Raw genomic sequence first — 288,358 nt, 5'->3', positions numbered from 1 at the left:
AAAAGGAGGTAGGACTTACAAAAAAAACAGAAGTTTTGCAGTCCACAATCTTTATCGTTCGTATGGCTGAGGTGGTGTCTCGTTTCGTACCGTAATCCATTCAATGAGACATTAAGCATTGCTGCCATACGACCATGTCGCCCTGCTGTGAGGAACAAACATTTTAGTTGACATTAAATAATGTTGGTAGTTCGAACATGAACTAGTAGTATGTTACAATAGAATGTATAAAAGGAGGAAAGACTTACAAAAAAAAACAAGTTTAGCAGTCCAGAATCTTCGTCGTTCGTATGGCTGAGGTGGTGTCTCGTTTCGTACCGTAATCCATTCAATGAGACATTAAGCATTCCTGCCATACGACCATGTCACCCTACTGTGAAGAACAAACACATTAGTTGACATTAAATAATGTAGGTACCTCGAACCTGAACTAGTAGTATGCTACAATAGAAAGTATAAAAGGATGATGGACTTACAAAAAAAAAAAGATGTTTTGCAGTCCACAATCGTCGTCGTTCGTATGGCTGAGGTGGTGTCTCGTTTCGTACTGTAATCCATTCATTGAGACATTAAGCAATGCTGCCATACGACCATATCACCCAGCTGTGAAGAACAAACAGATTAGGTGACATTAAATAATGTAGGTAATTTGAACCTGAACTAGAAGTATGTTACAATAGAATGTATAAAAGGAGGAAAGACTTACAAAAAAAAAGAAGTTTTGCAGTCCAGAATCTTCGTCGTTCGTATGGCTGAGGTGGTGTCTCGTTTCGTACCGTAATCCATTCAATGAGACATTAAGCATTGCTCCCATACGACCATGTAACATTGCTGTGAAGAACAAACAGATTAGTTGACATTAAATAATGTTGGTAGTTCGAACCTGAACTAGTAGTATGTTACAATAGAATGTATAAAAGGAGGAAAGACTTACAAAAAAAAAGAAGTTTTGCAATCCAGAATCTTCGTCGTTCGTATGGCTGAGGTGGTGTCTCGTTTCGTACCGTAATCCATTCAATGAGACATTAAGCATTACTGCCATACGACCATGTCACCCTGATGTGAAGAACAAACAGATTAGTTGACATTAAATAATGTAGGTAGCTCGAACCTGAACTAGTAGTATGCTACAATAGAAAGTATGAAAGGAGGTAGGACTTACAAAAAAAAAAAAAGAAGTTTTGCAGTCCAGAATCTTCGTCGTTCGTATGGCTGAGGTGGTGTCTCGTTTCGTACCGTAATCCATTCAATGAGACATTAAGCATTCCTGCCATACGACCATGTCACCCTGCTGTGAAGAACAAACAGATTAGTTGACTTTAAATAATATAGGTAGCTCGAACATGAACTAGTAGTATGCTACAATAGAAAATATAAAAGGATGAAGTACATACAAAAAAAAAGCAGTTTTGCAGTCCACAATCGTCGTCCTTCGTATGGCTGAGGTGGTGTCTCGTTTCGTACTGTAATACATTCAATGAGACATTAAGCATTCCTGCCATACGACCATGTCACCCTGCTGTGAAGAACAAACAGATTAGTTGACATTAAATAATGTTGGTAGTTCGAACCTGAACTAGTAGTACGTTACAATAGAATGTATAAAAGGAGGAAAGACTTACAAAAAAAAAGAAGTTTTGCAGTCAGGAATCTTCGTCGTTCGTATGGCTGAGGTGCTGTCTCGTTTCGTACCGTAATCCATTCAATGAGACATTAAGCATTCCTGCCATACGACCATGTCACCCTGCTGTGAAGAACAAACAGATTAGTTGACATTAAATAATGTAGGTAGCTCGAACCTGAACTAATAGTATGCTACAATAGAAAGTATAAAAGGATGATGGACTTACAAAGAAAAAAAGAAGTTTTGCAGTCCACAATCGTCGCCGTTCGTATGGCTGAGGTGGTGTCTCGTTTCGTACTGTAATCCATTCAATGAGACATTAAGCATTGCTGCCATACGACGATGTCACCCTGCTGTGAAGAACAAACAGATTAGTTGACATTAAATAATGTAGGTAGTTCGAACCTGAACTAGTAGTATTTTACAATAGAATGTGTAAAAGGAGGAAAGACTTACAAAAAAAAAAGAAGTTTTGCAGTCCAGAATCTTCGTCGTTCGTATGGCTGAGGTGGTGTCTTGTTTCGTACTGCAATCCATTCAATGAGACATTAAGCATTCCTGCCATACGACCATTCACCCTGCTGTGAAGAACAATCAGATTAGTTGACATTAAATAATGTAGGTAGCTCGAACCTTATCTAGTAGTATGCTACAATTGAAAGTATAAAAGAATGAAGGACTTACAAAAAAAAAAGAAGTTTTGCAGTCCACAATCGTCGTCGCTCGTATTTCTAAGGTGATGTCTCGTTTCGTACTGTAATCCATTCAATGAGACATTAAGCAACGCTGCCATACGACCATATCACCCTGCTGTGAAGAACAAACAGATTAGTTGACAATAAATAATGTAGGTAATTTGAAACTGAACTAGAAGTATGTTACAATAGAATGTATAAAAGGAGGAAAGACTTACAAATAAAAAGAAGTTTTGCAGTCCGGAATCTTCGTCGTTCGTATGGCTGAGGCGGTGTCTCGTTTCGTACCGTAATCCATTCAATGAGACATTAAGCATTGCTGCCATACGACCATGTCACCCTGCTGTGAAGAACAAACAGATTAGTTGACATTAAATAATGTAGCCAGCTCGAACCCGAACTAGTAGTATGCTACAATAGAAAGTATAAAAGGATGAAGGACTTACAAAAAAAAGAAGTTTTGCAGTCCAGAATCTTCTTCGTTCGTATGGCTGAGGTGGTGTCTCGTTTCGTACCGTAATGCATTCAATGAGACATTAAGCATTGCTGCCATACGAGGATGTCACCCTGCTGTGAAGAACAAACAGATTAGTTGACATTAAATAATGTTGGTAGTTCGAACCTGAACTAGTAGTATGTTACAATAGAATGTATAAAAGGAGGAAAAACTTACAAGAAAAAAAAAAAAAAAAAAAAAAAAAAAGAAGTTTTGCAGTCCGAAATCTTCGTCGTTCGTGTGGCTGAGTGGTGTCTCGTTTCGTACCGTAATCCATTCAATGAGACATAAAGCATTGCTCCCGTACGACCATGTCACCCTGCTGTGAAGAACAAACAGATTAGTTGACATTAAATAATAAAGGCAGTTCGAACCTGAACTAGTAGTATGTTACAATAGAATGTATAAAAGGAGGTAAAACTCACAAAAAAAAAGAAGTTTTGCAGTCCGGAATCTTCGTCGTTCGTATGGCTGAGGTGGTGTCTCGTTTCGTACCGTAATCCATTCAATGAGACATTAAGCATTCCTGCCATACGACCATGTCACCCTGCTGTTAAGAACAAACAGATTAGTTGACATTAAATAATGTAGGTAGCTCGAACCTGAACTAATAGTATGCTACAATAGAAAGTATAAAAGGATGATGGACTTACAAAAAAAAAAGAATTTTTGCAGTCCACAATCGTCGCCGTTCGTATGGCTGAGGTGGTGTCTCGTTTCGTACTGTAATCCATTCAATGAGACATTAAGCATTGCTGCCATACGACGATGTCACCCTGCTGTGAAGAAAAACAGATTAGTTGACATTAAATAATGTAGGTAGTTCGAACCTGAACTAGTAGTATTTTACAATAGAATGTGTAAAAGGAGGTAAGACTTACAAAAAAAAAGAAGTTTTGCAGTCCACAATCGTCGTCGCTCGAATGGCTAAGGTGATGTCTCGTTTCGTACTGTAATCCATTCAATGAGACATTAAGCAATGCTGCCATACGACCATATCACCCTGCTGTGAAGAACAAACAGATTAGTTGACATTAAATAATGTAGGTAATTTGAACCTGAACTAGAAGTATGTTACAATAGAATGTATAAAAGGAGAAAAGACTTACAAAAAAAAAGAAGTTTTGCAGTCCGGAATCTTCGTCGTTCGTATGGCTGAGGTGGTGTCTTGTTTCGTACTGTAATCCATTCAATGAGACATTAAGCATTCCAGCCATACGACCATGTCACCCTGCTGTGAAGAACAAACAGATTAGTTGAATTTAAATAATATAGGTAGCTCGAACCTGAACTAGTAGTATGCTACAATAGAAAGCATAAAAGGAGGTAGGACTTACAAAAAAAACAGAAGTTTTGCAGTCCACAATCTTTATCGTTCGTATGGCTGAGGTGGTGTCTCGTTTCGTACTGTAATCCATTCAATGAGACATTAAGCATTGCAGCCATACGACCATGTCGCCCTGCTGTGAGGAACAAACAGATTAGTTGACATTAAATAATGTTGGTAGTTCGAACATGAACTAGTAGTATGTTACAATAGAATGTATAAAAGGAGGAAAGACTTACAAAAAAAAACAAGTTTTGCAGTCCAGAATCTTCGTCGTACGTATGGCTGAGGTGGTGTCTCGTTTCGTACCGTAATCCATTCAATGAGACATTAAGCATTCCTGCCATACGACCATGTCACCCTACTGTGAAGAACAAACAGATTAGTTGACATTAAATAATGTAGGTAGCTCGAACCTGAACTAGTAGTATGCTACAATAGAAAGTATAAAAGGATGATGGACTTACAAAAAAAAAAAGATGTTTTGCAGTCCACAATCGTCGTCGTTCGTATGGCTGAGGTGGTGTCTTGTTTCGTACTGTAATCCATTCATTGAGACATTAAGCAATGCTGCCATACGACCATATCACCCAGCTGTGAAGAACAAACAGATTAGGTGACATTAAATAATGTAGGTAATTTGAACCTGAACTAGAAGTATGTTACAATAGAATGTATAAAAGGAGGAAAGACTTACCAAAAAAAAGAGGTTTTGCAGTCCAGAATCTTCGTCGTTCGTATGGCTGAGGTGGTGTCTCGTTTCGTACCGTAATCCATTCAATGAGACATTAAGCATTGCTCCCATACGACCATGTAACATTGCTGTGAAGAACAAACAGATTAGTTGACATTAAATAATGTTGGTAGTTCGAACCTGAACTAGTAGTATGTTACAATAGAATGTATAAAAGGAGGAAAGACTTACAAAAAAAAACAAGTTTTGCAATCCAGAATCTTCGTCGTTCGTATGGCTGAGGTGGTGTCTCGTTTCGTACCGTAATCCATTCAATGAGACATTAAGCATTACTGCCATACGACCATGTCACCCTGATGTGAAGAACAAACAGATTAGTTGACATTAAATAATGTAGGTAGCTCGAACCTGAACTAGTAGTATGCTACAATAGAAAGTATGAAAGGAGGTAGGACTTACAAAAAAAAAAAAGAAGTTTTGCAGTCCAGAATCTTCGTCGTTCGTATGGCTGAGGTGGTGTCTCGTTTCGTACCGTAATCCATTCAATGAGACATTAAGCATCCCTGCCATACGACCATGTCACCCTGCTGTGAAGAACAAACAGATTACTTGACATTAAATAATGTTGGTAGTTCGAAAGTGAACTAGTAGTATGTGACAATAGAATGTATAAAAGGAGGAAAGACTTACGAAAAAAAAGAAGTTTTGCAGTCCGGAATCTTCGTCGTTCGTATGGCTGAGGTGGTGTCTCGTTGCGTACCGTAATCCATTCAATGAGACATTAAGCATTGCTCCCATACGACCATGTCACCCTGCTGTGAAGAACAAACAGATTAGTTGACATTAAATAATGTTGGTAGTTCGAACCTGAACTAGTAGTATGTTACAATAGAATGTATAAAAGGAGGAAAGACTTACAAAAAAAAAGAAGTTTTGTAGTCAGGAATCTTCGTCGTTCGTATGGCTGAGGTGGTGTCTCGTTTCGTACCGTAATCCATTCAATGAGACATTAAGCATTCCTGCCATACGACCATGTCACCCTGCTGTGAAGAACAAACAGATTAGTTGAATTTAAATAATATAGGTAGCTCGAACCTGAACTAGTAGTATGCTACAATAGAAAGCATAAAAGGAGGTAGGACTTACAAAATAAACAGAAGTTTTGCAGTCCACAATCTTTATCGTTCGTATGGCTGAGGTGGTGTCTCGTTTCGTACCGTAATCCATTCAATGAGACATTAAGCATTGCTGCCATACGACCATGTCGCCCTGCTGTGAGGAACAAACAGATTAGTTGACATTAAATAATGTTGGTAGTTCGAACCTGAACTAGTAGTATGTTACAATAGAATGTATAAAAGGAGGAAAGACTTACAAAAAAAAACAAGTTTTGCAGTCCAGAATCTTCGTCGTTCGTATGGCTGAGGTGGTGTCTCGTTTCGTACCATAATCCATTCAATGAGACATTAAGCATTCCTGCCATACGACCATGTCACCCTGCTGTGAAGAACAAACAGATTAGTTGACAATAAATAATGTAGGTAGATCGAACCTGAACTAGTAGTATGCTACAATAGAAAGTATAAAAGGAGGAAAGACTTACAAAAAAAAAGAAGTTTTGCAGTCCAGAATCTTCGTCGTTCGTATGGCTGAGGTGGTGTCTCATTTCGTACCGTAATCCATTCAATGAGACATTAAGCATTGCTCCCATACGACCATGTAACCCTGCTGTGAAGAACAAACAGATTAGTTGACATTAAATAATGTTGGTAGTTCGAACCTGAACTAGTAGTATGTTACAATAGAATGTATAAAAGGAGGAAAGACTTACAAAAAAAAAGAAGTTTTGCAATCCAGAATCTTCGTCGTTCGTATGGCTGAGGTGGTGTCTCGTTTCGTACCGTAATCCATTCAATGAGACATTAAGCAATTCTGCCATACGACCATGTCACCCTGCTGTGAAGAACAAACAGATTAGTTGACTTTAAATAATGTAGGTTGTTCGAACCTGAACTAGAAGTATGCTACAATAGAAAGTATAAAATGAAGAAGTACTTACAAAAAAAAAGAAGTTTTGCAGTCCGCAATCGTCGTCCTACGTATGGCTCAGGTGGTGTCTCGTTTCGTACTGTAATCCATTCAATGAGACATTTAGCATTGCTGCCATACGACCATGTCACTCTGCTGTGAAGAGCAAACAGATTAGTTGACATTAAATAATGTAGCTAGCTCGAACCTTAACTAGTAGTATGCTACAATAGAAAGTAAAAAAGGGTGAAGGACTTACAAAAAAAAAAGAAGTTTTGCAGTCCACAATCGTCGTCGCTCGTATGGCTGAGGTGGTGTCTCGTTTCTTACTGTAATCCATTCAATGAGACATTAAGCATTGCTGCCATACGACTATATCACCCTGCTGTGAAGAACAAACAGATTAGTTGACATTAAATAATGTAGGTAGTTCGAACCTGAACTAGAAGTATGTTAGAATAGAATGTATAAAAGGAAGAAAGACTTACAAAAAAAAAGAAGTTTTGCAGTCCAGAATCTTCGTCGTTCGTATGGCTGAGGTGGTGTCTCGTTTCGTACCGTAATCCATTCAATGAGACATTAAGCATTCCTGCCATACGACCATGTCACCCTGCTGTGAAGAACAAACAGATTAGTTGAATTTAAATAATGTAGGTAGCTCGAATCTGAACTAGTAGTATGCTACAATAGAAAGTATGAAAGGAGGTAGGACTTACAAAAAAAAAAGAAGTTTTGCAGTCCAGAATCTTCTTCGTTCGTATGGCTGAGGTGGTGTCTCGTGTCGTACCGTAATCCATTCAATGAGACATTAAGCATTGCTGCCATACGACCATGTCACCCTGCTATGAACAACAATCAGATTAGTTGACATTAAATAATGTTGGTAGTTCGAACCTGAACTAGTAGTATGTTACAATAGAATGTATAAAAGGAGGAAAAATTTACAAAAAAAAAAAAAGTTTTGCAGTCCGATATCTTCGTCGTTCGTATGGCTGAGGTGGTGTCTCGTTTCGTACCGTAATCCATTCAATGAGACATTAAGCATTGCTGCCATACGACCATGTCACCCTGCTGTGAAGAACAAACAGATTAGTAGACATTAAATAATGTAGGTAGTTCGAACCTGAACTAGTAGTATTTTAAAATCGAATGTATAAAAGGAGGAAACACTTACAAAAAAAAGAAGTTTTGCAGTCCAGAATCTTCGTCGTTCGTATGGCTGAGGTGGTGTCTCGTTTCGTACCGTAATCCATTCAATGAGACATTAAACATTTCTGCCATACGACCATGTCACCCTGCTGTGAAGAACAAACAGATTAGTTGAATTTAAATAATGTAGGTAGCTCGAACCTGAACTAGTAGTATGCTACAATAGAAAGAATAAAAGGAGGTAGGACTTACAAAAAAAAAGAAGTTTTGCAATCCAGAATCTTCGTCGTTCGTATGGCTGAGGTGGTGTCTCGTTTCGTACCGTAATCCATTCAATGAGACATTAAGCATTCCTGCCATACGACCATGTCACCCTGCTGTGAAGAACAAACAGATTACTTGACATTAAATAAAATGGTAGTTCGAAAGTGAACAAGTAGTATGTTACAATAGAATGTATAAAAGGAGGAAAGACTTACGAAAAAAAAGAAGTTTTGCAGTCCAGAATCTTCGTCGTTCGTATGGCTGAGGTCGTGTCTCTTTTCGTAATGTAATCCATTCAATGAGACATTAAGCATTGCTGCCATACGACCATGTCACCCTGCTGTGAAGAACAAACAGATTAGTTGACATTAAATAATGTAGGTAGTTCGAACCTGAACTATTAGTATTTTACAATAGAATGTATAAAAGGAGGAAAGACTTACAAAAAAAAAGAAATTTTGCAGTCCAGAATCTTCGTCGTTCGTATGGCTGAAGTGGTGTCTCGTTTCGTAACGTAATCCATTCAATGAGACATTATGCATTGCTGCCATACGACCATGTCACCCTGCTGTGAGGAACAAACAGATTAGTTGACATTAAATAATGTTGGTAGTTCGAACCTGAACTAGTAGTATGTTACAATAGAATGTATAAAAGGAGGAAAAACTTCCAAAAAAAAAAAAAGTTTTGCAGTCCGGAATTTTCGTCGTTCGTATGGCTGAGGTGGTGTCTCGTTTCATACCGTAATCCGTTCAATGAGACATTAAGCATTGCTGCAATACGACCATGTCACCCTGCTGTGAAGAACAAACAGATTAGTAGACATTAATTAATGTAGGTATTTCGAACGTGAACTAGTAGTATTTTACAATAGAATGTATAAAAGGAGGAAAGACTTACAAAAAAAAGAAGTTTTGCAGTCCAGAATCTTCGTCGTTCGTATGGCTGAGGTGGTGTCTCGTTTCGTACCGTAATCCATTCAATGAGACATTAAGCATTCCTGCCATACGACTATGTCGCCCTGCTGTGAGGAACAACCAGATTAGTTGACATTAAAAAATGTTGGTAGTTCGAACCTGAACTAGTAGTATGTTACAATAGAAAGTATAAAAGGAGGAAAGACTTACAAAAAGAAAAGAAGTTTTGCAGTCCAGAATCTTCGTCCGTTCGTTTGGCTGATGTGGTGTCTCGTTTCGTACCGTAATCCATTCAATGAGACATTAAGCATTCCTGCGATACGACCATGTCACCCTGCTGTGAAGAACAAACAGATTAGTTGACATTAAATAATGTAGGTAGTTCGAACCTGAACTATTAGTATTTTACAAAAGAATGTATAAAAGGAGGATAGACTTAAAAAAAAAGAAATTTTGCAGTCCAGAATCTTCGTCGTTCGTATGGCTGAGGTGGTGTCTCGTTTCGTACCGTAATCCATGCAATGAGACATTAAGCCTTCCTGCCATACGACCATTCACCCTGCTGTGAAGAACAAACAGATTAGTTGAATTTAAATAACGTAGGTAGCTCGAACCTGAACTAGTAGTATGCTACATTAGAAAGAATAAAAGGAGGTAGGACTTACAAAAAAAACAGAAGTTTTGCAGTCCACAATCTTCATCGTTCGTATGGCTGAGGTGGTGTCTCGTTTCATACCGTAATCCATTCAATGAGACATTAAGCATTCCTGCCATACGACCATGTCACCCTGCTCTGAAGAACAAACAGATTAGTTGAATTTAAATAATGTAGGTAGCTCGAACCTGAACTAGTAGTATGCTACAATAGAAAGTATGAAAGGAGGTAGGACTTACAAAAAAAAAAGAAGTTTTGCAGTCCAGAATCTTCTTCGTTCGTATGGCTGAGGTGGTGTCTCGTGTCGTACCGTAATCCATTCAATGAGACATTATGCATTGCTGCCATACGACCATGTCACCCTGCTGTGAAGAACAAACAGATTAGTTGACATTAAATAATGTAGGTAGTTCGAACCTGAACTAGTAGTATTTTACAATAGAATGTATAAAAGGAGGAAAGACTTACAAAAAAAAGAAGTTTTGCAGTCCAGAATCTTCGTCGTTCGTATGGCTTAGGTGGTGTCTCGTTTCGTACCGTAATCCATGCAATGAGACATTAAGCCTTCCTGCCATACGACCATGTCACCCTGCTGTGAAGAACAAACAGATTAGTTGAATTTAAATAATGTAGGTAGCTCTAACCTGAACTAGTAGTATGCTACAATAGAAAGAATAAAATGAGGTAGGACTTACAAAAAAAAAGAAGTTTTGCAATCCAGAATCTTCATCGTTCGTATGGCTGAGGTGGTGTCTCGTTTCGTACTGTAATCCATTCAGTGAGACATTAAGCATTCCTGCCATATGACCATGTCACCCTGCTGTGAAGAACAAACAGATTACTTGACATTAAATAAAATGGTAGCTCGAAAGTGAACCAGTAGTATGTTACAACAGAATGTATAAAAGGAGGAAAGACTTACGAAAAAAAAGAAGTTTTGCAGTCCAGAATCTTCGTCGTTCGTATGGCTGAGGTGGTGTCTCTTTTCGTAATGTAATCCATTCAATGAGACATTAAGCATTGCTGCCATACGACCATGTCACCCTGCTGTGAAGAACAAACAGATTAGTTGACATTAAATAATGTAGGTAGCTCGAACCTGAACTAGTAGTATGCTACAATAGAAAGTATAAAAGGATGAAGTACTTACAAAAAAAAAGAAATTTTGCAGTCCGGAATCTTCGTCGTTCGTATGGCTGAGGTGGTGTCTCGTTTCGTACTGTAATAAATTCAATGAGACATTAAGCATTCCTGCCATACGACCATGTCACCCTGCTGTGAAGAAGAAACAGATTAGTTGAATTTAAATAATGTAGGTAGTTCGAACCTGAACTAGTAGTATGCTACAATAGAAAGTATGAAAGGAGGTAGGACTTACAAAAAAAAAAAGAAGTTTTGCAGTCCACAATCTTCGTCGTTCATATGGCTGAGTTGGTGTCTCGTTTCGTACCATAATCCATTCAATGAGACATAAAGCTTTCCTGCCATATGACCATGTCACCCTGCTGTGAAGAACAAACAGATTACTTGACATTAAATAAAATGGAAGTTCGAAAGTGAACTAGTAGTATGTTACAATAGAATGTATAAAAGGAGGAAAGACTTACGAAAAAAAAGAAGTTTTGCAGTCCAGAATCTTCGTCGTTCGTATGGCTGAGGTGGTGTCTCGTTTTGTACCGTGATCCATGCAATGAGACATTAAGCCTTCCTGCCATACGACCATGTCACCCTGCTGTGAAGAACAAACAGATTAGTTGAATTTAAATAATGTAAGAAGCTCGAACCTGAACTAGTAGTATGCTACAATAGAAAGTATAAAAGGAGGTAGGACTTACAAAAAAAAAAGAAGTTTTGCAGTCCACAATCTTCGTCGTTCATATGGCTGAGTTGGTGTCTCGTTTCGTACCATAATCCATTCAATGAGACATAAAGCTTTCCTGCCATATGACCATGTCACCCTGCTGTGAAGAACAAACAGATTAGTTGAATTTAAATAATGTAGGTAGCTCGAACCTGAACTAGTAGTATGCTACAATAGAAAGTATAAAAGGATGAAGTACTTACAAAAAAAAAGAAGTTTTCCAGTCCACAATCGTCGTCGCTCGTATGGCTGACGTGGTGTCTCGTTTCGTACTGTAATCCATTCAATGAGACATTAAGCATTGCTGCCATATGACCATATCACCCTGCTGTGAAGAACAAACAGATTAGTTGACATTAAATAATGTAGGTAGTTCGAACCTGAACTAGAAGTATGTTACAATAGAATTTATAAAAGGAGGAAAGACTTACAAAAAAAAAGAAGTTTTGCAGTCCAGAATCTTCGTCGTTCGTATGGCTGAGGTGGTGTCTCGTTTCGTACTGTAATCCATTCAATGAGACATTAAGCATTCCTGCCATACGACCATGTCACCCTGCTGTGAAGAACAAACAGATTAGTTGACATTAAATAATGTAGGTAGTTCGAACCTGAACTAGTAGTATGCTACAATAGAAAGTATGAAAGGAGGTAGGACTTACAAAAAAAAAAAGAAGTTTTGCAGTCCAGAATCTTCTTCTTTCGTATGGCTGAGGTGGTGTCTCATTTCGTACCGTAATCCATTCAATGAGACATTAAGCATTGCTGCCATACAACCATGTCACCCTGCAGTGAAGAACAAACAGATTAGTTGACATTAAGTAATGTAGGTAGTTCGAACCTGAACAAGTAGTATGTTACAATAGAATGTATAAAAGGAGGAAAAACTTTAAAAAAAAAAAAAAGTTTTACAGTCTGGAATCTTCGTCGTTCGTATGGCTGAGGAGGTGTCTCGTTTCGTACCGTAATCCATTCAATGAGACATTAAGCATTGCTGCCATACACCCATGTCACCCTGCAGTGAAGAACAAACAGATTAGTTGACATTAAGTAATGTTGGTAGTTCGAACCTGAACTAGTAGTATGTTACAATAGAATGTATAAAAGGAGGAAAGACTTACAAAGAAAAGAAGTTTTGCAGTCCGGAATCTTCGTCGTTCGTATGGCTGAGGTTGTGTCTCGTTTCGTATCGTAATCCATTCAATGAGACATTAAGTATTGCTGCCATTCGACCATGTCACCCTGCTGTGAAGAACAAACAGACTAGTTGAATTTAAATAACGTAGGTAGCTCGAACCTGAACTAGTAGTATGCTACAATAGAAAGTATAAAAGGCTGAAAGACTTACAAAAAAAAAAGAAGTTTTGCTGTCCACAATCGTCGTCGTTCGTATGGCTGAGGTGGTGTCTCATTTCGTACTGTAATCCATTCAATGAGGCATTAAGCATTGCTGCCATACGACGATGTCACCCTGCTGTGAAGAACAAACAGATTAGTTGACATTAAATAATGTAGGTAGTTCGAACCTGAACTAGTAGTATGGTGCAATAGAATGTATAAAAGGAGGAAAAACTTAAAAAAAAAAAAAAAAGTTTTGCAGTCCGGAATCTTCGTCGTTCGTATGGCTGAGGAGGTGTCTCGTTTCGTACCCTAATCCACACAATGAGACATTAAACATTTCTCCCATGCGACCATGTCACCCTGCTGTGAAGAACAAACAGATTACTTGACATTAAGAACTGTTTGTAGTTCGAAAGTGAACTAGTAGTATGTTATAATAGAATGTATAAAAGGAGGAAAGACGTACGAAAAAAAAGAAGTTTTGCAGTCCAGAATCTTCGTCGTTCGTATGGCTGAGGTGGTGTCTCTTTTCGTAATGTAATCCATTCAATGAGACATTAAGCATTCCTGCCATACGACTATGTCGCCCTGCTGTGAGGAACAACCAGATTAGTTGACATTAAAAAATGTTGGTAGTTCGAACCTGAACTAGTAGTATGTTACAATAGAAAGTATAAAAGGAGGAAAGACTTACAAAAAGAAAAGAAGTTTTGCAGTCCAGAATCTTCGTCCGTTCGTATGGCTGATGTGGTGTCTCGTTTCGTACCGTAATCCATTCAATGAGACATTAAGCATTCCTGCGATACGACCATGTCACCCTGCTGTGAAGAACAAACAGATTAGTTGACATTAAATAATGTAGGTAGTTCGAACCTGAACTATTAGTATTTTACAAAAGAATGTATAAAAGGAGGATAGACTTAAAAAAAAAGAAATTTTGCAGTCCAGAATCTTCGTCGTTCGTATGGCTGAGGTGGTGTCTCGTTTCGTACCGTAATCCATGCAATGAGACATTAAGCCTTCCTGCCATACGACCATTCACCCTGCTGTGAAGAACAAACAGATTAGTTGAATTTAAATAACGTAGGTAGCTCGAACCTGAACTAGTAGTATGCTACATTAGAAAGAATAAAAGGAGGTAGGACTTACAAAAAAAACAGAAGTTTTGCAGTCCACAATCTTCATCGTTCGTATGGCTGAGGTGGTGTCTCGTTTCATACCGTAATCCATTCAATGAGACATTAAGCATTCCTGCCATACGACCATGTCACCCTGCTCTGAAGAACAAACAGATTAGTTGAATTTAAATAATGTAGGTAGCTCGAACCTGAACTAGTAGTATGCTACAATAGAAAGTATGAAAGGAGGTAGGACTTACAAAAAAAAAAGAAGTTTTGCAGTCCAGAATCTTCTTCGTTCGTATGGCTGAGGTGGTGTCTCGTGTCGTACCGTAATCCATTCAATGAGACATTATGCATTGCTGCCATACGACCATGTCACCCTGCTGTGAAGAACAAACAGATTAGTTGACATTAAATAATGTAGGTAGTTCGAACCTGAACTAGTAGTATTTTACAATAGAATGTATAAAAGGAGGAAAGACTTACAAAAAAAAGAAGTTTTGCAGTCCAGAATCTTCGTCGTTCGTATGGCTTAGGTGGTGTCTCGTTTCGTACCGTAATCCATGCAATGAGACATTAAGCCTTCCTGCCATACGACCATGTCACCCTGCTGTGAAGAACAAACAGATTAGTTGAATTTAAATAATGTAGGTAGCTCTAACCTGAACTAGTAGTATGCTACAATAGAAAGAATAAAATGAGGTAGGACTTACAAAAAAAAAGAAGTTTTGCAATCCAGAATCTTCATCGTTCGTATGGCTGAGGTGGTGTCTCGTTTCGTACTGTAATCCATTCAGTGAGACATTAAGCATTCCTGCCATATGACCATGTCACCCTGCTGTGAAGAACAAACAGATTACTTGACATTAAATAAAATGGTAGCTCGAAAGTGAACCAGTAGTATGTTACAACAGAATGTATAAAAGGAGGAAAGACTTACGAAAAAAAAGAAGTTTTGCAGTCCAGAATCTTCGTCGTTCGTATGGCTGAGGTGGTGTCTCTTTTCGTAATGTAATCCATTCAATGAGACATTAAGCATTGCTGCCATACGACCATGTCACCCTGCTGTGAAGAACAAACAGATTAGTTGACATTAAATAATGTAGGTAGCTCGAACCTGAACTAGTAGTATGCTACAATAGAAAGTATAAAAGGATGAAGTACTTACAAAAAAAAAGAAATTTTGCAGTCCGGAATCTTCGTCGTTCGTATGGCTGAGGTGGTGTCTCGTTTCGTACTGTAATAAATTCAATGAGACATTAAGCATTCCTGCCATACGACCATGTCACCCTGCTGTGAAGAAGAAACAGATTAGTTGAATTTAAATAATGTAGGTAGTTCGAACCTGAACTAGTAGTATGCTACAATAGAAAGTATGAAAGGAGGTAGGACTTACAAAAAAAAAAAGAAGTTTTGCAGTCCACAATCTTCGTCGTTCATATGGCTGAGTTGGTGTCTCGTTTCGTACCATAATCCATTCAATGAGACATAAAGCTTTCCTGCCATATGACCATGTCACCCTGCTGTGAAGAACAAACAGATTACTTGACATTAAATAAAATGGAAGTTCGAAAGTGAACTAGTAGTATGTTACAATAGAATGTATAAAAGGAGGAAAGACTTACGAAAAAAAAGAAGTTTTGCAGTCCAGAATCTTCGTCGTTCGTATGGCTGAGGTGGTGTCTCGTTTTGTACCGTGATCCATGCAATGAGACATTAAGCCTTCCTGCCATACGACCATGTCACCCTGCTGTGAAGAACAAACAGATTAGTTGAATTTAAATAATGTAGGTAGCTCGAACCTGAACTAGTAGTATGCTACAATAGAAAGTATAAAAGGATGAAGTACTTACAAAAAAAAAGAAGTTTTCCAGTCCACAATCGTCGTCCTTCGTATGGCTCAGGTGGTGTCTCGTTTCGTACTGTAATACATTCAATGGGACATTAAGCATTGCTGCCATAAGACCATGTCACCCTGCTGTGAAGAGCAAACAGATTAGTTGACATTAAATAATGTAGGTAGCTCAAACCTTAACTAGTAGTATGCTACAATAGAAAGAATAAAAGGATGAAGGACTTAGAAAAAAAAAAAGAAGTTTTGCAGTCCACAATCGTCGTCGCTCGTATGGCTGACGTGGTGTCTCGTTTCGTACTGTAATCCATTCAATGAGACATTAAGCATTGCTGCCATATGACCATATCACCCTGCTGTGAAGAACAAACAGATTAGTTGACATTAAATAATGTAGGTAGTTCGAACCTGAACTAGAAGTATGTTACAATAGAATTTATAAAAGGAGGAAAGACTTACAAAAAAAAAGAAGTTTTGCAGTCCAGAATCTTCGTCGTTCGTATGGCTGAGGTGGTGTCTCGTTTCGTACTGTAATCCATTCAATGAGACATTAAGCATTCCTGCCATACGACCATGTCACCCTGCTGTGAAGAAGAAACAGATTAGTTGAATTTAAATAATGTAGGTAGTTCGAACCTGAACTAGTAGTATGCTACAATAGAAAGTATGAAAGGAGGTAGGACTTACAAAAAAAAAAAGAAGTTTTGCAGTCCAGAATCTTCTTCTTTCGTATGGCTGAGGTGGTGTCTCATTTCGTACCGTAATCCATTCAATGAGACATTAAGCATTGCTGCCATACAACCATGTCACCCTGCAGTGAAGAACAAACAGATTAGTTGACATTAAGTAATGTAGGTAGTTCGAACCTGAACAAGTAGTATGTTACAATAGAATGTATAAAAGGAGGAAAAACTTTAAAAAAAAAAAAAAGTTTTACAGTCTGGAATCTTCGTCGTTCGTATGGCTGAGGAGGTGTCTCGTTTCGTACCGTAATCCATTCAATGAGACATTAAGCATTGCTGCCATACACCCATGTCACCCTGCAGTGAAGAACAAACAGATTAGTTGACATTAAGTAATGTTGGTAGTTCGAACCTGAACTAGTAGTATGTTACAATAGAATGTATAAAAGGAGGAAAGACTTACAAAGAAAAGAAGTTTTGCAGTCCGGAATCTTCGTCGTTCGTATGGCTGAGGTTGTGTCTCGTTTCGTATCGTAATCCATTCAATGAGACATTAAGTATTGCTGCCATTCGACCATGTCACCCTGCTGTGAAGAACAAACAGACTAGTTGAATTTAAATAACGTAGGTAGCTCGAACCTGAACTAGTAGTATGCTACAATAGAAAGTAAAAAAGGCTGAAAGACTTACAAAAAAAAAGAAGTTTTGCTGTCCACAATCGTCGTCGTTCGTATGGCTGAGGTGGTGTCTCATTTCGTACTGTAATCCATTCAATGAGGCATTAAGCATTGCTGCCATACGACGATGTCACCCTGCTGTGAAGAACAAACAGATTAGTTGACTTTAAATAATGTAGGTAGTTCGAACCTGAACTAGTAGTATGGTGCAATAGAATGTATAAAAGGAGGAAAAACTTAAAAAAAAAAAAAAAAAGTTTTGCAGTCCGGAATCTTCGTCGTTCGTATGGCTGAGGAGGTGTCTCGTTTCGTACCCTAATCCACACAATGAGACATTAAACATTTCTCCCATGCGACCATGTCACCCTGCTGTGAAGAACAAACAGATTACTTGACATTAAGAACTGTTTGTAGTTCGAAAGTGAACTAGTAGTATGTTATAATAGAATGTATAAAAGGAGGAAAGACTTACGAAAAAAAAGAAGTTTTGCAGTCCAGAATCTTCGTCGTTCGTATGGCTGAGGTGGTGTCTCTTTTCGTAATGTAATCCATTCAATGAGACATTAAGCATTGCTGCCATACGACCATGTCACCCTGCTGTGAAGAACAAACAGATTAGTTGACATTAAATAATGTAGGTAGCTCGAACCTGAACTAGTAGTATGTTACAATAGAAAGTATAAAAGGATGAAGTACTTACAAAAAAAAAGAAATTTTGCAGTCCGGAATCTTCGTCGTTCATATGGCTGATGTGGTGTCTCGTTTCGTACTGTAATACATTCAATGAGACATTAAGCATTGTTGCCATACGACCATGTCACCCTGCTGTGAAGAACAAACAGATTAGTTGACTTTAAATAATGTAGGTAGCTCGAACCTTAACTAGTAGTATGCTACAATAGAAAGTATAATAGGATGAAGGACTCACAAAAAAAAAAAGAAGTTTTGCAGTCCACAATCGTCGTCGCTCGTATGGCTGAGGTGGTGTCTCGTTTCGTACTTTAATCCATTCAATGAGACATTAAGCATTGCTGCCATACGACCATATCACCCTGCTGTGAAGAACAAACAGATTAGTTGACATTACATAATGTAGGTAGCTCGAACCTGAACTAGTAGTATGCTACAATAGAAAGTATGAAAGGAGGTAGGACTTACGAAAAAAAAAGAAGTTTTGCAGTCCACAATCGTCGTCGCTCGTATGGCTGAGTTGGTGTCTCGTTTCGTACCGTAATCCATTCAATGAGACATTAAGCATTGCTGCCATACGACCATGTCACCCTGCTGTGAAGAACAAACAGATTAGTTGACATTAAATAATGTTGGTAGTTCGAACCTGAACTAGTAGTATGTTACAATAGAATGTATAAAAGGAGAAAAAACTTACAAAAAAGAAAAAAGTTTTGCAGTCCGGAATCTTCGTCGTTCGTATGGCTGAGGTGGTGCCTCGTTTCGTACCGTAATCCATTCAATGAGACATTAAGCATTGCTCCCATACGACCATGTCACCCTGCTGTGAAGAACAAACAGATTAGTTGACATTAAATAATGTTGGTAGTTCAAACCTGAACTAGTAGTATGTTACAATAGAATGTATAAAAGGAGAAAAAACTTACAAAAAAAAAAAAAGTTTTGCAGTCCGGAATCTTCGTCGTTCGTATGGCTGAGATGGTGTCTCGTTTCGTACCGTAATCCATTCAATGAGACATTAAGCATTGCTGCCTTACGACCGTGCAGCTCTGCTGTGAAGAACAAACAGATTAGTTGACATTAAATAATGTAGGTAGTTCGAACCTGAACTAGTAGTATGTTACAATAGAATGTATAAAAGGAGGAAAGGCTTACAAAAAAAAAAGAAGTTTTGCAGTCCAGAATCTTCGTCGTTCGTATGGCTGAAGTGGTGTCTCGTTTCGTACCGTGATCCATGCAATGAGACATTAAGCCTTCCTGCCATACGACCATGTCACCCTGCTGTGAAGAACGAACAGATTAGTTGAATTTCAATAATGTAGGTAGCTCGAACTTGAACTAGTAGTATGCTACAATAGAAAGTATAAAAGATGAAGTACTTACAAAAAAAAAGAAGTTTTGCAGTCCACAATCGTCGTCCTACGTATGGCTCAGTTTGTGTCTCGTTTCGTACTGTAATCCATTCAATGAGACATTAAGCATTCCTGCCATACGACCATGTCACCCTGCTGTGAAGAACAAACAGATTAGTTGACATTAAATAATGTAGGTAGTTCGAACCTGAACTATTAATATTTTACAATAGAATGTATAAAAGGAGGAAAGACTTACAAAAAAAAAGAAGTTTTGCAGTCCAGAAACTTCGTCGTTCGTATGGCTGAGGTGGTGTCTCGTTTCGTACCGTGATCCATGCAATGAGACATTAAGCCTTCCTGCCATACGACCATGTCACCGTGCTGTGAAGAACAAACAGATTAGTTGAATTTAAATAATGTAGGTAGCTCGAACCTGAACTAGTAGTATGCTACAATAGAAAGCATAAAAGGAGGTAGGACTTACAAAAAAAACAGAAGTTTTGCAGTCCACAATCTTCATCGTTCGTGTGGCTGAGGTGGTGTCTCATTTCGTACCGTAATCCATTCAATGAGACATTAAGCATTGCTGCTATACAACCATGTCACCCTGCAGTGAAGAACAAACAGATTAGTTGACATTAAATAATGTTGGTAGTTCGAACCTGAACAAGTAGTATGTTACAATAGAATGTATAAAAGGAGGAAAAACTTAAAAAAAAAAAAAAAAGTTTTACAGTCCGGAATCTTCGTCGTTCGTATGGCTGAGGAGGTGTCTCGTTTCGTACCGTAATCCATTCAATGAGACATTAAGCATTTCTCCCATACGACCATGTCACCCTGCTGTGAAGAACAAACAGATTAGTTGACATTAAATAATGTAGGTAGTTCGAACCTGAACTAGTAGTATGTTACAATAGAATGTATGAAAGTAGGAAAAACTTAAAAAAAAAAAAAAAAAAAAAGTTTTGCAGTCCGGAATCTTCGTCGTTCGTATGGCTGAGGAGGTGTCTCGTTTCGTACCGTAATCCACTCAATGAGACATTAAACATTTCTCCCATGCGACCATGTCACCCTGCTGTGAAGAAAAAACAGATTACTTGACATTAAGAAATGTTTGTAGTTCGAAAGTGAACTAGTAGTATGTTACAGTAGAATGTATAAAAGGAGGAAAGACTTACGAAAAAAAAGAAGTTTTGCAGTCCAGAACCTTCGTCGTTCGTATGGCTGAGGTGGTGTCTCTTTTCGTAACGTAATCCATTCAATGAGACATTAAGCATTGCTGCCATACGACCATGTCACCCTGCTGTGAAGAACAAACAGATTAGTTGACATTAAATAATGTAGGTAGCTCGAACCTGAACTAGTAGTATGCTACAATAGAAAGTATAAAAGGATGAAGTACTCACAAAAAAAAAGAAATTTTGCAGTCCGGAATCTTCGAGGTACATATGGCTGATGTGGTGTCTCGTTTCGTACTGTAATACATTCAATGAGACATTAAGCATTGCTGCCATACGACCATGTCACCCTGCTGTGAAGAACAAACAGATTAGTTGACTTTAAATAATGTAGGTAGCTCGAACCTTAACTAGCAGTATGCTGCAATAGAAAGTATAATAGGATGTAGGACTCACAAAAAAAAAAAGAAGTTTTGCAGTCCACAATCGTCGTCGCTCGTATGGCTGAGGTGGTGTCTCGTTTCGTACTTTAATCCAATCAATGAGACATTAAGCATTGCTGCCATACGACTATATCACATTAAATAATGTAGGTAGCTCGAACCTGAACTAGTAGTATGCTACAATAGAAAGTATGAAAGGAGGTAGGACTTACGAAAAAAAAAGAAGTTTTGCAGTCCGGAATCTTCGTCGTTCGTATGGCTGAGGTGGTGTCTCGTTTCGTACCGTAATCCATTCAATGAGACATTAAGCATTCCTGCCATACGACCATGTCACCCTGCTGTGAAGAACAAACAGATTAGTTGACATTAAATAATGTTGGTAGTTCGAACCTGAACTAGTAGTATGTTACAATAGAGTGTATAAAAGGAGAAAAAACTTACAAAAAAAAAAAAAGTTTTGCAGTCCGGAATCTTCGTCGTTCGTATGGCTGAGTTGGTGTCTCGTTTCGTACCGTAATCCATTCAATGAGACATTAAGCATTGCTCCCATACGACCATGTCACCCTGCTGTGAAGAACAAACAGATTAGTTAACATTAAATAATGTTGGTAGTTCAAACCTGAACTAGTAGTATGTTACAATAGAATGTATAAAAGGAGAAAAAACTTACAAAAAAAAAAAAAGTGTTGCAGTCCGGAATCTTCGTCGTTCTTATGGCTGAGGTGGTGTCTCGTTTCGTACCGTAATCCATTCAATGAGACATTAAGCATTGCTGCCTTACGACCGTGCAGCTCTGCTGTGAAGAACAAACAGATTAGTTGACATTAAATAATGTAGGTAGTTCGAACCTGAACTAGTAGTATGTTACAATAGAATGTATAAAAGGAGGAAAGGCTTACAAAAAAAAAGAAGTTTTGCAGTCCAGAATCTTCGTCGTTCGTATGGCTGAAGTGGTGTCTCGTTTCGTACCGTGATCCATGCAATGAGACATTAAGCCTTCCTGCCATACGACCATGTCACCCTGCTGTGAAGAACAAACAGATTAGTTGAATTTAAATAATGTAGGTAGCTCGAACCTGAACTAGTAGTATGCTACAATAGAAAGCATAAAAGGAGGTAGGACTTACAAAAAAAACAGAAGTTTTGCAGTCCACAATCTTCATCGTTCGTATGGCTGAGGTGGTGTCTCGTTTCGTACCGTAATCCATTCAATGAGACATTAAGCATTGCTGCCATACGACCATGTCACCCTGCTGTGAAGAACAAACAGATTAGTTGACATTAAATAATGTTGGTAGTTCGAACCTGAACTAGTAGTATGTTACAATAGAATGTATAAAGGAGAAAAAACTTACAAAAAAAAAAAAAGTTTTGCAGTCCGGAATCTTCGTCGTTCGTATGGCTGAGATGGTGTCTCGTTTCGTACCGTAATCCATTCAATGAGACATTAAGCATTGCTGCCTTACGACCGTGCAGCTCGGCTGTGAAGAACAAACAGATTAGTTGACATTAAATAATGTAGGTAGTTCGAATCTTAACTAGTAGTATGTTACAATAGAATGTATAAAAGGAGGAAAGACTTACAAAAAAAAGAAGTTTTGCAGTCCAGAATCTACGTCGTTCGTATGGCTGAAGTGGTGTCTCGTTTCGTACCGTGATCCATGCAATGAGACATTAAGCCTTCCTGCCATACGACCATGTCACCCTGCTGTGAAGAACAAACAGATTAGTTGAATTTAAATAATGTAGGTAGCTCGAACTTGAACTAGTAGTATGCTACAACAGGAAGTATAAAAGGATGAAGTCCTTACAAAAAAAAAGAAGTTTTGCTGTCCACAATCGTCGTCGTTCTTATGGTTGGGGTGGTGTCTCGTTTCGTACTGTAATCCATTCAATGAGACATTAAGCATTGCTGCCATACGACCATGTCACCCTGCTGTGAAGAACAAACAGATTAGTAGACATTAAATAATGTAGGTAGTTCGAACCTGAACTAGTAGTATTTTACAATAGAATGTATAAAAGGAGGAAAGACATACAAAAAAAAGAAGTTTTGCAGTCCAGAATCTTCGTCGTTCGTATGGCTGAGGTGGTGTCTCTTTTCGTAATGTAATACATTCAATGAGACATTAAGCATTGTTGCCATACGACCATGTCACCCTGCTGTGAAGAACAAACAGATTAGTTGACATTAAATAATGTTGGTAGCTCGAACCTTAACTAGTAGTATGCTACAATAGAAAGTATAAAAGGTTGAAGTACTTACAAAAAAAAAGAAATTTTGCAGTCCGGAATCTTCGTCGTTCGTATGGCTGAAGTGGTGTCTCGTTTCGTACTGTAATACATTCAATGAGACATTAAGCATTGCTGCCATACGACGATGACACCCTGCTGTGAAGAACAAACAGATTAGTTGACATTAAATAATAAAGGTAATTCGAACCTGAACTATTAGTATGTTACAATAGAATGTATAAAAGGAGGAAAGACTTACGAAAAAATAGAAGTTTTCAGTCCAGAATCTTCGCGTTCGTATGGCTGAGGTGGTGTCTCTTTTCGTAATGTAATCCATTCAATGAGACATTAAGCATTGCTGCCATACGACCATGTCACCCTGCTGTGAAGAACAAACAGATTAGTTGATATTAAATAATGTAGGTTGCTCGAACCTGAACTAGTAGTATGCTACAATAGAAAGTATAAAAGGATGAAGTACTTACAAAAAAAAAGAAATTTTGCAGTCCGGAATCTTCGTCGCTCGTATGGCTGAGGTGGTGTCTCGTTTCGTACCGTAATCCATTCAGTGAGACATTAAGCATTCCTGCCATACGACCATGTCACCCTGCTGTGAAGAACAAACAGATTACTTGACATTAAATAAAATGGTAGTTCGAAAGTGAACTAGTAGTATGTTACAATAGAATGTATAAAAGGAGGAAAGACTTACAAAAAAAAAGAAGTTTTGCAGTCCGGAATCTTCGTCGTTCGTATGGCTGAGGCGGTGTCTCGTTTCGTACTGTAATACATTCAATGAGACATTAAGCATTGCTGCCATACGACCATGTCACCCTGCTGTGAAGAACAAACAGATTAGTTGAATTTAAATAATGTAGGAAGCTTGAACCTGAACTAGTAGTATGCTACAATAGAAAGTATAAAAGGAGGTAGGACTTACAAAAAAAAAAGAAGTTTTGCAGTCCACAATCTTCGTCGTTCATATGGCTGAGTTGGTGTCTCGTTTCGTACCATAATCCATTCAATGAGACATAAAGCTTTCCTGCCATATGACTATGTCACCCTGCTGTGAAGAACAAACAGATTAGTTGAATTTAAATAATGTAGGTAGCTCGAACCTGAACTAGTAGTATGCTACAATAGAAAGTATAAAAGGATGAAGTACTTACAAAAAAAAAGAAGTTTTGCAGTCCACAATCGTCGTCCTTCGTATGGCTCAGGTGGTGTCTCGTTTCGTACTGTAATACATTCAATGAGACATTAAGCATTGCTGCCATAAGCCCATGTCACCCTGCTGTGAAGAGCAAACAGATTAGTTGACATTAAATAATGTAGGTAGTTCGAACCGGAACTAGAAGTATGTTACAATAGAATGTATAAAAGGAGGAAAGACATACAAAAAAAAAGACGTTTTGCAGTCCAGAATCTTCGTCGTTCATATGGCTGAGGTGGTGTCTCGTTTCGTACTGTAATCCATTCAATGAGACATTAAGCATTCCTGCCATACGACCATGGCACCCTGGTGTGAAGAACAAACAGATTAGTTGAATTTAAATAATGTAGGTAGCTCGAACCTGAACTAGTAGTATGCTACAATAGAAAGTATGAAAGGAGGTAGGACTTACAAAAAAAAAAAGAAGTTTTGCAGTCCAGAATCTTCTTCTTTCGTATGGCTGAGGTGGTGTCTCTTTTCGTAACGTAATCCATTCAATGAGACATTAAGCATTGCTGCCATACGACCATGTCACCCTGCTGTGAAGAACAAACAGATTAGTTGACATTAAATAATGTAGGTAGTTCGAACCTGAACTAGTAGTATGTTACAATAGAATGTATAAAAGTAGGAAAAACTTAAAAAAAAAAAAAAGTTTTGCAGTCCGGAATCTTCGTCGTTCGTATGGCTGAGGAGGTGTCTCGTTTCGTACCGTAATCCACTCAATGAGACATTAAACATTTCTCCCATGCGACCATGTCACCCTGCTGTGAAGAACAAACAGATTACTTGACATTAAGTAATGTTTGTAGTTCGAAAGTGAACTAGTAGTATGTTACAACAGAATGTATAAAAGGAGGAAAGACTTACGAAAAAAAAGAAGTTTTGCAGTCCAGAATCTTCGTCGTTCGTATGGCTGAGGTGGTGTCTCTTTTCGTAACGTAATCCATTCAATGAGACATTAAGCATTGCTGCCATACGACCATGTCACCCTGCTGTGAAGAACAAACAGATTAGTTGACATGAAATAATGTTGGTAGCTCGAACCTTAACTAGTAGTATGCTACAATAGAAAGTATAAAAGGATGAAGTACTTACAAAAAAAAAGAAATTTTGCAGTCCGGAATCTTTGTCGTTCGTATGGCTGAAGTGGTGTCTCGTTTCGTACTGTAATACATTCAATGAGACATTAAGCATTGCTGCCATACGACGGTGTCACCCTGCTGTGAAGAACAAACAGATTAGTTGACATTAAATAATAAAGGTAGTTCGAACCTGAACTATTAGTATGTTACAATAGAATGTATAAAAGGAGGAAAGACTTACGAAAAAAAAGAAGTTTTGCAGTCCAGAATCTTCGTCGTTCGTATGGCTGAGGTGGTGTCTCTTTTCGTAATGTAATCCATTCAATGAGACATTAAGCATTGCTGCCATACGACCATGTCACCCTGCTGTGAAGAACAAACAGGTTAGTTGACATTAAATAATGTAGGTAGCTCAAACCTGAACAAGTAGTATGCTACAATAGAAAGTATAAAAGGATGAAGTACTTACAAAAAAAAAGAAATTTTGCAGTCCGGAATCTTCGTCGTTCGTATGGCTGAGGTGGTGTCTCGTTTCGTACCGTAATCCATTCAGTGAGACATTAAGCATTCCTGCCATACGACCATGTCACCCTGCTGTGAAGAACAAACAGATTACTTGACATTAAATAAAATGGTAGTTCGAAAGTGAACTAGTAGTATGTTACAATAGAATGTATAAAAGGAGGAAAGACTTACGAAAAAAAAAGAAGTTTTGCAGTCCAGAATCTTCGTCGTTCGTATGGCTGAGGTGGTGTCTCGTTTTGTACCGTGATCCATGCAATGAGACATTAAGCCTTCCTGCCATACGACCATGTCACCCTGCTGTGAAGAACAAACAGATTAGTTGAATTTAAATAATGTAGGAAGCTCGAACCTGAACTAGTAGTATGCTACAATAGAAAGTATAAAAGGAGGTAGGACTTACAAAAAAAAAAAGAAGTTTTGCAGTCCACAATCTTCGTCGTTCATATGGCTGAGTTGGTGTCTCGTTTTGTACCATAATCCATTCAATGAGACATAAAGCTTTCCTGCCATATAAACATGTCACCCTGCTGTGAAGAACAAACAGATTAGTTGAATTTAAATAATGTAGGTAGCTCGAACCTGAACTAGTAGTATGCTACAATAGAAAGTATAAAAGGATGAAGTACTTACAAAAAAAAAGAAGTTTTGCAGTCCACAATCGTCGTCTTTCGTATGGCTCAGGTGGTGTCTCGTTTCGTACTGTAATACATTCAATGAGACATTAAGTATTGCTGCCATACGACCATGTCACCCTGCTGTGAAGAACAAACAGATTAGTTGAATTTAAATAATGTTGGTAGTTCGAACCTGAACAAGTAGTATGTTACAATAGAATGTATAAAAGGAGGAAAAACTTAAAAAAAAAAAAAAAGTTTTGCGGTCCGGAATCTTCATCGTTCGTATGGCTGAGGAGGTGTCTCGTTTCGTACCGTAATCCATTCAATGAGACATTAAGCATTTCCCCCATACGACCATGTCACCCTGCTGTGAAGAACAAACAGATTAGTTGACATTAAATAATGTAGGTAGTTCGAACCTGAACTAGTAGTATGTTACAATAGAATGTATAAAAGGAGGAAAGACTTACAAAAAAAAGAAGTTTTGCAGTCCGGAATCTTCGTCGTTCGTATGGCTGAGGTGGTGTCTCGTTTCGTACTGTAACCCATTCAATGAGACATTAAGCATTCCTGCCATACGACCATGTCACCCTGCTGTGAAGAACAAACAGATTAGTTGACATTAAATAATGTAGGTAGCTCTAACCTGAACTTGTAGTATGCTACAATAGAAAGTATAAAAGGATGAAGTACTTACAAAAAAAAAGAAATTTTGCAGTCCGGAATCTTCGTCGTTCATATGGCTGAAGTGGTGTCTCGTTTCGTACTGTAATACATTCAATGAGACATTAAGCATTGCTGCCATACGACCATGTCACCCTGCTGTGAAGAACAAACAGATTAGTTGACTTTAAATAATGTAGGTAGCTCGAACCTTATCTAGTAGTATGCTACAATAGAAAGTATAAAAGGATGAAGGACTTACAAAAAAAGAAAGAAGTTTTGCAGTCCACAATCGTCGTCGTTCGTATGGCTGAGGTGGTGTCTCGTTTCGTACTTTAATCCATTCAATGAGACATTAAGCATTGCCGCCATACGACCATATCACCCTGCTGTGAAGAACAAACAGATTAGTTGACATCAAATAATGTAGGTAGTTCGAACCTCAACTAAAAGAATGTTACAATAGAATGTATAAAAGGAGGAAAGACTTACAAAAAAAAAGGAGTTTTGCAGTCCAGAATCTTCGTCGTTCGTATGGCAGAGATGGTGTCTCGTTTTGTACCCTAATCCATTCAATGAGACATTAAGCATTCCTGCCATACGACCATGTCACCCTGCTGTGAAGAACAAACAGATTAGTTGAATTTAAATAATGTAGGTAGCTCGAACCTGAACTAGTCGTATGCTACAATAGAAAGTATGAAAGGAGGTAGGACTTACAAAAAAAAAAAGAAGTTTTGCAGTCCAGAATCTTCTTCTTTCGTATGGCTGAGGTGGTGTCTCATTTCGTACCGTAATCCATTCAATGAGACATTAAGCATTGCTGCCATGCAACCATGTCACCCTGCTGTGAAGAACAAACAGATTAGTTGACATTAAATAATGTTGGTAGTTCGAACCTGAACAAGTAGTATGTTACAATAGAATGTATAAAAGAAGGAAAAACTTAAAAAAAAAAAAAAAAAGTTTTGCTGTCCACAATCGTCGTCGTTCTTATGGTTGAGGTGGTGTCTCGTTTCGTACTGTAATCCATTCAATGAGACATTAAGCATTGCTGCCATACGACGATGTCACACTGCTGTGAAGAACAAACAGATTAGTTGACATTAAATAATGTAGGTAGTTCGAACCTGAACTAGTAGTATGCTACAATAGAAAGTATAAAAGGATGAACTACTTACAAAAAAAAAGAAATTTTGCAGTCCGGAATCTTCGTTGTTCATATGGCTGATGTGGTGTCTCGTTTCGTACCGTAATCCATTCAATGAGACATTAAACATTTCTCCCATGCGACCATGTCACCCTGCTGTGAAGAACAAACAGATTACTTGACATTAAGTAATGTTTGTAGGTCGAAAGTGAACTAGTAGTATGTTACAATAGAATGTATAAAAGGAGGAAAGACTTACGAAAAAAAAGAAGTTTTGCAGTCCAGAATCTTCGTCGTTCGTATGGCAGAGATGGTGTCTCGTTTTGTACCCTAATCCATTCAATGAGACATTAAGCATTCCTGCCATACGACCATGTCACCCTGCTGTGAAGAACAAACAGATTAGTTGACTTTAAATAATGTAGGTAGCTCGAACCTTAACTAGTAGTATGCTGCAATAGAAAGTATAATAGGATGTAGGACTCACAAAAAAAAAAAGAAGTTTTGCAGTCCACAATCGTCGTCGCTCGTATGGCTGAGGTGGTGTCTCGTTTCGTACTTTAATCCATTCAATGAGACATTAAGCATTGCTGCCATACGACTATATCACATTAAATAATGTAGGTAGCTCGAACCTGAACTAGTAGTATGCTACAATAGAAAGTATGAAAGGAGGTAGGACTTACGAAAAAAAAAAGAAGTTTTGCAGTCCAGAATCTTCGTCGTTCGTATGGCTGAGGTGGTGTCTCGTTTCGTACTGTAATCCATTCAATGAGACATTAAGCATTCCTGCCATACGACCATGTCACCCTGCTGTGAAGAAACAACAGATTAGTTAAATTTAAATAATGTAGGTAGCTCGAACCCGAACTAGTAGTATGCTACAATAGAAAGTATGAAAGGAGGTAGGACTTACAAAAAAAAAAAGAAGTATTGCAGTCCAGAATCTTCTTCTTTCGTATGGCTGAGGTGGTGTCTCATTTCGTACCGTAATCCATTCAATGAGACATTAAGCATTGCTGCCATACAACCATGTCACCCTGCGGTGAAGAACAAACAGATTAGTTGACATTAAATAATGTTGGTAGTTCGAACCTGAACAAGTAGTATGTTACAATAGAATGTATAAAAGGAGGAAAAACTTAAAAAAAAAAAAAAGTTTTGCAGTCCGGAATCTTCGTCGTTCGTATGGCTGAGGAGGTGTCTCGTTTCGTACCGTAATCCATTCAATGAGACATTAAGCATTTCTCCCATACGACCATGTCACCCTGCTGTGAAGAACAAACATATTAGTTGACATTAAATAATGTAGGTAGTTCGAACCTGAACTAGTAGTATGTTACAATAGAATGTATAAAAGGAGGAAAGACTTACAAAAAAAAGAAGTTTTGCAGTCCGGAATCTTCGTCGTTCGTATGGCTGAGGTGGTGTCTCGTTTCGTACTTTAATCCATTCAATGAGACATTAAGCATTGCTGCCATTCGACCATGTCACCCTGCTGTGAAGAACAAACAGATTAGTTGAATTTAAATAATGTAGGTAGTTCGAACCTGAACTAGTAGTATGCTACAATAGAAAGTATAAAAGGCTGAAAGACTTACAAAAAAAAAGAAGTTTTGCTGTCCACAATCGTCGTCGTTCGTATGGCTGAGGTGGTGTCTCGTTTCGTACTGTAATCCATTCAATGAGACATTAAGCATTGCTGCCATACGACGATGTCACCCTGCTGTGCAGAACAAACAGATTAGTTGACATTAAATAATGTAGGTAGTTCGAACCTGAACTAGTAGTATGTTACAATAGAATGTATAAAAGGAGGAAAAACTCAAAAAAAAAAAAAAAAAGTTTTGCAGTCCGGAATCTTTGTCGTTCGTATGGCTGAGGAGGTGTCTCGTTTCGTACCGTAATCCACTCAATGAGACATTAAACATTTCTACCATGCGACCATGTCACCCTGCTGTGAAGAACAAACAGATTACTTGACATTAAGTAATGTTTGTAGTTCTAAAGTGAATTAGTAGTATGTTACAATAGAATGTATAAAAGGAGGAAAGACTTACGAAAAAAAAGAAGTTTTGCAGTCCACAATCTTCGTCGTTCGTATGGCTGAGGTGGTGTCTCTTTTCGTAACGTAATCCATTCAATGAGACATTAAGCATTGCTGCCATACGACCATGTCACCCTGCTGTGAAGAACAAACAGATTAGTTGACATTAAATAATGTAGGTAGCTCGAACCTGAACTAGTAGTATGCTACAATAGAAAGTATAAAAGGATGAAGTACTTACAAAAAAAAAGAAATTTTGCAGTCCGGAATCTTCGTCGTTCATATGGCTGAAGTGGTGTCTCGTTTCGTACTGTAATACATTCAATGAGACATTAAGCATTGCTGCCATACAACCATGTCACCCTGCTGTGAAGAACAAACAGATTAGTTGACTTTAAATAATGTAGGTAGCTAGAACCTTAACTAGTAGTATGCTACAATAGAAAGTATAAAAGGATGAAGGACTTACAAAAAAAAAAAGAAGTTTTGCAGTCCGGAATCTTCGTCGTTCGTATGGCGGAGGTGGTGTCTCGTTTCGTACCGTAATCCATTCAATGAGACATTAAGCATTGCTGCCATACGACCATGTCACCCTGCCGTGAAGAACAAACAGATTAATTGACATTAAATAATTTTGGTAGTTCGAACCTGAACTAGTAGTATGTTACAATAGAATGTATAAAAGGAGAAAAAACTTACAAAAAAAAAAAAAGTTTTGCAGTCCGGAATCTTCGTCGTTAGTATGGCTGAGGTGGTGTCTCGTTTCGTACCGTAATCCATTCAATGAGACATTAAGCATTGCTCCCATACGACCATGTCACCCTGCTGTGAAGAACAAACAGATTAGTTGACATTAAATAATGTAGGTAGTTCGAACCTGAACTAGTAGTATGTTACAATAGAATGTATAAAAGGAGGAAAGACTTACAAAAAAAAAAGAAGTTTTGCAGTCCAGAATCTTCGTCGTTCGTATGGCTGAGGTGGTGTCTCGTTTCCTACTGTAATCCATTCAATGAGACATTAAGCATTCCTGCCATACGACCATGTCACCCTGCTGTGAAGAACAAACAGATTAGTTGACATTAAATAATGTAGGTAGTTCGAACCTGAACTAGTAGTATGTTACAATAGAATGTATAAAAGGAGGAAAGACTTACAAAAAAAAAGAAGTTTTGCAGTCCAGAATCTTCGTCGTTCGTATGGCTGAGGTGGTGTCTCGTTTCGTACTGTAATCCATTCAATGAGACATTAAGCATTCCTGCCATACGACCATGTCACCCTGCTGTGAAGAACAAACAGATTAGTTGACATTAAATAATGTAGGTAGTTCGAACCTGAACTAGTAGTATGTTACAATAGAATGTATAAAAGGAGGAAAGACTTACAAAAAAAAGAAGTTTTGCAGTCCAGAATCTTCGTCGTTCGTATGGCTGAGGTGGTGTCTCGTTTTGTACTGTAATCCATTCAATGAGACATTAAGCATACCTGCCATACGACCATGTCACCCTGCTGTGAAGAACAAACAGATTAGTTGAATTTAAATAATGTAGGTAGCTCGAACCTGAACTAGTAGTATGCTACAATAGAAAGTATGAAAGGAAGTAGGACTTACAAAAAAAAAAAGAATTATTGCAGTCCAGAATCTTCTTCTTTCGTATGGCTGAGGTGGTGTCTCATTTCGTACCGTAATCCATTCAATAAGACATTAAGCATTGCTGCCATACAACCATGTCACCCTGCGGTGAAGAACAAACAGATTAGTTGACATTAAATAATGTTGGTAGTTCGAACCTGAACAAGTAGTATGTTACAATAGAATGTATAAAAGGAGGAAAAACTTAAAAAAAAAAAAAAAAGTTTTGCAGTCCGGAATCTTCGTCGTTCGTATGGCTGAGGAGGTGTCTCGTTTCGTACCGTAATCCATTCAATGAGACATTAAGCATTTCTCCCATACGACCATGTCACCCTGCTGTGAAGAACAAACAGATTAGTTGACATTAAATAATGTAGGTAGTTCGAACCTGAACTAGTAGTATGTTACAATAGAATGTATAAAAGGAGGAAAGACTTACAAAAAAAAGAAGTTTTGCAGTCCGGAATCTTCGTCGTTCATATGGCTGAGGTGGTGTCTCGTTTCGTACCGTAATCCATTCAATGAGACATTAAGCATTGCTGCCATTCGACCATGTCACCTTGCTGTGAAGAACAAACAGATTAGTTGAATTTAAATAATGTAGGTAGCTCGAACCTGAACTAGTAGTATGCTACAATAGAAAGTATAAAAGGCTGAAAGACTTACAAAAAAAAAGAAGTTTTGCTGTCCACAATCGTCGTCGTTCGTATGGCTGAGGTGGTGTCTCGTTTCGTACTGTAATCCATTCAATGAGACATTAAGCATTGCTGCCATACGACGATGTCACCCTGCTGTGAAGAACAAACAGATTAGTTGACATTAAATAATGTAGGTAGTTCGAACCTGAACTAGTAGTATGTTACAATAGAATGTATAAAAGGAGGAAAAACTCAAAAAAAAAAAAAAAAAGTTTTGCAGTCCGGAATCTTCGTCGTTCGTATGGCTGAGGAGGTGTCTCGTTTCGTACCGTAATCCACTCAATGAGACATTAAACATTTCTCCCATGCGACCATGTCACCCTGCTGTGAAGAACAAACAGATTACTTGACATTAAGTAATGTTTGTAGTTCTAAAGTGAACTAGTAGTATGTTACAATAGAATGTATAAAAGGAGGAAAGACTTACGAAAAAAAAGAAGTTTTGCAGTCCACAATCTTCGTCGTTCGTATGGCTGAGGTGGTGTCTCTTTTCGTAACGTAATCCATTCAATGAGACATTAAGCATTGCTGCCATACGACCATGTCACCCTGCTGTGAAGAACAAACAGATTAGTTGACATTAAATAATGTAGGTAGCTCGAACCTGAACTAGTAGTATGCTACAATAGAAAGTATAAAAGGATGAAGTACTTACAAAAAAAAAGAAATTTTGCAGTCCGGAATCTTCGTTGTTCATATGGCTGAAGTGGTGTCTCGTTTCGTACTGTAATACATTCAATGAGACATTAAGCATTGCTGCCATACGACCATGTCACCCTGCTGTGAAGAACAAACAGATTAGTTGACTTTAAATAATGTAGGTAGCTAGAACCTTAACTAGTAGTATGCTACAATAGAAAGTATAAAAGGATGAAGGACTTACAAAAAAAAAAAGAAGTTTTGCAGTCCACAATCGTCGTCGCTCGTATGGCTGAGGTGGTGTCTCGTTTCGTACTTTAATCCATTCAATGAGACATTAAGCATTGCTGCCATACGACCATATCACCCTGCTGTGAAGAACAAACAGATTAGTTGACATTAAATAATGTAGGTAGTTCGAACCTGAACTAAAAGAATGTTACAATAGAATGTATAAAAGGAGGAAAGACTTACAAGAAAAAAGGAGTTTTGCAGTCCAGAATCTTCGTCGTTCGTATGGCAGAGATGGTGTCTCGTTTTGTACACTAATCCATTCAATGAGACATTAAGCATTCCTGCCATACGACCATGTCACCCTGCTGTGAAGAACAAACAGATTAGTTAAATTTAAATAATGTAGGTAGCTCGAATCTGAACTAGTAGTATGCTATAATAGAAAGTATGAAAGGAGGTAGGACTTACGAAAAAAAAAGAAGTTTTGCAGTCCGGAATCTTCGTCGTTCGTATGGCTGAGGTGGTGTCTCGTTTCGTACCGTAATCCATTCAATGAGACATTAAGCATTGCTGCCATACGACCATGTCACCCTGCTGTGAAGAACAAACAGATTAGTTGACATTAAATAATGTAGGTAGTTCGAACCTGAACTAGTAGTATGTTACAATAGAATGTATAAAAGGAGGAAAGACTTACAAAAAAAAAGAAATTTTGCAGTCCGGAATCTTCGTCGTTCGTATGGCTGAGGTGGTGTCTCGTTTCGTACCGTAATCCATTCAATGAGACATTAAGCATTGCTGCCATACGACCATGTCACCCTGCTGTGAAGAACAAACAGATTAGTTGACATTAAATAATGTAGGTAGCTCGAACCTGAACTAGTAGTATGCTACAATAGAAAGTATAAAAGGAGGAAAGACTTACAAAAAAAAGAAGTTTTGCAGTCCAGAATCTTCGTCGTTCGTATGGCTGAGGTGGTGTCTCGTTTCGTACTGTAATCCATTCAATGAGACATTAAGCATTGCTGCCATACGACGATGTCACCCTGCTGTGAAGAACAAACAGATTAGTTGACATTAAATAATGTAGGTAGTTCGAACCTGAACTAGTAGTATGTTACAATAGAATGTATAAAAGGAGGAAAAACTCAAAAAAAAAAAGAAAAGTTTTGCAGTCCGGAATCTTCGTCGTTCGTATGGCTGAGGAGGTGTCTCGTTTCGTACCGTAATCCACTCAATGAGACATTAAACATTTCTCCCATGCGACCATGTTACCCTGCTGTGAAGAACAAACAGATTACTTGACATTAAGTAATGTTTGTAGTTCTAAAGTGAACTAGTAGTATGTTACAATAGAATGTATAAAAGGAGGAAAGACTTACGAAAAAAAAGAAGTTTTGCAGTCCACAATCTTCGTCGTTCGTATGGCTGAGGTGGTGTCTCGTTTCGTACTGTAATCCATTCAATGAGACATTAAGCATTCCTGCCATACGACCATGTCACCCTGCTGTGAAGAACAAACAGATTAGTTGAATTTAAATAATGTAGGTAGCTCGAACCTGAACTAGTAGTATGCTACAATAGAAAGTATGAAAGGAGGTAGGACTTACAAAAAAAAAAAAGAAGTATTGCAGTCCAGAATCTTCTTCTTTCGTATGGCTGAGGTGGTGTCTCGTTTCGTACCGTAATCCATTCAATGCGACATTAAGCATTGCTCCCATACGACCATGTCACCCTGCTGTGAAGAACAAACAGATTAGTTGACATTAAATAATGTAGGTAGTTCGAACCTGAACTAGTAGTATGTTACAATAGAATGTATAAAAGGAGGAAAGACTTACAAAAAAAAAAGAAGTTTTGCAGTCCAGAATCTTCGTCGTTCGTATGGCTGAGGTGGTGTCTCGTTTCGTACTGTAATCCATTCAATGAGACATTAAGCATTCCTGCCATACGACCATGTCACCCTGCTGTGAAGAACAAACAGATTAGTTGACATTAAATAATGTAGGTAGTTCGAACCTGAACTAGTAGTATGTTACAATAGAATGTATAAAAGGAGGAAAGACTTACAAAAAAAAAAGAAGTTTTGCAGTCCAGAATCTTCGTCGTTCGTATGGCTGAGGTGGTGTCTCGTTTCGTACTGTAATCCATTCAATGAGACATTAAGCATTCCTGCCATACGACCATGTCACCCTGCTGTGAAGAACAAACAGATTAGTTGACATTAAATAATGTAGGTAGTTCGAACCTGAACTAGTAGTATGTTACAATAGAATGTATAAAAGGAGGAAAGACTTACAAAAAAAAGAAGTTTTGCAGTCCAGAATCTTCGTCGTTCGTATGGCTGAGGTGGTGTCTCGTTTCGTACTGTAATCCATTCAATGAGACATTAAGCATTCCTGCCATACGACCATGTCACCCTACTGTGAAGAACAAACAGATTAGTTGAATTTAAATAATGTAGGTAGCTCGAACCTGAACTAGTAGTATGCTACAATAGAAAGTATGAAAGGAGGTAGGACTTACAAAAAAAAAAGAAGTATTGCAGTCCAGAATCTTCTTCTTTCGTATGGCTGAGGTGGTGTCTCATTTCGTACCGTAATCCATTCAATGAGACATTAAGCATTGCTGCCATACAACCATGTCACCCTGCGGTGAAGAACAAACAGATTAGTTGACATTAAATAATGTTGGTAGTTCGAACCTGAACAAGTAGTATGTTACAATAGAATGTATAAAAGGAGGAAAAACTTAAAAAAAAAAAAAAAAAGTTTTGCAGTCCGGAATCTTCGTCGTTCGTATGGCTGAGGAGGTGTCTCGTTTCGTACCGTAATCCATTCAATGACACATTAAGCATTTCTCCCATACGACCATGTCACCCTGCTGTGAAGAACAAACAGATTAGTTGACATTAAACAATGTAGGTAGTTCGAACCTGAACTAGTAGTATGTTACAATAGAATGTATAAAAGGAGGAAAGACTTACAAAAAAAAGAAGTTTTGCAGTCCGGAATCTTCGTCGTTCGTATGGCTGAGGTGGTGTCTCGTTTCGTACCGTAATCCATTCAATGAGACATTAAGCATTGCTGCCATTCGACCATGTCACCCTGCTGTGAAGAACAAACAGATTAGTTGAATTTAAATAATGTAGGTAGCTCGAACCTGAACTAGTAGTATGCTACAATAGAAAGTATAAAAGGCTGAAAGACTTACAAAAAAAAAGAAGTTTTGCTGTCCACAATCGTCGTCGTTCGTATGGCTGAGGTGGTGTCTCGTTTCGTACTGTAATCCATTCAATGAGACATTAAGCATTCCTGCCATACGACCATGTCACCCTGCTGTGCAGAACAAACAGATTAGTTGACATTAAATAATGTTGGTAGTTCGAACCTGAACAAGTAGTATGTTACAATAGAATGTATAAAAGGAGGAAAAACTTAAAAAAAAAAAAAAAGTTTTGCAGTCCGGAATCTTCGTCGTTCGTATGGCTGAGGAGGTGTCTCGTTTCGTACCGTAATCCATTCAATGACACATTAAGCATTTCTCCCATACGACCATGTCACCCTGCTGTGAAGAACAAACAGATTAGTTGACATTAAACAATGTAGGTAGTTCGAACCTGAACTAGTAGTATGTTACAATAGAATGTATAAAAGGAGGAAAGACTTACAAAAAAAAGAAGTTTTGCAGTCCGGAATCTTCGTCGTTCGTATGGCTGAGGTGGTGTCTCGTTTCGTACCGTAATCCATTCAATGAGACATTAAGCATTGCTGCCATTCGACCATGTCACCCTGCTGTGAAGAACAAACAGATTAGTTGAATTTAAATAATGTAGGTAGCTCGAACCTGAACTAGTAGTATGCTACAATAGAAAGTATAAAAGGCTGAAAGACTTACAAAAAAAAAGAAGTTTTGCTGTCCACAATCGTCGTCGTTCGTATGGCTGAGGTGGTGTCTCGTTTCGTACTGTAATCCATTCAATGAGACATTAAGCATTCCTGCCATACGACCATGTCACCCTGCTGTGCAGAACAAACAGATTAGTTGACATTAAATAATGTTGGTAGTTCGAACCTGAACAAGTAGTATGTTACAATAGAATGTATAAAAGGAGGAAAAACTTAAAAAAAAAAAAAAAAGTTTTGCAGTCCGGAATCTTCGTCGTTCGTATGGCTGAGGAGGTGTCTCGTTTCGTACCGAAATCCATTCAATGAGACATTAAGCATTTCTCCCATACGACCATGTCACCCTGCTGTGAAGAACAAACAGATTAGTTGACATTAAATAATGTAGGTAGTTCGAACCTGAACTAGTAGTATGTTACAATAGAATGTATAAAAGGAGGAAAGACTTACAAAAAAAAAAGAAGTTTTGCAGTCCGGAATCTTCGTCGTTCGTATGGCTGAGGTGGTGTCTCGTTTCGTACCGTAATCCATTAAATGAGACATTAAGCATTGCTGCCATTCGACCATGTCACCCTGCTGTGAAGAACAAACAGATTAGTTGACATTAAATAATGTAGGTAGTTCGAACCTGAACTAGTAGTATGTTACAATAGAATGTATAAAAGGAGGAAAGACTTACAAAAAAAAGAAGTTTTGCTGTCCACAATCGTCGTCGTTCGTATGGCTGAGGTGGTGTCTCGTTTCGTACCGTAATCCATTCAATGAGACATTAAGCATTGCTGCCATACGACCATGTCACCCTGCTGTGAAGAACAAACAGATTAGTTGACATTAAATAATGTAGGTAGCTCGAACCTGAACTAGTAGTATGCTACAATAGAAAGTATAAAAGGAGGAAAGACTTACAAAAAAAAGAAGTTTTGCAGTCCAGAATCTTCGTCGTTCGTATGGCTGAGGTGGTGTCTCGTTTCGTACTGTAATCCATTCAATGAGACATTAAGCATTCCTGCCATACGACCATGTCACCCTGCTGTGAAGAACAAACAGATTAGTTGAATTTAAATAATGTAGGTAGCTCGAACCTGAACTAGTAGTATGCTACAATAGAAAGTATGAAAGGAGGTAGGACTTACAAAAAAAAAAAGAAGTATTGCAGTCCAGAATCTTCTTCTTTCGTATGGCTGAGGTGGTGTCTCATTTCGTACCGTAATCCATTCAATGAGACATTAAGCATTGCTGCCATACGACCATGTCACCCTGCGGTGAAGAACAAACAGATTAGTTGACATTAAATAATGTTGGTAGTTCGAACCTGAACAAGTAGTATGTTACAATAGAATGTATAAAAGGAGGAAAAACTTAAAAAAAAAAAAAAAAAGTTTTGCAGTCCGGAATCTTCGTCGTTCGTATGGCTGAGGAGGTGTCTCGTTTCGTACCGTAATCCATTCAATGAGACATTAAGCATTTCTCCCATACGACCATGTCACCCTGCTGTGAAGAACAAACAGATTAGTTGACATTAAATAATGTAGGTAGTTCGAACCTGAACTAGTAGTATGTTACAATAGAATGTATAAAAGGAGGAAAGACTTACAAAAAAAAGAAGTTTTGCAGTCCGGAATCTTCGTCGTTCGTATGGCTGAGGTGGTGTCTCGTTTCGTACCGTAATCCATTCAATGCGACATTAAGCATTGCTCCCATACGACCATGTCACCCTGCTGTGAAGAACAAACAGATTAGTTGACATTAAATAATGTAGGTAGTTCGAACCTGAACTAGTAGTATGTTACAATAGAATGTATAAAAGGAGGAAAGACTTACAAAAAAAAAAGAAGTTTTGCAGTCCAGAATCTTCGTCGTTCGTATGGCTGAGGTGGTGTCTCGTTTTGTACTGTAATCCATTCAATGAGACATTAAGCATTCCTGCCATACGACCATGTCACCCTGCTGTGAAGAACAAACAGATTAGTTGACATTAAATAATGTAGGTAGTTCGAACCTGACTAGTAGTATGTTACAATAGAATGTATAAAAGGAGGAAAGACTTACAAAAAAAAGAAGTTTTGCAGTCCAGAATCTTCGTCGTTCGTATGGCTGAGGTGGTGTCTCGTTTCGTACTGTAATCCATTCAATGAGACATTAAGCATTCCTGCCATACGACCATGTCACCCTGCTGTGAAGAACAAACAGATTAGTTGAATTTAAATAATGTAGGTAGCTCGAACCTGAACTAGTAGTATGCTACAATAGAAAGTATGAAAGGAGGTAGGACTTACAAAAAAAAAAGAAGTATTGCAGTCCAGAATCTTCTTCTTTCGTATGGCTGAGGTGGTGTCTCATTTCGTACCGTAATCCATTCAATGAGACATTAAGCATTGTTGCCATACAACCATGTCACCCTGCGGTGAAGAACAAACAGATTAGTTGACATTAAATAATGTTGGTAGTTCGAACCTGAACAAGTAGTATGTTACAATAGAATGTATAAAAGGAGGAAAAACTTAAAAAAAAAAAAAAAAGTTTTGCAGTCCGGAATCTTCGTCGTTCGTATGGCTGAGGTGGTGTCTCGTTTCGTACCGTAATCCATTCAATGAGACATTAAGCATTGCTCCCATACGACCATGTCACCCTGCTGTGAAGAACAAACAGATTAGTTGACATTAAATAATGTAGGTAGTTCGAACCTGAACTAGTAGTATGTTACAATAGAATGTATAAAAGGAGGAAAGACTTACAAAAAAAAAAGAAGTTTTGCAGTCCAGAATCTTCGTCGTTCGTATGGCTGAGGTGGTGTCTCGTTTTGTACTGTAATCCATTCAATGAGACATTAAGCATTCCTGCCATTCGACCATGTCACCCTGCTGTGAAGAACAAACACATTAGTTGAATTTAAATAATGTAGGTAGCTCGAACCTGAACTAGTAGTATGCTACAATAGAAAGTATAAAAGGCTGAAAGACTTACAAAAAAAAAGAAGTTTTGCTGTCCACAATCGTCGTCGTTCGTATGGCTGAGGTGGTGTCTCGTTTCGTACTGTAATCCATTCAATGAGACATTAAGCATTGCTGCCATACGACGATGTCACCCTGCTGTGCAGAACAAACAGATTAGTTGACATTAAATAATGTAGGTAGTTCGAACCTGAACTAGTAGTATGTTACAATAGAATGTATAAAAGGAGGAAAAACTCAAAAAAAAAAAAAAAAGTTTTGCAGTCCGGAATCTTCGTCGTTCGTATGGCTGAGGAGGTGTCTCGTTTTGTACCGTAATCCACTCAATGAGACATTAAACATTTCTCCCATGCGACCATGTCACCCTGCTGTGAAGAACAAACAGATTACTTGACATTAAGTAATGTTTGTAGTTCTAAAGTGAACTAGTAGTATGTTACAATAGAATGTATAAAAGGAGGAAAGACTTATGAAAAAAAAGAAGTTTTGCAGTCCACAATCTTCGTCGTTCGTATGGCTGAGGTGGTGTCTCTTTTCGTAACGTAATCCATTCAATGAGACATTAAGCATTGCTGCCATACGACCATGTCACCCTGCTGTGAAGAACAAACAGATTAGTTGACATTAAATAATGTAGGTAGCTCGAACCTGAACTAGTAGTATGCTACAATAGAAAGTATAAAAGGATGAAGTACTTACAAAAAAAAAGAAATTTTGCAGTCCGGAATCTTCGTCGTTCATATGGCTGAAGTGGTGTCTCGTTTCGTACTGTAATACATTCAATGAGACATTAAGCATTGCTGCCATACGACCATGTCACCCTGCTGTGAAGAACAAACAGATTAGTTGACTTTAAATAATGTAGGTAGCTAGAACCTTAACTAGTAGTATGCTACAATAGAAAGTATAAAAGGATGAAGGACTTACAAAAAAAAAAAGAAGTTTTGCAGTCCACAATCGTCGTCGCTCGTATGGCTGAGGTGGTGTCTCGTTTCGTACTTTAATCCATTCAATGAGACATTAAGCATTGCTGCCATACGACCATGTCACCCTGCTGTGAAGAACAAACAGATTAATTGACATTAAATAATGTTGGTAGTTCGAACCTGAACTAGTAGTATGTTACAATAGATTGTATAAAAGGAGAAAAAACTTACAAAAAAAAAAAAAGTTTTGCAGTCCGGAATCTTCGTCGTTCGTATGGCTGAGGTGGTGTCTCGTTTCGTACCGTAATCCATTCAATGAGACAGTAAGCATTGCTCCCATACGACCATGTCACCCTGCTGTGAAGAACAAACAGATTAGTTGACATTAAATAATGTAGGTAGTTCGAACCTGAACTAGTAGTATGTTACAATAGAATGTATAAAAGGAGGAAAGACTTACAAAAAAAAAAGAAGTTTTGCAGTCCAGAATCTTCATCGTTCGTATGGCTGAGGTGGTGTCTCGTTTCGTACTGTAATCCATTCAATGAGACATTAAGCATTCCTGCCATACGACCATGTCACCCTGCTGTGAAGAACAAACAGATTAGTTGACATTAAATAATGCAGAAAGTTCGAACCTGAACTAGTAGTATGTTACAATAGAATGTATAAAAGGAGGAAAGACTTACAAAAAAAAGAAGTTTTGCAGTCCGGAATCTTCGTCGTTCGTATGGCTGAGGTGGTGTCTCGTTTCGTACCGTAATCCATTCAATGAGACATTAAGCATTGCTCCCATACGACCATGTCACCCTGCTGTGAAGAACAAACAGATTAGTTGACATTAAATAATGTAGGTAGTTCGAACCTGAACTAGTAGTATGTTACAATAGAATGTATAAAAGGAGGAAAGACTTACAAAAAAAAAAGAAGTTTTGCAGTCCAGAATCTTCGTCGTTCGTATGGCTGAGGTGGTGTCTCGTTTCGTACTGTAATCCATTCAATGAGACATTAAGCATTCCTGCCATACGACCATGTCACCCTGCTGTGAAGAACAAACAGATTAGTTGACATTAAATAATGTAGGTAGTTCGAACCTGAACTAGTAGTATGTTACAATAGAATGTATAAAAGGAGGAAAGACTTACAAAAAAAAGAAGTTTTGCAGTCCAGAATCTTCGTCGTTCGTATGGCTGAGGTGGTGTCTCGTTTCGTACTGTAATCCATTCAATGAGACATTAAGCATTCCTGCCATACGACCTTGTCACCCTGCTGTGAAGAACAAACAGATTAGTTGAATTTAAATAATGTAGGTAGCTCGAACCTGAACTAGTAGTATGCTACAATAGAAAGTATGAAAGGAGGTAGGACTTACAAAAAAAAAAAAGAAGTTTTGCAGTCCAGAATCTTCTTCTTTCGTATGGCTGAGGTGGTGTCTCATTTCGTACCGTAATCCATTCAATGAGACATTAAGCATTGCTGCCATACAACCATGTCACCCTGCGGTGAAGAACAAACAGATTAGTTGACATTAAATAATGTTGGTAGTTCGAACCTGAACAAGTAGTATGTTACAATAGAATGTATAAAAGGAGGAAAAACTTAAAAAAAAAAAAAAAAGTTTTGCAGTCCGGAATCTTCGTCGTTCGTATGGCTGAGGAGGTGTCTCGTTTCGTACCGTAATCCATTCAATGAGACATTAAGCATTTCTCCCATACGACCATGTCACCCTGCTGTGAAGAACAAACAGATTAGTTGACATTAAATAATGTAGGTAGCTCGAACCTGAACTAGTAGTATGTTACAATAGAATGTATAAAAGGAGGAAAGACTTACAAAAAAAAGAAGTTTTGCAGTCCGGAATCTTCGTCGTTCGTATGGCTGAGGTGGTGTCTCGTTTCGTACCGTAATCCATTCAATGAGACATTAAGCATTGCTGCCATTCGACCATGTCAACCTGCTGTGAAGAACAAACAGATTAGTTGACATTAAATAATGTAGGTAGTTCGAACCTGAACTAGTAGTATGTTACAATAGAATGTATAAAAGGAGGAAAGACTTACAAAAAAAAGAAGTTTTGCTGTCCACAATCGTCGTCGTTCGTATGGCTGAGGTGGTGTCTCGTTTCGTACTGTAATCCATTCAATGAGACATTAAGCATTGCTGCCATACGACCATATCACCCTGCTGTGAAGAACAAACAGATTAGTTGACATTAAATAATGTAGGTAGTTCGAACCTGAACTAAAAGAATGTTACAATAGAATGTATAAAAGGAGAAAAAACTTACAAAAAAAAAAAAAGTTTTGCAGTCCGGAATCTTCGTCGTTCGTATGGCTGAGGTGGTGTCTCGTTTCGTACCGTAATCCATTCAATGAGACATTAAGCATTGCTCCCATACGACCATGTCACCCTGCTGTGAAGAACAAACAGATTACTTGACATTAAATAATGTAGGTAGTTCGAACCTGAACTAGTAGTATGTTACAATAGAATGTATAAAAGGAGGAAAGACTTACAAAAAAAAAGAAATTTTGCAGTCCGGAATCTTCGTCGTTCGTATGGCTGAGGTGGTGTCTCGTTTCGTACCGTAATCCATTCAATGAGACATTAAGCATTGCTGCCATACGACCATGTCACCCTGCTGTGAAGAACAAACAGATTAGTTGACATTAAATAATGTAGGTAGCTCGAACCTGAACTAGTAGTATGCTACAATAGAAAGTATAAAAGGATGTACGACTTACAAAAAAAAAAGAAATTTTGCAGTCCGGAATCTTCGTCGTTCGTATGGCTGAGGTGGTGTCTCGTTTCGTACCGTAATCCATTCAATGAGACATTAAGCATTCCTGCCATACGACCATGTCACCCTGCTGTGAAGAACAAACAGATTAGTTGACATTAAATAATGTTGGTAGTTCGAAATTGAACTAGTAGTATGTTACAATAGAATGTATAAAAGGAGAAAAAACATACAAAAAAAAAAAAAGTTTTGCAGTCCGGAATCTTCGTCGTTCGTATGGCTGAGGTGGTGTCTCGTTTCGTACCGTAATCCATTCAATGAGACATTAAGCATTGCTCCCATACGACCATGTCACCCTGCTGTGAAGAACAAACAGATTAGTTGACATTAAATAATGTAGGTAGTTCGAACCTGAACTAGTAGTATGTAACAATAGGATGTATAAAAGGAGGAAAGACTTACAAAAAAAAAAGAAATTTTGCAGTCCGGAATCTTCGTCGTTCGTATGGCTGAGGTGGTGTCTCGTTTCGTACCGTAATCCATTCAATGAGACATTAAGCATTGCTGCCATACGACCATGTCACCCTGCTGTGAAGAACAAACAGATTAGTTGACATTAAATAATGTAGGTAGCTCGAACCTGAACTAGTAGTATGCTACAATAGAAAGTATAAAAGGATGTAGGACTTACAAAAAAAAAGAAGTTTTGCAGTCCACAATCGTCGTCGTTCGTATGGCTGAGGTGGTGTCTCGTTTCGTACTGTAATCCATTCAATGAGACATTAAGCATTGCTGCCATACAACGATGTCACCCTGCTGTGAAGAACAAACAGATTAGTTGACATTAAATTATGTAGGTAGTTCGAACCTGAACTAGTAGTATTTTACAATAGAATGTATAAAAGGAGTAAAGACTTACAAAAAAAAGAATTTTTGCAGTCCAGAATCTTCGTCGTTCGTATGGCTGAGGTGGTGTCTCGTTTCGTACCGTAATCCATTCAATGAGACATTAAGCATTGCTGCCATACGACCATGTCACCCTGCTGTGAAGAACAAACAGATTAGTTGACATTAAATAATGTAGGTAGTTCGAACCTGAACTAGTAGTATTTTACAATAGAATGTATAAAAGGAGGAAAGGCTTACAAAAAAAAGAAGTTTTGCAGTCCAGAATCTTCGTCGTTCGTATGGCTGAGGTGGTGTCTCGTTTCGTACCGTAATCCATGCAATGAGACATTAAGCCTTCCTGCCATATGACCATGTCACCCTGCTGTGAAGAACAAACAGATTAGTTAAATTTAAATAATGTAGGTAGCTCGAAACTGAACTAGTAGTATGCTACAATAGAAAGTATAAAAGGAGGTAGGACTTACGAAAAAAAAGAAGGTTTGCAGTCCACAATCTTCGTCGTTCGTATGGCTGAGGTGGTGTCTCTTTTTGTAACGTAATCCATTCAATGAGACATTAAGCATTGCTGCCATACGACCATGTCACCCTGCTGTGAAAAACAAACAGATTAGTTGACATTAAATAATGTAGGTAGTTCGAACCTGAACTAGTAGTATGTTACAATAGAATGTATAAAAGGAGGAGAGACTTACAAAAAGAAAGAAGTTTTGCAGTCCAGAATCTTCGTCGTTCGTATGGCTGAGGTGGTGTCTCGTTTCGTACCGTAATCCATTCAATGAGACATTAAGCATTGCTACCATACGACCATGTCACCCTGCTGTGAAGAACAAACAGATTAGTTGACATTAAATTATGTAGGTAGTTCGAACCTGAACTAGTAGTATTTTACAATAGAATGTATAAAAGGAGTAAAGACTTACAAAAAAAAGAATTTTTGCAGTCCAGAATCTTCGTCGTTCGTATGGCTGAGGTGGTGTCTCGTTTCGTACCGTAATCCATTCAATGAGACATTAAGCATTGCTGCCATACGACCATGTCACCCTGCTGTGAAGAACAAACAGATTAGTTGACATTAAATAATGTAGGTAGCTCGAACCTGAACTAGAAGAATGTTACAATAGAATGTATAAAAGGAGGAAAGACTTACAAAAAAAAAGAAGTTTTGCAGTCCAGAACCTTCGTCGTTCGTATGGCAGAGGTGGTGTCTCGTTTCGTACCGTAATCCATTCAATGAGACATTAAGCATTCCTGCCATACGACCATGTCACCCTGCTGTGAAGAACAAACAGATTAGTTGAATTTAAATAATGTAGGTAGCTCGAACCTGAACTAGTAGTATGCTACAATAGAAAGTATGAAAGGAGGTAGGACTTACAAAAACAAAAAAGAAGTATTGCAGTCCAGAATCTTCTTCTTTCGTATGGCTGAGGTGGTGTCTCATTTCGTACCGTAATCCATTCAATGAGACATTAAGCATTGCTGCCATACAACCATGTCACCCTGCGGTGAAGAACAAACAGATTAGTTGACATTAAATAATGTTGGTAGTTCGAAATTGAACTAGTAGTATGTTACAATAGAATGTATAAAAGGAGGAAAAACTTAAAAAAAAAAAAAAAAGTTTTGCAGTCCGGAATCTTAGTCGTTCGTATGGCTGAGGAGGTGTCTCGTTTCGTACCGTAATCCATTCAATGAGACATTAAGCATTTCTCCCATACGACCATGTCACCCTGCTGTGAAGAACAAACAGATTAGTTGACATTAAATAATGTAGGTACTTCGAACCTGAACTAGTAGTATGTTACAATAGAATGTATAAAAGGAGGAAAGACTTACAAAAAAAAAGAAGTTTTGCAGTCCGGAATCTTCGTCGTTCGTATGGCTGAGGTGGTGTCTCGTTTCGTACCGTAATCCATTCAATGAGACATTAAGCATTGCTGCCATTCGACCATGTCACCCTGCTGTGAAGAACAAACAGATTAGTTGACATTAAATAATGTAGGTAGTTCGAACCTGAACTAGTAGTATGTTACAATAGAATGTATAAAAGGAGGAAAGACTTACAAAAAAAAGAAGTTTTGCTGTCCACAATCGTCGTCGTTCGTATGGCTGAGGTGGTGTCTCGTTTCGTACTGTAATCCATTCAATGAGACATTAAGCATTGCTGCCATACGACGATGTCACCCTGCTGTGAAGAACAAACAGATTAGTTGACATTAAATAATGTAGGTAGTTCGAACCTGAACTAGTAGTATGTTACAATAGAGTGTATAAAAGGAGGAAAAACTCAAAAAAAAAAAAAAAAAAGTTTTGCAGTCCGGAATCTTCGTCGTTCGTATGGCTGAGGAGGTGTCTCGTTTCGTACCGTAATCCACTCAATGAGACATTAAACATTTCTCCCATGCGACCATGTCACCCTGCTGTGAAGAACAAACAGATTACTTGACATTAAGTAATGTTTGTAGTTCTAAAGTGAACTAGTAGTATGTTACAATAGAATGTATAAAAGGAGGAAAGACTTACGAAAAAAAAGAAGTTTTGCAGTCCACAATCTTCGTCGTTCGTATGGCTGAGGTGGTGTCTCTTTTCGTAACGTAATCCATTCAATGAGACATTAAGCATTGCTGCCATACGACCATGTCACCCTGCTGTGAAGAACAAACAGATTAGTTGACATTAAATAATGTAGGTAGCTCGAACCTGAACTAGTAGTATGCTACAATAGAAAGTATAAAAGGATGGAGTACTTACAAAAAAAAAGAAATTTTGCAGTCCGGAATCTTCGTCGTTCATATGGCTGAAGTGGTGTCTCGTTTCGTACTGTAATACATTCAATGAGACATTAAGCATTGCTGCCATACGACCATGTCACCCTGCTGTGAAGAACAAACAGATTAGTTGACTTTAAATAATGTAGGTAGCTAGAACCTTAACTAGTAGTATGCTACAATAGAAAGTATAAAAGGATGAAGGACTTACAAAAAAAAAAAGAAGTTTTGCAGTCCACAATCGTCGTCGCTCGTATGGCTGAGGTGGTGTCTCGTTTCGTACTTTAATCCATTCAATGAGACATTAAGCATTGCTGCCATACGACCATATCACCCTGCTGTAAAGAACAAACAGATTAGTTGACATTAAATAATGTAGGTAGTTCGAACCAGAACTAAAAGAATGTTACAATAGAATGTATAAAAGGAGAAAAAACTTACAAAAAAAAAAAAAAGTTTTGCAGTCCGGAATCTTCGTCGTTCGTATGGCTGAGGTGGTGTCTCGTTTCGTACCGTAATCCATTCAATGAGACATTAAGCATTGCTCCCATACGACCATGTCACCCTGCTGTGAAGAACAAACAGATTAGTTGACATTAAATAATGTAGGTAGTTCGGACCTGAACTAGTAGTATGTTACAATAGAATGTATAAAAGGAGGAAAGACTTACAAAAAAAAAGAAATTTTGCAGTCCGGAATCTTCGTCGTTCGTATGGCTGAGGTGGTGTCTCGTTTCGTACCGTAATCCATTCAATGAGACATTAAGCATTGCTGCCATACGACCATGTCACCCTGCTGTGAAGAACAAACAGATTAGTTGACATTAAATAATGTAGGTAGCTCGAACCTGAACTAGTAGTATGCTACAATAGAAAGTATAAAAGGATGTAGGACTTACAAAAAAAAAGAAATTTTGCAGTCCGGAATCTTCGTCGTTCGTATGGCTGAGGTGGTGTCTCGTTTCGTACCGTAATCCATTCAATGAGACATTAAGCATTGCTGCCATACGACCATGTCACCCTGCTGTGAAGAACAAACAGATTAGTTGACATTAAATAATGTTGGTAGTTCGAAATTGAACTAGTAGTATGTTACAATAGAATGTATAAAAGGAGAAAAAACATAAAAAAAAAAAAAGTTTTGCAGTCCGGAATCTTCGTCGTTCGTATGGCTGAGGTGGTGTCTCGTTTCGTACCGTAATCCATTCAATGAGACATTAAGCATTGCTCCCATACGACCATGTCACCCTGCTGTGAAGAACAAACAGATTAGTTGACATTAAATAATGTAGGTAGTTCGAACCTGAACTAGTAGTATGTTACAATAGGATGTATAAAAGGAGGAAAGACTTACAAAAAAAAAAAGAAATTTTGCAGTCCGGAATCTTCGTCGTTCGTATGGCTGAGGTGGTGTCTCGTTTCGTACCGTAATCCATTCAATGAGACATTAAGCATTGCTGCCATACGACCATGTCACCCTGCTGTGAAGAACAAACAGATTAGTTGACATTAAATAATGTAGGTAGCTCGAACCTGAACTAGTAGTATGCTACAATAGAAAGTATAAAAGGATGTAGGACTTACAAAAAAAAAGAAGTTTTGCAGTCCACAATCGTCGTCGTTCGTATGGCTGAGGTGGTGTCTCGTTTCGTACTGTAATCCATTCAATGAGACATTAAGCATTGCTCCCATACGACCATGTCACCCTGCTGTGAAGAACAAACAGATTAGTTGACATTAAATAATGTAGGTATTTCGAACCTGAACTAGTAGTATGTTACAATAGAATGTATAAAAGGAGGAAAGACTTACAAAAAAAAAAGAAGTTTTGCAGTCCGGAATCTTCGTCGTTCGTATGGCTGAGGTGGTGTCTCGTTTCGTACCGTAATCCATTCAATGAGACATTAAGCATTGCTGCCATACGACCATGTCACCCTGCTGTGAAGAACAAACAGATTAGTTGACATTAAATAATGTAGGTAGTTCGAACCTGAACTAGTAGTATTTTACAATAGAATGTATAAAAGGAGGAAAGACTTACAAAAAAAAGAAGTTTTGCAGTCCAGAATCTTCGTCGTTCGTATGGCTGAGGTCGTGTCTCGTTTCGTACCGTAATCCATGCAATGAGACATTAAGCCTTCCTGCCATACGACCATGTCACCCTGCTGTGAAGAACAAACAGATTAGTTGAATTTAAATAATGTAGGTAGCTCGAAACTGAACTAGTAGTATGCTACAATAGAAAGTATAAAAGGAGGTAGGACTTACGAAAAAAAAGAAGGTTTGCAGTCCAGAATCTTCGTCGTTCGTATGGCTGAGGTGGTGTCTCTTTTTGTAACGTAATCCATTCAATGAGACATTAAGCATTGCTGCCATACGACCATGTCACCCTGCTGTGAAAAACAAACAGATTAGTTGACATTAAATAATGTAGGTAGCTCGAACCTGAACTAGAAGAATGTTACAATAGAATGTATAAAAGGAGGAAAGACTTACAAAAAAAAAGAAGTTTTGCAGTCCAGAACCTTCGTCGTTCGTATGGCAGAGGTGGTGTCTCGTTTCGTACCGTAATCCATTCAATGAGACATTAAGCATTCCTGCCATACGACCATGTCACCCTGCTGTGAAGAACAAACAGATTAGTTGACATTAAATAATGTAGGTAGTTCGAACCTGAACTAGTAGTATGTTACAATAGAATGTATAAAAGGAGGAAAGACTTACAAAAAAAAAGAAGTTTTGCAGTCCGGAATCTTCGTCGTTCGTATGGCTGAGGTGGTGTCTCGTTTCGTACCGTAATCCATTCAATGAGACATTAAGCATTGCTGCCATACGACCATGTCACCCTGCTGTGAAGAACAAACAGATTAGTTGACATTAAATAATGTTGGTAGTTCGAACCTGAACTAGTAGTATGTTACAATAGAATGTATATAAGGAGGAAAAACTTACAAAAAAAAAAAAAAGTTATGCAGTCAGGAATCTTTGTCGTTCGTATGGCTGAGGTGGTGTCTCGTTTCGTACCGTAATCCATTCAATGAGACATTAAGCATTGCTCCCATACGACCATGTCACCCTGCTGTGAAGAACAAACAGATTAGTTGACATTAAATAATGTAGGTAGTTCGAACCTGAACTAGTAGTATGTTACAATAGAATGTATAAAAGGAGGAAAGACTTACAAAAAAAAAGAAGTTTTGCAGTCCGGAATCTTCGTCGTTCGTATGGCTGAGGTGGTGTCTCGTTTCGTACCGTAATCCATTCAATGAGACATTAAGCCTTCCTGCCATACGACCATGTCACCCTGCTGTGAAGAACAAACAGATTAGTTGAATTTAAATAATGTAGGTAGCTCGAAACTGAACTAGTAGTATGCTACAATAGAAAGTATAAAAGGAGGTAGGACTTACGAAAAAAAAGAAGGTTTGCAGTCCAGAATCTTCGTCGTTCGTATGGCTGAGGTGGTGTCTCTTTTTGTAACGTAATCCATTCAATGAGACATTAAGCATTGCTGCCATACGACCATGTCACCCTGCTGTGAAAAACAAACAGATTTGTTGACATTAAATAATGTAGGTAGCTCGAACCTGAACTAGAAGAATGTTACAATAGAATGTATAAAAGGAGGAAAGACTTACAAAAAAAAAGAAGTTTTGCAGTCCAGAACCTTCGTCGTTCGTATGGCAGAGGTGGTGTCTCGTTTCGTACCGTAATCCATTCAATGAGACATTAAGCATTGCTCCCATACGACCATGTCACCCTGCTGTGAAGAACAAACAGATTAGTTGACATTAAATAATGTAGGTAGTTCGAACCTGAACTAGTAGTATGTTACAATAGAATGTATAAAAGGAGGAAAGACTTACAAAAAAAAAGAAGTTTTGCAGTCCGGAATCTTCGTTGTTCGTATGGCTGAGGTGGTGTCTCGTTTCGTACCGTAATCCATTCAATGAGACATTAAGCATTGCTGCCATACGACCATGTCACCCTGCTGTGAAGAACAAACAGATTAGTTGACATTAAATAATGTTGGTAGTTCGAACCTGAACTAGTAGTATGTTACAATAGAATGTATAAAAGGAGGAAAAACTTACAAAAAAAAAAAAAGTTATGCAGTCAGGAATCTTCGTCGTTCGTATGGCTGAGGTGGTGTCTCGTTTCGTACCGTAATCCATTCAATGAGACATTAAGCATTGCTCCCATACGACCATGTCACCCTGCTGTGAAGAACAAACAGATTAGTTGACATTAAATAATGTAGGTAGTTCGAACCTGAACTAGTAGTATGTTACAATAGAATGTATAAAAGGAGGAAAGACTTACAAAAAAAAAGAAGTTTTGCAGTCCGGAATCTTCGTCGTTCGTATGGCTGAGGTGGTGTCTCGTTTCGTACCGTAATCCATTCAATGAGACATTAAGCATTGCTGCCATACGACCATGTCACCCTGCTGTGAAGAACAAACAGATTAGTTGACATTAAATAATGTAGGTAGCTCGAACCTGAACTAGTAGTATGCTACAATAGAAAGTATAAAAGCATGAAGGACTTACAAAAAAAAAAAAAGAAGTTTTGCAGTCCACAATCGTCGTCGTTCGTATGGCTGAGGTGGTGTCTCGTTTCGTACTGTAATTCACTCAATGAGACATTAAGCATTGCTGCCATACGACAATGTCACCCTGCTGTGAAGAACAAACAGATTAGTTGACATTAAATAATGTTGGTAGTTCGAACCTGAACTAGTAGTATTTTACAATAGAATGTATAAAAGGAGGAAAGACTTAGAAAAAAAAGAAGTTTTGCAGTCCAGAATCTTCGTCGTTCGTATGGCTGTGGTGGTGTCTCTTTTCGTACCGTAATCCATTCAATGAGACATTAAGCATTGCTTCCATACGACCATGTCACCCTGCTGTGAAGAACAAACAGATTAGTTGACATTAAATAATGTAGGTAGTTCGAACCTGAACTAGTAGTATGTTACAATAGAATGTATAAAAGAAGGAAAGACTTACAAAAAAAAAGAAGTTTTGCAGTCCGGAATCTTCGTCGTTCGTATGGCTGAGGTGGTGTCTCGTTTCGTACCGTAATCCATTCAATGAGACATTAAGCATTGCTGCCATACGACCATGTCACCCTGCTGTGAAGAACAAACAGATTAGTTAAATTTAAATAATGTAGGTAGCTCGAACCTGAACTAGTAGTATGCTACAATAGAAACTATAAACGGATGAAGGACTTACAAAAAAAAAGAAGTTTTGCAGTCCACAATCGTCATCGTTCGTATGGCTGAGGTGGTGTCTCGTTTCGTACTGTAATCCATTCAATGAGACATTAAGCATTGTTGCCATACGACGATTCACCCTGCTGTGAAGAACAAACAGATTAGTTGACATTAAATAATGTAGGTAGTTCGAACCTGAACTAGTAGTATTTTACAATAGAATGTATAAAAGGAGGAAAGACTTACAAAAAAAAGAAGTTTTGCAGTCCAGAATCTTCGTCGTTCGTATGGCTGAGGTGGTGTCTCGTTTCGTACCGTAATCCATGCAATGAGACATTAAGCCTTCCTGCCATACGACCATGTCACCCTGCTGTGAAGAACAAACAGATTAGTTGACATTAAATAATGTAGGTAGCTCGAACCTGAACTAGTAGTATGCTACAATAGAAAGTATAAAAGGAGGTAGAACTTACAAAAAAAAAGAAGTTTTGCAGTCCAGAATCTTCGTCGTTCGTATGGCTGAGGTTGTGTCTCGTTTCGTACCGTAATCCATTCAATGAGACATTAAGCATTGCTGCCATACGACCATGTCACCCTGCTGTGAAGAACAAACAGATTACTTGACATTAAATAATGTTGGTAGTTCGAAAGTGAACTAGTAGTATGTTACAATAGAATGTATAAAGGGAGGAAAGACTTACGAAAAAAAAGAAGGTTTGGAGGCCAGAATCTTCGTCGTTCGTATGGCTGAGGTGGTGTCTCTTTTTGTAACGTAATCCATTCAATGAGACATTAAGCATTGCTGCCATACGACCATGTCACCCTGCTGTGAAGAACAAACAGATTAGTTGACATTAAATAATGTAGGTAGCTCGAACCTGAACTAGTAGTATGCTACAATAGAAAGTATAAAAGGAGGTAGAACTTACAAAAAAAAAAAAAAAAGAAGTTTTGCAGTCCAGAATCTTCTTCGTTCGTATGGCTGAGGTGGTGTCTCGTTTCGTACCGTAATCCATTCAATGAGACATTAAGCATTGCTGCCATACGACCATGTCACCCTGCTGTGAAGAACAAACAGATTAGTTGACATTAAATAATGTTGGTAGTTCGAACCTGAACTAGTAGTATGTTACAATAGAATGTATAAAAGGAGGAAAGACTTACAAAAAAAAAAAAGAAGTTTTGCAGTTCGGAATCTTCGTCGTTCGTATGGCTGAGGTGGTGTCTCGTTTCGTACCGTAATCCACTCAATGAGACATTAAGCATTGCTGCCATACGACCATGTCACCCTGCTGTGAAGAACAAACAGATTAGTTGACATTAAATAATGTAGGTAGTTCGAACCTGAACTAGTAGTATTTTACAATAGAATGTATAAAAGGAGGAAAGACTTACAAAAAAAAAAGAAGTTTTGCAGTCCAGAATCTTCGTCGTTCGTATGGCTGAGGTGGTGTCTCGTTTCATACCGTAATCCATTCAATGAGACATTAAGCATTGCTGCAATACGACCATGTCACCCTGCTGTGAAGAACAAACAGATTAGTAGACATTAATTAATGTAGGTAGTTCGAACCTGAACTAGTAGTATTTTACAATAGAATGTATAAAAGGAGGAAAGACTTACAAAAAAAAGAAGTTTTGCAGTCCAGAATCTTCGTCGTTCGTATGGCTGAGGTGGTGTCTCGTTTCGTACCGTAATCCATTCAATGAGACATTAAGCATTCCTGCCATACGACTATGTCGCCCTGCTGTGAGGAACAAGCAGATTAGTTGACATTAAAAAATGTTGGTAGTTCGAACCTGAACTAGTAGTATGTTAGAATAGAAAGTATAAAAGGAGGAAAGACTTACAAAAAAAAAAGAAGTTTTGCAGTCCAGAATCTTCGTCCGTTCGTATGGCTGATGTGGTGTCTCGTTTCGTACCGTAATCCATTCAATGAGACATTAAGCATTCCTGCGATACGACCATGTCACCCTGCTGTGAAGAACAAACAGATTAGTTGACATTAAATAATGTAGGTAGTTCGAACCTGAACTATTAGTATTTTACAAAAGAATGTATAAAAGGAGGATAGACTTAAAAAAAAAGAAATTTTGCAGTCCAGAATCTTCGTCGTTCGTATGGCTGAGGTGGTGTCTCGTTTCGTACCGTGATCCATGCAATGAGACATTAAGCCTTCCTGCCATACGACCATTCACCCTGCTGTGAAGAACAAACAGATTAGTTGAATTTAAATAATGTAGGTAGCTCGAACCTGAACTAGTAGTATGCTACAATAGAAAGAATAAAAGGAGGTAGGACTTACAAAAAAAACAGAAGTTTTGCAGTCCACAATCTTCATCGTTCGTATGGCTGAGGTGGTGTCTCGTTTCATACCGTAATCCATTCAATGAGACATTAAGCATTCCTGCCATACGACCATGTCACCCTGCTGTGAAGAACAAACAGATTAGTTGACATTAAATAATGTAGGTAGCTCGAACCTGAACTAGTAGTGTGCTACAATAGAAAGTATAAAAGGAGGAAAGACTTACAAGAAAAAAAGAAGTTTTGCAGTCCAGTATCTTCGTCGTTCGTATGGCTGAGGTGGTGTCTCATTTCGTACCGTAATCCACTCAATGAGACATTAAGCATTCCTGCCAAACGACCATGTTACCTTGCTGTGAAGAACAAACAGATTAGTCCATTTTTTTTAATAACTTACGTCGTTCAAATCTTAACTAGCAGTATCTTACAAAAAAAAGTATAAAACGAGTAGGAACTTACCAAAAAAAGAAGTTTTGCCCTCTAGAATCTTCGTCGTTCGTATGGCTGAGGTGGTGTCACCTTTTCGTACAGTAATCCATTTAATGAGGCATTAAGAATTCTTGCCATTCGACCATGGCACCCTGCTGTGAAGAACATACAGATTAGTTCACTTTAAATGATGTAGGTAGTTCATTCCTGAACTATCAATATGATACAATAGAAAGTATAAAACGAGGAAGGACGTACCAAAAAAAAGAAGTATTCCCGTCCAGAATCTTCGTCGTTCGTATGGCTGAGGTGATGTCTCGTTTCGTACAGTAATATATTCAATGAGACATTAAGCATTCCTGCCATACGACCATGTCACCCTGCTGTGAAGAACAAACAGATTAATTCATTTTGTAGATATCGGTGGTCATTCAAATCTGAACCAGCAGTATTTTACAATAACAAGTATAAAACGAGGAGGGACTTTCCAAAATGAAGAAGTTTTCATTTCAGATTCTTCACCGTTCGTATGGCTGATGAGGCGTCTCGTTTCGTACAGTAATCGATTCAATGAGACATTAAGCATTGCTGCCATACGTTCATATCAACCTGCTGTGAAGAACAAACCGATTAGTTCATTCTGTATGTAAGGTAGGTGAAGAATGGGCTCCCATTTCTCAAGAAACTTTCCAGCACCTGATTGAACGTGTGCCTGCGAGAGTGGAAGCTGTCATCGAGGCTAAGGGTGGGCCAACACCATTTTGAATTCCAGCATCACTGGTGGAAGATGCCACGTACCTGTAAGTCGTTTTCAGTCAGGTGTCCGGATACTTTTGATCACATAGTGTAAATGGTGTACAGACGTTTCGCCCCATGGTTACTTGTAGTACGTAGCCAAGTCGGGCGGTTATTTCATGATGACCTACACGGGACAGATGTTCGATTACCAAACGAAATTCACTCACCGAAGGCGTCGAAGCTCGCTCGCCGAAGGCGTCGCATACCGGTCTCCTCTAAAGTGGGTCTTCACTCTCTGGGACAGCTGCCAGAACCCTGTTTCAAACAATTATCCCTCGCACAGTAAACGAGATTTTACAATTGTAAGTTCTTTGACTGTACTTCCAAGAGGACGTATTCCTACCTGAAAGATCGCTGCTTCTTTCGCCGCCTAATTCTTCACTGCGATCTCGATTTTTCTTCCAGGTTTCCACAGGTCCTGCCGCGTTCGCTGTAAATACGGGTGCTCCTAAGGTTTCGAATTACCTGTAGTTTAGAATTATCGAGAAGAAACTCTTATACGTTCATCAGGTCACGCAAAGAAGATTTCGCTACGGGTGTGATCAGCAATTACTGCAGAGGGACGCTCTGCAGTGTGCAGTTAACAACGAGCGTATAGGCGCGCTCTACACTTGTTGCCGAGATACGAACCCTGCCGTATCTGTATTGAAATATTCCATCTGACCAACACAGACCGGGTGTATCTGGATATCCGTTAGAAAGGTTATACGCTTCAGTCGGCAACTGCTGAGAAAAAACGGTCACTAAATCAGAATGATCAGCGTAGACAGTCTGGATGGAGATAAAGCAGAATTTGTGTCCCAATAGTTCTCATGATGTAATTTACAACTCGGCAGAAAAACCTCAAGTCTCAGAAATGATCACTAAACATAAGACAGGTACCATTTATTACATTATGACAAGAAACTACGTAACTAAAAGCATTATATTTGTGACCTGAAACTTGTAACAGAGGAATCCGAATTTTTCTTGATTTAAATGACGTTGAAGTTGAATCTGATGTTACAGCGAAAGGGGGGGGGGGGGGAGGAAGCGCATAATTTCTATCTTGAGAAACACTTTTTAAAATACACACACACACACACACACACACACACACACACACGTGCGAGAGCGTGTATATGTGCGCATGCGCGATCACGCGCGCTCATATACACTGTCAAAAATGAACGCATGGAACTTTTACGCAACCCGCTAACAAATAATTTACATTTATTGCACATAGTTCCAAGACTGACTAAACGCAATCTAGAAAAAAACGCCTCACGGAACTATTTCATCAGATGAGTGGTACTAAACGTATAAGGCAGTCACTGCCATCAACAGAACGTATGCAAGTTTCGAACATTAACTCGACAGGCAGTAGATCATGGAACATAAAACTGACCACGAACTTACGACGGAGCAAAGACACTAAAGACACACGCAGCTAGTTTTTTCACCTATTCCAAGCCACTGGCAAACAAAACGAACACCATTTCAGTCATCCATCGTAGCGATTTTGCTTACGGGTGATCACGAAGGAAATGACTATCGCGGAAGCTGCAGAACACGAGAAACTGCGTGCAGTTAGACCACGTATGTTTTTAACATATGATGGCATGACACAAAAACCTTAACATCCTAGAAGAACACAAACATCATACGTTTTCGCAACTACCTACTAGTACAACCGCTATTGATTACGCGACAGATTCATCTTGCGCTACAAAAGTTGAGTATCTCCTACCTTTTCGCCGAGAGAAGTTCTTGCTGGAAACTGGAAATAAAAGCTTCTGTTATAGAACTCTTTTATAGAACACTGGAAGCTTGGAATTCGCGTCGTACGTAAGTCTCGAAAGCAGCGCAACAAGACAAGTGTCACAAAAGGACTGCTGCTCGTATACATTCGGCATTCAATGCGCAATTATTCGTCGCGGGAAAACGCTCAGAGAGTAAATAATTCGTGGCGGGAAAAACAATCTCGTAGCGAACATGACTGAAAGCTGCGCATCAGTCGTAAGAGAATTTTGTCACGAGCTAAAAATAAAATATATTAACGGAAGTAATGTGTTGTTTTGTAAATAGCACCGCCGATTGCGCTAGCCCTCTGTCAACCTGTATGTTTACAGAAGTAATCCTCCAATTTTTTCCAGCCATTGATCTCACGCTATTTACACACACCAAAAAAGTTTGTATCACCTCGGTTCCGGCACCTGTACAGAAAATTGGAATAGAGATCAACATAAACCTCATTTCTGCCCTTTTTATTGCTCATTAAAACCACACATTGCGTGTTGTACAATCGTTCCGCGAGACCTTCAGTGGTGATGGTCCAGATTGCTGTACACACCGGTAGCCAGAAGCCCGTCCTCTTGCATTGGTGCATGCCTGTATTCGTTGTGGCAAACCATCCACAAGTTCACCAAGGCACTGTTGGTCCATATTGTCCCACTCTCCAACGGCGATTCGGCATAGATCCCTCAGAGCGGTTCGTGGGTCATGTTGTCCATAAACAACCCTTTTCAACCTATCCATGTTCAATAGGGTTCATGTCTGGAGAACAGGCTGGCCACTCTAGTCGAGCGATCTCATTATCCTGAAGGAAGTCATTCACAAGATGTGCACGATGGGGGTGCGAATTGTCATCCATGAAGATGAAAGCCTCGCCAATATGCCGCTGATATGGTTGCACTATCTGTCGTAGGATGGCATTCATGTATCGTACAGCACCTTCCGTGACCACCAGCGGCGGCGTGCTTCCTCCCCACATAATGCCACCCCAAAACATCAGGGAACCTCCACCTAGCTGCACTCGCTGGACAGTGTGTCTTAAGGCGTTCAGCTTGACCGGGCTCCCTCCAAAACATCTCCGACGATGTCTTGTTGAAGGCATATGCGACACTCATCGGTGAAGAGAATGTGATGCCAATCCTGAGCGGTGAATTCGGCATGTTGTTGGGCCCATCTGTATCGCGCTGCACGGTGGCGTGGTTGCGAAGATGGACCTCGCCGTGGACGTCGAGACTAAAGTTACGCATCATGCAGCCTATTGCGCACAGTTTGAGTCGTAACACGACGTCCTCTGGCTGCACGAAAAGCATTATTCAACACTGTGGCGTTGCTGCCAGGGTTCCTCCAAGCCGTAATCCGTAGGTAGCGGTCAACCACTGCAGAAGACGCCCTTGGGCGGCCTGAGCGAGGCATGTCATCGACAGTTCCTGTCTGTCTGTATCTCCTCCATGTCCGAACACATTGCTTTGGTTCACTCCGAGACGCCTGGATACTTCTCTTGTTGAGAGCGCTTCCTGGCACAAAGTAACAATGCGGACGTGATCGAACCGCGGTTTTGACCGTCTAGGAGTGGTTGAACTACAGACAACACGAGCCGTGTACCTCCTTCCTGGTGGAATGACTGTAACTGATCGGCTGTCGGACCCCCGACGTCTAACAGGCGCTGCTCATGCACGCTTGTTTACACCTTTGGGCGGGTTTAGTGACATCTCTGAACAGTCAAAGGGACTGTGTCTGTGATACAATATCCACAGTCAACGTCTATCTTCAGGAGATCTGGGAATCGGAGCTGCAGCCTGAAGTTTTTAGCAGACAGTTTCTCATACAGAGAGCTAAAAATGCACCCAAAATAACTGTGAATATTACTTTTTCTTTGTTTGTTACAGATCAGCATACTGTAGAAATCGACTAAACCCTTTATTTATTCACACAAAAGCAATATTTACACGCGATTCTGGACAATTCACGATTTATTCCTGTTCGGTATGTGGTTTTTAGTAGTCTCGCTACAGTAGGTGTTATCAGGAATTAGGAAATGTGTCAAAGACAAAAGAGTACACTCAGCAGTCCACATCATTCATAACTGACATCTGTTTATCCAGTGATGCCTCCATAAGTTTAAATGATAACCTAGTTAACGGCCCACTAAGGGCTTTTCTATAATGCTCAGAGTATGTGCTCTATTGTAGTTAACCAACATCAACATGAAATAGAAATATCCCACCTCCCCGGAAAATTATCATTATACAAGGTCCAATCAAAAAGTTTCCGTTTGAAGGTGTTACTGCAGAGCAACGTAGCGCGACTCCGATACGGGAACAGAAGCACTGAATGTAGGTTAGGGATTGGTGTCACATTCGTGTCTTTCTGATAGTTCTATGCGTGTAGTAAATGCCGAAACGTAAACTATAACGACGTTATCACCAAATGCGTCCAAATACGAACAACGCGCTGTTATTCTTTTCTTCGCTGCTGAAGGCCAAACACCGGCAGAAATCCACCAGAGAATGGAGAATGTGTATAGGCCCGCACATGTCTGTCGATATCTACCGTTGCGCAATGGTGCAACAAGTTTCGCGCCGACATCGCAGGAGATAGTGTAGAATTTGTCTTCGATGGCTGTTCTGCAATGCCAGGCAGAGAGAACGGTATACAGGCAATTTACAGAAAAAAATTTCTTTGCTCGAGGCTCAACTTTATGGGTAATAGTGCAAACGCAGTAACGAAAATTACGAATACTGTTGTAACCGTAAAGGACGCTATAAACCACAGTCTAACATAACAGTCGCGACACTTCGCCTCTATTTTGTTGCCAGCAGCGCCCCAAGCGGCCGGTAGGTTACACTGTTAGTTCGGCGCGATCGTGAAAGCGAATAGTGGTTGTTTTGGATTCCTTAGAAATGTTGGAACACGTGAGGCAATACTGACCCTACGACTTATCTTAGAAGCTAGATTAAGGAAGGACAAACCTACGTTTATAGCATTTGTAGACTTAGAGAAAGCTTTTGACAATGTTGACTGGAATACTCTCTTTCAAATTCTGAAGGTGGCAGGGGTAAAATACAGGGAGCGAAAGGCTATTTACAATTTGTACAGAAACCAGATGGCAGTTATAAAGAGTCGAGGGACGTGAAAAGGAAGCAATGGTTGGGAAGGGAGTGAGACAGGGCTGTAGTCTATCCCCGATGTTATTCAGTCTGTATAATGAGCAAGCAGTGAAGGAAACAAAAGAAAAATTCGGAGTAGGTATTAAAGTCCATGGAGAAGTAATAAAAACTTTGAGGTTCGCCGATGACATCGTAATTCTGTCAGAGACATCAAAGGACTTGGAAGAGCAGTTGAACGGAATGGATAGTGTCTTGAAAAGAGGATATAAGATGACCATCAACAAAAGCAAAACGAGGATAATGGAATGTAGTCGAATAAAGTCGGGTGATGCTGAGGGAATTAGATTAGGAAGTGAGACACTTAAAGTAGTAAAGGCGTTTTGCTATTTGGGGAGCAAAATAACTGATGATGGTCGAAGTAGAGAGGATATAAAATGTAGAGTGGCAATGGCAAGGAAAGCGTTTCTGAAGAAGAGAAGTTTGTTAACATCGAGTATAGATATAAGTGTCAGGAAGTCATTTCTGAAAGTATTTGTATGGAGTGTAGCCATGTATGGAAGTGAATCATGGACGATAAATAGTTTGGACAAGAAGAGAATAGAAGCTTTCTGTATGTGGTGCTACAGAAGAATGCTGAAGATTAGATATGTAGATCACATAACTAATGAGGAAGTATTGAATCGGATTGGGGAGAAGAGAAGTTTGTGGCACAACTTGACCAGAAGAAGGGATCGGTTGGTAGGACATGTTCTGAGGCGTCAAGGGATCACCAATTTAGTATTGGAGGGCAGTGTGGAGGGTAAAAATCGTAGAGGGAGACCAAGAGATGACTACACTAAGCAGATTCAGAAGGATGTAGTTTGCAGTAGGTACTGGGAGATGAAGAAGCTTGCACAGGATAGAGTAGCATGGAGAGCTGCATCAAACCAGTTTCAGGACTGAAGATCACAACAACAACAACATTGTGATTTATACAATGGTTTCTACCATCGATAGCGTTTGTAACGCAATAAATTGCAGCAACAACAGGAAGAAGACACCACAGCTGTCTTTTTTTTTAGGTTTCCTTAGGATCCTGGAATGTATATACCATCATGTTACTAAACTGTATCGTCAGGATTAACTTGCAAACTATATGTGTATAAATGATGAATGTTTCGTTTTAGGAGCAGAAAATGGCTAGTTAATAGCAGACAAGAAGACCTTATGAAGAAAGACCCAGTTTACCTGCATAATAATACTAGGTTTTGTTCGCTACATTTCGAAGAAAACCAGTTCATGAACGCAGACAATAACAAACTCGTTTTGAATGCAGTACCCACACTGTTTGACATCCCAAATAAGCCCCCTCAACTGACGATGAAGAAGAAACCGCCACAAAGATTCGACAGTCAATCTAAAGCTGTAAAACAGTCCTATGACACAGAAGCAGCCAGTTCGACTCTCCATGTATCAGGGCCACATTTGTGCGAATCATCAACACAGATCTGCTTTGACGGTGAAGTGGTTAAATTAAGTGCAGCTGTTCGTGTCTTACAAATCGTGTGAAGTGTCAGAATGTGCCTAAGCGAAACTATTACGGGACAAGGAAAGTGCCTACAGACAGATTGTTTGAAAATTATTCAAATATTTGGTTTTTCGTGAAATGTTATGTAAAATCAGCTCATTATAATGTTTTCAGCATATGTCTCCCACTATTTGGCAGTTGCTTGTCCCACTTAGAATAATATAAAGATGAAGGCCGTACTTGTGGCAACAGGCGACAGTGACAAACACAGTAGGCCTACAGAACGATAAACGAGCTGTCGATCGCTTTTGCAGGTAGAGGTACATGTCTGTGCTTCTCAAATGTGAATCTGTGTGTTTATCTTCTTTTGATATCAACGAGGTAAGCTGAAATTCTGTCCAATGTCACAAGTGTTTCTTCACGAATGTGTTGTAGCTTGCCACTCTATTCATGGTTTTTGTCCACACTTGCGCATATTTTAGAATCATTAATAGAAACATATATGCCTTCTGATACTACACAAACTCTTGGAGGCAAGAAAATAACTCGAATAATTCGGAAATTACGTAGCAAATGGATGCAAACAAACATTATGCTTACGACGCGTCTGACGTTCACCTTACCTGCCGCTTGAAGCGCTAGTGTCGCTCCATCTATCAAACGGCAACAACTTTTACAGCACTGAGTGCCGCGACTGTTATGTTAGGCTGTGCTATAAACGTTCTTTTAGAGAATCGACTACACGCTAGAAATATGCTTCCAGTTTATCACGAATGTGTGAGACGAGATGGTCGGAACAATTTTCTCGACATTTCCCAGAGACTGTGAGGGCTTTAGACACGCAACGAGAATATCTACGTATCAGTTGCACCTAGCCATTACAAAGCTGGTGGGCGTCTTGCCTCTTCAGACAATAGCCAAGTACTCAGCTGTTTTGAAACTAGCAGTTCGTTTGATAGTGGCAACGCCTGTGTTATTCCGAATTACGATTCAATGTTCCTCTGTAAAAGCACTGCACCGACTAAGCCGTTACGAAATAACAGGGTGTACACAAAGCCCGGGGACACGTTCAATTATTTATTGCACAAAAACTAAACATTGTACAGACGCATACATATTGCATATTGAAGAGAAACCCTGGAAGTTTTTTTTTCTTTTTTACAAAAATTCGACATGCGAACCGTGAGGGACTCAGCAGAAGACAATACGGTAATCGAATTCTTGCCACACCCGTCCCAGCACGGCATTGTCGACTGTGGCAGTCGCTTCACGTATTCTCTCCCGGAGCTCTGCTAGGTCACGTGGTACAGGCGGTACATACACCAGATCTTTAATGTCCGCCCACAGAAAAAAGTCACACGATCTGGTGATCGGGGAGGCCATTTCGCGAAACAGCTGCCCCCTTCTGTAGCACGGCCGATCCACCGATGCGGCAGCTTCCTCTTCAGGTACCCACGAACTTCACGATGAACATGGGGTGGAGCCCCATCCTGCTGAAAGATGAACGGAGAGTACGACTGCATTTGAGGCGTCAGTCATTGCTGCAGCTCGCCCTAGTACACGAACTCCAACACACACAAAGCTCGCTCCGCAACTGAACTCGCCATGTTTGCAACTAGCCCTGACTATTGGCAAATTACCAAACTACGAAGTTGCGGTATATATGAAAAAAAAAAAACTTTCATGGTTTCACTTCAAAATGACATATATATTCTGTTGCACAATGTTTGGTTCTTGTGCAATGAATAACTGAAAGTGTTCCTGGACTATATGTACACCCTGTACATGAAATGTATCCGCAGTTGTGAATATGCACAGCGATCAGCTGTATAATGGAGTGATGGCAGTGAAAATTAGGTCGGGACCGGGTCTCGAACCTGGATTAGCCGCTTATCGCCTTACTATTTGGCTATCCTAGGCATAGTCAGACCCAAAGTGAAGCAGGGGATACAACCCGTCGGCTTTGACCAATGACGTCATACATTACTCATAGATAATAATGTCTTCACTTTCAGCTATACATAAAAAACAGTTCTCTGTTCCAGATAAGCGCTATCATTTACATGATTGAATGTGATTTTAAAAGAGAGCGCTACATATTGCTCAATATATTCTTCGTGTGCATTTGTTTAAATAATTGGTTGTTTGCAATTCATTCGGTGCTTAATTTCATTCTTAGTGATACTGAGGTAATCTGGACTATTGGTTCCTTATTTTAGGACAATTTTTAGTACCTCATTTTCGTTTGTAGGTATGGGTTTATCTGTTCCGATGAGCCTGGATGATTTGAGAGAGGCTGTGGGCATAGACATGTTGGCCACGATTTGTCTTTTACAAATGTGTGGTATCGTTGCCGAGTATGTTCGATGTCGTGAGTGCTTAATTGAAGAACACGTTGCAGAGGGTTCCACTGTAATTTCAGATGTTTTTTCTTAATATAGGGATTTAGGGGAAAGGTGTTATCACCATCTCGTAGTTAATCACAAGGGGCTCGTAGTTAGTCCACATGGGCTTGAACAAATAGCATAGGGGGTTATTGGGCAGCTGTGAAGTCTCTTGTAGGGAAGGGGAAACGCCGGATTTCCACACTTCAAAGTCACTTAGACAATTATTCATGGAGGCGTAGTATTCCCAAAACATACTGACCGTTTAAATGTTTTGTTAAACGTCTTGGGCAGAAGAACCGTCCGAAATATGTTAGCTATTTTCACATTAGGATGGGGGGGGGGAGGGGTGAATGTGTGTGTGTGTGTGTGTGTTTTCGTAATGTTTTGTTTCTTGTGTATGTGGCTATGTGATTTTTGTTGATGTCTTTCTAGGCGAGCTTCGGTTCTTTTAAAAAATTCCCGTGTGGTAAGTTCAGTTTTCCATTTATTTCTTTTACTGCATTTGACTATTTTGACGTATTTCATTATTGAATTACACCATTAAGTATGTTTTTGTGTACTCCAGTACGTAACAGAAATTTCGGAGTTGTCCTTCTTCTTTCGTTTCCCAGCACTAATATCGGTACGTTTTTTTCGAATCTGTACAAGCAATAGTAGAGGCTAATCGCCCGACACAACTGAAATTTGTATCCCGTCCTTCGGTTGACCATTACACTGACACTATCTATTCGAAAAGGACGACACATGTATCATTAATGACATTTAGCTATATATGTCAACTGGAGAGCACGATAAAAACGTTGTGTATAGCTATATAGCTCAACTAAAGAATGGGATACTATTGTATTGCTGTCATCAAAACTATAACTTTAAGTCGATACTATTAGCATCGAAGGCAAAAAAAAAAGAACTACCCCATAGTGAAGTACGGGATACAAATTGTATACGTGTCATCCTATTGTCTCTTCGAGTAGTTCAACTGAGGTACAGGTTGCAAACCTTACATACGTCCATTTCCACGTTTTCGTTAGCAGTGTACATATACAGGGCTATTACAAATGATTGAAGCGATTTCACAGCTCTACAATAACTTTATTATTTGAGATATTTTCACAATGCTTTGCACACACATACAAAAACTCAAAAAGTTTTTTAGGCATTCACAAATGTTCAATATGTGCCCCTTTAGTGATTCGGCAGACATCAAGCCGATAATCAAGTTCCTCCCACACTCGGCGCAGCATGTCCCCATCGATGAGTTCGAAAGCATCGTTGATGCGAGCTCACAGTTCTGGCACGTTTCTTGGTAGGGGAGGTTTAAACACTGAATCTTTCACATAACCCCACAGAAAGAAATCGCATAGGGTTAAGTCGGGAGAGCGTGGAGGCAATGACATGAGTTGCTGATCATGATCTCCACAACCACTGATACATCAGTTTTCCAATTTCCTGTTTAAAGAAATGCCGAACATCGTGACGGAAGTGCGGTGGAGCACTATCCTGTTGAAAGATGAAGTCGGCGCTGTCGGTCTCCAGTTGTGGCATGAGCCAATTTCCCAGCATGTAACGTTTTTTTCGCAGAAGAAAAAGGGGCTGTAAACTTTAAACCGTTAGATTGTACAAAACACGTTAACTTTTGGCGAATTGCGAATTTGCTGCACGAATGCGTGAGGATTCTCTACCGCCCAAATTCGGACATTGTGTCTGTTTACTTCACCATTAAGAAACAATGTTGCTTCATCACTGAAAACAAGTTTCGCACTGAATTTTGCAAACCGTCGGCTGTGGTACGCTTAGCTCCCTGCTTGCTTTATTCGTCGACTTCCACGGGTTACGCGTGAAACTTGCCCACACGCATTCAACCGTTTCTTCGCTCACTGCAGGCCGACCCGTTGATTTCCCCTTACGGAGGCAGAAGCTTTAAACTGCGCATACCATCGCCGAATGGAGTTAGCAGTTGGTGGATCTTTATTGAACTTCGTCCTGAAGTGTCGTTGCACTGTTATGACTGACTGATGTGAGTGCATTTCAAGCACGACATACGCTTCTCGGCTCCTGTCGCCATTTTGTCTCACTGCGCTCTCGAGCGCTCTGGCGGCAGAAACCTGAAGTGCGGCTTCGGCCGAACAAAAAATATGTGTAGTGCGTCGTGACCATACACTCCTGGAAATTGAAATAAGAACACCGTGAATTCATTGTCCCAGGAAGGGGAAACTTTATTGACGCATTCCTGGGGTCAGATACATCACATGATCACACTGACAGAACCACAGGCACATAGACACAGGCAACAGAGCATGCACAATGTCGGCACTAGTACAGTGTATATCCACCTTTCGCAGCAATGCAGGCTGCTATTCTCCCATGGAGACGATCGTGTAGAGATGCTGGATGTAGTCCTGTGGAACGGCTTGCCATGCCATTTCCACCTGGCGCCTCAGTTGGACCAGCGTTCGTGCTGGACGTGCAGACCGCGTGAGACGACGCTTCATCCAGTCCCAAACATGCTCAATGGGGTACAGATCCGGAGATCTTGCTGGCCAGGGTAGTTGACTTACACCTTCTAGAGCACGTTGGGTGGCACGGGAGACATGCGGACGTACATTGTCCTGTTGGAACAGCAAGTTCCCTTCCCGGTCTAGAAATGGTAGAATGATGGGTTCGATGACGGTTTGGATGTACCGTGCACTATTCAATGTCCCCTCGACGATCACCAGAGGTGTACGGCCAGTGTAGGAGATCGCTCTCCACACCATGATGCCGGGTGTTGGCCCTGTGTGCCTCGGTCGTATGCAGTCCTGATAGTGGCGCTCACCTGCACGGCGCCAAACACGCATACGACCATCATTGGCACCAAGGCAGAAGCGACTCTCATCGCTGAAGACGACACGTCTCCATTCGTCCCTCCATTCACGCCTAACGCGACACCACTGGAGGCGGGCTGCACGATGTTGGGGCGTGAGCGGAAGACGGCCTGACGGTGTGCGGGACCGTAGCCCAGTTTCATGGAGACGGTTGCGAATGGTCCTCGCCGATACCCAAGGAGCAACAGTGTCCCTAATTTGCTGGGATGTGGCGGTGCGGTCCCCTACGGCACTGCGTAGGATCCTACGGTCTTGGCGTGCATCCGTGCGTCGCTGCGGTCCGGTCCCAGGTCGTCAGGCACGTGCACCTTCCGCCGACCACTGGCGACAACATCGATGTACTGTGGAGACCTCACGCCCCACGTGTTGAGCAATTCGGCGGTACGTCCACCCGGCCTCCCGCATGCCCACTATACGCCCTCGCTCAAAGTCCGTCAACTGCACATACGGTTCACGTCCACGCTGTCGCGGCATGCTACCAGTGTTAAAGACTGCGATGGAGCTCCGTATGCCACGGCAAACTGGCTGACACTGACGGCGGCGGTGCACAAATGCTGCGCAGCTAGCGCCATTCGACGGCCAACACCGCGGTTCCTGGTGTGTCCGCTGTGCCGTGCGTGTGATCATTGCTTGTACAGCCCTCTCGCAGTGTCCGGAGCAAGTATGGTGGGTCTGACACACCGGTGTCAATGTGTTCTTTTTTCCATTTCCAGGAGTGTATGTCAAGCATATTTTTTTGTCTCTCGTATTCCTTTGTGTCTGAACACTCTTGGCAGCTCCTACAACTGTGTGATAAACGAACTCTGGCAAATTCCGACGTCATTGGTCAAAGCCGACAGGTTGTATCCTGTGCTTCAGTAGACCCCAAAACTCCATATGTTATCAGTCAGGTGTCTACAGTCTATACACGTACATCCATTGTGTATATTTCCACACAGAGGGGGACATTTCACGTGAAACTCCCTTGCCCAGTATGGAACGATTAATACGATCGTGCAATGCCTGTGTATTCAGAATGGATGGAGAGTCATCAGCAGATGCACTAATAACTTTGGGTGTACCGTGGGAAGTGTGTTGGGACCCTTGCTGTTCACGTTGCATATTAATGACCTTGCAGGCAATATTAATAGGAACACGAGGCGTTTTGCATATGATACAGATATCCATAATAAAGTACTAGCTGAAAGAAGCTGCTAAATATTCAGTCAAATCGTGAAAATTCTGCACATTTTACACAAGTTGCCAATCTCTGCACCACGTTGAAATCTTATCAAGCTCTGACTTAATGTTCATGCAGCTTCTTTCAGATAGTACACTACTGGCCATTAAAATTGTTATACCACGAAGATGACGTGCCAAAGACGCAAAATTTAAGATGCTGTGATATGCAAACGATTAGCTTTTCAGGGCATTCACACAAATTGGCGCCGGTGGCGACACCTACAAAGTGCTGACATGAGGAAAGTTTCCAACCCATTTCTAATACACAAGCAGCAGTTGACCGGCGTTGACTGGTGAAACGTTGTTGTGATGCCTCGTGTAAGGAGGAGAAATGCGTTCCATCACGTTTCCGACTTTGATAAAGGTCGGATTGTAGCCTATCGCGATTGCGGTTTATCGTATCGCGGTATTGCGCCTCGCGTTGAACGAGATTCAGTGACTGTTAGCAGAATATGGAATCGGTGGGTTCAGGAGGGTAATACGGAACGCCGTGCTGGATGTTAACGGCCTCGTATCACAAGCAGTCGAGATGACAGGCATCTTATCCGCATGGCTGTAACAGATCGTGCAGCCACGTCTCGATCCCTGACTCAACAGATGGGGACGTTTGCAAGACAACAACCATCTGCACGAACAGTTCGACGACGTTTGCAGCAGCATGGACTATCAGCTCGGAGACCGTGGCTGCCGTTATCCTTGACACTGTATCACTGACAAGAGCGCCTGCAATGGTGTACTCGACGACGAAACTGAGTGCGCCAATGGCAAAATGCCATTTTTTTATGAATCCAGGTTCTGTTTACAGCATCACGATGGTCGCACCCGTGTTTGGCGATATCGCGGTGAAAGCACATTGGAAGCGTGTATTCGTCATTGCCATATTAGCGTATCACCCGGCGTGGTGGTATGGGGTACCATTGGTTACACGTCTCAGTCACCTCTTGTTCGCTTTCATGGCACTTTGAACAGTGGACGTTACATTTTAGATGTGTTACGACCCGTGGCTCTGCCCTTCATTCGATCTCTGCGAAACCGTACATTACAGCAGGATAATGCACGACCGCATGTTGCAGGTCCTGTACGGGCCTCTCTGGATACAGAAAATGTTCGACTGCTGCCCTGGCCAGCACATTATCCAGATCTCTCAACTTGAAAACGTCTGGTCAATGGTGGCCGAGCAACTGGCTCGCCACAATACGTCAGTCACTACTCTTGATGAACTGTGATATCGTGTTGAAGTTGCATGGGCAGCTGTACCTGTACACGCCATCCAAGTTGTTTGACTCAATGCCCAGGCGTATCAAGGCCGTTATTATGGCCAGAGATGGTTGTTCTGGGTACTGATTTCTCAGGATCTATGCACCCAAAGTGCTTGAAAATGTAATCACATGTCAGTTCTAGTATAATATATTTGTCCAATGAATACCCGTTTATCATCTGCATTTCTTCTTCGTGTAGCAATTTTAATGGCCAGTGGTGTACTTGATTATAGACAACTGCATCACCTGTAAAAGGCCTCGGGTTACTATTAATATCATCTGCAAGGTCATTACTGTACAAGATAAGCAGCAAGGGTCCCAAAACACTTCTGTGGGGTACACGCGAAGTTACTTCTGCATATGATCTTCACAAAACAAAAAAGAACGTAGTATGTTGTGGCTATAATATCAGTAAGTCATTGTTGGAAACAATGGCCAACTCATGTGAATATCTGGGTGTAACACTTTAAAGGGACATGAAATGGAATGAGCACATAGGCTCTGTCGTGTGTAAAGTAGATGGCAGACTTCGGTTTACTGGTAGAATAGTGGGGAAGTGCAACCAGTCTACAAAGGAGATAATCTTCTCGGAGTTCTACATCTATACTCTGCAAACCACCGAGAGGTGCATGACAGAGGGTAAATCACAACAGAAAACTAGTGAAATACTGTTTAGATTAACATTTTAAACATAAGAATGCACTTTCGTAACAATATAACTCTAATTTAGTGATAATCTTCTCGGATTTCTACATCTAAATCTACATTTATACTCTGCAAACCACCGAGAGGTGCATGGCAGAGGGTACGTCACATTGTACCAGTTGTCAGGGTTTCTTCGTGTTCCATTCACCTATGGAGTGTCACACACGCAGTGTGGGAGGAATGATTGTTTGAATGCCTCTGTGCACGCATTAGTTATTCTAATCTTATCCTCACGATCCCTCTGTGAGAGATACGTAGAGAACTTTAACATATTCCTAGAGTCACCATTTAAAGCCGGCTCTTGAAACTTTGTTGTCTATCTTCAAGAGTCTTCCAATTTAGTTCCTTCAGTATCCCTGTGACACTCTCCCACGGGTCATAAAAACCTGACGATGGTCGAAGTAGAGAGGATATAAAATGTAGACTGGCAATGGCAAGGAAAGCGTTTCTGAAGCAGAGAAATTTGTTAACATCGAGTATAGATTTAAGTGTCAGGAAGTCGTTTTTGAAAGTATTTTATGGAGTGTAGCCATGTATGGAAGTGAAACATGGACGATAACTAGTTTGGACAAGAAGAGAATAGAAGCCTTCAAAATGTGGTGCTACAGAAGAATACTGAAGATAAGGTGGATAGATCACGTAACTAATGAGGAGGTATTGAACAGGATTGGGGAGAAGAGAAGTTCGTGGCACAACTTGACTAGAAGAAGGGATCGGTTGGTAGGACATGTTTTGAGGCATCAAGGGATCACAAATTTAGCATTGGAGGGCAGCGTAGAGGGTAAAAATCGTAGAGGGAGACCTAGAGATGAGTAGACTAAGCAGATTCTGAAGGATGTAGGTCGTAGTAGGTACTGGGAGATGAAGAAGCTTGCACAGGAGAGAGTAGCATGGAGAGCCGCATCAAACCAGTCTCAGGACTGAGGACAACAACAACAACCCGAGCTTTCTGGTTCAGGTACATATTTGCAATCAATCTTCTCTCCTTCCACTTTTACTCCCTTCTTTTCCAAGATATCTACTAGCTTATCCCACTGCACTTTGCCCTTTCCTACGTATCTTTTGCTGACGGTTCCATCGACTGTGATGGTAAAACCAGCAGAAATCGCGACAAAATCCTTTCCCCCATCGATCTCCTTTCCACTGGAAATTTCGGTTAAAGCAGGCACAATAAATTTTGTAGAGGGTAATATTCGCTGTAAGCTTGTACTTACAGTTTTTTCCTGTACTGTGTAAGTTCCTAGATACTGTGACTTAAAAATGCGCATGACTTAGCACAAACACATATTTTTCATGAAGAGGTTTGACTCGTCGTGAGCACTTCGGTCCCGGGCAGTTTTGAGGAAAATTAACTGATGACAATCATTGCAGGACAGCATAAAATTCGTTGTAAGACATATAAGTTGACAGAGGTAATTAATCCTGCCACCTTATACCACTAACACGTTAGCATACTGATCCTACGAAGATATGGGACACAGGCCAGGAGAAAGGAGAGTAAATAAGTTAAATTTGAATACCATCTCAGTTGATATTTTACGGTTTCCAACCGAAGACATTCCAAAACATGTTTAACTTTTTTTTTATATAATGTGGGGCCCCAGTCATAATTTATTTCTTTTAAGTCACTACCGCCATTAGACTGTTGTTTATTTCCAAGATGGTATACTCAGCCATGAAACAAAGCAGTAGGCTTTACCAGAAATATCGACCCTTAAACAATGTGTCTAATAGTGTATTTTAAATACGAGAGTATGCCATCTTGGTCACTATATAACACTTAAAACACTTGATAATAGCACTTTGAAGCCGAAATCATGGTCGTGTAAGGGTAAATGGAACACTGCAAATAAACAACAGTCTAATGGCGGTACTGGCTTTAAAGAAATGTTTAACAGATTTCAGATATTGTATTTTTTCAAGCAATTATGTCTATGGAGTTTGGCACATGGCGCACAATACGACCTGAGTGCGAAATGAATCACCTGTCAGCACCTGGAATTTGAGCGATGGCTGCCACTACATTACAAAGGAGAGGAGAAGCTAAGGAAGTGTGGCAGCACTGAACTATTATTAAGCATACCAACAGCACTAGCACAAAGGCGATAATGCACCTCGCCGGCCGCGGTGGTCTAGCAGTTAAGGCGCTCAATCCCGAACCGCGCGACTGCTGTGGTCGCAGGTTCGAATCCTGCCTCGGGCATGGATGTGTGTGACGTCCTTAGGTTAGTTAGGTTTAAGTAGTTCTAAGTTCTAGGGGACTGATGACCACAGATGTTAAGTCCCATAGTGCTCAGAGCCATTTTGATAAAGCAGCCCCACCTCATCTAACGACAGTTAAGGGGACCACACCGTGGTTCAGGTCGAAAAAAATCGATTTTCAGTTTTCATCTTACTTCTATAGATTAAGGTTTTATTTAATTACTCTGAAAAGGATTTTGATGAAAAAAAATTTTTTCGATCGTTTTCCTACCACGTGTGTTTATGTGCCACGCCCACTTTCTGTCACCCACTTTTCTGTATATATTTTAGATCTTTATATCCCCTACATTGCACGTCAGTTTTTTTTTTTTTTTTGCTATCCTCGGAATGCAACGGTCGGTATTCTTTTATTTCTGCTGTTTGTAAACAACACACTTTCAAACACGCGGTTAGTTTTGTTCAAGTGTGATTGCGAGTAGTTATAGAAAACTTGCAGGAATACTATGGGCGGGCGATTGGGAGAAATAAAGAAAATCTGGAGGCAATGAAGAGAGATGTTTGGGCCACATTCTTCCGTAAGTCCTCTACTGATGATAAGCCATGTCAAGAATTGTGTCCATCAGGAGAAAATTCGTGGTGCAAATACAATAGGGCTCAGGCAACTGGAGAATCCTATTCTCAACAGCATTCTTTTTCTGCTGCTGTTATTACAGCAATTAAACCTATTTTCAGAGACTTGGCTCATCCTGACCTTCTAAGGAAATGTCTGCAGGGGCAGACACAGAACCCAAATGAATGTTTCAACAGCATAACTTGGAACCGCCTTCCTAAAACTGTATTTGTAGGCATGCATACAATGAAAGTAGGAGTTCATGATTCTGTTGTTACATTTAGTTGTGGTAATATTGCAAAGTGTTGAGTACTGAAAAAGCTGGGAATTAATCCTGGTGAAAATATAATCACTGGGCTGCAGCATTTGCGATAAAATGAGGATAGCCGATGCAGACGGGACTGCACCTAAAAAGGCCAAGAAAGCAGGAAAAACATCCAGGAACGTGAAAAGGAAGGAGAGCCATCATATGCAGGAGGACAGTTTTAATTAACGGTAAATAACAAATTTCAAAAGTGTTTTCTTTATAGTCAATTTCCCGTAAACTAAAATTTTCAGTACATATGCCCCATTGTATCTGAAACTATCATAGATAAATGAATGAAATTTTCAGAGACTCTGCATAACACAAAAAGCCACCTCTGGTTACTACATTCAGTAATATTCCCCCATTAGGAAGTTCACAAAAAATATTTTCTGTAGAAAAAACTTAATATTTTTTGTTAGTAAATTTAAAAAAGTATTTCTTAAAAGCTATAAAATGGATAAAGTAGATTTTAGTACAGTTGAGTCTATTAGCATCATGTAACATACAGTAAAAATATTAAGATCCTGGATCAAATAGTTTTTTTTCAGCAATGAGTCAAATACTTGCCTAAATTAACATGAGTTAGATGGGCAGAGTGTGGTCCCCTTAAGCAGAAAAAACAATTTCGAAAGGCATTTCATTCCATGAACTAGGCAGCTATGATTTAAATGGCAAATAAGCGTTCTGTCGAAAATAGAGGGTAAATTCTCGCTTCCGTTTCCACCTGTCGGCTCCCACCAATGCTGTCATACATAAATCAAGGTCGCTACTTACAACGTTAACGCCCCATCGCACCCCGTCATATTTAGTGGTAAGATGACCCACTAGATAGGATAGCCCGTCAGAAACTGAACACAGACAAGGCATGAAAACAGGAGGAGGGTGTACTGAACGGTGAAAAAAAAAGCAAAATAGAAATAGTGAACGGTAGAAGAACAAGTGCAATACAGGGCAGCCTGAAATATTAACAGCGCCGTGGAAAGTGGCCGTGGTGTATGACTGTATGGTGCAAAAATTGGCAATTCACCCTGAATAACAAAAAGTGTGACGTCATCCACATGAGTGCTAAAAGAAAACCGTTAAGCTTCGGTTACACAATAGATCAGTAAAATCCAAGGGCAGTAAATTCAACTAAATATCCAGGAATTACAATTAAGAACAACTTAAAATTGAAAGGAACACACACAAAATGTTGTGGGGAAGGCTAACCAAAGTCTCAGTTTTATTGGCAGGACACAAAATGTAACACATCTACTAAAGAGACTGCCTACGCTACGCTTGTCCGCCGTCTTTCAGAATACTGTTGCGCGGTGTGGGATCCTTACCAGATAGAATTGACGGAGTACAGGTAAATCCTAAAAGAACTAGGGACTCAGGTCAACTGAAAACTACGTTATAAAGGAACGTGGAGTCAACAACTAGAGCGTACCGACTTGAAAATTCAAAAAGAGTGCATAGCAGGAGTACGCAATGGTTTGTTATACGATTTCTGTTTTGGTGTTGCTTTCGATACTACTATTGTTGCTGTAGCTGTGTACCGTGCATTCTTTGAGTATTGCCATGTATGGTATCACTCCATCTGTTGATTCCACGTTCTATTATTTTTCATGATTTTTATTGGCTGTTAATTATTTCGTCAAGGGTTTAATTTTCTCGTTTCACTTACTATGCTACTGGAAGAACGAAAAACATAACTAACGTTGGAATCGACAACTAGACTTGACCTACTGTACATAGACAAAAAAATAAAAAAATATTCCTAAAAAATAACAACAAACACTTAATGAAAAACCACGAAAAATAACGAACAGTGGTGTAGAAAACTAGAAATAACCTATATAAGTGTCCTCTCAGGCAATCGTATCACACTCGGAAAAAAACGCCAAATATTTGTGAGAAGCAAGATTATATACATAAATGCGCATCCTCTCACACGCAGCAATTTCAGCCATATTCGGAAAAAATAGCGATATATATTTACCAGAACTACAATTATAAATACGATTGCTACTTGATTCGCACGCAGCAACTTAAGTTGTGCACTTAGTTTCCTGCCAAACCACAACCCGTGGAAATCGCCATGTATTTGTAATAAACAGCGTAGTTTACGTCAGACATTAAGACAACCACAGATAAAATTTAATAACAAGCCACTTATACATCGTAAAGTCATGACGTCCTTCACTCTGGATGTCATTGGTCAAAGCTGACAGGTAGAAACGGACACTAGATTTGATTCGAAATGGAACTTAATGCCTGAATTCGTTTCAAACACGTTAAAAAGTCTCCAAAATACGTTACTTCTTACGATATCGCCATGTAAAATGTTTTCACGGCAGCACGGCGATGTACTGAACTTGTCGCGTTGTCTACACGAGCGAATACGTGGGCGTCTTCGTAGTACCATGTATTATTTGTAGTAATTCCGAGCTTACTCTAATTATAATATTTATTAAGTTAACGGTTCTCCGACACAAACTGCTTTGAAGACGAACCGTAATAAACAGTCCGGACGTCTGTTTTGCAAAACTAAATTACCTCGAATACAACTTCTGTGTCGAAAACCGAATTCAGTCAACATACGTGATGTGAGAATTAATGTTATGCGCCCGCGGAATCGTGCAGCGATTTAACGCCTTTGTTTTGGCTGCCAAGGATTGGCGGAAAACAAATGTATATAGACACAAAAAATAAAAAAATATTCCTAAAACAATAACAACAAACACTTAATGAAAAACCACGAAAAATAACGAAGCGTGGGACAGAAAACTAGAAATAAGTGACCTCTGAGGCAATCGTGCCACACTCGGAAAAAAACGCCAAATATTTGTGAGAAGCAAGATTATATATATGCGTATCGTCTCACACGCAGCAATTTCAACCATATTCGGAAAAAAATAGCGATATATATTTACCAGAACTACGATTATAAATACGATTGCTACTTGATACGCACGCATCAACTTAAACTGTGCACTTAGTTTCCTGCCAAACCACAACCTGGGAAATCGCCATGTGTTTGTAATAAACAGCGTAGTTTACGTCAGACATTAAGACAACCACAGATAAAATTTAATAATAATCCACTTACACATCGTAAACTCATGACGTCCTTCACTCTGGATGTCATTGGTCAAAGCTGACAGGTAGAAACGGACACTAGATTTGATTCGAAATGGAACTTAATGCCTGAATTTGTTTCAAACACGTTAGAAAGTCTCCAAAATACGTTACTTCTTACGATATCGCCATGTAAAATGTTGTTTTCACGGCAGCACGGCGATGTACTGAACTTGTCACGTTGTCTATACGAGCGAATACGTGGGCGTCTTCGTAGCACCATGTATTATTTGTAGTAATTCCGAGCTTACTCTAATTATAATATTTATTAAGTTAACGGTTCTCCGACACAAACTGCTTTGAAGACGAACCGTAATAAACAGTCCGAACGTCTGTTTTGCAAAACTAAATTACCTCGAATATAACTGCTGTGTCGAAGAGAGTATTCACTCAACATACGTGATGTGAGAATTAATGTTACGCGCCCGCGGAATCGTGCAGCGATTTCACGCCTGTGTTTTGGCTGCCAAGGATTGGCGGAAAACAAATGCTGGTTCAAGACTTACCAGAGACGGCTATCGTTGCCCGTACCGCCACAGCATTTCACGGTTTTGTAAGGTTTTGATGAACGCGAACAGGACCATTCGTTTTGCTCGCCATTCGACTCGTCTCAGACTGTTGCTAAGACACGACACGGGACGTCGAAGAGACTCCTGTATTGTTGGAAACAGCGTCACGCCGCGATTGCTCTTGTTTAAGAGGGTATCGCCGTATAATTACAGGAGGCGTATATGGGCTGTGGTGCCCGGGGCAATTCCGACGAAAACAGTGCCCTCACAGCCTTACTTCCTGCCTCGTCTAGTACTTTCCGAACATCACAGAAGCTCTCCTGCTAAACATGCAACACTGACAGTCTTGAAAGAAAGGATACTGCGGAGACACGGCATAGCTCCAGGCTTCCGCAAATTTCTTTCTTCCAGGAGTGCCGCTCTTGCACGTTTCGCGAGAGAGCTTCTGTGAAGTTTGGAAGGTAGGAGACGAAGTACTGGCGGAAGTAAGGCTGTGAGGACGGGGCGTGAGTCCTACTTGAGGAACTCAGCTGGTAGAGCACTTACCAGCAAACGGAAGAGGTGCCGAGTTCGATTCTCGATCCGGCAGATAGTTTTAATCTGCCAGGAATTTCACTTTATCGCAGGCTCTGCTCAGAGCGAAAATTTCATTCTGGAAAGTAATTTACACTACTGGCCATTGAAATTGCTACAACGCGATGATGACGTGCTACAGAAGCGAAATTTAACCCACAGTAAGAAGATGCTATGATATGAAAGTGATTGGCTTTTCAGAGCATTCACACAAGGTTGGCGCCGGTGGCGACACCTACAACGTGCTGACATGAGGAAAGTTTCCAACCGATTTCTCATACACAAACAGCAGTTGACCGGCGTTGCCTGGTGAAACGTTTGTGTGATACCCCGTGTAAGGAGGAGAAATACGTACCATCACGTTTCCGACTTTTATAAAGGTCAGATTGTAGCTTATCGCGGTTGCGGTTTATCGTATCGCGACATTGCTGCTCGCGTTGGTCGAGATCCAATGACTGTTAGCAGAATATGGAATCGGTGGGTTCAGGAGGGTGATACGGAATGCCGTGCTGGATCCCAACGGCCTCGTATCACAAGCAGTCGAGATGACAGGCATCTTATCCGCATGGCTGTAACAGATCGTGCAGCCACGTCTCGATCCCTGAGTCAACAGATGGGGACGTTTGCAAGACAACAACCGTCTGCACGAACAGTTCGACGACGTTTGCAGCAGCACGGGCTATCAGCTCGGAGACCGTGGCTGCGGTTACTCTTGACGCTGCATCACTGACAAGAGCGCCTGCAATGGTATACTCGACGACGAACCTGAGTGCACGAATGGCAAAACGCCATTTTTTTTATGAGTCCATGTTCTGTTTACAGCATCACGATGGTCGCATCTGTGTTTGGCGACATCGCGGTGAACGCACATTAGAAGCGTGAATTCGTCATCGCCATACTGGCGTATCACCCATGGTATGGGGTGCCATTGGCTACACGTCTCAGTCACCCCTTGTTCGCTTTCACGGCACTTTGAACAGTGGACGTTACATTTCAGATGTGTTACGACCATTGGCTCTTCCCTTCATTCGATCCCTGCGAAATTCTACAGTTTAGCAGGATAATGCAGGACCGCATGTTGCAGGTCCTGTAGGGGCCTTTCTGGATACAGCAAATGTTCGACTGCTGCCCTGGTCAGCACATTCTCCAGATCTCTCACCAATTGAAAACGTCTGGTCAATGGTGGCCGAGCAACTGGCTCGCCACAATACGCCAGTCACTACTCTTGATGAAACGTGATATCGTGTTGAAGCTGTATGGGCAGCTGTACCTGTATACACCATCGAAGCACTGTTTGACTCAATGCCCAGGCGTAACAAGGCCGTTATTACGGCCAGAGGTGGTTGTTCTGGGTACTGATTTCTCATGATCTATGCACTCAAAGTGCGTGAAAATGTAATCACATGTCAGTTCTAGTATAATATATTCGTCCAATGAATACCCGTTTATCATCTGCGTTTCTTCTTGGTGTAACAATTTTAATGGCCAGTAGTGTATTTATTTTTTTTATTTTACACGTCTAGTTCATTAGGACCAAATTGAAGAGCAAATCTCCGTGGTCATGGAACGAGACAGTGCATGAAATTAACATCAGAATTGTTGACAACAGTTAGCATCTACACGATGATGAACAAAAACTAGCATAATCGACAATATAACACACGAATTTTCTTTCTTTTATCCAGGAACCGCCCGACACTCTAGAAGGAGTGAGCTATTTCCTTCGTGGCAACTTACTAAAATGGATGCACCGGAGTAGATGCACAGTAGTAAATGAGACGCGAGCCAAGTGCACACTGGATTCCTGCCTGGTATTAACTGAGCGGAAAGGTGCTACTTCTCGGGAACAGGCTCATATTGTTAACAGCGAACGGAACTGAAGAAGATGCCTATCGGCAGGCCAGTGTCAGAATTCCAGGGGTCGACAAGGGGTTCTCGATCGTGTACCACATTCTGCTCGAACTTCCCACTTCTGAGCCAAAAATACGCTTTCAGAGCGGGATGAGTTACCCCAAAGAAAGTAATAACATATGCCATAAATGAATGAAGATAAACAAAGTAGACTAATTTCCACGTTCGACTACCACTTATTGCAGATACTGTTCTAATAGTAAATACAGCAGCATGATGTTTTTGAAGATGGGCTTTCATTTCATTTCACTTATTTATTGGTCCATTTGATTCATTCCATACTTAAACAGTACATTGAATATAGGACAAGTAAAAATTGCCAAAGGATCAAAAACACACACACACACACACACACACACACACACACACACACACACAGAGAGAGAGAGAGAGAGAGAGAGAGAGAGAGAGAGAGAGAGAGAGGGAGGGAGGGAGAGAGAGAGAGAGAGAGAGAGAGAGAGAGAGAGAGAGCATGACAAAATTAATTACAGATACCAATCATAAATTACAAGTGATAAATATAGCAATTTGAATTTAACCATTATTACATAATCATTGTTTACAAGTCTATTTTTTGTAATTTAAAAATTCTTTTACAGAGTAAAAACATTTTTCCACTAGAAATGACTTAAGATTATGTTTTTAAAAAAAATTTTATGTTGCTGCTTTTTTTAAATCACTGGGTGGCTGTTATTTAGTTGAGCTGTTATCTGTGATACACTTTTTTGGTACAGTGCTGTTCTACACTGTGACATGTGGATATTATTTGTGTTTGTTGTGTTGTGACTGTGTGTATGCTTATTTTGTTGAGGATGTCCAGTTTGGTTTAAAAGATACTCATTTGCGAACAGGATACACTCATATATGTAAAGGCTCGGTAGGCTCATTATTTTCATCTCGATGAAGTGTGGTTCAAATGGTTCAAATGGCTCTGAGCACTATCGGACTCAACTGCTGTGGTCATCAGTCCCCTAGAACTTAGAACTACTTAAACCTAACTAACCTAAGGACATCACACACATCCATGCCCGAGGCAGGATTCGAACCTGCGACCGTAGCAGCCGCACGGTGATGAAGTGTGGTCTACATGTTTCCATTACAGCTTAGCTCTTACGAATTGGAAGTGTTCAGATTCACTTATCAAACGCCCATTCTATGTCATCAGAACGACAGTTTAATTAACTTGTGTGATAGAAACTGTAAAATTTGAGTCATATTGTGATTCAGCATCAAGTAAACAGAAATATCTCATAATCACCTGTCATATAAAAAGATATATCATTCAGATGTACAGGGTGATTCTAAAGTCACTATACATTACAGTGATATAGTCACTGTCCATTTCAGTGATATAGTAATGGAATATTTGTTTCTTGCAGCTGCTACCACAGAATGCTAACCAAAGAAGAACGAATTGCTATTGTTTCCGCTCGTCTTCGTGGAATGACGTATGAGCAATTGAGGACAGACTTTGCCCGTCTTTTCCGGAAAACAGGTCCCTATGTAGGGAAGCAGCCTACTCACGCCGTATAAAATTCACAGCAGTCTTTCCATTGCGTGCCAGCCAGTCCGCTGTAACTAGCTCTGACGTCATAAATGTTGCGCAATACTTTAAAAATCAAGTAAAGAACCTGAAACGTTGCTAGCATGTCAGGCGTAATACTATATCATTATGTGTTGAATATCAGTTCAATAGCTTTAACCATTTTCGAGATTTGGACGTCTCTCTGTAAAAATGACTGGCGCAACAGAAAAGAGCTAGAAACTTAAAAATTTATTTTTCGATTACGTTTGCGTAATAATTTAGTAGAAACAGTGTTCTGGATCCCACAAATTAAAATTTTAGTTGAAATTCATGATTTTCTGGTTTTAGTCTTAAAAATTGAGGAAGCAAGATAGATTAAGTAGGTGAATAAATAAAGCTAGGATGTTTAAATTTAAGTAAAAGGGAGATCCGCTATAATCATAAAGATGTGAGAAGTTTCAACTGAATAACTATAAAACTATAGCGATAGCGTATCTGCAAAGGGCAAGTTCAGAGCTCGTCGACTGCGTGTAGTGTAATTAAATTAATTCTCTCGCCCAGAATATTGGACTTAGCCACGTCAGACCTTTATTATGATTACTTACCTGTGTGCTGATTGCACATTTAAATTGAGAGCTTCATTGGCCATCAGCAAAGGAAGCAATGATTTATTCGATAACTTAAAGTGGTGCATTACTAGCCCAGCGGCTAGTCGGGACAGCGAATTTAATCAGGCGTTCCCTTAGCCGTCCGCACCGCGGCTTTATATATAAGAAAGCTGCGCGAGAAGAAAGGCGGTACCACCTAGAAGAGACAGTCGCCGCCATGCCTGACCCAGAAACCGAGGGCGCCGATGCCGCCCTTGCAGCATTCACGCGTCTGACGCACGAAGCGGCCGCAGCGGCCACGCCACGTGAACGCAGACGTCCACGGGAACACTCCAAGCAGCTCCCACCAGACATCCTCCAGGCCATCCGGGAGAAGAACCGTCTGTTCCGAGAGTGGCAGATCACGCGACAGCCGGCAACGAAGGCCACCATCAACCGAATGCGTCGCGAGATCAAATACGCGATTGAAAACCACCGCAATCGCGACTGGGCCGGCAGAATTGCCACTCTCAGGATAGAGGACGCCCGCCTTATCAAATCCTATTTGACTGGACGCACCTTCCACGTGCGCACCGACGACGGGATATCGACAGCGCGTCCCATTGCAGCCGGAGTACCGCAAGGGTCCGTCATCGGCCCCTTGCTCTACTCACTCTACACCGCCGACGTCCCGAAGAGGCAGGGCGTGCATGTCGCGCTCTACGCAGACCACACCGCGCTCTATAGCAAGAGCATCAACGCCAGGATGATGCGTCACCGCCTGCAATCGGCTTGCGATGTGCTTGGAGCTTGGGCCACCAAATGGCGGCTCAAGTTCAACGCAGCCAAAAGTCAGGCGGTGATCTTCACCAGGAAGAAAATTCCGGCCGACCTCCAGCCACTCAACATCATGGGAGGCCCCATCCCATGGTCGAACACCGGACGCTACCTAGGCGTCACACTGGACCGGCGCTTGACGTGGAAGGCGCACATCAAGGAAGTAAGGGGTAAAGCGCTTGGCAGATTGCGCTTGCTATACCCCTTACTGAACCCAGCGACGACCCTGCCCCCACACTGCGGTGTTACACTGTACCTAACATTGATCAGGCCATTGCTAGAGTACGCTGCTGTGGTGTGGGGCAACGCGGCCGACTCGTCAATCGCCAAGCTGCAGACGGTCCAGAACAAAGCGCTTAGGTTAGCGCTTCACCTGCCGCGAGATTTCAGCACGGGAGAACTCCACAGAATAGCCGGAGTACCGCTGCTCAAACACCGATTCCGGCAAGCGGCGCATCGATTTTATGCGGCCGCGAGGACTTCGGAGAACGACCTCGTCCGCAACCTGGGCAACCAGGTGCACTGGCTCCCGACCACAAGGTGGCCAGATCTGTTGCTGGCGTAAATATACGCCGCAACACGAGCTAGAAGAAAGAAAAGAAACAACGCAACCGAGACGAAGATCCAGAAAAAGAGGAAAACAACCATCAACCCAAGATAGAAGTAGGAAAGGCGTGATCCGCTCACCCTACAACACACCAGAGCATGAAGCTCTGTGAATTTGCGAGCGAGCGAGCGAGAAGAAAGGCCCCAGTTCTCTCCAGACGCTGATCAGCGCAGCACCTGTGCCGGGAGTCTCGTCGCGTCGGTATCATTGCTATAAGCAGCCTCGGATGCCGTAATAAGTTACTCGGGATACGCGTAACCATGAAATCGCTTTCGAGTGAAGTGCTAATTCTGGGATGACTTTAATGATCTACCTTCAGTTTGCGTGTGTCGTATTTTCACGTGCCGCCGCCGGACAGACATTGTACCATTATTTAGCGTGACGTTTGGTGAACATTATCATCAAATTATGGCGAGCATTCACTTAAACATTTAATTTGAACAGTTATAGTTGCATCAGCGCATTAGACTCTGAACTGCTCTGGTAGTTGGATTGTGTGGATTCTTTTTGGTCTGTGACTTTCAGGAATATAGTGAACCTTTTAGAGTGAATCGGTTTTGATTTATGAATCCCAGACAATCTCCTAATTCCTCAGAGCTATAAGCTGTAGCTATAAGTGTATTTCTCAGTTGAAGTAGGCACTAGGAATTCTAATTACAGGCTTCACGTTTTGCTAATCACTTTCTGGTTGCCAATGTTGTAGTTAGAGAGCCAGTGTTGAGAATGGCAAACAACAGCATTAAATAAATCATAGGAACATTAAATATACAAATAATTCCACCCGCCGCACAACATATGTCGCTAAACGGCCGGGAAATGCATCTGTTCTACACGACATTCCACATTTATTATTCAACAAATAAATTCCACCCACCGCCCCACAACACCTAATCACCTGACCACGTTCGAAGTCCGTGAGTTCCACGGAGCGCCCCATTCTGCCATGAAGACTACTGAGGCCGCTGACATGGAGTACCTGGCAGTAGGTGGCAGCACAATGCACCTAATATGGAAAAGTATGTTTTTGGCGATGCCCGGATCATTTTGATCACATAGTCTACCTGGTACTAAGAGGTATATCAATAAGAAGCACACTTTAAAGAGGTACCGTATTCACTCGAATCTAAGCCGCACTTTTTTTCCGGTTTTTGTAATCCAAAAAACCGCCTGCGGCTTAGAATCGAGTGCAAAGCAAGCGGAAGTTCTGAAAAATGTCGGTAGGTGCCGCCACAAAACTTGTGCCGTCGAATATACGTAGCGCTATACAGGCATGCTTTGTAGGCACAAAGATAAGTACTGGCGCCAAAACCTCTGCGTCAGTGAATAAATTTTTTTAAAAAGGTGGAAGACGAGTTTTTTTTTCTCCGCCCCGAGTTTCGACCACTGCATTGTCATACATTATCCAACGAAGTAAATACAAATTCCGTATTGTTCATCTTCGAATGTAGCAGCAGTTCAGTGTACTACGAAAATCAGACTGGCATGTTTGTCAATATGGGCAACTCTACGTTCTGAATTTTTTTCTACCTGTGAGAAGAGATGGTTGCTTATAGGAACTTTTATGAATTGTGAATGGCATGCAGTATTCTCTTCACCATAAGAATAATACGAATATAAACATTTTGCCATGTATTCTTTCGTGTTCGATGCTATCTCATTTAAATCCTGTCTGCCTAATAAACTACGAAAGTAGAGTGAGACTACAGCAAACGCGGAAAAATATACGAATCGTGTCATGTTTATATTTGTATTATTCTTAGGCCTAATAGTGAGACAGTCAGAAATGAAGGACGGCAACTGACAAGAGTTTTAAATCTAATGTGACTCAAATTTCTGTGCAGAATTTGATGTACTAAAGAAGCGACCGCAAAGATTTTCAAACGGAGAAAAATTTTCGCCTAACTCTCGTTCAGAACATGTTCTATCATACGCAGACTATTATTTGGTTCTTGTTCATCATTATCAAAGAAAGCAGCAGTGTAAGTAACAACAAATAGCAGTCTCTTGCCGTTGTTTCGCTAATGAGACGATTCCTCTCTTTTTTTTATTTATTTTTAAATTGTAAGCGGCGATAGCGTGCACAAAAGCAAGCCATGCCGCGAGCGGCGACAGGCCGTAAACACCCACTATCAGAATGCGACAAACAATGCATGACACAATACAGTAATGCATTTTCAGCTTAGAGTGACGTAAACACCTATAACAAAGAGAACGGCACTTATCAGATCAAAGAAAAATAAGCAATCAATTCAAACCAGACGAAGCACGTGAAAAAGGAAGGGTACCCGTATAAATACGGACGGAGCGCCTGACACATAGCAATGGCTACCTGGTAAAGCTTAACTGCTAAGCTCACGACTCGAACCAAACTACCGTAGCCGTATCGTCATTCATTCGACCTAAATTGTGTCTCATATTACAATGGACCAACTTTGTTTCGATTTGGAGGTGCTGCCTAAAACTCTTCCCTCTCCTTGAATTTCGAGTCTCAAATCTCAGGTGCGGCTTAGATTCGGGAAATTGTTTTCCCTTTATTTCGAGCCTCCCCAGGTAATATTTCAGAGCTAGATCAGAAATGTAAGGACTATAGTATGAAGATTAGCATCTCCAAAACGAAAGTAATGTCAGTGGGAAAGAAATATAAGCTGATTGAGTGCCAAATAGGAGGAACAAAGTTAGAACAGGTGCACATTTTCAAGTACTTATAATGCATATTGTCACAGGATGGCAACGTAGTGAAAGAACTGGAAGCGAGGTCTTGCAAAGCTAATGCAGTGAGCTCTCAGCTATGATCTACTCTCTTCTGCAAAAAGGAAGCCAGTACCAAGACTAAGTTATCTGTGCACCGTTCAATCTTTCGACCAACTTTGTTGTCTGGGAGCGAAAGCTGGGTGGATTCAGGTTACATTATCAACAAGGTTGAGGTTACGGATATGAAAGTAGCTAGGATGGTTGCAGGTATTAGTAGATGGGAACAATGGCAGGAGGGTGTCCACAATGAGGAAATCAAAGAACAACTGGGAATGAACTCTATAGATGTAGCAGTCAGGATGAACAGGCTTAGATGGTGGGGTCATGTTACACGCATGGGAGAAGCCAGGTTACCCAAGAGACTCGTGGGTTCAGCAGCGGAGGGTAGGAGGAGTCGGGGCAGACCAAGGAGAAGGTACCTGGATTCAGTTAAGAATGATTTTGAAGTAATAGGTTTAACATCAGAAGAGGCACCAATGTTAGCACTGAATAGGGGATCATGGAGGAATTTTATAAGGGGGCTATGCTCCAGACTGAACGCTGAAAGGCATAATCAGTCTTAAATGATGATGATGATTTCGAGTCTCATTTTTTAGGTGCGGCTTAGATTTGAGTGCGGCTTAGATTTGAATAAATACGGTACATCAAACTTCTTTATGAATCACAAGCAGGGTCATCTTTTGGGGGCTGGGGCACTTGAGGTGCGCCATTGCCCAGAATGGCAGGTTTTTGAGGCCAGTAAATTCTTAAATTTTAATATGGTTCCAAAAGGAAGAATTATACATTACAATGGATGTTTTGTATATATGAAGAAGTGTGAAAATAAGGTGGAAAAAACCTAGTCTATGATCTTGTTGAACAGACAGCAAAGGAAGCACTGGAGTTGGTGACCTTGGTTGTATTTTGATTCCCACTGGTAGTGTTGGCAACTCCATGTCTACCATGTGCTACCCTTGAAGTGTAGCTACCTACATCAGCTTGGAGGCCTCTACAGAAGTGAAGAAATATGATAACCTAACAATTCCAAATATCTACCAGAATATCACTGATCAAAACACTTTGTAAGGAGTAAAGAAAGGATAAGAAAAATATGCACTGCCTGTTACATGCAATAGTGTTTTGAATCCAGACATGATTAAGTTGAATTCACGCATAGAGAGAAGTATGGCATCCTTCCCCCACCACTCTCTCTCCTTTTTATCTGCCATTAATACCATTTACATCGGTCTTCTTTCTATCACAGTCTTCTAAAGTGACTTTTTCTGCTTCGTCTCTAACTTCTCCCAAGCTTTCCCACCTTTCTTCTTTCCTTTTTTCACTCATTGTTCAAGCCATAGTCAGTTGGTATCAGCACCATAAATTGTGGTTAATTTGGAACAATTTTTGCCTGTCTTTTTATTTGTGGCAAGAAAACAAAGGATAGGGTTGGTACAAATGGCTCTGAGCAGTATGGGACTTAACATCTGAGGTTATCAGTCCCCTAGAACTTAGAACTACTTAAACCTAACTAACCTAAGGACATCACACACACCCATCCCCGAGGCAGGATTCGAACCTGCAACCGTAGCAGGCGCGCGGTTCCGGACTGAAGCGCCTAGAACCACTCGGTCACCGTGGCCGGCCAAAGGATAGGGGCAGAGAGAAAATTTCAAATACATTTTTGTACTGCCACATACTTGTAACACCAGTGAAAAATATATTAAACAAAATAAGTCGGATATGTTGCTGTGATACCATTTAAAAAAAGTGGCTTAGTGCCACTTGCACTCAGTGCTAATTGACCCACTCAGTCATGTCTTCACAAAAAGTGGTAATGGAATCTTGGGATAAAGTAAACTCAATAAATATCTCAAGAATAGACATCCAGGAGTATGAAGAACAAATAAAAAATCTAAATTTTGAAGGCAAGAACAATGAATATTGAACTTTATTCAGTTAGTGATACAGTAAATATACAAGTGTAGTATGTTTCACCAAGATACATGTTACACTATGGTAAATATTTCCATAAAGAACATATCTTAAGGACACTGTAGAGTATGATATAGCCCTTACAACAAAAATTACTAAAGCTTTCGAAAATAGCCACATTTTGGTAGGTGTATAATTCTTATTAAATCCTCCCAAGAATAAAATAGTTTACCCTTTTGTTCTGACCATTTGCAGTAGCAGTTTGTCTCTCGCATACAGTTCACTTTAGGAGCCTCGTCACTCACCACAGTACCAGTTGTGGAATATTCTTCTTTGTCGTATAAAACTGTAACATATTTCCCAAGTGCTAATTTATCTTTAAACATTTTTTGGTACTGGGCCTCATCTTCTTCCTCAGATAAACTTTCAGAGTAACCATCATATTCTGGCACCATTTCATCTTCATTTTGGGGTTATGTTGGCTCAGGCTACAGTAACCCCTATATTTTGCAAAAATTTGCACAGTTTTGCTGAAGAGTTGAATATATTGTCTGAATTGTGTTTCACACAAATGTCAGGTTCTCACCTTATTACCTAGTAGTGACAGAATACAACATTATACTCACCATATTTTTAGCTTAACTGATGTGAATCCTCCAGGCAGAAGTTATTTAGTTGCTAAAATATTTTTTATGATCAACATTGAGTCCAGTGCTGCCAACACAGTAGTACTGCATTGAGTTCACAGTCTTCTAGATAATTCTTCCGAAATTGTGAATGCGTACTGCATTGTTTTCTCCCCACTAATGATGGAAATAATTTTAAAATTGAATCTTTCTGGCAGATAAAACTGTGTGCCCGACCGAGACTCGAACTCAGGACCTTTGCCTTTCACGGGAAAGTGCTCTACCATCTGAGCTACCAAAGCACGACTCACGCCCGGTACTCACAGCTTTACTTCTGCCAGACAGTTTTAATCTGCCAGAAAGTTTCATATCAGCACACACTCCGCTGCAGAGTGAAAATCTCATTCTGGAAACGTCCTCCAGGCTGTGGCTAAGCCATGTCTCCGCAATATCCTTTCTTTCAGGAGTGCTAGTTCTGCAAGGTTCGCAGGACAACTTCTGTAAAGTTTGGGAGGTAGGAGACGAGATACTGGCAGAAGTATAGCTGTGAGGACGGAGCGTGAGTCATGCTTCGGTAGTTCAGATGGTCAGTTGTACAGCCGACTTGGCTACCGATAGTTCACTGATTTCTACGCTTGCCCACGTCTCGTGGTCGTGAGGTAGCGTTCTCGCTTCCCACGCCCGGGTTCCCGGGTTCGATTCCCGGAGGGGTCAGGGATTTGCCGGCACGGTAGCTCAGCGTGTTCGGTCAGAGGGTTACGCGCCCTCTGTAATAAAAAAAACTGAGTCAATCGATCAAAAACGAACATAAATGGATGTCTTACGACGTCCGCCCCGAGCAGAAGCAACGAAGAAAAGCGAACAAAATGAGATTTTTTAAAAAAAAAGAAATGGTAGAGCAGTTGCCCATGAAATGCAAAGGTCCCGAGTTCGAATCTCAGTCGGGCACACAGTTTTAATCTGCCAGGAAGTTTCATATCAGTGCACACTCCACTGCAGAGTGAGAATCTCATTCTGGAATTTTAAACTTTTTTCAGCGAGTGGGCCACAGTTGCCAGTAAAGGGCCAAAGTAACCCCAACTTACCATATTCAAGATACTATAGAAAACCAGCTTGTCAAATCTTATTTTGGAGCTATAGCAACATTTGCATGAACTGTTTATCCAGCTTCATTTTGCTTCATACAGTTTGTGTAACAAGAACTGTATATAGCATATAACTGTTACTTTTCACTGCAGTAAATGAAAGTGCATTCAAAACTGCCTGTTTTGACTCACGAATATGGTCATGGCATACCAGAAAACACGCTTGCTCAATATTGGCCTGTAGCCATTTTTCCTTTATGTGTTACGGACACACTAAGTAGGTACTGGTGATTTGTACACTTTCTTCAAGAAATAAAGCACTGAGGTGACAAAAGTCATGAGATACCCCATAATATTATGTCAGACCTCCTTTCACCTGCCGTAAAGAAACAACTCGATGCGGCACGGACGTGACAAGTCGTTGGAAGTTCCCTGCAGAAACATTGACCCGTGCTGTCTCTACAGCTGTCCATAATTGCAAAAGTTTTGCCGGTGCAGGTTGTTGTGCGTAAACTGTAGTTTCAGTTATGGCCCATAAATGTCCAGTGGGATTCTTGTCGGTTGATCTGGATGGCCAAACCTTTCACTTCAATTGTCCAGAATGTTCTTCAAACCAGTCACAAACAGTTGTGGCCCTGTGACACAGTATCATTGTTTGTGAACAGGAAGCCCATGAATGGCTGCAGATGGTCTCCAAACAGATGAATACAACCTTTCCAATCAATTATCAGTTAGTTGGACCAGAGGACCCAATCCATTCTGTGTAAATACAGCCCACAACATTATAGAGATGCCACTCTTGCACAGTACCGTGTTGACAATTTGGGCCCGTGGCTTCGTGGAGTCTGAACCACATTTTAACCTTATCATCAGCTCTTACCGACTGACATTGGGACTCACTTGACCAGTTCACGATTTTCCAGTCATCTGGGATCCATCTGATACTGTCAGGAGCCCAGGAGAGGCACTGCAGGCGATGTTGTGCTGAAAGCCCCGCATATAGGTTGTCTGCTGTCGTAGCCCATTAATGCCAAAATTTTGCTCCACTCTCCTAATAGATTTGTTCCTCATATGTCAGACATTGATTTCTGTATTTATTCCACGCAATGTTGCTTGTTTGTTGGCAGCGACTACTCTATGCAAAAACTGCTGCTCTCAGTCGTTAAGTGAAAGCCGTCGGCCATTGCGTTGTCTGTGGTGAGAGTTAATACTTGAAATTTGGTGTTCTCGACACGCTATTGAGACTGTACATATCGGAGTACTGAATTTCCTAATGATTTTCAAAATGAAATGTCCCAGGTGTCTAGCTCCAACTACCATTCCATTCCATTCCATTATTAATTCCCACTGTGTGACTACGGTCACGTCGACCTTTGTCACCACATTATTATGAATAGGATAGATCGATACCATATAGAGGAGATTCTGTCATGAACAGACACACCAAAATGTCTGTTATACCCGTGAGATTTTGCCTAAAAGACCATTTTCTAATGTAGAAATTACGCACACATTCACACAAGCAGAACTCCCACACACGTGACCAATGTCTGTCGCCACTGAGGCTAGGCACTGCAGCGTGTTACTTGATGCAATAGTTTACCAACAGCTGTATTTATTGTAGAAATTTATTTTATTAACTTTTTATGTGCTACCAGTTTTGGCATTACATTGATGACATCTTTGGGCCCCACACGTCATGGTCATAAAATCGCCATACACGGAAGGAGCCATATAGGTGGATCCGTGAATCAAATTGTTATGCCACAGCTCTCGGTGGGCAGGCGATACAGACTCAAAGAGCTGTTGCATAACGATTTCATTCACGGATCCAGTTATATGGCTCCTTCCGTGTGTAGCGATTTTACGACTATGACGTGTGGGGTCTGAAGGTGGCATCAATGTAATGCCGAAACTGGTAGCACATAAGAAGCTCATAAAATAAATTTCTACAGTACATATGGCTGTTGGTAAATTACTGCATCAAGAAATACATGCCAGCCATTGTCACACCGTCCATAATGGATCAACGAAGATTGCAGTGTCTTTGTTGTGCCTGTCTGTGACTCAACATCTGCTCTATATGGCAAATAGCAATGTGCCCTTTTCATAATATTGTCATTATTTCATCCTGGGTCATCCTTTTCTTGTAAACACTTGTGACCTGGAAATTTATTGCTATAGAGTACAAATATTGCTGGGCAACAGTGCAGATTGGACCTTGATGCGAGGGAGAAGAATGCAGGACAGGGTTCAGCAAGATGTTAAAACATCGTGGCTGAGAGGGAGGGTGCCACAAACATGGAGCTGGGAGAGTAGAAATCATGCTCCTTCTGATATTTTAGAATATCTGAGTAAACTTTTTTTACCAATTGCATTCATTAGAAACAAGAAATATTTAAAGAAACGCAATATTATTACGTATCCAGTATCACCATGACAGAAGCTAATGGTGTACATAAGGGCCGGCAGTTGTGGCCGAGCGGTTCTAGGTTCTTCAGTCTGGAACTGCACTACCGCTACGGTTGCAGGATCGGACTAGTTCTACGTTCTACGGGACTGACGACCTCAGATGTTAAATCCCATTGTGCTCAGAGCCATTTGAACCATTTGTACATAAGGTAAGTTGAGTTTGGAATTTTTTAAGCAATTGAACTATATTTGCCCATTCTTCTGCTACCTGCTGTCTGTCATAAATTTGGCTGTGTCTGACTTATCGGACACTCGTGTGCTTAGTAATAATACAGTTAATTACAACACTCTGAATAAGTAATACTTTATTAATTACAACAAAGCTTATCTTTGTTCTCCAGGCTCAGCTGTAGCTATGAAACTGCACATGTGGACATGCAGTTCAGAACACTGTAGTGTTTAATAAAAAAGAAAAAAAGAAAAGAAAAGGTTGAAAATGTGGTAAGAAATGGAGAATAAAAAAGGGGTTTTATAATTATAAATGACCGTGAAAAAGGGAAAGAATGAAAAGCAAATCGTACTTCGTATTATTGAAAAGCTATTGGACTTTGTGTTACAGAAAAGCTATTGTTGGGGTAGTCCTTGTGGCGTTTTTGAGCAAAAGTTAAACCAATTTCCACTACAAAAATTATTGAAAAAAAGACAGAGAATAACAAAATGTAACTGATGGGGGAAAATGGCGTAGATAAGAGTTCATCCTTTACCAGGTTAAATGTGTTCTTTCGTGCGGCATCCAGGTCTTCAAAATGTCTTCTTCATTTCTGCGTGGAAAGTCTGCTCCGAAATCTTGCAGTTGTCCAGGAATCACTAATTTATACAAATGAAAATCATCTTGATACTGAATGCAATTTAATTTACTTTGCTACTTCCATCCTCCGAATTTCATAACTTCGACAATATGAAACTTCCTGGCAGATTAAAACTGTGTGCCTGACCGAGACTCGAACTCGGGACCTTTGCCTTTTGCGGGCAAGTGCTCTACCATCTGAGCTACCAAAGCACAACTCACGCCTGGTACTCACAGCTTTACTTCTGCCAGTATCTTGTCTCCTACCTTCCAAACTTTACAGAAGCTCTTCTGTGAACCTTGCAGAACTGCTTCTGTAAAGTTTGGAAGGTAGGAGACGAGATACTGGCAGAAGTAAAGCTGTGAGTACCGGGCGTGAGTCGTGCTTCGGTAGCTCAGATGGTAGAGCACTTGCCCGCGAAAGGCAAAGGTCCCGAGTTCGAGTCTCGGTCGGGCACACAGTTTTAATCTACCAGGAATCTTCATATCAGCGCACACTCCGCTGCAGAGTGAAAATCTCATTCTGGTTCCACAATATGTCTACACATTATAATCAGATCAAGACTAGCTAATAAGTTTTTTACGTCTCCATCAGATCACGTCTGCCTTAAGCCTCCGATCTCTAGAGGCAATTGAAATGGATAGAAAAACAAAAAAAGAGTTACAATTTTAGTATTTTCTCTGCCGTCGAGCGCTCATACCGCTCCGACGGTATAATTTTCATCTGAGGGAACGAGTGTAGCGCGGCGAAATTCAAAGTCCCGCTACAACACACTAAATGAGCTACAATTACTGAGTGTGGTCAATTGATACAAGTTCAGAATGGCTGTACTGTGGCTTCACTAGTCACTAGAAAACACAGTTTTGTAGACACGATTCTGATAGTATTGGTGCGTAGATAGAGTTCACAGGAGACGGAAGTCTCTTTGGTGTGTGACGGTTGACACGGGTGGTGTCATGGCGAGCAGGCAGCACAGTGACTTTACTCCGACAGGAACATCCTGAAAGTGAGCGGAATCAGAGCTCGAACAGAACTGCCCTCCTGACCTCTGGTGACGCTATTTCAGGGCAAAGGTACAGTGGTGGCACATCGGAAATACGGGAGGCACGGCTTCTTCCTAGCAAATCATTACTGCCTCGTGGTACCTCTTTGCTGCACAGTATCTCTGCAGTGGTCAATATTTCTTTCGCCGCTACTTCACGACACCGCAAATTTGTATTATGAATCTTAATTTTAACTCCTGCATGCCACATCAGCTTTACTCTCAGTTTGTCTTTGCACTTTTCCATATGAAAAATTGTAAGTAAATCGCATGCAACAAGATATGTTTTGTTTCTTTCTGCAATGTATTCCTTCAGTGTTGACTCATAAGAAAGTCAAATAAAATACTGTAATTCAGTATTGCTTTCCAGTATATGTTAAGACATTCTTCACAATTGCGGGCAAAGGGGAATACTTTCACACTGTGTTACAGTTTTTTGCCAGTACAATACTGATGTTCGTGAATATGTGTTATGAGTGGATGGCTTTAAGCACATGGCCATATGTTAATCAGCTTTAAAAGTATGATGAAGTATTGCATATCTGTAGCTGAAGCAACTTTAGCCGGCCGGAGTGGCCGTGCAGTTCTAGGTGCTACAGTCTGGAGCCGAGCGACCGCTCCGGTCGCAGGTTCGAATCCTGCCTCGGACATGGATGTGTGTGATGTCCTTAGGTTAGTTAGGTTTAATTAGTTCTAAGTTCTAGGCGGCTGATGACCTCAGAAGTTAAGTCGCATAGTGCTCAGAGCCATTTGAACCATTTGAAGCAACTTTCAGGAATATTTAATCTACTGCTAACTGCTTTCCTGCTGTGTGCCGTGATGTTATCAAAATGGTAGAGATAAACCACTTATTCAAGAATGTTGTGATTAAATATATTGGCCGATAAGGATTATAACAACTGTATTTGTCCAACATTTTAATGAATTTATTCACTGGCTATACCAGCTTGGAACTAAACTTTCACCATTCAGTCTAACCTTGATATGAGGCTACACTGCATGTCAGTATCTTACCTCAGCTAAGATTTCCTATTCACATTTGTAATGTTTTCTGTGATCCACATTCTAAAAAAATAATTATTTTCCGTGAAATTTCCTGGAAGATTAAAACTGTGTGCCTGACCAAGACTCAAACTCGGGACCTTTGCCTTTTGTCGTCAAGTGCTCTACCATCTGAGCTACCGAAGCACAACTCACGCCCCCTCCTCACAGATTTACTTCTGCCAGTACCTCGTCCCCTACCTTCCAAACTTAACAGAAGCTCTCCTGTGAACCTCGCAGAACTAGCACTCCTTAAAGAAAGGATACTGTGGAGACATGGCTTAGCCACACCCTGGGGGATGTTTTCAGAATGAAATTTCCACTCTGCAGCGGAGTGTGCGCTGATATGAAACTTCCTGGCAGATTGAAACTGTGTGTCCGACAGAGACTCGAACTTGGGACCTCTGCCTTTCGCGGGCAAGTGCTCTACCATCTGAGCTACCGAAGCACGACTCATGCCCTGTCCTCACAGCTTTACTTCTGCCAGTATCTCGTCTCCTACCTTCCAAACTTTACAGAAGGTCTCCTGTGAACCTTGCAGAACTAGCACTCCTGAAAGAAAGGATATTGCAGAGACATGGCTTAGCCACAGCCTGGGGGATGTTTCCAGAATGAAATTTCCAAAAGAAACAATATTTCAGTTATCGTAGCGATCTGCCGGCACGGTAGCTCAGCATGTTCGGTCAGGGGGCTAGCTGTACTCTGTAATAAAAAAACTGAGTGAATGGATCAATAATGAACTTCAATGGACGTCAGGGGACGTCCGCCACGAACAATTGCAACGAACTAAAACGAACAAAATGAGATCACAAAAAAAAAAAGATGGTAGAGCACTTGCCCGTGAAAGGCAAAGGTCCCGAGTTCGAGTCTCGGTCGGGCACACAGTTTTAATCTGACAGGAAGTTTCATATCAGCGCACACTCCGCTGCAGAGTGGAAATCTCATTCTGGAATTATTTTCTGTGTTTTATTCTTTCTATTTTCTTGCACAAAAGTCTGTCACATGCCACAGTATCATTATGTTACAGGCCAAATCTGATGTCTGATATCAGTGTGTTCAACCGACCACAACTTTTATAATTATTTTACTGATGTGGAAGAATAGACGTGTAATTTAACATTAATTTTATCTGCTATATGGTACACTGTCATACACTACACTGTAGATTAATGATTCTCTCTGAATTGGAAATACAAGACTTGGAAAAGTTTTTAAAACTTTAATTGAACAAACACCTGTATATTTTTGTCTGTCATGTTGCGTAAAATTTAGCAAAATGTTCTTGGAGTTTAAGATTCATAAATTTTTATTTATGATAGATATTTTTTCTGTATGGTACTTTGTCCCTGATAAATTGATGTTTTCAGGTACTTGGCATTAAGTGATTCACTCCAGACAATACCTTCAGTTTGTGTCCTGATCATCCAAAAGTGCACTGCCACGCTATAATTGTCATTATGTTGCACAAAGTGCTGCCAGCTCAGTCGGAAGCAGACTGTCTACATACAGTATGAGAGGTTGAGGATCCGTGGAACTTCTCAACCTGGCTACATCTACATTGGTACTCTGCAAACCACCATGCAGTGCATGGCAGAGGGTATGTTCCATTGTACCAGTTGTTAAGGTTTCATTCCAATCCTTTCACGTGTGGAGTGTGGGAAGAATTATTCTTCGAATGTCTTTGCGTGTGCTGTAATTATTCTAATCTTGCCTCCACAGCCCTGTATGAGTGATACGTAGGGGGTTGTAATATATTTGCAGAATCATCATTCAAGGTCATTTCTTGAAACTCTGCTAGTAAACATTCTCAGATTAGTTTACATCTATCTTCAAGAATCTGCCAGTTGAGTGTCTGCACCGTGTTTATGGCACTCTCCCATGCCTCAAACAGATGTGTGACCATTTGAACTGCCCTTGTCTGTACCGTATATACTTGAGTGATCCGCACCCTCAAATAATCCGTGCACCCCAATTTTGACAAAGAGGAAAAAAATATTTTTTTTGCTTTAATTTGTTTTATTTACAAAAAAAAAAAAAATGTTCGAAGGTTATGATGTGTTCAAAAGTATGTATAATAACAACTGGTTTGAAGCAGAGCTGCTGTACAGGTTGATACATTGTTAAAACGCAACCGGTTCAGCGGCGTGCAGCTGGCCGGCTGGCCCATTAGACGGGCGGGCTTCCGGGGAACATTATCACCACCAGCTGGGACTCTAAGCGTACCTACAATAGCAGAAAAATAAATGTGAATTATCTTGTTTAAGAATTTGTTAATATGGTATGTGAAATAAAATATTTTAGTCAATACCGGTATGTTTCCTTTCTTACCACTTTATTCATCACTTTCATCATCATCATCATCACCACTAGCGGGAGAATCATTGTCGTCTTCACCATCTTCCCATAGAGCGCCGTCCTCTGCTCCATCCAGTGAATTTGTGATTCCACATTTTTTGAAGGATTTTTCCACCAGTGGTTGCGGAATGGAGTCCCGCGCACTTTTCACCCATTCACAAATCTGGGACAAATATGGCTGTTTGATTTTTACACTAGGTGTGAACTTAGGGTTTTCATCAGCCATCTAATGCATATATTGCTGTTTAAGTGCAGCTTTGAATGGCCGATTTATACGCACATCTACTGGTTGTAGGATGGATGTCAGGCCTCCAGGGATAATCACCAAGTCAGTTTTCCCTTTTTGTAATTTGTCTCGCACTTCCTTAGTTGTATGTCCACGCAAGCAGTCCAGGACTGACAGGTTGCTTAAATTCAGTAACACACCAGGATGACATTGCCAAACATGTGTCACCCAGTCAGTTATCAGTTCATTGTCCATCTACCCTTTCGAATTCACTCTCACTAATACCGGTATGCCTTCTAATGATATTTTCGGAGTAGTTTTCCTTTTAAATATCACGTAAGGTGGTAGCCTTTGTCCGTCGCCAGTTACACACAACATCACTATACATCTTTGTTTCTCCCTGCTGCCAGTTTGTATCATGATACTGGTTTCTCCTTTCCTGTACACTGTGTTGTCGAGCGGCATCTCAAAATAGACTGGTGTTTGATCCGCATTACCAATTTGCGATAATATATAGGACTGTTTATGGCACAGATTTATCACATAATGATGAAAATTCACTATTTTCCTCGTAATCGCCTGGAAGCCGCTGAGCAATAGTAGTTTTCCTCCGGAATCCTAAACAATTTCGGTTGCAAAATCTTGATAGCCAGCCCCAGCTAGCTTTGAAACTGGTAATGCCTCCTTCTTTGGCTAAAGACAATGCTTTAAGTTGGCACATTTCACTTGTCACCGCACATCTGTATTGTCACTTCTCATCTACATAATCGCAGAGCCTTTTCTCGAGGTCCAGGTGCTTCGCTTTTTGGCTGCGAAATGCCCGGCGATTACTATTAGTTTCTTGAGGCTGCGTTTAATTTTTCGCCAGTCGTGAATACAACTCTCACTCACATTGTACTTTCTTCCTGCTGCACGATTTCCAATATTCTCGGCTTCTTCAATAATTTTCACTTTTTCTTTAGCAGTGTAAAAGTGATAACGAGAACTTGTAGACATAATTAACAAGTCTGAAGACATTAATACTTCATTCCTAACGTGTTACTGATGCGTCACAGACTGAGGCGGCAACAATGCAGTAGTATAATGGGATGTATTGTTGGAGGCGGAGCAGTACCAACAATGTTTCGAATAATCCGTACACCCCAGATTTTCGTCATAAAATTCATGAAAAAACATGCGCAGATTATTCGAGTATATGTTCAGTATCCCCTGTTAGTCCTATTTGGTACGGTTCCCAAACACTTCGAGTAATGTTCTAGATTAGGCTGCACCAGTGATTTGTAAGCAGTCCACTTTGTAGACTGATTGCACTGCCTCAGTGTTCTACCAACAAACCGAAGTCAACACGTGCTTCGCTAACAACTGAGCCTTTGTGATCATTCCGTTTCATATCCCTACAAAGTGTTACACTCAGGTATCTGTATGAGTTGTCTGATTCCAACTATGACTCATTCATATTGCTGTCAAGGGATAGTACATTTTTTTCTGGTTTGTGAAGTGTGGAGTTATTGCACTACTTTGAAATCTTGTCAAAATCTGACTGAATATTTATGCAGCTTCTTTCAGACAGTATTTCATTATCGGTAACTTCTTTGAGATAGTAGTTCATTATAGTTAACTGCACCACCTGCAAAAATCTAATGTTAATATTAACATTGTCTGCAAGGTCATTAATATACATCATGAACCCCAAGGGTCCCAACACACTTCCCTGGGGCACATCTCCAGTTACTTCTATAACTGACAATGACTCCATCCAACAAACATACTGCATCCTCTCTACCAGAAAACCCTCAATCCAGTCACAAAGTTCACTTGGTACCCTATATGATCATATTTTTGACAATAAGTGTAAGTATGTTACTGAGTCAAATGCTTTTTGAAATCAAGAGATACTTCATCTACTGACTGCCTTAATCCCAAGCTTTCTGTATGTCACGAAAAAAAAGTGCAAGTTGGGTTTCACATGATCGATGTTTTTGGAATCTGTACTGGTTGGTGTTGAGGAGGTCATTCTGTTCAAGATACCTCATTATGTTTGAGTTCAGAATATAGTCTAAGATTCTGCAACGAATCAATGTCAAGGATATTGGACAGTAATTTTATGTATCACTTCTACTACCCTTCTTGTATAGGGGTGTGACCTACATCAATGTCTACTCTACATCTACGTGGATACTCTGCAAACCACACTTAAGTGCCTAGCAGAGGGTTCATCAAATAACACTCACAACAATTCTCTGTAATTCCACTCTCGAACAGTGCGTGGAAAAACAAGCGCCCATATCTTTCCGTGCGAACTCTGTTTTCCCTTATTTTACTATCACAATCATTTCTCCCTACGTACGTAGCATCAACAAAACATTTTCACATTTGGAGGAGAAAGTTGGTGATTGAAATTATTTGAGAATATCCCACTGCAATGTGAATATCCTTTGTTTTAATTGCGTCCGCCCCAAATCCTGTATCACGTCTATGACACTCTATCCCTGTTTCTCGATAATATAAAATGCTCCTCTTTTAACTTTGTCTCAATATACTCTGTTAATCCTATCTGCTAACGATCTGACACTGCGCAGTAGTGCTCCAAAAGAGAACGGACAAGTGTAGTGTAAGCAGTTTTTTTTTAGTAGATCATTTGCATATTCTAACTGTTCTGCCAATAAATCACAGTCTTTGCTTTACTTTCCCTACAACGTTTTGTATGTGTTCTTTCCAATTTAAGTTGTTCATAATCGTAATTCCTGGGTAGTTAGTTGATTTTATAGCCCTTAGATTTGATTGATTTATCAAGTACCCGGAGCTTAACAGAGTCCTTTTTGCACTCAAGTGGATGACATCAAATTTTCATTACTTAGGGTCAGTTGCTGATATTCGCACCATACAGACATTTTTCATAATCATTTTGCAATTTGTTTTGATTTTCTGATGACTTTACTAGATGATAAATGATAGTGTCATTTGCAAGCAACCTAAGATGGTTGCTCAGATTGTCTCCTAAATCATTTATATGGATAAGGAACACCAGAAGGCTTGGGGAACACCAGAAATCACTTCTGTTTTACTCGATGACTTCCTGTCAATTGCCACAAACTGTGATCTCTCTGACAGGAAATTGTGAATCCAGTCACATAACTAAGACAGTATTCCATAAGGACCGATTTGTCTTCAAGCCACTTGTGTGTTACAGTGTCAAAAGTCTCTGGAAACCTAGGAATATGAAATCAATTTGAAATTCTTTATCAATACTGCCCAACAGTTCACGTAAGTAAAGAGCAAGTTGTGTTTCACAAGAACTATGTTTCCTAAATCCATGTTGACTGTATGTCAATAGAATATTTTCTTCAAGATAATTCATAATGTTCAAACACATTACATGTTAGAAAATCCTGCTGCATATCAACGTTAATGATGTGGGCCTGTAATTTAGTGGATCACTCGTACTGCTTTTCTTGAATATTGGTGTGACCTGTCTAACTTCCCAGTCTTTGGGTCTGGATATTTCATGAAGTGAGTGACTGTGGATGGTTTGTAAGTGTGGGGCTATTGCATCAGCACACTCTGAAAGGAACTAAGTTGGTATATAGTCCAAACCAGAAGACTTGCTTGTGGTTTAAGTTGCTTCACTACTCCGAGGATATTCATTTCTAGGTTGTGGGATGTTTACTTTGTCTTCTTTGGTGAAGGGATTTTGAAAGGCTGTGTTTAGTAACTATACTTTAGCAGCACTGTCATTGATAATATTTTCATTGCTGTCGCGCCACTAGCATACTTTACACATGACCAGAATCTCTTTGGATTTTCTGCCAGGTTTTTAGATAAAGTTTCATTGTTAAACTATTATAAACAACTCACATTAAAGTCAGTGCAATTGTTGATGTCCAAAACATTATGAAAAGGGTGGATGGAGATCTGGAGAAATCCTAGTCCTTCATTCTTACCTTCAATACCAGCAAACTTCCATAGGCAGACTTTCTTCATCTAAATGTGAAGCTGTATGCCCCGAACCCAATGCACTGTCTTAAATGCCAGTATTTTGCGGTTATTACCCTAGGGTGTAAGGTAGAACTGCAGTAAGGCTTCTCGTGAAGGAGTTGGCTGTCCGTCTCGTGCCAAATGTATCAACTGCTCTGGAAACCGCCCTGTTTGGAGTAGAGACTGCAGAATCTTTCTAGAGGGATGTAAAGTGCAGGAAATAAAAACAACAAAGCATATCTGCTATGAGAGGCCAAAAAAGATTTACAAGTCCATGCAGCTTCCCACATTTGCTACATCATTCGCGTCAGTCCTTCATAAGCCTACTCCAAAAGTTGACGTGCGTATTCAAACGGAGGTTTTGAGTGTGAGCACTAACACCTGCAAGCGTTTCAGAGCCTACAGCCTCCTAGAATGGCAGACAAAGGTACAGTGGTCAACTGGGCAGAAGCCCAAGCACCTCCAGTATGGTCATTACCACTCCTACTTCAGCATCAGCAACAGCCTCCAAACAGAGGAAAGCTGATATCAAGCAGCAACAGTAGGTAAATCCAGTAGTAAACTGCTGGACCATACGACGTCATTCTACCTGATTCTTCATCTGACTCTTCTTCCATAGCTAATAGAGTATGAGGTTTATGTGGGGCAATCATCTCGCCCCACGACTGAACCCTCACCCACTGCAGACTCCCAACCCCAGCGGAGAGAAAGGGTGAAGGTGCTACCTTCTATATACGTGGCTCCCATACTGCAGGGGAACTTGCAGGGGTTCAGGATGCATGTAAAGAAAATTTGTCTACTATCTTAGGGTTGATCACTGTGTCTGTGTCTCCAAGAGACCTGTTTCCATCCATCATACACCCCTGAGCTACGAGGCTATGCACTCCACAAAAAGGGCGACCTGAGAGAGAGAGCTAGAGGAGGCATATGCATTTTGGTCAGTACCGGCTACCACTCCTCAACTCTCTCCCTTACAACAAATTTACAAACAGTTACCGTATCAGTGCACGTATATCATCCATTGACAGTACGTTCCCTTCACCTGGTCTCACATGATGCACTCGATGAAGAGGCTTTCGACAACCTCCTTACTCGGCTCCCCCACTTCTACATCCTCTGTGTCGATTTTAACGTACACAGTGTGCTTTGTGGCTTCGAAACTACTTGCCCCAGGGGTAGCGCGATTGAGAAGCTTCTTGTGCCATCCTGTGAATATTTGCTAAATACAGAACAGAGCACACACTTCTGCACTGCAACTGGGTCATTCTCTGTCATCAATCTCTCGCTTTGCTCTCCAGCTCTAGCTCATGCTACTCAGTGGGAAGTGGTCAATGACACGCACAGAAGTGATCACTTCCCGATCTCGATTCACCTGCCGAATGGAGGGGAGCCCGAAAGGAAACCGCTGCAGTGGGTACTCATTAGGTGAGACTGGACACTTTGAGGTCACCTAGCCTAGTTTGACTGTTGTGTCAATGTGGAGGCATATGTGGAGCATATTACCAAAATACTGACCTTACGACTTATCTTAGAAGAAAGATTAAGGAAAGGCAAACCTACGTTTCTATCATTTGTAGGCTTAGAAAAAGCTTTTGACAATGTTGACTGGAATACTCTCTTTCAAATTCTGAAGGTGGAAGGGGTAAAATACAGGGAACGAAAGGCTATTTACAATTTGTACAGAAACCAGATGGCAGTTATAAGAGTCGAGGGGCATGAAAGGGAAGCAGTGGTTGGGAAGGGAGTGAGACAGGGTTGTAGCCTCTCCCCGATGTTATTCAATCTGTATATTCAGCAAGCAATAAAGGAAACAAAAGAAAAATTTGGAGTACGTATTCAAATCCAGGGAGAAGAAATAAAAACTTTGAGATTCACCGATAACATTGTAATTCAGTCAGAGACCGCAAAGGACTTGGAAGAGCAATTCAACGGAATGGACAGTGTCATGAAACAAGGATATAAGATGAACATCAACAAAAGCAAAACGAGGATAATAGAATGTAGTTGAATTAAGTCATGTAATGCTGAGGGAATTAGATTAGGAAATGAGACACTTAAAGTAGTAAAGGAGTTTTGGTATTTGGGGAGCGAAATAACTGATGATGGTCGAAGTAGAGAGGATATAAAATGTAGACTGGCAATGGCAAGGAAAGCGTTTCTGAAGAAGAGAAATTTGTTAACGTCGAGTACAGATTTAAGTGTCAGGGTGTCGTTTCTGAAAGTATTTTATGGAGTGTAGCCATGTATGGAAGTGAAACATGGACAATAAATAGTTTGGACAAGAAGAGAATAGAAGCTTTCGAAATGTGGTGCTACAGAAGAATGTTGAAGATTAGGTGGGTAGATCACGTACCTAATGAGGAGGTATTGAATAGGATTGGGGAGAAGAGAAGTTTGTGGCACAACTTGACTAGAAGAAGGGATCGGTTGGTAGGACATGTCCTGAGGAATCAAGGGATCACGAATTTAGCATTGGAGGGCAGCGTGGAGGGTAAAAATCGCAGAGGTAGACCAAGAGATGAATACACTAAGCAGATTCAGAAGGATGTAGGTTACAGTAGGTACTGGAAGATGAAGGAGCTTGCACAGGATAGATTAGCATGAAGAGCTGGATCAAACCAATCTCAGGACTGAAGACAACAACAACAACAACAACAACAACAACAACAACAACAACATTACCAAAATTATCCACCATGACACCGAAGCATCTGTTCTGCACTCCTCAGGACAACTGAAGAGGCAGAGAGTGATGAATGCTATTCTGCAATCGGGACTAGGTGTGCGGTTCATGTAGGTTCGAGTGCCGGCCAACTGCAGAGAATCTTGCTGCCTTTGGGGTGGTGAAGGCAAAGTGTTGCCAGATTATTCAAGAGAGCAAGAAGAGGTCGGGGCAACAGTTCCCAAACACCATTAATTGTTCCACAAAGAGCTCTGTTGTATGGGATACCATCAGGAGAATTTATGGGAGAGGAGGGAGGTGCCCCATGGCTGCTGTAGTGAGGAATGGCACTCTCCAAATCATTCCACAAGACATTGCCCAGACTATGGAGGGCTATTTTGCCACAGTTACTGCAACTGCCAATTAGGATACAGGTTTCCAGCGCCTTAGAGTGGATGCTGAGAGGAGCAGTTTGGACTTCTGCTTCACCACTCATGAAAATTGCAACTGCCTGTTTTCCACGTGGGAGCTGGATTCTGCATTGTATGTGGCTTGTGACACATCCCCTGGTCATGACAGAATCCTTTATAGTATGCTGTGGCATCTCACAAGACAAAACAAAGATATAGAAAATGTCATTTGGGCATCAGGTCACTTTCCCAAGCCGTAGCTTGAAGCAATTTTAATTCCTCTTTTAATTTTAAAATCTGGGAAAAACTGTACATGCCCGAGTAGTTACCGTAGTGTTGCCCTCACTAGCTGTGTTGGAAAGACTCTGGAGTGGATGGGTAACTGGTGCCTTGTCTGGATCCTAGAATCCAGGCAACTCCTCAGTCGCTTTCAGTGTGTGTTCAGGAGGTATTGCTCCCCCTTTGATAACCTGGCCCTGCTGGAGGCAGATATGCAACAGGCTTTCCTGTGCTGGCATCACCTATTAGGTGTGTTTTTTTTTATATCAAGAAGGCCTATGATACTACTTGAAGGCACCTTATCTTGAGCAGCTTCACGAATGGGGTTTTTGTGGATATCTTTTCATTTTTATTTGGTTCTTTCTCTCGCTGTGGTATTTTTGATACCAACCCAGTGATGTCCTGGCTGATTGCTTTGAGTAGGAGAATGGTGTCCCTCGGGGTAGTGTCTTAAGTGTGACTGTCCTTGCCATAGCTATTAATAGCGTCACATCAGTAATGAAAAGTTCTATCCAGTGGTCTTTGTTTGTGAATGACTTCTCTGTGTATAGCTCTTCTTCGAGCCTTGGAACAACAATTCCCCAGTTACAACTAACTCTTCAACATTTGTGTGCATGGGCACAGTACAAGGGTTTTGAGTTTTCAACTGAGAAGCCTGTGTGTTTTCTTTTTATCCATTCTCATTCCATTTTAACCTGAGTTAAAAGGAGGAGCCAGCCACTCTGCAATACACTAAAACCTCCAGCCTAAAAGTTTAGGCCAGAGTCCAGACACATCACAAAACTTTAAAAACCTAGACACACACGTCTCATCATTGGCTAAAACACAGGGCAGATCCCTATCAAGTTTTCCCTCTGCCCCTCTGAGGGACACTGTTCTTACTTTTAAAGTCATTGTGAGGTTTCTTGGGTCTTATACTTGATTATAAACCCACATGGTTTCCACATCTTAAGGACCCGAAAAAATGGTCACTTAAGGCTCTAAGTATTTTAAAATGTCTTAGCCACAGTACATGGGGAGCAGACAGAATTTGTCTGCTCTGCTTTTCAGGGCATTTGTACAATCTCAGCTCAATTATGAGTACACGATGTATGGGTCTACGAGACACTCTTGTGTAAAGATGTTGGATGTGGAACACGGTGAAGGGATTCGGTTGGCCATTCGGGCATTCAGAACAAGCCCCATACCAAGCCTCTGTGAGTAGGATGTTGAACCACCACCTCACGGCAGTAAACAGTTACTTATGATGCGCCAGGAATATAAAACACTATCTACACCATACACATCTGCATACCATATTGTTGCTTGGTCTCCATTGGCATGGCTATTTTGTAACCAGCAAAAAGCAATGAGGCCCTATGGGATTAGCACAAAGGATTGCCTTTTAGAGAGGGGTGTGGCTGTCCTTAATGTTTCATGTCGAGGTTGGAGCAATTTCCACCTTGGCTCCTCCAGAGATCCAGACTTATTTTAGACATGACTAATTTGAATAATGATAGTTTTCCTGATTTTACATTCCAGTCTCTGTTTTTTAACATTTTAGATGTGCATCATGGTTTCACAGTAGTTTACATTGATGGCTCCAAACAAAGGAATTCCCTTGGCTGTTCTGTAGTGTTCCCTGATCATGTCACCAAGATTCGGCTTCCTGACGAGTATACTGTTTTCGCAGTGAAGCTCCACACGGTCCTGAAGGCACTGGAGCAGATGCTTCGTATTCAGGACGAACAGTTTCTCATCTGCTCTGAATCCCTTAGTGCTTTACAATCATTACAGAACCTGTTGGCCCAGCTGATATATGACCAACTATACTCCCTCCAATGGTGGGGTAAGCAGATTTCATTTTGCTGGCTGCCAGGTTGTGTAGAGATCTGGGGAAATGAAGGGGCCGATTGAGTTGCCAAGGAGGCCTGTAGAGGACAGGATGTGGTCCAGTGTCCTATTCCCATGCAGGCTGACGTTTCTGCACTACAAAGGAAGTGCTTGGCTGGCGGTTATGCCCAATAAGCTGTGGTTGGTGAAGTCAACAACCTGGCCTTGATGTTCCTCCTGCCAGATGCTCAGGTTGGACGAAGTGACCCTCACACATCTTCGAATTGGGCACTTACCTCTCAAACATAGCTTTTTGCTATGGCAAGAGGCTCCCCCATTTTGTGATGCTTGGGGGCTTGTGGTGTGCACATCTCTGTCCACCACATTTTAACAGACTGCATTTTATACCATGATGCAGGGGCAGAGGGAAAAGTTTTAGCTAATGACGAGATGTGTCTGGACTCTGGCCTAAGCTTTTAGGCTGGAGGTTTTAGTGTATTGCAGAGTGGTTGGCTCCTCCTTTTTTTCCTTGCAGTCAGCCAGCCACTTCCATTTGCTATATTGTTTAAGCTCCCTTTACCACTTCCTTTGTGGGTTGTCCATGTTTTACTGCTGGCGGCATGCTTCATCCCACGCTTTGGTGTGGGTAGGCACATATTTTTCCACGCTTGTTACCTGTGTTTTATGTTCTGTTTCATCTTACTGTTCTGAGTTTTTTCTTGACACCCGTCTCAATCTGTTACTGAGCGGGCACTGAAGACTTTGCCGTCGTGCGCCCATACCACCCTCTCCATTCTCCATCATCTTTTTGCAGATGATGCAGTTATCTATAATGAAGTATTAACTGAGAGAAGATGTATAAATATTTAGTCAGCTCTTGATAACATTTTAATGTGGTGCAGTGATTGGCAACTTGCTGTAAATGTTCAGAAATGTAAAATTATGCACCTCACAAAACAAAACAAAACTTAAGTGACTTAAGCTTATTGTTAGAATACTGGGGAAGTGCAATAACTCTATGAAAGAGGTTACTTGCAAATCACTCATGTGTCTGGTTCTAGAATATTGCTCAAGTGTATGGGATAGGACTAACAAGCAGGGGATATTGAACATATACAGAGAAGGACAGCACAAATGGTCACAGGTTTGTTTAATTCACAGAGCAGTCTCATAGAGAAACTGAAGGAACTGAACTGGAAGACTCTTGAAGATGGATGGAGACTATCCAGAGAAAATATATTAACAAAGTTTCAAGAACAGGCTTTAAATGATTACACTAGGGATATCTACAACTCCCTATGCATTGCTCACATAGGAATCACGAGGATAAGATTAGAATAATTACTACACGCACAGAGGCGTTCAAACAATCATTCTTTCCACGCTTCATATGTGAATGGCCTGGTACAGTGGGATCTACCCTCTGGCATGCACATCACAGTGGTTTGAAGAGTGTACATGTAGATTTAGATATAACTGTGACAGGATGACTGTGCCCTCGATTACACATTTAGATATGTATGAGGGGCAGTCAATAAATATTGCAACACATTTATTTCCTCAGCCAGTTTTCGTTGAAAAAGGGCGGAATTAACTGTGGGACATAGTTGAATATTCCCACTGAAGCCCCTATAATTTCATGAAGTTCCAGTAGGTGGCAGCTCTATGCGTAGCCTTCAAAGTGGTGTCTGTAATGGAGGTGCATTCCAAGCAGAAAGCTGTCATTGAGTTTCTTTTGTTAAAACCATAGCATCACAGATACCCATAGACAATTCCAGAATTTCTTTGGAGACCTGGCACTGAACAAAAGCATAGGAGTCATTGGGCAAGTCATCGCTGCAACAAGGCTGTGCAAACGTGTCCGATCTCCCACGTGACGATTGGCTGCACACAGCTGTGACTGCTGTAGTATTGGAATATGCATGTCTGTTCCCATGAAAATATAAACCAACTTCTTCTTCTCCACGACAACATGAGTCTGCGCACCTGAGAGGAGCTCACAAAACTTTATTGGGCTGTTCTTCAGCATCTGCACTATGACCTGGATCTTGCACCTTCCAACTTCTGTCTGTCAGGCTCAATGAAGTACGCACTTCACCAGCAAGCAGTAGATGGATGATTGGTTATTCAAGCACAAAGACACTGCCTTTGACGTTAAGTGGAGATTTACTATCTTTTGGTTCAAACAATTGATTTTTTTTTAAATTGCATTTTTGGATCTGTAAAAGTGTTTAGAATCCACCCATGAAACGATTTTTCCAAATACGGAACAGAAATATTTGTTATTCGTGCTTAAACATAAAAATGCAGCTGCCTGAAATCGACCTTTTTCACACATCAGCTATTTTAGGGAATTTTGACCTTGTAGCCGCGAAAAATTATTCTATGTGCTTGCCCAAGTTTCAAGTGATCAAGGAGCTTATGACGTACTACGGCTTGGCAATCCGATGGCATTCCAATTCGGTGGAACAGATGAAGAAGGCAATTTGGGCAATGTATTTCCACAACTGTTTGACGAATAACCACCCATAACACCGAAATTGTCTGGCTGGGGAAACTAGTTGGTGCAAGTGGTGCACTGCAGAGGCTACCGGGCATCTGACAAATACCAACATGACCAGCTGCTCCCCAAAGAAGTTCAAAAAGTGTTTCATCTGATCTACGAGGCCCTTTCGGAGGACGAGTTATTATACTGGTGCTTGGGAGGAAACACAAAATTCAAATGTAAGTTTGAATGTGGGTGATTGGAAGTTAGCCCCCCCCCCAAGCACTTGCATTTTGGTGTGAAGACTGTGGAAATTGTGACTTTCCTGGAAGTGAGCAGCTTCAATGAAGGGTATTCAGCAATTCTGAAGAACATGACAATGATGGACGTCACCCTAGGGCTCTATTCGACGCAGTTCGACAAGCATTCGAACGACCACCGAATTTGAGCGGCTGATAACCGCTTGTCACTAGCTGTACAAGCGACTCTGGAGCAGTGCAGGATGGCCCAGATCAAGCTGAACGCCCTCTGTGAGGAAGAGGAAGGACTAGTTTATGGACCTGGAATAGCAGATTGAATGCAAGTTACATAATATTGCATTTATATGTAGTCAAAACTTCAAACGCGTTTTTCTCGAAATGACCTTCCTTTTATCGCGCGGTATGGTAACTTCAGATCTACGGAATTGATTGGCATGATTCTTTGTTTCTGATGAATCTAACTAAATTGTCTAGGAATTGTACCACTTTTATTCCAATCCACCAACTATAAATATTTTTACTTGGCCAATGAAGTCGAAAAATCGATGAAAAAACCTTTTTTTTTTCTTTTTTTTAGAAATGGCCGCAATTTTGTTTCCTATGGTCCAAATAACTTACGCGAGGTACAACTCCTAAAGAATCTTATATACTTCACCAATGTCAACTCAGTTTTGATTTCAGATGAGCCGGATGACCTGTGACATACCCCGCATGGAGGTCTACATCAAAATTTTGTTTCGTTCCGACAGCACTTCCGCCTTTGCTCTTTGACATTTCAGGTTGAAAAAATTCCAGTTCGTAGAGGAAATATTAGCAAACATTTTCACCAAATTTGACATTGATATCTATAACACATCCCAAGAAAAAAAAATCTAGAACAACATGCTTTTTTTGTGGCAAAGATGGTAAACCTTCCCTTAACCAGTAAGGTGATACGAGCCCTCCCAGTAAGGTTGTGTACCACACACTGATTCGAGATTATGTTGAAAAATAGGGTTATGGAGCCAATAGAATGGGGAATAATATGGCGTATTGGAATCCCAAATAAAACTAAACTACCTTCAGAAAAAGATGTTTCATCACTTACTGAACGGCCCTCATAGATATGAACTATGTGAATAGTTGCACCTGCGGACACTATATTACTTATATGGTGGCATGTAGATTCACTTCTACTGAACAAAAACTCTACATTTTTTATGACTAAGTGACAAAGCAAGTTAACATTTTAATAGTTGGACACAAACTAACTGGTGCGTAGCTATGTGTAGATGTTGGCTCTGACTGATTTACAATGATGTTTACATTACTTTACCATTGACTGACTCTCACAGAGTAACTATACATTTTGATGACTACCATAGAACTGAGTTAATCATTGCCCTGTGTAGCTATTTTCATAGATGTACACATGATTAAAAATAAAATCTGTTGTTATATTTTTATTATTAACATAACCATTATGAAACTCATGACAACAGCAATGTGATGACTGCATCTTATTGTTAACACTCGCAAATAATGCGATAGATATAACCTTCTGAAGAATGGCACCAAGTGCCTGAAACACTTGAGGGTCACTCCAAAAGAAATGCACACTATATTCTTTTTAAATCCATCTTTTTTCTACATGTTTGAAAGTTTTACAGTGTGTAGATACATCCTTTAGGAACAATATTTTCATTTCTCCAGATAATTTACATACCTATCAACTGCCTTACGCCATCTTGGAACCAACGCCTGTATACCCGCACGGTAAAATTCTGGACCAACCTGTTGGAGCCACTGTTTGGCAGCGTGCACAAAGGAGTCATCATCTTCAAACCTTGTTCAACGAAGAGAGTCTTTCAGTTTCCCAAAGAGATGATAGTCACATGGAGCCATGTCAGGACTGTAAGGTTGCAGTGTTATCCATCCGAGTTTTGTGAGCGCTTCCACGGTTTTTTGACTGACATGTGGCCGTGCATTGTCGTGCAACAGCAAAACATTCCGCTTTTGCCGATGTGGTCAAACATGACTCAGTTGGGCTTGAAGTTTCTTCAGTGTCGTCACATATGCATCAGAATTAATGGTGGTTCCAATTGGAATGATGTCCATAAGCATGAGTCCTTCAGAATCGAAAAACACCATAGCCATAACTTTTCCAGCAGAAAGTGTGGTTTTGAATTTTTTTTAATTTCCATGATGCCACTCCACTGATTGCCTCTTAGTCTCTGGTGAAAATGATGGAGCCATGTTTCATCACCTGTCACAATTCTTCCAAGAAATTCATCTCCACCATTCTCGTACTGTTCCAAAAGTTCGCTGCATACCATTTTTCGTGTTTCTTTGTGAGCCACTGTCAACATCCTGGGAACCCACCTGGCACAAACCTTTTGTAACGCCAACACTTTCAGTATTCTTTAAACATTTCCTTCCCCTATCCCAGTGTAGCGTGACAATTCGTTCACTGTGATGCGTCTGTCAGCAGTCACCAATTTGTTAACTCTCTTTACATTGTCTGGAGTGTGTGCAGTTCGAGGCCTGCTTCTGGGAGGACAGTCCTCAATATTGCTGTGCCCACTTTCATCACGTACCCTGCTCCCCCACCGACTAACTGTACTGCGATCAACGGCAGCATCTCCGTACACCTTTTTCAATCTGTTGTGGATGTTTCCCACTGTCAAGTGTAGCAGCCATCTTGAAGACATGCTGTGACAGTGCCGCTCACGGGAACAGTTTGAACTAAGTTTGAAAACAAGCGGGAAGGATGTATCTACACAGTGTAAAACAGTCAAACATGCAGAATGAAAACTGTATTTTTACAAAAATAGTGCGCATTTCTTTTGGAGTGACCCTCGTATTAACTTTCGTTTATGCAACTGACTGCTTACTATTTTGATACATACTAACATAAAAGATAAAAAAATAGTGTATACAAAGTTATAATAAGCTAAAGAGCAGGACTGTTTGAGTATAAACAGTATAACCTGAAAAAAATACAAAATTATAGATAGTATTTTATGAAAAATATTTCTACTTACATGGGAATTTGCAAAACCTGCTAAAATGTTTGTAGAAGGTGAAACTTTGCAAATTGAATAATTAACAAACTAATAATAAATTATTTTAATGAAAGTTGGTATTTTTGAAATCAGAAAAACGTGGGCTACAAAACCGTAGTACTGGATTTTGGGGGTAATCAACATTTGAGATTCAAAGTTTCTGGAATACACAATTTTTGAATGTAAATAACTTTTCAAACAGGAAATTATTGAAAAAAGTTAAACATTCATTGAAAAGAGGAGAAAGGAGCCTTTTAAATGAGCTCTATCAATTTAGAAACAAACAGCTATTTGTCCAGAGAAAATTTCACCTCCATGTGTATGTTATGAATCATAAGTTATGGGTATATTCTTAGAAAAAATACTTCCAAGTTTGTTTATTTATTTATTTAGTATATAACTTACACTATTACAGTTTACAAGAACATACATTAATTGATACAAGATAAGAAGTTGAACCATTTCCCATCAAAGTGGAATCTAAAGACTCCAGCCACTTGATTGACGCAGGTGTTTTGTCTGCAAAGCCTTTCCAGGTGTCATTGAATTTTTGTATAGGGAAGTCATGCAGAATGTGGTCCAGTATTTGTTCTAATGTTCTATAATTGCATGATCATCATCAATCATTACCCATTTATGGAAGTTTTGGATTAGTTATGGGAGCTCTATTTTTCATGGTTAGTTGGTTCCTGGGAGCAGGATGATCAGATTTATTATACCGATCTTCTCATGAATGTGGCAAGATGTCTACTGATTTCTCCATCCTTCTCTTAGATCATAGTTTTATGGAGCAAGTTGGCCACTGTTTACCCAGATGGGTTCTCCAGGTTCTAGTTGTGTGCATGGTAAATTGGTAACTCTCTGGGTATTTTGAGTTTCTTCCATTCATGTGTTATTGCTTGTTGTCATCAGAGAGTTAATGGGGCAATATTGGTGTGTACTGACGTCTACAGTAGTGGTTTGGATTGAATATTTCCTGTATTGTCCCCACTGTGGCGTTTAGATGAATATCTATTTCCGTGTGAAGAAACTACAGTAATTTAATCAGTAATTGAGTTAGTAGTAACATTCAGTTAAATAATTCATGAACAAGAACGTAGCTATATTATGGAACTGTGAAATGTGTGCTATTAACAAAATGAGATTAAATAAATAGAAAAAAATCATGTCAGGAGTGGTATAACAGCAAGCAAGATGACCCCACCTAGCTCTGTTATAACTGGGGACCCTGTACGGCACAAAATGCCTCACTATAAATGGAAGAGGCCTAATAGAGAAATTAGAAATAAGGTGAAGGCAGATCTAAAGGAAAATGGTGAATTCAGGAGACATCACAACCACAAACACTATACACTTGTGAGAAATACCCCAGATGCTGTTCATGGGTACTAGATTGCTTTCAACAGCCACATTGCCCATACGAGCGCTACAATGTTAAGCAATGAGAAAACAAAGGAACCGTGGTTCACTGAGGTAGAAAAAGACCTGCAAGTGAAGATAACTCGGGGGGGATATCCATAAATGCATTTAGCTCAAAAAAACTGCAAGAGCACCTGTTTCCAAGAAAAGCCAAAACTAAAAACTGGCAAAACATTTAATTCAAGAATCCCCACTTGTACTAAACCTCCAGAAATGTTTCACTTTATCCAGTTGGTCCATATATAATGGTATGAGGCCTACAGTGTGACTGCCCATGTTTTCCATCTGGTTTCTGCAGAGATTAAGACAATCCCTCCTTGTGAACTGTTGGGTTCCTGTTTTGCCAAGAAGCTCTCGAAGTTTATGCACCTCACAGATGCAGTATCAGTGCCACCAGATACTCTGTAAAATACAATTCTAATTTCTGTAATTCTAAGTGATGAAGTGGGAAGCTATATTATTTGGAATAACATTGAAAAGATATGTCATTATGATGTATTTACTAAACGCCATAAACTGATGATATTGACACAGTTAATACTGATTAACTGAAAACTGACAGTTTCCTGAGAGCATGTTGTTATGACAGATCTAGATTGGAAGGCATTTAGTCAGCAACTGACTATGGCATGCAACCTATCCTCGTACTTACACTCGTGATATTTCGTAGACATTTATACATTTTCATTAGGTTAAACATTATTCATTTATTTATTTATTAAGATGATCAATTTCTGGCATTGTAATATTGTTGTAGGAAAGTATTTATGACTTGTAAGCTTTTTCTAATATCTGTACTGGAAAAAGTGACTTTCATTAGCAAATATTTATTAAGAAAGAATACTTGCTTCATGCTAGAATAACTGAGCTTTCCCTATGTACCTCACTGCTGACCTAACAGACATTCTAATGTGTAGCTACACTGCCTTACATCATCGACGCCTGGCAACATCATATGGACCACTGGCTCCTTCAGCCAGTGTGGGAACAGAAATCTTACTCCCAACTCTGTGCATTCTGCAGTGCTGCTTTTCTCACAGAATGCTACACTATATCTGCAGATGTGATACGAAAATATAAAACTGGAAAATCGGGAAACAAAATGTAACCTGAATAGAAGGGATTCCTTACATACTGAAGCAAGGAAGGAATGGCACAGGCAGATAACAGGATGGTTCCTTCAACAACGCTACTGCCAACTACTTGTCCCGTACTCGTCTCATTAAACTCGTATGTATTCATACACTACGTGATCAAAAGTATCCAGAACCCCCCCCCCCCCCCCCCCCCCCCCCACCGGAAGAACATACGTTTTTCATATTGGGTGCACTGTGCTGTTAGACATTGTGAGAGAGCAGAATGGGGTGCTCTGCAGAACTCACGGACTTTGAACGTGGTCAGGTGATTGGGTGTCACTTGTGTCGTACATCTCTACACAAGATTTCCACATTTCCAAACATCCCTAGGTCCACTGTTTCCAATGTGAATTTTGAAGTGGAAATGTGAAGGGACACTTACAGCACAAAAACATACAGGCCGACCTCATCTGTTGACTGACAGAGATTGCTGACAGTTGAAGAGTGTCATAATGTGTAACAGGCAGACATCTATCCAGGCCATCACATGGGAATTCCAAACTGCATCAGGATCCACTGCAAGTACTATGACAGTTAGGTGGTAGGTGAGACAACTTGGAGTTCATGGTTGAGCAGCTGCCCGTAAGTCACACATCACACTGGTAAATGCCAAATGACACCTCGCTTGGTGTAAGGAGTGTAACCATTGGGTGACTGAACAGTGGAAAAATGTTGTGTGGAGTGATGAATCAGGGTACACAATGTGGCAATCCGATGGCAAGGTGTGGGTATGGCAAATGCCCGGTAAATGTCATCAGCCAGTGTGTGTAGTGCCAACAGTAAAATTCGGAGGCAGTGATGTTATAGTGTGGTTGTGTTTTTCGTGGAGGGGGCTTGCACCCCACGTTGTTTTGCATGACACCATCCCATCACAGGCCTACAATGATGTTCTAAGCACCTTCTTGCTTTCCACTGTTGAAGAGCAGTTTGTGTCATTGCGGCCCCTTATTGTCAGAGGGCCGACACGCAAGACGGGTTGCCAATCCCTTTTCAGCAGCGCGGAGAGAAACATCGCCAGCAGACAGAAACAGTAACAGCCTTTCAAAATAAACATGGAACTACTTTGCTGGCCAACATGTGACAAGTGTTCCACCAATCTGAACTCATATGACCGCTGTAGCACTCCGCTGACCTGGCTTTATAAGCACGCCTAAACAGTCGGACCGGCAGTGTTTACCAACCACTAGGAACAGCTCCCACCAGTACTTACACCGGCCCTAACTGTGTACTCACTCGCCGTACTCTTGTTGTAGCAAGTTCTATTTTGTAGAATAGTTTTGGTCCGTGTTTTTCTTTCATTGTCTTGGTTTTCGTATCTGTTTGCTACCAGAGTGTTGTGGGTTTTGCATTTACAACTTAGTGTATGCCAAGAAGGCATTATTTTCTATAATTGTAATAAAGTGTGTTCAAATTCACGGATAGTTCTTTCCTACCGACCGCAGGACACTACAGTTCGGGGATGGCGATTGCGTCTTTCAATGTGTTTGAGCACCTGTTCATAATGCACGGCCTGTCGCAGAGTGGTTACATGGCAATAACATCCCTGTATTGGAGTGGCCTGCACAGAGTCCTGACCTGAATGTTATCGAACACCTTTGGGATGTTTTGGAACGCCGACTTCCTTGCCAGGCCTCACCGACCGACATTGATATCTCTCCTCAATCAGCACTCCAAGAAGAATGGGCTGCCATTCCCCAAGAAACCTTCCAGCATGATTGAATGTATGCCTGTGAGAGTGGAAGCTGTCATCAAGGCTAAGGGTAGGCCAACACCATACTGAATTCCAGCTTTACCCACAGAGGGTGCCACGAACTTCTAAGTCATTTTCAGCCAGGTGTCCGGATACTTTTGATCACATAGTGTATGTTTATATGTATGACTTACCTTATCAAACCGGTCTCAGGACTGAAGACCACAGCAACAACATCTTTTCCTTGTATTAAGATGACAGACCCTATACCATTGTAATACAAACCATGGACAAATAAAACACTTATACTGATGTTCTTAATTTTCTTTCAAACTGATAAGAGATTCCCAGTTCCTTGCTTTATTTTAGATGGGGGCTTGTAGTACTTTGCATAAGAGTAGATGACGTAACTGCACTCTGAACCCTAGATACGCAGGCAAAATATGGTTACTATCTCTGCATCTTGCAACATATGTATAAAAACAGTTTATTGGGTTGGTGCATCATTTCATTACATTTTTACATATGAGTAATAAACACAACAAATACACATAGCAATAACACTCGTCATCAATAATGTATTGTTCACTATTTACGATACTCTGTCAACAGTGAGGAAACTTTTCAGTTCCGCAGCTGTAGAACTCGTGTGGTTTTGAGGTGAATGACTCATTGAGTGTTGTTCGCAGTTTCATCTGGAAAGATAATTCCTCGAAGGTTGTTTGGCAGAAAGTAAGAGGTGAAAATCTGAGAGCACAAAATCAGGTGAATAAGATGGGTGCAGACTGACATGCCAACCCAACTCATGTGTGGTGTTTTTTGTTAGTCTAGGAGAATGCAGGAGGGCGTTATTATGGAATAGCTGTCTTTCTGGTCATTGTTCTTGGATTGTATCTGCACAACATCTCAGTTGTTGACAATAAATCTCAGCAGTGATGGCTACACCTCAGGAAAGAAATTCATAGTACACCACACCATTGCTGTTCCACAAGATGCATAACATTATCTTTTGTAGATGGATGAAAGTCTTTGTACAGGGAATTGCTGCTTTGTTTAGGCTCGATCATTCTTTTCTTTTCCTTATGTTAGCACAAAGACATCATTTCTTGTCACCAGTAAGGATACATGATAGGAACGTTCAGTGTATTTCATGAGCCAATTTATGACGAGCCAGCAGAGATTCACATGTGACCACTCATGGCTTTGAGGACGCAGTTCCGATACATCTGATTTTTCAACCTTACCCATTGGGTCCAAATGTCACAGAGTGGTGGAATGGACACAGTTTGTCACGTTTGGCAGTTCTGGAGTACAATGATGTGACTCATTGTGGATTGATGTGCTTAAACAATCTTCATCAAACCTCGAAGGTCATCCAGAATGCAGTGAGTCACTTATGTCAAAATGATCCTCCTTAAAATGAAAAAAATCATTTCCTTCCGGAGCCCTGTCCAGTGGCATTATCTCTTAACACAGTGTAAATGGCTGCCTCGGCTTCTGTCACCCTTCTATTGAACTCAGACAGAAAATATGTTGCAAGTGGTCTGATTTCTCCAGTTGGCATTCCATTTTATAGCATCCATAGCTACATTTACTATCTCCAAATGACCAGACGGCAATATTTAAACTGAGATAACAACAGTGAACTACAAATAAAAAATGACAATTGATTAATAAACCCACATCAATTGAAATATCGAATTGTAAAACAAAATTGCTATGAACATATGCACCAACCAAATACTCTAGCTGCCCTGCCCTAGAATAGGACTCCATAAGAGAGTGAAAATATGCAAAATAAGCAAACACTCCCATCCACAGGTCTACACAATTGGAGTTGCTTCTTGGCGTAAAGAATGCTTAACTGAACTGAACTTCTTAATTAGTTTAATCACATTGGACAAGTTTCCATTAGCTATAAAATGAAAGCCAACGTCAAGCACCATTATACAAGTTTACGTGTCCACATCACAAGCTATAGAAGGGCTATATGACAGAATCTCTGCACAAACCGTGGGAAGGCTTGCATGGCTCGACAATACAGGCAGATGTATCATAGGTGCAGTCACAGTGGAGGGGAATCTATGGCAACGCCAGACAAACATGTGGTTCACGAAGAGGGGCAGCGCCTCTTCAGTAGCAGGAGTGTCTGGATGAGTGACTGATATGGCCTTGTAACATTAGCTTGTATGGCGTTACTGTGCTGATACTGTGAATAGTTGAAGCCAGGGCAAAGCTACAGCCTTTACTTTTTCCTCAGTGTATGCAGTTCTACTGTGATGTAAAAACTGATTACACCCTTTTCGGTAAAATATTCCAGAGGTAAAATAGCCCCTATTTGAATATCCAGGGGGATACTGACAATGGGGGAAGGTGGGTGGGGATGTGGCTGACATTCTACGGAGCATTCTGGTATGTTAGATACCATGGGTGGGGCTGTGGCTGACATTCTACGGAGCGGTCTGGTATGTTAGATACCATTACTTGGGTAACTAGGTAGAAGTTATCAACAAAAAATCAAATAGGGGTAATGAAAGAGTAGATTTAATAATTAATAAGAAAATAGGAATGCAAGTAAGCTACTTTCAGCACATTACTATAGCCAAGATAGACACAATACCTACCACAGTAGCACAAGTTTATATGCCAACTATCTCTACAGATGACGAAGAGATTGAAAGAATTTATGGTTAGAGAAAGGAAATTATTCAGATAGTGAAAGAGTATTAAAATTTAATTGTGATACGTGACTGGAATTCAGTAATATGAAACGGAAGAGAAGGAGATAAATGGCTCTGAGCACTATGTGACTTAACATCTATGGTCATCAGTCCCCTAGAACTTAGAACTACTTAAACCTAACTAACCTAAGGACATCACACAATACCCAGCCATCACGAGGCAGAGAAAATCCCTGACCCCGCCGGGAATCGAACCCGGGAACCTGGGCGTGGGAAGCGAGAACACTACCACACGACCACGAGATGTGGGCGGAAGGAGATATAGTAGGAGAACATCAAGTGGGGGAAGTGAAAAACAGAAAAAACCACCTTGTTAATTTTGCATGGAACGTTATTTAGTCATTGCTAACACTTGGTTTAAGAATCATGAAAGAAATCTTTGTACAGGGAAGACACCTGGGGACTGGGAAGTTTCAAGTTGATACCGCAAAGACTAAGATTTTGAAATCAAATTTTAAACTGTAGGATGATTCCAGAGACAGATATGGATTTTGACCATAATTTACTGGTTGTGATCCGCAGATTAAAACTGAACAACAAACTGCAAAAAATGAGAAAATTAAAGAGATGGGAGCAAAAAATAGAAATAACCAAATGATGTCAATAGTGTCAGAGGGAGCATTAGAACAAGAAAAATAAAAAACCAACACATCAATATCACAAATCAGTGACTACAAATAAACGTGTTTCCTGAAGAGGGGCAGTAGCCTTTCCAGTGGTTTCAGTGTCAATAGTGTGAATGATTGACTGATCTAGGTTACTCTGAAAGATGAAATAGTGAATACAACAGAAGATAATACAGGTAAAAGGACAAGGCCTAGTAGAAATCCTTGGATAACACAGGATATTAAATTTAATTGATGAAGGGAGAACATATAAAAACACGGCAAATGGTGAAAGAGTATGCAAAATGGCTAAGCAGGTATTGATAGAGGACAAATGCAAGGTTGTAGAAGCATGCATAACTAGGGGAAATATACATGCCACCCATAGGAAAATTAGAGAGACCTCTGGAGAAAGAGGAGAAATTATTTGAATATGAAGAAGTTGACTTTTTTTGTATATAAAATTGATATTGATAGTTTTCTTGTTTTATGATGTTACTCTGTACTTGTCAATCCTTCATATGTGTGAAGTCATAGTAGTGCACATACTGATTTTCATTTAATAACACGTTTTTTCGCAAAATTTCCATCCTAATTGTAGTAAAATCGCTGAACAGTCTTATCCTTATCCTAGAACAGGGCTTCCCAGACTTTTTGTCACGGCATACAATCTGACATTTTTAGAAATTTGGGCGTACAAATATAGCTTGTTCACTTTTTAATGAACCCTGAGACGTGTATTATGGCAGGAGATGGGAGGGATATTGGGGGGGGGGGGGGGGGGGGGCGAGGAAGGTGTTGAGCTATGACTGTAGCAGGGGAGAGGAACGGGATGAGGGAGGAATAATTTTTGCCATCTTGCTCAGTGCTGACTACGCACACGTGTGTTTTGTGTCATGCCGAGCAACTACTATGTATTATGAAAAGGATAGATCGCTACTCAGCATGTAGCAGAGATGCTGAGTTGCAGACAGGCACAAAAAAAAGACTATTAAACATGTAAGCTTTTGGCCAGAAGGCCTTCCTCTGCAATAGATAAAACTCTCTCTCTCTCTCTCTCTCTCTCTCTCTCTCTCTCTCTCTCTCTGGGGTTCCTGCCTCTGACTCCACTCCTCAACTGCTGTCATTGGTGCTGCCTGCTGCCCCTGCTGTGCCAGATGCTGCAGCCTCTGCCACCTCCATTGCTGGGGCCTGTGAGGTCGTCATATCTGATGCCTCTGCTGATGTTTCTGGCACCGACTACTGACCCTGATGAGGACGTCGTCACTATGGTGACGCTGTCCCCAGTCCTGCCCTGTGGCTTCTCATGAGGGGGGGGGGGGGGGGGGAGGGGGGAGGGAGAGGGTGTACAGCGCACCAACCCACTCCGTCACCACTTGCGCCCCTTACTCACTGGTGCCTGCCCACCATATGCTGTAGCAAACACCATAATTGAGCAATGAAATGGACATCAGTGCCATAATTGGAGTTTTCTGTGACTGGTAATCTCAGTGCCTTGTAAGATCAGTGTTTTTTTTTTCTCTCCACGGTACCAGTACTTTTCTGGTACCAGCGCTTTTCTTCTGTACCATGCATTTTTCTGTGCCAAGTGGTTTTTATATAAGTATGTATGTGGTTTTCCCACCCCAGGGAGAAGTGATGTACCTTCACGAATGTCAGAGAGTGCATGTCCAGACAGTTCACAGGTCCATTTGTAGAGATCACCTGGCTCGGCCCCCTGCCAAAGAAACAGCATTATTTAAGTGATCACAAATGAGTGCTCAGCCTATTGCTTACGCTGTATTACTGTAGTCCCGTCAATTTATATCTTACATGTTGCTCTATAAAGTACTGTGTTCCATACATCGTGTTCGTTCTTGCTATAACATGACTTTCAAATTATTTTAGTAAGTTAAACAGATTACTCCTTCTGTCTTCTCAGATTGAAAATTCAACTGTTCAGTGCCTATCAGAAGTGCAAAATTTGGAATTACTTTGCGCAAACATGGCATTTACATCCAGCAGCATGTGCTAAATAATAACACACGAGTCCCACCACACAAAAATAATATTTGCAGCATACACACCGCCCATAACTTTAGCGACTCAAGATGAAACTGAGACACAAAATACCTCACCAAAACTCCAGATCCAGGACAAGAGACAAAACACCACAAGCTCTGCCACAAACACTTATTTATTCAGTGCATATACTTTCGCCCTGACCACCATTTGTGATTTTAACAATGATTTCATATAAATACTTCTCATAAAAGATACAGAAATCTTTATAGTCATTCTGCAACCTCTTAGTAAACTCACTCATATGTTATTTCAACAATTTTTAACAAATGTCAGATGTTCAGCACTCGAATCGAGGCACTAATTTGACCCATTTTAAAAATTGCAAATAAAATTAAATACACATCGTAATTTGCTGGAATATTAAAGAATGAAACTCATGCTGTTAAGATCATCTGTGTCTGTGTGCAGGATTCCATAGTTATGGCACTATTTATGTAAAGAAAGTAAGTTGTTTGTAACATGTTTTATATTTGTTTTATTAGATAAATAATCTGTTCATTATTTTGCAGGCATTATCCTCTTTCATCTGGTGTCACAAGTGTGACTTTCATGATGAGTACAATTCTTACAATTTATAATAAAAAATAATGATAATAATGTTAATAACTTTTTAATTATTAAGGCTTCGGACATGGATTTATTGTCAGTGAGCTCATCCTACTATTGCGGTTCCAAAACTGTTGTTGGGTTTTCTCCAAAATGCTTACAACAAATTTCACATATTTTGGTTAAAATTATATTATTGACGAAATTCCAAGTCACAGTCCCTTGCATCTAGCTCGTCCTGCTGCTGGAACACACCCCTCTTTCTGCCTGGAATGACCTCTGGGCCTCATGTCTCACTAGCCATCTCTACTTGCACTCAGCTCGCCTGTCACAGTCTGTCTGACAGCTGGCAGTCCCAACAAACATTCACGTTGGCCAATAGCTGACGTTTCAGATTCAGCCTATCCCATGGCAGTCAAACTAGCCACTTGCAATGTTATATACTGTGTCACAGGTGTGGGTTCAGCTCTTTAAATAACTGGGCTCTCAAAGGTCAAAGACACATTCAATTATGCCACCATTCTCTCCGCGTCACCAGAAACAGAGAGAATGACGGTCATTGAGTTCCAGTGAAACCGTAACAAGCCAATTGGTGACGGTCTGCCTGCTACCCGACTTGCCGATTTCGATGCTGAGATGCAGCCAACCTGATGCAAACAACACCCATGGTCTGCTGTTGTCACATTCTGGGACATCATGGATGAGATGTCATTTGCGGATGACCTGCCAGTAGTCATCTCCCCGTCCAGGTGTGAACATCTGCTTCAGTCTCAGTAGACCTGTGGTGGGTGACCAGGGCCTAATCTTCACAACAAACTATATCCTGGACCACATTGAATCTACATCTACATCTATAGGCCCTACTCTGCAAACCACCATGAGGTGCATGGCAAAGGGTCCATACCGTTGTACAAGTTGTTATGGTTTCTTCCTGTTTCATTCACATTTGGAGTGTGGGAAGAATGACTGTTTGAATGCCTCTGTGCATGTAGTAATTATTCTAGTTTTATCCTGACATCTGAATATGAATGATACACGGGGAGTTGCAGTACGTTCCTAGAGTCATCATTTAAAGGTGGTTCTTGAAACTTGTTAATAGACTTTCTCGGGATAGTTTACATCTGTCTTCAAGAGTCTTCCAGTTCAGTTCCTTCAGTATCTCTGTGCCACTCCCCTTGGATCAGCCAAACCTGTGACCATTTGTGCTGCCCTTTTCTGTATACATTCAGTATCCCCCGTTAGTCCTGTTTAATACAGATCCCATACACTTCAGCAGTATTTGAGGATGGGTCGCACAAGTGATTTGTAAGCAATCTCCCTAGTATTCTACCAATATACCAAAGACTACAACCTGCTTTACCCACAACTGAGCCCATGTGGTCATTCCATTTCATATCACTACAAAGTGTTACACCCAGGTATTAGTACGAGTTAGCTGATTCCAACAGTGGCTCATTGATATTATAGTCATGGGATAATACGTTATTTCATATTGTGAAGTGTGCAATTTTACATTTCTGAATATTTTATGCAACTTGCCAATCTCTGTACCACAGTGAAATCTTATCAAGATCTAACTGAAAATTTATGCAGCTTCTTTCAGACATTACTTCATCATAGATAACTACATCATCTGCAAAAAATCTTAGGTTGCTATAAATATTGTCTGCAAAGCCATTGAACACAACATTAAGAGCAAGGGTCCCAACACACTTCCCTGGGGCACAGCTGAAGTTACTTTTACGTCTGACAATGACTCTCCAACGAAGATAACATGCTGCATCGTTCCTACCAAAAACGTCATCAATCAAGTCACAAATTTCACTTAAGACCCCATATAATTGTACGGGGTGAGCAGCAAGTCTTGCCCCTATTATAACAATTTATAACAGAATAACCACTTGACATAATAATTTACATTTGATGCCGTTAAGTAGGTTAGTGTTACTAGTTTTTTCTAAGATTACTTACTTTAGTAAACCTCAACGTGTGCTCCCTCGGTAGCTCGGAGAATGTCGAGGCGGTATTCCAGTTCCAGGCAGGTGTTTTGTAACATGTGTTCTGTCGCAGTACCCACAGCAGCTTGTATCCTAGCCTTCAGTTTGTTGGCATCAGCAACTCGTGTGACAAAGACTCTGTCCTTGATACAGTCCCAGAAAAAAAAAAAAAAAAAAGTCACTGGGTGTAACGTCTGGAAACCGGGGTGGCCAGGGTGTTGGTCTGTTCCTTCCAATCCACTGATTCGGAAACGCCCCTTGACATTTTTTTCTGCGGCTATATCAAGGACACACTCTTCATCACACCAGTTGCTGATGTCGATGAACTGAAGGCTAGGATACAAGCTGCTGTGGGTACTGTGACAGAACACATGTTACAGAACACCTGGCGGGAACTGGAATACCGCCTCGACATTCTCCGAGCTACCGAGGGAGCACACGTTGAGGTTTAATAACATAAGTGGTCTTAAAGAAAAAGAAAACCCGTAACACTAACCTATGTAGTGGCATCAAATGTAAATTATTATGGCAAACAGTTATTCTGTTATAAATTTTTATAATCAGGGCAAGACTTTGTGCTCACCCTGTACTTTTGACTATAAGTATGGGTGTGGTAGTGAGTGAAATGATATCCTCATCCAAGTGTGTGACAGGCTGCCTACGAGACTGCTGAGGTGTAGGGCCACAGTGCACCGCACATTGTCAGGAGAAGATAACACGTATCAACTGCACACTGCTGCCTGCACAAAAACACACCAGCAGTGGCACACAGACTTAAACAGCTCTGACATCACTACTTGCTAAGGAGACACACGAGTACTTATACACAGCATGCACTGAGGCAGAGTCACTGTACGACACACTGAGCAGCTTCGCTACTCCGTATGCCCGTCCATCACAGCAAATAAGTGTCATTACAAATATCGCAGTGTTTCTAGCAACTCTGGGCATTTCTCTGGACCACTCTCTCTTCAGTACATGCAAACTATAAAGAGTAACTTTATGTGAAAGACAGTATTTTATTATCTGCTAAAAAGCTGTTGTGCCTTCTCCTTGTAGGACCATATTACAAATGTAAAATCTGTCAAAGATATCAGGCCAATCTTGAAATCCACTGACTGTTCTGGCATAACGCCAAGCACCGGCAGCTGGGCAATAAAGGAACAGCAGAGAGGGTTGTGAGGTGATCTCAGCCAATAGTACACTGACGGACTTCCCCTCTAGCGTGACACTGATGGACTCCCCCTCTAGCGTAACACTGAGACAGGAGCGGTCTCTACACGAAGAGAATACAAGCGTCGCACCGCCTAGCCGCAGCCGGAGTTGAGGAAGAGCCGTCCTTCCAATGCTGCAGCAGTGACTTATGAACTGTATTGTTTTGCTTGTATTGGAATTGTATATACCGAAGGACATAGATTATTTGCATGTCGTCATTTGCTTGCAACACACCTTTGTGAATAACCCATTTATCTTACTGTAATAAATGTCATTAATACGATTTGATTGAATTGTTGTCTAGCCATCCGAGAAAGCAGCTTTACTAGGCACCCAATATTAGATGAGTGGGTAGAACACAACGCTGACAATCAACAAAAAAAATCTGTGTGTCATTCTTTTTGTCATCGATAAAAATAAAAACATCAGACCTCAGTTCAAATATTCAGTCTGAAATCTTGCCACGAGAGAGCCATCTTACATCAGTGTGAAGAAACATACTTTTTAAGTTTACCCCCTATATCGTAACACAACAGCACTAATGGCTGTGAGTTTTGAGTTTTCCTGATGCAGTTAATAACTTTTACAGTGTCTGCAAATACAATATGAAGACATTGGGCTTATCCTTAGAAGCCAGTGCTTCTCAGTGTCAAGTAAAGGTCAGTTATAGTGAACATGTTTTCTGCTGTAGCATTTGAGCCAAGTCGTTTGCAAAATAAAAACTTCTCTTATATCTCAGTGATAGAACACAGAAAAATGTGTAACTGCACCACATTAGCAGCATCTGTACCCTTGTCTATTTGAAGAGTGAAATAATTGCACTGGTGCTATTGCAATGGCAGTGTTTCTTCAATAATGAAAGTTGCATCTTGAATACTTCCTTTTTACAAAATTGGTGGATAATGGAACTTTCTGTATTTCTTTGGCTGCTTTATCCCCAAACTGCTTAGACCGTGATTCTAGCCACAGACAGCAAGACACACTCACCAGTTATGTGACATTTTCTGTCCTTTGCAATTCTAAAACTAACCTGGTTTGAGGCTTTTATCGAGTTCATATCAGTTTTAATAAAATTTGCCACACATTTGAATTCCTTTTTAAAAATCTCAGATTTCCTATCTAACAAGACAATAAGTTTATCACCCAACTCAGAGTACTTAGAACATTGATGATTTTTTAACAAAGAAGGCTGCCTGCTTTGACTTGAAAGCATTTTTAAGCATACAATGCATTGATGAAATGGCTTATCTCTAGTTTCTGTATACTATAAAGCCAAGTTGTAAGTAGCTTTCATCATATTTGCAGTTAGGAGTTGTTTAGATTTTTTAACTACATTATTGAACATAGAAGGAGCTTTCTGGCTTAAAAATAGCTTCTTGGTTAACTTAAAACACACATCATTAATAATTCACATACCGTAGTCATATTAAACTTCACATCGAAATTTATAGTATAAGGCACAATCAAATGAAAACCAAACACATGCCATAATACACAGACCACAGGTCACCCCCCCATGTTGTTACATTTTGATACTGTCACCACTGTGGTAGGGAATGGCATACTGCCACATCACAGATGCATGCAGTTGTTGGTTTATGACCATTGTTGATGGAGTGGTTCAGTGTGTTTGTCCAGCTGTTTCTCAGCAGAGAGGTGTGCAGTGAATGTTGCATGTTCCTGATGTGTGTGCATGAGTGGCAGAGGAGATTCCAGAAAAGGAACACACCGTTCTGAGGTAATCTGCATTCAGGACAGGGGTCATCTGCTCATTGAATTCCTCGAGCATGGAACCACAATCAATGTGCAGTGCTATGAAGACACTTTTCAGAAACTGTGACATACCGTAAATTCGAAATTCCCAGGAATGCTGTTGGACAGAATCATCCTGTTGCATGATAACACCCGCCCCCACACTGTATTTGACTTGTATCAGTACATGTTTTATTTACTTGTATGTGCACCTGTCCTTGCTACCACCAGTGGTACACATTACTGTCTGGGAACCCCTGTCTTAGAAGATAGGTAGAAGAAAGGCAAAACTATGTTTACACCGTTTGTAAATTTAAGGAATGTTTTGACAATGTGTTGACAGGACTATACTATTTTAAATTCTGAAGGCAGCAGGGATAAAATACAGGGAGGGAAAGGTTATTTCAAACTTTTACAGAAAGCCGAATGCAATTGTAAAGATTCAAAATTAAATCAAAGAGTGCCGTGGTTAAGATTGGATTGAGGCATAGTTGGAGCCTATCGCCGGTGCACACTAAGCAAACAGTAAAGGAAACCAAGGAGAAATTTAGACAGAGAATTAAAGTTCACGGAGAAGAGGTAAAAACTTTAAAGTTATCTGGTAACATTGTAATTCTGTCAGAGATGGCAATGGGTTTGGAAGAATTGTTAGCTGATCAGAATGGAAAGCTTCTTGGAAATAGTTTATAACATGGCCATCAACAAAAGTAAGACAAGGCAAGTGAATTAAAGCAGGATAATATAAAATGAGAAACTAAAGTTGTAGATGAGTTTTGTTATTTGCACAGTAAAGGAACTGATGGTGGCCGAAGTATAAAGGATTAAAATGCAGACAGGCAATAGCAAGAAAATCATTTATGAAAATAAAGAATTTGTTAACATCTAACATCAATTTAAGTGTTAAGGAGTATTTTTAAGGTATTTATATGGAGTCTAGCCTCATACAGAATTGAAATGTGGACAATAATCAGTTCAGACAGGAAGAGAAGAGAAGCATTTGAAATATGGTGCTTCAGAAGAATGCTGAAGACTAAGTAGATAGATCAAGTAACAACAGTTGAGGAGTTACTGAAATGAACTTGGGAAATAAGAAATTTTTGACACAACTTGACTGAGGGATGGAATCAGTTGATAGGTTACATCATGAGACATCAAGGAATTGTCAATTTTGTAATGGAAAGAAGTGTGGATGATAAAAATTTTAGAGGGACACTAAGGCTTGAACACACTAAGCAGGATACACTAGTATTGGGAGCTGTATGAAACCAGTTTTTAGACTGAATACTACAGCAACAATATGAGAAAATTGAGAAACTGATAAAATATATGAAGGGTAGTGAACTTTTACTAATTTTGGATGATTGAATGCTATATTAGAGAAAATAATATCTCTGGAGAATATGATGATGTGGATAAAACGAACAGATCTCAACTCAGATCTCTCTCTATTTTACAGAAAGGTAATTTTTAGCAAAAACACACCATGGCTTTCGGAAAGATTGCTGTACGAAACCTGCAGTTAGTGAATTTCTCTATAAAGTGTACACCCTCCTGGATGAAGGAAGGACGACAGGAATATTCTAGATCTTTCCAAAGCCTTTGACTCAGTCAGCTGTTAGCTGCCCATTAAGAAACTGAAGGCATACAATGTCAGTGAATATTCTATGCAGTTATTATCCACATACCTAACAAATCACAAGTAGTGCACTAAACTTTCATCTCAAATAGATAATAAGGTCATGGATTTGCAGTCTTCTAGGGATATAGTAATCCATGGTGGTGTCACGGGGGTCAATCTTTATTTATGTCAATGATGTATCTTTCTTTACGCCAATGACACAACATGACCTTTCAACTCCCATCTAGTAAGCTATGCTGATGACGCCTTCCTTCTGTTTTATGAGAAAGACTCTAAGGCATTACAGTCAGTTGCAACTAAGGGTGTATTGGAAGTAACCATGTACTTTCTACACCAAGGCCTAAACACCGATATCAATAAATTCCAGCTATTATCATTTAAAACAGTCGGCTCTCATGAGATTGAAATACACTGAGGTGATAAAAGTCATGGGATACCTCCTAATATGAGGGTAATGCCAAGTACATAGACCTGTTTATTTATACAGTGGTTTACATCAGTTTACAGCTTGAACATTTAGCAATTTTCCGACATGATCACCATTTCTGTCTATGCATTTTTGTAGAAGCTGAGGCAGTTTTTGTATGCCTACGTCATACCAGCTCACCACCAGCTATGGAGCTTTGGCAAAGGATGCCGCCACTGGCCTGATTGTTGCTTGGTCTCAGGTGTAAAGTGGTATGCCCAGGTTTCGTCACCCGTGACAATTCAGACCAGAAAGTTTTCCTGTTTGGCTGCAAGCGGTGAAGAAATTTGTGGGAAGCATCAACTCATTGCCGCATGTGGTCCTCAGTCAGCAAGCTTGGTACCCATCTTGTGCACACCTTTCGGTAGTTCAATGTTTCCGTTAACATTCTGTGAGCGGTGTTTCGGGAAACCTCAGGAACCAACGTGCATAGATCATCCAGGGTGATCTGCTGATCTTCACGCATGCTTTGCTCAACCTTCAACACTGTCTCCTCAGAAGTTGGCGGTCTTCTGCTCCTTTGTTTGTCGTAAATTTCGGTCCGTCTAGCTGAAAACTCTCTACACCACTTACGAACATTTTGGACATCCATGCATGACTCACTATACACTTCCGTCAGTTGGCAATGGATTTCAATCAGCACAGTTCCCTTTGCATTCAAAAACCGAATAACTGCGCACAATTCGCACTTGGCGGTAACATCCAATGGGAGCTCTATTCTCAATGGCTGCCAAGCCAAGATTGAGCACCTCAGCATGGCGTGCGCATGTTTACACACAGCGCGTGAAGCACTCTTCATAACAGTGTGACCAACTGCCACGTAAACAGAATTCTGTACTTATAAAAAAAATAGGATACGTTACTTTTGGGATTACCCTTGTATCTTGCTGGACCTCCTTACGCATGGCATAGTGCAAAATGTGATGGGACATGGACTCAAAAAGTTGCTGGAAGTCCCCTGCAGAAATATTAATAAATGCTGCCTCTGTAGCTGTCTGTAATTTCAAAACTGTTGAAACCGACTGAGAGCAGTTGTGGCCCAGTGACATGGATTCGGAGTTTGGGAACATGTAATCCGTGAATGGCTGCAGATGTTCTCAAAGTTGCCAAACACAACCATTTCCACTCAATGATTGGTTCAGTTGGACCAGAGGATCCAGTGAATTTCATGTAAACACAGCCCACAGCATTAGAGCCCCCACCAGCTGTAGAGCCTTGTTGACAACTTGGGCTCATGGCTTCATGGGATCTGCACCACACTCAAACCCTACCATCAGCTTTTACCAATTGAAATCGGACTCACCTGATCAGGCCACAGTTTTCCAGTCATCTAGCGTCCAACCTATATGGTCACGAGCCCGGGAGAGGCACTGTAGGTGATGTCACACTGTTACCAAAGGCACTCGTGTCTGCTTCCATTGCCCATTAATGTCACAGTTTGCCACACTGCCCTAACTGATATGTCCGTCATAAATCTCTCTGTTGTTATTTCAAACAGTGTTGCTTGTCTATTAGCAATGACAACTCCACACAAATGCCACTGCTCTCAGGCGTCAAGTGAAGGCAGTCGGCTGCTATGTTGTCCATGGCGGGAGGTAATGCTCGAAAGATGGTATTCTTGGCACAATTTTGACAGTGTAGATCTCTGAATATTGGTTTCAAAATTGACGTGTCCCATGCTTCTAGCTCCAACTACCATTCTGCATTACAAGTCTGTTAATTCCTGTTGTGCAGCCATAATGACATTGAAAACCTTTTCACATGAATCATCTGAGTACAAATTACAGCTCCACAATGTGCTGCCTTTTATACCGTGTCTATGTTATACTCCTGCCATCTGCATATGTGCATATCACTATCCAATGACTTTTGTCACCTCAACGTACACAACATACAGGTATGTTGCATTACATCAGCTGAAACAGGTAACATTAGATTTCTTGATATTCACCTGGACAGAAGAATCTTCCTTGTCTGAATCACATTAATTGAATGTGAGGGAAAACAGCTGTCGCTTGTACCGGAAATACGGAAGCGTCCGATCCCGCCCGTCTGCTTCGACCCATGACGTCACAAATATGGAGGATACGACCATAAACCACGATTACAATATGGCGCATGTAAAGTCTGTACGTACACATTATGAGGATGAAAATACATCAAAAAACAAACACAACCACTTTCCGCAAAAAGCCTAATGACACTAACGGGACAAGCGCAGGAAATGGGGTGTTTTTAAGTGGGGGCAAACTAAATGCAAACAAATTTAGACACCCACCCCCATACAAAACCACACAAAACGACGAAAAAACCAACATCACAAAGCTCCCCAAATACCACTAAACACAATATCATCTGGAATCGGACACTTCCATTGACCTATATAGCTCAACAGCAACTCCCGATCCCATAAATTAGGATCAAACACTTCCCCTGGCCTATATAGCTCAAAAACATCTCCCAATACCAATATCAACATACAAAGCCACACGTTGGGATCGAACCCTTCCATTGACCTGCACACTTAATTTTATCCGATTAATTTTACTAAAATTACCACACAATGTACAGCGAACAACACTAAATTAACCTTGACACAAAATCATTAACTCACTGAAACGAATTCCACTACAAACACAGCCGACACTCGAACAATTCTGGATAATGTGCAAAAGCAAACTGAGCCCATTACACCACACAAACGAAAACGCTGAACATACCACCAGAGAGCACAACAAACCACAACACGACGACACCTACAAACCAAACTCCACGCCGTCGTGATGTCACACACGACAACACCCTTATGTCACAGGTGGAAGCCGACGCGTGGGATCGTACGCTTCTGTCGACCCCTTACACCTGATAAGCCAACTGTCAAAAATAGTTCCAAGTCAAAGCTTAAAAGTTGTATTCAGTGGAAAAATTTATCCATTTCTTAGTTATGATATTGAACTGTGGGGCTGTGCAGTAGACCTACACCTGAATAGAATATTGTTATTACTGAAAATGGCAGTTAGATTTATGCATCATGGAACCTTTGTGCAACGTAAATATTTAAAAATATATTATTTATATTTGTATAAACTTATTATAATTTTTGTGTGTAGTAAAAACAGTGTAAACAAGTGTAGTGGCACATATAATTATGACGATAGAATTAAGGACAGCTACTTCAAGTGGAGGACAAAATTAAAAATAACTGCCAATAGTCCTTATATTAATGGTAAAATGTGGTTCAACAAACTACCACATACTTTCAGAACTTGTGAAACAAAACTGTTCCACAAGGAGATAAAATGTTTCCCAATTATGTAAGTGTTTGTATTCACTCAGTGAATTGTAAGCTATAGGACCTCTATTGCAACATGTAATATATGCAGACAAATACATGTGTTATTACTGTATGGGTTATTAATGCTAATTTATTACCCAACCTACTTATGCAACCCCATATTTATGCATGGGCCTGGGCCCAGGATAGCAAATACTAGGGGTGACAAATTTTTGAGGGTGAGAAAAATGTAGGGTGGTATCAGCTTGGGGCTTCATTAATGTTTGTGCACATTTGCCCCTGTTTTATTAAAGTGGTGAAGTTCTAATATAAGGCAAACATCAATATGAATGGTAAGGAATGTACAGATACAGAAAATTAGTTGAACAAAAGAGGAGATGGAAAAGGAAGTGTCGGGTCAAATGTCAAAGCTAGACATGTTTTTTGTTGACAGAAGACTAGATTCTGTAGCTGCATGTTTTTCCTCTCATGAGAATTTGAAACCTAGAAATGTGAGACCTGAGTTTCTCCTGGTGCATACAATTTTCAAACAACTTGCAGGAATTGAGCCAGGTAATATTTACAGCAACTGCCAATATTTCGGCTGGACAGTTGATGTCCAAGAAAATATAGTATTCCAGGAAAGATAAAAAAAAAACACACACACACACATAAAACTAATGCCACCAAAGGTGACCAAAGTGAGAGGTATCAATAGCGAAAGACTACGAACTAGCAGGTGAGGTAACATTGACTCTGCCCTTCTGTTTTGTGACAATGGAGAGAGCAGGATTCCAAGCAGAGATTAAACAAGTGAAAATATGTAGTCGAGAAGGCATACTTGGTAAAGACTGAGACTCTAATGAAATATTCTATATTGTTTGCATAATGATTGCACAAAAATGTAGGAACCAAATACTGGAACGTAAAGCATACTAAAGGGAAATTGTAGATTCCAACAATAACTTACTGGCACCATACTTGCAGCTTGCTGGACTGTGGGTTTTAAGACAGAACAATAAAGACAAGGAGCACCTAACAAAGTGATGTACAATATTGAAAATGTAAAGTGGAAATTCACCAAGAGAATGAGCAATGAGCTAAGGAAAATCATGAAGACTAGTTCACTAGAAGATGGACAGAATGTGATAACAAAGTAAATAATTACGGCAGGGTAGACTTACATAGGTACAGTAAAAGTAGAGACAAATTTGTCGTGTATAACACAGAAAATACTCCATCTTATTGAGAAAAGGTAGAAATGCAAGAAAGACACAAAGCCAGGGGTACAGTATACTTCTAATGAAATACACAGTAATTGTTAACGATGTTAATAGTAATGGATAATTGAGACACGTTAAGAAACAGGAAGATTCGTGTATATTAAACACTGATGTGGCACACAAAAGAATGAAATACGATTTAGCACGCATTGGGAGATTTCTGCACAAACTGTTGTCGAATAAGATAGAAATGGAGGAGGCTGTTAAAGTTTCAAACACATAATACAATTCTTCTGAAAGTTTGCACAGTTTATTTTTGGAAAGAAGTCAATAATATGGGTCAGGAGATATAATGTAAATAGCCTTTAATTATTTTGTCTACGTACATCCAAATTGTGAAATTGGGGATTTGGACGAGATCGGTTGAATGCATGACATTCACGATGACTTAAACTCTCTTATTTCGGACGACTGATTTTCGGGAGGGAAATAAAAGCACATAGGAAGCCTAGAATAGTTATACTGTTAAATATAGAAAGATAAATTTAAAAGAGAAACAGACGACTGTATTCACAATTATATTTAACAGGTACAAACTCTCGTTGATTAAACACATAATAACATCTGCACTACAGCTTAAGTGACAAGTGCATTCGCCATTCGGTGTTTGTTTACTGTTTACGATTTTCACCTTTGTGTTTGCTTTGTTTCTACCTGCCACTCTGGTAGGAAATCAGAGATATTGATGTTATGGACGGTTAAGGGAACAATTAATGCGAACTGATTTGTGAAAAATAGTGTAATCACTGACTTGGTTTTTCAGGACATGATTTTCATGAACATAGTTTGTTTTCTGGCTATCAGAACAATTGTTAAATATTGAACCAATTGTGAGCAACTGCATCCAGTTCTGTGGATACAAAGCTTCTGGCGTTACATGCTTCGACATAAAAATGGCAGATGGAAAAAGCAGAGATGTATGATAGACATTCATGTGCAACTGTGGTGCATGAAGCGCGAAGGTGATAAATCAGTCGAAAAAATATAAAAAAGTAATTGCATTATTCACACAGGAGATAACTATGAGTAAAGTAAGCTGGGAGGAAGCAACAGAGGAAGAATTAAAGTTGGCGGAGAAGGTAAGAATGTCACAAGGTTTCACGTGTGTTGTTTCTGTATTTACATAGTAATTGGAAGAATCCGCTCAGATCATGGCCCTTCGTTCTTCGCAGCCAACTGTGACAGTTCAATAACTAGACTATCACAGTTTTTTGCTTTTAACAGGTGGATGCTATGTGAACAACATAACCTACAAACCATTCGTAAATTTGTGTGTTACTGCACGTATTGGTATGGCTAATGTCAAAGGAACACCGAAATAAGTTCACTATTTGTACGCTGAAGTTTAGTCTTCATTTTTCCTCTCTCATGTTGTTGAATTTTATAGAGTAGTGTTACGTGGTGGCCACACGACCTCTTGATACGTTGCAGTAAACATCGCGTAAACAACAGTAGCCCATCAAGTAATTTAAATAGATTGTAAGCGAGGGTCAGCCCAGTGCATATAGTCCACAAAGACCGACCGAATAACCACGTGCCTGCCTGAAAGTGCTTTATGAAGTATTAAGAAGAGTAAAATTCATGCGTAGTAGTACTCTGTAGTAATGCTGTTGTGTACAGTAACTGAATCACACACAAGTTGGGTTTCAATGAACAGAAAATTCTTCAGATTTTCGTGTAGAAGGGGGAAGGGTAATATATTTCGTAATTTCACATTGTGGCGCAAATCACGGTTACTTTCTACCGTTGGGAATGCTGCTGCTCTCATCTTGTACTTCCCTCTTTGGGGAAGTGTGAGGTGGGAGTCTGTAGTGAGTGTGTGTGTGTGTGTGTGTGTGTGTGTGTGTGTGTGTGTGTGTGTGTTCTTTAATTTTTCTGGTGTCTGTGATATTGTGATGAATGTTCTGGGAATGCTGTCAGTCAGTACTATATACATATCGTATCATATGGAATTTCAGACTTAGGTTAAATGATGGAAACTGTAGTGAAAAGTAAAACTTCACATCTCATATGAAAAGACTGAAGATAGGACATGCAGTACTTCCCAGGAAAATATTTTTTCTCTTGAATGCACTGTGTAGGAATCTGTGATGGAAGCTATGTGTATTATGAGCTGCTGCTGTGTGATTTTTCACTGTGTAATCAGGATTGATTGCTACCTGGTAAAGACTGCTAGTTATTCTTTTCCATATATACCTTTTGTGGTCAAGTTGAGTGAAAGCATTAAATTTACATTTTTCTTGGTAGATTATTCCATAAAAGCGGCAAGTATTTAAGTTAAATTCTAAGTAAAGTAGGTGAAATTTCAATGAAGGAGTTGTGGCAGCTGAGTTGTTAAGCATCAGATAGCAAATGTTAGAGATTTAATCCTCTGTAGCTCTTTTGACCTATCACTTTTTGAGTCTTCTGCTCTGCGTGCGTGTGCGGTTTCTCAAATTTTACAGTGTACGCAAACACACGTTTGTGTACTGTAATGATGCTTCATATCTGAGGTGAACTAAATCTGTTACAGTCCATGCAGTGTTGCTCGCACCCTACTGCGACTAGCCATACACACAGCCATTTCAAAGAAAAAGAAAAATAGTTTGTTTTCTTTAACGGCATATTCATACTCTGATTAAAATTACCTTGTGATCGACAGATTGTAGTGACAGGTGGCAGTGTTACCGGCATGCAGCTAACACAGCAAGCCTGTGGTGCTCCAGAAAGACCTATGATTGGTTGGCAGCTAGCCACCATCACTCAACTCGCTGAAGCATAAAGCATAAATCATAAAGTAATTTTAATTAGAGCATAGAATCTAATTGCTGTGTGTGTGTTTTTTGAGGTATATCATTTGTTCACTGAGTAATATCTTGTCCAGTTACTATGTAGCCAGACAGCTAGCTTTTGGTATATGACAGCGTTACAGCCAAACTGACATCTGCCAACCTAACTTTGACCAAAGCCTGCACTACAGTCCAGACCATAAACACAACCTAGATATTGACTTTGGGGGGGGGGGAGGGGGGAGGAGGAGGCTGTACCACACGAACCTAACCTAACCTTATACACAGGGATAAATAGACTTGCCTTGAAGCTACCACATAGGGAAACCAACAGAACACTACACCACTTTTCATTGCTTCATAGCAAATCACCTAACTTAAACATTTCTCAAATTATTCTTAGTTCGAATAAGATGCTTTTAGTAATTAAAATAAGAAAATACAACACTGATCATAATTCTTATTATGAAGAAGTCAATTTCGTCAAATGCCTTGGATTAAATTTAGGCGGGAATTTAATCTGCCAACACACTTTGAAGTCCTATCAAAATGCTGCTTACAGCGATACACAAAATATTGCATATTATTGTTAGTTTGAATCTGTGTGGTAAATTTTTCTGATGGAGCATAACACAGGTACTGATTCTGCAGAAGAAAATGTGATTCAAAATGTGTGGTTTTAGCCATTTGCTTTGACTTGTGACAGCAATATTGTTATGGCGTCATGGTTGCATGGCATATTTGATGTGGATGATGTTTGAAGAGGGTATTTTGTAGTCTACGGTGGCACTTTGTGTTGAACATTGATGTTTTGAAATTGTTTTTTAGTGATGTTGGGTAATAGGACTGGAACGCCGTTTGCTTGGAATTGTGTGTTTGATGATGTGAGTTTGATGATTTGTGACTGAGTTATTTTAATGTTTGTGGTTGTTGGCTACAGCTTTACTTTTGGCTTTGGGATTATTAGTTCAATGTGGTGCCCACAGTTTAAGATTAAATTTATTTTTTCCTTGTTAGTTATGGGTATGACTACAAAGTTCACCAGTAGGTCACTGCTGCAATGACCATTGATATGACGACAATTTTCAAGTATTTGCAGTTGTGTGGGTTGACTGCTGAGTAGGTGAAACACCATGTTTCTGGCACAGTTAGCATATTAACTAAAGTTGCTGAGTCCGAGCATGAATGATTGTGACATTGACATCATAGTTTTTGGCGATCTATTTAGATGTGGTCCCCGTGTTTGAGAAAGGGGGACCTTAATTGTTAACAAAGAGATAGAGGGGCTGGCCAGTACTTACCTCAGCTCAGTACAGCTGATAGATACACAAAGAAACAGAGCCAAAAATTTATGTTCCTAGCTTACGGAACAAATGTTCCTTCATCAGGGAGGAGAGGGGGGGAAAGAAAGGGAAAAAGGGAAAGTGGATTTAGTTACTCACAACCCAGGTTATGAACCAACAGGGAAAGGAAAACAGGGAGGGTAGCAAGGATGGAGGCATGGTTGTCGGAGGGCCAAAGATATTCTACTGTAAGTACTGTGCCAGCTTCAAACCAAAGAGGATGCATACAGAAGTAAAGAGGTATATAGTATACAGATAAACACAACTATGTTGGATGAAAAGATGCGTGAATGGCTAAAGAGGAAAGGGAAAGAGAAGAAGACTGAAGAGTAAATGGGAGTGAGGTGGTTTAACGTAGGTTCAGCCCAGGGGGACAGCGGGATGTGTTGGAGTGCAAGTTCCCATCTCCACAGTTCGAAGGTATTGGTGTTGGGTGGGAGAAGCCAAATAGCGCATATGGTGTAGCTGGTTCCTAGGTCCCTTGAATTGTGTATGTTTTACCAGTAGCGGGGCTGGAGTAAGTGGTTGTGGGGGTGATCCATGGGGCAGGTTTTGCAGTGGGGTCGGTTACAGGGGAAGGAACTGCTGGGTAGAGAAGGTAGTCTGGGAATATTGTAGGGTTTAACAAGGATGTTAAGGAGGTTAGGGGGCGACGAAAGGCAACTCTGGGTGGTGTGGGGAGAATTTTATCAAGGGATGATCTCATTTCAGGGGTTGACTTGTGAACGTTATATCCCTGGCGGAGTAATTTGTTGATGTATTTGAGGCCAGAATAATATTGGGTGACCTCTGTCCATATCAAACCCACATACAAACAACAGTACCTTCACTTTGATAGCTGCCATCCATTCCACATCAAATGCTCCCTTCCCTACAGCCTAGGTATTCGTGGCAAACATATCTGCTCCAGTGACGAATCCCTCAACAATTACACCAATAACCTGACCAGTGCTTTCCTGTCCCGCAACTATCCTGCAGAACTTGTCCATAAACAGATCTCCCGAGCAATACATTCCTCCCCGTCCGACAACAATGTTCCTACCCCCAGACTACACAGAAGCATCACCCTTGTCACCCAATATTATCCTGGCCTCCAATACATCAACAAATTACTCTCCCAGGGATATAACTTTCTCAAGTCAACCCCTGAAATGAGATCATCCCTTGACAAAATTCTCCCCACACCACCCAGAGTTGCCTTTCGTTGCCCCCCTAACCTCCTTAACATCCTTGTTAAACCCTACAATATTCCCAGACTACCTTCTCCACCCAGCGGCTCCTACCCCTGTAACCGACCCCATTGCAAAACCTGCCCTATGCATCCCCCCACAACCACCTACTCCAGCCCCGCTACTGGTAAAACATAAACAAACAATTCAAGGCAGGGCCACATGTGGAACTACATGTCATTTATCAGCTGACATGCCTGCACTGCACAGCCTTTTACATCGGAATGATGACAACTAAACTGGCTGAGCGCTTGAACGGACACAGACGAACTGTCCGTCTAGAAGATGTCCAATACCCAGTAACGGAGCATGCCCTCCAGCATAATTCTAGGGACCTAGGAACCTGCTACACCGTATGTGCCATTTGGCTTCTCCCACCCAACACCAGTCCCTCTGAACTGCGGAGATGGGAACCTGCACTCCAACACATCCCGCCGTCCCCGTGGGCTGAACCTACGTTAAACCACCTCACTCCCATTTACTCTTCAGTCTTCTTATCTTTCCCTTTCCTCTTTAGCCATTCACGCATCTTTTCATCCTACATAGTTGTGTTTATCTGTATACTATATACCTCTTTACTTCTGTATGCATCCTCTTTGGTTTGAAGCTGGCACGGTACTTACAGTAGAATATCTTTGGCTTTCCTCTGACAACCATGCCTCCATCCTTGCTACCCTCCCTGTTTTCCTTTCCCTGTTGCTTCATAACCTGGGTTGTGAGTAACTGAGTCCACTTTCCCTTCTTCCCTTTCTTTCCCCTCTCTCCTCCCTGATGAAGGAACATTTGTTCCGAAAGCTAGGAATGTAAATTTTTGGTTCTGTTTTTTTGTGTTTCTATCGGCTGTACTGAGCTGAGGTAAGTACTGGCCAGCCCCTCTATCCCTTTGTTAGTATTTGTTTCACATCTTTATATGAGATTTTCTATTAATCATTTGGACCTTAATTGTTTTAGGTTTATAGCGTGAATGTGAGTGCATGTACCACCCTAGATATGTGTGTTGGCTCAATGGGGTTGGAGTTTAACGTTTGTGTAATTCTTACTTGTGTATTTAAATTATCAGTATAATTTTTTTATGAAGTCTTGGGTTGTGTTTTTAGTTGACGATAATAGTAACTAAGGGATTGGTGGGTATCTTGGGGTTTCTTCTAGCTATTTCTGTCGGTCTAGGTTTTTGATCATCATCAGTCATCATCTTGGACAGTTCCCAGCTTCTGGCCGGGTCTGTATGCAACATAGGCCTCTCCATCGTCTTCTGTTGTGCCACCATCTCTGTCTTCACCTTGGTCCAGTCTTCTCCTTTCTTCTGGACACGAATCTCCACTCCTTTCAGCCATCTGTCTCTCTCTGTCTTCCTCTTGGTCTCTTTCCTTCCAATTTCATATCATGTATCCTCCTGGGTATGCTCTTTTCCTCAATTCTCTTAACGTGTCCATACCATCTCAGCCTTGATTTGTCTGTCTCGTCCTATAATGGTTCCACATCCATTAACTCTCTGTTCCTCTCATTTCTTAACCTGTCTATCTTTGTCACACCAATACTGTTTCTCAAGAATCTCATCTCATTAGCTTGTACTTAGAATTTCTCTATTCCTTTCAGAACCCATGTTTCTGAGGCATATGTCAAGAACGGGACATAGTTTGACTGGTATATAACCTTTTTACTGATTTGGTGTTTCTCCTTGCTCCATATCAGGCTTCTGAAACACTTTCGAAATTCTTCTGCGTTTCTCCCCCTCTCGTTTATTTCTGTTGTTTTTTTCTATCTTCCTGTATCAGGCTTCCTAGGTACTTGAAACTCTCCACTCTTCTCAGTCGTTCCCCACCAATTGTTGTTATTCCAGTCCCTCTCTCCTTATTTCTTGTTGTGATAATCATCTCACTCTTACTTATACTAAATTTCATCCCATATTCTTGCATTGTTTGCTCCCATATGTCCAACTGCTGTTGTACTTCCTCCTCCGTATTTCTGCAAATCATCAGATCAGCTGTAAACACCATCGCTTTCATCTTCCTTTCATCAATTATTTGTGCTACTGTACTCATATCATCGATACTACAATGAAGAGTAATGGTGAAAGTGCACTTCCCTGCCTCAAACCATTCTTCTGTCCAATCCAAGCTGATCTCTCTCCTGCCACTTTCGCATGGCTCACACTTCTATGATACATTTCCATTAGCCTCCAAATGATCTGTTTTGCTACTCCACTGTTCTCCGGGGTTTTCCACACTTTCTATGTACACTATCATATTCTTTTTCAATGTTCAGGAAGGTCATTAGTAGATCTTTTCCATATTAATAGTGCTGTTCCAGCAGTTGTCTTACAGCAAAAATTAGATCCACCTTGGACCTTCTTGTTCTGAAGCCATGTTGCTCTTCTCTCATTTTTCCTTCTAATTTTGCCCGAATTCGTGCTTCCAAAATTTTCTCAAAAATCTTTGTACAATGACTCGTCAGTCTTATCCCTTGATAGTTCTTGCACTCTTTTCTATTTCCCTTCTTAAAGATCAGAACAATTATTCCCTTCTTCCAGTCTTCTGCAGTCATCTTCTGTCTCCACACAATTTTCATTGCTCGATATAGCCATTGTATCCTCACCTCTCCTGCTGTTCTCACCATCTGTACACTTAGGTCATCCAGACCTGGTGACTTCCCTCCATTCATCTTACTCAATGCCACTTCTCTCCATGTAAGGTCTTTTTCTATTTGCTGTTCCTCATCTATTTTTTCCTCGGCTTGTTCCTCCTCATCCAAGTCTCCATTCAGGTTCAGGAGTTCTTCAAAATACTCCTTCCACATATTCTTGAGTTCCTCCTTATTCTTTACATCTTGTCCACTTTTGTTCACAATTCGAGCATAATCTGCCATACCGTTCTTCCTCCTGCTTTTAATCATCCCATATAACACCTCTTTTGAACTTTCACTATCCTCCTCCATCATTCTGGTCCACTATTCTATCCACTTTCTTCTTTCCTCTGCCACCACTCTTTTGCTTCTTTCTTTCTTGCCTGATACTCTTCTCTTGTCTCTACTGTTCTCTTCTGGAACCATTCCCTTAGAGCTCTATTCTTCTTCTATACTATATCCTTTGTTTTATCATTCCATCAGGGTGTTTCTTTCCATCAGTCTTCAGTCTGAAGTTTGATTTGATGCAGCTCTCAAAGCTACGCTTCCTGTGCAAGCTTCTTCATGTCTACATAACTACTGAAACCTAAATCCGTTGGAACCTGCTACCTGTGTTCATCTCTTGCTGTCCCTCTACAAATTTTACTCCCCACACTCCCATCCTATACTAAAATGATAATTCCTTGATGCCTAAGAATGTGTACTATCAACTGTTCCCTTCATTTAGTCAAGCTGTACCATAAAGCTCTTTTCTTCCAAATTCGAATCAATAACCTCCTCATTAATTACTCGATTCACCCAGCTAATCTTCAGTATTCATCTATAGCTCTGTTTCAAGTAGTTTGAGTCTCTTTGTCTCCAGTATTTATTACCCAAATTTTGCCTCCATTTGAAGCTGTGCTCCATGCAAATACTTTCCGAGAAGACTTACCAACGTTTGAATCTATATTCAGTGTTGCCAAATTTCTCTTTATCAGAAATGCTTTTTCTGCTATTGACAGTCTGCAGTTTGCACTGAGGTGACAAGTTATGAGATGCTTCCTAATATTGTGTTAGAGATCTTGTTTTCTGGAGTAATACACCAGCTTGATGCGGCATGGACTGCACAACTTGGAAGTCCCCTGCAGAAATTTTGATCCATGCTGCCTTTACAGCCATCTATAATTATGAAACTGTTGTCAGTGCAGCATTTTGTGCACAAACTGATGTCTTGATTATGTCCCATAAGTGTTCCGTGGTATTCATTTCAGGCAATCTGGGTGGCCAAATCATTCATTCAAATTGTCCAGAATGTTCTTCAAACCAGTTGTGAACAATTGTGGTCTGGTGACACAATGTATTGGCACTAAGTAGCTGAACTTAACCATTTCCAGTCCGTTCTGTATAAACACAGCCCATACCATTATGGAGCCACCACCAAATTCCACAGTGCCTTGTTGACAACTTGGGTTCGTGCCTTCATAGGGTCTGTGCCACATTCAGACCCTACCATCAGTTCTTACCAACTGAAAATGGGACTCATCCGAGCAGTCCACAGTTTTCCAGTCATCTAGGGTTTAACTGATGTGGTCACAAGCTCAGGAGAGGCACTGCAGATGATTGTGCTGTTAGCAAAGGCACTCACTTTGGACGTCTGCTGCTGTAGCCCATTAATACCAAATTTGCTCCACTATCGTAACGGGTACATTCATCGTACAACCCACAGTGATTTCTACAGCTGTTTAATACAGTGTTACTTGTCTATTAACACTGACAACTCGGCGCAAATACCACTGCTCTCGGTCATTAAGTGAAGGCACTCAGCCATTGCATTGTCCGTAGGCAGAGGTAATGCCTGAAATTTGGTGTTCTGAGCACACTTTTAAGACAGTGGATCTTGGAGTATTGAATCCCGTAACAATTCCCAATTGGACTGTCCCATACATCTAGCTCCAACTACCATTCCATGTTCAAATTCTGTTAATTGCTATTGTTCACTTCCATGTGAATCACCTAAGTACAAATGATGGCTCTTCCAATGCACTGCCCTTTTATACCTTGCATACTTCATACTACCACCAATTAAATATGTACATATTGTTATCACATGACTTTTGTCACCTCTGTGTATTAGATAATAAAGAAGTCCCCTGTAAAACTTTGGAGCGTATTATGTACAAAGGATGTTCAAACATTTTGCACAGTCTCAATTTTTTTTATTTTTTGCAGTAAGAGAACAAAATTTTTTGTGAACATATTTGGAACATTTAGCTATACATTGAGCCTACTCACTGTAGCCGCCATCAGCTGTGATGCATCTTTGGTAAAATTCTGGGGATTGACTTTTATGCCATCTCTTGACCCAGGAAAGATAGTCTTTCTCACTATCAAATGTTTACCATGCAGGTGTCTCTTTAGACTGCCAAAGAGGTATAAATCAGATGGAGCCAAGTCCCGGACTGTAGGCAGGATGAGGAACAATTTTCCAATCCATTTTCCTGATTTTTCTCCTGCATCATAAGGGCTGAGTGGGGTTTATAATTATGGTGTAGTCTGATCAGCTGACTCTGAAGCTGTGGTCTGCGGGTCTTAATGGCACGTCATAGCTTGTCCAATGACAAACAGTAATGGTCCCAGGTTCCAAAAGTCAATGAAAATGACATGACACTGATCCCAGAAGGAGGAGGCCATCACCTTTTGGCCTGCTGTTCGTGAAAGTCTTGGTCCCCTCTTCCGAGGGGAACCCGGATGACGCCACTCCATGGATCGGGTTTTGCTCTCAGGTTTGGACAAAAATAACCATGTTTCATCCTGGGTAATGACGCTGGTCTTGAAGAGGAACTCCATCAGTGACCGTTGTCACAACCTGACATCTACTTCATGGTCCATTATGGCTCACCTGTAAACAAAAGAAAATACTTTTATGTACCAACTTGTAGCTAAATGTTTCAAATATGTTTAGTCAATTTCATTCTCCTCCTACAAAAAATAAAAAAATAGAGATGACTGTGCTAACTTTTTGAACGTCTCTTGTACGTATATCATACATGAACATGCAAAAAAAATGGCATGTGGGTACTGCTATGTAGCTTCTACCTGAATCACCACAAATTTTGAATTGTTTTCTGGAATGTGTCTTTTGGAAGCTGATGCAGAATTATTACGTAACTTTATTTTTGTAAGGTGATAGTTTAAACTTTTGACTTCTCCTACTATTTGTGTACTAGTGCGTCTTTTGTAAAAAATGAGCAGCTCATAAAATATTTCATTGTTGTCACTTTCTCTTGTTACCATCTTAGATTTCGTTGGTGTTCTTGCTATCTGAAGTTACATTCTCAGATGCAATTAGGGATTTCTGCAGTCTCATGTAGTGGAATTACATTCTGGTTTGACATTGAAGGGCTTGCTCATGTAGTCAGCCAACGGTTGGGCAGTTTCACGTAATCATAGGGAGACAGTGTGTGTTTAGTGCTGAAATTACAAGATCGTAAAATGTAGTTTGGTGTTTGTTTGTTGCTTGTATATTAAATGACTCTGAAGGTAGAACAGCGGGTTGCTGCTAAGGTGCAGATTGGCCTGCTTAGCCATAACGAGTGGAATTAGGAGCACACCAACCACTGAAATGGAAGCCGTACTGGACATGCCTCCATTTCACCTTTGGGTTAAGATGGAGGCAACAGTTGGGGCATACAGACTTAGAACTGGCCAAAACTGAGTCTCATTTGGATATCCAGAATCACACACTAACATAGCGAGTGAGGTAAATATAGGCATCGCTGGGGAAATGCTCCCTGACTATATAACAACTCCGAACTGCTTCGACAAGCTTTACAACATAATAATTGGAAGTAGGGAACAGTGGGAGAAAACAGACACCGTATGGGGGACATCGTTTGGTTCACCAATGGCTCGAAAACATATAAAGGTGTTGGGGCAGGGTTGTATGGGGTTTAGCCAAGACTGGAGAGCAGCACCTCTCTAGGGAAACTGGCCTCTGTATTCCAAGCCGAAATTACTGCAGTCAGGGCATGTGTGGAGGAGAATATGAGTAGGTGCTACAATGACCGTAGCATCTACATCTATTGAGACAGACAGGCGGCTCTGAAATCATTGGCAGCTCCTGCAACAAGATCTAAGATTGTTGCAGATTGCCACAGGGCTCTGGTTCGAGCTAGGGGGAAGCAATAGGGTGTACCTAGTGTGGGTCCCTGGCCACTCGGATTTGTGGCAATGTACAAGCCGATAGATTGGCTAGGATGGGGGCAACAACTCCAGTAGGATATTGGACCAAGGTCCATTAACCAAAACATGGTAAGGTAATGATGCCCAAGCCATGTTTTAAAAGAAGCTCTGTAATCCTGGGATTGTACAGGAAAGAGATCAAACTCATGACTGGACTGATGACCGGCTATGGGAACTACAAAAAACACCTACACACAATGGGTATAATGGAAGAGGACCCTAAATGTAGGATCTGTGATGAGGGTGAAGAAACTGCATCACACCTAATCTTTGAATGCATGGCATTGGAGAGTAAAAGATACAGAATCTTTGGGACAACTAGACCTGCCTGAAGAAATTGTCTAACAAAAAACTGGTAGAGGGACTCCTTGCACTATTTAAGGGCACTGGTTGGCTTTACTAGATATGCAGGGAGCGATACCACACAATAAACCTAGTTTCGGTGCGGGCAGTGGCGGGTTAGACCTAAGCTGTTTTAGCTCTCCTGTTAAAATCAAATCAAATGACTCTACACCATTTCTTGGAATGTATGGTATTTGCTGCCTCTTTTTTTTTTTAATACATTGCACATCCTGAGCTTGGGGTCAGGTTGATTACTGAATAGTTAACTGAAACTGAAAATACAAAAGTCATCCTGTTTTACATTACAGGACTGCACTAGGTGCTGAAAGTTCCTTAGTGTCGTATTTCTTGGTGCATTTTACAGCCTTTGATTTTATTGTGATCTACATATGAGATATTGGGTTCAGTGCCTCCCTACCAAACATGTTTACTGTGTGCTATCCTCTCCCCTGGTGCATAAAACTAGCCACTGACATGACACTTCTTGTCCCCATTTATGATCATTTTATCAATCTTCATGGCATGTTGTAATTGAGTGGATCTGTGTTACACTTTCTTATTTGAAAGTGCACTCAAAAAAGCGTTAGAGCAAGGTAATAAATGTATGGAGCCTATTATTATTATTATTATTATTATTATTATTATTATTATTATTATTTGAATGGCTTCATATTCACTATTGAGTTTACTAATATCCACTAGTGCAAGGTTGACTTTAGTCGACTGACTGACTCACTCACTCACTCACTCACTCACCATGTGGTAGCCCAAACCACTAAGAACAGAAACTTGAAATTTGGAGATGGTGTTGAACTTAGACCGTAGGCATCGTTTAAGAAGGGATTTTTAGAAATTCCATCTCTAAAGGGGATGAAATATGTGATAAAAAGTTTTTGAAATATGTTGCTATTAAGGGAATTTTGAATCTAGTTCTGCGAAAGTGAAAGGGGTTTGAAACTGAATCCTTATTAAATAACTATAAAACATTTTTAAAGCTAAAACTATGAACATTGTTCATTTGACTTCTCGGTTAAAAATAAAAACTACACAGTACAGTGTTTTTCTAAATTCAACCCCTAAGGGGGTGAAATGGGTCTTAAAAAATTTATAAAAATATTTGGTTATATTAAAACATTTTAAAGCTCAAGTCGTGAAAATTGATATTCACTTCTCGATTAGGAATAAAGAAGTATGTATTTGGGGATGAAAGTTTCTATGGCAGTATTACCACAAGAACACAAAAGGTAGGATTAACAAAAACCTCGCTCCAGCTACCAGAATTTCCTGTCGGCCAGCACCACATCTGAAAAAAAATCGTGATTCGGCCTTAATCAACGTGAAAGGTTTAGAAGGTATTGCAATTTGTGAACAACACAAAAATTCGATCAAAGGAAAACTAAAACAAAATCTGTGCATACCCTACGGTCTACGTGAGTGAAGCAGTGAGCACTAAGATAGTAAAGAGAATAAAAATGATGTAAGGCTCTGTGACTTGTCAGCTTTGTCACATGCACCATCACAAATCATAAAGTACACTGTCACATTATTAGAACACACAAAACAAAGAGCTAAAGGCAGCTCCCTTAGCTAATTTTACTGTGATGGATGGGACAAAGACTCGTGAAACTAAGACTCACACTTACTGCACGTTGGTCTTAAAAAACCCGGCTTTGATGGGTAGTTGAATAAGGAAGAGGAAGGTACTAAAATGAAATTTACGGCTGAATCTGACTGAAAGGAGGGCTCCATTAACTCGAGGGATTGAGAAATTGTTTTGATTTGGTAATGGATGGATGTATGGGAGGTAAAATTGTAGAGGGAGACCAATGCTTGAAAACAGTAAGCACGTGCAAATGGGAGCAGGTTGTAGTAGTTATGCAGAGATGAAGAGGCTTGCAAAGGATACATTAGCGTGGAGAGCTAGAGCTAACCAGTCTTTTGATTAAAGTGCACAACATGAGATGATTAACATGTTCAGATAACTCTTCTGTACCTCTTTATAGATGCTATTCCTACCATCTGTTTCAATTCCTCTGAGACCCAAACTTGGTACTATCCAGTGAAGTATTAGAATGTCTTCTTTGTGGGTCATAAGTTACTTCACACTCACTCACCTTTCACCAGCCTTCAACCTGCCTCAGTAACCCAAACTATAGTATCATCTGTGGTAAATTTGACTCCTACGTGTCCAGGTTCTGTTATTAATTAGACCCAATAGCCGGCTGTTAAATAATTTTATACTCCATCAAACTTAGGCTTTTAGACTTTGGATTCACATAAACTATGAAGTCTGTGGTGGAATGTGCATAAAATGCCCCTTCTGATTTAAAGGAGTTGCATTTATAGTTTGTGGGATGACACAATATAATTGTGTACGAAAAGAGCAAATAAAATTTAATTCTAAAGAATTTACTAAGTAAATGTTGTATTTGAGTAATAACTACTGTGTACAGTGTCACAATTTTCTACGTAACTTATTTCAAACTTGACACTCTGGTGTGGCTTATTCTTTTCGTTAATGATCTGCTGGAATTACAACTGGTCTGCTCGGTTTTGTTTCAGTTGAAGAGTGTGGAAATCAAGAAAGAGCCGCCTGCCAATAATGTGTCCCCTTCCACAGAGAGGAGCGGCGATTCTAAATCACCAGTGCCTGACACTCCTAACGACGAGGGAGACGAGCAGATAACACCTGCCGAGCGCTCCTTGCTGCAGAAGATCATACGGAGGGGGCTCGTCGAAAATAAGAATGACATCGAGATACAGAGAAAGGATCCATCGTCGCCTCTATTCTCCATCAAAACTTTTGAAGCCCTTCACCTGTAAGTAAGGATTGTTCTATTTTTCTTATCATTATTGTCATTTACACTGTATTAAACACTGAAGGAGCAATGTCAGAAGATAGTAAGCCTTTTTTGTTCTTACCTGTTGTCAGATTCCTTCTCTCGGGGTGTTTAAAATATGTGTCACATATTCCAATAAGTAGTTGTATTGGTCAAAACTAGAACTTTTTGTATAATGATGCGTCCAGATACCAACAATACCTACATCCACATCTACATCCATACTCCGCAAGCCACCTGACGGTGTGTGGCGGAGGGTACCCTGAGTACCTCTATCAATTCTCCCTTCTATTCCAGTCACGTATTGTACGTGGAAAGAAGGATTGTCGATATGCTTCTGTGTGGGCTCTAATCTCTCTGATTTTATCCTCATGGTCTCTTCGCGAGATATACGTAGGAGGGAGCAATATACTGCTTGACTCCTCAGTGAAGGTATGTTCTCGAAACTTCAACAAAAGCCTGTACCGAGCTACTGAGCGTCTCTCCTGCAGAGTCTTCCACTGGAGTTTATCTATCATCTCCGTAATGCTTTCGCGATTACTAAATGATCCTGTAACGAAGCGCGCTGCTCTCCGTTGGATCTTCTCTATCTCTTCTATCAACCCTATCTGGTGCGGATCCCACACTGCTGAGCAGTATTCAAGCAGTGGGCGAACAAGCGTACTGTAACCTACCTGTCGAGATACGGGCCAGTATGTCCTAACGTTCCATCTGCCTGTTACGTAGAAGTAGACACTATAGGCACTGCTGTAAATGATTAACAATCTTTGACACTTTTTTTTCAGCCCTTCTTTGCAGTGTCACACACTTTCAGATACAGCTGGCTGAGTTCGCATTGGTCACATGCTTCTGAAATGTTTGCGTGCTGTTGATGGGTTGGGATACACCAATGCCTATTCATGTCCGCATAGCCCGAAATTCAATGGACTCAGGTCCAGTGAATGGGGAGGCCACGCTACTGGACTCCTCGACCTGTCCATTCCCCACAAAACATTGTAGTGAAGTATAAGGGAAGTCAAATGAAAACAGAACACCTGCCACTACGGAACCGTGGAATGTTTCCATACAAAAGTAATAATCAAACACTTTAAGACATTTATTCCACTGGGAGATGAGACAATCAATTCCTGTTTTATAGAATGTGGCCGTCTGCTGACGGTCCACACGTGTGCACCCAGTTTTGCTTTTCTTCATCCAACTGGAACGAACACCCACATGTCTTTCTTCAGGTAGCTAAAGATGTGAAAAATCACACTGTGTATCACCCGGAGGACATTGCAGTGCTTCCCAGCCGTGGTCCGATTGGCAGTGCGGAGGCAGGTGTTATTGTATGATGATTCTCTCAGACGTCATTCCAGACATTTTGACTTTATGGCACATCAGTTTCTGCACAGTGTCTTTGTAGCACTGTGCATTGACTGTGGTTTCATCCTTGAAAAACTCTGAGCATAGGGCTCATATGGTATGAGAAAGAGGTTATCGTGACCTTACTGGAACTTGTGTGAATAGCTTTGTATTTCTTCGGTGGGGGAGATGCACGATTTTTCTGTTGTTGGGTTTGCAGTTTGTCCACAGGCTGTTTGAATGCTGTCAGATGGAATCACTCTGTTGCACGATAACACCTACTCGCACACTGCCAATTGGGTAAAGGTTTTGATTCAACTGTTTGGTTGGGAAACACTGCACCATACTCTGTACAGTGTGGATCTTTCACTGTGTGATTTTCACATGTTTGGCGACCTGAACAAATACATGTGTTGGGCTAGGAAGTAGTAGATGTGGTTGTGGGTACATCAGCGATCGACCACTTTTTACAAAACAGGAATTTGTCTCATCTCCCAGTGGGATAAATGTCTTAATGTGTGTGGTGACAACTTTTGAATGGAACCATTCAATGGCCTCATTGTAGTGCAGTGCAATTAGTCCTAAAATGGCGTAACCTGAACATCCAAAGTAAGTTTCCACCCAACTCCAAATTGTTGTATACAGTCCACACATTGTTCGGTAGAAAGTTACATCATCTTAAGCGTCAGGTTTTTATCTGTTTTTCTTAAATATTTTGAGTTCTATACGGTTTAGTGCAAAAAGTGCCATATACAATAATAATCTACATTAAATTGTGGACAAAAATGACCCTGTGCATAATCTTGTTAAAGTGAATGGTTCCAGCATTATGAAGAGTGTAAATGTAGATTCTTTTTTTCATTTTTTAGTTTTTTTGGAAAAATGAAATTATGCATAAATAACTAAACAGTTTTAAGGCCTGGCCATACAGAATGCGGCCTGGCCGTCTGGCCTGTGGCCTAGTACCGCAGCTGGCAGGCCGCACTGTTGAATCGCTTGTTATTGTATGGCAACGGTCACACAGAGTGCGGCTCTGACGCCACAGCCTGCGGCTTTGACGCACCGGCTGCCGCCGGGTTGTCACAGATTACAGATTCGCTGCGAGCCGGAGGGGCTGCTTGCCCCTGTTGGTGCATTCAACTGCTCTGTCACACTGAAGGCAGCGGCGTGAGGCAGTTTTTGTCTTGCAGCTCATAGTGCATGCATCATGGACACAGAAAGACTTATAAAAGAGGCGAGACAATACAACTTTTTGTACGATACACGCGATCCTGATTTGGAGGTAGAATACTTTTTTCCTCGATGTACTCTTGATAGCAAGCTGGATTCTCGAAAATAGTGTTGTCAGTGTGATGTTCGTATGGACCAACGATCGCCAGGACGACTAGCGAAAAGAATTGTTTATAACAGAACAACTGGGATCCATTATCCTTTGGGCATTTTAACCTGATATGCTGCTTTCTGTCGGTGCTTCCAAGGCAGTTCGGAAACCCCCAAAGTTCTAGAAATCCTTCTTCAGATTTCTTCCACATCTCTGTTGTAGGAGTAGGTAAATAGTTGGGCTGTAGAACAGTCCATATTGCCTGGCACACTTCTCTCACAATTTCTGAGACTGTTTAATGTCCTAACTGAAAAGAAAAAGCTATGGTCTGGTGACTGTCGCCTGTAGCCAAGTACGTGGAAAAGATTAAAATAAATTATGCCGATAGAACGAATAGATGAGTTAACGACCAAAGATATGTTTGTTTAAATTCAATGACATTTTTATGAATACAATGAAACAAAACAATCTATTTAGTAGAAAGTTCGCTCAAGCGGGACATACAGAACTAGATGTTACTATCGTTTGCTGTATTCGTAAACACTGCAGATAAATTTATCACTCCACTCGTAACTACATTGTGGGATAGCACTTTTTTCCGCCGAACCTTTCATATGATACAGCAAAACTGAAGTGGAATAATTTATGACTTCTGTACGAAGCACAAAAAGGCCACAAATGGTAAAACTTACCTCAAACAAATGGCCAGTCTATGCCTTGTATCAATTGACTTTCTCCAGTTCGTTGTGCATTTCTCGGTGCTACATTTTTATCAGACAATGCAGTTCCTCGAAACATTCTCGCGACATACGAAAATATTTGAAGAACCTATCTTTGTCAGACTCTAGTTCAATATACAGACGATGGTATTCTTCTAAGCTTTCTCTCTTGCTATTAATGCTGTGCACCCAACATCTCCTCATCTTGGTGCCATTTCGTATCGCTAGTACGAGGAGGAGTTCTTCTTCGTCTGAACTACTCATTTTTGCACTAAAAATGAATTCGTGCAAAGATAACGTGTTCCGTGTGAAGCTTCCAAATCGTGTAACACCAAGACAATCGCGCTATGCACACAAGCTTAATAATGGGGTTCGGCCCCTTCCACAGTATAACAGGTGACGCAGAAGAAGTCGCTGCGGCTGGCCGGCCGTTGCCTGTGTGGCGTCTCTGGTCGCTGACGGGCGCGGACCCCCGCCGCACCGTCAGTCGACGCAGCCAGCGGGATTCTGTCTGGCCAGGCCTTTATTAAAAAGTAATATTGTACAATCACATTATAGTTCAAAAGAGGCTAAGAGTCACCACAGAAGGTTAGAAGCGGAGAAATACTGGGAACGAGAGCCAGTTTACCACAAGCTCGGCCACCAGTAAAGAGCAGTGCGTAAGGTCTCTGTCGACCATCTGCACCTGTCGCCCACCCCTCCCCCTCACACACTCTAATCTACTTTCTTTCCTTCAGTCGTATTGGGGAGACCTGTTGAATGTGTTTGTGAGTGTTATTTTTAGTGAAGTTCCGCTGTCATTTTTTTATTGTTCGTCTTTAGAATTCTGTACGAACTACGTGATAGTCACTTGAAAGTTTGTGAATTATGGCAGAGTGTGCTTTGAAACCTTGTAAGGATGTGGGTGGTGAACTAATTACTCAGACTACAAGAGCGGGTGGACAAAATAATTCAGTGCAGTGAAATTTTTAAAGATGATGATAGAAAAGTTCCTGCAGAATGACTCGCTTCAAGTACATGGTGAGTGTCGACAAATTTACATATTACGTACAAAGTCACCTCAAAAAGAAAAGGAACCTCCAGAAAAGATTCCATGCGAATCATTTGATTTTAAAACCATATGTTTTCTTTGTGGTTGGAAATGTAAGAAGGGTAGGGCGGATCCTCAAAATTACAGACCAATATGCGTAACATCAGTTTGTTGCAGGATTCTCGAACATGCAGCTAACTCTAAATATAGATAAATGTAAATTAATGCAGATGAATAGGAAAAAGAATCCTGTTATGTTTGAATACTCCATTAGTAGTGTAGCGCTTGACACGGTCACGTCAATTAGATATTTGGTCGTAACATTGCAGAGCGATATGAAGTGGGACGTGCATGTAATGGCAGTTGTGAGGAAGGCGGATAGTCATCTTCGGTTCATTGGTAGAATATTGGGAAGGTGTGGTTCATCTGTAAAGGAGACCGCTTCTGAAACACTAATACGACCTATTCTTGATTACTGCTCGAGCGTTTGGGATCCCTATCAGGCCGGATTGAGGGAGGACATAGAAGAAATTCAGAGGCAGGCTGCTAGATTTCATACTGGTAGGTTTGATCATCACGCGAGTGTTATAGAAATGCTTCGGGAACTCGGATGGGAGTCTCTGGAGGAAAGGCGATCATTTCATGAATCACTACTGAGGAAATTTAGAGAACCAGCATTTGAGGCTGACAGCAGTACAATTTTACTGCTGCCAACTTATATTTCGCGGAAAGACCACAGAGATAAGAGAGATTAGGGCTCGTACAGAGACACATAGGCAGTCATTTTTCCCTCGTTCTGTTTGGGAGTGGAATAGGGAGAGGAGATGCTAGTTGTGGTACGGGTACCCTTTGCACGCACCATATGGTGGATTGCGAAGTATATATATGTAGATGTAGATGTAGATGTAGTATGTATAGGAATCCAGGTAAAGAAAAGTAAAAGTTTAGTATAGAAACTTGAACTGATTGAAAACATCCAAATGGAAGCAAATAACAGGCACATAAAGTTGGGAGACGAGGTAAGTGTGAGGCTCTTTCTGGTCATAGATCTCGTCAGTTCTAATGGGAGATATCACTGGCATTGTTACCAGACATTTCAAAAGCCAGGATGATCATGGCCCGAAAAGAGAGCAGCAACAACTAAAGGTGGATCAAGTGCTGATGCCAAAAGAGAAGATGCTTTTGAAAATCTGTGTGATTATTTGAAGGAAAATGAGGAATGTCAGTAGGCTTTCAAAGAATTGCAAAATATGTTTCTTCAGCTGAGTCCCCAAGTTGAGCCATATCCTGATACACACTTGAAAAGAAAACTTATCCAGCACTATGGTAATAATTTGAATTTTACAGTTTTACCAGGGAAAAGAAGTGTGATTCGTTTTTCTGGAGCAACTACTAATATTTTATCAGACAACTGATATAGAAATCGGAACTCTGATAATGAAGCTCTGGAGGAATTGAGTGTAATCAAAACTGCAGCAGCTGTTATTGAACATAAGGTCAAGTCCAAAAGCTACTACTATTCGGTTTCCAATGATTGGAGAAATTTGTAAAGGAGGTGCTGAACTGGTACATGAAATGCTCAATGTCTTCATAACTGGAATCATACAGCCTACTTCTAAAAGTCAAACACCTGAGAAAATTCAAAGGATGAAACAAATTACTGAAAGAAAAAAAAAAAAAAAAACTTAAATATGTTACATTATAATAATTGCTGCACATAGATCGCTTTTGTCCCCTGTCCAACTTGGAACGGGTATTTCATTGCACAGAAAATTTGGTTCAAAGGTCTTGATAAAAATTTAGTGCAATTTTGGTGTGTGTGTGTGTGTGTGTGTGTGTGTGTGTGTGTGTGTGTGTGTGTGTGTGTGTGTGTGTACCTTACAAGGAATTTGTAAAATATAAAAGATCAGTCGCTTCCCAAGAGAGCACAAGAATTGAGAACAGATACAAGACGTACAACTTTGCTTCTGCCGTTTTTTCCCTAACATTTGAGGCTTTAAACAAACAAATTGATGTATCATTCAATGTATTTTCCATCACTGGCCACTACTTTCTCCCATCTTTCGGGCAGTGTACGAATCCAGTGTTGAAAAAATTGTACATCTTTTGAAGTGATCCACGAATCAAACCAATTTGACTTCTTCATGAGCTGGGTGTGTTGGTCAGCCAGGCCATGCATCATGATCTAAACAGGTGATAGTCAGAGGGAGCAATGTGTGGAGAATATGGCGGGTGGGGTAGGACTTCCCATTTTAACGTTTCCAAGTACGTTTTGACCTCTTTTGCAGCGTGGGGTCAAGCATTGTTGTGCTGCAAAATCTCTTTATTGTGCCTTTCCATTTGTCTTTTAATGCTCTGCTCAAATGCATTAACTGCGTTCAATAATGAGTACCTGTGATTGTTTCACTTGGTTTTAACACCTCATACTACACAATGCTAATCCCACCAAATGCAGAGCATGATCTTAGAGCCGTGAATATTCGATTTGGCCGTCGATGTGGAAGCATGGCCGGGATATCCCCATGATTTTTTGAGTTTAAGGTTATCGTTATGAACCCATTTTTCATTCCCAGCCACAGTGCGATGCAGACATCCCTTCCGTTTTTGTCTCTGAGGCACCTGTTCACAAAACACAAATGCCGTTCAATGTCTCTCGGTTTCAGCTCACACGGGGCCCAAGTTTCTCCTTTCTGAATCGTGCCCATAGCCTTGAGACGAAATGGCTTGATGTGTCACTCCCACTAATCGTGCCAATTCTTCTTGAGTTTGACGTGAGTCTCCACTCAGCAATGTCTCCAATTCTGCATTTTACAAAACATTCTCTCTTCCACCCTATGCCAGTCTGACATTCTTGAAGTGTTGAAACAACTCGCGGCACATTCTTTCACTAATAGCGTCCTTACCGTACGTACTTGAGAGCATTCGATGAGACCCGGCCACTGTTTTCTTCATATTGAAACAAAACAGTAACACCTCCCGCTAATGATGAGAATTATGCTCGTAAACAGACATTTTCAGCCAAGAACAACTTTATGATGCAGACACAAATAGACTAGTTTCTGAATGAGGTTTCTTTCGACTGTTACTTACCACTGTCGCTGCCTATCGGCAAATGGCAGAAGCAAAGTTAGTTTTCGGTAATGCAAACTATGATGTCCAAAATCTGGATGTATGTAACACATTTCATGTCGTGGGTAGAACTGCTTGCAGAACACCTAAAGCCACTCTTCAGGTAGAGGACGATGTACTCGAAAGAATGTTACTGCTGTTGCTGTTGGAAAAACGAGACCTGTTTGATTTGCAACCTTACAGAGCCCCAAGTACATCTGGCTGTTCGAAAATAGTTGCTACAAAAATGGCTTCTTTGAAAATAAAACCACTGTCACGTGAACATGGCCGAACATTTAATTTGTTTTGGTTGAGTGGTACCTGGGGTTGGAGGTCCCAGAAGAATGTAAACCTGGTTGGAGTGGTCGCATGGAAATGCTGTTTGCAATGAGAGTGTTGCAGACTTCCACTATAGTCCCTCTTCCATTCATCAACTTGGCTCCTTGAAATCCATCAGTTATTTATACAGCTCTTCTTCAAGCTGCCACAAAAGGGACCAGCAATGTATAAAGCATAACAATGGTGATCTTTGATTAGCCTTCATACATTAAAGCTCATGAAATAATAATAGCAGCAGCAGCAGCAGCAGCAGCAGCAACAGCACCTGTTGACACCTATTGAAGTCACTCTCCATTCGACTAGGAGGTTTTTACGTGTTAATGTCCTCTTTGTCAGCCATTGGCAGGAAGTGGCACGGAGGAGTTAAACACTACTGTCTATGTCGAAAACGGTGTTCAACAAATGGTGAACGGGAAAACGTATTCCAGGGTCAGTCGTTCCCTCTTCCTACTCAGAGGCACTCATTACTGTATTTTTGAAAACTAATAAAGCTCTCATTAGTGTGGATAAAGATGAGCAGGGTTGCCACAAGTTCTGAAAATCAGGGAATTTCAAACACTTAGAGGAAATCGGGAAAATACCTGGGGAAATTAGTGGGAAAAAACTGGAAAAATCTTATATTTGTCTCAGTAGATGAAATGGTTTGTTTACTAAGTCGTCGTACATCATCACTTGCTGCGTGCAGCTGAGAGGATGCACTGCTTCCCTGCTCCCTCATTCTTACTGCTTCTCCCCTTCCTACCACTGCTAGCCGCTAACCTATCAGCTGCCGATGAGAGGCAGGCAGGCATGAGGAGTGGTATGTTTGGAGCTAATTGTCAGAGACTGTAGATGCAGCGGCTGAAGACGGTGGTCATGTGTGCACGAGTTTAGTCTGTGTGCTTTTGTGAATGTGTGCTCTCATTTTCTGACAAATGCTGTGGCCAAAGATTTAGTTGTCAGTGTGTGATTGTCTTTTCCATGTGCCTGTCTGCGGCTCAGCGATCATCTTAATGGTGAGTTGCTACCTATCCTCATTAGTATAGATTCTCGGAGTATCTGAGCAGGTGTTATGTTGCACGGATTGATCACCATGGTCTCATTTCATAAACATGCTGTCTGTGACACGTGAACAAGAGGGCACATGAGTGGCCAAAACTGCAGGCCATTTCTGCGGGCATCTCTAATGGATCAGATGTTCAAGCCCTGCTCATTGGATCACCAATATGCCTGTGGCAGAATGTGGTAGATTTTCGGGGTTTATCCATGGATGCAGGACAGAGATGCACCCTGGGAGATCAGAGGCTGTGGGCAGTGGATTCCAGGAATTGTGACTGTCACACCGCAAGCTCATTGTACAGTGTGGCATTTTATAGATATTTCTATTGTAGTACATTTTGACGCTTTAGAATAAGAAAATTGTGGCAGTCACTGGTAATTTGTATGCTATATACTAAGAGATTTCTCGGGAGGAATCTCACAATACTTGTAAAATAATAGACATAACACAGTGGGTAATAACAGACAATAACAAACATAGTAGAACCAACATTTTATTGGTGGTCACCTATAGGGTTGGTTTACACAACTCTTCTCTGCCTTATACACTTCTTTCAAGAGGCCTACTTTTTTCTGAGGTTATTTCTGTAGTGTATTTTAAATCTGTCTTGTGACTCCAAGGAAATGCTTTTTTTTTTTTTTTTCGCCAGATGTGTTTTGTTTTATTGAAATAAAATAACAGCAGTGGTCTTAATGGAACATGCATACATTTGGCTTCCTTTCTCCATCTAAAAACAGTTCATTACAAAAGATGTTGATGTTAGTACTTAAGATTTTTGGTCACATGGGGAAAAAATACAGAAGTCCTTACTTTTTTTTGTCAACTTATGTCTTTACTTACCCTAGAGATCACAAAATTGGCCAGGGAAAAATGCGAAAACTTGTCTGGAAATCGGGGAATTTCACTTGGGGACACTTCTGGCAATCCTGATGAGCTCAGTTTTGTCTATCCAACTTTAAAGTGTGATAATGCATCTTGTGATAAGATCATGTAGTCATGTACAGTGAAGAACCCTGTACAAATTTTGGAAAACCAACTTCAATGTTGAAAAGAATCAGGACAAACACAAAAACAGTGGATTCACTTCATAGAAATGATTGAGCTTATTTGAATGTTTATTAGAGCTGAGAGGAGTGGGGACTTTCTCCTTCTCCTCCACCTTCACCGTGTCCATCAAATGCTCCCAATTTTTGTGCATGTCCTCACTTAAACTATGGTAAATCTACACGTGTTTATGTGCAAGACTTGCTGGAACTTTTCAGCTCAGTGAGCCCAGAAAACAATTTGTTCATTAATTGTGGTTGTTTCACCATCCGACACACTGAAAAGTTTTGGTCTGGAGTGACATGACCATCGAACAGGTATTGATGAGATTCTTGAGTAGCATTGGTGGATTGACTGGACTCACATCAATAACAGCAGCAACTATTATTGCAACTTGGATTAACTCCATGCCAGCTCAGTTTGTTCTCGGGTGTGTGAAGCAATGGAAGAATTTGCAGGTGTGCGCAGTGTCTAACCAGAGCAGCACGTGGAGCTAAGAGAGGCAAGGCAGAGAAGAAATTGCAAGGACTTGTAAACTTTTATTTGTGGGCTTGAGGAACAGAATCCTCTTTTCACAAGCCTCTTTTCCCTTAAAAACTAGCACCTCTTGAGAAGGTGGTGTTGTCGTTCCTACAAAGGCCTATCACTAACATATCATGGCCTCTAAAATCACAGTTTGCTTTTACAAATCATAATTCTGTATAAAAAATTAGTTTCCTTAGTGATAATGTCATATTTATTCAAAACCTCCATAACTCTGGAACCATTCACTTTAACAAGATTATGCATAGGACCATTTTTGTTCACATTAAAAATGTAGATTATTTTTTTATAGGGCACTATTTGCACCAAGCCACATAGTTTTTGAAATATTTAAGAAAAATTGATAAAAACTACTAATTTACCAACGTCTCCCCCCCCTCCCCCTCCAAGCCTGATGCTTAAAATGATGTAACTTTTCACCAAACAATATGTGGACTGTATAGAACAGTTTGGAGCTGGAAGGAATCTTTTACTTTAGATGTTGAGGTTTGAGTCTAATTGCACCATACTAATTAGTTTTCTTTTGACTTGTAGTTGCATGTTCCATAGAAAATGGTGTGGTGCTTCTTTGTGGATGAACCAGTTATTGCCTTTCTGCAATGGTGTTGTTGTCTAACAGTGCCGGTAATTAATTGTGCAGAAATTGGTGATATACAACATCTGTTAATCTGACAAAATATATGGCCCTAAGAGTCTGTCACCAACAATTTCTGCCCATACGTTGATATTGAAGTTATCCCAAAGCTCCACCTCTACGATTACTCAAGGATTTTCATCTACCCTCACATGCATATTATGGTAATTAATTATACCATCGCAGACCTCTTACCTCAGCCTGCGACCTCTATTCCCTCCGATGATCTCTGCGTTGCCGTCTCCCACGTGGTGGTGTCCCTTTGGCATCGTAATTGGTCCTCCTTCCACGGGAATAAGCTTCGGATTCTCAAGCCTCTCCTGGCGCCTTGGATGACCACCTCTCGACCCTCCCGCCGGGAGGAGATTATTTTAACTCGGCTGCCTATTGGGCACTGTGTTTTTTAGCCATTGTAATTTGCTCAATGGTGCTGCCCCACCACTTTGTACGCTTTGCGCCCAAATATTAACTGCCTGTCACTACCTGCTGGAATGTTTTTTTTTTTTACTAATTTATGTTCCATCTTGGGTTTGCCATCTGATTTATCAGTTGTTTCAGCAAATGACACGCGGGCTGTCACCCGAGGTTTACCTTGTATCTGCTGAAGCAATATGCTGAAGGCCATTTAATTTTTAGTTTTGGATCTCCATTTTTGTATGGTTTTTCAAGCCCTTTCTCTGCATGCCTTGATTAGATGTCTCCTATTCTTTCCATGGGACTGACATATAGTCGTTTCCCTTCTCTCTTAGTTTGCATTCTTTAGTTTTGACTTGGGCGCGTATGACCTCAGTTGTTTTTTGTGCCCTAAAACCAACCCAACAAACAATTAATTATGCCATCTGTTATGAAGCCTGCCTCATCTGTAATTAAACTTTGTTCCTCAGAAGTAAAATGTCCTATATCTCAACAGTTGTTGGTTTCTGTACATTTGTGACCAATAATACCTCCTGTAGGAATATGTGACACTCTGTTTAAGGATTTAATACTGTTTTCTGAAGGCAGACCACACGTCTTGTAGACTTTGTAGCTAATACTAAGAAAATAACAGTAATTTTAGTTGATAATCCCCTGTAAGTCCTACAATATTTATGACTCTCATTGTTTCCCATGAGGAATTGATTTTCAATGTATAAAATGCCAAAGTGCTGACTGGTCTGGCATCATACTGTATGTCCCCCTATAACTGGCTGCATAAATCAACTCGGAGATTGTAGGAATGCAGAGGCATACAACCTGTAGTAATACTGCCCCCTGTTTGATTCCCGGCGGGGTCAGGGATTTTCTCTGCCTCGTGATGACTGGGTGTTGTGTGCTGTCCTTAGGTTAGTTAGGTTTAAGTAGTTCTAAGTTCTAGGGGACTGATGACAGTAGATGTTAAGTCCCATAGTGCTCAGAGCCATTTTTTTGAGGTGATCGACAGATCACAATCGAAGATCTTGCTGCGCAACTGAATGTGTCTGTTGGTAGTGCTGACACACTTATTCACTAGTTGTGTTCGTCAGGCAGCGAGTAACCTGGTGGTCACCCACCACTAACAGAAGATCCTCAGGAAATTGAAGAAACGGCTTCAATGTGTCTGACATCACAAAAACGCAAATGTTCTTCTCGTCCTACGTAGACAAAACGAGGCCTCACACAACCCTGCGCAACTGAGAGTAGTTCGCAAAGCTTCAGTAGACTGTTCTTCCTCATCCACTCTACAGCCTGGATCTCCCATCTTTGTTTGTATCAATGAAGGATGGACTCTGCGGAAAGCAGTACGTGGACGATGGAGAGGTTATTGACACAACAAGCTGGCTTTGATGTCAACCAGTAGAGTGGTACCATGTGGGCATACACTCTCTCCCAGTGTGGCTTAAGGCTGTTGCATTGAATGGAGATTATAGTGAAAATGAGGGTTTTCTTGCCTAAAGAGTGGGGAATAATTTGGTGTGTTAGACTCCAATATAAACCAATCTGATTTCAGAGAAAAAAAGTTGCATTACTTATTGAATGACTATTGTAATTTACTCAACATAGCATAATTTAATGTGACTGTATTCCATTACCCTCACTTTACTTTTGCTGATGTTAATTTTATGTCTTTTCAAGACACTATCTGTACCATTCAGCTGCTCTTCAAAGTCCTTTGATGCCGCTGAAGAATTAAAACGTCATTGGCGATCCTCAGTGTTTTTGTTTCTCATCTGCGAACTTTAATAGCCTTTAGCAAATTTCTCCTTCATTTCCAGTAATGTTTCTCTCTTATCTCCGTAGACTATTAATGGAATGTAACAATATTAGAGAAGAAAAGTTGCCACTCACCATATAGCGAAGATGCTGAGTCACGATAGGCACAATAAAAAGATTCACATGATTATAGCTTTTGGCCATTAATGCCTCTGTCAACAATAGACACATATATGCGCGCACACACACACACACACACACACACACACACACACACACTCACTCACTCACTCACTCACTCACTCAAACACAACTCGCTCACATGACTGCAGTCTCAGACAACGGGAAACCACACTGATAGATACTATTAATAGCGTATTCAGGATAGTTTAGTCAGTATTAACCAGTACTACAACTGCCACCTTACGATAACACATTGCTGGACACAATTGGCACGTAAATAGATTATTCAGTCGCTTAAATAGATTATTCAGTCACTTAAATGTGACCATCTGTCGGAAGCCTGAATATCTGTCATTTGCTTTGTAGACCACTGTGAAATCTGCAGGAGTCGTCGGTGGGGTTGTGGAAGGTACACGGTCAGGGATGTGGGGCAGACTTGGATCTCGAGTCAGTAAAGTGAGGAGCAGCTATGACGTCCCCCGAGGTGTCTCGGGAACACTTGGCTGAGCTGAAGTTGGCGATGCTCACTGGTAGTCAGCCAGAGCAATGAGCAGCAGCGTGACTCAGATGAGTAGGAGTGTGACACGTGCACACTGCTAGCACATTTCCAACTTCACTGTGAAGTACTAAATACTAACACTATGCAAATGCGGCTGTTGCTGTTCGTCCTTCAAACTAAATGTTTAACATGTTGATTGCCATGAGGCTGCCACTGGAAGTTGGGGTACTCAAAGGTTTGTTTCTGCTGGGTTACTTGTCTCCAAGCGGAAGGCCATCATCAGGTTGAAGAAACGACATCAGCATGTTTGTTACCACAAAAATGCAATCGAACTTCTCCTTCTCCTTGACAGTGCATAGCCTCAAACAAGTCTGCACAACTGAGGTTGCACATGATGATGTGGTGTGGTCTGACACTGCAGTAAACATTATTTTATGTGTGGCAGACGTATTAAGCATGCAATCGCTGCGGCTGTGACAAAATTTTATATGCTGCTTAACATTGGTAGTGCATGAAATCACAAAACCGACATGTCACCTTTTTTTTGAGTGTTGGAACTTACCTTGAGCTGCTTGCAGAAAGGTTAAGAATGGGCTGCATTTTTTATGAATATGAAGAATCAGTGACTTACAGTGGCAGACAGGAATGAATGTACATATAAAATGCTTTAGGATGCCATAAGAAACGCACCACTTCAGAAGACAGATGTGAAAACGTCCGAAATCTGTAGAGCTTAGTAGAGTTCTTAAAAACAGGAAAAGTGAGTGGTTTCTGCATAATTACTTGATTGTTATTTCCACATTTGCGCCGTTTGACCTGTGCAGCGTGCAATTAATGTATGAGAGTGCTAGATTTCTGTGCAGTGCGATGCAAGCACATCAACAGGACAGATTTATTTTGCAAATATCACAAGTCCGCGTTAGCACGCTAATTTTAATTTACACCTCAAAAAAGACTGGTTTATTGTGAAGATTGGAACCATACCAACATTTACTAACAGAATCTGACTATATGGAGTATCAGACCAAAATTGAGACTGGACTGAGGAGGTATGGCAGGGAGAACGTAATGTATTATCTGGGATGGAGAGTTGTTAAAGCGATGTAGAACTTCGTTACTCCCGTTGAAACCTGGTTGGGAACTGAGGTCGATTAAAGTAAATGGATAAATCGATGAGGGTCATTGCTATACAGAGTGAGACATGTCTCCTGATTCTGGAACTGTAAGGATAGTAGCTTCAGTGACAGCATTTTTGTTTAGTTTGTCTGTGAAGGGTAGCATTACAAAGTTTCAAAAAATTCAGATTCTAGTGGTATTCTAATCATAAACCAGTAAGCCATAAATAAAACTTTGTTTTCTGTTAAAAACGAATCAGGAAAAAACAAAACAGCTCATATCTGTGTTTGCAGTTGTTCAAAATTGCATAGAAGGAGAAAGAATATATATGAGAGAAACAGTTCACTTGATGGTTGAACTGCCCTTCTTTCGTAGCTAAACCAGACTGCAATAAAGAAAATCAAACTGCACATTTTCATAGTGTGCCATAGCATGGCACTCAGCTTTAAAAGAAAACCTGTGTTTTAATAAATATACATATCCTGTGTCCATCCAAACATTTATTGGAGTATTGTGCAAAAATTTGAAGTTAATCGGCAAAGAACCTTTTGATATTTTTGGTAACAACATTAAACATCAGCTTGAGTGTATATAATAGTATGGCTTAGAATGAATGTCGTGCCATGTTAAGTACCTTCTGCCACACACTTCACTGGTTCGCAGTGTAGACCGTGTATGCGGCTGCAGATTTAGGAAATGCACAGGTAAAATATTATTAAAAAAAAAAGAAAAAAATCTAAAGTCTAGTTTCTGTTGGAGAGCACTGATGCAGATGGCTTCTACATTTTTGTTTGAAAAGAGTGCTTCCTTTATTGACATTACCACATACATGTCCTACTGTTTACAGTGTATCGATTTGCTGGGGTTAAAAGAATTTTTGAAAATAAATGATAAACTCTGTGCTTGGTTTTGTGTCCAGTGTTACTACTCGTATGCAGACAAAAGTACAAAGCCCTTTTGCTATTTCACTCGATATTGTAAACAGGTCGCAAGTGAATCAGAGAACCACTTTGTTGATAACAGAGTATTGTGATGATGAGTTGTTATAATGCATTTCATTGGTTGACTGCCAAGTGACATCATGCCACACTAGAAGGGGCTAGCAAAACACAGGGTCCAATCACATTAATGTGACCACCCACCAAATGCCTGAAAACCACCTTCTGCAGTGCAGGAACTGTGTCAGTGAGGTTATGGAAGTTACTATCAGGGATGTGGAGCTATGACAACTCCATTGTCATGACCAGCTGCTCTAGGTTTCTCCTTTGAGAATATACGGCACGAACTGCCTGATCGACGTGGGCCCACTTACTCCCAATGGGGTTTAAATCTGTGAGTTTGGTGCCCAGGGGAGTATAATAAACTCGTCCTGGTGCTCTTCGAACCATGCGCGTGCACTCTAAGCTGGTTGATGTGTTGCATTGTCTGCTGTGCCGAGGAAAACAAATGAATGTACGACATGGTCCCCAAGAGTACGGGCATTCTTGTGTTGATCTATTGTGAATTACAGAATGATGAGTTCATGCAGTGAATGCCATGAAAAGATTACCCACACCCTTTAGTCTCCCTCCTCTGGCCTGGACCCATGAGACATTGTTGCAGGGCTCTACACGCTAATGGCTGTGTGCTGGAAGGAGCATAAAATGTGATTTGTGTGAAAAGGCGACCTGTTGTCACTCGGGCACGCAAATGCCATCCTTCGCCACTTGCTGCAGTGTCTTGTAAGCAGCAAGATTCACTTTTTAGTGAGAGACCATCTTACTTCTTCATAACTTCATCCAAATTTCCACCACGTCTGTAAAGCACACACGCACGCACGCACGCACGCACACACACACACACACACACACACACACACACACACACACACACACACTGTTCTATAGACAATTTTCGGTATATAATGTACAGATTTTACATTTGTATTGAACCCACAAATGGCGTCAAGGGTCAGATTGTCACTTGTTAATAACAAACCAGCCTCTTTAAATAAATCTTACTGCACACAGATTTCAAGATTTATCAATATGTGTGATATTAATTAGCTAAAATTTGATGATGGACAGCCGGCCGGAGTGGCCGAGCAGTTCTAGGCACTCCAGTCTGGAACCGCATGACCGCTATGGTCGGAGGCTTGAATCCTGCCTCGGGCATGGATGTGTGTGATGTCCTTAGGTTAGTTAGCTTTAAGTAGTTGTAAGTCTAGGGGACTGATGACCTCAGAAGTTAAGTCCCATAGTGCTCAGAGCCATTTGAACCATTTGATAATGGACAGAAATGCCCAGTGGTTAACTGACTAATGATGCACTCAGTATTTTAGCACAGGTCATTTAGCCAGTTTTGTTAAGTGTCCCCCTTATCATCCTTTAGCATATTTTCTTTATCACCCATTTCATAACTTTGCATTTGAGACATGTCATAACCCTTATTTCTGCATGTAATTTTATTGTTGTTTGTATGAAGTAGACTTCTGTTGTCATTGTCTGTCATGGGTATTGCTAAATTTTGCGTTTGTTGCAGCAAGCCAAACCTTCTGAAGGGTGTGTACGCAATGGGCTTCAATGCTCCTTCCAGAATACAAGAGGCTGCCTTGCCGATCCTGCTTGCAGAACCGTAAGTCTCTTTTTCAATTTGGAGGGTCGCTTCTGTCCTCTACAGAGTTTAATTGCAGCTAAATATGCAACATTTTATCTTTTCAACTTTAGGTTTTTATTAAATGGCACACTGCTGTTTTCTGGGTAGAGGAAATGGAGATAAATGATTGCATTTGCTCTAGAAAGGCCTAATTTTAAATAGCAGTTAGATATTAGTCTCCTCGTGAGGGACAAATTTGCATTTGTGTGAAATTAGAGTAAAGCAGTTGTAAGTTATTTCCCTTGCAGATCCTTCGTGATTTTGACTCTGCTGCAAGAGATAGATTTGCTAGGGGATGGGTGGGACCAGTGTAAAGAAAAGTTATTTTCAGTAAGTTAGCAGATGACTAGGTCTTTTGTACAATGCAAGGAGGGAAGCTTGGAATACAAATACAATCTTGACCCGGAACTTAATTTTCCCAGTTAATGAAAGTTGTTGATATCAGAAAATGTTAACATTTGTTTCTTTGGCATCTTTGTTCACATTACTTGTGAAATGTAAAAATTACATGTGCAAGGTATGGAGAACCTCGAGCACCTCTGTGCCTTCTTGCTGTTTTCACACTTTATTGTGTAAAGATGGTCATTGATTGCCATGTAGCATTTACTGAAGAGTTGGTGCACATGAAAGTTGCTGAGTTTCCAGATTTTTGTGGAGGGTGGTTGCTTGCTGTATTTTTTCTGAATAGTTTGATGGTGCATTACATATATTCGCTATAAACTATCACCTCAGTATGAAATATTAACATCTGTAGGGATGGATGCACAGTCCTCCGGTAATATGAACCAGCACCTCACCAAGCTATGCAGGAATGAGTCTTTAGAGGAATGTGTGCATTTTAAATCCAATGTTGTTTCCTTTCCTAGTAGGAAATAAATTCTAGTACGAACGAGACTGAGCACGAGCGCTGGAGATCACAACTTCGTGTTAATTTATAGGTCCAACCGAGCAGGAGGGAGGAGTGAGCAGCAGCAGAAGCTCTTCGTGTTAGTGCACAATGTTTAGTTCAGTGCTTTTCTCAAGAACTACTATGAAGAAATGAATATTAAGTCTTTTTCATATGATTGACTAGCGTGTGTCTAAGTTTTCTAAGAGCTTGGGTATTTATTTCATGCGTTAGCATTTATGTGAGGGACTTTCTTGCGGAAAAAGCAACTGGTGATAAATCTGTTGCCAATAGTGTGATTTGTTTTTGTTTCAATAGCTTTCAGGTTATGCATCTATAGTGTAGTGAGAACTTTGCAGAACTAATTTTAGTGTTTGTTTATTCTTCTCATTTGTAGTTTGTATGCATGTCAACTTCAGTAGCGCCACAGAGGATAAATTTCTCTCTTGTTGACATTATCTGTCCCCTAGTGAAATATGCTTTTAAATACTTGTCCTCGAGCCATTCCTCACTAGCCATTTTACACTTCCTGTCAGTCTCATTTTTATATGTTATATTTCCTTTTGCCTGCTTCATTTATTGCCTTTTTGTATTTTGTCTTTTCATCGGTTATAGTCGGTACCTCCTGTGTTTTCGAGGGATTTGTACGATGGGTGCACAAACTGTTCCCAATTCTGGAATTGTTGAGTAAGTATTTGAGTGACAGCAGCAGAATCGCGAGGTGTGTTGTCACGAAGCAACACAGTGCCTCAACGGATCATTTCACACCATTTATTTGAATTGTGCGCCAAGGTTTTCTCAATGTTCCACAATATTGTACTGAATTGATGGTTTCATTCAACAAGCAGGGTGTCCTGTCTGTCCCAAAAGGCAGTGAACATGATTTTTTGTACTGAAAAATGTTGCTTTGAATTTTTGTTTTTTGTGGGGCCACTCAGACTGTTTTGATTCTGGAGTGACATGACAAACCAAAGTTTCATCACTGGTCACAATTAAGTTTAAGAACTTCTTTCCACCGTTACTGTATTGCGTTAAGAAAGGTCTACAAGCACAGCAAAATTTTTTTGTTTTGTGGACATCCACAAGTGTATTCGCACCTGACGTGAACACAGTTTGTGAATATTTAAGTGATTCATGACAAACTCGTGCAAAACTGTTTCTGAAATTTGTAGAAGTCATCACAAGGCATTCTTATTGTTAATGAGCTGTCAATGACAACAGACGGCTGCCCTCTCTGTGTTTCATCATGAACATTCATCGTTGAATTGTCTCACCTGCTTTTTCACCACTGCATCAGTCATTATATTTTTCTCATAAAGCTCTAAAAGTTCACCTCGAATTTGAGCTTGCTTAACATTCTTTGCATTCAAAGACCGTATTACAGAATGAATTTCAGTTAGTAGCCTGGGAGATTACCTTAGACAATTTGAGTGATCACTAATAGATATAAACAACACACAATTCAGCTGTCATGGTGTCGGTGGAAGGACAATGAACCAGAGATGAGTGCTAATGTGCAGAACTGTGACACGTGTGCGTGGTGATGGTAGAACGAAGTGGTACTTTCCGGACACACCCCGTATCCATGGTAAAGCACTCTTTGGATCCAAATGTTTTGTGTGATATAAAAATTGTTTCCATTTTTTGTGGCTCCTGCTTGTGGGACTTCTGTATCTAGCTCATTTCCACTGTAACCCATTCACCCACTTATTGGAAGGCACTCATTAGTTGAATTGGTGTGTATCTGGTGTTTAACTGGGTTAAATTGATCCTGGATATAGAAATTGGTTCTGCTCCGCCCCCCCCCCCCCCCCCCCACCCCAAAAAATGCAAGCAGATGTTTTCTGTTATTTTTCTTTTCAGTACATTTTACAGTGTCAATGTTTCAAAGTCCTCTCTCACTATGGCTATAACCTCTGGAAAAGCTAACCAGTGAACAGAAAAGTATCAACACAATTTTTCTCGGTGCTTAAAATTTGAAGCAGGTTCCAACATTCTAATTCCTGCCCTCTTAATATTTTGTTTTTTCAAATACTGATTTGAACAGTGGTGAGAGTGGACCTTCCTGTTGAATTTCAGTTTTGACATGAAAGGGTTAAGAGAGAGACCCTTGAAATTTTATTTTGAACTTTGTATCCGTCAAGCTCATTATTGCTGTTCGTCTGGAAGAGAATAATTTTTTGCCTTCCTTTGCAACTTTATTGTTGCTATTGTTTTTATTCAAAAACATTTCACATAATTGTATAGGATACCTGTGGATTATGCCTAATATGATTAGGTGACAAATGCTTTGTAAAAAGGATAGTAAAAATCCAGTTGCAATGAGGAATAAAATTTATTCTTAATATTAAAGAAATAGCACTGAAGGAGCAACTAAGGAAGAATGGATGTAACTATTAACAATACAAGGTGGTGGTTGTTGTTGTTGTTGTTGTTTCAGGAAGCAAATTTTATGCTGAACATAACACTGTGCAGTGAAAAAGAGAAACTGTGAAAACATTAAGGTATTTCAGTTAAAACGTCTAGACCTTGACAGTTATGTAAAACTATTCCGTAATGTTTACTCTCTGATTGCAGGACACATCTGTGGAGGTAAAAGGGCAACTGCAATGAGGATTTTGTGGGAGGAGGCAGGGCCTGAATTTATAGAACTGCATAGAGGGCAACACCATTTGTCACTTGTTGCCAGTTGCTTGTCTATCTCTGGTTATTGACGTCTTTCTCAATTAAAAAGTTATCACTCTTCATTCTAGTGGCACAAAGTCAATATCTATGTTTTATCTAACTTAACTCCTCCTTAATTCTCACTTTATGCTGAAAGTATTATGGTGTTTGTGAATCTCCAAGTCCCCTCCGTGAAGAAATGTTCTGCTACAGCCTATTTGTCAGTATGTCCCAGGCGGCAATTCTTTTTATGTTTGGGTAAGCGAGTGTTGGTACTATCACTTGTAGTACTTGCCTGCAACTGCATGGAATTTTGTCACCATGTGCTCAAACTACGAAACTGACACACACACACTATATATATATATATTATATATATATATATATATATATATATATATATATATGACTTGTAAATAAAACAGAAAGAAACTTCCACATGGGAAAAATATATTAAAAACAAAGATTCCAAGACTTACCAAGCGGGAAAGCGCCGGCAGACAGGCACATGAACAAAACACACAAACACACACACAGAATTACGAGCTTTCGCAACTGGCAGTTGCTTCGTCAGGAAAGAGGGAAGGAGAGGGAAAAATGAAAGGATGTGGGTTTTAAGGGAGAGGGTAAGGAGTCATTCCAATCCCGGGAGCGGAAAGACTTCCCTTAGGGGAAAAAAGGACAGGTGTACACTCGCACACACACATACACACACATATCCATCCGCACATACACAGACACAAGCTTGTGTCTGTGTATGTGCGGATGGATATGTGTGTGTGTGTGTGTGTGTGTGTGTGTGTGTGTGTGTGTGTGTGTGTGTGTGTGTGTGTGTGCGCGCGAGAAGAGAAACAGCTTTCTGCATCACAATGAATTGCTCCACAGGTTCCTGTTGAGTTTGAGTATCATCTTCATCCGATAAGATGTGCAATTCATTGTCTTCAAACTTTATTATGGTTTTCTGCGCTCATATCTCACGTCAAAATCACCACTTCTGAATTTCTTGAACCACTTGAAACACTGCATTTTCTGTAGAGCATGTTTGCTGAAAGCTTCGAGAAGCATTCAATGCAATTCTGCAACAGTTTTCTTCAAATGATGATAGAAAACCAATGCTGTGTGCAAATCATTGTTCATGGGCACAAAACTTGACATGTTTACGGGTTTGAAAGGGATACCAGTTTATGGAACTTGGGTTGCTGTGTGTTGACATTCGTCGTCAGCTGTTACAAGAAGCAGATGACACTGCAGATGCAATCTCACTGGTCCTACATTGACAGCTAGCACAATATATAGGGAAATTCTGTTTTCATACTTCTAACCCTGGTGGTTCCTTTGTGCTGTGGACACAGCGTGAAGATGTGTTCGGGTATTTTCTTGGACATTTCAACAATATCAATACAGAAATTCAATTTACGATGGAGAAGCAGAGCATTGATGTATCCGTGATCAAATGAGTGCGTGTGACTTCAAGCTACGAGGTGCACTGTATAGCTACACGCACTGGTTGAAACCTCCATAAGAAATCCAACCATTGTCAAGACAAAAACAAACCTTGGCAGGCAGGTCTAATAAAATTTAAGAGCCAGTTTACTTATAAGATCAGCTTTTTAGAAGAATTGTCACTCCAATAACAAGATGGAGCGAACACACTGTCCACAAAGAGTGGAAGCCAGGACTAATAAGCAACAGCAGCCTTCATCTGGGAAAGTTTTTCTCCAGTTTTATTAACAAGATTGTAACAGGAAAGTGTTGGCCAAGTATGGAGTTGAGGTTATCTTCAGAACCACCTAGAAGATGAAAGAATACTTAAGAATGACAAAAGATGGATGGCATTGGCTAATGACACCTGAGGTTTAAAAAATTTGATGTTGCTTTGGGCAGATACACATTTGCAACATGGACAGAGTGTTAACACCCAGTTAGTTGATCACAAAAGGAACCTGCTCTGGGACTTAGTGACAAATAGTCTGTTGTCTGAGATAGAAATGACAAAATAAAATGCAGTGAGACAGGCATTTTAGCAAAGACAGTGCATTATCATGTGTGTGCATATAGGCGGACATAGAAATTAACTGACCTCATAATTTTAACAGAAAAGTAGAAGACATCAAGACAGATCAGATGTGGGTGTCAATTTTGTGCCAATAGAATGAGGATAGAGTGCTTTAATTGAAAACGATGGTTTCAGCCAGAGATAATCACACAATTGTCATTATGTGACAGAGGCTGGAGGCCTCTATGTGGCCCTCTAAATTTCAGCATCGCCCTAAAGACTTCACTGCATTTCCTATTTACCCTCTGAAGATCTCTCTTGCAGTCAGAGGCAAAATGTGAGGGAATAGTTAAGTGTATCATTCGTGGCCTCTTGATATGGGCATTTTGACTGAAGTAAACATTAGCTACGAAAGCCTACATTCTAACATCAATACTTTGAGGTCCAGCCACATAGAAAAATTTGGCCTGAGAAAACCAGGCATTTGTGCTGTCATTTAAATCATTACTGGTACATTTGCGTTCAATCTGTTGGAAACAATAATGTAGCCAAAAAAAAAAAAAAGATCCAACGATTATTTTTGATATTTATCGTAGTTCATTGATAGATTAAAAATTTTATGATTATGTCAAAAAATACAATTATTGCCTCCCTGCCCCCCCTCCTTCCTGCCAAAAAGGTTTGAAGTGAGTTCTTCAATTTTATGCACAATTGGCTTTTGTGTGGATAAAGCTGAAGCATTCTGGCATGCAGAGAGGTATGTTGCATTCAGGGTGATACCATTTAGTTTTTTCCTGCTTGTTTGGCGAGTGAATTGTCTTGTCTTCTTGGAACAAGTCTTTGAGCCCTGTGTTCGATGCGTCATCAATAGATTTGCCTGTAAAAAAGATTATTTAAGACCAATAAAACAAATAATTCAAGAAACTGACAGTAGAAGGCAGCACCTGTGCAGGGGCAGCTAGCGAGAAATCTGTACATTGTTCTCATATGAAATAAGTTCAGTTTTTGAGCAATAGGTGGTTCGTGTTGACAGTCAGGGCACGAGCTATACACTGTTGTGGTCTTTCGAATATACTGTCGTGGCTTGAATAATAGTTGTACTTGGTTGCTAAGTTTTAATAGGCAGCCGTGCAGGAATTACATCACTGTATTGATACGGTGCACTAGCCAGCTACAACTGCATTGCTAAAGATCTCACTTGTGAAATATATGGTAAATTCTATTGTGATTTTCCTTGTGTAGCCTTCTCCTAATCCACCCATTTACAAAGTCTACAATATGAAGTATTCTTCTGTGTGCCCTGCCTCAGAGCAGCAACACCGCCACCTGCTTTATGCCTTTTTGGCAAGTATTGTAGCAGCTGGGTAGGGATGATGAATTGCTGTTATCAGATAAATTTGCTTCAATTAAAATTCTTGGTATCAGGCTTCATTACAAATTGTTATATTCAATTTCTTTATTTGTAAAGTCCTAAGTTAATTTCCTGTGAGTTAATAATTTTGTAAATTTTTCGTTGCATACATAATTTGATAAATATTAATAAGCCCAAGGTGGAAAAAGAAAACGTTTATTGAGAGTGTTTATTTTTTATGCAAGTCCATGCAGGTTTGATCAATCAAAGAAAAGAGTACAATCAATACTTTTTTCAGACCTTATTATACTTAAGACAAGATTAAAACAAAACATTAACAAAACCACCATGTGCCCATTAAGATCTCCTAGTACTTACTTATTGCATGGAAATGACCTAAATATGCAGATTTTGAGATACTGCTCCCTGCAATATCGTGAGTTATTCTAATGGCAAATGCTGAGTGAATCCCTTTCAGTACAGGAAAGAAGTGAGGTTCCCAACTAAGCATGCTGCATAAGAGTTTTGAGCAATATCCTCTCTGTATCTGCTGACGTCTGTTCGCAATAACAAACTCTCTCAACACCTTTTGTCGTTAGAGTGGAGCTGGATGTAGTGGGTTTTGCTAAGGTTTACTGTTAGTGAATGTACTATGAACCAGATTCAAATATGTGCAACAAACTAGTTGACATCTGTCTCTAGGAGCGCAAAACATTTGATTGCAAATCAGGATTCTCGTAACTTCTGCAAACGTGGTGAAGTTGCTCACTCTGTCAGCGGACAGAAGTGGTTTGTTAATACAGTGTGTTAACTGTAAGACGGCAGCTTTGTGAGGGGAGTGCTGGGAGAGGAGGAAGCAAGCATTGGCTGGCGAGGGGAGGGGGGGGGGGGGGTGACAAGGCACGCCTACCAGTTGCACTACAAATTGTGCGTCATGCTTACACAAAAGCAGATGAAAGGCTTGGAAGTAAAACTCGCTTTAAATGTTGTTCGTAATCGAAACTGAAATCGTCATGTGTGTGATTCTAAGACTTGCCAAGCGGGAAAGTGCTGGTAGACAGGCACAATAAATAAAACACACAATCACACACACAGAATTTCTAGCTTTCGCAACCGACAGTTGCTTCTTCAGGAAATAGGGAAGGAGAGGTAAAGACGAAAGGATGTGGGTTTTAAGGGAGAGGGTAAGGAGTCATTCCAGTCCCGGGAGCGGAAAGACTTCCCTTAGGGGGGAAAAAGGATACACACACACACACACACACACACACACACACACACACACACACACATATCCATCCATACATACATACATACATACACAGACACAAGCAGACATATTTAAAGGCAAAGAGTAAGGGCAGAGATGTAAGTTGAGGCGGAAGTGTGGAGGCAAAGATGATGTTGAATGACAGGTGAGGTATGAGTGGCGGCAACTTGAAATTAGCGGAGATAGAGGCCTGGTGGATAATCAGAAGAGAGGATATATTGAAGGGCAAGTTCCCATCTCCGGAGTTCGGATAGGTTGGTGTTGGTGGGAAGTATCCAGATAACTCGGACGGTGTAACACTGTGCCAAGATGTGCTGGCCGTGCACCAAGGCATGTTTAGCCACAGGGTGATCCTCATTACCAACAAACACTGTCTGCCTGTGTCCATTCATGCAAATCGACAGTTTGTTGCTGGTCATTCCCACATAGAAAGCTTCACAGTGTAGGCAGGTCAGTTGGTAAATCACGTGGGTTCTTTCACACGTCGCTCTGCCTTTGATCGTGTACACCTTCTGGGTTACAGGATTGGAGTAGGTGGTGGTGTGAGGGTGCATGGGACAGGTTTTACACCGGGGGAGGTTGCAAGGGTAGGAGCCAGAGGGTAGGGAAGGTGGTTTGGGGATTTCATAGGGATGAACCGAGAGGTTACGAAGGTTAGGTGGATGGCGGAAAGACACTCTTGGTGGAGTGGGGAGGATTTCGTGAAAGATGGATCTCATTTCGGAGCAGGATTTTAGGAAGTCGTATCCCTGCTGGAGGGCCACATTCAGAGTCTGATCCAGTCCCGGGAAGTATCCTGTCACAAGTGGGGCACTTTTGTTGTTCTGTGAGAGGTTCTGGGTTTGAGGGGATGAGGAAGTGGCTCTGGTTATCTGCTTCTGTACCAGGTCGGGAGGGTAGTTGCGAGATGCGAAAGATGTTTTCAGGTTGTTGGTGTAATGGTCCAGGGATTCAGGACAGGAGCAGATTCGTTTGCCACGAAGGCCTAGGCTGTAGGGAAGGGACCATTTGATGTGGAATGGGTGGCAGCTGTCATAATGGAGGTACTGTTGCTTGTTGGTGGGTTTGATGTGGACGGATGTGTGAAGCTGGCCATTGGACAGATGGAGGTCAACGTCAAGGAAAGTGGCATGGGATTTGGAGTAGGACCAGGTGAATCTGATGGGACCAAAGGAGTTGAGTTTGGAGAGGAAATTCTGGAGTTGTCTTCACTGTGAGTCCAGATCATGAAGATGTCATCAATAAATCTGTACCAAACTTTGGGTTGGCTGGCTTGGGTAACCAAGAAGGCTTCCTCTAAGCGACCCATAAATAGGTTGGCATACGAGGGGGTCATCCTGGTACCCATGGCTGTTCCCCTATATATATTTGTCAAGTATGCGCTCACAAACCATTCATCTGTTTGCAATGAAACTTTGATTAGTTATTCCACGAATGCCCGAAAAGAGTAATGGATAATGTTTCAACAGTTAGGTCACTGTAGCATGCGTAGCGCAATTGCTGAGGTAAAGGCTTGTTATGCAGTTGACCCGGGTTCGATTCTCACTGCTTGCAATTTGTATTTCATTCCCTGCAATGTTAAACTAATTATTATTATTATTATTATTATTATTATTATTATTATTATTAATTATAAAATTTAATTTACTTAAACAGGTCATATAGTAAAATGTTTCGAAATAATACAGTAACCAGTGGTGGTTTCCATACAAAGCAGTACGGTAGCATGGAAAAATGAAATATAAGGTAATTTGGACTAAATAGGGGGCTCCTTCAAAGTAATCGCGAACGAAATATCTGAAACGGAAACTCACCTTTTCTTGCCAGGCGTCTGTGGTGATACGCTAGGATGATTCTTGGAAAACTGTTTGAATCTTCCAATGCTACGCACACTTTGTCCTGTGTATGTAGCAGCTCTCACTGAAGATTTGTAAATGGGGTGAAGCAATTTTTTCTGCTCCCTTTCCTCTTCGCAGCATTCAATCACACGCAATATAATTTTGCGAGCATCGCTACGCAATACTGGTGTCCTTCTAACCGTAGGCCTACCGGTAGGGGTTGTTGGCGACTCCAGAGGTGGGCCAGCAACTGCCTCTTCACTCATTTTGATAATGTTTAGCATAGTTGCACAATAAAAACACGCAGAACGGTACAGCGCAAAACAATAACGAAGCAGACGACAATGGCTACCTTGTCCAACACAGTCAGCTACATAATGTTGGCAGCAGTCGAAACTGCGTGCCTTCCGAAACCTCCCGACCTTTACCGACTTCTACTGATTCAGGACTAGGGAGAGGTCTGCCATCTAAAAGTTTACACACTGTATGTATGACTGAGTGAGGTAGCACAGTGGCTAGTATACTGGACTCTAATTCGTGAGGATGACTGTTCAATTCCACTTCAGGCTACACCGATTAGGGTTTTCCATGATTTCCCTAAATCGCTCCAGGCAAATGCTGGGATGGTTCCTTTGAAAGGGCATGGGTGACTTCCTCCCCCGTCCTTCCCTAATCCGATGAGACCGATGACCTCGCTGTCTGGTCTCCTCCCCCCCATACAATCCAATCCAATCCAATCCAATCCTTAATGTGTATGAGAAGTAGCAAGGACCATGGACAGATTCTTGAGGGACTCCATAATGTATCATTACTCAGTCACTACACTTCCCACCTATTTGTTGTTTACATATGAAAGTAGGTTTTGCTGCCTGTCCTGTACACATGATGTTGGTCAGTTACTCTCTTGTCCTCCAATTCCAGAGTGACACTCTCTTTCAGGAAGTATCCTGTAACAGACACAGGCTGATCGGTTTGCACACTCACTGCTCTCAGGGTGAGGGTGGCTCTCAGCAGCAGTGGCAAACTGAGGTGTTGGGTCCAAAACCTGACAGAATCAACTACAATAATAAATTGAAACTGGCCTCTGTTATTTATGTATTACATTGTCTGCATAGTGAAAATAATGGCAGTAGTAAACAGTAAGTGTATGAAGTTCTGTACGAAGCTGAGGATTTGCACTCACAGCATTTGGAGAACATTTTGAAAGTTTGCCTCTTTACATGTTTCAGCCCCCAGAACATGATCGCACAGTCGCAGTCCGGTACGGGGAAGACGGCGGCATTTGTCTTGGCGATGTTGAGCAGGGTGGACCCTTCTAAGAACTACCCTCAGGTAAGTCAGCAGCACTCGCACTTCTTACGCGTCTCTCTGAACTGAGGGAAAAACAAGTGTGTATATGTTACATGTGAACCCTGTTCTCCCCTATCTTGTCTTCGCAATCCCTACAGGAGATGTACATTTGTGACAGTAGAATGTTGTGCAGTCAGGCCCAAATGCCAGTTCTTTAGAATTAGTCACCAGTATTTTGCAAAAAGAATGTCTTCTGCTTTCCAGGGATTCCCATTTTCCACAAACAGACAAGCAACAGTGTGTAAAATAACTGCAGAAGTCAATGTGGAACGTACGACGACCTTGTGGCGAAATTTGGCATTAATGGGCAATGGCAGCGGACGACAGACGCGAGTATTTTCGCTAACAGCACGACATCGCCTGCAGTGCCTCTCCTCGTATCGTGACCGTAACAGTTGGACTGTAGACAACAGAGAACCTGTGGCCTGCTCAGATGAGCCCAGATTTCAGTTTGATTAGATTCCACAGAGCTGTGGATCCAAGTTGTCAACAAGATACTGTGTAAGCTGTTGGTGGCTCTGTAGTGGTATGGGCTGTGTTTACATGGAAGGGGTTGGGTCCCCTGGTGCAAATGAGCTGATCATTGGTTATGTTCAGCTACTGGGAGACCATATGCTGTCATTCGTGGACTTAATATTCCCAAACAATGATGGAATTTTTATGGATGACTATGTGCCGTCTCAATGAGCCACAATCATTCACAACTGGTTTAAAGAACATTCTGGACAGTTAAAGTGAATGCTTTGGCCATCCAGATTGCCTGACATAAATCCCATCGGACATTTATGGGATATAATTTAAACGTCAGTTCGTGTGCAAAATCCTGCACAGTCAGCACTTTCGCAATAATGGGCAGTTATAGAGGCAACATGGCTCAATATTTCTGCACGGGACTTCAGACTTGTTGGATCCATACAATATCGAGTTGCTGCACTAACACTAAAGAAGGTCTGGCATGATATTAGGTGGAGGTCCTTGACTTTTGCCACCTCATTGTATGTAATGACTACTACAATGCAGTAGTGCTACATACTATTATTATTATTGTCCTAATCGTTATTAGTACTGGTGGTGGTCAAATGCAAAGCATTCGCTGCTCGAAGACTTCAAATTTCTGCCACTTTGGATGTAAGGAGTCCTGCGATCAAGTGATTTGTAACAAGAAATGTAGTGCACAAATTTAAATTTTGTTAATTTTAAATGGATATGCAGGCCATAGGTGAAGCAGTTCTCAGTAAGGAGAGGAATTGTGCTGTTCAATCATGTTTTGTAACAGGTGTCTACCCTTAATGTAGATAGTCAGTTGCCTTTTCCAAAAGGAAGTTGTTGGTAGCAGTTATGATGCCTTGAGAATTCACTGAGAATTGCTTTGTCATTATGTAAATTAGTGTTGTTAGAAATAAGCAATTCCAATTGTCTCATTGATCAATAGTTAATGTTTCTTAAAAGGAAGCTACAAAAACATAATATCATTTATTGTTTATCATTTTAAAAACGGCAGTGTTGAAAGAAAGTTTATTTAGGCTTATGGTGGTGATGGTCGGGGTGGAGGGGAAGTAGTGTTTATCTCATTGAACTCGGGAGTAATGGTCTCAGAAAGGTCAGGAACTAGTGATCTAGTGAACTGTTCTTCTTTCATCACGATCATGGTTAGTCCGTTTGTGGATTACATTTTATCCGCCTCCCAAAACCTCTTTGTTTCTCCTCTTCTATTGCACTCTTCTTCATTGTTGTGGTCTTCAGTCTTGAGACTGGTTTGATGCAGCTCTCCATGCTAATCTATCCTGTGCAAGCTCCTTCATCTCCCAGTACCTACTGCAACCTACATCCTTCTGAATCTGCTTAGTGTATTGATCTCGTGGTCTCCCTCTACTATTTTTACCCTCCACGCTGCCCTCCGATGCTAAATTTGTGATCCCTTGATGCCTCAGGACATGTCCTACCAAACAATCTTTTCTTCCGGTCAAGTGTGCCACAAACTTCTTTTCTCCCCAATCCTATTCAATACCTCCTCATTACTTATGTGATCTACCGACCTAATCTTAAACATTCTTCTGTAGCGCCACATTTTGAAAGCTTCTATTCTCTTCTTGTCCAAACTATTTATCATCCATGTTTCACTTCCATACATGGCTACACTCCATACAAATACTTTCAGAAACGACTTCCTGACACTTAAATCTATACTCGATGTTAACAAATTTCTCTTCTTCAGAAACACTTTCCTTGCCATTGCCAGTCTATATTTTATGTAGAGTGCCTCATTTCCTAATCTAATTCCCTCAGCATCACCTGACTTAATTCGACTACATTACATTATCCTTGTTTTGCTTTTGTTGATGTTCATCTTATATACTTGGTTCAAGACACTGTCCATTCCATTCAACTGCTCTTCCACGTCCTTTGCTGTCTCTGACAGAATTACAATGTCATCAGCGAACCTCAAAGTTTTTATTTCTTCTCCATGGATTTTAATTCCTACTCTGAATTTTTCTTTTGTTTTCTTTACTGCTTGCTCAATATACAGATTGAATAACATAGCAGATAGGCTACAACTCTGTCTCACTCCCTTCCCAACCACTGCTTCCCTTTCATGCCCCTCGACTCTTACAACTGCCTTCTGGTTTCTGTACAAATTGTAAATAGCCTTTCGCTCCCTGTATTTTACCCCTGCCACCTTCAGAATTTGAAAGAGAGTATTCCAGTCAACATTGTCAAAAGCTTTCTCTATGCCTACAAATGCTAGAAACATAGGGTTGCCTTTCCTTAATCTTTCTTCTAAGATAAGTCGTAAGGTCTGTATTGCCTCACGTGTTCCAACATTTCTACAGAATCCAAACTGATCTTCCCCGAGGTCGGCTTCTACCAGTTTTTCGATTCGCCTGTAAATAATTTGTGTTAGTATTTTGCAGCTGTGACTTATTAAACTGATAGTTCAGTAATTTTCTCATCTGTCAACACCTGCTTTCTTTGGGATTGGAATTATTATATTCTTCTTGAAGTCTGAGGGTATTTCACCTGTCTCGTACATCTTGCTCACCTGATGGTAGAGTTTTGTCAGGACTGTTCATAGCTCTACAGTATTCTCTTCTCCGGCCTGCCTGCCCTACCGGAGACGTGCTATCATTTCTCTGTATCCTTCTGTCTTTGCTCTCTGGTGTGCCTTTGGTGTGTCTTCGTGTGCCCTTACTTCTCCAGGTTTCTTTCCCTTCCACCTTTAATCCTAAAGGTGTGTCCACACGATGCCTTTTTTGTGTTTAACTTCATATACTGGGTGATCAGAAAGTCAGTATAAATTTGAAAACTTAATGAACCATGGAATAATGTAGATAGAGAGGTAAAAATTGACACACATGCTTTGAATGACATAGGGTTTTATTGGACAGCAAAAGTCAGTGACTGTGCATGACAGTCGTGTATAAAAGGAGCTGTAATGAGAGAGAAATCAGATGCGGCAGCAGTCACAGCAGGTTGATGTTACCTGAAAAGGCTCTTTTAGTGAAGTTGTATTATCAGAATGGGGAATGTGCTAGTTCAGCGTTACGATCCTATCGCCATAGGAAGGGGATTTGAACGGATAAAAGTCGGTTGACAGATGCAGCTGTGGCGAGAATGTTTTCGACGTTCGAAGCCACGGGTTGTTTATACGATAGACCCCGTAGTGGCCGACCGAGCACAAGGCGTAACGCTGCTGATACAGTTCAGGAAGAAATGGAGAAGGTAGTGGGTTCGTCTATGCGCGGGGAAGTCAGCACTCGTGCAATCGCACGTCGCACCGGCATTCCATACACTACTGTTTGGTTGGCACTTAGGCGTACCCTCCGATGCTATCCATAGAAAATCCATTGGCATTGTGAACTGTTAACCCGGCGATTTAGTGAAGCGCAGGGCATTTGCGGTGTGGGAGTTTCAAAAGATGGCGGAAGATGACGATTGGTTGGGTAACGTGTTGTGGACTGACAAAGCTCATTTCATACTCAGAGGGTCTGTCAATGCCCACAACTGCAGGATTTGGGCTACCGAAAATCCTAGAACTGTCGTGGAAACTCCACTGCACGACGAGAAAGTCACGCTATGGGTTGGATTTACATCTACCGTTATCGGGCCTTTTTTTCTTAGAGAAACTGCGCGATTCCGGTTTTGTAACTGTTACTGTGACGGGTGAGAGGTACACTGTATCAGTTGAAGTTGTTCTCGTAGATTACAGTTTCTACTGTGTCTTTGTAATAGCAACCCAGTATGTACACTATTTGATCAAAAGTATCTGGACCTCCCTATGTGATGCAGGATTGAGCACTAAGTGTCACTAGAGGTGGACATGCCAGTATAAAAAGAGGTGAGATTATTGTGTTGTCAGTAGAAAAGCAGTAACAACTGGAAAAGTCAGTTAGGAAAGCTCAGTGACTTCGAATGTGAGCTAGTAATTAGATGTCACCTGAATTACAAATCCATTAGGGACATTTGAATCCTTCTAAAGGTGCCAACATTTACTGTTGATGTAATTATGAAGTGGAAATGTAAAGAAATAACCACAGCTGAACAGAACACTCATGTCCTGACAAGAACTGTGGAATATTGTGAAGGGTGGTTGTAAATTACACACAGTGAGTGGAAGGAGTGACTCATGAGTACTAAAGTGCTACCAGTAGCCCATTTAACACAAGGATTGTGCATAGGGATTTAAAAAGAATCCAATACAGTGAATGAACAACTCTTTGAGCTTCACATTTCTGGTCACTGCTAAGTGATTCTTTAGGTGGTGGAAAAAGTGACACCATTGGAAAGGGACGACTGGAAACAAATAATTCAGAATGACGAATCGTGCTATATCCTGCACCTGCAAACTCATATAAGGGTTTGGCGAAAGCCTGGAGAATTCACATGCTGGGAGGATGTTACTGTGCTATCGTGTATAGTGCCAGCAGTGAAGTATGAAAGAGAGAGTGTTATGGTATAGAGATGATTTTCATAATTAGTGTGTTCCCCTTATTGTGCTTAAGAAGACACAAAATGTGGATGGATATGAACACAAAAATACATCAATGTGCAGTGGGTGCAGAAAGAAACTGTTTGGAGAGTAAGATTGCATCAGCATGACATTGCAGTCTATCATAAAGTAACATTTGTGAGGCAATAGTTTGTGAACCATAACATTCCTGAATTGGACAGGCCTTTCCAGAGTGATGACCTGAATCCAATAAAACACTTATGGGATGAATTAGAATTAAGACTTCACTGCAGACCCCAGCATCCAACATCATTACCTTCTCTGGTTTTGGCTCTTCAGAAAGGAGGAGCTGCCATTCCTAAAGACAAATTCAGACACAGTGTTGAAAGTATCTCTAGTGGAGTTCGAGCTGTCAAAGGGCAGGTTCGGGCTGGCAAAAGGCAATGGGTGGACACACACCATATTAATTTCCACTAATACATATCCAGATACTTTCATCAGATCGTATGGAAGTGTGAGGCAAGGTTTCAGTTTTATCAAATGTCATTTTGTTTGTATTTCTGAGAGTGTGCCTAGAAACTTTATTTACTCAACTACTCTTAACCCCCCCCCCCCCCCCCCCCTCCCTACAGTGTTATGCACAGATGCTAGCAAGAGTACAGATAGGCTGGATGGTGTAGTTGCCTCTGCAAGGAATCTTACAAATCCCAAGCACCCTGAGACAGGGACTTAACATGGCGTAGCACCTTCTCCTTCTACCAGAGTGGTTGGAAAGTGGTTCTTAAGCGGCTTGTTTCCAGGACTCTACATAGTTTTGTAAATGCAGCTCCAGAGTGGAAGAAGTACAATAGATAGTTAATCATGTAGTTGTTCAATATTTCACATTTTTGTTTCTTGGAATTTGTTAACTATACATCTTGAACACTGTAGCAGTTCTTTTAGAACATCTATGTCAGCTGATCAGTTCCAGAACCCAGTTGGTCCTTGTTACAAAAAGTTGTAGCTGAGATTCTGTTATAAAAAGGGCTAGTAGAAATTATAATCACCGGCAATACTTGAACTGGGACAACAGCTATAATCTCAGTGGTGCATGGAAGTGAGCTGTCAGTGCTGAGAAGATGGAGAGAAATGTACTGCCAAGAGAGCAATGTGTGATGCCTTCGATGATTACCGTAGCAGAATACTGTCAAATGGTAATTCACAAAACCCAAAGAAATTCTGGTTGTATGTTAGTGGCACCAAAGTTAGTATCCAGCCCCTAATGAATGAGACAGGAATTGAAATTTAGGGTAACAAAGCAAAAGCTGAAATGCTTAACTCTGTTTCCAAATGTTCCTTGACAAAGGAAAACCCAGGAGAATAGCCCAATTTAATCATTGTACCATTGAAAAGGTGAATGAAATAAGTATTAGTGTCAGTGGCGTTGAGAAACAGCCTACAGCATTAAAATTGAACAAAGCTCCAGGGCCAAATGAAATCCCTACCACATTCTTTACTGAATTTGTGGCTGTGTTATCCCCCCCTCTTCTAACCATAATCTTACCATAAATCCTTCGAACAAAAAACTGTTCCCAGCCCTTTGAGAGGGGGGGAAAAAAAAAAACAACAGGTTATACCTGTCTACAAGAAGGGCAGTAGAAGTGATCCACCAAACTACCATCCAGTATCCTTGAAATCAGTTTGTTGTAGGATCTTGGAACATATTACGACCACCTCAGTGCCAACCATCATGGATTCCAAAAGCATCGATACATGAAACCAAACTCGCAATTTTCTCACTTGAAATACTGAAAGCTTTGGGTCAAGGCAGTCGGGGTAGATGCAATATTTCTCGACTTCCGAAAAGCGTTTTACTCGGTACAAAAGTATACTTATTATCGAAGGTAGTTATATGAGGTATCAAGTGAAATTTGACTGGATTGAGGACTTTGGTAGGGAGGCCACAACATGTTACTTTGGACGGAGACTCATCGTCAGATGTAGAAGTAACTTCAGTGTGTTGGGATCCTTGCTGTTCATGTTATATCTTAATGACCTTCCAGATGATATAAGTAGTTATCTCAGACCTTTAGTAAGTGATAGAATTATCTATGGTGCACTGGTTGAAAGAAGGTGCGTAAATATTCATTCATATCTTTATTTAAGATTTCAACCAGCTGGAAGGCTGGCAACGCACTTCAAATGTTCAGAAGTGTAAAACTGTGTACTTCGCAAAATGGAAAAAAAAGCATAATATCGTATGATTATAATATTAGTGAGTCACTGTTGGAATCGGCCAACTCATACAGATACCTGGATGTAACACTTGTAGGGTTATGTAATGGAATGATCTCATAGGCTCAAGTTGTGGGTAAGACAGGTAGTAGACTTCAGTTTATTAGTAGAATACTGGGGTAGTGCAATCAGCCTACAAAGTAGGTGCATAAAATCGCTCATACGGACAATTCTAGAATGTTGCTAAAGTATGTGGGGACCTGTGCCAAATAGAACTAACTGGATATTGAATGTATGCAGAGAAGGGCAGCCTTCTTGCTCTCCGTGGGAGAGTGTCTCAGAGATACTGAAAGAGCTGAACTGTACCTTTGGAAGCTTATGCAAACAATATTTTGTGGGCTTTATATATCAGATGTTCAATTTATATATATAAAATAGAAAGAAACTTCCACATGGGAAAAATATATTAAAAACAAAGATTCCAAGACTTACCAAGTGGGAAAGTGCCGGTAGATAGGCACCATGAATAAAACACACAAACACACACACAGAATTTCGAGCTTTCGCAACCGGCGGCTGCTTCGTCAGGAAAGAGGGAAGGAAAAGGAAAGATGAAAGGATGTGGGTTTTAAGGGAGAGGGTAAGGAGTCATTCCAATCCCGGGAGCGGAAAGACTTACCTTAGGGGGAAAAAAGGATAGGTATATACTTGTGCGCGTGCACACACACACACACACACACACACACACACACACACACACACACACACACACACACACACACACACACACATGCACATCCATCCATAGACACAAGCAGACAATGACTCCTTACCCTCTCCCTTAAAACCCACATCCTTTCATCTTTCCTTTTCCTTCCCTCTTTCCTGACGAAGCAGTCGCCGGTTGCGAAAGCTCGAAATTCTCTGTGTGTGTGTTTGTGTGTTTTATTCTATATATAGTTCCTGATGTACAGTTGCATTTTCATTTGTTTTGAACATTCAGTTTATTGTTGACAATTGAAAAGCTGATATTTGTTTTTTGAATGCTCAGCGAATTTTTACTTTCGAGAAAGGCGAATCAAAAAATTTGCATTAAATTTTGCTTGAAAAATGGAATAAAGTGCAGCAGCACATTTGAATTGTTCACTGTGGCTTTCATCAAATCTACTATGAGTAAGACAAAAGGTTGAGTGGTATAAACGTTTCAAAGAGGGATGAGAAAACTTTGGATATGATGACTGCCCTGGATGCTCTAGCAAATCAATTATTGGTGACTATGTGGAAGTAGTAAAGAAAATAGTTCTGAAAAATCACCGAATCACTATCATTGAGGTTCCTGATAGTGTCGGCATATCCTTTGGCTAGTGCCAAGCAATTGTTTTGGATGTTCTGAGCATGTATCGAGTAGCAGCAAAGTTTGTTCCGAAATTGTTGAATTTCAACCAAAAAGAATGCCATGTAGACATTGCTCAGGAATTGCTGAATGATGTCAACAACAATCCAGAACTTCCTGATGGTTAGAACAGGTGATGACACATAGGTATACGGGTATGACATCAAAACCAAGGCTCAGTTGCCCCAATAGAAGCTGTCTGAAGAACTAAGACTCAAAAAAATTTGTTAAGGTCGATCACTTGTGGAGGTTCTTCTCGGTGTTTTTTCGTATTAAAGTGGGGTAGTGCATCGTGAATTCTTGCCTTACAATCATATGGTCAATGAGGAATACTACCTGGAAGTTATGTGCAATTTATGTGAAGCAATCCGATGAAAATGATAAGAATTGTGGCAAAGTTACTTTTGGAAACTGCATCACAATAATACTCCTGAATGCCTCAGTACTTGATTGTGATTTTATCCGTATTAGCCAAATGTGGCCTTCCAGTGACTTCTTTCTATTCCCGAGCCCAAAGAGAACAATGAAAATCCATTGTTTTGACACTGTTGATGTGGTAAAAACAGAATCGCTGGAGGAATTGAACACCATAATGAAAATGAGTTCCAAAGTGCTTCCAGGATTGGAAAAAGTGCTGGCACAATTGTATTATATCGGGGGTGGGGAGGGTATTATTGTGAAAGGGACAAAGTTGATGTTGATGAAGAAAGATTTCTTAAGAAAAACAAAAATTCTCATTACTTTTGATCGCACCTCATATTTTGTAGTTTAAAAAAATACTGTAAAATCGCTTAAAATGAAATTTTTAGACCTTAGCAGATAAAGACACTGAGTCAGATGATTGAATTATTGCTTTTTTTGCTCTCCACTGAAAGTGTTTTATTATTACACTTAACGTTTACAGAGTACATTGGCTTGCTTCTGTTTGATAATATTTTGGACAGCCTGTTTTTATGAGATACAGTGTGAAGACTGAGCATAAAATATAAACATATTTTACATGTCAAAATCGAAACTTTATAGGATTGCATTGCTGCCTGTCTGTCTCCTAAGACACCTTTTTTAAAAGGAACTGGCATAGTTATAGTTGATTTCCCCTCCCCCAAATATTAAGGTCGCTGTCCGCTTGGCAGTAAAAGTTTTGAGCTTCTGAGTCAATGTAATCAAGTCAGGGCCATTTGTCACATGTTTTGATACGTGAAAACTCGTCATCGAAACCTATAGGTGAACTATCTATGTACGTAATTAAGTCTGTACAGAACACACAGAGTGCTAGTTCTACTGGCACAAGTTAAGGTTAGATTAATAATGGTCACAAGAAGTAAGAACAAAACTGTGGTATCTTCTTCTGGTTGCTGGCAGTCGGCTAAATGTCTCTCTGAAGACGTGGTTACGTTCATATGAACCAGATATCTGCATAGAACAGCAAGCAGAAAGCCTCAGCACAATGCTCTGTATCATAAGATGGCAGTTACGAACAGCCAAAGGGCTGCAGGTATCAACAAAAACTGTGCGAAATGGGCTCCATGAGTAGGAATTCATGTGCCAAAAAAAAATCTCAAGGCTCCTCCACTAAATCAATTTGGAGAGGGGCTCCTTTCAATGGGCACGAAACCATTCTTGTTAGACTAGATGGTGGTGGTGGTGGTGGTGGTGGTGGTGGTGGTGGTGGTTAGTGTTTAACGTCCCGTCGACAACGAGGTCATTAGAGACGGAGCGCAAGCTCGGGTTAGGGAAGGATTGGGAAGGTAATCGGCCGTGCCCTTTCTAAGGAACCATCCCGGCATTTGCCTGAAACGATTTAGGGAAATCACGGAAAACCTAAATCAGGATGGCCGGAGACGGGATTGAACCGTCGTCCTCCCGAATGCGAGTCCAGTGTGCTAACCACTGCACCACCTCGTTCGGTGTTGGACTAAGACAGCGCTGGGTTGCGACAGTCTTTTCTGATGAAATCCGTATCAGTCTCGACCCTGACAGTACTAACATTCGTGTCTGCCCCCCCTCCCCCATTGGAATGCATCGTAGGATGGCACGCATTGCGACTCCTTTTGGGGAACACATTGGTGTGGCATTGACGTATATGGACGATAGTGCATGCCCCATCATCACAATCTTGTGAAACAGAACACCTTCCTAGAATCAGTCAGTCATGAGAGACACTACAGGACATTGTACATACTGTTGTGGATGAATGTGACAATTCCTACAGGCTAATCTGCACATTTTGATAAGAAATATGCTTAACTGCATTCAAAAGTGTCCAATTGTGAGGAGAGCCCGTTGGTTGATATACAATGTTACCCAACATGAGAGTACGAAGGAACTGTACTGTATGCAGTGGAATCTTTTGTAAGGTTTTGCGTATTTTTGATAAAGACATTGTTGACCGAAAGCTCATTTTGTGACAGTCTTTTTGTTGTGCCTATGTGCAACAGAGTGTTTCCACTATGTGACGAGTAACAACTATCCTTTTCTTAATATTGTTATTTTTATATTCTTTTGACTATCTGTCAGAACAAAATGTTTTGTTTCCTATGATGTCCAGTAGTGACGATACAGCGATATGCAACATTTATTTTGAACCAGTTCAAGTTGTCTGCCACACTGAGTGCAGACTGTTACCACAGTGTCATTTGTATGTATCTGTTATGTGCAGGTGTTAGATTATCAAGAGAGCTGTGATTTTCTTTGCACAGTATTACTGTTATTGTTGGCAAAGTGCTTCATGATGTTGAAAGACAATGCCAGAAGTGAGAAAATCTTATTGGCATTGCAGACTGCTGCATAGAAGGTTTTTGGAGTTTCACTCCAAGCAGTACAGCAATTTTCTAGAGAAGCATAGGAATGGAGACCTGTAGACAAGAAAGGAAGTTTCCATCTCCAATTAAAAGATATTAATGAGAGAAGAACTGTTAGATTTGGATGATTTCCAGAAAGGTGGTGTTTGTCGTATTGTATGGGAATTTGACACCTGTGGTGAGTATCCCATGAGGCACAGGTGGCAGAATTTTACATGATAGGTTGTTTTCACATGGGGTTGCCAGTAGAATGAAAGTACTCTGGAATCCGTAGCATTCAGGTACGGAAAACAAAATAATGGAAGGTGCATTGTGATGGCAATCCCTGGTGTTCTAGCAGCTGAGAAAGATGCACATTATCAGAAAAGAACACTGTTGTCCTAATATTATGAAAAGGATAGTTGCTACTCACTGTAGCGGGAGAGGCTGAGTTGCAGGTGCGCACAACAAAAAAAGACTGTCTGAAAGTGAACTTTCGAGCAACACGACCTTAGAAATAAACAAGCGGGCGCCGCATGTGGACACACACACACTCACACACACACACACATACACACACACACACACACACACACACACACACACACAGAGTGTGTGTATTTTGTTTATTTGCAACAAAAGGCTCTGTTGACCAAAAGCTCACTTTCTAAAAGCTCTTTCTCTTGTGCCTGTTTGTGAGTGAGCATCTCTGCTATATGGTGAGTAGCAGCGATCCTTTTCATAACATTGTTAAGTTCCATCCTGGATTTTCCATTGTTTGGAAATTGTCCTATTCATCTCGCTGAATCCTGGCTCACTCAGAATTGTGCCAGGAAGCACACCTGGCATTCACAATTCGAAAGAGTGCACTGGTAAAGGAGACGGACTCATTGTCAGAGTATAGCTTTTCGAAAGCGCAGAGCTTAAATTTATAACCTTCTGTTATCATCAAGAGACAGCCACTGATGTATTTGAACACTGGTTTTTGGATTTACCACGTGATTTATTAGCATTGTTAACAGCAGTTACGCAGTGGGAGTCGGAGGATGTGGGTTGAAGTTCTATGATTCAAATACTAAGAAGGAATAAATGGTGCAGTGGGTAAAGGAAAAAACTAATTTGGAGCTGGTATAAGAAAGCAAGATATTTACAGTGAATTTGAACTTCGCAGCTTAGCAGCAGAAATGGGCTACAAAGGTGTGAAGCCAACCCCTAATCACTGCCAGTACAACAAGATAGAAAATGTGTGGATACTAGTGAAAGGAAAGGTCACATTTAAAATTAAAGATGTGCAAAATTTACTCGAGAAAGCCATTGACTTCACTATGAAAGTCTGGATTAAATGCTTATGCTATTCTGAAAATTTGCAAGATAATGATCATCTGAAGCAATGTACCAGAGAAAATTTTATCAAAAGCATTGTCATTGACTCCTTAGATACTGACTTTCCAGATACACGCAATTCTTCAGAATGGGACAATTAAACAATAATAAATTGTATTAAATGTTGCATTCAGAATAGTGCAGTTGTGCCATTATTTTCTATTACATCTACATCCATACTCTACAAGCCACCTGACGGTGTGTGGCGGAGGGTACCTTGAGTACCTCTATCGGTTCTCCCTTCTATTCCAGTCTCATATTATTCGTGGAAAGAGTGTCAGTATGCCTCTGTGTGGGCTCTAATCTCTCTGATTTTATCCTCATGGTCTCTTTGCAAGATATACGTAGGAGGGAGCAATATACTGCTTGACTCCTCAGTGAAGGTATGTTCTCGAAACTTCAACAAAAGCCCGTACCGAGCTACTGAGCGTCTCTCCTGCAGAGTCTTCCACTGGAGTTTATCTATCATCTCTGTAACGCTTTCGCGATTTCTAAATGATTCTGTAACGAAGTGCGCTGCTCTCCGTTGTATCTTCTCTATCTCTTCTGTCAACCCCACCTGGTATGGAGCCCACACTGCTGAGCAGTATTCAAGCAATGGGATGTATGGATGTGATTTTAAAGGAAAATGTGGAATAGGAAATGGTGATCTCCATGATTCTGTCTTTGCTAATGACATAGTTATTTTGGGAGAAACAGAAGTAGCTGTACAGGGGGATTAGAAGAAAGGAACTCAAAGTTTGAGAGTAACAGCTGAGAGTAATCAAGAGCAAAACTGTAGCAATGGTTATGAGCAGAGCACCTACCCATGGCAACCTGATAGTATATGGAGAGAGTATTGATTGTGTGGGAGCTTTCAGTTGCCTGGGAAGTACAATATTTCAGAAGCGTAGATTAGACCATTACGGTGTTGGGATATTGAGTGTAGTGTGTGATGGAGGAGTTCCTTTCTTCTAATCCCCCTGTACATCTACTTCTGTTTCTCCCAAAATAACTATGTCATTAGCAAAGACTGAATCATGGAGATCACCATTTCCTATCTCCTTGTGTGTCATAAGGGCGTTCTTGTGAGAGCCAGACAGTGTTTAAAACATATCTCCTGTCGGTTATGACTTAACAGCTGGGAGTGCTGTGTAATTAACAAGGTGGATTGGAGCAAGTTACGAACATGCAAAATGTAGTTTCTGCGATCAGCCTTGCAGAAGACTAGAAGAGAGAAAATTAGGAATAAGGACATCGTAGGAGAGATAGGAGTGGACCTGTCAGTGGCAGAGAGTCAGAGTACTGCACAACTCAAGTGGTTTGGGCGTGTGAAGAGTGATGTGTTGTGTGCTGGTTGAGATGGACTGAGAATGCTACTCAGGTAAACAGTGTAGAATGGCTTTATTTGAATATTAAAGAACATGAACAAAAGTTCCTTCATGAAATAAGTTATTTACAAGGAAAAGAAACAATGACTTAGAGTAACAAAAGGTTAAATTCTAGATTGACTAATAGACAACTTGAGCAAGTAAGTGCTGATACCAGTTGCAACTGTTCGGAAGTTAATCATATGATCAGTATAAGGTCGAAGTCTTAAATAAAATCACTCTTAAGCTTAAGCTGATAAACACAGCACAGCGACTGTCTCTCGATGGTTCATTATGTGATCAAAAGTATCCGGACACACCCAGAAACATAGGTTTTTTTGTATTCGGTGCATTGTGCTGCCACTTACTGCCAGGTACTCCATATCAGCGACCTCAGTAGTCATTACACATCGTAAGAGAGCAGAATGGGGCGCTCCACGGAACTCACGGACTTCGAACGTTGTCAGGTGAAAAGGTGTCAGTTGTCATACACCTGTACATGAGATTTACGCACTCCTGAACATCCCTAGATCCACCGCTTCTAATATGATAGGGAAGTGTGAAGGGACACGTACAGCACAAAAGTGTGCAGGATGACCTAGTCTGTTGACTGACAGTCCACTGACAGTTGATGAAGAGGGTCGTAATGTGTAATAGGCAGACATGTATCTAGACCATCACACAGGAATTTCAAACTGCATCAGGATCCGCTGCTGCTACTATGACAGTTAGGCGGGAAAGGAGAAAACTTGGATTTCATGCTCGAGCGGCTGCTCATTAGCCACAAATCACACCGGTAAATGCCAAACGATGTTTCGCTTGGTGATAGGAGTGTAACCATTGGACGATTGAACAGTGGAAAACCGTTGTGTGGAGTGACGAATCACGGTACACAGTGTGGCGATCCGATAGCAGGATGTGGGTATGGTGAATGCCCGGTGAACGTCATCTGTCAGTGTGTGTAGTGCCAACAGTAAAATCCAAAGGTGTTATGGTGTCGTCATGTATTTCGTGGAGGGGGCTTGAACCCCTTGTTGTTTTGCATGGCACTCGCACAGCACAGGCTTACATTGACGTTTTAAGCACCTTCTTGCTTCCCACTGTTGTTGAGCAATTTGGGGATGGGGATTACATCTTTCAACACAACCGAGCACCTGTTCATAATGCACAGCCTGTGGTGCAGTAGTTACACAAAAATAACATCACTGTAATGGACTGACCTGTACAGAGTCCTGACCTGAATCGTATAGAGCACCTTTGGGATGTTTTGGAATGCAAACTTCGTGCCAGGCCTTACCTCTCCTCAGTGCAGCACTCCACGAAGAATGGGCTGCTATTCCCATGAAACCTTCCAGCACCTGATTGAACGTATGCCTGTGAGAGTGAAAGCTGTCATCAAGGCTAAGGGTGGGCCAACACCATATTGAATTCCAACATTACCAATGGAGGACCCCACAAAGTTGTAAGTCATTTTCAGCCATATATCCCCGAATACTTTTGATTACATAGTGTATTGTAGTGAACTTCTGACTGTTGGACTACAGATACAGCTGGTGTAGTAGTTAAGACCGAACTCATGATAGTGTTGCACCCAGCTGGCAACAGGAAAATATTGTGTGATCACAGCAATGTGATTATAGAAGTATTCTCCACTGACAATGGGCTCAACGACTCTCGTGCTTGCTGACAGACAGTCTGGCGACAACAAATCGGCATGTTGTTGATATTGTTGAGAACACTTAGCGACATGCGGGATGAGTGCAATTCATTGTTTGGGTTGCTGGCATCTGTGCCTGTTGCTTCAGATGATGGTTAAAGTGCGGCCATCCGTGTGATGCAAGAGTGTTGCAGGTTTGCAGGGTGCTGTTTTGTAGGAGGTACACAGCAAAGGGGGTGAAGGATAACGGCCTGCCGAAACAATAACTGTATAAAATGGACAGGAGAAAAGACCAATAGGGTGATACAGAGAAAGATGGCTTGATCAGATTAAGGAACATTTGAGGCTTAGAGGAGAAAACTGAGAAACGGTATCCATCCACCCATCTTGAGGTAGAAGCTCTCCTGTCAGTGTATGCTTACAAATGGATTTGCTTCTGGTGATGGCCTGCTTTGAACAAAACATAATTTTGTCTTTTTATTTTCCAAACACGTTTCACTGAAGTTTCAGGACTATCAGTAAGCTTCTTATTGTCTTCCCATGAAACGGGAAAATATGCTCTTTAGTACTTGTACACAAACAAATGTTAGGTTTTGAACTATTTACATATTTGAAAAAAAAGACAGTTTTGTATGTATACCACATGTTGTGCTTTTCCTGGGTTTTTATTATTTAATGCAGTTGTTTTGTTTCATATCAGTTTGTTGTAACTGCACAGAAGAAGAAGAAGAAGAAGAAGAAGAAGAAGAAGAAGAAGAAGAAGGGGGGGGGGGGGGGGGCACTCAACACCCCACACACTCTTTCACGTAATATTAGTAATGGTAGATGCAACCATAACATCCCCAGCCATAAAATTTTGGAGTAAGTAACTATTCTACATCAAGTTCTATATGGTTGCTGGTGACAAACTGTGAAACAAAATAACTGCATTAAATAACATAAAATCCTGGAAGTCCACAGCATGTGCTAACAAGGTACACATACAAAAATTTGTCTGGTTATCAAATGTGTAAATACTTTCCTAAAACCTCAAATTTATATGTGTAAAAGTGCTAAAGAACATTTTTCCTGTTTTATAGAAACATAATACAAAATCGCTGATGATGGTTAAACTTCAGTGAAACCTGCCTGGGGAATACAAATTGGGTTTTGCTCAAGGTAGACCTTTTCCAAAAACAGATCTAGTATAAACACAAGAAGAATATCTAGGTAGAGCAAAATGGAGACAAACTGTTCATAAGCACAGTAGCTGGCTTGCTAGAAGGATATGAAGATGGTGGCAGGGGTTTCTTGTTCAGTCCCCTCACCAGTGTTGTAAATGCTGTTCCGTCTGTCCCCCCCCCCCCCACTGCCTGTCCTCTTCCCCGTCTCTCCCCTCCCAAACATGCATGGCTATGACTGTGACAAGTGAATGCAATAGTCAATATGCTGGACTTACCCTGAGGAGGATAACGGTTCAAATCCCCATCTGACCATCCAGATTAGGTACTCTGTGACTTCCCACAAATTGCTTAGAACAAATTTGTGGATGTTCACTTCAGTGGCATTGTTGTCAACAGGATGTTAAACACTAAGCTTTATTCTTTCCTTCCATCAGCACAAAGCAGAACAACCACTGGGCATATTGCTACCTGTCCTGACTTGTTAGTATTACTGGTGAAGAGGTTGGAACTAATATGCAAAGTTGTGGAATGCTAGAATGTTAATGTAGTAAAAACTGAAGTGGTAAATATTCAAAGGCCGAAGGATAGAAGTGTGGCTGCTATCTCATTGTAATATTTTATAAAAATTACACTGATGTACGAAATAGCAACCTTAAAAATGTGTTTAAAAGAAGGAATTGTTGCTTCTGGTTATAACACTTTTATTGTTGTGTACTGTCTACTGATTCCAGTTATCCTGTCATTTTTCATGTGAGTGCCTCTTAATGCACTGCATATGCATGTGCCAGGGCAGTGTAGGCCAGCACAGCGTGCCAGACTTGGATCGTCATGTGCTTTGGACTCAAAATGACTGGTGTGTACGGTGAGAATGCAACTCGGGGGAAGCTCGCAGAGGATGTGGGTGGGGTGCCTGCTATACTTGCCCCTGCAGCCAGCAGTTCGGCTGCCCCGTTGTACGGTTCCCTACTTTGAGTCCTCATATGAGAAGGAAAGGAGGGTGACAGGGAAGAACATAGGCCGGCTGCTCAGCCTCGTGATTTGCGTTTCAGGTGCTGTGCCTCTCTCCTACGTATGAACTGGCAATCCAGACGGGTGAGGTGGCTGTGAAGATGGCGCAGTACTGTCCGGAGATAAAGTTGCGCTATGCTGTCCGCGGCGAGGAAGGTTAGTATATAAATACGTGCTTGATGCAGTCACACCAGTGTCACTTAAAGTTGCTGACAAAAACTTTTTGAAAATGAATTATACGGCAGTCTCACAACTACTACTATGAGAAAAACTTGAAAAGAAATTCACAGTGTTTTCTTAAACATCAAATTTATTTGAGATACATTTCATATTTTTACTCCATGTCGATACAGTCTTCAGAGACAAAATGTTATTTTTCCCCATAATCTCCAACTCTTTGAGCTGCCATATGCCATCATGGAGCTTAGGCCTCTATACGTGCACTTAAAAGTCAGAACTGTCTTGTTTCAGCTATCTTTTAGCACTCTATCCAAGTGAGTCACCACCTTCAAATCTTGGCCTGTGTAGGATTTCCTTCAGTTTAGTAAAGAGGTGGCAGATCACAGATGTAGGGTCAGTGTTTGTGTTGCCCATCCAAGCTTTGTAATGTCAGTGGTGGTTTTCTGGCCAAAATGTGGCTGGGTGTTATCATGCCCTGGCAAAAGATAGTGTTTTCTCAGATAATGTCAGATGCAACACATTAGAGTGTTTACTTTAAGGGTTGCCACATATGCATCAGAATTGATAGGGCTATGACGGCATGACGTGCCCGAGCAACTGTTCTTCCTAATTGATACACAGTAACCGCCACCTTTCCTGTTGAAGGCACTCGTTTGAATTTCTTCTTCTTTTGCGAGTTTGCACGATGCCATTCCACCAATTGCTTTTCATCTCCAGTTTGCAGTGGGGCAACCGGATTTCATCTCCTGTCACAATTAATTGCGAGGAAGTCAAATTCAGAATTCTCGTCATGTTTCAAAAGCGTGCTGCACCTTGTCTTCTGTATGTCTTTGTGACCTTTGTCAACAGTCTTGGAACCCACCTCTTGCAAAACTTTCTCATCTTAAAGAGTCATGTCTGAAGTCTGCTCTGTGCTCGGCCCATTGGTGTGCAGGAGGTCCTGAATATTGGCACATCCACTGTCAGCAGTCTTCTTGCCAAACAACTACTGTGCTGTGATAGACGGTGTCATCCCAGTACACCATCATTGGCCTCTTCTGACTGACTGTGGCTGTTTCAGTTGGAGAGAACAGGAGCTGTATAACAGCACAGTGCTACAGACGAATATCGTGTTTAGAAGCTATCTTGACGGAATGCTGTGACAGCGTGATTGAGGAAATGGTCTGAAATAAATTTTAGTAGAAGTGGGAATAGTAAAGATGTAGAACAAAGGTCGAATTTTTGAAAAATGTTTTGCATTTCTTTTAGAGTGGCCCTATTATTATTATTATTATTATTATTATTATTATTAGAAGAAGAAGAAGAAGAAGAAGAAGAAGAAGAAGAAGAAGAAAATTATTATTAGACCAGTGTGCAGAATGTCAGTTGATTGAAAATAAATGTTTGTCATTAACTGCCTACTTTAGTTTTTTTTCTATCATGTACAGTTTCTTTCATAATGGAATAACATTTATTTTTAGTTGTAGGAACTTGTTAGGACAGTAAGCTGCCTACATGAAAATGACTTGATTTTTATGTCATTTGGGTAGCCGGGCAAAGCAAAAGTGTTGAGAGTGTAAAGTTTGGCCAAATTTGGGACATTTTGTACCTATGACTAAACATACCTTGCACAAATTGCTTGTAGACCACAAAAAAATATTGCACCCATCACTACTAGTCAAGTTGGGCTCGATGACACGGTTTGTAAGAGAGCTTCTGCAATATCAATCCTGTTTTTAAGAAAGCTTCTGTGATATTTCCCTTTATCAGTAAAAAAAAAAAAAATTGTAAGCTGGATTTTTTATTGGTCTCAGATTTACAAATTGATGGATTATAGATTAGGGAATGTAGTGGATGATACAGAAAAAGACAAAAGGACTGCCTTCAGGTATGTTAATAAAAACTTTACTGGTGAATAAAAACATGGGGATATTTCAAAAGCCCAGTTTGTCACAGGTGTGGAATCCACAACAGACGCTCATGTGTTGACTACTTCCCACAAGGTTTCTGATATTTTTCTGAAAAATGAGGTTAATGCTTTCACCAGCACATTGCGGAGATGGAGGAGAGATACCAGAGAAGGTGGAATGAAAGTTGATGGCCGACACTTGTTGGATGTTGAAGAGTGCAATGAAGATGAAGTTTCTGTCATGAAATCTAAAATGAGAAAGTTTGAAAAGTGTAGCAATACCCTTGTAATGTGACTAAGAGAGCTATTTGTCATATTTTCAGTATACGAGGTCTATTGAAAAAGTTCCGGAACATTTGTAATTTTGTGCCAATGGTGTGTTGAAGTGAATTCGTTTGGCATTCCTGCTCACACCTGTGTTTAATGTGTAACTGGTGAAAGTTTCATTGTTGCATGTTAGTTATTGTTCATTACTGTATTGAGTACAGCATTGTGTTGCACAGTTTGTGAATTTCAAGATGGCAGAGTTAGAGGAGCAATACATCTGCATTAAATTTAACTTGAAACTGGAGAAAGCATTTACAGACACACACCAAATGATGCAAGAAGCCTACAGTGATGAGTGCTTAATCTGTACTCAGTGTTACAAATGGATCACATGATTTAAAGGTGGCCAGGCAGAATTTAAAGATGACCCTCATCCAGGATGCCCTTTGATGCCTACCAGTGACACTCATGTCAGGAACATCAACAAAATTGTGCGTGGCCAATTGAAGACTGACTGACAGGTTGCAGAAGAATGTGACATTTCAGTTGGATTGTGTCATTATATCCTGACACAGCATCTCGGAGTGTGTCATGTTGCCGCCAAGTTCATCTCACAGCTCGTGAGTCAAGACCAGGAAGAGCTTTGAGTCACAGTCTGTGAAGAGCTTTTATATCGCACAAATGAAAATGAGATGTTCCTTAAGAGAATCGTTACTGGTGGCGATGGTGGGTCTACTGTTGTGATGTTGAGAACAAGATTCAGTCATCAGTGAGTCAGGAAAGGTTCTCAGAGACTAAAAGAAGCTCGGCAGGTCAGTTCAAATTTCAAAGCCATGCTGTTGATTTTGAAGAATTAGTTCATCATGAATTCGTGCCACAAGGGCGAACTGTTAATTGATGGTTCTGTTGGGACGTGTTGTGACACCTGCTACGAAATAGGAGAAGGAAACTGCTTGAAATGTGACGATACAATTCGTGGCTCTTCCCCATAACACCACACCTGCACATTCATTCCTGTTCGTGCGTTACTATTGCCCAAGAAATGAAATCCCTATGCTGCCTCATCCTCTGTACTCTCCAGACCTTGCCCCTGCAGACCATTCTTTATTTCCAAAGTTGAAAATCCCATTGAAAGGACAAAGATTTGCAACAATAGATGAGATAAAGAAAATTTGCAGACGACACTTTGTGCAGTCCAGCAAGAGGTGTACTGAGACTTCAGGGAGTGAAAACTGTGCTGGGAGTGGTGTATCAATTGTGGAGGAGAGTATTTCGAAGGAGGGCATACACAGTAATTAAAAGGTAAGCGTAGAAAAATCTTGTGGGCAAAGTTCTGGAATTTTTGGACCAGACCTCATATACCTAAAAAAGATAAAACAAACACTATGAAAATATAGACAATAATTGAAATTTTGTTTCAATATTTGTGCTTCAATTTCTTAAATCTTTAACTAATGAGATCTTCTTATGAAAAATTTGGATGTGGTAAAACAAAGTGACAGAAACTTTCAGAATCAGAATTACAAACTGATTCTAGAAATCTGTTTTTGAGAAATCTGAAAAAATTGCAGGCTTGTATTAATGTTTTTATCTGCAAATTGACCACTTAAGATCATGCTACAACACTTCAACACTTTTTTTTTTTTCCTTCCTCGAAACCCGTCCAGACTTTGTATTCTGTTTAAAACATGTCCCATTCTAACATGAGGGCTTCTGGGGCTTTGGACCTCTCAATGTATTTCTGGGCTTCTTTAATCCACATTGTGGTGCACTTCTTGTTCCAAAAGTAATCAAATGTTCGAATAGTATATGTTTGCCCATTCTGTACAGTACCCAAGAAATTCTGGCACCCTTATCCTGACGGTTTTGGAGAAATCTTCTCCACATTCTGCTTGGCTTCTTTGTTGCTCCGAAGTTCGTAGCTGGCTTCATTCTAGATTGCATTCATGATATTTGATAGGATTCTCCTTTCCAGCATCTCCAATTTCTCTAGCTTTTTGTTTGAGAGGGATTCACAGGCATACAGGCATACACGGTATTATAGTGTTTTAGTTTGATGTCATAGGATATGTCCTTTTTGTTGTAAAAGTTTGTCAGACCATATGCTGTCTCCATTTTTGAGATCTGATCACCTATCACAGCTTTTTGTAGTCCATTTTCTGGTATGGTATAACCAAGGGACTTGAATTTATTTGCCATTATAATCTGATCTATGAGTGTTTCAAGGAAATTTGGTCCATATTTGCCATTTATCACAAGTCTGTAGTGATCCTCAGCCCTGTTCTGCTGGCAATCCTTTGCAGGAAGCTGATCTGATGGTCTGGGAAGTCCCTTTCTCTGGGCTTTCTGAGAATATTGCACAGTCATCTGCAAAGGCCAGACAGTTGACTTTAATTCCTTCAATTTTTGTCCCTAAACAGATCAGACTACTTCTTCTTCATCCCCCCCCCCCCCCCCCCCCCCAACAAAAAAAAAAAAAATAAACATTGTTGGTGGTATCAGTGTTCCAGCTATGGTTTTTGAAAATAATTACAACAATCTAGAACCCAATGCACTGCTGCACGATTATGTAATGATCAAAATCGGTCACATTTGAATAAACGTGTATTACATTCTAGACTCTCATAGTTCAGGAAAAACCTGCAAATATTTTCATCCACGAGAAAACTGATAATAGACCGGGAGTTTTTCGGAAGGTTGTGAGAGTTTTTTTGGAAGGTTCTGCATTTTCAAAAGGGAGCTCCTCCTGCCTGCCACACCAATGTTTATTGCATATTTGGATTCTACACCAAAATATGTGTTTTATTCAAAGCATTGTTCCCCATTAGTGGTAGCTGGCGTTGTAATTGACAAATATCAGGTGTTCCTATTTTTGCAATTAAGAACACACTCATTTGAATCTACATTTCATTTATGGCATAAATGTAAACTTTTGTTATTAGTGGTTAGTATTGATGTTCAAATGTTACTTGTGTTTTGCAGATGTGATCGTACAGTACAAATAATATGGCTAGGCCTTTACTTTTGTGGCAAATAAGCTGCTTGTATGGTACCATGGGGTTGATTGTAGCGAGTCCCCAAACCGTTGGAATGTTAGATTTTGCTTGCCGTCCAACCTATTGGTGCTCATGGGGTCTCTGTGAAGCATGCAGTCCAGGGGCTCAAAAGTCAGTTGTGCTCTGAATGTGCTCTTGTATTGTACATTGTACCTAAGCTCTTTGGTTCCTGATTTTGTGACTTCTAGGCTGTCGATGTGGTTCAGTCATCGGATTTTCCATTCCTCCATATCCGTCCATAGCTGTTGTTTTTGTGTTTTTTGGCAATTCACCACTGCCGCTGTTGGCCGGTCGGCCTGTATTTCCTCGTTGTGTTGGATTCTGCTTACTAGAGTTGGCGACAAGGATGGGATGTCACCAGTGCATTATGGACGTGAAACTTGGACAGCTCATGGAAGAGCAACAGCAAAAGCTGCTCCTGCAGCATTAGTTGCAACAACAGTTCCATTAGCAATTCCAGCAGCAAATGGATCTTTTGCATAAGGAAATTCAGCTGCTGTCATACCGATTACCGGTACAAGGTTCACAATCTGCCACGACTGTGGTCACCTCCCAGATGGAGTCCCGCCCACCCATATTTCCGCCATTTAACGATACCAAGGAGGATCGAGACACACATTTGCAACAGCTGAAACAGCATTTCGCCACATTTTGAGTTTTTGATGACGCTCTGCAACATTTGCTCTTCCTTTCTGGACTTCCCCGGAGACATTTTTTTTTACTTAAGAAGTTGGCTCCCCTCTCAAATCCAGTTGCAGTCATTATGTGTTCATTGCTGTCGATCTGTTAGTCACAATAGTTCCACATGGTTGCACAGCACCTAGATTTCCATCAGTACCACAAGCAAGTGGGCTAGTCTTATTGACTGTGGGTTACTGATATGCCAGGTCTGTGTCGTCAACAACATGATTTTACTTGGGCCATCCCATCTTGCAAAACCTCATATGTCGATTCCATAGTCCGTGACGTAGTGGTCCAGTTGGCTCCCGATCAGGGGTTTGCACTTCAACCCTCCTTCGTTGGATGACATAATGAAAATCGTGCACTATATTGAGATCGCGTGGGAAGCAAATGAACTTTTTATGGCCTGCCCCCAGATTGCTGTAGCTCAACCACGGCCCTGGGGATGGAATTCTCACAAGCCTTTATCCTGATGGCGTAGCCGTGACTTATCACTGCAACAGTGGGCAGACTGCCCTGATTGTTGGGTGCACAGCACCTATTGTGCCAAGGGTGGACATCTCCGAATTGTCTGCCGTCAACTGTCGGGTAACTCTAACCCCACTCCTAACTTGGGTCACAGGTCTGTGCACGAACTTGCGGCCATCGTTTCCCGGGGCAATTACTGTGCCCCCAAGTTTTTGATTGATCTCACGATTGCTTGTCAGGCCATTCGTTTCCAAGTCGACATGGAAGTGACTGTTACCCTGGTCAGTTTTGTGATAAACTCATCTGGGTTACCTGGCATTGGTCCTGCCCTCTCGCAAGGTGGTTGCATATAGTGACAGTATGGCAACATTTTCGGCCTGGATGCTTTCTCTCTTTTAAAGTTCTCTATTGTGGATGAAGTTCAGGTCTTCTCAGACACAGCCCCCGTCCATGAACATGGTGACCTTTTTGCTTCTTTCGTGTGTCTGTCTGAGCCTGGCCTGGGGTGTGCCTTGAATTTTGAGACTCACATTTCCTTATGTCTAGGTGCGGTGCCAAATTTCTGTTGAGCACAGCTTCTTCCGTTTCCTTACAGATGGCTGTTGAGCATGAACTTGGTTGCCTTCACAATGCTGGGGTCATAGAACCGGTTAAAATTAGTGCTTGGACTACACCCCTGGTCGTGCTCCAGAAGCCGAATGGTGCTCTCCAGCTTTGTGGAGATTTTAAGTCGACGATCAATGCCCAAGCTCCGGTGGAAACCTATTCCGTACCCCCATCGAGAGAACCTCCTTTCATAGCTATTTTCCAAAATAGGCTTTGCTGAGGGTTACTTACAGATTCTACTAGATGAGAAATTGTAATACATTGTTATCATCGATACGCTGTTTCGCTTATACAGATACAAGTGTTTGCCTTTTGGAAGCTAGTCTGCTCTAGCTATCTTCCAGAGATACCTAGAACAGTTAACAATGTCCATCCCATCTTGCACCTACTGCCATGATGACTTAAATGTCTGGAGTACTACACGCCAAAACCTCCTGTGTAACCTCCGTATCCTCTTTCCTACATTGTGTGCTGCAGAGTTAAAATGCTGTTGGCACAAATGCCAGTTTTTCCAGGAACAAGCAGACTAACTAGGCCCCTTGCTCACCAAAGATGAGATTCTGCCCACTGACCATAATATTTCTGCTGTCGGCTCTTTCCTTGCCCCAAAATCTTCTGGCATTGCTGGCCCCCCCCCCCCCCCTCTCTCTCTCTCTCTCTCTCTCTCTCTCTCTCTCTCTCTCTCTTTTTTTTTTTTTGGAAAAGTGAATCATTATTCTAAGTTCCTTCCACAGACAGAACACGTCATGTAACCCCTCAATCAGTTGCGGAAGAAAGGTGTTTTGTGTCAGAGGTTGGCAGCCTATGAGCAGGCCTTCACACGGCTGAAGTGCATTGAATGTTCTGTACCCTTTTCCCGGTCACGTCCCCTTGTTTTGGCTGCGGGTGCTTCTCTTTGTGGCATTGGTGTAGTGCTGGCACACCGTAATGATGATGGTACAGAGCAGTCTGTCGCCTGTGTATCAAAAACACTGATGCCTGCCCAGTGCAGTTACTGTCATATGTACTTGTTTAGAATCTGGCTTCCCCTTGTTGCAGACCATCCACACAACATGCAAACGCAAATGCCCTCTCACATTTACCCTCAGGACCAGACCGAGCGTTTGACAAACTTACGCTCTCCTGTTTTCGCATTGACATGGAACGACAATGCACCTTGGATGTGTTTCTCATTACCACTACTCAAAATACAGTGGACACGTGCCACGACCCTGTCTTATGGCATGTTGGAAATTATGTACTCTGTGGGTGATCCACTTATTTATCGAGCTCTGGGCCTGGGCTCGCATCTCTCATCGTTTGCCCATCATCTCCAGTGTGCTGCTGCCAGATACGGAGGCAGGTACTCACCTTGTTGTCATCCCGACTACCTTCCGCACTCGCGTCTTGGTACTCCACCATTGCGGGCACTGGGGTATGTCACGGGTGAAAGCTCTTGTCACCAGACCAGGACATGTGGAGGTTATGGTGTGCCGCTGTGCTGCCTGTGCACATCATCAGGCTGTTCCACCTCAGTCCTACGCCCCCTGGTCTAATCCCAGTCACCCTTGCGATCACATTCATCTACATTTTGCTGGCCCCCTCCGTGACTGAATGTGACTTCTTATCGTCGACGCTTATTCAAACTATCCCTACATTATCAGCATGGCATCCACCACTACTACTGCCACTCACTGCCATTCTACAGATTCTCACACTGAAGGGCTTCCCTGCACCTTCGTAACAGACACTGGGCCCCAATTCACAGCTACGGCCTTCGCACAGTTCTGCAATGCGAATGGCATCAAATGCCTATGTAGCCCTCCGTTTCAACCCTTCTCTGATGGCGAAATGCAGCAGGTGATGTGTTTATTTAAGCAACAAATGTGGAATGTTGTGAGTGCATCTACCATGACAGCAGCACTCACGATGTTCCTGAACCCCTAAAGGTCCACCCCTAACCGTGGCTACAGCCCAGCAGAACTCTCCATCTTCTGGCTCCATGGCTCAAGGAACCGCAGACCTGACATGCTGGACAATACCCTCCTGGCTTGGCTGTTTGGGCACATTCCTATAGGGTAAAACCCTCAAGGGTGGCAGCTATTATGGTAGTGGCCACTCATTGGTGGCCCCCTTATGATAGTAGATACCACGAAAGGTTTGGAGTGACAGCACATGAACTGACTCTGTCTTAATCTCCAGCATAACCCTCCAGCAGTGGATTGCTCTTGAGTTGGTCCCCATTCTCAGACACCCCTCCACCTCAAGAGTACCATGTAGCTCCAGGACGCCATCATCAGCACCTTTAGGTGTGGGTGGGGAGGTTGAGCGTCACCACAGCCTCTGTCTGCTCCACGGTTACCCCCCACACTGCTGTTCCCCAGCGCAGTGCCCAAAGTCGTGTGTTCCTTCTCCCAGATCGTGGCCTCCACTGACAGGACACCACCTTTTCATCTCCCGAAACATCATCAGTCAGGGCTCTTTAGACATTAAGTGTCCATTTGGGGGCGGGGGGAGGTCTGGTATCCTGGTCCAGCAATTAGGACAGCCCGCCAGAAGACGTGGACATAGATGACGGCTGCTAGGTGGCTCTCTTATAACTTGCGAGTGCTGCTCTCATGGCCACAGCATTGTGCGTGGGCCATGTCCGTTATGCCAGCCAGTCGGCACTCAGGAGGGGCCCTACAAAGCTGGCAGTGCAGGGGCTCAGAAATCAGGTGTGTTCCAACTGCATTCTGGTACTGCATGTCGCGCCCATCGTTTTTGGTTCCTGATCTGGCTCAGTTTGATTCACTCTTCGGACTTTACATTGTGCTGTATCCATCCGTAGCTGTTGTCTCGCTGTGTGTTTTGGCAACTCACCATAGACGCCCTTGGCCAGTTGGCCTGCACGTCCTGGTCGTGTCGGATTACGGTTACTAGACAGGGTTATACTGCTGCTTTATGTTTTATATTATGTATTAACCCTTTTGTGGTATGTGACAAGTGAAGTGACCTGGGTAGTGTGAAATATTTTCCATAATGTGGTAACGCATTGAACAGTAGTCTTTCTTATTTTGTTTCACTGTTGTAAGTCACAAGTGGCATGGAGTTCATGCAGCATAACATAAATGTTTTGTTGGAACTCTAAATACCAATTTAATGATACCTTGATTGTTAACAATCAATAATAATGCATCATAGAGAAAACAGATAACCTACTTCATCATGTTCAATGTTTTGGAAGTAAAGAGGTACAAGTGCATAAGGTCTTTTATGATATGTGACATAAAAGTGATCATTTAAGATAACCTGTTATGTCAACATGTGAACAGAAAATGCTACAAAAGAATTTTTATCTACACCTATACTCTGCAATCCACTATGAGGTCATAACAGAGGGTACATCCCTTTGTACCAATTACTAGGGTTTCTTCATATGGAGTGCGGGAAGAATGATTTGATTGATTGATTGATTGATTGATTGATTGATTGATTGATTGATTGATTGAGTGTGCGTGCGTGCGTGCGCGCACGCATGCATTAACTATTCTAGTCTTAACATCATGATCCCAATGTGAGCGATACTTAGGGAGTTGTAGCATATTCCTGGAGTCATCATTTAAACCTGGTTCTTGAAACTTTTAGACTTTCTCGGGATAGTTCACATTTATCGTCATTTCTTGCTGTTCAGTTCCTTCAGTATCCCTGCAACGCAATCCTGTGGCCATTCATGCAGCCCTTCTTTGTATACATTTAGTATCCCCCATTAGTCCTATTTGTTACAGGTCCCACTCACTTTAGCATTATTCTAGAACCAGTCACATGAGTGATTGCTAAGCTTTACCCGTGACTGAGTCTATGTTATCATTCCACTTCATATCCTTACAAAGTGTTACACCCAGGTATTTGTAAGAGTTGGCTGATACCAACAGTGACTTATTAATATTATAGTCGTAAGATATTATCTTTTTTCATTTGGTGAAGTGCACAGTTTTACATTTCTGAACATTTAAAACAAGTTACCAAACTTTGCAATCTGATTAAAACCTGACTGAATATTTGTACAGCTTCTTTATATAGTACCTCATTACAGATAAGTGGATCATCTGCAGAAAGGCTGACATTGCTATTAATATTGTCTTCAACTAATATGACATTAACAGCAAAGGTCCCAATACTTTTCCGTGGGGTACAATTGAAGTTACTCCTATATCTGGCGATGACTCTCCATCCAGAATAACATGCTGCGTCTTCCCTGCCAGAAAGTTCTCAATCATCACAAATTTCCCTTGATACCCCATATGATCATACTTTTAACAATGAGCATAGGTGTCATACTAAGTCAAGAAATACTGCATCTAGCTGATTGCCTTCAGTATGTCATGTAAGAGAAGTGCGAGTTGGGTATCATACGATCGATGTTTTCGGAATCCGTGCTGGTTGGCATTGTGGAGGTCGTTCCGTTAAAGAACCTCGTTATATTTGAGCAAGAATATGTTCTAAGATTCTACAAAAAATTGATGTCAAGATATTTGATGGTAGTTTTGTCGATCGTTTCTGCTACCCTTCTTGTAGACAGGTGAGACCTGTGCTTTTTTATTTTTTTCCCCTCCCAAGAACGGGCAGAGTTTTATGTTAGAGGGATCTACAATAGGTTATAGTTTGAAGAGGTGCTTACTCAGCCGCAAATTCAGTATAGAATCTGAGGAAGATTTCATCGGGCCCTGGAACTTTGTTCAATTTTAATGATTTCAGCTGTTTCTCAGCACCACTTGTACTAATATTTATTTCATTCGTCTTTTCAGTGGTACAAGGATTAAATTGGGCCAATTATCCTGGTTTTCCTTTGTAAAGAAACATTTGAAAACAGCTATAATGCAGTTTGTTTTGATGAGAATTTATGTTCATCAGAACAACATTATATTTAAAATTTCATAAAACCATGGGGTTGAAGAAACTTGTTCTCTCTAATAAATTCTTACAGAAACAATTTAAAGTTCTAGGTCTTGTGATTGTAGAAACGTTTGAATTTACCTTAACTGCAATAATTTGGAAGTTATTGTATTCATAAAGTTCTTGCTTATACAAAAAGTATAGTAATTAACACTGCTTAAATTCTGCTAAATAAACAGTATGACTGTATTTGTATTATAACGACATAGGAATTATTTGGTGATACAAGGTCTATGTTACTGTAGTAACTAAAATTGTTTGCACAAACTATTTGTAATAAGCCTATGTAAGAAATTTTTTAAGTATTTACATAAATATCCTCAAACTTGGACCATACATAGAACCATGAAACAAGAGAGGTGGGATTTGCACTCAATTACGCTGATGGTAGAGAAAGTTACAACACCAAGGAGTTATATGACATAAATGAAAGTTGGTAGGACTTATTTCTACACCTGAAAGACGATGTCTATCCAGATTTTGTGCCATTCATGTAAGACTTGTGCCATTTTTATAATATTACTTGAAAATACAGCTATTTGGTTGCACAGGTAAAAAATTTTCAACTTTACCTAGGTTTCAACTGCTCTAAGGCAGCCTTCATCAGAAGTAAAAAAAAAATTACATTACCTATAACAGAGTTTTGGAATAATATAAAAATTATTAAATTAAACATACGTAATAAAATTACGCCATAGCTAACTGCTACGGTACAGTGGACAAAGAAAGCATATTTACATAGTGTAAATAGTTACAAAATGGTTTAGATCAACAGTGCTCGTGTTAAAGATAAAAATATATTTGTACATTATAAAATTTTCCTAGGAATGCACAACTTGATTAAGACGCGCCGCTAAGGGTCGCGTGTGCGTCCGGCACTGTAAGCAGCATCAGACTGACAGGCGCCCACGCCGTCGATGTTAGCAAGTCGGCACTTTGTATCACGCTATCTAGTATTGAATGCTTGTAATTTATAGTGACAGCAGCTGTCACATTACATTGTCAGATACTATGTACGATGTGCATTAAAGTTCTAAGGACTCAATTTTTTTTCTCACCCGAAATCGGTGAAACTCTCATTACTCCTCGACGTAATCGCCCTGCAGACATACACATTTTGCACTACGCTGATACCACGATTCCATAGCAGCGGCGAAGGCTTCTTTGGGAGTCTGTTTTGACCACTGGAAAATCGCTGAGGCAACAGCAGCACGGCTGGTGAATGTGCGGCCACGGAGAGTGTCTTGCATTGTTGAAAAAACTCAAAAGTCACTAGGAGCCGGGTCAGGTGAGTAGGGAGCACGAGGAATCATTTCAAAGTTGTTATCACGAAGAAACTGTTGCGTAACGTTAGTTCGATGTGCAGGTGCGTTATCTCGGTGAAACAGCACACGCGCAGCCATTCACGCCCGTTTTTGTTGCAGTGCAGGAAGGAATTTGTTCTTCAAAACATTTTCGTAGGATGCACCTGTTACCGTAGTGCCCTTTGGAACGCAATGGGTAAGGATTGCGCCTTCACTGTCCCAGAACATGGACACCATCATTTTTTCAGCACTGGCGGTTACTCGAAATTTTTTTGGTGGCGGTGAATATGTGTGCTTCCATTGAGCTGACTGGCGCTTTGTTTCTGGATTGAATAATGGCAGCCACGTCTCATCTATTGTCACAACCGACGAAAAGAAAGTCCCATTCGTGCTGTCGTTGCGCGTCAACATCGCTTGGCAACATGCCACACGGGCAGCCGTGTGGTCGTCCGTCAGCATTTGTGGCACCCTCCTGGATGACACTTTTCGCATTTTCAGGTCGTCATGCAGGATTGTGTGCACAGAACCCACAGAAATGCCAACTCTGAAGGCGATCTGTTCAACAGACATTCGGCGATCCCCCAAAACAATTCTCTCCACTTTCTTGATTGTGTCGTTAGACCGGCTTGTGCGAGCCCGAGGTTGTTTTGGTTTGTTGTGACACGATGTTCTGCCTTCATTAAACTGTCGCACCCATGAACGCACTTTCGACACATCCGTAACCCCATCACCACGTATCTCCTTCAACTGTCGATGAATTTCAACTGGTTTCACACCATGCAAATTCAGAAAACGAATGATTGCACGCTGTTTAAGTAAGGAAAACGTCGCCATTTTAAGTATTTAAAACTGTTCTCATTCTCGCCGCTGGCGGTAAAATTCCATCTGCCGTACGGTGCTGCCATCTCTGGGACATATTGACAATGAATGCGGCCTCATTTTAAAACAATGCGCATGTTTCTATCTCTTACCAGTCAGGAGAAAAAAAATCAGAGGCCTTAGAACTTGAATGCACCTCGTAACGGATCGAAAGTTGTGCTATTAGCGACACTGTGAGGGTGCAGGTCAGGTTTGCTTAAATACATGTTATCAACAGCTGTGCTCGCTAGTTAGCTTAGAGACTGGATATGGGGAGTTGATGTTCGCCAAGAATATCTGTGAGGCAACAGAGGTGCTATTATCAACACCCTCACACAGTTTGAATGAGTTTGTATAATAGGACTACGAGGCGCTGGATATTACTTGTGCAATATTGCAGAAAGACTTTGCAGGAATGTAGCCACTGTACATAGTTGGTGGTCTTGTGAATGTATTGTTACAAGACGACCAGATTCTGGACGGGCACACGGCACTACCAAGAGGGAAGACCATCGTGTGCAGCGTATAGCTCTGGCATATTTGCACTGTACCTGCAGCAGCAATTTGAGCTGCAGTTGGCACCATAGTGACACAATCAACTATTACGAATCAGTTACTTCAAGGAGAACTCTGAGCCAGATGCCCAACAGTGTGCATCCCACCGACCCCAAACGACTGCCATTTGCAGATTCACTGGTGTCAAGCGAGAGCTCGTTGGAGGCAGGTTGGACATCTGTTGCGTTTTGTGGAGAAAGCTGGTTTTGGTTTGGTGCCAGTGATGGCCATGTGTGTGTGTTAGGAGGAGGTCAATTGAGAGCCTGCAGCCAGTCTGTCTGTGTGCTAGACACACTGTAGTTACGGTCAGGGGTGCGATTTTGTATGACAACAGAAGCACTCTCGTGATTATCCCACTCACCCTGACTGCAAATTTGTGTGTCAGTTTGGTGATTTGACCTGTCGTGCTGCCATTCGTGAACAGCATTCAGGGCAGTAATTTCCAACAGAATAATGCTTGTTCACATACCACTATCGTAACCCAACATGCTGTACAGTGTGTAGATATGTCGCATTGGCTTGCTTAATCACTAGATCTGTCTCCAGTTTGGCACATGTGGAACATCTTCGGATGACAACACCATCATCCAGAACTAGCATTAACTGTCCCTGTATTGACTGACCGAGTGCAATAGGCGTGCAACTCCATCCCACAAACTGAAATCTGGCACCCATGCAACACAATGTATGCTCCTTTGCATGCTTGCATTCAACGTTTTAGCAATTATAACGGTATTAGCGTGCCAGCATTTCACATATGCAGTGGCTTATCTGGTGCTCGCATTAATCTGTGATGTAGCAATGTTGATCAAGTAAATATGTTACCTTGACAATGTATTCCCGAAATTTCAGTACTCTACATTAATTACCTTTTGGTGTAGCAATTTTTTTCCCCCCATCAGTGTATTGTCAGTAATAACGAGTGATCCAAGTTTTTGACTATGAGTAACACTTGCCTCCTAATAAAGGTGATTTGTTGTAACCGTACCTTTGTAATGTCTCCGACTGGAATTCACCTTGGGGCAGCAAATTATTATTTCAGTAAGAGATAGAATTGTTACATGGTCTTAGGGTTCAGAAAAGCATCTACTGATTAAATTTGTTATCAAATAAGTGCTAGTAAAAACCAAAAGTTACTGAATATTGTCTTTATACACTACTAGCCATTAAAATTGCTACACCACGAAGATGATGTGCTACAGATGCCAAATGTAACCGATAGAAAGATGCTGTGATACGTAAATGATTAGCTTTTCAGAGCATTCACACAAGGTTGGCGCCGGTGGCGACTCCTAAAACGTGCTGACATGAGGAAAGTTTCCAACCGATTTCTCATACACAAACAGCAGATGACCAGCATTTCCTGGTTAAACATTGTTGTGATGCATCGTGTAAGGAGGAGAAATGCGTACCATAACATTTCCAACTTTGATAAAGGTCGGATTGTAGCCTATCGCAATTGCAGTTTATTGTATCGCGACATTGCTGTTCGCGTTGGTTGAGATCCGATGACTGTTAGCAGAATATGGAATTGGTGGGTTCAGGCGGGTAATACGGAATGCCATGCTGGATCCCAACGGCCTCGTATCACTAGCAGTCGAGATGACAGGCATCTTATCCACATGGCTGTAACGGATTGTGCAGCCATGTCTCGATGCCTGAGTCAACAGATGGGGATGTTTGCAAGACAACAACCATCTGCACGAACAGTTCGATGACATTTGCAGCAGCACGGACTATCAGCTCAGAGACTGTGGCTGCGGTTACTCTTGACACTGCATGACAGACAGGAGCACCTGCAATGGTGTACTCGAGAACGAACCTGGGTGCACGAATGGCAAATCGTCATTTTTTCGGATGAATGCATGTTCTGTTTACAGCATCAAGATGGTCGCATCCGTTTTTGGTGACATTGCGGTGAGCGCATTTTGGCACCGTGTATTCCTCATCGTCATACTGTCCTATCGCCCGGCGTGATGGTATGTGGTTGCCATTGGTTACACGTCTCGGTCACCTCTTGTTCCCATTGACAGCACTTTGAACAGTGGACGTTACATTTCAGATGTTTTATGACCCGTGGATTTACCCTCCATTTGATCCCTGCTAAACCCTACATTTCAGTAGGATAACGTATGACTGCATGTTGCAGGTCCTGTACGGGCTTTTCTGGATGCAGAAAATGTTAGACTGTTGCCCTCGCCAGCACATTCTCCAGATCTTTCACCAATTGAAAACGTCTGGCTCGTCACAATATGCCAGTCACTACTTTTGATGAAGTGTGGTATCATGTTGAAGCTGCATGGGCAGCTGTACCTGTACACGCTCTGTTTGAATCAGTGCCCAGGCGTATTAAGGCTGTTATTACGGCTAGAGGTGGTTGTTCTGGGTACTGATTTCTCAGGATCTATGCACCCAAATTGCATGAAAATGCTATCACATGCCAGTTCTAGTACAGTATATTTGTCCAATGAATACCTGTTTACCATATGCATTTCTTCCTGGTGTAGCAATTTTAATGGTCAGTAGTGTATAATTTAGAAATAAAGGAGACAACTAGCGTAATAGCAGAAGCATGAGTTGTGAAGCAAGCACGCAAAAAAGAATAAAAACTTCATAACATCGAAGCTGAAAGTTTGTGTGAGTGTGGGATGGTGTTTGCTGAGAGATGTACCCAACCCCGTATTTTAGGTGGAAGTAACACACACATTTTTATTCCTTGTGAAATTTGGTTGTTAATTACGGTGACGAGATTTTACAGTACAAACAGTAATTAAAGAAAGTCTCTAAGCAGCACACACAATCGCAGAGGCAAAGCTTTCAGTTGTGGCAAAAAAAAAAAAAGCTGTTGGTCGCACTTGTTACTGTTCCAGTTAAAGACAGTTACTCTAAGTGGGGACCATCACAAGAATTGCTGAGTTTAACAACAGCTCGATCCGATGACAATGATAGTTCACAGTACTTGCTGATCACATCACAGTTCACTTAAAAAGGCCCATTAAATTAGATTGATGAAATCATTGAAAATAATTATGTATTAAAATTCTTGAGTTTTGCAGTTTTGGAACTTATAATGTCACTTATAGAACGTGGATAATTGTAGTGCGAGACAACAGTGAGTGTGTGTCCGACATAAATGTTACTTCTGTCCTTTTAAATCGCGAATTGGGTATGTTTGGTTATGTCCAACTAGTTATATATGACGATAAGAACAGACAGCTGTTTTGAAAACTATATTATTTCCGAAATTCAGCTGGGATGGATTTTACTATTATAATGAACTGCACGGAAAAACATGATTTTGATTTATAGAAATTAAGAAAAATAGATGCACAATTTTTTTCTGCAGTGTTAATCCCCTCATTTACATATATGGGCATCATATTGCATATCATAGTGATTTACATGAAATTATTGATTAGTAAGTTATCAATATAAGGAAAAGATAGTGTTGCTCATCATAAAGATGAAACATTAAGTTGCAGACGGCCACAATGAAAAGACACACTTTAGCTTTTGGCCAAAGCCTTTATCTGAGAAGGAAACACACACACACACACACACACACACACACACACACACACACACACACACACACACAGACTGCCATCTTGTGCAGCTTGGACTGTGTGCTTTCATTGTGCCTGTCTGAAACTTAACGTGTCATCTTTACATTCAGTAGCAGTATATGTTTTCCTTATATTGTTAATATTCCATTTATAATTAGTTTCCATTTTCAATTTTGTAATTAGTAGGTTAATCAATCGGTGCTGTATCATTTTGTACAGAAAAATTAGGGCAAAATAGTATGTAATCGAATTTCGGAACCTGTGATTTTCAGTTAACAGTTGAGACAAGAACCTAAATAGAAAAATCCAATCCTAAATGAGAATGAGGTTTTTGTGTAAGTGTCGCATGTCACCAGGTGAATATATTGAAATTAAAATCTGTCTGTCTGTTATGAGCAGTTTTTCTTAGGAACAAGATGATGTACCAAGATGAAATTTATGTCACTAAGGCCTATGGTCCCTTGGCCGTGTAAAACATTTAAACTTCAAAGTTAATGCAGTCAAACTGTATGACCATTTATGTCACACATTTTGATATTCGCAGGCCCCATCTCAACCTAGAGGTTACGTCCCGTTGACTTAGAACTGTAAAATGTGTTGAGAAAACGGTTTCACAGTCAAAGTAAAAGAAAAAAATCTGAAAATTGTTAAATTGTAATAATATCTCATAAAAATAGAGCTTGGTGCATTTATCATCGGTCAAAAGCACAATAAAAAATATTACTGGATGGAAATGTAAAATGTAAGGTGTAACTATGTTTTAGTAAGCGAATAAAAACATTTTACAAGGTTTTTCTCTCAACAGATACAAATTGAAGTCCCCCCCCCCACCCACTCCTTTTTGGATGTCCGGGCTAGTCTCATGAACTATTGTAGAGATTTTGATAAGCTATTGGAATTCCTGGGACTGATATATTGTCCCTATCAATATCATAAACGGGAAATGTTTGTTGCAATTCTTGATTCCTGGAATGGATAATTAATTTTTTTGGGAACTGTTGGTGTGCGAGTCCTACTTCCACTTGTCCAGTTTTTCTGTCTCTGCCAACTACTTAATTCATCTCCTGTTTGGTGGGTTGTCTCCTTCACTCTGAAATTGTTTTGAACCTTCTTCATGGAAACCTTCACTGTGAACTTTATTGAAACTTGAATCCAGCAACACTTGAACAGTGAACATTACAACATAACTAGTACAGACCTTTACAAGTTGAGTTAGCTATTACAGTTAGTTGCTGTTATTGAACTTCATTTCCAGTGACTCAAAATTCAGTTCTACTTCACATGTCTGGAGAATATTAAGTTTGTAAATATTTTATACTGACTTGTCTGCAACTCTTTACTGTTGCAGTAAGTGTGACCTGACATTAGTGGAATTACAAACTGCCATCATTATTCAGTTCCCAGGGGCACGAAAATCACGGAGCACATAATCATCGGGACACCTGGCAAAGTGCTGGACTGGGGGGTGAAGTTCAAATTCTTCGACCTGGGCCTCGTTTCGGTGTTCGTGTTGGACGAGGCGGACATCATGATCGCCACCCAGGGCCACCAGGACCAGAGCTTCCGGATACACAAGTGAGTGAGTGCCGCAGCTGTGAGGACTGCACGTCTGGTGGTGTGGCAGGAAGTGCAGAGAGAGAACAGTGCATTTTCTGTCTGCCGTAGTTGTATGTGCCGCAACGGTACGGGCTGTACTGTGAGCTTGTGTGCTCAGGAAGTACAAAACAGCTGGGTAGTGAGCTTTTGCCATTTGGTCAGCGAAATAACTGGCATGGGCTGAACTAGAAAGGATGAAAAATGCAGATTAGCACAGCAGGGAAAAAAATCATCTGCCATTGTCTTTAAATTTAAAGATTGAAGATATTTTGTGGGTGTAGCTTTTGTACTTATTTGTGTGGATCTAGATTTGTACAAAAGTAAAATGTGGCACCAAAAAGTTGGGGCAAGAAGAGAATAGAAGCTCTCGAAATCTGGTGCTACATAGCAATGCTGGAGATTAGATGGGTAGACCGAGAAACTAATGGGATACTGAAATCAAATGGGGAATAAATAAATTTTTGGGACAACTTGATTGAAAGAAGGGATCTGTAAATAGGACATAGTCTGAGGCATCAAGGAATTGTCAGTTTGGAAATGAAGGAAAGTTGGGGGGGGGGGGGGGGATAAAAATTGTAGGAGGAGACCACGGTTGACTACAATAAGCAGGGTCAAATGGTTGTAGAATGCTGTTGTTATTCAGAGAAGGGGCCTCTTTGATAGCACAGCAGCTTTGACAGGATAGAATAACTTCAGAGGTGCATCAAAATAGTCTTTCAACAGAAACCAATAACAATGTTCCAGGAGTGCTAGTTCTGCAAGGTTCGCAGGAGAGCTCCTGTGGAGTTTGGAAGGTTGGAATTGAGGTACTGGCAGAATTGAAGCTATGACGACGGGTCTTCAGTCATGCTTGAGCAGCTCACATGGTAGAGCACTCGCCCGCGAAAGGCAAAGGTCCCGAGTTCGAGTCTCGGTTCGTCACACAGTTTTAATCTGCCAGGAAGTTTCATATCAGCCTACACTCCACTGGAGAGTAAAAATCTCACTCTAATAACGATGTTGTATCCTGAACTGTGTGATAAAATTTGCCAAGTCGGGTATTTAAAAAATAATAATATTGCCTTATTTCTTCAGTCTCAGTGAGTTTCAAAGGTGAAACCCTATTATAAATCAGTCCTGTGCAACAAATACATAAAGAGAGAATCTCAGTGTAAAGGTTGTTGTTGTTGTTGTTGTTGTTGTTGTTGTTGTTGTTGTGGTCTTCAGTCTTGAGACTGGTTTGATGCAGCTCTCCATGCTACTCTATCCTGTGCAAGCTTCTTCATCTCCCAGTACTTACTGCAACCTACATCCTTCTGAATCTGCTTAGTGTATTTCTCTCTTGGTCTCCCTATGTGATTTTTACCCTCCACACTGCCCTCCAATGCTAAATTTGTGATTTCTTGATGCCTCAGAACATGTCCTACCAACCGGTCCCTTCTTCTTCTCAATTTGTGCCACAAACTCCTCTTCTCCCCAATTCTATTCAATACCTCCTCATTAGTTATGTGGTCTACCCATCTAAGGTATGAAACCAAAAACCTATTAAATAGAAACAGCTTTGTATAGCGTTCATTTGCCTTATGTTAAATTTTGTTTGTGTGGCACATTATGAGTTTCACCGTTGCATGAAGTAGTTATCTCAACATCAGTTCTGTCTGATAAGGAAACCATCAGACCCATTACTCATTGATTTTAATGAGTTTTAGGTATGTTATAGAGGGACCTGCCCCAAATATCTGGCCAGTGGATTTTCATGTGACGATGGCCCGTAGTTTCCGAGAAAATCGATGTTGTATTTTATGAATATTGCCTTTACCTGTCATGTTCAAATAAATGTAACACAATGGCTGAAGTTTAGATCCATCACACTGGCAGCAAGTGTTCAAATTGTGCCTCTTTCCATACTCTGCAGTCATACAGAATATCATTTAATCATGCAAAATTATTCGAAAATAGACATTTTTTGCCATAATAATTTCATTAATAAATCGACCGTTAAAGCATGTGTCCTTTAAATGTGTATTCCATTTATGCTTCATAGTTAAAATTCTGAATATTTTGTCAGTGTTTGGCATCTGCTGAACATGACCTTGCTTCTTGTTGTCTGCTGTTTCTCATGGACATCGTATATTATATTTAATCATATTCTCAATGTTGAAATTGGAAAGACAATATATGGGCACAATTTGAACCCTTACCAACAGCATGGTATCTGTGAACCTTAACAGCTGTGCTGTGCTCACTTCATGTAAATCTGGCTAATGGTGCAGGCATAGGAACTGTGCATAAAACCTCAATGTCAATTTTCCAGGGTGAGGTAGCGGTAACTCCATCACCTAATTTTGCGTAAAATCTGCTAGGTTGGTATATGGGACAGGTCCCTCCACAACATACCTAAGACTCATCAAAATCCGTCAGTAACAATCTGATAATCACCTTGTGAATGACACATCAGTGCTAAAAGTTTACTGTTTTGTCCAGTTGTGTTATTGTTGTTCCTTCCTGGCAGTTTCACAGCCTTCAGTTTAATTGTATCTGTTTCATTCCTCTGATGTGACCTTCAAACTAAAGGTCATTCCACACTTGGTCTGCAAAGTGTTAGGTATGTTAGTTACAGGAGTACACTGGACAAATAGTGAGTCACCGATGGAAATGTAATGATAATACAATGTAACATCGCCAACAGCTTTGGTAGTGGCTTGAGATGGGTGAGGAGACGTGTCAAGGTTTTGTTCAGGCCTGTAATATACTGCTGAAGTCCTTAATTAATGATCAGATTGCATGTAGGTACCATACTGGGGGGATGTTATTTGCCGTGTTTCACCCACAGTTAAAAGTAGTGTGACACGTTTCATAAGCTTAACATAGTAATTTAGTGGGCTGCTCAAGGTGTGATAGGGTGCCCGAGTATTTGTCAAATGGGGAATGTGCATGCTTGCAGACCTGTGGAAACAGCTGGGTGACGTCGTCAACAACCACTGATATTTCAACAAGAGCTCACCCTGCCACTTTAAAGGCATAACTGCTGCAAGTATATGCTGAACAAGCTAATTTAAAACATCACTGTCATAAACCAAACATAAACAGTGTCTGAAGTACTGCCAGTGAAATTAATAATCAGCGGGTGAGATCTCTGTAACTCCATCCCCCCCATTTTGTGACGAGGGAGAGCAGGATTCCATGCAGAATATAAACAAAAACCACCATCTCTGTTTATAAGGTTATTTGCTAATTTTCCCCCTGCGGGTTCGGGGGTTAGAATAGGCCCGCAGTATTCCTGCCTGTCGTAAGAGGCGACTAAAAGGAGTCTCAAACTTTTCGGCCTTATATGATGGTCCCCTGTTGGGTTTGACCTCCATCTCTCAAAATTTTCCGAAGAGCAAGCCGATTGGGTAAGAGCGCCTTACTTGGTGCATTGTGTCCATCTTGCGATCAGACCTTTCGTCAGCTTATACACCGTTGAACTGCAGTCCTGTCTGCTCTCCATCTCTTGGGCATGACTCTTTTTCTACGTGCAGATAACACCTTGCACTGTGCAGTGCCTCTTTCTGCACCGACGGCGACCATGGACCACATGTTACCTAACATCCAGCACGGTAGCCAGTCCGTTGTGGTGGGGCCTCCATTTACCCTGTTGGTTGTAGCCCCCTGACAACACAGGGATCGCTCTACTGATGCCTGCGCCGTTAACTCCCCACGTATGCCAAGGAGTAGATGACTATCCTCCTGGGGTATCGGGACTCCCGGCAACGGCCATCCTGCCAGGTGGCTCTTGCCGTGGCTGGGTGGCGCCCGTTGGGAGGGCCCTTGGTCGGAGTGGGTGGCATCAGGGCGGATGACTCGCAATGAAGTGTGGTACATAGTCTCTCACTGGTGGCCAGCCGCCAGCAGTCTCTAAGCGTTCTTGGGCTCAGTTTAACGCTCAGAAGTACGATCAGAAAACGTTCCCCTCCCTGGCCACACCATGGGAGGAACGTAAGTCTCAGGATGGCAGTAGCAGTTATTCGCCCCGCTTCTTAGATTGTACGAGGGTTGATGGGGAGTCTTTTCTCTCCACAAAGCCTCAGTTCTTCGTCGAGCATTTAGAGGACAAGTTTGTGGAGGTGGAGGGCTTGTCAAAAATGCGCTCTGGGTCAGTCCTGATACAAACGGCATCCTCTGCCCAGTCACGACGGTTACTCGCTTGTGACAAGTTGGAGGATGTTGCCGTTACGATCTCACCCCATAAGAGTTTAAATATGTTCCAGGGAGTTATTTACCACAGGGATCTTCTTTTGCAGTCTGATGAAGAGCTGCGCGCCAATTTAGAGCGCCGAGGTGTACATTTCGTCCGGAGCGTTCATCGGGGTCCGAAGGAAAATCAGATTGCTACTGGTGCCTTCATCTTGGCCTTCGAAGGGGATACATTACCGGAAAAAGTCAAGGTGATGGTCTACCGATGTGACGTTAAGCCCTATATCCCTCCCCCGATGCGGTGCTTTAAGTGCTGGAAGTTCGGCCATATGTCTTCTCGCTGCACCTCCAGCCTCACATGTCGAGATTGCGGATGCCCATCACATCCCAATACTGCATGTGCCCCGCCTCCCATCTGTGTCAACTGCGGGGAGCACCATTCACCTTGCTCGCCAGACTGCCGAATTTTCCAGAAAGAGCGTAAAATCATGGAATACAAGACCCTGGACCGACTAACCTATACTGAGGCCAAGAGGAAATACGACCGACTCCATCCTGTGAGAATGACATCTTCCTACGCTGCTGCTACAACACCTGTGCTAGCCCCGTCTGTTTCTCCAATTGTGGCCGGGTCGACGAGTAGTAAAACTCCTCCTGCCCCCTCGCCAGTGGGGGGCTCTACCCACCGGGTTGCTCCTGCGCCACCTACATCAGGAGCAACACCATCCCACCCATCGGGGACGTCCGTCCCCACTTCTAAGCCGGAGAAGTGTCTAACTTCTTCGGCTTCTCACACTCGCAAGGGGTCCCTTGGGTCCCTCCCTCCCCAAGTTTCTGCCAGCGAGAAGCCTGACGACCGACAATGGCGTAAGTGCCCGCAATCAGCTGGTCGTAGGGCTTCACCATCCTCCTCCGTCCCGGGGACTGAATCAGTGAAGCCCTCCCAGCCGGTGCGACCCAAGGAACGGCGTGAGAAACCCAAGAAGAGCTCTCAGCCCAAGGAACTCGCGGTGGCAGCCATCCCACCGCAACCTTCCAGCTCTGCGTCTGAGGATGCGGTGGAGATTCGGGCGTCCGCTGAGGACCTCGATCTCGCCGGTCCATCAGATGCCATGGAAAGCACTATCACAGGTGCTAAATCGGAGGCAGCAGGTGACCCAGCGGTGTAATCTCCCTTCCCAGTCCCGTCAAGCCTTTCTCAGCCATGGACAACACCATCCTCCAGTGGAACTGCAGTGGTTTCTTCCACCATCTAGCTGAGCTCCGCCAACTTATCAGCCTTCACCCTTTCCTCTGCATTGCTCTGCAGGAAACTTGGTTTCCGGAAATGCGAACCCCCGCCCTCCGTGGCTATCGGGGTTATTATACGAACCGGGCAGCTTATGAAAGGGTGTCTGGTGGCGTCTGCATCTATGTCCTGAACTCTCTTCACAGCGAGTCTGTACCTCTCCACACACCTTTAGAGGCTGTCGCTGTTCGGGTGTGGCCGCCACAGGCTGTTACCGTCTGCAGTCTTTACCTTCCACCGGATGGTGATGTCGTGCAGCATGTCCTGGCTGCTCTGATAGCTCAATTGCCTCCACCTTTCCTGTTACTGGGCGACTTTAACGCACATAACCATCTGTGGGGTGGGTCAGTGGCAACAGGTCGGGGCGCCATCGTTGAGCATTTATTGGCGCAGCTCGATCTCTCGATCTTAAATGATGGTGCCTTCACACACTTCAGTGTGGCGCATGGCACATACTCCGCCATTGACCTTTCCATCTGTAGCCCTAGCCTCTTACCGTCTGTACAATGGAGAGTGCATGACGACCTTTGTGGCAGTGACCACTTTCCGATCTTTCTGTCTCTGCCACAGCGTCAGTCTTCTGGGCGCCCTAGCAGATGGGCTCTGAATAAGGCTGACTGGGACTTGTTCTCCTCAACTGCCGCTATTGAGCCTCTCTACCAATGCCATTGATGCAGTGCTTCAGTCGGTCACCACCGGCATTGTTACTGCCGCCGAATCTGCTATTGCCTGTTCTTCTGGGTCCCTTCGGTGGCGGACTGTGCCTTGGTGGTCGCCTGAGATCGCTGAAGCGATTAAAGCTCGCTGGCGGGCGCTCCAGCGTCACAAGCGACATCCCTCAATCGACCACCTTATCGCCTTCAAACGGCTGCGTGCGCGAGCCCTCTGCATTATCTGCCAACGCAAGCAGGAGTGCTGGGAGCGGTATGTGTCCACCATTGGCCTCCATGTCACTCCATCGCAGGTCTGGGCCAAGATTCGCCACCTCTATGGCTATCGGACCCCTGTCAGTGTCCCTGCGCTCTCACTGAATGGAGCAGTTTGTACTGACTCAGACGTCATTGCAAACTGCTTGGCAGAGCACTTTGCTCTGAATTCCGCTTCTGCCAACTACCCCTTGGGCTTCCGCTCCATTAAGGAGCGGATAGAACGTCGGAGTCTTTCTTCTCGCACTCACCATCCTGAATTGTACAATGTCCCATTCAGTGAGTGGGAATTTCGCAGTGCCCTCGCCGCTTGTCCTGATACTGCTCCTGGGCCAGGTAACATCCACTCTCAGATGCTGAAACACCTTTCAGTGGACTGCCAGCGACACCTCCTCGACCTTTACAACCCCATTTGGGTCGAGGGTGAGTTTCCGTCGCAGTGGCGGGAAAGTCTTGTTGTGCCCGTTCTGAAACCAGGGAAGAACCCTTTGGAGGTGGACAGCTACCGTCCCATTAGCCTCACCAACGTTCTTTGCAAGTTGCTTGAACGGATGGTGAGCCGGCGCTTGAATTGGGTACTGGAGTCTCGAGGCCTTCTGGCTCTGTCTCAGGGTGGGTTCCGTAAAGGCCGCTCCGCCGCCGACAATCTAGTGAGCCTGGAGTCGGCCATCCGTACTGCCTTTGCCCGCCGTCAGCATCTGGTTGCTGCCTTTTTCGACTTGCGGAAGGCGTATGATACAACATGGCATCATCACATCCTTTCTACACTTCATGGATGGGGTCTTCGTGGCCCTCTGCCGATCTATATCCTCAATTTTCTGTCGTATCGTACCTTCCGCGTGCACATCGCGGCCTCATATAGTTCCTCCCAAGTCCAGGAGAACGGTGTGCCACAGGGTTCTGTTCTCAGTGTGTGTCTGTTTTTAATAGCTATTAACGGGCTCGCTGCGGCCGTGGGAAATACTGTCTCCGCTTCCCTGTATGCTGACGACTTCTGCCTTTACTACAGCTCTATTGGCATTGCAGCTGCTGAACGTCAGCTACAGGGCGCAACCCGCAAGGTGCAGTCTTGGGCTGTAGCGCATGGTTTTCAGTTTTCCGCAGCCAAGAACTGCGTTATGCATTTCTGCCGGCGACGCACTGTTCACCCGGAGCCGCGGCTTTATCTTGACGGCAAGCTTCTTAAAGTGGTGGAGTCACATAGGTTTTTGGGGATGGTTTTTGATGCCCGGTTGACTTGGCTGCCTCATATTCGGCAACTTAAACAGGCATGTTGGCGGCATCTAAATGCTATGCGATGCCTGAGCCACACCAGGTGGGGCGCCGACCGATCTACTCTCCTACGGCTTTACCAGGTGTTAATCCAGTCCCGTCTGGACTACGGGAGTCTGGCTTATGGCTCAGCATCCCCATCTGCGTTGCGGGTGCTGGACCCAATCCTCCACAGCGGGATACGCCTTGCCACTGGTGCCTTCCGAACCAGCCCTGTGGACAGCATACTTGTGGAGGCAGGTGTCCCTCCACTGCGGTTACGACGCCAACAATTACTGGCTGCTTATGCTGCCCATGTTTTTAGCTTGCCTGGGCATCCAAATTATCGTGTCCTCTTCCCGCAGTCAGTCGTTCCTCTGCCAGAACGTCGGCCCCGGTTGGGTTGTCCGATCGTCTGGTGATGGCTATCCAGCAGTCCCTGCATACTCTCGCCCGTAGCGGCAGGTCTGTGGTCTTTGTTTGGACCCCAGGCCATGTTGGTATACCCGGCAATGAAACTGTTGACCGCCTGGCGAAAGAGGCCACCAGTGCGCCATCTCTGGAGATTGGCCTCCTGTCGTCTGATCTGCGGGCAGTCTTAGCCGCAAAGTTCTCTCGTTTTGGGATGCTGAATGGCGCGGTCTGACCACCCCTAACAAACTCCGTGCCGTCAAAGACACGACGACTGTGTGGCGGTCATCCATCCGAGCCAACCGCAGGGACTCAGTCGTCCTTTGTCGGCTCCGCATTGGCCACACCCGACTCACGCACAGTTATTTACTGTGTCGTGAGGATCCCCCTCTTTGTCGTTGTGGGGCGTCCTTGACGGTGGTCTATATTCTGTCGGAGTGCGCCCTTTTAACCGTGCTCCGGCAGACTTTTGCAATGCCTGACACGCTCTCTGCTCTTTTATCAGATGACTATGCCATGGTGGACTTATCCTTTAATCTGAGTGTTTTTTTTTTCTTAAGTGTTGATTCTGGCATTTAGCCTCTGATTTTAAACTGAGTGTTTAAAGTGTTCTTGGTGGTTGACTTTTCCTCCTTTTCTCTACGGTCGGCCAACCACCGTCACACTGTGTGTTTTAATTTGTTTTGTCTGGTCTCTGTCAGAGTATTTCATGTCCTGTTTTGTCTGCTGTCTTTCCTGTCGTTCGTTTTTTATTCTCTTCAGGTGGTTTTAGTTTTTATGGAACAAGGGACCGATGACCATAGTAGTCTGGTCCCTTTAATCCCACAAACCAACCAACTATTTGCTAATTTAATTTCAGCTTTTTCCATAGTAACACCTTCCCATTAGCTGGAAGTGCATGCCAGGACCTCTGTGTTACTATATTCCATAGGATGACCCGTGCCAAGACAATTTTCTGCAATGGCAGATTTGCTCAGCTCTTGTAAGCGTGTGTGCCACTTATGCTCAGTACACTGGCCCTCCACTGTCCTGATACCTAACCTATATATGACACGGCACAATTGCAAGGAATAAGGCAGACACCTACCTGATGCAGGCCGAGAACCTGAAAGGACCCTGGTCTCTGACGGTGGCCAAAAAACACATTTAACTCAAATTTCCGCAAAATTCGAGCTATTATGTTCGAAATGCTCCCTGCATAAAGTGAAAAGACATAGACTTTGGTGGCTGAAAGGTGACATTAAGATGAGTAACTCAGCCTGACAAACTCTCAGGATCTAAAATGATTTGGGCCCTTTACAAAGTACGGTATCCCTTTCATGCTGGGCCAGATGATGGCAGCTGTGAGCCTGTAGATAAGTCAGTGTGAGAAGGCGTCTAATAAACTGAATGTCCCAACAAAGCATCCACCTTTGTCCTGACCAGCACATCAAGGAAGGGGAAGGGTAAGGGTAAGGGCCCGCATCTCGTGGTCGTGCGGTAGCGTTCTCGCTTCCCACGCCTGGGTTCCTGGGTTCGATTCCCGGCAGGGTCAGGGATTTTCTCTGCCTCGTGATGGCTGGGTGTTGTGTGATGTCCTTAGGTTAGTTAGGTTTAAGTAGTTCCAAGTTCTAGGGGACTGATGACCATAGATGTTAAGTCCCATAGTGCTCAGAGCCATTTGAACCATTTGAAGGGTAAGGGAATTCAACCACCCTTTTTCGCCTCCATTGTGAAACAAATATTCAGACGGTTTGAATTCAGGTGTTCTAAAATGTCATTCAAATTCTCAGTGCCATGAGGTTGGACAGCAAAAGTATCGTCTACATATCTGGAGATAAAAAGTCCACAACATACACAGATGAGCCAAAACACTGTGACCACCTGCTTAATAGCTTGTTTGTCCATCTTTAGAATTAAATATGTCGCTGAAGATTAAGGACTCTCATGTATATATTGGAGTGCCTATCAGAATATTTCTGTGCTGCACAAGTTAGCCCTGTATTTAGCCATATTTGTAATTTTTCCTTTAGGAATGGTCAGTTTCCTGAACAATTAAAGTACTCAGTATAAAGCTGCTTTATAGAAAGGGAGAAAGGGATAATGTAGATAATTTTAGACCTGTTTCTATGCCATCAGTGTTTGCTAATGCTGTTGGAAAGGCTGTGTACGGAAGGATAATTGTTTATTTTACATCACACAATATGTTATCAGATGTGGAGTTTAGCTTTAGAAGTCATTTAACAGCTGAAAATGGTATGTTCTCTTTTCTCTCTGTAGTAGTAGATGGGTTAAACAAAAGGTTTCAAATGCCGGGTACAATTTTTGATTTACCTAAGGTGTTTGAGTGTGTTGATCACAAAATATTGCTCCAGAAGTTCGACCATTATAGAATACAGGCAGTAGCTCACAATTGGTTCACCTCTTACTTGAGCAACAGACAGCAAAAGGTCATTATTCAAAATGTTGAGAATGGCTGTACTCTACTATTATGGGTCACTCTAAAATATTTGTGTTTGCTGATGACACTAGCTTGGTAGTAAAGAATGGCTCAGTTATGCACCTCCACAATCACAGTGTGTTGTTTTAAAGTCTGCATCATTTTTTACTGTTAGATAACATTGGTAATCTTTGACTAGTCATGGCCGGTCCAAAAATGTGTCCTGGTGTTTACTTAAAACCCGTTTTATCTCATTTTTCTGCATTTCTGTCAAATTCGATAACTCCACTATCTTTTCTTCCATTCGAACCCTGATGTTTCTTATTTCATCAGGACCTATTTCCTCCCTTTCTCCATACTCATCGTGCCCCACAATATCCTCCTCTTTCCTGCAGCAATGTATAGGTACACCACATTGCTCACCTGCTGGAGACTGCTTTCTTCCTGCAGGTGGCAGTCAGCCACTTCCTATGTATAGTAATGACAGCTTCATTATTCCCAAAACCTATCTTCCCTTTGTATTTTTGCAGAAAATGTGCCCCAAGCAACATCTCCACACTGAACCTGAAAATTATCAGGAAATTCTGGTACAATTACTCACACTGAATCTTTACATTTAACATGACCTCATGAGTTACTGCTTTCTTACTTTTACCTGTGCTTCTACAATTTTTATTGTTGAGGAGGGCATAATAACTATTTCTTTCCAATTGGCAAGAGCATCTACAAAATTTTTTGACACTGCACATTCATCTGAACCCCTATCAATTAAGAAAGGAACTTTTTCACCAAAAATTGTAACCTCTGTTATCAGTCACCCTGATAATTCTTCAGCAGTTCCAGGATCTGATTGTTCCAGTAAATCCCGCACTACCTCATGTCTGTTGAATCCTATTCCTTCTGTGGAAATAACACACACATTTAGAGGACTACTTCTTCTTTAATTGTGGCAACTTTAATTAATTTGTCTACTAGTGACAAATCAAAACATTTCTTGAAACATTCACCTTCTCTAATCCTCTCAGATTCTGCAACACTTCCTTTCATGTTGTCAGAATTTTCAAAAAAACCCAAACTTTATCTACTTCTGTTGCTGCATCACTATTTGATGAGCTTTCTTCCACTCTGCCGACACCTTCTTTGACATTTGAAACTGGTCCATCACTATCAGACAGAATCTCCTCCCTTTCCTGTGGTAGGTTTATAGTACCTGTACCACTAATGTGTTGTTTCATTGGTTGCTGGCTTACAAAGGGCTTTGCGAGTGGATTTAACCCATTTCTGGAAGTCTGCAAATGCTAGCTTCCTTATAGATTGCTGCTAGTTTTCCTCATTGCCTACTCTTCCATTAGCCATAGCATTCCATTATTTGGCTGTCTGGGATGCTGTTCTGATATCTCAAGTGATTGCTGATTTTGACAACTGTCATTCATGTACCCATAATTTCTACATCCAGTGAAACCCCCTTGTCCTCTGGACATTCCTCTCTGATGTTAGATCTTTGCGCACCTTTTTACTTGCACTTCACTTTTGCCTAGTTGGAGTCCTATAATCTCTATTATGATTTTCCTCTTCTTTCCAAAGATTCTTTACCCTTTTCAAGTAAAAAATGAGCTTGTTAATGTCGCCTCTGGGTGCAGAAATTACTTTCTTTCACCAGTAAAAAGGTGATTCATTTTCTAATCCCATTATAATTTGTTCCGTTTCTAACTTGGTAGCCATGTAATACAAAATAGTTACCACTTCCTGACAAACCTCTTAATAGTATATTTCTTTGGGTTAAACTTTCACCTCACCAAAAGCTGTTTATTAATACTTCCATCTGTTCTCTCTTCCCTCAGTATTCCCCAAAGAAAGTCTAAAACTTTCCATGCTGTCATCCTTTTCTACCATAAGATTAAATAACACAAAGCCTATCTTCTTCTAATAATTTCCGGGTATGCAGCCGGCTGCATACCCGGAAATTATTAGAAGAACAAATACGCCGGGAAAATTTCAGAAGTCACAGCCTATCTTCTCTTTGTTATTCCGTGACCTAGGTAACACATCTTCAAAATCACTCCAGAATGCTTTGGGATGCACAATCTCGTTGGGATCAGAGCTCAGAAACTATCTGTGATTAACAAAGGCAGTTTGAGGACTCTGCAACACCATTTATCATTACATGACCACTACTGTCAGTAATTTTCTGATCTGCATTTGTTAGTTTAATGTCATGCTAGATTATCAGTTACTACTGTACTAAATTGTGACCAGTTAGTTCCTAAATAATTTATTCATGCACACACATGCCCTGCAAACAGTTTACTTTTGTCACTTTCCTCCTCAATTTTATAGCCAGAATTTATTATCCTCGTAACACTGTTTATCAACATGATCTACTTGAGCATGTACTTTATTCAAGTCAGCACTTAACTGTTCACCTAGATGTTTCTTACCTTCAGTAACTTGCTTTATATGGGTAGTTAGCTCACCTTTTACTGTGACAATATAATTCTTAAGTTCTTGTTTTGCATGGCATATTTTCACTCTCACGCTTTCGTTAAGTTGTGACAACTCATTTTTTACAGAATCACTTAAGCCCAAAATTCTGTGATCAATTTCCTACAGGATTTCCTCTTTAAAATTGTTCAGTTTATTATCAAACTGTTCTTACTGTCCTATAAATTACTGATTAATTTCAGAAACTAATCCACTTATTTTACTATTTGTTTAATTGCCCAGCCCACTTATTTTACTATCCACATCAGACCGAAGTTCATTTGTTTTTGTATTCATTCCCTTCATTATACTGCCAGTACCCCCATGGTTGTGGAACATTGTTGCAATGCTAACTTTCTGCTCACCAGCCTCTAATGCTGGCTCTATTTTCACTTCAGTGACAGTAAATGGTACTAATTTAACATTCAGACCAGGTGTCTTTTCCATACTTATTTCTTGACTTGCAGTACTTTCATATTTCTGATCAACTTCAGATCCTGTCCCTTTTATTACTTCCTTCATAAAAGCTGGTGCTAACTTAACATTAGTTTCCACCTTGTTTTGCCCATTAATTGACCCATAAGTATCGGATGCTGAATTTTGATAACCACCGTCTTCAATTTGGCACACATTAAAACTAAATCTATCCACACTCGCACACCAAGCGAAGAAAAACACTACTTAGCTTTTTCTCCGCATTGTCAGTACACCGAGATGCTACTGTGAGTCCGTCTGCCACAGGGTGCCAACACTGGTCCAGTTTCTGGGACCCCACAGCACCGTCCACGGCAGCCAACTGCTCCTTGTGCTGGTCTGCCACTGCTCGCTGCTCCACGGTGTGCTGTTGGCATTCCTGTAGTTTGCTGACCTCTCTGCCTGCTGTGTCCTGTCCCTCCGTTAATAATGTTCACAATATCTGGACTGCGTTTAAATCCTCCTCCTATCGCTTCAGTTCAAAAGTATATCTGCACACGTGTGGGTCCTTCTAACACAGGTTTTATGCTGCTGCTATTAATGTTCATTCAGCTCTGAACTTTACTTTTCCTGGCCGCTAAATACACCAAATGTGGTAGTGCATTGGCTTGTCACTACCCTTCAAACAATCTGTCCACCTACCTGGATAGGCTTCAGGTTGTCTCACCCTTCACTCTGTGATGGTATATGCTGGTTTAACCAACAAAAGCAGCGCTGATGAATAGCCAACTAAATACTTACCACGCAAAGGCCATATGACTCCAGTCTATCGGTAGTAGCTGAAAGTTAGTTAAACTATCAAGTGTTCAGAATCCTTTCACAATTCGTTTGGGAAAAAAAAAAAAATGTCGAAAATTTCCCTTTATTTGGTTTATCATTTTTAAAACAAGGAAAATGGCTATAAAGTCAATTTAATATCCTGACATCAATTATGCAATGCTACTCATTGTCTCTGAACAGGTTCATACTCAAAAGCAGCCAGAAGATATTTAGTATGATCTGGCACTTTAAACATACCAGTCAGTCACTGACCCACGACTACTTGTGAGTTGAGATCTGTTCAGTAGGCTTCTTGTGAGAAAGTGTTCACCATAATTTATTGTTACCTGCACAGAGCACATCACATGGAATTTTTGGATGACATGAAGTGTTCACACGTGAATATCTCCTTAAATAACTGACTCATAAGTCTCAAACTTTCAAAAATGATTAATACTGTAGTCACTCTTCATCAGCGACATGATAACTCTCGTGTCATAGATGTGAGGCACAAAGCCTTACTGAAAACCTCGAGAAATTCTGAATTCCTATTGGCTCATATATTAAGTAGCCAGTCAGATCATCATGAGCACTTCTATACTCATGGTATTTCTAATGTCTTCCAAGCAGATTGCCACAAGTAATTTATGCTAGAAATCTAGTAATTCTGAAACTAAATACAGTTTAATGAACACACAATAAAATTCCTGTCCACAAAATAATTTACTTGTAAATTTAATACTCCATGTCCCTTCTGGCTGCCTTTTATAAAATCGGGCTCTCTCTGACGTACATCACAGATTTCCCTATTGCACAACTTTCTCACTCATACACTTACATGATTTTAATAAAATACCACATTCGCACTTTACGAATGTGCTCCATTCACTCGCTTTCTCTCCAAAATACTCGCATAACCAAAACACAGTGAAATAATAATTTTACAATGTATTTTTAATTTCATCATAAGTATGTGGTAATGAAACTGAAGAAAATTCCAGAAAATTATATTACATGATCCTGTCCTCTTGGTTGTAGTTTAAATTGATACTATAGATGAATACATTACAGCCCCTAACACAGTTTCCCAATGCCAGCATGCTTATTGGGTATTTTAGGTAAAAATTTCAATGTCCTTAAACATTGAAGTTATTCATTTCAATTTTTTTCAGTATGGTTGAGTTATCCATAGATTTTTGGCATATAAAGTATGAAAAATATCAATTAATATTTAATAGTAGTTCTTCAGATTCATAGAAGGTATGTGTAACAAATTGCACACAGCGTTAATCAAGTACACAGCTTGCTCGACCCAGTAGTTAGTGTGAGAACCACACAGCTGCTCTCCTCCCGACTCTGTGGCAAGCTATGCTTTCAACTCGTGACAACAACTCGTAATAATTTGCTGCAGTGCAACCTGAAATACAAACAAATCGAGGAGTAAAACGAGTGTGTAGCGTGCCACTAAAATTATTTAATATCTACTTAGATGACAGATCAGAGTGTGGAAAATAGAGATAACACCATCGTGCATCTATTGGGACGAATAGATGTATTAACGCGATGTTATTTGTGTATGATCAAGTTACCATACAAGACAGCGAAGATAAATTACAAATGGCATTACGTAAACTAAGTGAGGTAAGTGCAAGCTACAGTCTGACTGTATTTATAAATAAAACTAAATCTATGGTCTTTTTAGGTATTCAACCAGTACAAACAATATATCTCAATAGTAAATCGATACAACGGATAACCCGTTTGAAATGTTGAGAATATGACATACCATGTGATGGAGATATGCTTATAGAGAGAAAAAAAAAGATACGTAGCATTGTATATTTGGCACAATAGAGAGAATACTTATTGGTAAGAAAAGGAAAGACAAACAACTGAAATTTTATATCGTCATGGCAATTCGTACTTTATTATATGGGGCATAAAGCTGGACCCTGAGAAATAAAGATTTACAGCAATTACAAACATCAGACATGAAATTTCTGGGATCTGTCAAAGGCTGAACTAGGGAAGACAAAATTAGAAATGAAGTAATAAAGGAAGAATCAGGGGGTGCAGCCAATCACCCAATAGCCAATCCGGTTCAGGGAAAAAGGAGAGAAAGTGTACTTCGTACGTCACTATAAAGACAATGGATTATAAAATGTGGGGCAAGAGAAGCAAAGGGAAAACTCAGGCTGAGATGAGATAGTGAGACCGGAACAGGCCATAGGCCTAACCCTGCAGTGGCAGATTATTATTATTATTATTATTATTATTATTATTATTATTATTGCAGATGTACCCCTGCATACCTGTGTGATCACAGGCTTTTATCTGTATAGCCGGCCGGTGTGGCCGTGCAGTCTAGGCGCTTCAGTCTGGAACCGCGTGACCGCTCCGGTCGCAGGTTCGAATCCTGCCTCTGGCATGGATATTTGTGATGTCCTTAGGTTAGTTAGGTTTAAGTAGTTTTAAGTTCTAGGGGACTGATGACCTAAGATGTTAAGTCCCATAGTACTCAGAGCCATTTTTATCTGTAGAATGATGATTGCTGCATATATCAGCAACTGCTGACTGCTGGTTTCTATGTCTACATACTCACATACATACAGGGTGTTACAAAAAGGTGCAGCCAAACTTTCAGGAAACAGTCCTCACAAACAAAGAAAGAAAATATGTTATGTGGACATGTGTCCGGAAACACTTACTTTCCATGTTAGAGCTCATTTTATTACTTCTCTTCAAATCACATTAATTATGGAATGGAAACACACAGCAACAGAACGTACCAGCATGACTTCAAACACTTTGTTTCAGGAAATGTTCAAAATGTCCTCCGTTAGCGAGGATACGTGCATCCACCCTCCATCGCATGGAATCGCTAATGCACCCCTGGAGAATAGCGTGTTGTATCACAGCTGTCCACAATACGAGCACGAAGAGTCTCTACATTTGGTACCGTGGTTGCGTAGACAAGAGATTTCAAATGCCCCCATAAATGAAAGTCAAGAGGGTTGAGGTCGGGAGAGTGTGGAGGCTACGGAATTGCTCCGCCTCTACCAATCCATAAGTCACCGAATCTGTTGTTGAGAAGTGTACGAACACTTCGAATGAAATGTGCAGGAGCTCCATCGTGCATGAACCACATGTTGTGTCGTACTTGTAGAGGCACACATTCTAGCAGCACAGGTAGAGTATCCCATATGAAATCATGGTAATGTGCTCTATTGAGCGTAGGTGGAAGAACGTGGGGCCCAATCGAGACATCACCAACAATGCCTGCCCAAACGCTCACAGAAAATCTGTGTCGATGACATGATTGCACAATTGCGTGCGGATTCTCGTCAGCCCACACATGTCGATTGTGAAAATTTACAATGTGATCACGTTGGAATGAAGCCTCATCCGTAAAGAGAACATTTGCCCTGAAATGAGGCTTGATACATTGTCGGATGAACTATTCGCAGAAGTGTACCCATGGAGGCCAATCAGCTGGCGATAGTGCCTGGACACGCTGTACACGGTACGGAAACAACTGGTTCTCTCGTAGCAACGTTACCTTGTACAGCAGCAACTTCTCTGACGCTGACATTAGGGTTATCGTCAACTGCACGAAGAATTTCCTCGTCCATTGCAGGTGTCCTCGTCGTTCTAGGTCTTCCCCAGTCGCGAGTCATAGGGAGCACGGAGCATTCCAGCCTAAGACGCCGATCAATTGCTTCGAACGTCTTCCTGTCGGGACACCTTCGTTCTGGAAATGTCTCGATACAAACGTACCGCGCCACGGCTATTGCCCTGTGCTAATCCATACATCAAATGGGCATCTGCCAACTCCGCATTTGTAAATGTTGCACTGACTGCAAAACCACATTCGTGATGCACACTAACCTGTTGATACTACGTACTGATGTGCTTGGTGCTAGTACTGTAGAGCAATGAGTTGCATGTCAACACAAGCACCGAAGTCAACATTACCTTCCTTCAATTGGGCCAACTGGTGGTGAATCGAAGAAATACAGTACATACTGACTAAACTAAAATGAGCTCTAACATGGAAATTAAGCATTTCTGGACCCCTGTCCACATAACATCTTTTCTTTATTTGTGTGTGAGGAATGTTTCCTGAAAGTTTGGCTGTACCTTTTTGTAACACCCTGTATATACAAACTCAGCAGCCACTGTATGGTGTGTGGTGAATGATACCTTGTACCACTACTATCCATTTCTTAGAGGGAGAAAAAAAAAATGAATGTCTATATTTCTCTAAAGTTTTATCAGAATAATTATTACAGTGTTTCATGTTTAGGCTGGAAGGCTTGATTTTCATTCAAGAGAAATTATGCTCGCATCGTCTGAAGGGTGTTTTTGTAATGGCGTGTGACAGATACTCCCTCTGCTCTAAAATTGCCTTAATTCTTACCTTATTCTGTTTTCAAGCTAGAGCCATTCATTCTGTGCCCATTTCTGACCCCGCCTACACAATTACGTGCAGGATGCTGAAGCGGTCATGCCAGATGATGTTCTTCTCGGCGACGTACGAGCAGGACGTGATGACATTCGCAGAGGCGATTGTGCGTAACCCGGTGATCATCCGACTGAAGCGCGAGGAGGAGAGCCTGGACAACATCAAGCAGTACTACGTCAACTGCCGCAATGCCGAGGAGAAGTACCGTGCCATCAGCAACATCTACGGTGTCGTCACTATCGGACAGGCTATCATTTTCTGCCAGGTGAGCTCTGCAGCAGGTGGGGTCTTGTCTGCTGCAACTGCATGTTCTTCTGTAACTAAATGACTGTGGCGAGTGATAAACGTGCCCAATTCTTCTTTTCTTTTCTTTCTCTCTCTCTCTCTCTCTCTCTCTCTCTCTCTCTCTCTCTCTCTCTCTCTCTTTTTTTTTTTTTTTTTGAGACTTCAGTTTATTGGGATAGTTATAGAGTAATAATTGTCATTTTGAGTCGCATAACAAATTTTTTCCTTGTCTGCAGTCCTGGTGTACGTTGAAATCCTCACACTGCAGCAGTACTGTAGCATGGCACTAGGAGAGGCGAAATGAAATGGTAGAAGCCTGTGATAAAGTAGAGTGTTGTGCGGTAACTCATTTTTGGCAGCAGCAGGATTCTTACAGCTCTAAAAGACAAATCCAAATCGCTTGAGAAATCGCAACATTTCTCCTGCTTGGGTAGTGTAGTGCCTGTGTTAGCTACTGAGAATTTTTCCGGGTTGTATGGGCGTGGTCCCTGGAACTCTTAAATACCCTGACGTTTCGTCCAAGGATACGTTGGACGTCTTCGGAGGTACTCCTGTTTGTGCTGACTGAGGGATTGAAGAGTTCCATGGACCACGGCCATACAACCCGGAAAAATTCTCAGCAGCTGAAACATCCAGTCGTGAAAGGCTTTATTGGATGAGTGTCTGTGTTGTTCAGGAAAATGATGCATGGAACAGGCACTTTAGTGAGTACAGCCGTTATATCCGTGAAATGTGTTTGCAGTTGAGAGTATGGCCAACTGTCGGCTGTAAGATGGAATGACAATGAAAATTTGTGTCGGATTTCCCGGTTATTGTGTGCATGTCTGAAGGAAAATTGCATTATATTTATGAACTACATAGGCACTGCATTACCCTATTTATCCAGGTTTCAATTAAAATGTCTCCCCTGTCTAGGAATATACATAATGAATGGATTAAGAGTGCAGGTTGTAGTCACACAACTGACGACATACGGAAGTTTGTGTCTTGCAGTAAGTTGTTTAATTTATTTATTTACATGTCAAGTTCCGTAGGACCAAATTTAGGAGCAAATCTCGGAGGTCGTGGGATGCTTCAGTACGTGAAATTAAAATATAAAAGTAATAACACATCAAAATAAAATGTTTATGAACCTGAAAAAAGTCAAGCCGTAAGTTTAAGTACACGCACTCAGCAGTATAACATAAGAATCGGCTTGATTTTTCAAGGAACTCCTCGACAAAATAAGAGTGACCCCTGAGGAAACTCTTCAGTTTCAATTAGAAAGCATGTTTATTACTGCTAAGATTTTTGAATTCTAGTGGTAGCTTATTGAAAATGAATGCAGCAGTAACTGCACACATTTCTGCAGACTGGATTTCTGCTGAGTATAACTGAGTGAAAGCTGTTTATTCTTGGGAATAAGCTAATACTGCTAACAAATGTCAGTAAGGCCAATGTCAAAATACACAGAATCATGAACAGGGGTCGAGAAGAGGTTTGTGAACTTGCACCGCTTATTACCCGACCCACCCGTTTCTGAGCCAAAAATATCCTTTTAGAGTAGAAGATGTACCACAAAATATAATACCATATGACAAGGTGAATGAAAATAAGAAAAATAGACTAATTTTCGTGTCGAACCATCGCTTACTTCAGATACCTTTTGAATAGTAAAAATGGCAGCATCAAGTCTTTGAACAAGATCTTGAACATGGGCTTTCCACGACAGCTTACTATCTATCTGAAGACATAGAAATTTGAACTGTTCAGTTTCACTAATCATATGCCCATTATGTGAAATTAAAACATCAGGTTTTGTTGAATTGTGTGTTGGAAACTGTTAAAACTGAGTCTTACTGTGATTTAGCATTACTTTATTTTCTACAAACCATGCTCTTAGGTCATGAACAGCACTGTTTAAAACTGAGCCAATGTTGCACACAACATCCTTTACTACCAAGCTAGTTTATCAGTAAACGGAAATATCTTAGAATTACCCATAATACTAAAGTGCGTATCATTTATATAAATAAGCAACAGAAGTGGCCACAACACTGATCCCTGAGGCAACCCACACTTGACTGTACTCCACTCAGACCTTACATCACAGCCAACTTCAACACTGTGAATAATGACCTTTTGCTGTCTGTTGCTAAAGTAAGAGCTGAACTAATTGTGAGCAACTTCCTGTATTCTGTAATAGTAGAACTTCTGGAGCAATATTTTGTGGTCAACACAATCAAACACCTTAGGTAAATCAAAAATTATGCCCAGCATTTGAAACCTTTTGTTTAACCCATCTACTACTACAGAGAGAAAAGAGATGTAACACTTTCAGCTGTTAAATGACTTCTAAAGCCGAACTGTACATCTGATAGCAAATCGTGTGATATAAAATGATCAATTATCCTTACATAGACAGCCTTTTCAATAACTTTAGCTAATACTGATGCCATAGAAATAGGTCTAAAATTGTCTACATTATTCGTTTCTCCCCTTTTATAAAGCAGCTTTGTAATGAGTACTTTAATCGTTAAGGAGACTGACCATTCCTAAAGGAAATTACAAACATGGCTAAATACAGGGCTAACATGTGCAGCACAGTACTTTAATATTCCACTAGGCACTCCATCATAACTATGAGAGTCCTTAGTTTTCAGCAATTTAATTATTGACTCAATCTCCCCCTTGTCTGTATCACAGAGGAGTATTTCAGACATCAACCTTGGAAAGGTATTTGCCAAGAAAGTGATGTGGTTCCCTGTAGAAACTAAATTTTTATTTAATTCACCACCATTACTCAGAAAATGATTGTTAAATCTGATTTATCTGTAACAGATACATTTTTACTACGAACTGACTGTATATCGTCAACCTTGTGCTGCTAACCACACACTTCCTTCACAACTGACCATATGGTTTCAATGTTTTCTTGTGAATTAGCTATTCTGTTTGCATACCACATACACTTTACATTCCTAATAACATTTTTAAACACCTTAAGATACTGTTTGCAATGGGTTGCTGTAGCTTGATTGTGACCACTTCTAACATTTTGACATAATTCCCGCATTGTTCTACATGATATCGCTACCCCAGTAGTCAGCCACCCAGGCTGCCTTTTACTTCTAGTACCCGGTTTAGAACATTCCAATAGAAAGCAACTCTCAAAGAGCATGAGAAATGTGTTAAGGAAAGCTTTATATCCATCATCTATGTTATCGGTATTATAAACATTCTGCCACTCTTGTTCCTTGATGTGGTTTAAAAAGCACTCTATTGCTGTTGGATTAACTTTCCTACATAATTTGTAATTATATGTGACACTTGTTTGAGTACAAAAGCCTTTGTGTTATTCACCCTTTCACTAACAGAATGTCCACCTAGTAATGAAGAATGAATAAAAATATTGTCTGGCTGTGCTACTATTCCCCTGCACCCTACTTGGAACAAACACAGTCTGCATCCGATCATAAGAATTTAGGAGCTCTACCAGCATCCTTTTTCTTGCACTATCATATACATATTTTATATTGAAGTCACAACATATAATTAATTTCTGGTATTTCACTTTTTACTTCCTGTAAAGTGAATCAAGAACCCTCTTTAGCTTGAGCAGAAATGCTCTGAAGCCAGAGTTAGGGGACCTATAAACAACAATAATTAGAAGTGTAGTTTCACTAAATTCAACTGCCCTGCACAACATTCACAACACTCAAGTATCTGTTTCGTGCAGTGCCGTGATAAGTCTATGGACTCAGATGGAGTACTGTTTTTTTTACATACGTTGCCACTTCCCCACCCCGCAAGGAACTCCTTGAGAAACAGCCAGCTAATCTGTGTCCTGGCAAAGGAAGCCTCTGAATTGTCAAATTATTTTAGTGGTGCTCCGATATATCAATAATTTGAGTCATCTATAAGCAGTTCATTAACTTTATCTCCAATACCTCTTATATTTGGATGAAATATGCTAATTCCTTCTCTACTTGGAAACATGGCATTCTCTGAAGGTGAGCATTTACTTAGAGGGACTTCCTTTAAGCAGGTATACATATCAGCTGATTTCAATCTAAAAAAAGTGCAACTCTAACACCAACTACTACAGGAATTTTTCCACGAGTGATCCCACCAGTGCTCGCTACATTGTCACCTATAAGCTTTGCCAGCCTCCCATTCCCATACCTATTGAAATGCAGGCCATGCCTAGTGAAACCTGATCTACTGATAGACTCAACTGGCACCACTGAAATGTGACCCATGCCCTCTGCATTAGTGACTTCTCCAGCCCCACGGTAACGCACCTAACAGCCGCATTAAGATGAGACGAATCATGATGCTGTAAAAGTTGGACGAAATCCACATCAGTGCCACCAGTTTCAGTGGTTATCTTTCCCCCACTTACATCATATTCACAGTCCCTGTCAAGACTGTACCCTGCTCCACCCATCACTACCTGATACTCCTTCGTAAAATTCCTACATAACTCCCCTATGCTGCGAGTCACCTGTGCTCGGATGGTCTAATGATAAGGTGACTACTCACGGTAAGTGGGAAATTCTGGTTCCACTCCTGGTATGGTCTGCATTTTATTTTTATTGTTGTCATTCCATTATACAGCTGATAGTTGTCCATATTTGCAGTTTGGAATACTTTTCATGTATGTCTCCTGCTTATGAAAACAAATTGCTCCACAGTACATGACATTGTGCCACTCTGTTTTGTCTCCTTTAGTGGCATGGTGTGGTACTGTGTTCATAATGATTGCAGAGTGTACCAGAATTGCAGACAAACGAAAACTTAACTTTATAACAACAAAAATAATCGGTTATTGATAGTATAATATAAATACACACAAAAAAATCGACTTACCAAGTGGAAGCAGGGGAACATACAAACAAAAGGATTGAACTTTCACAAGCTTCCATATCCAGTGGCTCCTCCTTCTGGCAGAAGAGTTGAAGGGGATGGAAGAGCAGTGACGGAAAAGGACTGGAGAGGTTTAGGGGAAGGGGTACAGTTTAGAAAAGTCATCCAGAACCACGAGTCGGGAGATTTGCCGGACAAAATGACAAGGAAAGACTGAGTGTTTGGGGACTGAGGCAGTAAGAATGAAAAGCTAAGTGCATTGTACGTTAACAGAGGTGGTAAGGGGGGGGGGGGGGGTGGCAAAAAATAGGAAAGTCAGAAAATGAAAGATGTAGAAAACAGAAATTGAGTGAAGAAATAAGTCGTTACTGTGAATAAATGCTGTGACAGAAGGAATTGCTGCATATTAAGGCCAGGTGGGTGGCGAGAACGAAGGACATGTTGGGGGAAGAATCCAGATTGCGCATGTGGTGAAACTGCCACCGAGGTCGTGACTGTCGTGTTGTAGTGCTCTGCAACAGGATATTGTTTGTTGCCTGTGTACACCCTCTGCCTATGCCCATTCAACCTGACTGTTAACTGGGTGATAGTGATGCCAATGTTAAAGGCTGAACAGTGTATACATAACAGATGGTATATGATGTGTGTCACTTCATATGTGGCTCCCTCTTCTATAATATATATTTTGCCAATTGCAGGGCTGGAATAGGTGGTGGCAAGAGGTTGCACTGGGGACGGTCACAGGGTAGGAGCCATAGGGTAGGGAGATGGGTGTAGAAGGAGCATAGCATCCGACAAGAATATTGTGGAGATTAGTAGTGCGACGAAAACCAATTCTAGATGTTGTAGGCAAAATCTCAGACAGAATGGGCCTCATTTCATGGCAAGATTTTAGGAAATCGTGGCCTTGTCGAAGTAGCTGACTGATACATTAGAGACCAGTATTATACTGGGTGACAAGTTGTGTGCTCCAAAGTTGTTTTTTGGAGGGATCAGCAGTACCAGGATGGGATGTGATGGCCTGATAAATCTGCTTTTGGACTAGGCTGTTGGGTAGTTATGTCCAGTGAAGGCTGAAGTGAGAGTGGTAGTGTATTGCTGTAAAGAGTCTGCATCTGAACAAATACATATGCGTCGAATGCCGAGGCTACACGGGAGAGAACATTTGACACGGAAAGGATGGCAACTGTCAAAATGTAAGTACTGTCGTTCGTTAGCGGGTCTGATGTGGACGGAAGTGTGTAGCTGGCCCTCGGTGAGGACGAGATTGACATCGAGGAAAATGGCGTGGGATTCGGAATAGGACCGTGTGAAATTTTAATTGGGAGGAGGTATTTAGAGATTCCGGGAATTTTAACAGGTTAGCATCACCGCGAGTCCATACGGCAAAGGTGTCAGTTTCAGTGTGCCACATTAAATGTTCATTTTATCTTCTTCCTCTGATCATTACACCCCAATTCCAGTACTTCATCGTGTTCAGTTGTTTGGATACATCCTGTTTAGCCATTATAAGGTGTTTGTCATGGCATTTTCAACAGTAGCCATTCGTTTAAATGTTTCAGACGAGGAAGATCGCGTCATGGCTGTCTGAGAAGATGTCCAGAGATGGGCACGCAGTGGCACTGCTGACGGGAGAGCTGACAGTGGAGCAGAGGATTGCGGTTCTCGACCGCTTCCGAGAAGGCGTCGAGAAGGTGCTAATCACCACCAACGTGCTCGCCAGGGGTGAGTCTGCCGTTAATCTCGTGATGAGTTAAACGGTTTGGATACTGCCGAGTGACCTGTTTATTGCCTAAGTCTGTGTCTGCAAAGGTGTGTGCACGTGGGAGCACCTTCGAGGGACACCTGGCAGTTGTAGTCGTTGAATCCTGTGTTTCTACGTTTTGAGAAGAACATAGTGCCAATCCTTGTACCACTTTGAAGTCTTACCAAAATCTGACACGATATTTGTATAGCTATCTTCGTATAGTACTTAATTATAGGTAACTGAACAGTCTACAAGAATTCTTGGATTACTAGTTATATTGTTTATGAAGTTGTAAATGTACAACATGAGAAGCAAGGGTTTGAACACAACTTACTGGGACACATGTGAAGTTACTTCCAGATCTGTCAATCAGTCTCTGTCCAAAATAATATGCTGCATCCTCTCTACCAATAAATCCAGTGTGAAATTGTGTGTGTTACCATATATTATCATAGCTTATTATTAATGTTGATATGATACCAATGTTACAATAAATCCATCTCTTTTGAGGTATAAAATAGAACTCACCAGCTATCGCTGATAGGCGATGCTACCAAAATTAATTTGTCCTGTTATGCTTGTCACACTGTGCAGAAATCAGCCTACACATGAATTTATACGTGCTAGATTAGTTGAACAGTATGACTGTGGTAATAATACTTGACAAATGATGTAACAACAACTCACTGTCTTTTATCCCCCCTCCCCTATAGGGGGGCTCGCCACTCTTTTGTGGGTTCGTGCTTGGCTACCACGGAGTCTCAGCCTTCGCAGCATTTTTTCCTTTCCGTACTGCATGTCTATTCTCTTGCTCTTCCTTGTCCACTCCCTTGGGGTACATGTCTGGGGTATTATTCGGAATGTTCTGCATTCTTTTGCTGACGTGCGAACAGACTCAACTTTGTTTTTTGCTTTCTTTTCCTTACTTTGTTTCCAGTTTCCTCTCATTCCTCCAATTTGGCGTTTGAGGATCCTCTTTCTTCTTCTTCTTCTTCTTCTTCTTCTTCTTCCCTGTGTGCTTCTGAAGGCTGGCCCACACCTCTGAAGCGTAAAAGGTGACTGGGTAACACGTAATTCCCAACCCCGGGTCAACAGGTAGGCTTCACGTGTACACTTTGGTACTGGCCAGATCCAGGGAGGCGCGATTACCTGAGCTGTAACCTTCCCAGATTGCCCATTGGTCCCTCTGTCAGGTGTTCAGAAGGTGTGAACAATCACCTAAGGTGGGTGCACTCCCTTGTGAAAAGGGCCCCCAGTTGGAAGGAATGCGCCATCGGAGATGCTGGCAATCGTGCGCGATTTCCTCGCGATGAGTCAATCGTCCTCTCCATTGACGTCAACAAAACGTAAACGTAATGAGGCTCCCGATTCGAAGACCCTTCCTGCTGCACTGCTGTTCCTTGTGGTGTCACATACTGAAGACGGTCAGTCCTTCGCCACGTTCAATCAGTTTTATTCAGAAAGGTGTTGATGCCATTGGTGGCCCTGTGAAATCCTGCTCTCGTATAGGGTTGGCACTTTGCTTTTGGAGTCGGTTTCTGATTCTCGAGCAGAACAACAGCTTGCCGTCTCACTTATCCACAGCTACCCTGTTCGTTTCGAGGCACATAGATCTTTGAGTTCTTCAATGCGGTAATTTACACCAGGCTGCTTGACAGTCTACCCGAGGCTGACATACAATCTTACCCCTCTGACCAGGGTGTCATTGCCATCCATCATCTAATGAAAAAGGTAGATTCATCCTTGGTGCCCACGCGCACTCTTTTCCTCTCCCCTAATAGGGTGATGCTGCCGACCAAGATAAAGGAGGCTACGAAATAATCAGTGCGGCCGTACATTCCGACCCCAGTGTGCAGCTGCCATTGTCACCATTTCAACCACACTCGAACATCTTCACGGCACCCAGCCAAATGCGTAACCTGTGGCAGGGATGCACACGAGGGCAAATGTGCGCCCCCTCCCCACTGTATCAACTGCAGTGGCGGCCGTCCCACTAGATGAGTGGGCTCTTCAGGAGATTTGCGCAAAGGAAAAAGTGCCTTACCCAGTAGCTCACAAGTTACAGGCGAGTTGCAAGCCCTGTGTTCTCCTGTCTGGCACATATAGTTCTTTTCTTGTTACCCCTCGCTCCACGGAGGACACGGCGATGCGGGCGTGTGACCTCAAATTTGGCTCCGAGGTTGTGAAATAACCCAGTGTCACGGTAGCATAACCGTCCCCCATCCCGCTTTGCAAGAAACCGTCACTTTCGCCTAAAGGGGCGGAGCCACCCACTCCATAACCAGCAAAGGTCAGGAGTAGTACTCCCGTGAAGACATCCTCCATTCCTCCAGCCAGACGGCACCCTAGTCTTCCCCTAACCAGAAGGGCTCGAAAAAGTTCCCTAAAGATAAACGGTCTACTCTGTCACCAGCTTGAAGATCCAGCTTGACGGTGTCGTCATGTGATACCTAGCCAGGCTGGCCCCTGGCCGGTGCACACCACCGACTGTTTTTCGGTGTTGGACTCCACAGACCGACCACACAAGCACGCCGATCCTCCTCCTGCTTCTGTGCCCTGTAGTAGCGACTCCCTCGGCGGCTGCGGAGTCGACACCCCTACATCTCTTCCTCATCGTGACTGTCCTCCGGTGGAACGTTAGGGGCATTCAGTCGCACGAAGAGGATTTATAGCTGCTTCTAGCACCACAGCATCCCCTTCTGCTCTACCTGTGGGAAACAAAATTGTGCCCTCGTGACTGCTTTGAGCTTTCACGTTACGTACTGATTCGTTTTGACCTTCCCCGCATGACTTTCTCCCTCTGTACCATTTATTTACCTCCGTCCTTTGATGCCACCAGGGCCAACTTCCCTCAGCTTATTGTGCAGCTACTGCCGCCGTATTTGCTACTCGGTAACTTTAATGCAAGGAGGACGTCAAAAGCAGACTCGCTATGGCAAAAAAGGCATTTCTGGCCGAGAGAAGTCTACTAATATCAAATACCGGCCTTAATTTGAGGAAGAAATTTCTGAGGCTGTACGTCTGGAGTACAGCGTTGTATGGTAGTGAAACATGGACTGTGGGAAAACCGGAACAGAAGAGAATCGAAGCATTTGAGATGTGGTGCTATAGACGAATGTTGAAAATTAGGTGGACTGATAAGGTAAGTAATGAGGAGGTTCTACGCAGAATCGGAGAGGAAAGGAATATGTGGAAAACACTGATAAGGAGAAGGGACAGGATGATAAGACATCTGCTAAGACATGAGGGAATGACTTCCATGGTACTAGAGGGAGCTATAGAGGGCAAAAACTGTAGAGGAACTGTAGAGGAAGACAGAGATTGGAATACGTCAAGCAAATAATTGATGATGTAGGTTGCAAGTGCTATTCTGAGATGAAGAGGTTAGCACAGGAAAGGAATTCGTGGCGGGCCGCATCAGACCAGTCAGTAGACTGTTGGGGGGGGATAATAATAATAAAAATAAAAAAATTAATGTGAATCATCCCCTTTGGGTTTCTCCCAGGACCTGTCAGAGACGTGCCCTCTTGGCTGACGTCCTTAACCTCTTCTGCCGTGGAGCACCCACTTTCCTTTCTGACTCCTCGCACACCTATTTCCATTTGGACCTATCCTTTTGCACTACCCAGCTTGCCCATCATCTTCAGTGGTCCATTCTTTCTGACACCTACTTGACCGACCCTTTCCTGTGTACTCTCCGTTTCCTGATCTCTACTCCATCTGCATGCACGCCCAAATGGCAGCTTACTAAGGCCCACTGGCAGCTTTACTCCTCCCTGGCGACTGTCAAAGGAAGAGATTCCCCAGTTGTGATGACTAGGTGGACTACCTCACCAACGTTATCCTTACTGCTGCTGAATGTTCCGTCCCTTGCACTTCCTCTGTACCACATCGTGTCCCAGTCCCTTGGTGAACTGAAGCATGCCGCAACACAATTCCCACACGGAGACGTGCTCTCTGTGTTTTTAACCGCCACCCTACACTAGAAAACTGAATTCGGTATAAACAGGTGCGTGCAAAGTGTCGTAGAGTTCTTTGGGATAGCAAAAGAGCCAGCTGGAGTTCATTCACTAATTCATTTAACAGTTCCACACCTTGCTCTGTCATGTTGGCCAACCTCTGACAGCTCTCTGGAACCGAGATCCATTCCCCAATTTCTGGCCTGACAGTAGCTGACGATGTCATTGTGGATCCTATTGCTATCTCCAACATCTTGGGCCGCAACTTTGGGGAAGTTTCAAGCTCTTCCCACTGTCACCCTGACTTCATCGATAAGAAAGGAGTGGAGGCAGCTCAGGCAATACCCTTCTCTTCTCAGAATCGTGACTGCTACAATGCCGCCTTTACTATGAGGGAGCTGGATTGTGCTCTTTCATCCCGGTCCTCAGCCCCGGGGCTGAACGCCATCTATATTCAGATGTTGCAGCACCTTTCTCCTGCAGGCGAGCACTTTCTGCTTAACACATACAACCGCATCTGAGCTGAGGGCACATTTCGTGGATGCTGCCGTGAAGCCGCTGTCGTACTCATACTAAGTCCGGTAAGGACAAAAACCTTCCTTCTAGCTACCATCACGTCTCTTACTATCTGCGTTTGCAACGTGATGGAACATATGATTCATGTCCGGCTGGTGTGGTGGCTCGAATCTCGCCTTCTACTCACGAATGCACAGTGTGGATTTCGAGTGCTGCATTGTGCAGTTAAAGTTCTCTTTACTTTGTTCACCCATGTGATGAAGTGTTTTCTGCAGATACCCCAGACTGTGGCCGTATTTTCAATTTGGAGAAGCCCTACGACACCTGCTGGAGAACTGGTATCCTCTGTACTCTTTATACGTGGAGCTTCAGTGGTCGCCTGCCCTGTTTTCTTCGGGCATTTTTACGAGACTGAGTTTTTCAAGGTGCGTGTCAGTTCTTTCTTGTCGGACACCTTCAATAAGGAAAATGGTGTGCCTCAGGGTTCCGTCCTGAGTGTCATCCTCTTTTCTGTCACCCCTAACCCTATAACGGCCTATCTCCTGCTGGGCGTCTCCAGCTCCCTTTTTGTCGATTTTGCCATCTATTGCAGTTCTCCACGGACCTGTCTCACTGAGCGGCGTCTTCAGCACTGTCTTGATTCTCTTCACTCCTGGAGCATTGGCAATGGCTTTTGCTTTTTCACTGACAAAACTGTCTGCACGAATTTCTGGCGGCACAAATGGTTTTTCCCACCATCTCTACATTTTGGGTTTGTTGCCCTTCCGTTTGTTGACACTAAGAAATCCATGAGGCTCATGCTTGATAGGAAACACTCTTGGTGCTCCCAGGTATCCTACCTGGCAGGTTGCTGTCGCGGTCCCTCAATGTCTTACTTGTCCTCAACGGTACTTCCTGGGGTGCCAATCGAACCACTCTCCTCAGTTTGTACCGGTCCCTTGTCCGATTGAAGCTCAACTACGTGTGCTTCGTTTATGCATCTGCACTCCTTTGATCATCAGTACGGGGCTCGTCCCTCTTCTCTGTTACCTCCTGGAGTCCGCTTTCGCCACTTGCTACGGCGGCTTAACTTCGTGCTACCTGCAACTTTCCCAGTGGGTGTAAACCCTTCGCCACCTTGGCTTTGTGACGCGGCCCGTGTTAACCTTAGCCTTCATTCCTTTCCTAAGGATACTACTCCAACCTCGGTCTATAGCCTTCAGTTTCATGACCCTTGTATGCAACTTTACCTTTGTATACACTGATGGCTCTTGGACTGACCGTGGGGTCGGGTGTGCCTTCGTCGTTGGCACCCGTGTTCTTCTGGCACACTCCTCAGTATTTACAGCCGAGCTTTTCGCCTTGTATCAGGCCACGGAGTACATCCGGCAAGACAGCCTTCCCAATTGTGTCCTCTGCTCAGACTCTAAACACCCTCCAAAGTATCTGTTGCTGTACACTGCTCATCCCGTAGTGCAGCAGGTCCAGGAAAACTGTCACTTGCTTACTCTTGGTGGAGCCAATGTCATGTTTCAGTGGGCCCCTGTTCATGTCAGTCTGCCAGGAAACGAGGCAGCAGATGCTGCTGCCAAGGCTGCAGTCCTCATACCTCAGCCTTCGAGTACCTGTAATCTCTCTGATCTCTGTGTTGCCGTCTGTCTGTGGGTGGTGTCCCTTTGGCGTCGCCAATGGTCCTCCCTTCACAAGAATAAACTTTGGCTTATTAAGCCTCTCCCCGCACCTTGGATGTGACCACATCTCGGCCCTCCCGCCAGGAGGAGATTATTTTAACTCTGATGCGTATTGGGCAGTGCCTTTTTAGCCATTGTCATTTGCTCAGTGGCTCTACCCCACCACTTTGTATGCATAGCGTCAAAATTCTAACTGTCTGCCACTTCCTGCTGGAATGTCCTTTTTTTAGCAATTTACGTTGGGTTTGCCGTCAGATTTATCAGCTGTTTTAGTGAATTACGTGCAGGCTGTTAACTGTGTTTTACTTTTTATCTGCCAAAGCAATATGGCAAAGGCCATTTAATTTTCAGTTTTGGAAGTCCTTTTTTTTTCTTCTTTTTCCTTTTTTGTCGCACTTTCTCCATGTGCCGTTTTTAGCTGTCTCCTATTCTGTCCATCGGTACTGACAGTCGTTTCCCTCGTCTCTGTTTTTGTGTTCTATAGTCTTGACTTGGGCACGTATGACCCCATTTGCTTTTTTCGCCCTAAAACAATACAAAACTGTCTTGTAATTCAGAGTACTTTGTTCCTCTGCCTGTTACCAGTTTCAGATGCTTTCACATCTATCCTCTGAAGTTGCACATTTCTTATGCTGTCCTAACAATCCCAAATGGGTGCTGTGTGTTATGATTTTATTTGCTGAGTATGTAAAGCAGCATGGATATCCACAGTGGTTGCTCACCTTACACACTGACTGCTGCAAGCAGAGATATGGATGTTTCACCACCAGGCCAGGCCAAGGCAGCAGGCATAAGCCTCTTCTGTGGCTGCTGGTGGCATAGTGCAGTTAACCTGTTAAACAGTAAGCTTGAAGGATGAATAGTGAAGCTACATTTGCATAGTGTTAGTATTTACTACTTAACAGTGAAATCAAACAGTGGAAACTCCATGTAGGAATATCGGTAATGAAGAAAAATATAGGTTGTTACTTACTGTTTACTGTAAAGATGAGATGCTAAGTTGCAGATGGACACAATTGAAACATGCTATTCACTCACACAAGCAAGCACTCCTCATGCACATGACTGTCAGCTCGTGCCAGAATGTATTGTGACCCGAGCTGCCAGATTTGATACTCGTGTGTTCGAGGTGGGCTTACTTGTGTGAGTGAATGGTGTGTTTCTCCTTTTCCAACGAACGCTGTGACTGAAGGCTTACGTGTAAGTCTTTTAATTGTGCCTGTCTGTAACTTAGCGTGTTGTCTTCACTGTAAGTAGCCATCTGTCTTTTTCCTACAGTGTTGAGATCTCTACTTAACAGGGAATCTAGCAACTTGCCGGCAGTATGTGCACATCGTTCTATTCAGCCGAGCCGCACTGCTACTCACTCGTCTGTCAGAGTACCTGTGCACTACAGACTGCTGTCCAGCTGAGTGTTCCCGAGAGAATACGAGTGAGGCCGAAACTGCTCCTCATATTACTGCCACGAGACAAAATAGGAACTGTGGGGCCCGTGGAATGTCGTGAAAAAGCTGCTCAAATCCGTACCGTATCTCTCTCTTGGGCCAGAAGTTGGAGCCAGTGTCAACCGAGGCTCGGCCGAACAAAATCATTTTTTTCTTCCATTGCTGCAGAGTCCAGGTTTTATGGCTTTGGCACCCATTTCCCTGTTCCGGGCATTTGTATAATTGATGCGTGGTTTTGCAATTCCAGCTCACCCTGTAATTCGCAGTTTGTGCAGCTCCCTTTGTGTTGCTTTGTTGCGTGCAGGATTTCAGAGTTCAGCCTTAAATTCCTTTGTGACTTTTACAGCTGTTGTCCTCTTAAATTTTTTTTAATAATCTTCTTGAATGACATCTTTCACAATCGCTCGACACACTTTTTTTTGTGTTGTTATTTAGTGGGTGATGATTTTTCTCTTTCCCAGTATGTGTTAGAAATGCTTGGTACTGTGCCTCTTGAAATGCTAAACACTTTGGCTTTGGAGAACTTCACTTGTGGCACCACATCCGGTGTGTACCAGTAATCTCCACTGACAGTACCTGTGAGGCTTTTTCTTTTCTGTGGAACTGCATAATGTTAGTCTTTGTAAGACTAAGATTAAGCTGTTTTCTGTCAAGCAGGTGTAAGCTTGTTCCACAATTCCTGTGACAGATAGTATGGTAACTTGGGGTGAATCTGGCCGGGTGGGTAAACCCGACCGCCCTCTGTTTGTGAGAAACGGCAAAGCGGAACTATTCAGCATTAGCGTTACTATATAGAGCATTCGAAATAACGAAAATGTCACCTTGGCAGCTTTGCCGCATTTGATATTTACGCACTCAAAAGACAAGGAGTGTGTTTTTGATTGATTCAATTTAATTTTTGTGCAAATTGCGTTACTACATTTTCCTTATTAAATAAAGTGATTACAAAACAAACGGTAAGTGATTTTGCTGTGCATTTAGTGACCCATTCAGTGTATGTATTGTTTTTGTTGGAAATTTAGTGTAAATTGTTTCTGTGTGTCTTAAATGGAAAAATGGCATGGTGGGGTAAAGTCGACTACTAAATGGTGGGGTAAATCCGACCACATATTTTTTATTGTTTGTGTATGGAATTATTTATTTATGAAAACAAAGTGATTTTTTGTTTATTTTTAGGAAAATTTGGTACGAAATTACAAACAAAAAAATGACAAAACGTAATCAAAAAGATATTCACTGAGCAGTTGCTGCAATGCAAATGGGAATGTCTTTATGATCACTCGTGATTTTAACATTTCGAGATCGACATTGCTGTTGCACCGCCGTGCAATAAAATCATCTTTTTTTTTTCAATTGAAATTCACATTCATATAACTTTCAGTACATGAAGTACTCTAAACATTGTTATTTTTTGAATACATTGTGTTCATTTATGTAAAAAAAACATAATTGCTAATAATTATTTCCCAAAAAAACTGTTCATTTATAACTATTTCTATGCAAAATTAGCCAAACAAATGGGGGGCGGATTTACCCCACCATTTTTGCAAATGGCAAAAATGGACATTTCTTAAAAGACGGATATCTCAAAAACTATTAATGGTAAAACAAAATTATTTTGCAGACAATTGTTCCTTTATATTGCCTGTAATTTAACCTATATAAAGTTAAGATCCGACCTCTTATAGGTTTCTTATGGGCACAAGAAATTACTTTGTTGGTTTTATCCCACCTTACCCTATATGCCATCTGTCCATAAAGTTTCAAGACTGGATTAGTTAAAAATAGAGAAATATAGTCTCCCCACAGTTAAGTGCAACACAAAGGACATTCATACAACCATGGGAAACTGTCAGAAAAGTCCTCTAGGATGTCGTGCAACTTGAGCATAACATTTACACCTTAGTTGATCTTTGAAAACTGTGAGGGGTCTAGTCTGCACTTTTTCATTTTGTAATAGGTTCTTGTCAGCAACATTAAGCGTCATCACTCATTATGATATTTTTATTTATTTATTTATTTTCTTTTTTTTCCCCCAGAAAAGAATTTTGTTGGTCTTTCTTTTCAGTTTACCCACGACAAGTGTCCATGCATTGTCATTTTTGTTTGGGAGTTGAGGTATGTGGAACAAACTTGGTACACACTTTTGTCTTCCTCAAAATTTTCTGGAGAATGTCGTGATCAGTTGAGACAGCGATGGTCAGTTTGTTGCTTTATTGAGATTTGTGACACAACAATGTTGAGCTGCACGGCTACTGTTTACAACTGCTTACTAACAACTGACAGGTCAAATGCAAATCTGTTGTTTCCATTTGTTAAATCGAGCAGCCATTGTTGTTTCTGACATATCTAATATTCCAGGAATAAAATAATTTCTGTATCTTTTTGGATGGTCAGTATATAGTAGCTGGTAGCAGGACATGATGTCTCACAATTCATCATCAACTGCTGTATCCTCTGTATGTTCTTGCACAATTCCCCCCCCCCCCCCCCCCCCCCGCCCCCACTAGACATACAATTTGAGAGATAATGTGCCAACTGTTTGGATGAATACCAAATGCCAGTAAAAAAACAGTGCCGATTCAAATGATTTTGAGAAGCATTCTCCCATTGTGTTTGTATTGAAAACATAGCCGTTATGCGTACAGGTGTGTAGTTTCAAGTTACACTATCCTTTCCGCAGGTATCGACGTCGAGCAGGTGACTATTGTGGTGAACTTCGATCTGCCAGTGCTGGTGAACAGGCGAGCGGATTGCGAGACGTACCTCCACAGGATCGGCCGGACAGGTCGCTTCGGCAAGGCCGGCATCGCCATCAACCTGGTCGACGGACAGGAGGCGATGGGGCTGCTGCGGCAGATCGAGGAGCACTTCGGTACGGACGAATGCGGGGTTTGCTTTGTGAGATGTGGCAGGGTAGCGACTCGCTGCTATTAAAGGGGAGACGCAGCTTCTTTCTGAGCAGTGAGGTTTCCAGTGTTCGGGCTTTATCCTCTGACTAGACGTGTGATTGCACCACATTCTGAGCTCATAAATCTATTCTGTCAATGTTGAAATAAAAATAAGGGAAGGGGCAGGGGTAACAACGTCCCCTGTAATTGATGAAAAGTACAGTCAACAGATGTGTGAGTGAGGCTGATAATGTTGCTAATTTTCAGATGACGTCCTCCAGGTAGGTGTGTGTGTGTGTGTGTGTGTGTGTGTGTGTGTGTGTGTGTGTGTGTGTGGTCATTTTTCTTACACACATTGCTCCATAGAACCAAACTGATGGGCAAATCTCCATGGTCAGGGAATGAGTCAGTACAAGCCAGTAACTGCAGAACAATAATAATAATAGGTAAAATAAAACATGCACAAATCCTATGCAGAGGACAAGCTATGGCCATATAAAACACAGGAATTAGCGTACCCTTCAGGTACGAGCTGTTAGTACGACGGTATATTTGTAAATGAGACCATTGGCATTGCTCATTTGGGGAAATTCATGGTGGTATAACTATTTATGGTAAATATGAAGGGAATGGTGGCTTTTGGATGTGTGTGTGTGGTGGGGGGGGGGGGGGGGGGGTTGAGCAGGGGGAGGGCGGGGGGTGTCGTTCACACACGCATTGAAAATGTAATAAGGTATGTTATTGGGAACAGAGATATTACTATTGTAAATATTGTCATTTTTGTCATTTAAGATGGGTTCATGTTGTTTTCTTTGCTGACTGTGTATTTGAAATGTTTCAAGAGTGTGTAGATTTTTGCCTCCAGGTTGGATATGTAGGAGGCAGATGCTTGTGTTGTTGACATGGTGTTTTGTTTCATGCATGTGGGTGGCTATTGCTGATGTGGTATTTTTGGTTTTCATTGCTGCCATGTGTTCTTTGAATCTAGTCTCGAATGATCCACCTGTATGGCCCAAGTAGAAACACTCGCAGTACAAAGTTGAATATTTGGACTGTGTTGTGCCTGCATAAGCCAGACAAGTAGATTATTTGAGATTAAATTCAAAGAACAGATGACAGCACTAAAAAAAAAAAAGTAATACCACACATCAACAATATGTATGCAAGTGTGTAAAAATCCATTTTGTATTAAAATATGTGTATCATGTTCTGAATAGCCATTTACCCTCATAATAATAAAATGCTGGTGTAGTAAGGAATAACAAACAAAAAAATTGTGTATAGTTGCACTACTCAAATTGGAAAGAGTGCAGTCTGCACAGATGGTATGAATTTAAGAAATCTTCCATTTTTCTTTTTTTTTTTAATTTACAATCTCTTATATTAAAATCACCTCATTAACCAATATTTGTACTTCCTGTAAAAGGAATGTCCTGAAATCAGTTAGGGGATCTCTAGATAACTGTAATCAAAACTTTAGACCCACTAAGTTCAACAACTCATGCACAGCAGTCAGCGCAGTGTGTTGATATGTCATTAGATTCAAATGGAATACAGTTTTTTGTGTACATGGCCATTCCCCATATAGCAAAGAGCTTCTAGCTAATCTGTACTCTGGTGTAGGGATGCACTCAATGGTCACATTGTTTAAGTGGTGCTCCAATATAGACTATGTCCATCAATACCAACAAGCAGTTCACTAACTTCGTCTGTAATCCCTTTTATACTAAGTCCTTGACTACTTAGGTATCTGACCTTTTTGAAGGTGGTTTCCTTTGTTAGAGAGATTTTTCAGAAGGTGGGATGCCCCACCATCTTCCACTACGCTGTCACCAACATCTGCTTCCCATAGCTGTTAAGATATAGGCCATGTATCCTGCAGCTGTTGGCGTACGCCTCTACCACGAGAACTACCTAACAGCAGAAACTACTACTTTCTATTTGAATTTACAGCTAATGTTGGTTTCTTAACTGTTGTCGCCTGCTGCATGTTTCCTACATCTACAGCTACAAGAAAGCTCTCTCCTCTAAACTGTGACAGTTGGTCATATCTGTTGTGGATACACCAAATGAAACTGTCTAAATATACCCTTCTCCTGGCTGCCTTCTTCCCAACTGTCAGTTACCATTCCCCAGCCCCTTTGTCCCTCCTCATCCTATCTACCTCCTCACTTATATTGTCTAACTGCACCTTAATGGCACAGATTATACACTCCTGGTACTCTGTTGATTTATTGTTGCTAGATATCATGCAATTTTGTCAGCCCTGTAACCCACTACTCATGAACCTATGACAGAGCCCACAAAGCTGCCTGGTTAAAAAAACTGTGGCGCACTTACGTAAGTTATATTACAGTAAAGTGATTTTATGAACTATCGCTTTGATTGAAACACACACACACACACACACACACACACACACACACACACACACACACAAAGGTCCCTCCTCTTGAGATTCCCAGTTCTTCAGAACAGAGGCCGTCTGCCATTTTGTTCTTTGTTATTCAGACTTGTTTCACCTGACTGAAAAAGCACCATGTGACTGCTGTGTTGCACAACTCCATTATTACCACAGTAGTTGTAGTGCTAGGGATTCTGCATGAGAAATCTTGTGCATAGTGGCATGAGAAATCTTGTGCATAGTGGCTGCCCAATTGCTGGTACATCAGTACTGTCCCAGAAAATGCAGCCAGCCGACAAAGGATGTGATCCATCCAGGATATTGTTCAAATACCAAATAGTACTAAGAGGGATACTGAAATTTTACAAAAGAGGGCAGCCAAAATGGTCGCATGTTTGTTAAGCCGGAGATGCTGAAGAAACTGAACTGGCAGACACAAAGTAGGTGCAGAGAAAGCCTACTACTGAAGTTTCAAGAACCACCTGTAAGTGACAAATCTAGGAATATACTAAAACTACTGTACATGTCACTCCCATAGGGATTCCTATGACAAGATTAAACTAATTTCAGCACCCCCAGAGGATTTTAAGCAATCCTTTTTTTCCACACACTTTACGTGAATGGAACAGGAAGAGGACTTACAACTAATAGTAACTCTGCCATGCCACGAATTTCACAGAGTATGGACGTAGATGTACAAAATTAATTGTCTTCGTTCTTCACTTTTATAATTACTCTCAAAAATGCTACACAAATTGTATTTTTGATTAAGTTAATGAAAGTTCTCAGTTTAACTTCATCCAGTGAATCATTCTCTCTTCAGTTTCAAATTTATTTTGTCCTCTGGAAAAAGCAGGCTATTTCTGAAGTGTGTAAGTGCATTAACTCTGGAGGTTATAGACTGCCAATCTCTGCACTGGACACAGATTGTCTGCATTTTTGATAGCACAGGTCAGCTGCTTGCACATAGCTGTGTTGTCTGCAGATGGCACAGCCAGGACTCCTGGTGACACCACCTGGTTAGAGACAGCACACTCAGTTCTGTCTACGAGCAACACCTTAACTGAATCGTGTATCTGTGCTGATGTTCCATGGGTTTAACCCCCTCCCCCCCCCCCCCCCTCCCTCCCTCTCTCTCTCTCTCTCTCTCTCTCTCTCTCTCTCTCTCTCTCTCTCTCTCTCTCTCTCTCTCTCTCTCTCTCTCTCTCTCTCCCGTCCCCATAAGCAGTGTTGTTTCCTATAATAGGAGTTTTGCTGTCTGTTTCATGATTTTGCAAAAAATATGTCTGTGACTTACCTGTAGAGGAGTGCTGTGTGGCACTCTTAGAAACACTGAATAGAAGACAGTTAACCTTACCTTTTGAGCTCGTTATCTTTTTTGTAAGAGTACACACATTCACACCAACACACACCCAAACATACAAAATCGCTGTAACTCGCCGTTTCCGTGAGTGTATACGTCTGGGTGTCTGTTTGGTGTGAATGTGTGTGCTCTACTGGAAAAAGAGCAAGAACTCAAAAGCTAGTGTTAACTGCATTCTATTACATGTTTTTGTGTGCCACACACCAGTCCTCTGTAGTTAAACAGCTATACAGCACTGTGCATAGGTCTTTCTTTCCTGGTTCCTTTTTCCAGTGTGGCAACTTCAGTCATTCCAGTGACCACTAATAAACAGATGCTGGAAGGTGGGCATTGCCATCCCTTATTAAGTGTAGAATCTGACAGGCATGCCGTTGCGTCCTATGATCTTCTCCATGATTGAGTGATTTGAGTTCTCGCATTTCCTTGTCTATCATATTCACATCTGCATGGTCAAATGTACAAAATGCTTTCTCATTTTCCTTGACAGAACCTCTTCAGAAGGCAGACTTTTTTTTTCAGCCTTCCTTTTATTGACACACATGCTATATGCATATCATCGTTGTCCTTAGACCTCTTTGTACTTCATTCAGCATTTGATTGTCAGGGAGTACTCCGTTCTGTATCAATTTGCTTTGCGTCTCTGTTTGCTTTTGCTTTAGTTTCCTGGTCTTGTTGCTTAACTTTGGTGGATACCTTTCGATCATTCACTACCTTACTGCATCCCACCTTAATCTGCATCTGATGTTCTTCCAGAAACATTCTGCTTCCTCTTCCCTAGAGCTCAGTGTGTCACGTACTTCCTGAAACTCATTTGTCCAATCACGTTGCTGCTTTGCTATATGTGTGGCCTGAATGTCGCATCTGATTTGCTGTAATATCTCCCTAGAGTATGCTACGAGAAGTTTTATATTTTTATACCACTAAGTCATTTCTCTGCCTATGTTCAGAACATAACAAAATACAAAATTTCAAAAAGTTGGTTATTGTTTTATTCAGATTTTTAAATACTATTTGAAAATTGAATTATTAATAGGATTCATATGTCACAATTGTCCTAGAAAATTACACTGTGCCTAAAAGCTGATTGAAAGGACATTAACTTCGTACTATGTTATCATGTTGATGGTATAGGCAAGGCCATTTAATTTATTAATGAAGTGATTCCTGTGTATACAGCAGTTTTAATGTATTTTTGTATGATACAAACTACTCATTCTTACCTAACTGTAACAAAATTAAAGATTGAGTGCATGCTATTTCAAAATAATGGATAATTTGCACGTGCCAAAGAAGCTTTCGCTTATATTTTTGTCTTCAGGATTAAATTTTGTGAACTCTCTTTGATTATATTACAATACGTTTTTTCTAGCTATGACTAACTCCGGGCATCGTAGATGTAAGCTGCAGCTTTAAATACATGCACTTTCCAAAGATACCACAATTTACACAGGGATTTCTACAAGCCAAACTTTCAAACTGTGTGCTTAGGAAAAATAGTTTTTAAGTGATTAATTTGTAGTTCATATATGGGGGGGGGGGGGGGGATTAATAACATGCACTCAGATGTATGTGAATAATATTGAAGTATCTTTTTGGGACATTATAATTTTATATTGGGATCAGATAAAAAAATTTGGTTTCGATGTGACAAGAAAAGCACAAATGTTATGGAAAGATGACACCAAGCGAAACGTTACGCCACTCACCATTTAGATTTGATCGTGTGTGTGTGTGTGTGTGTGTGTGTGTGTGTGTGTGTGTGTGTGTGTGTGTGTGTGTGTGTGTTGCTTGTGTGCTTGTTTGGGGGAAGGGGGGGGGGGGGGGAAGCTGCTATTTAAACATTCTTATCATTGCAATGTAATATTACTGTCTGCAGTATTTTGTGGTTTGGTGGAATTTTACCAATTGTTTACTTCACACTCATCTGTCTCATTCTTACTTTCAGGCAAGAAGATAGCACTGCTCGATGCAGAGGATGTCGACGAGATTGAGAAGCTCGGCCAGTGAGTGGTCACCACGTGTGCTGCACAATGACTGACTCTTTACGAGCCTGGTGTGGCATTACGTGGCCAGTTCTGGGTGATTTGAACGTGCAAAAGTTACTTTTTTAAAATTTTGGAATACAGTGCATTGAAGCAGAACAGTGTGTTTTGTGTCAATGATGTTTACGTATCGGTGATGTTTATATGCTCCTCTGTCCCTTCTACCTTCCTATGTTCTCCTGCTCCGCTCACCGTAATGCCTTCTTCATTCTGGACTCGTGTGAACAATTCGTTCTATGGATTGTTGCTTCACAGCTCTCACCATTCAGCTTGTAATGAGTAGTAAAGATATGATGTATGTAAATAAAGCTATTTGCATAAGTTTTGTTTACATTTATTCAAGTGGCTTTCCTTGCTGCAGTAATACCTTTTTGCAGAATTGAGCATGCTCTCTGTTGTCTTAGTCAGAGGAGTGTCCTCAGTTGAGAAGCAGTACAGTCCAGGTGACAAGTGGTGCCATAGTCTTTCAGCTACCGTATTTACTCGAATCTAAGCCGCACCTGAAATTTGAGACTCGAAATTCAAGGGGGGAGAGAATTTTGACTGCACCTCCAAATCGAAACAAAGTTGGTCCATTGTAACATGAGACACAATTTAGGTCGAATGGATGAAGATACAGCAACAGTAGTTTGGTTCGAGTCGTAAGCTTCACAGTTAAGCTTTACCAAGTCGCCAATGCTATGTGTCAGGTGCTCCGTCTATATTTATACGGGTACCCTTCCTTTTTCACGTGCTTCGTCTGGTTTGAATCGATTGCTTATTTTGCTTTGATCTGATAAGTGCCGTTCTCTTTGTTATAGGTGTCACTGTAAGCTGAAAATGCATTATTGTACTGTGTTATGCATTGTTTGTCGCATTTTGATCATGAGTGTTTACTACCTGTTGCCGCTTGCGGCATGGCTTGCTTTTGTGCGCGCTACCGGCACTTACAGTAAAAAAAAAAGAGAGGAAAAAACAATGGCAAGAGACTGCTATTTGCTGTTACTTGCACTGCTGCTTTCTTTGATGATGATGATCAACGAGAACTAAATAATAGACTGCAAATGATAGAAGATGTTCTGAATGAGAGTTTATTGAAAATTTTTCTCCATTTAAAAACCTTTGCGTAGAAATTAGTCATCTTAGATTTAAAAATCTAGTCAGTTGCCGCACTTCATTTCTAACTGTATCACTATTCAGCATAAGAATAATATGAATATAAACATGACATGACATGATATGTGTAATCTTCCACATTCGCTGTTGTCTCACTCTAGTTTCGTAGTTTATTAGGCAGACAGGATTTAAATGAGACAGCAGCAAACACGAAAGAATACATGGCATAATGTTTATGTTCTTCTACCTTTTCTTTTAATTTATTTACTGACGCAGAGGTTTTAGCGTCGGTATTTGTCTTTGTGCCTCCAAAGCATGTGTGCCTGTGTAGCGCTACATATATTCGACAGCAGAAGTTAGTTGTGCCGCCACCTACCAACATTTTTCGGAACTTTTGCTTACTTTGCACTCGATTCTAAGCCGTAGGCAGATTTTCAGATTACAAAAAACAGAAAAAAAGTGCGGCTTGGATTCGAGTAAATACTGTATTACGTATGTACAGACTGATTATTGCAGTTTGAATTGTGCTACCACTTGGGTAAAATGTGGGCAGTGATGGTATTCAGTTCCTGCACTGGTGTGTAAATGAGCAGTGTTACTCTTTCTGAGTACAATTACTCACTTGTGATGTGTTCTCCTGGGACATAGTATGACCACAATGTGAGACTTGTTCTCCTACAGAGCTTCTTAACGTAAAATCTAACTCCACCATTTGCAATTCCTTCCAAAATTTAAATTGCATCATCACATCAGTGATAAAGTGGACGTTGTTATTCAAATAATGAAAAGCACTTATCACATCAATAGCTTATACTCATCTTACATGCAGATTTAACAAGACCTGGGTTTTTATTTCATAATAATCCAACACACTTTTTTTTCCAAATTTGATTTTTAATTTTCTCCAGGCAAGATAACTGTTACTGTCATCACATCAATAGTTACTAAGCAAACCAGACTCTGACTCGCTAATTGACAGCGGCAATATTTTGCTAATTTATACTAATTTTACATTATTTACCGTATTGAAGGACATTTGAAGAGTGGAAATAAAAAACATTCTAACTGCCAAAGCTCACATTCATCAGGAAAAGGTAAAAACAGTATCTCTCTCTCTTCTTGCGCAAAATTTATTTGTAGCCAAAAAACTGAGAAGCTATTCTGATGCCATAGAATTGTGCTGTCCACCTCGTCTTTGCAGAATGTAATGAGACAATAATCATCTTGTGAATTTTGCAGTTCATATGTCTAATCAGAATTGACAGCAGACCAACACCGACAACGATAGTTCAGGTATACATGCCGACGTCGCAAGCTGAAGATGAACAGATAGAGAAAGTGTACGAGGATACTGAAAGGGTAATGCAGTATGTAAAGAGGGACGAAAATGTAATAGTCATGGGCCACTGGAATGCAGTTGTAAGGGAAGGAGTAGAAGAAACGGTTACAGGAGAATGTGGGCTTGGGACAAGGAATGAAAAAGGAGAAAGACTAATTGAGTTCTGTAACAAGTTTCAGCTAGTAATAGCGAATACCCTGTTCAAGAATCACAAGAGGAGGAGGTATACTTGGAAAAGGCCGGGAGATACAGGAAGATTTCAATTAGATTACATCATGGTCAGACAGAGATTCCGAAATCAGATACTGGATTGTAAGGCGTACCCAGGAGCAGATATAGACTCAGATCACAATATAGTGGTGATAAAGAGTAGGCTGAAGTTCAAGACATTAGTCAGGAAGAATCAATACGCTAAGAAGTGGGATACGAAAGTTCTAAGGAATGACAAGATACGTTTGAAGTTCTCTAACTCTATAGATACAGCAATAAGGAATAGCGCAGTAGGCAGTACAGTTGAAGAGGAATGGACATCTCTAAAAAGGGCCATCACAGAAGTTGGGAAGGAAAACATAGGTACAAAGAAGGTAGCTGCGAAGAAAGCATGGGTAACAGAAGAAATACTTCAGTTGATTGATGAAAGGAGGAAGTACAAACATGTTCCGGGAAAATCGGGAATACAGAAATACAAGTCGCTGAGGAATGAAATAAATAGGAAGTGTAGGGAAGCTAAGACGAAATGGCTGCAGGAAAAATGTGAAGACATCGAAAAAGATACGATTGTCGGAAGGACAGACTCAGCATACAGGAAAGTCAAAACAACCTTTGGTGACATTAAAAGCAACGGTGGTAACATTAAGAGTGCAACGGGAATTTCACTGTTAAATCCAGAGGAGAGAGCAGATAGGTGGAAAGAATACATTGAAAGCCTCTATGAGGGTGAAGATTTGTCTGATGTGGTAGAAGAAGAAACAGGAGTCGATTTAGAAGAGATAGGGGATCCAGTATTAGAATCGGAATTTAAAAAAGCTTTGGAGGACTTACGGTCAAATAAGGCAGAAGGGATAGATAACATTCCATCAGAATTTCTAAAATCATTAGGGGAAGTGGCAACAAAACGACTGTTCACGTTGGTGTGTAGAATATGAGTCTGGCGACATACCATCTGTCTTTCGGAAAAGCATCATCCACACAATTCCGAAGACGGCAAGAGCTGACAAGTGCGAGAATTATCGCACAATCAGCTTAACAGCTCATGCATCGAAGCTGCTTACAAGAATAATATACAGAAGAATGGAAAAGAAAATTGAGAATGCGCTAGGTGACGATCAGTTTGGCTTTAGGAAAAGTAAAGGCACGAGAGAGGCAATTCTGACATTACGGCTAATAATGGAAGCAAGGCCAAAGAAAAAGAAAAAGCGTTCGACAATATAAAATGGTGCAAGCTGTTCAAGATACTGAAAAAAGTAGGGATAAGCTATAGGGAGAGACGGGTCATATACAATATGTACAACAACCAAGAGGGAATAATAAGAGTGGACGATCAAGGACGAAGTGCTCGTATTAAGAAGGGTGTAAAACAAGGCTGTAGCCTTTCGGCCCTACTCTTCAATCTGTACATCGAGAAAGCAATGATGGAAGTAAAAGAAAGGTTCAGGAGTGGAATTAAAATACAAGGTGAAAGGATATCAATGATACGATTCGCTGATGACATTGCTATCCTGAGTGAAAGTGAACGGAATGAACAGTCTAATGAGTACACAGTATGGTTTGAGAGTAAATCGGAGAAAGACGAAGGTAATGAGAAGTAGTAGAAATGAGAACAGCGAGAAACTTAACATCAGGATTGATGGTCACGAAGTCAATGAAGTTAAGGAATTCTGCTACCTAGGCAGTAAAATAACCAATGACGGGCGGAACAAGGAAGACATCAAAAGCAGACTCGCTATGGCAAAAAAGGCATTTCTGGCCAAGAGAAGTCTACTGATATCAAATACCGGCCTTAATTTGAGGAAGAAATTTCTGAGGATGTACGTCTGGAGTACAGAATTGTATGGTAGTGAAACATGGACTGTGGGAAAGCCGGAACAGAAGAGAATCAAAGTATTTGAGATGTGGTGCTATAGACGAATGTTGAAAATTAGGTGGACTGATAAGGTAAGTAATGAGGAGGTTCTACGCAGAATCGGAGAGGAAAGGAATATGTGGAAAACACTGATAAGGAGAAGGGAGAGGATGATAGGACATCTGCTAAGACATGAGGGAATGACTTCCATGGTACTAGAGGGAGCTGCAGAGGGCAAAAACTGTAGAGGAAGACAGAGATTGGAATACGTCAAGCAAATAATTGAGGATGTAGGTTGCAAGTGCTACTCTGAGATGAAGAGGTTGGCACAGGAAAGGAATTCGTGGCGGGCCACATCAAACCAGTCAGTAGACTGATGACAAAAAACTCACATAAGGCAGAATTCCTTTCAAGTACTCTAAGAAATGACACAGATTAGAAAATAAATATAGTAATTTGTTAAAATGTTCTAATAGTCCTACAAGGAAACTGACAGTCTTAAGTTTTATTTGAGATAATGCAGGTACAAAAATACACAGTATTATTTTAACTACACTCATGCTCATAAATTAAGGATAATTGCAGAATGTGGTGCCTCACAACGTGGCACTACACAAAACTGGCACTAATAGCATAGGTACATACGGAACACACACGACACAGATCTGTGAGTCCACAGTGTTGGTGATAAGTTGAGAAAACCGTCCTGAAACACACGTCCTACAAAATGCCACTGCTTCCTGCGCATGTACCCCAACATCAATATCGGATATGATCACCGTGCACATGTATACAGGCAACACAACGGGTTGCCATACTCTGGATCAGGTGGTCTAGCAGCTAGTGGGGTATAGCCTCCCATTGTTGCACTGGTGCCTGTCGGAGCTCCTGAAGTGTCTTTGGGCTTTGAAGACGTGCAGCAATGCGTCTACCGAGATCATCCCAGACGTGCTTGATGGGGTGTAAGTCTGGAGAACAGGCAGGCCACTCCATTTGCCTTATTTCTTCTGTTCAAGGTAGTCCTCAACAATGGCAGCTCAGTGGGGCTGTGTGTTGTTATCCATCAGGAGGAAGGTGGGACCCACTGCACCCCCGAAAAGGCAGACATATTGGAGCAAAATGACGTCCCGATACACCTGACCTGTAAAGTTCCTCTGTCAAAGACAAGCAGAGGTGTACATGCACCAATCATAATCTCACCCACACCATCAAACCACAACCTCCATCAGGTCCCTTTCAAGGACCTTAAGGGGTTGGCATCTGGTTCCCAGTTCATGTTGGATGAAAACCTGGCAAGAATCACTGTTCAGACTTTATACCTGGACTCATCTGTGAACATAACCTGGACCACTGTCCCTATGACAATGTACTGTGTTCTTGACACCAGGCTTTACGGACTCTCCTGTGACCAGGGGTCAGTGGAATGCACCTTTCAGGTCTCTGATTGAATAAACCGTGTCTGTTCAGTCGTTTCTAGACTGTGTGTCTGGAGACAACTGTTCCAGTGGCTGCAATAAGGTCCCGAGCGAGACTACCTGCAGTACTCCGTGGCCGTCTGTGGGCACTGATGGTGAGATATCGGTCTTCTTGTGGTGTTGTACACTGTGGAAGTCCCATACTGTAGCGCCTGGACACGTTTCCTGTCTGCTGGAATCGTTGCCATAATCTTGAGATCACACTTTGTGGCACACGGAGGTCCCGTGCTATGACCTGCTGTGTTTGACCAGCCTCCAGTCACCCTAGTTTTCTACCCCTCATATAGTCATCAATATGTGTTCTTTGAATCATTTTCAACACACAGTCAGCACTAGCACGTCTGAAAACTTGTGCACACTTACTCGCTGCACTGTGCTCTGACATGCACCAACACACCTCTGCGTATGTGGACTGCTGCCAGCGCCACTGTGTGACGACTGCAGGTCAAATGCACCGCATGCTCATACCCTGGGGTGATGTAAACCCTCAAACTGCCCACCAGAGCATTGTTTCACCATGTATCGGCATTATCCTTAATTTATGAGCATGAGTGTAGTAGAGGTGTAGTCAACAAAAACCATTTCTCATTTCGGACACTTTTTACAAATGAATAAGAAAATTCAATTCATGAAAAAGTATCCCGCAGTACTGACTTCTGTTCCTTACACAACTCCGTTCTTGAGATCAGATGTTGCAAAGTTTGCTATAAAGGTTTCTGTGCTGTTGAGGGAGAAATGGCAACGTCGTGAACAAGTTTTTCTGTTTTGCAAACTGGTCTTTCGCATGAAGTAGCACGGCATGTGTCTGCCATTATTGTCTCTTTTGGTTACAATGACATTTCTCTATTCTTCTATTTCAGAGTAAGGGTTTTTAATAGCCATTTGAAATTAATGAGTAAGAGACACTTTATTTATAGTGGATTTGGGGATCTTACATGCCTGCTTTGACAGCAGTGTTTCTGTAGTGTCTTTAAAATCAGAGTAGTCAGTTCTATGCACTGGAATTACATGGAATGATTTCATAGCTGCAGCTTTCGGAACTCCTGAGCGAAGCACTGCTCAGCAGTATATGCAGTAGCTTGGACTTAGAATATTTTCACAGTGCCAGTGGAGTGTAATCCCCAACGCGCACACTGGGTGTTCCAGACGTGCGCGTCCGCAGGCGCGCTGCCACGATAGCGTCAGCCGCCTGCCCGCAGCTGCGGGAGGTCAACAAGGTCAAGCGATAAGTCTATTAACAGAACAAAACTGTTGCCTCCTTGAGTCCAAGCTACTGCAAATACTATATAAGCAAGCGAGAGCTGCGCAGAAGCTCATTCATGCTGCTGCACAGGCAACTGCATAGAATGCCGCCACGATGCCGTACAGGAGATTTTGTCGTCGTTCTAAACAGACAGTGTATAAAACGATCTAGAACATCGAGTTTGCCAGAACAGCTGGAGACAAGAAGAATCGCATTCCAGTGAAGAGTGTTGCTGCTACTGCACTTGTCGACGGACCTTGTGTTTTCTGTGGTTGTTAGACTTAATTTTAGTATTGACATTAATGATACTATTGATCATGGTAATGGTGGGCTCACTGTAGCCATTGTACATGGAGGTACAGGAGTTCCTAACGTACCAGGACTTGAAAGTTTTGTTGATAGAGACATTATTGTCTATCATACCTACCATATGGCAGAACTTGCTAATAAAGACTTTGGTAAATCTGCTTATATCTTGCCTTCTGCATTGTCTTTGTATACTCGTAATAAGATAAAAGTATCTGTAAATGAGTCTGTATTCATTTGGGTTAAAGGTTCGTGATGTACCTGTGTTTGGTTAGTGGCTGACACTACAGATCAGTTTGCATACAGATGAATTTATTTACGAAAATACAAAGTACAGCCACCAACAAACTCTGTTGCCAGCTACGATTGCGAACCACAAGTGGCTGAAGACAAAACAGTAACCATCTATTGAGCTGCTGCTTGAAGATGCCACTGCAACTGTCAGGGATTGTCTTACAGGGGCTTGACCGTACTAACAAATGTTTGAAACATTTTCTCCATAATGTGACACTTGGAACAAGTCTAGGAACGTGCAATGGAGTACTGAGAACAAAAAAGCACTGCAAAAGTGTTGTTGGGAAAAAATGGCACTAGGAACATTTTCAATTTCCACGCTTCCATTTAACTTCTATTTTTCTGTACAGTTAGTGTCTTTTCACAGCAAACCATTAATATTAGTAAATTTATTGCATCACTTTTCATACCTTCTAATATTTTAAATTATTATATTGCTATGTGACTTCAGTACCTGTGCCATTTGGGTTATTCAATGTTGATTGGAATATGAAATTAATATTGCCTTCCAAATTGTTTAAATTTTAATATAAATTTGATATTTACTTGATATGAATAAATGGACTGCCCCCTGCACCTGTATTTTTATCAAACTTCAAACAGTTGTGAGCACTATGGGATTTAACATCTGAGGTCATCAGTCCCCTAGAACGTAGAACTACATAAACCTAACTAACCTAAGAACATCACACACATCCATGCCCGAGGCAGGATTCGAACCTGCGACTGTAGCAGTTGCACAGTTCCGGACTGAAGCGCCTAGAACTGCTCGGCCACTAAATGAAGGAAAATTCTCTGAGAAATAGTGGGAATAGGAAAAATGTGTGCACAAAACTTAAAGATAATGCAAAGAATGGAGAGAGAAAGAGATTATTTATATGAATATCTGTATTATTGGATTTTGCTTTAGTTATACTATTTGACACTGGCAACTACATTACACCACTGGTCTCTATTTATAAATCACAAAACTACAACAGGTTTCTCAAGTGCCTTAAAAAGGCCATAATCTTAAAAATCCTTTGTAGGGACCTCTAAAAATGCCAAATTTTAAAGTTTAAGCCCTAAAAATTGTATAAAAGCCTTTTTTTTAAAGTTTCATTACTTTTTCTCTCAGCATACGTGTGGAAATAAAAATTTGTGTATGAGACAAAAGTGAGGAAGAAAAGCAAAAGGTTACTGCCAGTATACAATTTGGCTATGGAAAGAAGGCAGGTGGATACTGTGTGGGGAAATGGCACAGATGGTCGCTGTGGAAGGACCAGTGCTAGCAGCTTACGGATGCGTGCACCTCGTACCGTACAGTACCTACGATATATTGTACTCACGGTTGCAAGAAGAGTTCACACACTTTATATAGACGGTGAGTGTCAGATGCAGTATCGGACTTCTTTTGTAGCAAAAAGTCTAAACTAAGTTAAGACTGTTGAAATTCAATGATCTCAAACATCCACTACTGTTACATCACTGAGTGTGGCATATGGCTACAATGGGGGCTAGAATACAGACACCAAGGAAGTCAACTAAACATGCTGACATTATACGAAGAACAAACTGCCTTATTTCCGTACTTGAGCTGTTGAGGACGTGCCGAAGTCAACGGTGAATTGCTGGAATGCGTGACATTGCATTTCTTTTGCCCATTTGCAGTGGTTTTCTTTGTATTGCTACTGCTGGCATAGTTTGACTAGTAAGGAGAGCATGTGTTTTCAGTTGACAGTCAACAGATTTTCTGTGTGATGACAAGAATAAATGTTGTACTGAATCGTGTATGTCTTTCCATTCGGTCCTTTCGATCGCTACACTGTGAGCTAGTGCTTTTTAAGTTCTTTAACACAGATTTTGTTGAGTGCTACAGCCCTTGAGTGAAAATTTAAAAATGCCATAATGGGCAAACGAGTTTCTAATCGTCCTCAGGGTCGATAGTCGGAAGCGTTAGGTAGCTACACGAGACTCAGTGTGGGCGTGAGTTGCATGGGAGATCAAAGACGTCACAAAGGCAAGTGCCTATTCTTTGTTGACAGGTGCTGCGGATTATATGTTAACTACAGGCAAGACAGAATAGATGTTTATGCCCACAGTGTCTTCAATCTCCAGCTATGCATGTAACGTCAGGGCAGAATTTTGCAGAACCAGAGTTCCTCTTCTCCGCTGAGTCGTTTGTTGAATGTTACTGCCAAGTGTCCATAATGTGTAAATGTGTTTTTAATCGTCTATGGTTAAAAAAAGATGAATTTAAAAATTGGAATATACCATCTGATGAAAAACTCAAAGCAAATTGCATTGTGTGCAACAAAGATTTTGTGCTTGAAAAGATGGGAGAATCATCCTTAAAACAACATGTTTTTCCACATGTATATGTTGTTTCGGTGAGTAATGTTTTACTGCAGAATAAGTTTGTGATAATATTTATTAATACAGAACAACCTCTCAAATCCAGAATTGGTTGGTGCTCGCCGATTATGGACTTAAGATAATACCAGATTAGGAAGAGAGACCCTGAAATATCGCTTCTGTTTGAGGCTACAAACATTGTAGGTATTTCTGCAGACAACATGGGTATCGAGATAGCCTGCTTGTGATATCGTGTATTGATTGGTTCGTGCTAGCTTGCTGATGTTCGCTCATAAGTGAAAACATTCTTGCAATATATGATGATAAATAAAACGCATGGAAAGTAAGTCAAATCACTCTCATTGTTTCCATGTAAAATACCAATCTGCATGGTTTCTGGTTCGTGTAAGTGTAAGCTGTTATTATTTTGGCACTCGTTCCTCGTGTCAGTCACCGTATTACCAAAAAAGAAAAGAAAAGAACTGGAATATTTAAAGAAGTAATTTGTATTCTGTCTGGAAATGCTAGTTTCTTTTCCACAGTTTTTTTTTGTTACAAAGACCATATAGAAATATATTTTCCTAATTTGTCACTGTTTTCGTTAATGCAGTAATGTAAACAAACTAGCAAACGATCAACATGTTTCACTGTATCTCGAACATTCGCATTAACAGATAATTAAAATTTTACTATCTCATTTGCACTGATATACACTAGGTGATCAAAAGTATCCGTTCACCTCGCTGAAAATGAATTAAAAGTTCGTGGCGCCCTCCATCAGTAACGCTGGAATTCAAGATGGTGTTAGCCCACCTTAGCCTTTATGGCAACTTCCTCTTTCACAGGCAGGCTCGGTTTCAAATAGAGCAGTACATGACCTCAGTTTATGGCTTGTAGAAAATAAACCAATGCTAACTCACAGTAAGACTCAGTTTTTACAGTTTCTAACGCACAATTCAACAAAACCCGACGTTTTAATTTCACAGACTGGGCATATGATTAGTGAAACTGAACAGTTCAAATTTCTAGGTGTTCAGATGGATAGTAAGCTGTCATGGAAAGCCCACGTTGAGGATCTTGTTCAAAGACTTAATACTGTCATTTTTACTATTCGAACGGTATCAGAAGTGAGTGATGGTTCGACACGAAAATTAGTCTACTTCGCTATTGTCGTATGGTGTTATGTTTTGGGGTAACTCTTACCATTCTAGAAGGATATTTTTGGCTCAGAAATGGGCGGTTCGGGCAATAAGTGGTGTGAGTTCACGAACCTCTTGTCGACCTCTGTTCACGAGTCTGGGTATTTTGACATTGGCCTCTCAATACGTATATGCCTTTCGTCGTTTCTTGTTACCACCATTAGTTTATTCGCAAGAATAAGCGGCTTTCACTCGGTTAATACTCGGCAGAAATCAAACCTGCATTGGATCAGACTTCCTTAACTCTTGTGCAAAAAGGTGTGCAGCATACTGCTGCATCCATTTTCAATAAGGCCACTCGAATTAAAATATCTTAGCAGTAATACATGCGCCTTCAAATCAAAACTGAAGAGTTTCCTCCTATTCTGTCGAGGAGTTCCTTCATAAATTAAGCTGATTTTTATTGTATTGCTGATAGCGTTTACTTAAACTTATGGACTGACTTTTTTAAGGCTCATGAACATTTATTTTTATCTGTTATTACGTTTATGTTGTAACTTCGTGTACTGACATGTTCCATGGCCTTGGAGATTTGCTTCTCAATTTGGTCCTACGGAGCTTGATGAGTAAATAAATCAATAAATAAATAAAAATGTTCAATCAGGTGATGGGAGGTTTCTTCGGGAGTAGCAGCCCATTCTTCACTGAGTACTGCACTGAAGAGAGGTATCTATGGCCGTCGGTGAGGCCTGGCACGAAGGGGTAGCATTCATGTCACGCTAGGTGAGGAGAACCCTACGTCATAATGACGTAACGCTACGTCATCGTGACGCAAATAACCTAAATCGACTACATGAGTGCGTATATCGATCACTGCGGTTGTACCGATAACGTCAAAGCTAAATGTAAATACATGTGTACAAACGATGTGTGATATGCTCATCCGAGCTGAATGAATTGTTAAATGTAATCCCAACAATTTGCGATGTTATTGTGTATTTCATGAACATAATTCATGTCTGAGCGAAGGAGCCATAACGAAACCCAAAAAAGCATGTCTTTTTTTTTTTTTTTAATGCGACGGATCGTGGATAAATCGTATGGACAGAAAAGTGAAGTAATTAATTATTAAGCTGCAATCCAAAGAATGTGGGATGTTATTGTGTGTTTCATGAACGTAACGAATATCTGAATGAAGGAATCATAACCATAACGCAAGTTAAAAAAGTGTCTAGTCATGTTTTCAATCCGATTAATATAGAATAAATCGTGTGTAAAAACATGAAATAGAAAGAAATTAAAGTGTTTCGTATTTTTATAAAATCCAATAAATTGTACATAATTCATCTGGGCAGAAACGTTTAACTGAGAAATTGAAGTGGTTCTGAAGATAATTCCGAATGTTGCTAGAAACATTAAACCATCTAGTTCCATTTAATTTTGCCTTCGTGTTGTAAATCAACTAAGAAAGATAATGAAATCTTTCAGATTATCTTCATGGATCTGCTCGAAAGTTCTCTCATCTCCGTTAGAGCCCATGTTCAGAACGATGTATACCCTAGAAACACCGGACATAGGACAATGAAAGCACATAAAGAAATAACAATGCAGATTCAAGACGCACACAACAGTCAATATATACAGAATGCACACGACAGTCGATACGTCACTATGACGTAGGGCTCCCCTCAACTATCGTGAGATTAATGCTACCCGGTACGAAGTCGGCTTTCCAAAACATCTCAAAGGTGCTCTGTAGTATTCGGGTGAGAACTCTGTGCAGGCCAGTCCATTACTGGGACATTATTGTCGAGTAATCATTCCGCCACAGGCTGTGCATTATGAACAGGTGCTCGATCATGTTGAAAGGTGCAATCGTCTTCTCCGAATTACTCTTCAACATTGGAAGCAAGAAAGTGCGTAAACCACTAATGTAGGCCTAGTACCACACAAAGCAACAACGGGTGCAAGCCCCCTCCATGAAAAACACGACTACACCACCGCCTCCGTATTTTACTGTCGGCACTACACATGCTGGCAGATGACGTTCACCGGGCATTCGCCATACTCACACCCTGCTATTGGATCGCCACATTGTGTACCATGATTCGTCACTCCACACAACATTTTTCCACATTCAACCGTCCAATGTTTATGCTCCTTACACCAAGCGAGGAGTCGTTTGGCATTTACTGGTGTGATGTGTGGCTTGTGAGCGGCCACTCGACCATGAAATCCATGCTTTCTCACCTTCTCCCTAACTGTCAAAGTACTTACAGTGGATCCTGATGCAGCCTGGAATTCCTGTGTGATGGCCTGGATAGATGTCTGCCTATTACACATTACGACCCTCTTCAACTGTTGGCGGTCTCTGTCAGTTGACACACGAGATCAGCCTGTATGCTTTTCTGCTGTACGTGTGCCTTCTCGCTTCCACTTCACTATCACATCGGAAGCAGTGGACCTATACCCGGGCCGCTGAAACATTGCACTTGACGTTTGCGTATGAAGTTGGCAGCGTAACAGAGTAATAAGTGAAGAACGATAGGCGCTAGGCGCTCAGCGTGGGGCGCCAGCCAATCACAGCGCAGTGAGCACTGCTGTTACTCACATGCTGTGCCGTCAGAGTTCCCGCGTGGCCGGCTTTGTTTGGTGAATGTGTACACAATGTGAATTGTATGTCGTTTACCGCGTGTTTTCGTTGTACTGTGTGCTATATCGTTGTGACTTTTGTTACGTTGTGAGTTTACGTACTTGGAAAATGCCACCGAAAGGACTTCGTTCACCTAGTGACAATCCTTTGCGTCGAGGGGTGCCGCTAAACAGCCAGGCACTGGAGTTGCTACGCAGAACTCGTGAGTTTTACGAGCAGGAGAAAAACTACGTAAGCATTCGTGGACAGCCATCAATTCCTGCCGACAAAGTGGTGGAACGTACGTCGAAAACTCTTGGTATTAGTGCAAGAACGGTAGTAAGTAAGGGAGTATTACTACAAAACTTGGAAGATACAGAAGTGAGCCGTAATGATTCCGAGCTGTCTGGATCAAATAATACATTTTTATCAACCCCGGGAAAGAAGAAAAAGCGGCGTAGTCCTATCACAGATTTAGATTCTTTCCAGACTGATGCAGTTCGTAGGCATGTTTATGCTTACTACAGTAGAAAAGAGTATCCGACTGTAGCTAAGTTATTAATCTCTTTAAAAGAAAGTGAACTCTTCAGGGGTGGTAAAACATCACTAAAAATTGTGCTAAAAAATATGGGTCTCCGTTACAAAACGCTAGACGGACGCAAAGTACTGTTAGAGAGGGCACATATTGTTACCGCTCGTAGCATTTTCTTGCACAAAATTGTGGGCAGAGACATTCATTCCATAATTTGGCTAGACGAAACGTGGGTTAATGCCGGGGAAGCTGTCAGTAAATGTTGGACGGATAACACACCCAGCAGTAGCAGCCATCAGCCGACGGGAAGAGGAGCTAGATTAATTGTGGTCCATGCAGGCTCCTCCAGTGGTTTTGTCCCTGACGCACTTTCAGTTTTTAGATCAAAAAAGACTGGTGATTACCATGAAGATATGGATCACGCACGATTTGTTGAGTGGTTCAGGAACCTTTTAAAACAATTTCCTGTCCCTACAACAATTGTAATGGACAATGCTCCATATCATTCGGCGATACAGAACAAAGCCCCAACTACAAATGATCGGAAAGAAATTATGGTGCAGTGGTTACAGGCTCGAAATATTGCAGCGGATATGGGTATGACAAAGGTTCTGTTATATTCTCTTGTTAAAGAAAATAAGCCTACGACACCTACATACGTAGTAGACGAAATTGCCAAGGAGCAGGGTCATACTGTAATAAGGCTGCCACCATATCACTGCCATTTCAACCCTATTGAGTTAGTATGGAGTGACGTAAAAATGTATGTAAGGAACAACAACAAGTCCTTTACAATAACAGAGGTGGAAAAGCTGTTGCGTGAAGCTCTTGTGACTGTGGATGCAGCCTCAATGAGAAAAAAAGTAGAGCACGTCGAGAAGCTTATACGAGCAGCACAGACAATAGAAGACATTATCAGTGGCCATGAACAATTAATGATTTGTCTTGCCGATGACGACGATGAAGACGGTTTTAGCGATGAATCGGACAACAGTGACGATGGCGAGCGGGATGGAATTGCGCCATTATCGCTGTAAATTGGTGAGTGAAAAAATTCTAATATTGGTTATTTATTGCATTCTCGGTTATTATTTATTTTGTAAACTACGTACATTATTGATTTTAAAGTACCAGTCGTCAGATGCTTGTTTTTTGTATTTCTTTGCTCCGTTATCGAAAGGGTGCGCATTGTTATGCTTTTACATGCATTATTACACGGTTGTTTACTTCCTGTCATTGTAGTACAACTAAAAACGAGTTTTTATATACATTGTAATTGCTCAATCGCTTGCATTTACGAGACGGGACGGAAAACTGTATCGTCTGCTGTGTGTATAGAGGCTGCTGTTGCAACATCGCTATTACAGTATAGCCAACCTAACTAGACAAAAAGCGAACTGTCAAGTGCAATGTTTCGCCGGCGGTGGTATAGCGATGTTTAGGAGTGTGGAAATCTCGCATACAGATGTATGACACAAATGACACCCAATCACCTGACCACATTCAAAGTCCGTGAGTTCCGCGGAGCACCACATTCTGCTCTCCCACAGTGTCTAATAACTACTGAGCTCACTAATATGGAGTACCGGCCAGTAGGTGGCAGCACAGTACAACTAATATGAAAAACGTATGTTTTTGGTGTTGTCCGGATACTTTCGATCATATAGTGCATCTTAAACAGTAACAAATGTTAAAAAAGACAAAGTTTCAAGGTTGGTTTTTCATATTTATTTTAGTTCTGCCATACATTACAAATTATGCAATAATGATGGCAAAAAGAATAAATGTCTGTCAAAAAAAGGCGCCAAGTGAGTGAGCAATGTCTATTGGAAAGTCGAAGTGCTGGACAAACAAGATTGTATTCAGACAGGTAACTCATGAAATGTTTGGTGCACAGCAGTGAAATTTATAATCTCGCTTGCCAGCAATATTCAGGTGTTGCAATTTAACTTGTGCTCTTATGATCCTGTCTGACTACACCATTAGAAAATAAAAAATATCAAATATTTAGCAGTCAGTATTATATGTGAAAGGTTAGCTTTTCTTGTAGCTATACAGTGTGTGTATTAATTTAAACCATTAACTTTCCTTTTTTGTGTTTTGCGCTAGTTACTTATGATGTTGGTATTAGCTCACTATGTCACATATTAGTGGTGTGCAGGAAATCGCGTATCTGTTAGAAATCACAGTGATTGAGAAGTCACAGATATCACAATAACAACTTTACAAAATCTAACTGTGATTTCAGTCACAGTTAGCAGTCGCAAGTAGCATTTCACATTCAACGCTGTGAGCCATCTGTTGGCCGAATTCCGTGCTGGTTTCTGCGATTTCAGTGACAAGTCGCGGCTAGAAGTCGCAAGTAGCAACTAAAAAGCGCAGTTAACAGCGCCATCTGCTGGCCAAAGTTCGTACTACCCTCATCTCTGCGACACGCTATCGAGTCTAACTGCGATTTCCGTGACAATTCGCAACTAAGAGTTGCAAGTAGCAACCAAAAAGCGTAGTTAGCAGTGCCATCTGTTGAGCAAAGCTCATACTATGCTATCCGCTACCGAGTCAAACTGCGATTTCCGTGACAAATCGCAACTAAGAGTCACAAGTAGCAACTAAAAAGCGCAGTTAACATTCTTTTCCTAGTGCCATCTGTTGAACGACGTACGTACTTCGTCATCAGAGCCTTGTGCCTCACGAGATCGGTGTGCTGTTTGTGCGTATGAAGAACTTATTTCAATAGTGGTACAAGTTCATTTTTGTTCATTTTGAGATACGGACTCGTAAAGTTAAAAGAGCGCTGAAAAATCTGCAGTTGAGATACCAGAAATATTCAAGCATATGGCTTCTTGCTGGAAATGAACCTTTATTAATGTTTGTTTGGATCATTAATTTCAGAAGCATTATAGACAGAAAAGTGGAGGTAATGGACTTGTAGCACTATTGAAATAAGCCCTTCACATTATATGACGACATGCACATTCAGCATCAGTTATGGTTGGTCAAACACAGCTGTGACTCTGAATGTATTGTATTAATAAGAAGCAACATTGCCTTTTTCTCCTGAAAATATCAAGTAACGTAACAAATGTGTTTCACTCTGCTTCCAATATGACAGTTTTGCTTAATACTCCACATGCCTACAGGACTTTGCAATGTTAACACACCAGAACTCAGACATTTGTATAAGCGTAGTGAAATGAAAACAGTATTATTGAGTCATATGAATGCCTCACTTTTATTCCAACACAGTTCAAGACGGGATAAAAGTTTTACACCTGGTGTTCTACATGGCAACTTCACACACACGAACTTTTTGCCGACACTACAACCACCTACATAAGTAGGCTTTTCCTGTGTTACTCTCAAGTAATGCACTTAAGCTATTCCTGATTTAACTGGAAGATCTGTACTTCCCACTTTCATGTCAGCAGCCTCAAAATGCATATTGTAGACTTTGGGTTATGTTACAGGTCAGTGTCACACCAAGATTGTGGAGAAGGGAGGGGGGGGGGGGGGCAGCGTGTCACTCTCCAACTAGTGTTTACCAGTAAATAAGTGGGTTTAGGACGCCTTAAACATGTGGAAAATGAGATTTTCATTATTCATTCACTCTATTTAACATTTATTATTCCTTTAAAATTGCATAACAACTTCAATAAAACACAGTTGAATCACTCATCTGCACACTTATTTCACAATTATGTCACTTTTAAACTGCAAATCCTCTAAAAGCTGTCTTGAATCTTCACGAGTCTCTCTCAACTGCCTTCATGTGGATAGATACGTACAGCAACCAGGAATCAGTCAGAACTGTGTCTGCAAAATCACAACGATTATTAAACAATTTTTGCTGTCACTAATTACAAGTAATATATTTGACAGAGTAGATTGCTAATATTTGCTGTAATGAAAGCCACTCAATGGGGTATATTTCACATGTGCAAGAACGATCTCACTGAAGTAATTAAGTCCATCGAAACACTTAGAAACTAACCTCTCGTCTGACGGAAACGGTCTAAAGACGCAGTGGTAATTTCTCCAGATCTGTTGACAATGATATTTTGAGTTATCACTTCACTGAGTGACTGAAATGTAGTTCAGGTACCTGTGAACATAACAATATGTTAGAATTCATTTTCTAAAGACGAACTATTACGCCACTGTATGGCTACTTACATATTAATTACACTATTAATATTTTCGCAGTTGTTTCTTTAATACATAATTAAAGCCAACGGAAGAACAAACGTAAAACTTACTTACCAATGACAGGTTTGTTGAGATGCAATTTTCTGTGTGGGCAGATGTAACTTTTTCATACAGTGGTAAGTCGCAGAAATCGCAGGAGTCACAGAAATCACAGAAGTAGCAGAAGTCACAGAAATAGCAGAAGTCACAGAAATCGCGGAAGTAGCAGAAATGGCAGAAATAGCAGTGGCAGAGAGATACATGACCGACGTTCCTTAATTGCGACTCTTAACTGCGAGCCGGCCGCGGTGGTCTCGCGGTTCTAGGCGCGCAGTCCGGAACCGTGCGACTGCTACGGTCGCAGGTTCGAATCCTGTCTCGGGCATGGATTTGTGTGTTGTCCTTAGGTTAGTTAGGTTTAAGTAGTTCTAAGTTCTAGGGGACTGATGACCTCAGATGTTAAGTCCCATAGTGCTCAGAGCCATTTGAACCATCTTAACTGCGACAAATCACAGTTAAGAATAACAGATACTGAAAAGTAGCATTCACAGAAATCACTGATATCCGAAAATCGCAGTTAAGCCCATCACTATCACATATCGTATGCTCTGAATATCCTCTGTTACTGGCTTGCAAGATCACGTGACATGAGTTGCGATTGGCTAAAAAAAGTGCAATCTCGATTGCAGTGCTGTATTTGGTGGAATTCACATTTATTATTTCGTAATGTGAGAATATGCAGCGCAAATGTTGTCGCACATCAAAGACGTTTTCAAGGCACATTGCTTTTTGCTGGGTTTCATTTCCTAAAATGCCAGGAAGTTGTATACTAGCGTAGAAAAGTTTCACTATTCAAAGGACTGATAAGTCTTACAGCTCACAGGCAATGTATATTGTCACTTAAAATGGAAAGAATGCATTTTTACCAGGGGTATAGTGTGTTTTCATCCGGGAAAAAAGTGTATTTTCACTTGAGAAAAAATGCATTTGTAACCGGGAATTCCAGGAACTTTTTTTCTTGTCCATTTATACACCCAGTGTTAAGTTCAGGACAGTACAATATTAACCTGTAGTACATAGAATACTGTGTATACATTACATACAGTACTTATATATTGTATTCGCTTGCAATAAGTCCTAATATCTTCTTGTTTTGTGTGTCCAATTCTTTTTTTTAAAACTTGTTAAACCGGTATATAGTACACTAATTTATAAGTTCTGCAATGTTGTATGATTTGCTGCTTTTAGAAAATCTCATTAATATATCAGCAGCAGCAGTTGCTTCATTCCAAGTTGGTTGAGGTGTTCGTTGCCTCAGCCTCTTCTTCTCCCTTGGTTTCTATATTTGGTGACTGAAGTTCTTGTGCTGTATCACTTTCTGCATCGCTTTCTATTCTTTATCGCTACTAGTGTTAGTCCATTCCAAAACTGCATCTTGCACAAATTACTTACTTTATTTTGACTAACATCTAACAGTTAAACAACACCATGATTTCAGATTGAAAGGGTGGAGTCTGTTTCTTCTTCGTAGGCTTTTGGCCAGAGTTTTTGCCAAGATTTCAGAAGAGCAATAAGCTTAACTTTATTCCACACCAATTCAGTTCCAAAAATAATCTTTAATGTTATTTTTTTTTTCAAAATTCATCACTGTACAACGTGAGTTGATAAGCCTTTGAAGAAAAGAAGTCTTGTAAAAATACCGGAAAATTCGAATTACTCCATGATCAGTTAGCTGAAAGATAAGTGGCAAATATATCCCCCGAGGTCAATTTAGATGCTGGAAGGTAGGCTGTATAGTTATCTAGCAACTGCAATATCTTGCTCTGTTCGGGCAACCAAGTTCTTGTAAATTTTTTTCTTGCAGAGGGTACAAAATTATGAAAGAAAACAGTACTTAAACAATTATAGTCATCCATGCATTGGAATGAGCCCCAAAAATAACAGGAAACTGTAAAATGCTTTTAAAAGCTCTTGGCTTTACAAAATTGCTAATAATGTGAGCAGTCAACACATGGTCATGAAAGCATTTGAACATAAAACAGTTACTGATTTTTTTCCGTCTTTACGTGCCAAAGTTGAACTAGGCAAGCAGCACCAAAGTAGGCCTGTTTCACCGGCATTGTAGATTTGACCAGCAGTTAAGTTACGGTGTTTAACCAAACTGCAAAAAGTTTCTTTGTATTCTTCAGCTGCATTTTTATCTGTTCTCCTCATGTACTTTAAGTTTCTGAATTCCATGCCGAGTTTTGAGTTGGTATAGCCAACTGTAAGAATATACACATTCAGTTTCTGATAATTCCAAATCATCGAGAAAAGTTTACCTTTTTCCACAATCGTAGGCTGTCGCAGGTTTTTGTTCAGGCCTTTTTGCATAGAAAATTTCATCCACCTGGTCTAGGTTGGGCTTTTCCAAAGCGTTTCATCTACATCTACATGACTACTCTGCAATTCACATTTAAGTGCTTGGCAGAGGGTTCATCGAACCACAATCATACTATCTCTCTACTATTCCACTCCCGAAAAGCGAGCGGGAAAAACGAACACCTAAACCTTTCTGTTCGAGCTCTGATTTCTCTTATTTTATTTTGATGATCATTCCTACCTATGTAGGTTGGGCTCAACAAAATATTTTCGCATTCGGAAGAGAAAGTTGGTGACTGAAATTTCGTAAAAAGGTCTCGCCGCGACGAAAAACGTCTTTGCTGTAATGACTTCCATCCCAACTCGTGTATCATATCTGCCACACTCTCCCGCCTATAACGTGATAATACAAAACGGGCTGCCCTTTTTTGCACCCTTTCGATGTCCTCCGTCAATACCACCTGGTAAGGATCCCACACCGCGCAGCAATATTCTAACAGAGGACGAACGAGTGTAGTGTAAGCTGTCTCTTTAGTGGACTTGTTGCATCTTCTAAGTGTCCTACCAATGAAACGCAACCTTTGGCTCGCCTTCCCGACAATATTATCTATGTGGTCCTTCCAACTGAAGTTGTTCGTAATTTTAACACCCAGGTACTTAGTTGAATTGACAGCCTTGAGAATTGTACTATTTATCGAGTAATCGAATTCCAACGAATTTCTTTTGGAACTCATGTGGATCATCTCACACTTATCGTTATTTAGCGTCAACTGCCACCTGACACACCATACAGCAATCTTTTCTAAATCGCTTTGCAACTGATACTGGTCTTCGGATGATCTTACTAGATGGTAAATTACAGCATCATCTGCGAACAATCTAAGAGAACTGCTCAGATTGTCACCCAGGTCATTTATATAGATCAGGAACAGCAGAGGTCCCAGGACGCTTCCCTGGGGAACACCTGATATCACTTCAGTTTTACTCGATGATTTGTCGTCTATTACTACGAACTGCGACCTTCCTGACAGGAAATCACGAATCCAGTCGCACAACTGAGACGATACCCCAAAAGTCCGCAGCTTGATTAGAAGTCACTTGTGAGGAACGGTGTCATAAGCTTTCCGGAAATCTAGAAATACGGAATCAACTTGAGATCCCCTGTCGATAGCGGCCATTACTTCGTGCAAATAAAGAGCTAGCTGCATTGCACAAGAGCGATGTTTTCTGAAGCCATGCTGATTACGTGTCAATAGATCATTCCCTTCGAGGTGAGTCATAATGTTTGGATACAGTATATGATCCAAAACCCTACTGCAAACCGACGTCAATGGTATAGGTCTGTAGTTAAATGGATTACTCCTACTACCCTTCTTGAACACTGGTGCGACCTGCGCAATTTTCCAATCTGTAGGTACAGATCTATCGGTGAGCGAGCGGTTGTATATGAGTGCTGAATAGGGAGCTATAGTATCAGCGTAATCTGAAAGGAACCTAATCAGTATACAATCTGGACCTGAAGACTTGCCCGTATCAAGCGATTTGAGTTGCTTCGCAACCCCTAAGGTATCTACTTCTAAGAAACTCATGCTAGCAGATGTTCGTGTTTCAAATTCTGGAATATTCCATTCGTCTTCCCTGGTGAAGGAATTTCGGAAAACTGCGTTCAATAACTCCGCTTTAGCGGCACAGTCGTCCATAACAGTACCATCGGCACTGCGCACCGAAGGTATTGACTGCGTCTTGCCGCTTGTGTACTTTACATACGACCAGAATTTCTTCGGATTTTCTACCAAATTTCGAGACAATGTTTCGTTGTGGAACCTATTAAAGGCATCTCGCATCGAAGTACGTGCTAAATTCCGCGCGTCTGTAAATTTTAGCCCATCTTCGGGATTTCGTGTTCTTCTGAACTTCGCATGCTTTTTCCGTTGCCTCTGCAACAGCGTTCGGACCTTTTTTGTGTACCACGGGGGATCCGTTCCATCTCTTACCAATTTATGAGGTATGAATCTCTTAATTGCTGTTGCTACTATATCTTTGAATTTGAGCCACATCACGTCTACGAGTACATTCGCATAGTCAGTTCGGAAGGAATGGAAATTGTCTTTTAGGAAGGCTTCTAGTGAAACTTTATCCGCTTTTTTAAATAAAATTATTTTGCGTTTGTTTCTGATGGATTTGAAAGAAACTACACTCCTGGAAATGGAAAAAAGAACACATTGACACCGGTGTGTCAGACCCACCATACTTGCTCCGGACACTGCGAGAGGGCTGTACAAGCAATGATCACACGCACGGCACAGCGGACACACCAGGAACCGTGGTGTTGGCCGTCGAATGGCGCTAGCTGTGCAGCATTTGTGCACCGCCGCCGTCAGTGTCAGCCAGTTTCCCGTGGCATACGGAGCTCCATCGCAGTCTTTAACACTGGTAGCATGCCGCGACAGCGTGGACGTGAACCGTATGTGCAGTTGACGGACTTTGAGCGAGGGTGTATAGTGGGCATGCGGGAGGCCGGGTGGACGTACCGCCGAATTGCTCAACACGTGGGGCGTGAGGTCTCCACAGTACATCGATGTTATCGCCAGTGGTCGGCGGAAGGTGCACATGCCCGTCGACCTGGGACCGGACCACAGCGACGCACGGATGCACGCCAAGACCGTAGGATCCTACACAGTGCCGTAGGGAACCGCACCGCCACTTCCCAGCAAATTAGGGACACTGTTGCTCCTGGGGTATCGGCGAGGACCATTCGCAATCGTCTCCATGAAGCTGGGCTATGGTCCCGCACACGGTACATCCAAACCGTCAGCGAACCCATCGTTCTACCATTCCTAGACCAGCAAGGGAACTTGCTGTTCCAACAGGACAATGCACGTCCGCATGTATCCCGTGCCACCCAACGTGCTCTAGAAGGTGTAAGTCAACTACCCTGGCAAGATCTCCGGATCTGTCCCCCATTGAGCATGTTTGGGACTGGATGAAGCGTCGTCTCACGCGGTCTGCACATCCAGCATGAACGCTGGTCCAACTGAGGCGCCAGGTGGAAATGGCATGGCAAGCCGTTCCACAGGACTACATCGAGCATCTCTACGATCGTCTCCATGGGAGAATAGCAGCCTGCATTGCTGCGAAAGGTGGATATACACTGTACTAGTGCCGACATTGTGCATGTTCTGTTGCCTGTGTCTATGTGCCTGTGGTTCTGTCAGTGTGATCATGTGATGTATCTGACCCCAGGAATGTGTCAATAAAGTTTCCCCTTCCTGGGACAATGAATTCACGGTGTTCTTATTTCAATTTCCAGGAGTGTATATTGAACCTAGCTACAACGACCGTGTGATCACTAATCCCTGTATCAGTCATGATGCTCTCAATCAGCTCTGGATTGTTTGTGGCCAAGAGGTCAAGTGTGTTTTCGCAACCATTTACAATTCGCGTGGGTTCGTGGACTAACTGCTCGAAATAATTTTCGGAGAAAGCATTTAGGACAATCTCGGAAGACGTTTTCTGCCTACCACCGGTTTTGAACAAGTATTTTTGCCAACATACCGAGGGTAGGTTGAAGTTCCCACCAACTGTAACCATACGAGTGGGGTATTTATTTGTTACGAGACTCAAACTTTCTCTGAACTGTTCTGCAACTGCATCATCGGAGTCTGGGGGTCGGTAGAAGGAGCCAATTATTAACCTAATTCGGCTGTTGAGTATAACCTCCACCCATACCAATTCGCACGGAGTATCTACTTCGACTTCACTACAAGATAAACCACTACTAACAGAAACAAACACTCCACCACCAATTCTGCCTAATCTATCTTTCCTGAACACCATCTGAGACTTCGTAAAAATTTCTGCAGAACTTATTTCAGGCTTTAGCCAGATTTCTGTGCCTTTAACGATATCAGCTTCTGTGCTTTCTATTAGCGCTTGAAGCTCAGGGACTTTTCCAGCGCAACTACAACAATTTACAACTATAATTCCGACTGTTCCTTGATCCAAGCACGTCCTGTAATTGCCATGCACCCGTTGACATTGCAGCCCACCCCGTACTTTCCCGAGGCCTTCTAACCTAAAAAACCGCCCAGTCCACTCCACACAGCCTCCGCTACCTGTGTAGCCGCCAGCTGAGTGTAGTGAACTCCTGACCTATTCAGCGGAACCCGAAACCCACCACCCTGTGGCGTAAGTCAAGGAATCTGCAGCCAACATGGTCGCAAAACCGTCTGAGCCTCTGATTCAGACCCTCCACCCGGCTCTGCACCAAAGGTCCGCAGTCGGTTCTGTCAACAATGCTGCAGATGGTGAGCTCTGCCTTCATCTCGTAAGCAAGACCGGCAGCCTTCACCATATCAGATAGCCTTTGGAATCCAGAGAGAATTTCCTCAGATCCAAAGCGACACATGTCATTAGTGCCGACATGTGCCACCACCTGCAGCTGGCTGCACCCTGTGCTCTTCATGGCATCCGGAAGGACCCTTTCCACATCAGGAATGACTCCTCCCGAAATGCACACGGAGTGCACACTGGATTTCTTCCCCTCCTTAGCCGCCGTATCCCTAAGGGGCCCCATTACGCGCCTAACATTGGAGCTCCCACTACCAATAAGTCCACCCTCTGCGATTGCCCGGACCTTGAAGGCAGAGAATGATTCTCTGAAACAGGGCAGGCGGCTGCATCTGGCTCAGCCAGAGACAGTGCCTGAAACCGGTTTGTCAGACGCACCGGGGAGGCTTTCTGATCAGCCTCCGGGACGCCTTTCGCTGCCTGCCACGCCTTGGAACGACCTCCCAATCAACCACAGGCGAGGGCTCAGCCCCACTGCGGGCAGCAACCGGGGCAACCACAGCGGCAGACCGGTCTGGGGTCAGACGGGACGATGTTGACATCCCTGTGATACCCAAGTCCGGCTCCCTACAGTGGTGCCCATTGGCAACAGCCTCCAGCTGCGTGACCGAAGTCAGCGCCGCTTGCAGCTGTGAGCGTAGGGATGCCAAGTCAGCCCTCATCCGAGCACAGCAATCGCAGTCCCTGTTCATTCTGATCGATGTTGAACAACAGTTACCGAAACACGAGTCCGTGCCTAGATAACACAAGCGAAACACGCAAAGAATCTACCAACTAACCTGTACAAATGCCCAACGACTGCGCTACAATCTGCTGAATTTACGATTACAGTAACTAAAACTCGAAATTGCACCTCCTATACGAAACTCACACGCAATTTAAATAAGAATCTACCAAGTAAACACTAAAGCTCGATGCTACAACTGTCAAATACTATAATACGCCCGAAATATGAATTAAACAATGCAAGTACTCAAAAACACGCAAATAAATTAATTAAACTATCTAACAAATAAGTAAGCTAGGGTTATACGACTTGCTGCTGCAGCTGCTTATCCAACGGCGGCAGGGAGCATGACTCAGTGTCTTTCACTGCAACTGTGTGTGAGCAGACTTTTGAAGTTGACCTTTTTTTTTCATGGGGTTGGGTTGTTTGGCGAAGGAGACCAGACAGCGAGGTGATCGGTCTCATCGGATTAGGGAAGGACGGGGAACGAAGCCGGCCGTGCCCTTTCAAAGGAACCATACCGGCATCTGCCTCGAGCGATTTAGGGAAATCAACAATTTATGACATGAAAAAAAGTGAAGAACCAACTTCATGTTCTTCCATAATCTTGCTTCTGCTCCCACTTTTCTCAGACTGATAAATGAAATCAAACTTTTGTTGCATTGTAAGTGTAAGAAGGTTCTGCTTAACTTTTTAAAACCAAAAATACAGGTAAAATACCTTCTGCACCATCCAAAATTTTTCGCTGTGTAATATCTATTGGTAACTAGCCTATACTTCTAATTCTGAATCTGTAAGCTTTGTTACGGAAACTACACTCCTGGAAATGGAAAAAAGAACACATTGACACCGGTGTGTCAGACCCACTATACTTGCTGCGGACACTGCGAGAGGGCTGTACAAGCAATGATCACACGCACGGCACAGCGGACACACCAGGAACCGCGGAGTTGGCCGTCGAATGGCGCTAGCTGCGCAGCATTTGTGCACCGCCGCCGTCAGTGTCAGCCAGATTGCCGTGGCATATGGAGCTCCATTGCAGTCTTTAACACTGGTAGCATGCCGCGACAGCGTGGACGTGAACTGTATGTGCAGTTGACGGACGTTGAGCGAGGGCGTATAGTGGGCATGCGGGAGGCCAGGTGGACGTACCGCCGAATTGCTCAACACGTGGGGCGTGAGGTCTCCACAGTACATCGATGTTGTCGCCAGTGGTCGGCGGAAGGTGCACGTGCCCGTCGACCTGGGACCAGACCGCAGCGACGCACGGATGCACGCCAAGACCGTAGGCTCCTACGCAGTGCCGTAGGGGACCGCACCGCCACTTCCCAACAAATTAGGGACACTGTTGCTCCTGGGGTATCTGTGAGGACCATTCGCAACCGTCTCCATCAAGCTGGGCTACGGTCCCGCACACCGTCAGGCCATCTTCCGCTCACGCCCCAACATCGTGCAGCCCGCCTCCAGTGGTGTCGCGACAGGCGTGAATGGAGGGACGAATGGAGATGTGTCGTCTTCAGCGATGAGAGTCGCTTCTGCCTTGGTGCCAATGATGGTCGTATGCGTGTTTGGCGCCGTGCAGGTGAGCGCCACAATCAGGACTGCATATGACAGAGGCACACAGGGCCAACACCCGGCATCATGGTGTGTGGAGCGATCTCCTACACTGGCCGTACACCTCTGGTGATCGTCGAGGGGACACTGAATAGTGCACGGTACATCCAAACCGTCATCGAACCCATCGTTCTACCAGTCCTAGATCGGCAAGGGAACTTGCTGTTCCAACAGGACAATGCATGTCCGCATGTATCCCGTGCCACCCAACATACTCTAGAAGGTGTAAGTCGACTACCCTGGCCAGCAAGATCTCCGGATCTGTCCCCCATTGAGCATGTTTGGGACTGGATGAAGCGTCGTCTCACGCGGTCTGCACGTCCAGCACGAACCCTGGTCCAACTGAGGCGCCAGGTGGAAATGGCATGGCAAGCCGTTCCACAGGACTACATCGAGCATCTCTACGATCGTCTCCATGGGAGAATAGCAGCGTGCATTGCTGCGAAAGGTGGATATACACTGTACTAGTGCCGACATTGTGCATGCTCTGTTGCCTGTGTCTATGTGCCTGTGGTTCTGTCAGTGTGATCATGTGATGTATCTGACCCCAGGAATGTGTCAATAAAGTTTCCCCTTCCTGGGACAATGAATTCACGGTGTTCTTATTTCAATTTCCAAGAGTGTATATATATATATATATATATATATATATATATATATATATTAATTTCAGGTAAGAAAGTATTGGGTTTTATTTGTACATTCTTCCTTTACACGTATATTTCGGGCTTATAATTTATATGAATAAAAATTAATTGCCAAACGTGTTGATAAGCGTAAAACTCGAGAACGGCTGAACCAATTCAGCAATTTTCTTTTTGCTGTGTTCGTAATTCTTAGGACAAGCTTTTTATGAAATACAATTTTTGGAAAATTCGAAAATTTGAGAAAAACTAAAAGTGCGTTTTCATTGTGTCCGTGTGTTTGTATTGCATACAATCATGATGAAATTGTGCACACTATACCTTGAAGCCAAGAGGAAGGTCACAGTCTACATAAAATTTCGTAGGGTGCATGGCAGAGGTTACTTTACCTAACGGAATTAGACAAATAATACGTTTTTATTCCGATCTTGATGAAATTTGGCACACTTGATATTCAAAGCAGGATGAAGGGCGCTGTCTGCTTAAAATTCTGAATGGTGCATGGCGGAGGGTACTTTACTTACACAGTTCTACACCAACCTACAGTTTTATT

General features: G+C 41.3%; 1 protein-coding gene across 1 annotated transcript; it reads left to right on the top strand.

The window, feature by feature from the left end:
- The first annotated feature begins 136,060 nt into the window (after positions 1 to 136,060).
- Positions 136,061 to 259,794, top strand: LOC126295226 (DEAD-box helicase Dbp80-like). The gene is made up of 10 exons (XM_049987571.1): positions 136,061 to 136,480; positions 150,489 to 150,745; positions 168,375 to 168,467; positions 179,720 to 179,822; positions 197,777 to 197,891; positions 217,476 to 217,653; positions 236,331 to 236,568; positions 242,999 to 243,161; positions 253,457 to 253,648; positions 259,377 to 259,794. Exons 1-10 carry the CDS (start codon positions 136,424 to 136,426, stop codon positions 259,436 to 259,438), a joined length of 1,458 nt encoding a protein of 485 aa, XP_049843528.1. The 5' UTR covers positions 136,061 to 136,423; the 3' UTR covers positions 259,439 to 259,794.
- Positions 259,795 to 288,358: the final 28,564 nt, after the last annotated feature.

Source organism: Schistocerca gregaria, chromosome 11 (genome assembly GCF_023897955.1).
Source record: "Schistocerca gregaria isolate iqSchGreg1 chromosome 11, iqSchGreg1.2, whole genome shotgun sequence".
Lineage (NCBI taxonomy): Eukaryota > Metazoa > Arthropoda > Insecta > Orthoptera > Acrididae > Schistocerca > Schistocerca gregaria.
The sequence above is the reverse complement of the archived record's forward strand: the minus strand, read 5'-3'. Positions and strand labels throughout refer to the sequence as shown.

Coding starts and splice junctions, on each gene's coding strand:
- LOC126295226 (XM_049987571.1), top strand. CDS start 136,424: ATGAGTAAAGTAAGCTGGGAGGAAGCAACAGAGGAAGAATTAAAGTTG. Junction 150,746..168,374: donor ACTTTTGAAGCCCTTCACCT/GTAAGTAAGGAT, acceptor CGTTTGTTGCAG/CAAGCCAAACCTTCTGAAGG. Junction 236,569..242,998: donor AGGCTATCATTTTCTGCCAG/GTGAGCTCTGCA, acceptor TAAATGTTTCAG/ACGAGGAAGATCGCGTCATG.